The 288358-nt window shown below is 37.6% G+C and overlaps 5 protein-coding genes across 16 annotated transcripts in view; 2 read left to right on the forward strand and 3 right to left on the reverse strand.

Moving 5' to 3' along the window:
* The first annotated feature begins 888 nt into the window (after positions 1–888).
* On the forward strand, positions 889–70190 carry SULF2 (sulfatase 2). Its single transcript, XM_032198119.1, is given in 23 exon segments — positions 889–987; positions 5060–5249; positions 6934–7181; positions 13442–13681; positions 26594–26745; positions 30176–30345; positions 34711–34861; positions 36690–36865; positions 40716–40833; positions 40835–40845; positions 41778–41834; positions 42549–42678; positions 52423–52630; positions 58769–59012; positions 60756–60852; positions 61982–62076; positions 64659–64718; positions 65137–65306; positions 65805–65947; positions 66165–66288; positions 67752–67782; positions 68080–68136; positions 69260–70190. Coding segments are annotated over 21 exon segments (2640 nt in total). The 5' UTR covers positions 889–987; positions 5060–5249; positions 6934–7006; the 3' UTR covers positions 69291–70190.
* A 2575-nt stretch (positions 70191–72765) lies between these two features.
* On the reverse strand, positions 72766–156301 carry NCOA3 (nuclear receptor coactivator 3). 5 transcript variants are annotated; one of them, XM_032198425.1, is made up of 24 exons: positions 140915–141018; positions 136637–136678; positions 99929–100004; positions 95024–95131; positions 94183–94355; positions 92987–93087; positions 91889–92063; positions 91100–91288; positions 90744–90845; positions 89785–89925; positions 88417–88564; positions 87157–87545; positions 86021–86901; positions 84939–85074; positions 83645–83833; positions 80959–81198; positions 80066–80192; positions 79380–79551; positions 78491–78787; positions 77308–77409; positions 76602–76827; positions 76193–76367; positions 75498–75639; positions 72766–74561 (listed from the first exon to the last, which is right to left on the reverse strand). In XM_032198425.1, the coding sequence occupies exons 4-24, from the start codon at positions 95110–95112 to the stop codon at positions 74550–74552; spliced, it is 4206 nt and encodes a 1401-aa protein (XP_032054316.1). In that variant the 5' UTR covers positions 95113–95131; positions 99929–100004; positions 136637–136678; positions 140915–141018; the 3' UTR covers positions 72766–74549. The 5 variants fall into 5 exon arrangements, with proteins under 5 accessions (XP_032054316.1, XP_032054313.1, XP_032054314.1 ...); XM_032198422.1 differs by lacking the exons at positions 72766–74561; positions 140915–141018 and adding an exon at positions 156233–156301 and having other exon boundaries at positions 75248–75639; XM_032198423.1 differs by lacking the exons at positions 72766–74561; positions 140915–141018 and adding an exon at positions 155541–155633 and having other exon boundaries at positions 75248–75639.
* Positions 156302–161398: 5097 nt separating this feature from the next.
* LOC116495779 (translocating chain-associated membrane protein 1-like 1) lies at positions 161399–178193 on the reverse strand. Its single transcript, XM_032198487.1, is given in 13 exon segments — positions 161399–163364; positions 166378–166538; positions 167288–167431; positions 168950–168978; positions 168980–169055; positions 169144–169214; positions 169516–169543; positions 169545–169598; positions 170374–170427; positions 170513–170637; positions 171064–171182; positions 172699–172759; positions 178047–178193. Coding segments are annotated over 13 exon segments (1104 nt in total). The 5' UTR covers positions 178167–178193; the 3' UTR covers positions 161399–163302.
* A 20659-nt stretch (positions 178194–198852) lies between these two features.
* On the forward strand, positions 198853–262436 carry ZMYND8 (zinc finger MYND-type containing 8). 7 transcript variants are annotated; one of them, XM_032198628.1, is made up of 22 exons: positions 198853–198917; positions 199940–199989; positions 209689–209759; positions 224001–224149; positions 227635–227853; positions 228736–228849; positions 230129–230221; positions 231379–231466; positions 232034–232089; positions 233245–233322; positions 233719–233834; positions 234912–235393; positions 237763–237903; positions 246260–246412; positions 247230–247733; positions 249927–250301; positions 252353–252543; positions 253442–253522; positions 254102–254180; positions 254622–254861; positions 255030–255187; positions 259888–260252. In XM_032198628.1, exons 3-22 carry the CDS (start codon positions 209735–209737, stop codon positions 259987–259989), a joined length of 3444 nt encoding a protein of 1147 aa, XP_032054519.1. In that variant the 5' UTR covers positions 198853–198917; positions 199940–199989; positions 209689–209734; the 3' UTR covers positions 259990–260252. The 7 variants fall into 7 exon arrangements, 6 of the variants coding, with proteins under 6 accessions (XP_032054519.1, XP_032054517.1, XP_032054521.1 ...); XR_004253968.1 differs by lacking the exon at positions 199940–199989 and adding an exon at positions 260820–262436 and having other exon boundaries at positions 198854–198917; positions 259888–260171; XM_032198627.1 differs by having other exon boundaries at positions 198866–198917; positions 199778–199989.
* A 6504-nt stretch (positions 262437–268940) lies between these two features.
* EYA2 (EYA transcriptional coactivator and phosphatase 2) overlaps positions 268941–288358 on the reverse strand; it is a 97237-nt gene continuing 77819 nt past the window's right edge. For both annotated transcript variants that reach the window (XM_032198670.1, XM_032198669.1), the window contains exons 10-16: positions 284850–284939; positions 278801–278859; positions 276259–276419; positions 275164–275278; positions 274437–274558; positions 273532–273632; positions 268941–269514 (exon numbers count right to left, since the gene is read on the reverse strand). In XM_032198670.1, the coding sequence (XP_032054561.1) occupies positions 269434–269514; positions 273532–273632; positions 274437–274558; positions 275164–275278; positions 276259–276419; positions 278801–278859; positions 284850–284939 (729 nt within the window). In that variant the 3' untranslated portion in view covers positions 268941–269433. The remainder of the gene's footprint in view (positions 269515–273531; positions 273633–274436; positions 274559–275163; positions 275279–276258; positions 276420–278800; positions 278860–284849; positions 284940–288358) is intronic.

Genomic DNA, 288358 nt, shown 5'->3' on the forward strand with positions numbered 1-288358 from the left:
CTAATCAGCTACTCTTCTTCTCCCAGTTATTGTTCCTGCACAGAAAACATGTATAACCGTCCGTTTTGAATCACGTAAACTGACACTGCAGTGAAAATGGCTTATGATTAAAAAAAAAAAAAAAAAAAAAAAAGTGCTGTAAGATCTTCTTTTATTTTTAGATGTATATTTTCTAATGGATATTTTTAAAGATACAAATCCAAAATCAAGGAACCTGCAGCTACAGTGGGGTTTGGGATGTGGGATGACTTCTGTGCAACTTGGTACTAGATGTAGTGCTAAGTGTCAGTACAGTCAGAGGAAACTGTACTGTGTGTGACTGTCATTGAGGGAATGCTTGAAGAAAATATGCTTTTTAACATCTTAATATATCAGTATCTTTGAAAGATGACTATTCAGTGGTTCTTAAAGATACTATCTGTACCCTTACGTACGTTTAGGGGACAGAATGCATTATGTTCCAAGTAGTGTATGTAGTACCTGCAGAAGAGACCTCGAAGAGCTTGATTAAGCATGTCTTAATTAGCAGCGACGGTGGTGTTCCTCACTACAGCCCCCCGCGGGGACGGTGCCTCAGCGCCCGCCAGGGCTGGGGCTCTCCTCAGGTGGCCCACCCCCTGCGCGCCCTCCTCGGGCCCCGGGGGGGGGCGGGGGCGAGGGGCCATTAATTAACCCTCACACGCACTCCTACACGGTCACTCAACCTCACACACTCGCAACCCCGGCCCCTTCTTTCCGCTCTGAGGGCTTCGTGCTCCCGGGGGCAGAGCCGCCCTGGGGGGCTGGCCGCCCGCCTGCCCTCCGCGCGCCGCTGGGGCCTTGCGTCAGTGCGGGGAGGCGGCTCCGCGAGGTGCAGGAACTTTTGAAGGGAGAGGAGGGGAGGACGCGGGGCGGCGGCGGCGGGGGAAGGCGCAGCACCCGCCCCAGCTTCTCTTCCTCGGAGCCAGCCGTCGGCCGCGGGCGGGGGATGCGCGGCCGGGCCCGCGGGTGAGTGAGGGAACGAGCGGCCGGAGGCCTCCCGCCGGGCAGGGCAGGGCAGCGGCTGGGCCGGGGGCATCCCGCTGCTGGGGCTCCCCGAGACTGAGGCAGGCAGCCGGGAGCCGGAGGGGGCTGAGAGGGTGGCGGCCGGGGATAGGGGGGGCTCGGGGCGGTGCGAGGCGGCAGCGCCGGCTGAGAGAGAGCTCAGCCCCGCTGGCCCGGGGCAGCCCGCCCGCTGCGCCTCGGTGCCTGCCGGGGCTGCCGAGCACGGCTGCCCGGCTCCTGCCCCGGTTTCCCGGCTCCTGTCCCGGCTTCCCGGGTGCTGTCCCGGGTGCCCGGCCCCGGTGGGCGCCGCGCTGTCGCTGCCCGTGTCCCCCGGTCCCCAGGGGGCGAGGAGAAGCGGTCCCGAACCCACGGATGCTCCAGTGCTCCGCCGCTCCGTCGGGGGGCTGCGCAGCCGGGTTGAGCGCGTGGCTGGGCGTCTGGTCACGGAGGTCCGGACAGGTTTGGGCTGTGTGAAGCCACAAAAAAATCTGTTCGCTTGGTAGAGCGTGTTTGTGTAACGGTAACTGCACTTGCCTGCGTTTTCTATTTTAAAGCACGTGTGTTTGTTCCCTGCTGGTGTTGTCAGAAGTCAATCTGTGATTGTTACCGTACTTAGTACAAGATGGCTTAATTATCTTTGAAGTCATCGTGGCTTTGCAGTTCATAAATACCCAAAGATAGTAAGTACGATAGGGAAGTAATGCGTAATCTCCTAAAAGTTGTTGTTGGGTTAACAGTGCTCACAGTGCACAAGAGGATCTTTGTTATGTGGGTGTGGGGGATCCAAGTAACAATGTAATCTACCTGAAGAGTCACTGATGCTGTGCCTATTACTGGGAGCCTTCAGTAGAAACAGCCAAGTAGTGAATAGAAAAAATAGTATGGATGTCTGGAGAGCATATCGTGCTATTTGGAACACTTTTTTTTAACAAAGTTCCCTCCTAGGAAAAATTATAACTGAATTATAATTCAGTTTTACTTAAAAGGAAGTTTATATAATAGGGAAAAGATTCCCCTATGAAAATAAGCTTCCCTTTGATAAATATTTAGTTTTGGCACAGAGTTCACCAGTGTAAGGAAAGCAACAGGGGAGAACCCATCTGAATGGTAATTCAGTGCCCTAAGAAGTCTGGGAGCAGAAAAGTTGGTTACCTGCAAATAAAAATACTTTAGCCCTAGCTTGTGCAGGTAAACCAGCACAACCATAAGCTTCAAGAGCCAAATTTAGCGCTGGGGGTTTGATTATGTATTTTCTCTTAAACTTTTGACTTTCTGGGGAAAAAAAAGTGGGGAAGTATAGAACTACAAGGAAACACAGCATGTTGTTAGATTACAGCGTAAATGATGATTCCAGCCTTCCCCTGAGAGCTTTGTTTGATTGCCAACAGGAATTCTCTTAATCCATGTATAAAATAGTTTTATTCTCTTACAAACAAAATTTAACAGGTTCAAATGGTGGCTGGCAGCTTCAGTGAAAAAGGAATGCTACAACTGAACCCAGGATGTATGGGAGTGACTCAAGAGTTAAGAGAACAGCAGCAGGGCTGAATCCATTTAACTGGCAAAGTGGTTTTAATTGGGTTGGTTGCTAGGGAATGGATCCACCACCATGTATTTCAATGGCTTTAAACACTGGACAAATGGCACACCTAAGTCTGCTTCAATAATACACCTGGTATTGGCTCCAGCTGTATTTAGAGCAGGTGTGCGTTGCTTTTTGCTAACCTGTTTACCCTTACCAGTTCCACTTCGTGGCTTGCATGCTGTTACCCTATTCTGTTGTGGCTGCTGGATAAGTTGGATTTGCCATACCAATTTTGTATTTAGTGCTTTGCAGTATGTTTATTAAAAAAAAAAAAAAAAATCAGTTCATGTAATCATAACTAAAAACAGCTTTCTAGAAATAGTCTCACAGCAGGATTAACTTGTGTGTTTGATACAAGAATTAATTTGGTATATTTGGACTTCTGTCACAGCAAGAGTCGGGTGCTACTCTTTAGTGTATTGGCATAATTTAATTATTTGACTTCAATGAAGTTATGCTAGCTTTAGGCAGGGGACATTTGTGCTGGTGACCAGCATTAGCAAGGTTTGTAGCACCAGTGTATTCAGACTACAGTCAGTTATGAGTTTGACACACAGTGCCTGTTACATCTGGGCCAAACAATACTAATCAATAGCATGATTAAAAAAGACCATCTGGGGGTCGAAGTGACACGAGTCATCCCTGTGCTTCCTGCCTGTGCTGCAGTGGACCTGATGATAATTAGTGGGGGCAGCGTTAAAAAGAAGTTATCTTTCCTTGGTGGAAATGCTACTTGGGAACAGAACTTGTCTCCATACTTTTATAAATAGAATAAGTGCACTAATATCTGGCTTTCTCTCTTCAACATTTATAATGTGACTTAGTGCATTGTTACATGTCACCATGCAGGAGGACCGAGTGTGGCTCTCTTCGTATTCCCCATACTGGCAGGAGTTAAGAGCAAAAAGAGGTAGCTGTAGCTAAATCAGGCTACAAAGGGAGGCAGGGACTTGTTAAACTCAACTGTAAAGTATAGAAAATAAGAGGACCAGCCTTTCTATACAAAGGCCTGCTAGGAGGTTTAATAGGCTTAACAAAGTTGAGCTAGGTGCCCCAGCTGAAGAATGTTTCATGAATATCTGATAGCACTTGCCTAAATATAAAACAGGAGTGGCCAGACTTGTCAAGTTCATATGTGTAATCTGGGAGAAAACAAGAGGCATACCTAATTCTCACGAGAACCACTACAGATCAAGCGTCTTTAATATTGGAGAATGGCCTGCAGAGGCACATAAAGCAGCGGGCCATCTGTGCCACTCAGAACAAAATGCATCACTGGCGAGGGTGCTATATTAAAAGCAAAGGCAGATTGGGCCATTGCTGCCGAACTCTTCTAGCTACTGTTGAGTCACAGTTTAGCTTGTTGACAGAAACGGGGAAAGAGTTGTTAATGGGCTTTATGTCATATTTCCTTCCCTGAAGTTCACCAAAGACAAGGGGTTAAAACCCATCAATCTATATTTGACCACTGGCAGTCCATGCGAGAGGCTCTTCTGTTGCTATTCTGAGAACTATTTAAAGCTGGCTTTTAGGTTTTGCAGCAAATATGCTGTTATAGTGGCATGTCTGTCTTTTATGAATACACATTTTGAGAAATAGGTTATTTTCTAAAATTGCTTTAATTTTCTTACCTAGTTATTGGTGTGAGTTTTGCACATAATTACATGCTTTGAGTTGATTTCTGGCAGTAGTTACCCTGATAATAATAGGGACATAAAGCATTTTCAACATAACGTTGAAAATTTTTCATTGAGGTGGGGGTGAGGGAGAACAGCTTTGGGAGAAGATGCCTGCTGTACTTAATTCTCTCTTCCATTCACAGTATCCTCTCAGATACAACCGATTCCTTTAACCATAAATGTACGTGTATGGATAAAAGCTGTGGAATAGCAGTTTATGTACATCTCCGAATGTGTTAAGTATTTCCCAGATAGATAAGCAGCTCTCTGAGCTGGGGACAACTTCTGTTTTTCAATACAATGGAGTGAGTGAGGGTCAATAAACTATGAGGAAAAGACAGGCTGAGGGGAGAGAGGCCATAGGCTTACTGCCATGCATTTGTTTAAAAGAAGTGAGAAGAATGTGAGGAAGACTTATATGCACAACACTCTTCATGAATGCAGTTAAGAACAGATATAGCATGAATAGACAGCCTTCTAAATGCTGCAAGAAAAGGCAGCAAATGCTATTATTCAGAGATGCAATTGGCTAGTGTAGAACAGAAAAAAAAATTAAACTTTAGACCTTCAGAAAAATATTTGTAATAAAAGTGTCTATATTATCTGTTCCCTTTTTTTTTTTGTTTGTTTGTTTGTTTGTTTTTTGGAACAGAAGCACATATGGAATCATTTCTGAAGAGCAGAAACTATTTCTCTACCCCTTCCCCCAAAAAGCTGGTGTCCAGGAATATATGCCTGCTAAACTAACTTTTTTCCTTGCCTTTTGAAACAGATCCAGGTTTGCCTCTCAGACTGCTTTTGACTGCACCACTGCACCAGACAGTAGCAACACATTGAATCTGACATGATTCTTCCCGGTTGTACTGCTGCAGATGGAATTCTGAGTATGGAGAATGAAAACTGATAGGACTTGTTGGTGTTCCTTCTGATATTGCCTGGCAAATCTCTGATCAACAGCAAAGGTACTAAAACTGTATTTGTAAATTTAGGAAGCTGGCCTTTTCTCTTTCCCTGCTCACTGGATTAAGTGATAGGACATGTAAAATCAGTTTTTAGTTTTTATGAAGAAAATTAATTTCACCTGCCTATGCAACTCAAGGGAGAGACCAGTAAGGAAGAAGGATTTTTCTTTTTGGTTCAAAAACCTATTAGTGTACGTTTCTGGAAAGCAGCCTTAGTACATATTGCATCATGCTATAGCTAGATATCTGTTGACTTGTATGAAAATTAAATACATATTTCTTAAATAAGCATAGAAGCTGAGTATAATTTTTCACACCAGTGGTTTTGCTATTGCATGAGAACTTTCTTAATCAAAGTTTATCTCAAAGAACAGACACTGACAGAGATGAAGTAATAATGTGGTTATGAAATAATCTGCTGGAGGAAAAACTGTTTTCCCAAGTGGCTATAGGAACAGAATAGCCAATGTATTTCTTTGGGTAAAGCACACTTTGCTAAATTCTTTCTACTCAGGCATTTCTAGTCTTTACAAAGAGCAGATAGTCTCCCTTGTGTCATTTTTAATTGATTTTTTTTTCACTGCATTACAAGAGATCATTGGCACCAGTCCAGGAAGTGGCAAGCAGCAAGTAGGGAATCCATCAAAAACTGGCTCATTGATCACTGGGTCTGATGAAATAATTAGTACTTGATATTTTCTGTACGGCCTCAAACTGGTATTTTGACTTCAGAAAGTGAGAGAAAATCCCTTTATGCCAGAAGACAGACCACTGAGCAGAATTATAATTTCAAAAATGCTTCAGCGTACTTAGTCATTTTTAGGAATCTGCTTGTAGGAATGGCTAGCAGTTGCTTTGTTTCAGGCTCACCAAAAGGAGCAGTACCCTTTATTCACTCTCTGTTCAGCAAACAAGTCAATTTTGGGACATTGTATTTATGATGGGGGGAAGTCAGGCAGTGCAAAACATTTCAGTGCATCTGTTCCCAAGCATTTGTGGTAGTAGACCTTCAAATGTACTCAATACTTAAAATCCTCAAAAAAGAATCTTGGGAACCAACAAAAATGTTGAAAGGATATCATATTATCATCAAAGCTGTAGTAGACTTCAATCAGTGTCACACAGTAGTTTCAAGATCTAGGCAGTTCTGCACGCTAATGAAATCTGTAAGATGAAACAGTGTATAACAAGTCATATCTGAGGATCCTTTGTGAGTTTGCAAATATGTTGTTAACTCAGTAAATTTTTCCACAGTCCTGTTTAAAAATGTGGATAATGTGTTTACCTCTTCAGCAGGTGCATTTTTGATACAGTAAACAAAAATGTCATCGCAAAGCATCCCAGAACCTTAAAGAAGATTGCTTTTTATGTGTCAAAGCAAGAGTTAAGAGTTGATGCCCTGCTAAATCCTTAAATTGCTGCCAAATTTGAGTGTAGAGTGAAAACTTCCTTGTGTATGTAGGTAATAGCTTATCAACTGTGAATTTTTCAAGTTTCTGTTTCTGGTTGGCACTAGAAAAATATTTAGTTCCTTTGTTTTATTTATTTATTTATTTATTTTCTTAGGAGTTGGATTATTTTAGGCAAATAACCTTTTACTTCTTTGTGGAGAACCTTGCTGTTCCTTTGGGGAAGGGGTGTGGAAGGAAAAGTATAAGTGAATACGTTTCCCTCTCCCTTACAGGAGACCTGCAAACAAAAAAGAAGTAGAAGCCATTAACCTACCTTATTCAGAGAGAACACTAAATCAGAACAATATGGCACAGCATAGTCTTGTCCTTGGATTATTCATGATGACTGTTTTGTCACTGTTGGATGGAAGTTCAGCTTTCCTGTTAAATCAGCGTCTGAAGGGAAGATTTCAAAGAGACCGTAGAAACATCCGCCCAAACATCATCCTTATTCTCACTGATGATCAGGATGTAGAACTTGGTAAGAGCCCAACATAAAGAGAATTTTCGTTAATGAGTATGGCACTTCTTTTCCTTCAAGCTAGATACTTGTTTTAAAAATAATGATTTTTTTTCATTGCAAAAAATAGAATAGAACAAGTAGCAAGAACCTACCTTTATGCAGGTTTCCAGCTGCATGCAATTGAAAGCAAAAAGTAGTCTCCATTTAAAATGTCAAACTTCCTGTTTCTGTGGAAATATGAGATTCCTGCCTATCTGTCTTCATCTGTATGTCTAAACTGTGCTTCTGGCAATTGCAAGTATAACCTGGGAAGCTACATGCCTAAGCAGTAGGTTTAAATTCATAACTGATTATTGTACTATATAATTACCCAAATTTCTTGTGTAATTGCAGACATTCATTACATAGACAATTTTAATTTTAATTACTTAAATCTTACTTAACATTCATACTACTCTCAGTATTGTCCATTTAGATGTGTAGTTAATTACTGACCAAAATCACTTAGTATGAAAAGGTTCTATGGTGCTATTCAATGCTACGTTAATTGTTGAAGAAAGGAGATGAAGATTAAACACACTTTGCCTAATGATTTGGAATAATGAATTAACTGACAGAGATTGGGTTTTGTTCTATTTCCTGAACAAGCTTACATGTATATTTACAAATGTTGTCTGTAGTTAGAACTGATGAACACAAACCAGTTTATATTAGGAATTTTGCATTAAAAATGTGCTTTTTAAGTCAGTATAAAGCCTGGATCATTTGAAAGATCAGAGCTGCTATATGTGTGGTCTGGCAGGTTTGTTTGACGAGCTACTATGCCAAATTTCTAGTATGGATGGGAAAAATTGGAAAACAGACCTGAAAGAAGAAATAAAACACAATAGTAAAGTTAATTGACTTCTACACTTCTCTAGCTGAGAAATTAATTACAGCAACGTGGCGGTATTCTTACAGATGCTTCCTTTTTATTAGTATTTCCGCATGTCTGTGATAGTTTAGATGTCATATATTTCTCCAAGGTGGCTGAGAAGCCTGCTATAGCAGTAAACTCACCAAATAAAAATTTAATTGAAATGAGTAGGATCAGAAGATTTTTCTTTTTGGTCGTCACCTCTTTTTTCTTTTGGAGAATGTTTATTCTAATCACAAATAAAGGAGTTTTAATAATGTATATCCAAAAGAACCTAAGTACATTATCTTGCATGCTCAGAAGGTGGTCCTAAAAAATTTATCATATTCTATTTTATGGTAGTCTGCTTGTTTCTGATTCAATTGTCTAAGTTCTTGGGCAGTATATTTCTCTTCTCTGATAATCTGATGCTTTTCAATTTCAAGCATAATGGGCATGTGTCCACACAAATTAGGATCTAACTAAGGAAAATCCATCTGATGAAGCTGATATTTGATATTTGTCATTTGCCACTAATGGCTTGGCAAGACCCAATATTTGTTTGAATTAATTTTTATTCTTGTGTATTGTCTGGTGAGCTGTCCAAGTTAATCAAAATTGCCGTTTGTGGGGATTGTGGTTAATGCATTTAAGAAAGATGAAAACAAGATGTGAATCACCAATAAAAGCTAAGGAAAACTTGGAAGCTATGAAAGTGTAGCAAAGAAAGCTGTGCATAACAAAGATTGCAACTGCTTCTAAGAATGTTCTGTAACTGATGGGTGTTGGAACTTTTGTTTTTCTATTGTGGCAACTTTTGAGACAAAAGGGAAGGCAACTAAATCTCAACAGCCTTTCTTCATTTAATGTAAGATAGATTTAACAATGTAACAGGAGTAAGTGGAGTTTAGCAGAGGGAGATGTTGTTGTCCTCTCAGCAAACAAGTTCAACTTCTTTTACTATTTTTTATTTTCACTGCTTCTAGTCACAAGTTTTACTTCGGAAACCAAACCCTAGTTTTGTATTGAATAAAAGGAAAAGACTGGTAGGGGACTGATGAAAAGGATACAGAATCTCCAGGTCAAAGAAGAACAGGCATAAATTGTAATGGATACAGATGGAAGATGACAAATGAGAATACCAAGAACTACTGAAATATGCACACTCAGTTGACTGTCTTTTTAATCAAAAGAGTTGTACTGACAACCTGAATATAAAGAAGAGGAATACACTGATGAGGAGAAAGAATTAATTGGAACCAAAGACTTTTTCCCCCATTAGATCCATGTAATTCCATGTTAGTCTAATGCTGATGTCTGCTGTGTGATGGCCTCAGCATCTTCAGCTCCTTAGGTGTGCCTACTGTATTGCTGTGCTTTAAGAAATCAGCTTAGTTCATTATCTCGTAGTTGGAGAAAAATCTGATTATTTAGAAAACATTTCAGCCTCGTTAAATCTGAGTGAGAGGTGATTCATACGTTACTACACGTTCCGATGTGTGAAAACACTAAGGTGTCACAACAGTAATGTTTTTTAGTTATACACAGGGATTAGTGTCCTAGTTTTGTCAAAATTGAAGATGAGCAAAGAAAGGAAATGAAGATGTGAAAAGGTTGTCTAATGAGGTTCAAACAGAGGGCTTTAGGGGACAGTACATTCTGGGTTCCAGTGAACTTACCTGCATATAGATGATACTTCTCAAATTGGGCTTCAGAGTTGACTAAGTCATTTGGGACTTAATAACAGCTCTTAAACTTGGTGGACCTCCCTAAAACTCATGTAAATTATGACTTCTGACAACAAAGTACAAATGGGAAAGTCAATAATATTTCATGAACAACTGTTAAATTAATTAAGGACTTTTTAAGTTAGTTTTTATTGCAGTCTTATTGAGCAGATAATAAAGCATCCTCATAGTTGTACAAGTTGTTATATTCCAGTAAAGGTTTTTCGTAATTCTTTTTCCAATATTGCATACATTTGGAGAACTGAATATAGTTAAACATTTTGCTCTGTTAGATAATCTTATCTTGGTAGCATTAGTAAATGTACTCAGTTCTACACTACTATAGCATAGAATGTTTTCTAATGTATTAAAAAGTGAAGTTATGTTCAGTGTCATATCTACTGCAAAATGTGAGCAAGATAAGCTGCTTCACATTGCTAACACTGATGATCTAATTGAATGTGTCTCTAGCTAATAGAGAATATACGAAAAATAGTACGCAGTATTGTACATTTTTAAAATCACAATGAATGTGTGTATAAAATCCCATGCATTTTGTCTTTAAAACATTTTTGTATGTTCAAATAAGAGTGTTTCTGTGTGAATCAGAATCCATCCTGGAATCCAGAAATCATATTTTCAAAACAACAAAAATAAATTTTCAAAATAAAAAATAAAAATAAAAAAAATCAAAATAATAATAATAAAATTAAAAAATAACCTGTAGGTCTAGAAATATGGACCTTTGGATATGTTTTTAACTGCCTCATGTGTGTGAGCTTTTCCGCAGTATCAAGACCTCATTAAAAATACATGGAGTTTTACTTAGTTTTCTCTATTAACATTAGTCAAAATATAAGCCTTATCTTTAAAGTGAACTGTGAAAAGGCACTAAACAAAGTTTTGGACACCACACAAGTTTCAAGTGGAATTTCCACCTTGACTTTGCTTTGCTTTGTTAAGTGAGCAGCTTGAGTGCATCAAATTGATTAAATGCATATTTGCACAGTACTTCCATAGACTTCTTGCGTTTTGAAAGTAGCATAGACACTTCACATTTAGCTCTGAATCATTTTTATTTATCATCAGTGATTTTAGACAGCTAACAGACCATTTTCTGAATAAAATATTGACACTTCAAAGCATGACTTCTCATGGTACATCAGCTAATGAAACCCCAAAAGATTTTCCAACTCAAAATATGATTTGGTGAGGTTCCAGCTGCTGATTAATACACAACTACTATTCTGCTACAGAAAGATCAATTTGCACTTCTTTTTTTTTTTCCACAATTCTGTGTTTGTATTGGAAGCAGGCTGAAGAAAATAAGTTTTGGTTGGCTGGTTTAATGCTGTTTGAAATATTTAAAGCTGGCCTATTTAAGATTGCACGGAAGAGTATGATAGATTTTTACCTTCCGCTGATCTGTCACTCTGTATTAGTTCTCAAGCTGGGGAAGCAGATTAGATCATACATATGTTTTTGTACTAAAGACTGTTGATATATAGATCCTTGTCATTACAACAGTTTTATTAAAGAAGGTTACTGTCCCCAAGGGGAGTCTTAACATGTACTGTTATTTATGCCCAGATGCCTCTGTCGTTTAAAGGAGTTGTTAGATTGTATTTTAATATTGAAATGACAAAACATTATTTTGGTCTGACTAGTTATTTTGGGGCTAGCTCATAAGATGACACAGAGGAAATATCCACAGTTCTCAGCCTCACATAATAAATTGACTGTTACAATCATCAGTGGTGTTAGCACTTTTGAGGAAAGGGAGGTTACTCCCAAAACACGTTTTCTTATCCTACAGTTTTGGAAACAAACAAAAAAATCATTTTGTTTAGAAACTTACTTTTGATATGTGAAGTTTAACAAGTTCGAAAGGGAGAATGAAATAACCTGCCTTGGTTCTTGTACCAAAGTGATATGACAGGGACGTACTCTGATCTGAATGTGCAAACAGGTTTCATTTATTTCTTTATAATATTCATTTCAGCAAAATGATCTTAAGAAAACTAATGCCATGGCAATTTCAAGATGAAATGACCTGCCATAGCTATTAACCTTCCTTTGTGGTGCCAGAGAGTCAGGTTCCGTATGTGGCTTATGACCATTTTCCCTCTAGGTTTTGACTCCTGGTTATATCAATGTGCCCTGTATCAAATCGACTTACTGTTGCAATTTCACAATGAAAGCCCTGCCTAAAGAGCTTAGAAGAAACCTAAACCTATTATTGACAGAAACAACATACAGTTTGTGCCAGATGGTTGCAGGATGCATTGATTAAAGCTGAACTATTAATCCAACTCAACCTTGGGTAAGTTAGCCCCAATGCTCCTCCAGCACGAGCCCATACCTTCATCTCCATGTTGTCTGCTGGCTTTCTCTGCTCATAAAAAGAAGGGAGGGTTGGTGTTGGAAAGGTTTGCTCTCCTTTGCAGGGTCATACTGTGACAGGTATCTTTATAAGTTCTTTAGAAAATGGAAATTTTTCCTAGATCGAGTACGCTGATGCAGTTTTAACTGACAGACACTGATGGGTAAGGAACATGGAAAGCCTTTTTTCTTCTGATCCTTCATATTTCTGTGCATAAGGAGAATTCTGATATGGATCAAGATTTAACTAAGTGTATGTCTGTGGTAAAGATGCATTGTTTGCCCAAAGTCTTGCCTTAAAAAGGAAACAGAACAGCCATTTGGCAGCAGCGTGGCTTTTACTAACAGCTGACAAAAGGACTTTGACTCCCATTACCCCAATTCATCCAAGTCTCTGCCAGCTAGACTTGCTATTTGTTTTTAGATGATGGTTACTACTTGTCCCAAGTGGTCATCTAAAATCTGATTCTGCAGAATCAAACATAAGAAAACTTAGAATTTTAGGTGACAGCATTATCAGAATGGGTTAGGTGGATAGACAGAACACAATGGCCTGGTGATGGAAATTCTGATGAGGGTTTTGCTCTGTCATTGCTTCTTTCAGAAACCAATACCAGCTAATATGACATATCAAGGGAAATAACTTTATATCCAGAGAACAAGTCTAGTAGACCCTGCTTGAACAGCAGGTTTAAACTAAATAATCTGCAGCTGTCTTCCAGCCTCAACAGTTCTGTGATTACACCCTCAGCCAAAAGGGTTCTTCTGCAAAAGCAGAAGGTTGGCACAAAAAGCAGTGCATCAGGTGCCTTCAGAAACCAAGGATTAAATAATGCTTAAGGAATATGCAAACTTTGGTCAGGGTTGCTACACAAAGTTAATTTCACCCTCAGGCCGTGTTGTCTCAGCCTAATTCATGCTGCTTCTCGCCTTCAGCTACTGGAACAGTACTAGTGGCTCCAGAAAGGCTGCACAGATGCTCTTGGATACAGTGGGAAATCTTGAGCTTGGAAAGAAATTCAAAAAGCATTATGATTTATGTCAACAAGTTTGAGTTCAGTCTTAAGTTACGACTTCAGTATTTGGTCCTTCTTGAAACAATGGGAGAACTTTGCAAGTGGGGAGAAAGTAATCTCTTTGGATTTGGATTCCCTGTGAGTTTACAGTGCCATTACTGCAAGTGGTTCTTTCTGGTCTCTGATGTAACACACATCTTAGTTAGCTCTATTGACTTAAGACGAGAGGATATTTCTGAGATTCTTTTCTTTTTCCAGGGTCTATGCAAGTGATGAATAAAACAAGGCGGATCATGGAACATGGAGGTGCTCATTTCATCAATGCCTTCGTGACAACACCCATGTGCTGCCCGTCTCGCTCCTCTATTCTGACGGGGAAGTACGTCCACAACCACAACACTTACACTAACAATGAGAACTGCTCTTCTCCATCCTGGCAGGCTCAGCATGAAATACGTACGTTCGCTGTGTACCTCAACAACACAGGATACAGGACAGGTAGGATCAAGACCAGCTCTGTCTGAAAGCTCCCTTAGCCTTCTTAGTAGAGAGGTTAACGTATAATATTTTAGTTTGTACTTGTAATGGACTGGAGCAGTGCGGGATGCTATAGCTTCAGTTGTGTGTGTGGGTTGGAGTAAATATAAAAACAAAACCGAAAAGGTTTTTTTAGAGGCTGCAAAGAAGAAAACATGTGCTGTAGGAATAGAATTTCTTGTTACAGGACTAAACCCAAGGCATAGCACATGGGAAATATGCCCTGTAATGTGTAGAAAAGCCATGGAAAGTATTATGGAAAGGAATTAGTAATTTGAATTTTCATAAAAGAGGTATATGATCAAACTAAGAATACAAGACAAGGGACTGCCCCTTCTGTATTTTGGGGCAGAGCAGTCAGCTGGATTGGTTTCTCTGGACAGTCCATTCCCAGAAAGGTGTTTATTCCTCAGTTGTTTTTCATCTTAATCAGCAAAATCAAATGTACTCTTGAGAAACAGATTATCCTCTTTGCATGCAGTGCTTCTTATGAATAAAGACCGCGTAGAAAGGATTTCAGAAAATACGCAGCACTTGTTTCACACCTGTTTCTTTCTTACACTCTCTGGATGTGAGATTTAGGTTCTTGCTGACTGCAGTGTTTCTGTCACATTTCTTGCTAATGCGTTTTGTCATATTGAAAAACTGGCATAAACCTGGACCTATTCATGTTGTTTATAGTGTATATATATACTGTAGTAGTACAGTTGTTACTGATAGTATACGTTTGTGAATTGAATTTATAGTATGCGAGGCTTGATCATGATGATGCTTCCAGGAAAGAGTATAAATCTTGAACAGTAATAGTAACAAGATCTTCTTTTTCTTTCTAAACATTCACATGAGTTGTGCATGTCATCACTGTAAAGGCTTAGTCTTAAAACAAATAGGTAATTTCCTTGTTTTGTTTTTTCTAAAATAAAGATCTGAATTAATCTAGAAAGGAATAAATTAGGGGAAGTGCGCATACTTAATGAATTGGTTGCTGTTTCCTTCCATTTATCATTCCTGGCACTAATACCAGTAATCATATGAATACCACACCAAGGTTAATGTTTTATTCTTCACAGATCATTTGTTTTGTGTTTTCTGATATTTGTCTGTTGTAATAATTTTTATATTTAGTGACTATGTTTTGAGCACCTGTGAGTTCTACCAACTTCCACAGCTTTTGCAGGTGTCCTGGTATTCATGTGTTACATTTTTTACATTAAGTTAATATTTACATGTAGTCCCAAGGTCTTTCTGAATCTATTCTATTTTCAGTTAATCCTGTTAATTTGCAAGCCAAATGTGTTGGAACATGCAGAAATAGTACTTTTATAATTAAAAAGCAATCTTCAGGTATAAAGGAGATTTTCATTCATGTAGTTAAACATGATGTATTATAAAAATTTTAATGGATATTGCCATTACTAAATGTTTGTGTTGATTTCTGGTCTCTGATTAAAATTTTGTGTTAACCATTGTGAGGGATCTGTAAGAAGGTATTTCTTTTACCTGTTTTTTTTTTTTTTCAAATATCTGATCAGATCTGCCCGTTTCAGAAACAATTTCAAAACTAGCCTGCTAAGTAGAATATTTTGGATATTATGAATACATTCTTTGACATGGCAAGTCCTTGAACATGACTACAGTAAATAAAAGAAGGTGGGGAGAGCACTGGAGTTAATTCGTAGATTTTATCTATTTATTTTGAGTTCCATGGTGTTACTGGTTTACCCTGAAAACACAGTTTAGCTTCTTTTTTTGAAGAAGAAGAAAAGGAGGCCATGATTAATAAAGTCTTCTCAGGTTTGCTTTTATATGTAAGTTCACAACTCTGGAATGAGAAGGCTGTCATTTTGGGAGAAAGGTTGATTTTGTTTTCTTTCTTAATTCATAAGCCAGGCCTTCTTCCTATATTTCCCTTTTCTCATTTAAACTTAAAAGAAGAAACTGTGCTCTCCTACTCCATTTAAGCTTCCATCATTTCCCCCCCCTTTCTGCCACTTATTTCACATCTTCTTGCCCTTTTCTCTATTCATGGCTATCTCCTTGTTTTGTTCTATCTAAAAAGATGATTCTGCTGTGAGCGTTCATCCTGCAATGTAATATTTCTCCTGTGGCAGTAGCATTTGTGGTTTGGATCTATATAGACTTGTGCTGCTGCTGGCGCCTTTGGGAAATGTGCAGGTGGTGTGCAGGCAGGAGGGATCAGTGTGGTGTGGGATTCTCCTCCACAAGTTGCAAGTAAAACAATAAGATAATAAATAGAAAAGGTGTGGCTTTCCTGTAAATTGTTCTTAGTTTCAGCCTTGGTTGCCAGTTTTATATCATTCAACCTTGGCACTTTACAAAGTTTTATCAACCTTGTTAGGCACTGGACTTGGCAGAATAGAAGTGAAAGTAAGAGGCTGAGCTCAAGGGAATTTCTGTCTTTGGCTTTAACAGTCAGGATTTCAGCAATCACGTGCAAGACTCAGTCACTTCTTGTGAATCAATTAAAATAAATATTACAACAAGGCAAAAGGCTAGCTTTTCTTCCTACAAAGGAAGCCATTAAGGCAGTCAGCGTTACAGGTAAGTCTTCCTCTGCATTAACCTTTCTCACAATCTTAAAAAATGCCAGTGTTGTGAATAACATCTAAAGGACTGTATTCTCATTACGTAGCCAGTACATGTAGACACCAGATCCTTAATCTCAGTACATTAAACAGTCAATCCTGTTTTGAAGAGCTTCTCACATCATTGTCCTACTACATATCATGAAGAATCAGGCAAGAAGGACAATTTATTTAAGTAAACCAAGTCATTTGATGAATTCGTCTTCAGAAAAGTCCATGTAAGCAACATCTGAATCACCAGTAACTTAGAAGAGCGATTACTGGCACTTCAGCTTGGAGCAACAGATGATTAGGATGGAAAAGGAGATCCTACGACAAACATTTCTGAACGTGAGAGGATTTCTCTGCCAAAGGTTCCTGTGTAAACATATAGAACAAAAATGTTCTGTTTTCCAAGAATATACATAGCTCTTTCTATGAGTCATCTTTTAAAATGCACAAGGCATTGTTGCATGCTTGTTTCCTGCAACAACAAATATGTTATATTTTATTGGAATACAGATTTAAATTTTCCCTTGGACATTACTTAATGAGAAAAGCTTCTCTTTTCCATTTGCCTGGCTGGCCAAACGATTAGGTCTTAAAGTTAGCGACTGATTCCAGAATACTTTTTCAGCCTTATCTGCAGTCAGGAAATGAAAATACATACTTACTTTATTAAATTCAACAGAATTAGGGATGGTGGGCCAAATTCATACTGGCAAAAGGACACTCTTGCTTCAGTAACTCTTTTATAAAAAGAGAGCTTTTATTAATTTATGTTAGGGCTTAATGTGGCACAGTATGCAGCAAATGCAATACATGTTTTGGCTAACTTACCATCTTCGTTCCTGTTGAGCAGTACCCTACAGTACGGCTAACCCTATTCAATAAATTAACCTGCTAAAGAAGGAAAAAGCTACTTGTTGTGTGGTAATATGTGAACATCTCACTCTGATGGAAAGCTGCACTTGAATTATGCAAGGAATTAATATGCGCCATTTTGCACCATTTGTGTATTTTGAACCTAGAGAAAAGTCATGGCTGGAGGTCTCTGTGCCATAATACATTTCTTGGGAATAAGAGTAATAATCATTCTTACCACTTTCACAGGGCTTTACAGTAATTAACTAATGAATTAATTAAAATTCAGTGACAGTCTTTCATTTCTTCCCTTTAATATTTAGACTAAGACGATACAGTGGTCAACGGCATTCAAATAATTATTTTTTCACTTCACTGTCTGAGCCTGTGACATTTTAAAGTGATTTTAACATTAAATGGTAAGATAGAAGAGAAAGGCTATTGGTAAATATTTATTAAAGGACAAATGAACATGAAAAATATGTGACCAGATGTTAATATCTTTATACGTGCCAGGAGAAAAGTACTGATTATCAGTTGACTGCTGCAGAATTTTCTCTCCATGATAGTTGGATTACAGAAATACTTAAAAGCTTAACTGAAGTTGTTCTCTGTGTATAATTGCTTGGTAGGGAACAACTGGTAAACTGAAGAGTCAAATCGTAAATAGAGAATAGTGAAATACTTTCTGCAAGGTCAGGTGCAGGTAAAGAACAACATTAAGAAGAGATGCAAGTTCTCATTCGCACTCTGATGCCCTAGCCACTGTGCCATGCTGCACTTCTCTGTCATCTTACATGCATATAGACAGGTTGTCTAAGTCAGAGTGACATCTATATGCAGGACAGCTGATGAAGAGCTGAGGGCCATCTTTTAAAATAATGACTAAGTGAATTAGGAGTCAGGCTTGATTTTTAGATACGATTTGCATAATTAGGAACTGAAGTGTTACAATATTAACCTCTAATATATCTAGGTGACTTTAGAAAACTGGATATCAGGTTTCTGAATTATTTAACATGAAGATAAATTGGTTCCCTGAGATCTTCTCTCTGTATATAAACAAAAAGGGCTGTCAAATAATGTCTGTTATGCGGTTTAAGGCCATTAGACTTCAAATAGTGAGAAAGAAAGCTTCATCCTACTGGATATGTCATGATAGCTGTTACTACAAAGGGAGACAAAGAACCTCTGCTGCATAGCCCCAAACCAATGACTCTGGCCATGTTACTTCTTCTGTCTGACTTGGTCGTTTGTAGCGAATTATTGAGTTGGAATATCCTGCAAATGTTTTGGAGAGTGACATTTTCAAACAAAAGTTATTTCTAAGTTTCCTACCTCATGTATGTTAAAGACTTTTTTCTCCCAGCTCTAAATTCACATCTGTGCTATCAGTTGGCTTTGAATCAAGCACACATACATCTTCTCCCTCTGTTTCTATGAACTGAGCTCAATGCCTCAGTAATTTCACTTTAAACATATTTTAATGTATGATACTGTGAAGTGGGAACACACGAGGTAGAGTTGTGGTCTCCTGAGGATTATGCAGAGGTTGTACAAACGGCACTCATCTATACAGCTGCTATTTCACCATCTGTCTTTTGCATGTAGCTTTATATTATATTTTAACCATCCTGGAGCAAGGAATATTTGTGCTTCGGTGAATAAAATCACTGAGTAAAATCCACAAGATAGCCTGCAATCAAATACAACCTTCCAGGAATCCAAGATGAATGCATCCACAACTACAGAAATAAGCCAGTGTATGTGGCTCCCTTCTTTCCAGGCATATTTTATAGCCCATTGCCCTCTCTCTTATTTTATCCCCTTCTCCCTTTTCAACATAAAATGTTGTAGATTTTGAAAAACAGCTCTTTTTTTTTTTTTTCCTACTATAATGTACTCTTCTGATAGGATGCCAATTGGAATTGTAATACTGTAAGTGTATTACACCAAAGTGGAATACTTTGTTATACATCATTTCAAGCAAGAAGCAATTCATAGCTTGATATTACTTCAGAAGTAGGATTATCACTTCATAGCATTCAGAATAGCTGAAAGCTACACAGAATATTTGCACATTTGAAAATATTTTTAAAATCTTTGTTAGTTTACTTACTAAGCCAATAGGTTCCCGTACTTTTTAAGTTATTCATCTTCCTAGGCTGAATGACTTCTTTCAGTGCTGTGTTCAACATTAGGTAGCATAGTAGCAAAAATGAGAAGAGGTTCCCTCCTTTTCTCATTCCAGTTTAAGATCTTCTTGTTTGCCCAGCTAGCTATTTAGGCCTTGTGGCATCTTCTTGCATTCTTTTTCTCTGTTTTTCCAGAATGCTGTTTTTTTGATTTAATTCAATTTAATTTAATAACATTTATTGAATACAGTTGTCCTAAGCTGGTCTTTGCTTTAGTCCAGAGGTGTGAGTGTCCCATTGGCCCACATGGTTATACACTTGCCCTGTAGGGCAGCAATCCACAAGTCAGTGGGGCAGCAGAAAAGCTTAGTGATACAAGAGCTCATAGAACAGTAAGCTGCATGTCCATCTTTTAATAAGTGCATAGCAAAACATTGATAACTTCAAAGGCTAGTCAGTGCCTACAGTGTCATTTTTGCGGTTAGATTCTGCTTTCAGGTTCTGGAAGTAGCATTCCAGTTTCTTTGAATTTGAACATCTTTATGTCTTTTTGTATGTTTTCATAGCATGAGTATGGCCTTGAGATCTGGGCCATATCTTCCAAGTTAGAGATAATAGCACTTGCCATCCTCGTGTGTATGTTATGCACAGGAGGCCTGTATACATTTATGAGACAGATGCATTAAAGGATGGTAAGATGTGACTGGTTATTTAAAAATAAAAATAAAAAAAAAAGATTTATTTTTGTGAAAGATAAAAGGTGAAGGTAAAGAAAGTAAACTACTATACAAGCTAAATTTCTTCTATTTTGGGGAGAGTATCTTGATGAAAGGAATTTTGTGGTTATATTGAACCGGGGATGGACTTTTCCCCTAATTGAATTTGGTAAGACTATTATTTATGAACTAATGTTTTTAGTAATGTTCTTCCAAGTCTGTTGCTAGGTGGAAGAAAACAGGCTCTGTTGAAATACAGCAACTATTTCTTCTTGCACAGTATATCACAGTAGCTTCCTGGAACCAGGCAAGCAGGTGACAATATGATGAGAGGAGGATAAACTAAAGGTTAGGATTATCTGTGGGTATGGAACATGAAAGAAGGGTGTGATACCAATGGTAAATCTTCAACAAAATGTCTCATCATTGTAGTGATTTTGACATTGGAAGGATTTTGAAATCTGAGTGATTAGGCTTGGCCATCAACGAGGGAGCAAACTGTCCAACGATAGTTAGCTGTGTGGCAGAGCAGCGCTCTGAACACACGTAGCCAGCAAACTCCTTTCTCTTGCACTGGCCCATTATAGGAGATGATGCTGTTGTGATACACTAAGTCATATTGTGCTGAATTACGGTTAATGATTGATGATTTGAACATTGCCATTTCTAGATTGTTTTTCCTTTAACTTTCAGAGAGTGTGAGATAGCTGTTCAGAAAAATCTTTATGCTTTACAATTCTAGTTCTGTTTAAACTTTTGTAAGCTGTGCCATAGGAATTAATGAAAGGGAGCTTTGGCCAAGTGACTCCATGGGGAATTTGTTCACCTGAGAAAGACATGCAAGACTTGGCTTGTTATCAGCATTCTTCTATTTGGTTCCTGATTGACCGTTTCAAAATATTTGGTTTGAGACCTTTTGTTTTATTTGGCTTCATCTGCTCCCCTTCTGCCAATTCCTGATTCATTAAATAGATCTTGGCACTGATACTTGGGCACAACTGAAAATGTGCAATGCAAATTCAGGAAGAGGAACAAAGGTGTCACGAAGATTACTCAGAATTCACTTTGTCCTGCTAGATATCATGCTAGTCCCCTAGAAAAATAAGCAAGTCTGCAGGCTATTCTAATTGCACTAGTTACCGATCACTGTACAACATGGTTCCCATAACTATTATGATGATCATAATCAAGAGCTACTAATTTTTGGAAGATACGGTCAGCTATTTTAATATCTAATGAGAACTGATGTCTTCTGAAAATCTCTCCTATGGGATGAGATTTCATAGAAAATTACAGATTTTTATCTCAGTACTCCTATATTTCTTCTGCTGTAAATCCATTAATTTCACTGGGCTGATTGCATTAGACATTGTCAGTTTAAGAGCGTATTTGGCCATGATGTGAAGGCAGAGTTGAATTGACCTTTGGGCTTATTGCTCATTATATGTGTACTTAGCCACGCTGAGAGTGCTTTCTCATCCGCTTTCCTCTGATTGTCTTTTAGAGGACATAAAGTACTGAAAGTGAATTTTGCTAGATATACAGCAAAAATAAGATCAGAAATACCCCTTCTCATCCAAAACTAAAGAATTGTTCAACTGTAGCTAATTGTTCAACTTCGAGCTGGGAAAAACTAGTAGCAGATATAAAAGTAAAAGGTTTTTGAGGTGTAGATAAATCCTTATGTGTAACTGTAAGACTCGCAACTCAAAACCTTAGTTAATACCTGGAAGGCTGGCTGCTAAACTATATGCTGTCAGAAAAATGGTGCTTAAAGTATTTCTTTGAAGTACTTAATGCACTGTATTCATGTTTAAAAGTAAAGGGTCAGTGGCTTAAAACGTGAGTTTAACTTCCCAGTCACAGTGATAAGTGCAGCTTAATGGGGTACTAATAACTGGATCAAGCTAAGTAGCATGGATGATATGAAGACTCCAGAAGGACAGATGAGTAATACAAATTCAGAGTGTACAGTCTTGGAGTAAAAAAAGTGTAATTTTACTTTTACTCAGCTTCAGGATTTATTATGAGAGCACAAGCATTTACAGATAACCTCCTAAATGCTGAAGTCCTGGAATGAAGTAAATTTGACTGAAGATAGGCCTAGTAAATCACCTAGCTGATGATAGGATAACCCCAGTTGGGAGGGAGGACTGTTGTCCAACCATGTACCCAAAGCCTGTGCCGGACCATGTTGCTGAGCACTTTACCCAGCCTAGTCTTGAAAAACACAGAGTATGGGAACTGCACAGTCATTTTGAGCAACCTGTTTCAATGTTTGACTGTTCTCAAGGTGGTTTTTTTATTCAGGCTGAACCTCACTTGTTTCAGTTTATCACAATTACTTCTCCTACCACACACCACTGTGAAGAGCCTGGCTCTGTCTTCTCCATAACCTCTTCACAGGTGAAGAGCTTATTAGGACCTCCTGAGGCCAGGCTAGGATTGCTCCTTGGAGGGTATCTGTCCAGTGCGTAGTTTGTCTCATCCTTAAGGACTGCAGGAGTTTTGGTTTTCACTGCTTCCTAACAGAATGTATAAAGTATCACTGTCAGGAAGCTATTATCAGTATGCCTCCTGTACATTCCTTTTTTGATTTCATCTTCTTACCTTATTTTAAAAGTACATGAAGACCATGATCGTATTGTTAAACAGGTTGCTAGCAGAACAGGGAAGTGATTCAGGCCAGTGGGTAACAGAACGGTGCCTAACAGAAAGAAGGCTGACTAGAGTCACAATCAGATCTGAACTGCCAAACTGAGGAAACTGAATGAAAGGCTGAAATTCTGTGTCTAATTCTGATCTTCTGGTAATTCTGCATTGGAGAATCGCTGTTGACTTGTGCTGCATTCCGCTTTCTAGTGTGGGAGCCAAAAAAGTTCTGTTCTGACTGCCAACATTGGGCAGTCTGTATGGACTGAAAAGAGACAAATGATGCCCCGCACTGTTTTATTGATGCATCAGTAAGATCAAACATCTTAATTTTCAGTGTAATGTGAAGTTTTATGAATATCCTTTGTAGAGGTATTTAAGTCTTGTTAAGTGTTTTTAGGTAGGTATTAAAAGAAGTAGCAGGGTGTCTTTTTGTTGTTTGTTTGTTTGTTTCTAAATAAACTTGCAGAGTTTGGTAGGTAAGGGTGGATGGTAGAACTAGCCTCAGCATTTCCAATGGTGGTAACTGGTGCCTTTGGGAGCATTTTTGAGACCATGATGTCTGGTCTTTCAATTATGCTTTTGTGCTACATTTGGCAATATGTTAGATGTACTTTCTAAGCAATGAGCTGTGACTCTGGTATACCTGCAATGGCGCTTCATTCAGAGCAGACCTTTGCATTAATTGGTAGCAAGGGGCAAATTCTTGCATGTGTGATTCTCTTCCTTACAGGAAGAGTTTATAAAACAGAACAAAACCTCTTGTGAAGAAAAAAAAAATCTACTGTATACTAAAGAATTTTCCAGGTGTTTATCATTGAAGGGTGAGACTCTGAGAAATGAACTTTGAAAGGTTACGAACCCTTGAGGAAATGGTAATAGTGTACAAAGGACTCAATTCTTGTGTATCCTGTTCCATGGGGTCTGAGGAGAAACTGTGTTATATGGTACTGAAAGCAAAGGGAGATCACATTCTTGATGCATTTATTAAAAATGTTTGCTTGGGTGTTTTTTAATGATCCTTTCCTAGACTGGATATAGAAACATGGCTGAGCATATCAAACAGCAGTCTCTGAGGATGTTTGTTAATGAAATCTTGGAGCAGTTTGCAATTGGATGTACCGAAGGCATGGTGTACGCTATTGAGCAGATGTCTCTGGCAGTGAACTAATCTGATGAGGGGAAAAAATGTTAGAGAGAATCTTTACAATCCCAAATCAAAATCCTTCACCAGCATCGGGAGAGCTTTTTTTGTAACTCGATATTTTGTAGTATGGAGAAGTGATTAACAGTTTTTGAATAACAAGCAGTTGAAGGGCTCAGATGGAGGGAGGAGGGGAAAAAGATATGCAATCGAAGATTGGAAACAGCAGAGAAAATTATTTAAAGCATTTGACTTCCATGAAGACATCCGGAATGTACAATGGAGGTTATGCGAAAGGTGCTAGAGGAAACTTCCGCCAGACTTGCCTTTAATGCCGCTGCAGAATAACAATGAAGTAATTCTCTCCAGAATGCCTCTTTGCTGAATTCTTCAGCCATACATTTTAGGAAATGATGGTTTCTGTGAGCAAAAATGCTAAATGTATCTGTTTGGATGATAATATGTTGCTTGGCAAACAAGAAACTTTGGACTGCCTTGTGCATACCTGCTGATGCAGACAGTGGCCAGTGTTTCAATCCTTTACTCCTTGTTACCAAGACAAGAAAAAATGTTCATCTGCATTGTTTAATTCCCCACAATCCCTATGAGTTGCTTTTTATTCTTTAAAAATTAGAAATTATTCATAAAGCCAAAAGTATGTACTGTACAAATACAGTCCCTGAGTAATGCAGTAGTTTTTTTTATCTACAGTGGGGTAGCTACTGCTTTGTTTGTTGCTTCTGGTTTACTTAGCTTGGTTACAGAAGACATCAAGAGGTAGTTCAGGACAGTGAAACGGGAATTCTTCTCTGCAGCATGCTTCTCAGTTAACGCCTCTGTAAGTGGCTCATCTGTAAAATAACACAACACCTTATCTGCTTTTGCAAAAATACTTAGGATTAGAATACTTAGAAATTCAAGGATTTTATTAATTGTGTCTCAATACGTGTGCCCTTCACATCTCCTGTGATACAGGTCCTAATTTTGTCAACACCCCTATCTCTTTCAAATGCTTTGAACATTCTCAAACATTCCCTTTCTTCTGGCACACCTTAATTGAATACATTATTAAATGAATAATTTAATTTAATACACACATTAATTGAATACATTTAAATTTGTTCACGGAGATGATTCAAAACATGCTTTTTAATTCCACCTAGGCACTTCTTGCTGGGTCTTAATGGCCATTCAGTGCACAGCATACTTACTCCCTGTATTCCATTGTATTATATTGTATTATATTGTATTATTACATATCATAATATTATTAGGTCATGTTTCCCGTTTTTATAGAAAAGAAAATCATTATCTGGTATGATATGGAGCTCTCTCGTGTACAGTTATATATCATGGTTTCCACCGTTCTCATTGTCTGTATCTTTCAGACGGATTCAGCCTACTACAAATAGACACAGATCCTTGACTTCACGCAAGGCCCTTTTTACAGTGACTGAACACCAGTTCTGTGCTTTCCACAGCATTACTCCCTGCATGTATATAAGTACAAGAAGGCATAGAATCAGATGCTGTGGGCTGCAAGCTTAAAAAAAAAAAATCTTGACAAATCTGGGAGCTGAGAATTGTGTGCTCCTATCCCCTCAACTTCGAGAGGAGCTTTAATCTAAGGTTAACATCAGAGTCTCAGGTACTCTGTTGTCCTTACAGAAGCACAGATGTTTGCTGGTGGATTGTTAGCATGAGATGCTGCAGCACTACGTGCTTCTGGATTAAAAATATTTGTAATGTCAAGTGGAACAAATGTAAAGGTCTTTGTGCTGGTTGCTGTGATAGTGTTAACTTGGATTGCCAGACCCTTCAGAAATTGAGATGTGAGTTCTGACATGAAAAACTCAGGTCCTGAATCGCATTGCAATCCACAGGCCCAAGAGCAGAATTTCCCCTCTAAGCTTTAAAAAAAAATAGCTGGAGGAATGGGGTGTAATTTATCCTGCAGTTGCATAGTGGTGATATAACTTAAAGTAATACTGAAAGAAATGTTCTGCTAATTTTTATTTTTTTCCTGGAATAGCGTGGAAGTGTCAGTGGATACATCATATCCTTTGGAAAATGTGTTCTTATATAATTCTAATAATTTCCGTTTTTCTTAACCATTTTATGGAAAATAATTTAGCATCTGTACACTTGGAGTTTACAGATCAGCAAGGCTAGCGTATACGTAGCTCTTCTGGGAGGATTGTTCAAACATCTACACTGTGTTGGAATCCTTGCGCTTACTCTGCACTTACTCTGCACTTATTCTGCTGTTTCATTACCTCTATGCAGCAAGTTTAAAATCTCATCATCTTTTTGGTCCCCATTTGTCTTCATTTCTCCTAAGCCAGCCTTCTGTTGGTGACCTCACGGCTTCTGACTGTTCCAGAAGTGGAGATGGCATAAGTGGGTGTGACTAAAGTAAAAAATGCAGCTAAATTGGGTGATTCAGAGTAGGATGAGATAATGTGGCAAATGATACTATTTTAAACTTTTTCTGTTTTGTTCATCTAAGTCTGAATGTATCAGCCCCTAAATAAAATGTGGTAATTGTAGTGCAGTGTATCTCATGTACTCAGGTTGTAAATCAAAAGATACGTGTTATGGAGCTCTGAAATAAAGAAACAAAAGCAAAATCATAACTTATCTATTACCTTATGTGTGTCTGGATGAAGAAAATGTTCCAGTCAGACGAGACAGATCTGAAAGAATATGGTTAAAAACAGTATCTTTGAGGTGTTTGTTGTACCTTCTTACTGCACTTCTGCTTTCTCTACCCCTAGCTTTCTTTGGAAAGTACCTTAACGAATACAATGGTTCCTATGTGCCTCCTGGCTGGAAAGAATGGGTTGGATTACTTAAAAATTCTCGATTTTACAACTACACACTCTGTAGAAATGGAGTGAAGGAGAAACATGGATTTGACTACTCCAGGGTAGGTCTTACTGATTTATTTCTATTTCTTCAATATTTTAGTGTGACTGCAAGAAAGCTACGATTTATGGTTTCAGTCTAATTAAAGAATTCTCTTCATACTTGAAAGCTGCTCTGTGTTACATTAGCTACAATGCAGAAGGCTCCGTGTTGGACTTTCTCTTATCTTCCATTCCACGCAGGTCATGTTACTGAAAACATTGCTAGCAGAAATAGAAACAACAAAACATCCTGAGACTGTTAAAGTGTGTTATGAGCTGCAGATGTGAAAACGGATTTAAATGCTGCATGACAACTATTTTTTGTCTTTGTACTATAATTATCGTGTGCTAAATCCGATTGTCATCTATTCCCCTGGTATAGAACTGATTTCAGTGGAGTTGCACAAGCGTAAATGAGATAAGAATCCAGTTCCCTCCAGCTAGACCCATCTTTTTGTGTTAAAGGAACTTGTTTCACAGCCAGATGAGGAGAAATATATCTTGGTATATCTTATGATAATTCTGACTTCACTGTCTGAATGAAGGCAGAATTTAATTATAAATTTATATCTTGATGTATTTTAAAGGTGTGTATGTTCCTAATACACTTCCAAGGGTGTTGTACTGTGGCCCAAACTTAGTAAAATACTTGATAATTATTGTGAAATATAATGTCATCCCGTGTCACCCCCTCAATCTCATTACAGATCAAACAGTTACCTGTTTGCATACAGGAGAATGTTTATTTCAGATGAAAATGTTAGTTTTCCAAAGAAATCGGCTTTCTGGAGTATAATTATAAAAGAGTTAATCAGTAAATGGCTATAGTTTAAATAGTGTATAACTTCAAAAGTTGACTTGCTGAGGAATGATACGGATTTATAAGGTGTATTTGCTTAACAAAAATTGAATTCACTTCTCCTGTTGAGCACAAATACTGCCTTCCTCTTTTGTTTCATTAGTGATGTGTTTACAGTTTTTTTTCTTGCAAAGGTTGATGTCTATGTGATTCCTTCTTCCCCTTATTCATTTGCCATTTTTAATAAAATGTAGTTTGTGCTGAAAGATAAAACTTGACAGGTTTCTATGGTTTTCTTTTCTATTACCAGTTGCTAGGAGTAAGGGACAACTAATGTACAGAATTATTTGTCTTTTATTTCCCTCCTGATCTATGAAGAATCAGAGAGCTAATCTTTACAGCTGTGCTACCAGAAAACATTATAATGGAAATTTACCTTACATGGAGCAATGTCAGGCAAGTGATTTCAAAGGCAGCGTTCCCCATTGTTACAAAAAGTCAACAAGGAACTTTACGTTCCAAGAGTCTCAGCTCTATTTTGTATATGCAATACTTGAAAATGTTTAGTTTTCAGTTGGTTCCGTTTTTCTTACTGAGTTTGTTAATAAAAGAAAAGAAAGCAGTCTGATGAAATGTAAATGTTTTTATAATCTTCATATTCTTGCCTAATACACAGCTATGATAATAAACAGATAGTGTGCAGAGCAACAGTATGTGTTGATGTTAACGCTGGAGTTCAAATGAACAAACACAAGCTGAAATACAAGACTGCTCCTCTATTCTTCCTATCATTTTTGTTGCTGGAAACCTACTTTTCCAGTAACAAACAGTATAATCAGATTGTATTTTAGCCCTATCATCTTGACATAACTAATGCTAATTATGTGCCAGTGGAAACTGAAAAAAAACAAACACACAAATTACCGATTCTATCCTCCAAAGCACTGCTAAGCATTTATCCTCTGAAAATCAAATCTTTGCAAATTCTTTCAGATTCTTTAACAGGAAGTATTCTACTCTATTTTTTTCTTTTTCAATTTCTTTCAACTTTTAAGTTGAATTTTTAGTCTGGTTTGCATTCACGGAGTCTTCTACAGTCTCCACAATCTGGAGCTTTAAAAAAATAAACCACTTGAAGGAAATGTTTCTGTTTGGTCTTTGCCCTGGCAAGCACTTGTGTTTGCAAAATTAAGTTTGAATCTTGTTTTGACCAGGTAAAGATCTTCATCTTCAAAATAGAATTTGAAGACTATTCTCGCTTAATGTCTAAGTCAAAGATGAGTTACACACTTGAGAAAGTGACCAGCCAGTTTAAAGAACAGGCACATTTTAGATATGTGTCGGTGCTTTTTTGAGAGTGTGGTCAGTTACTGAGACTTATGTTCAGAAGTCAGATTTTCTTTGTGTTTTTTTTTTTTTTTTTTTCCGTATATCATCACTTCCACTGCAAATGCTTATGAATGGAGTTTCTTCAGTTAACTTTGGATTTACGCCTAATTACACCTGCTTTCAAGATGAAAATATCATATCGATAGTAGTCAAAATCATGGTAGTTTCATGACAGATACGCCTTGTATTGGGACCAGTTATAAATCTGTAAATGGAGACTTTGCCAGCCTGGTTCTGGGATACGCAGGAAAAAAGTGGGGGAAAGTAAATACAGTCAATGAAAAAGTTCTCTGATTACTCAGAAGCTGTCTTCTCAGGTCATGGACACTGGCAGTGGTAAAGAGCAGCTAGTGTCCAAACCACGGAAAAAAATCAGTGCGTAAAAGGAGGTGCAGTGCAGTACGTACCACACCTTGTTCACTTGACCAGAAGCAGTCGTTATGTCCAATTTTATGTTGAGCTGTGACAAGATATTTTTATTTTTTTTTTTAAAGAAGTGTCTTTCTTATCCTAATCATGTTTGACGGGTATTTATATTTGCAACATTTCCCATGATACAGCCAGCCCGAGGGGGAACATGGCCTGTTATTACAAATACTGTCTTCAATCTGTATAGCTTGAGCATATATCAGATGTATATGATACTTCTCTTGGAAAACAGAATGAAGTCCTATCTTCCAAAGGGACTCCTTTAAGTTACTAGTGATTAATTTGATAGAGGTATATCTTTATCAGATTGTCGTTGTGCCTGTAACATAGAATGGAATTTTGGGTCCATTCAGTCCAGCATCTTCTAGTTTTAGTGACTTCTGGTTCAGAGGGAGGAGAATAAAAATGCGTATCAATCCATTTGAATTTTCAAAGCACTTTTATGATAATAGGGTTGGACTACACACCTTGAAGATTTCACCAAAAGAAAATAAATTAACCTCTAATTTTCTTCTTTTTTTCCTCATTAATACTTGGTCATTGTAGTTGTTATAGTGATCTTCACAATTCAGTTATACACTATTTGATTTTTAATGTCATTCATTTCAGAGACAAAACTGTTTCCTTTCATATTTCTAAACAGTGAAGAGGCAATTATTTGATTTTAGGTTTTGCAGTTTTAACATCTATAATTTACTCCCTCCTTTTCCCTTTCTGAGCTAAGTAGCTTTCTTTTTCCTGTTTCCTATGATATCTAAGACCTCCTGTTCCCATCGCACCCCAAACTTGAAATTATTTTTAAAGTATCTCATTATATTTTCTTCTACTTGCAGGATTATCTAACTGATCTGATAACCAATGACAGTATTACATTCTTCAGAATCTCGAAGAAGATGTATCCTCACAGGCCTGTACTGATGGTTATAAGCCATGCTGCTCCTCATGGCCCTGAAGATTCAGCTCCTCAGTATTCACATCTCTTTCCTAATGCTTCACAACACATGTAAGGAAAACTAAAATTCTGTTATTTTCAGGTTCAGATGTATAAAAATCCTGGGTACCTCTGGGGGAACAGTATTTCATAGTACTCTGGGCATGACTTTGTCACAAATACATAGGAAGAGTTTGGAGATTTTTTTGTACCTCTTTGCACTAGTACAGGTGGCTACTGCATCTAGAACTCAGGAATGTAGCTCACAGATAAATAGAAAATTTCATGTTGAACCCATTGGACATTGTTATAGCCTATTTGGGAAGCGAAGCACTGTTTTATTTTTAGAAGAAGAATCAAAGTCTGGTTCTTGAGTTGTAGCCTCTTTGGTGGAAGAAACCCTGTCTCCCTGTGGATAGACACAGACATGCTATTTCATCACTATTAGCAAAAATCATGTAGTATATATTACGTATTATGCCTATTTTCCATATAGAAGGAGAGGAAATAGAGGCCTGCAGCATCAGATTAGACTGTCCATTTCTGAATGGGCTGGTATATCTGAAAATGATGCAGTATAGTGTTTAGCTAAGGTCCCCAAGTCATCTAGTTACCAAGTTAATATTTTAATAAGCTCCAGTGCAACACCATGATAAGATGGTTCTTGTTTATAACCACAGAGACAGTTTGCAGGTACAGCCCTGTAATTCTCTACTACAGGCATCTCATCTCATGCTGGTAAATGAAATGATTCACCCAAATCCCCCTTTGTCACAATAGAAATTATTAAGTATTTTTCTAATTACTATCCTTATGTCTTCATTGATGCTCAACACTTGCAACTTTCTTCCTTTTGCATCATTTTTTAAGTGGAATTCTGTATTATTTTGGATTTGTGAAGGAACTGGTAACTGATTGAAGTAATAATTGGTAGTCAAAGCTGTTCAGGACAAATCCAAAGTCCAATGAAATCCATTTGAGCTTTTTCACTTCATTTAAAATAGGGTCTGAGAGGAAAAAAGCTTCCCTTGTTCTGTTGTCTAGGTGTTGTGTAACTTAGAATTGTATTTCTTTGTTCTGTGCTGTGCTGACAATCTGTGTCCTAGATCTCAGCAATGTAGTATTTCATGTTTGTTTGCCTTCTTATGCTCATTTATTTTCTCTGAAATTAAAGTTACAGAGATGCCAAATGAGTAACTTCTGCTATTGCTTATACTCAGTATTGACATGGGTTTTAGCAGAAGTTCTGGTAAGCATTTGTATCTCAGAGATTAAGATCTCTTATCAAACAATATTCTGGCGCAGTTTTATGGTGGTTGATTGAAAAAGAGTAGAAGGATTTGAGGAAGGCTAACAATGAAAAATATAAACTACATCTATTTTTCTTTTGCTTATGATGTAACTTCTATTTTCACACAAACTAGGTTTATCTTCCTCATTATAAAATAGTTACACAAAACTATTTTTAATTGCAGGTACTTTTTCTTGTGATGATAATTATACAGGAAATAACACTTTGCAGAAATACATTTTGTTAGTAAAGAAGTAACTTAGTAGATTAAGGAACTGTGGGTTTTGGGTTTTTTAGATATAAACATAAAATAGGATTTTTTATACTTCCTGTGCAAAGAAACTGCCAATCTTATTCCAAATACTTTTCATGTCATTACACAAAAGTAATCTGTAAGGATGTTCACTGGCCTGGTTTTAAGAATAAACTTAAAAATGCAGAACATGCATCATTCCCTTACTGTATATACATGTTAGTCCTCTGGTTTCTATTCTTTCTCCTGTCCCCACATCCCAGGGAATCACTCAGTGGCAGATACGTCTGTCAGTGACAGTGTATGTAGTTCTCACTGTTCTGTTATCTTGTGGATATGATAGGGAAAGATCAGGACACAAGTAGAACACTTGTTATGAATTGCCATGAAGCAATACCCTGAACAAAGTCTTTGCCCAGCCCTGGAATCAGAAGGCAATACACCATGTAACAAGTCTTTGTACCTCGACTTGTGGCAGCATTGATAAAGTCTGCGTGTAGATTCTTAAGCTGTATCCACAAAGCAAAGTGCAGATGCAACTGTAATGCTTATGCTGGTTGTCATACATGCTGTGTTGTCTAGCATTGCTAATAGGAAAAGTTAGCGCTATGGATTTTAGCATAGACTGACAATCAGAGTGTGTTGTGCTTCTATTATTACATGTACTAGCTGGTATGAATATTCTACCCTATACTACAGTGTCTGTCCTCCTTGTTCTGCAGAATTCCTTTTTGTGTGTACCTACAGCCTTGGAAATTATCCTTATCCACCAGCATTCAGCAGAGCAAATCTGTGGGCTAAATGGCCAGTTTTCCTTTTTTTTTACCATATATACAAATAGCTGCAGAGAATGCAACAGCTGGGCAGTTTAACAGTCATCAGAAATATTATTTTTGTAGAGGGTACACTTTACCACCCATTTTTTCCAAGGTCAAATGCAATCAGACTAGGACTTACCTTCTGAGTACATTTGAAGGAATTATCTTAACCAACTTCTAGGAATGTTACGTTTGTGTATTTTTCCCATAAGACAGACAAATCTGTTAAGCATAAGAGGGTTACATTTGTAGTAATCAAAGAAAATCATAGGCTTTGGTTGGATTAAACAGCGGGAGGTTTCAAATCAGCCAGGAAATCACAAAGTAAGCTGAAAAGGAGTTTGCCAAGCGTTTTTGATTCATTCTGGGCATCACATAGCAACAGTTTCCATAACTGTCAGCATTTTCAAAGGAGCAATGTCATTATTTCAGCCACAACAATGTTCTGAAATTCAAGAGGCTATTAACAATACACAGAGAATAAACACCAGCCCTTTCCTCCCTATATGAAGAAGCCTCCATTTGCTGCCTACGCACATTTTGCAGATAGCATCTAACAAAGGCTTTCTGCATATAACATTTCACTGTCAGATTATTAATTTCTTATTTATATAAAGACTTAAGATTACCTGTCATATTCAAAGATACATTAGATACAGTTACTTCAAGGAGAAGTTTCAGTTTATATTACTATTGTTTATCTTAATAACCTACCCTGCTGCTCTGTTGCACGCACAAAAATAACAGTAGATATTTGCCAAGTAGGAGATTAATTTATCAGGAAATTGTGTTTGGGAAGAAGAAAATAGCTGAGTATCTGCTATTTTTTCCTGTTTTACTGTGTTACCGTCTTGGCTTGCAGTTTTTGCGTAGACCAAGTTTATTACTTTGAAAGAAAAGGGAAGCCTTAACAAATCACATAGGAAAAGTAATTTTTAATATTTTAGACTCTGCGTGTGGTGTGTTTGAACTAGGATAGGAAGAAACTCATAAAAGGGGTTCTCAGCCTTAAGGAATTAAAAAAAAAAAAGGAATATTTATGGTAGGTAAAAATAATATTTCTTGTAAATATAAGCTATAAATACAGCTTCCTAGTGAGCTGGTGATACAAGGAGTCAACATCATGATAAAAATATTCCAAAATAAATCTTTTGTTTAGAACCAGTTAGCTTAGAGTGAGGTAATTATGCACAGAAGAGCAATCTCTGAAACTGACAACCACGTGAAATAATGGTCAATGAGTAATATTTCTCCTCATAACTTCAATGGTTGCAACATTATGAGTACTTAGAGGGTCTGTGAGGTTCCAGGAAGACATTGAATCCAGCTTTTGGGATTTTTGCAGGAAGTTTAATTATTTGTTTTTAGTTTGAACTCATCAATTCAGAATATGGAAGTTTCTTACGATCACAATACAGTTGGTGGCTTGAAAGTATCTACAAAATACAGTCCTGTTTCCCCTCACCCCTGCTTTTCTTGGCAGGTCTTTAAAATCTGGCCATGCATCTATCTACTTCTGCTTGCCATGAGCTCACATTCAGTTTGATATCACCAGGTAGGGTGCCTGTGCATCCCCCTAAACTAAAGTATTAAAGTAGCCAGTCATGTTTAATTCGGAAAAAAAAAAAGCTGTTAAACAACATAGCAGAACCTTCTCAGCAAGTTTTATAGTTATTGTCAAATAGCCTTTACTGTGCTAATGTGGGCAGAATGAAAGCAAAGCAATAACGTGTAGAAGGAAACTCTACCTGTACTATGTGCTCTTTATCCAAATGATACATCCCATTTGTGAAGTTAGACACCGAGGCTAGTCTCTTGGCCTTGAAATGTATCTGTTAGTCTGAAGACATTGCAAAAATGCTTACACTCTTAATAGGTTTTAGTTCCCTCAGAGCTTTTTCCTGCCATCTTACACGTGGAATGTGAAAGAATAGACTTCTCCAAACTAAATCTAATATTTTCTTGTGTACTTCAGAGAGCATGTCCTATAGTGTTGATCAAACAGAAATTGTTATACATCGTCACGTTTTTTCTCTACACTGCTTAAGTATTCTGCTTTTCTCATTACTTCTTAGCACTCCTAGTTATAACTATGCTCCAAACCCAGACAAGCACTGGATAATGAGGTATACAGGTCCCATGAAACCTATACACATGGAGTTCACTAACATGTTGCAGAGAAAGCGCCTTCAAACACTCATGTCTGTGGATGACTCTATGGAGATGGTAAGATTATTAGTCACTTTTTAAATCAGTAAGTGCTTACTTCTTGAATTAAACTCTAAACAGTGCTGTATATGAAGATAAGGGGGCTGTATATGGAGATAAGAGGGGGAGGAGGACTGCTGCAGTTTTTAAATAGTGTGTTATCCTTTCACTGCTGAGGATGTTGTCTCTGTCAACATATAAGGATCCTCATCTCCTAACTACAGGCACTGTGAGTTGGGTGCTTTAAGTGAACTATTTTTTTGCTATATAGTCATTACTGATTGAGGGGAAGAGGAGAGGGATCACATGAAAAAAATTGTCCTAATTTTTAAATATTCTGGTAGTGAAAAGTCATCCAACAACCTGTGAAAATATGTACTTAACTTATGTGGGTCTTATTTTGGTTCTGTAACACTTGATTTCTGAGGGGGGGGAGGGGGGGAAAGGTGCTACAGCAGGATTAGCCAGAACAATTCCATTATAAATCAGGCCCAGCATGTTAAATATTAAAAGTAAATACATATATAGGTAGATTTCTATTTATTTTAAATTAAGTCTGTATTTTGTAACAATTAAATTTCTTAGTGCAAGTTGGGAGTCTTGTACAGAAATATCTGAATTAGCTAAAAGATACTGCAAAAAAGGTTGGATTTGTTTCCAGTCATAAGAAGGCAGATTTAAAAGTGTTGTAATTTTCTGCTTATTCTCTTGGTATTCTTAATCAAAATGGTGGAAGATTCAAATAAGAGTCCTGTAAGGCAAAGATGAAGTATCTGAATGGCATTGCATGAACTTGTTAGTAATGTTCTTATAATTACTGATTCAGGCAAGTAATTTTCTTAATGAACCTTCTTAGACAGATCAGATATCAGCATTTGGGGAGATTAGCTATTTTACTACAATATTTTGATTTTCTGTGTAGTGAAATGTTTTCACTTTGGATAATTTATTAAACATATGTTTCACTGCATACAAATCAGTTGTAATGCCCAAGTTGGTGTGAGCTTTTCAACTGAATTATATGTATCTAATAGGCTTTCAAAATTAAGCGAAAACAAGGGCAACAATAAAAAAAATGCCAAAAAAAAGAGTTTCCTTTTCTTCCATGCTGATTAGTCTGAATGTGTAAGGCATCACTATGGTGGTGCCCCCCCCACCTTTGGATCTTTGCAAGTGAAAATACCACATAAAATATTGATCTGTAGTGCTCAGGTTGGTACATTTCACTTAAAGATTCTAGTATAAATCCAAAGAAGCAAACTACAAATAGAGTTAAAGCTTTCACTTAATTCATTATGTTAGTTCTCCGGCTAGTGGGACTGAATGGTGTTCATCTGGAAGACATTTTACAGATATCTGCATAATGGAGACTCATTTGTCTGAAGGCAAGATCGTTTAAATGTTGCTTAAATAAGTGTGAGATGCAAAATGCTGTCATTTTATTAAAATTATTTGCTGGTGGGAAAAGATAAAGGTGAAGAGAGAACTTAAAATGCTCATCACCTTGAAGCTCTCATCTCTGTTACCAGATAGTATCAAATACATATTTTGACAGTTCTCATGCAAAATGCTGAACACAAACACTTTTGAAAATATGGGATGTGAATGCATTTACCTAAAAACAGAAAACAGGGATTTGCCCTGTAATACATAGCCTCAATATTTAGTTAGTAACATTTTTGTGATTATAGATTATTTGGAATAGATCATTACAATGAATCAGTGGCATCCTGAACTGTTGCTATTTATTTGTAGATTACACATAGTCAGAAAATTGTATCCAATATTCTGTATACAATACTATTCAATGAAACAAACATCATGTTTTATTTTGCTTTTTTTTCAGATTTACAATGCATTGGTTGAAACAGGTGAACTGGACAATACCTATATAATATACACAGCAGACCATGGCTATCATATTGGCCAGTTTGGGCTGGTGAAAGGAAAGTCCATGCCATATGAGTTTGATATCAGAGTTCCTTTCTATGTCCGAGGGCCAAATGTGGAAGCTGGGTCCTTGTAAGTTCTTTGCTTGTATGTCTCTATGTGCATGTCTTAACCAGAAAAATCCTTGATGTTCACATCTCTGGTCATATTGACCTGGCATCCAACTGGAGGCATCTGTCCTTTAAATGCCTCCAGGGATGGTGACTCAGCCACTTCCCTCGGTAGCCTGTTCCAGTGCTTCACAACCCCTTCAGTGAAGAAATATCTCCTAGTATCAAACCTAAACCTCCCCTGGTACAACTTGAGGCCATTTCCTCTTGTCCTATCACTTGTTGTTTGGGAGATGAGACCAACCCCCACCTGCTACAACATCCTTTGTGGATGTAGCTGAAAAAGCCACTGGGAAAATAAATAGGTCCATTCTAGGAACATTTACTGTTTCATATTGAGGGATGCAAATAATGCATGTATCTATGGTATTTTCAAGGTAAAAAATGTATGATACAATGTTCACTTGCTACAGTGGTAATTATTGTTGGGCATTAATTAAAACACTTAGGGAAGCCACTTGTTTCAACTTAGGAAGAAGAATGCACATAATAGCTTATCCACAATTATCATCCACAGATCTTCTGTGGTTTCATCCTTTGAGATTACATGGTTAGGGTTGTTTGTCAGATGCATGCGAGCATGCAGAATATTGCTGTTAATTAAAATGGTAGCTTTGATCAGCTAAGAAATTATGTAAATACACTTTCTAAGCAATTATTTCAATAGCAAATATTTGCACTTAAGTAATGATTTTGGACAGAGTGCCATAATTTACTGCCTTTTATTTATATCAATGTGCATGTTTTAGCATAATTAACAAGCACACAATCTTCTACATGCCATATTTTTCATTACTGCAGAGGAACAGATCTAGCATGTAATACAGTGGCAAAAAAAAATTAAAAATCAATTTGTTGGTTAAATTCACTGATTCATATTATCAGTAGGCACAAAATGTTACATCCTGTAGATACTGCAGTTCGTGCAATTTATTTACAGCAGTTATGCATGTGAAATAAACAATGGAGAATAACAGTTCTGATAGTAGTTAAACTGAATTTTAGGCATGATTTAATTTCCAGCACTGTGCATTCAACTAATGATTTCAGTTGAAGTTGTAAGGTACTGAAATCCACCTGCCCCACTTCTCCCTCCCATCCCCCCCGAAGTTAGCTCTAAACTTTGAAGCACACAACTTCCTATCAGAAGGATAGGAGTGAATAACACTCACTGGGATAAGAATAGGGAGTGTATTATGTAGGGAAATAGCAGGCTGATCTAATGGGAGGTGACATAAGGGAGAAAGTGAAGCCAAGAGTTTGAGAGGAGGAGTGCAAATAGAATTTAGAATGAAGTAGATCAGGAAAAGAAAAGACGTGGCAGGGGAGCAGGAGTATTCTGAAAGAGGAAACATCTGGGGAGCCAATGAGTACACCAGAGGACTGTGACTGACACCTGTGCTAAGCAGAAGATCCAATACTCTGCTCAAAAATGTTGCTAAAATTCTATAATATGGAGATGAAATGTAGGTGCAGTGAGTCTATTGAAATCCTAGGTATACTTGGATCACTTCCTGTAAAGTTAAAAGTGATAAAGGATAAGAAGTATTTCACTGTCAAAGCTTGCCTTTTGGTTTACATGGTGTCAGGACTGCCTACACAATGGACTGGAGTGCAGGGGAGGAATTCCTTAGGTGGAATTAAAATATTAATCCAGCACTGAAAGAAGTTTGTCTGCAGCAGCAGAGACTTTCCAGTGAGCTGGATAGCATCCTACGGACTCGCTTTACTTCCCATGAGCTGCTGTTTTGGTCTCCATAGAGAGGCAAAGCTAATATGGCCAAAGTGGGGTAAGCTAGCTTTTCTGCAATGTGCCATGCTAGAGGCCAGCCGGCTTCAATCTTCACTGGTTCAAGGATCTTCACACCTAGACATTCATAAAACCTTTGAAATCTTCCTATTGAACTCATTTTTGTTTTTTTTGAGGGGTCTCTAAAGATAAAATATAGATGCATAGTTCTGTTAGAATCTGAGGAGTCAGCCTAACAGGCTGGCAGAACAGAGCCCCATCGCAGTTCAGTGATTAGGAAAGAACAGGATTAAAATAGCTTGAAGGGAATATATCAGCTAATAAATTGATCCTTCCTTTCAGACTGATTTTCTTTAAATGTTAAAACCTCAATCATCCATGTTTTCTGTGGACCTTATGTTTTCCCTGCAGAGTAATTGCCATGACTCCCTTTTGATACCAACGAAGATTTAATAGCAGTCACTGTAGCAAGTCATTACTAAGCTCTCATTTCTATTACCAAATATGCTACACCACCAATTATTAGTAATTAAAATCAAATTAGGTACATCAATTTAATTCATCATCCGTGCTCTTGTCAGTGCCTGTTTGCTTGCTTGCTCAAAAATGTAGTAATTTTTAAATGGTGTCTCATTAACTAGTGTGAATTTAGCAGCTTTTTTCTGTCCTGGATTTTGAGTTAAAATTCTGCATTGACACACACGTTATAGCAGCCCATCTGGTCCCAATCCTTCTTTTGTGCCTGCACAATCGTGGCATGGTGTTCTTTATGTTCAGTGCTGTAGAAGATCGTCTCTGTAGCAGTATGCTCACTTTTTTCCCCAGTTTTTTTTAAATTGACTGACTGCCTTTATATTTGTTTTTTAAAAAATAACACACAGCTAATAAACTATATATGTGTGTGTATAAATATATATATATATATATATATATATATATATATATATATATATATATATGTAATGTTGTGAATAATAAGACATCACCTCAATAGATGTATTTGAAATAAGCTTTACGGAAGCAACATAAACTTAGAGCACTTCTCAGCTAGACCCAGAATAAAAGAAGTCACCTGGCAGAAAGTGGGGCATTCTTCCAGCCACTGAATGCTGGATTGTGCAACGAGATGCTCTGAGCCATGAGCCCACTCATATTCAGCCATGGCAGTTCAAGGCATTTGGGGGTGGGAACTGTCTGTACTTCTTCAGAGCTGATGCCAATGTTTGAATTGAATTTTAAGCCAGTTTATGTTCAAATGTTGCCCTGTTAACTGTGATAGCTGAGAAGCACATGCCACTGCTTAAAGAAACAGGGCATGGCAAACACTCTGAACTTTGACAATCAGAACTGTTTTGAAGTGGTTGCAGAACGGATAGTTGTGAATTTGGGAAGACTGATATTATTTAATTTAAAGATTTTTTTAAATTATTATTTTATTTTGCTCTATAAGTGTTTCCTCTTTGCTTTTTCTTTCCCATTTCTCTGTCTCCCATTCTACGTTAACAGCAGCTTCCAGTTCTTTCAGTTCTCTGCAGTAGTATCTTGAAATATGTTTCTCCTCATGTTCTGATCAGAACATGCTTTATGTGATATGAGATACAGTACTTATTTCTATGTTATTTTTTGATATAGATAATGCATATGCTGCCTGCCAAATTTACCTTTTTAATCAAGTCATCAACATATTTGGCAGACACTTTGCTGTGAGACACCAAAGGAGTTTTTCCAATGCTTTCTTACGTTTCAAAGAGTTTTTAACCTCTTTTGCAATGATTAACTATTTTTTTTGCTTTGTGAACTACTTTGCATTCTCAAAAATGCTTTGTAGTAAAGTTTTATATCTTTATATTAGTTCCTCTTGAGATTATGCAACTTACCTATATTTAACATTCTAATCCTTTCACAGAACTTCATGGTACTGGATTTGTGTCGTCTTTTCTTTGCTTGTGTCACAAAATAAGATTTTTCAGATCTGTGTTCTCTGTGGATGAGCTGTAGTTGCTTTAGTTGCTTGGTGTCATTGCAGATCCTTTAAACCAGGTTCTTACATATGTTTTTCCAGGAATCCTCACATTGTGTTGAACATCGATCTCGCACCTACAATTCTAGATATTGCTGGATTGGATATTCCGTCTGATATGGATGGTAAATCCATTCTAAAACTTCTGGATTCTGAGAGGACCAGTGAATAGGTAAGAAAAGGAAATAGTCATGAAAAAAGCATGCTTGCAAAGGAAATTGGATTAAGTATTCATCAGTGTGCAGCAAACTTAAAATTAATAAAACTATAATCTGAAAATCTAAAGACATATTGGACAATATGTGGATGACTCTTTTCATTTTGTAAGGTTCATATATTAGGTATTTGGCATGTATGGCATCTGGATATACTAAAAGTAGCATGTGTAGTGGTGGGTGGGCCACACATGATGAGGGTCTTTAGCTATCTGAGTTACAGATTTTAAATGTCTCTGGCATCATTTGTAGCAAAGCATTTCATATTGAATAAATTGTAGAATAATTGAGTTGAAAGGGTTGGTTGTGTATCAGGCTATAATATAAAGATACTAGCATTCAGAATTGCCAAAGTTATTATTTATCATCAATACTTTCATTGGAAAAAGATGGGGAAGAGAATTAGACTGGATGCTTGCTAGAGAAAATCAGCAGCTAGTATAAAAGAAAAAGGGAAAAAGGAGATTTGCTTTATAAGTAGTTGTATAGAGAGAGGGGGGAAGGAGCAGCAGCTTTAGAATAGGATAGTTTGGGGGTGGTGTGGAGGTTAAGAGTACAAACTGGATTCAGGAAATCCTGATTTAATTTGTGATCCTTCGTGATCAAGGACAATTCAGTTAATCCTCTGTGCTTTAAAAGTGCTTATGTTGAAATAGTTGTACTATGTGAATCTGTTGTTGATTTTGTCCCTGTGAGAACAAATCTGTCCTATGTTTGTTCATGATTTGCACTGGAGAGGCTTATGTGCCTGCTTCATAAAGCTGGATGTCCCCTTGAGAGGTTATTGTCATGGTTCTCATCTGAATTAGGAGTAGGAGAGGAAACCAGGGCATTATTTGATGACTGTTTTTTTTGGAAATTGTTTCTTTCTCTCCTCATCTCCTCCCAGGTTCCATTTAAAGAAAAAGATGAAAGTGTGGAGAGACTCATTCCTAGTGGAGAGAGGGTAAGGAAAGCGTTAATCACAAAGCTCAGTCTTTTTAAACAGAAGGATACTGAATAGCTAGAGCCAAAGCAGCACTCTACCACAGACCTAAAGCCATTTAGCTGTGCCAGCAGGGACACGGCTGCAGTATGCCTAATGGCAGTGATTGTGTGATAGGAGGGAACGTATGGCCTCTGCCTACAGCCTACCTAAATGTGCTGTTGGGGTGGGGGAAGGGGAGTTTTACTTGCATTGGGAGATGGAAGGCATCCCATTTCCTTTTAAGTGCTACCCCCACCCTCCTACTTATATCATGAGAGTAAGAATAACCTTTCCTCTCTGCGTGATCATCTGCTGGCCATTCCTTCTGTGCCTCTCTGCCTTCATACCTAATGCTGGGCATGAAGGTTTGGCAAAGTGCAGCCCTGTGTAGTGAGGATGTGGTCTCTTAATGAACGCTGTTGTTATTGCCTGCCAATCAGATGTGCAATACATTGCCCTGGTTTTGTATGCTCCCTGAGCATGATATGAATAACTTCTGTATTATCAGAGATGATGAGAAGGGCTAGTTTCTACTGGGCTATTAAGATCTCACCACCAGCAATGCTGGAATCCTAGCAGATAGCATACATCTCTATGCCTTATCAGCATACAGTATGTTTATCATAGAATCTATGCAAAAATAAATGCGTGGTTTTTCTTTTTGTTTGTTTTGTTTTGTTTTTTCCACTCCAGTAAACTACTGCATAAGAGAGAGAATGAGAAGGTAGATGCCCAGGAAGAAAACTTTCTGCCCAAATACCAGCGTGTGAAAGACCTCTGTCAGAGAGCTGAGTATCAAACAGCTTGTGAACAGCTTGGTCAGGTAGGGCAGACTGAAAGGAAGGAGTTGTAGATGAGCTAAGCTTAACACCTTAACTATGACATTGTCATTCTCCTTGTTGTCAGTGCCAGCTTATAAATCAAATGGTTCATTTTGTGGCCTCTGCTCAAAACCATATTACAGCATTTATGAGATTGACTGTCAGTCAGGAAATTGCTGATTCAAATGTCTCTGCATTGATTCCTGCCTACTGTTAAGAGAACTGCCCTAGGTTGTTTTAATATTATATTCCCTAAATTGAATGCGTTGTGGGATTCTTCAGTGATTAAAAGCAACAATGAACCTAACAAATTGGCCTCTTCCACATGCATATAGCTCACTTTTCTTTGAATTTTTAATTTAATTCATTTTATTATTTGGAATTATGTGTAATAACAGAAATTAGTGTCTTGTGAATTCAGTATATCCTCCTGTTAACAAAAATATACTGTGAAAGCAAACAAGCATTAAAGAAATTCAGGAAATAAAGAATTGTAGTATCAGTGCATGATCTTGGCCTAGGAGAAGGTTTTGCAACATTACCAGAGCAATGCAAAGGCATAGCAAAGCTGTGTCCAGTGACTCCACTTCTGTGCAGATATTTCCCCTCTTGGGGTAATTACCATCCTCTGGAAACACAGGAAAACTGTCATAGTAAGTCAGTCTGGGAAATATTTATGTTCCTGTAGAAATGAGCTGAATGTCTCACCAAGACTATTGTCAGTAATGAGCCATTCAGGCTCCAGTAGTTCAGTTTCTACTGTTGGAGGGCCAGCTTCCTTCTTCTGGTTCCACAGATCATGTAGTTCAGTGCATCTGTGAAGTGAGTCCACCGCTCTTTAGGTGCTTGGATTCAATGTATATGCACAAGCATTTTCCAGATGCTGTTTTCCTCCTGTGGCTTCTTTGTCAGATTCAGCACACAAAGAGATTGTAGTTTCCCTCTTCTTGCTAGAAGTCCTGAACTTAAAAAAGTACTTCTGTGCTGTAGTTTGTCACCAGGTATCTTGAGCTGATATTTTAGAAGGGTGAGAGCAAGCAATTTTTTTTTGAAAGTTCAATATTCTTCGAGAAACTGAGGGAAGAGTTTTCATTTCTGCTAGAAGATCATCTATTACGTTGTTTGGGGGAAATCCAGCTTTTCTTTTTCCATCAGTATTGTCTCTTTGAGGAATGTTTCAACTTCCTTTTGTCTTCATGTCCCCAATTATTTTGAACATTATTGTAAGAACAGAGGTGAAGAGAGACTTTCCAAGTCCATGTTGTCACTGAAGCTGTCTCTTTGCATAAGATAGCTTAGCTACATTCAGGCTTTCTTACACTAATTACCATGTCTTAGTTACGGAAGAAAGAGGGAAGGCCCTGTATTGTCTACGTATATTCACAGCCTTGTTTTCTTCCGTGGATAATAAAATATCTTTGGCGTCTGTAAGAAGTGGGGATAAAATGTCAACTCTGTAGTCAGAATTGCCAATAAATTCCAAAGTGAAGGTGTGCTAATAAGAGATGTGTGTGCTGCATCCTTATAGTCAGGAGACAGCAGAATTATTGTTTTGAGCGGTTCAGCCAGACGTAATTGGAAGTGATAGGATGAAATTGAGCAAAAAATAAATTCAAGTTGGACATCAGGAAAAATTGCCTAACAATCAAGTCAATTAGAGTCTGGGAAGGGCTCTCAAGGGAGTCTCAATCCATCTAACCCCTGCTCTAGAGAATATGTCCTAGTACTCTGTCTAGACAGCAGGAATAGTGGGAGATGAATGTACTTATTTGAGGGTAAACTGTCCCTAAACTTGGGTGCCCCCAAAAGTCTTTTCAGAGTGAAGCAAGACTAACTTCCCAAATGACAAATGGTTGTTGTCTGTTTGCTGTTGCTATTCACAGCTCTGCATAGTAAGTAGAAAGAGCGCAAATGAATAACATACTGCTGTCAGTTGAATTTATGATATCCAGATACAGTGGTTATATTACAGACATCTCCTCATCTTGCAGGATACTTATTAGTATGCGTTTAACAGTATCCAGAGTGTTAGTGCAAAAGTGAATTTTTACATCCAGATCTAAAGAGAAGTCTGGGTCAGAATTCAGGTGAAAGCTTGCAGAAGTCATTGGGATTTTTCATCTTGACTCAAAGAAGTTTTGGGGACCTGCTAGTCCATGCACAGAGGATTCTGAGCAGTGCCAGGGAACCTAAAGTGTGAATAGGAGATGAAACACAGAGGACAAAGACTCAGGAGAGGAATGAGTAGTAAGGAACAAGGGCAGAGTTATGAGTAAGGGAAAAGTAAGGAAAGCTTTGAATGTGATATGAAGAGTTTGAAATTCCCTGTGCAAATTTGTGAATACCAGTTCTATCACTACAAAACGCTCTTCCTTTGCAAATCTCAGTCATCCTTCTTGACCTATAATCGTTTTGATAAGAGAACACCAGGATCATGGAGATGAGGCTATTCATGCTGTTTAAAACCTCGTTTCAGAGCCCATTATATGGGATTTTTTTTGCAAGACTAATATATGTAAATTCTCCTGAGTGCAAGGGGAATCTGTGTGTTGCCATGTTCTCTTTCTCAATTTGCGGAGTTTGGGCTGTGTTAGTTATTTGCATCCAACAAAGGATGAGTGTAGACTCAGGTGAAAGAGCAGCTCAGGATTTATATTCAGGGATATAAGAGAGATGAGTTCTTTCTTCCCATGTGAAATAAAAAACATTTCTCCCAGTACCTAATAGCTCCCTCACAAAATCTTTCTCTTCGGCGGAGTTTGGCTTTTCATTCTAAACTGGCTGGTAAGTGGAAGCTGACCCACTTTTATCTGTAGGCCTGCATTAATGTGATTTTGTGGAAGCCAATTATGATACTAGCATTGCTCTATAGAGTATTCCCAGCAACTCCTAGAGTATTCTCCAACAACAGCTGCACAAAATCTCCCTCTAAATCATTTGCCAACTTTATGCACATTTGCTAAACACGAAATACCTGCAGCACTGCTGACTGCTACAGGGAATCTGTGCTGTACATATAAAAGAATATGAAGTTTTTCTTCAGCAGGACATGGTATAGTACAATAATAACTGATAATTTAGTAAGAAAAGTAGCTGTCTGAATTTACATTATTTCCTTTTCAAATCCTTTCTTTTCCCCAAAACTCTATTTGTATCTAATACAAACAGAATTTTCTTATGTGACAGTTTTATTCAGGAGAAAATTCAAATTATGCAGATTTGCACTTGGTTTCCTGCAGATATTCTGCAAATGAAAGGTCTCATATACAGCCTTCCTTCTGACTGCTTCATTCTCTACCAGGATCAAGAAGGGATATTCTCTTTTGTAAGCGACATGAAGATATCATAAAAAAAAAGGTTCCACTGACTCCATTGTTCCCCTCAGTTCTCCAACATAGCATGGCATAGCAGCAATGAAAACTGTTACGATCAATATGTGCTTTCCTACAGCAGTTCATAAAGTGGTATCACCATTATCATCATTAGCCGCTGTCTAGTGCCAAGGGTGGAGCAGTAGGAAAAAATGGCTTACATTTTCTCCATTTGCTGAAGACTCTGTAGCTTGAACTTACATTAATCAAATCTTGGAAACTAAGTCACGTTTTATAAAGAATTTATTCTAAAACTGGGAAGAAAATTTTTGGTCTCTCTTGTGGTTCTCTAGTTCTTTTCTAGCTAGCAGGGATATCCTGAGGTTACTAAAGAACCTAGGTTCTCTTGGTAACAGTGAAGCATATCAAGCCAGCTAGATTCCAGATAACTTTTGTAGCTCATTAGGGGATCTTTAGAGTTCCTGAATTCCACTGTGAGTTGCACGTGCTCAGCAACTTTCAGGATCTGGTTCTTAATCTGTGATTACAACAAGAAATGGCTTGTTGATAACTTCATACATTAAAAATTTTATCAGCCCACTGACTGATAACATTTAGGAGGCAACAAACCATGAAAATTAAAATCACGATGATTTATTAAGGGCTGTTATTCAAGGATTGTATTCCTTATCAAGAATTAGAATTAACAAAACTGTTTTCCTCCTTTAGGAAAGAAATAGCCAGAAATAGCCTGTAATGATTTCCAGAGGCTATTTTACTTAAAGGTTACTTTGCTTGTTGTTGTCGAAGAGATCCAAGTGATTTGCATCTCTTCTTAACAGAGACATTTAAACTCCCTGTCATTACAGTAGTGGATGATACAAGAAGCTTGCCAAAATAAATGCTAACATTTAATAAAATAAAAAATAAAAAATAATGTTCTAATATGCAATATGTGTGTAGCAAAGTAGTTTCGTTCAAAAGACAATAAGCTGGAGGCTGGGTATCTGGCTTCATTTAGTTAGGGACTCAGTGTGGGACCTCAGACAAATCCCGTTCCTACTTGGTGGTTCTATTGTGTTGTTTTTTTTTCCTCCACTACTAATCTAATTGCTGCTTAGGCTGCACACCCTCCTTAGCTTCCTCAATACCTAACACAGCAGCTGGGACCATTTGATACCACAGTCGAATTATTAGAGTAACAATAAGTGAATTCTGTAACTGTAACATTAAGTTTAGCTGAATACCTCATTTTTCATTTGCATGCTAGCTGATTGTCCCACCTGCCTCACTGCAGCTACAGCTTGTAGCATTAAAATATCCTTCTTTTCTGTTGATAATCTTGTGATTTTAAGGTTTGAGTGATAGATAGCATTTGACAACTGAAATTGAGCTGAGATCCCAGAGGTCCAAATCTCCAAAAATCATGAGCCAGGATAATGAAATAATGGCCAGTTGGAACAAAGACCAGACAGTACTGTTTATATACTGATACAATGGAGTAGAGAAAACTAAACTCATCCTTTGCCAATGGATACATTGGAAGAAGATAAAATGGGAAAAATAAATTGATAAAAGATTAAGAAAATAATACCTGTGGAGAAGAGCTAAGGAACTGGGTATATTCAGAAAAATAGCAGAGGAGGGAGGCATCTGTCGGCATGGATCTAAGAGATACTATACAAGAGGCACAAGCTAATTATCTCAGTCAACAAGAACAGAGGAATAGTAATGTGTATGAGAAAAACAATAGGAAATTCAGGTCAGATTGTTTCCTGAAACTTGTAATACCTGAGCTATAGGACAAGCTGCACAAAAGCAGCAGAATTGCCTCTGGTAGGAGAGGGGGCTTGCGTCTACGGAATTTGCTGTATTGTTTGGATTAGCTCAGTAAAAAATAACACAAGGAGCAAAACACAGCAAAGAAAAAGAGCCGACTAAACTAAACTGTACTGTTTCATACAAGAAAAATTGTATCCTAACGACTCATAGATCAATTTAGACTGGAAATTAGTCTATTTCCAGCCATTATAGCAATTTATTTCTAGCTCCCCATCCAATGTGGCAGCAAGGATGGGGTTCAGAAATATGTATGTAAACTGAAAATGGATGTTGCTGAAGTGTTTCTGTGGGATTGCTGGCAGTGAGAAAGGATTTTATTAGCCTGCAAAAATCTTGAATTCTGGAGTCTATATTCCTAAAACTGTTAGGGAGGGAGCCGTGCTGGCAGCTGACTGATCAGACAGTTTCACTTTTCACTTCTCTGTAAAAGGGAATGGAATCCCTTCCTCTTAACAAAAAGAGGAGCTGATGAGACACAGCGTGATGATTTAGGGCTCAGCTGTGAAAGCTGTATGTTTCTACTGGAAACTTTTCTTAGCAAGATTTGTGTGATCAGCCCTTTTCTCCCAAAGAAAACAATGTAAATTTAGAGAGATTCACTACGGGAAATGAGTGAATTGTATGAAAATTCTAACAAGGAAGGCCATGGCTATTTATTTCCGATTGGAACCTCAAGTAATGACTTTGAATTAACATCTGTGATTGCTCTAGTGGTAAGGAGACAGTGATGCACAGTAACGCAAAAAACACTTGATGGTGATGGGAGCTGTGAAGGAAATAATGGAAGGAAATATGTCTTTTTCCACTAATGGATCATTTGCATGTTCAAGGTGAATAGTGTTAGCAGAGGGAAACAGTATCTGGTCAGTCTGCAACTGCTGCTGTTAGATTCATGTTTCATAGTTGCTGAAGTCATCATTTGCTCTTGTTGATACATACAGCAGACAGTTTGGGTTGAAGGAGGGCAAATACGTGTTACAGACTGTCTTCTCTTTGCCTTTGCAGTGTACCTTTGTACAAGTTTTCTATTCAGTAATACTCATTTCTCCACTAACTATAGCTCAGGCTCTTCTGATTTGCACACAAGTAACAGTGAGTAGCACATGTTGTGCAGTGGGAAGTAGGGTAGGAGATGGGGTAGAAATGTTTGAACAAGCCCAACACAGTAGGTGGCAGAAAGCACAAGCACAGCAGCTCACTTGGCCTGCCTGAAGGTGGTGGGAAATCTCCAGCTGGAACAGGTTTAATGATTAAATGAGGTGTCTGGAAAGTTTCGCACAATGTGAGCCTGATGAACTTCAGGACATACTGCAAAAGTCATTTATCTAATGGCTGGAGTAACTGTTCTGCAAGGCACTACAGGAGGAAAGACAGGTTATCCCTTTGGGGTTTTGATATGAGCTGGAATAAAGACTGGGGGGGGGCGGAGCTTGGATTTTCCAGTGAGTTTTAGTTTACGTTAAACCACATGTTCCCTTTGAGGATATAGCTCTTATGAGATAATACACACTATAGAACCTGAAAAGTTGGAGGCAAATGGTGAACTAAGGGCACTTTGTTTTCTTGGCTGGTTGTGTTAATCCACTATTTATATGTAATTACATTTTGCTGCTGGATGGTTATCATTTGTACCTGTGAGCCAAAGTATCTCTGGGGCACCCTAGAGTTCTTCATACAGGAATTTAATTATATAAGTGATTACCTCTTATAAAATACTTTATTTGCTTCCAGGGGTTGACACAGGTTTCTGCAAGAGGTTGTGCTGCACAGTAGAAACCAGAGGTTTCTGCAAGAGGTTGTGCTGTGCAAAGAAATGCCAGAATTCCCAATGATTAAAGCTTCTTGACTGTTGAGCAGAGGTTTTTGCAGTTCTTGCAACTACAGCTCTTTTCCCTAAGATTGAAAGTATCCTGTGGAAATGAATGCGGTTGATATAGCTGTGATATTGCCTAGAGAATTTGTGTTTGTACTTAAAAGCAGAGCAGGCAAAATTGTAGGCTCCCAGACATGTTCACACACATGCCTGTATCTGTTCTGTGGAAAAAAAAAATAGAGCTTGAGACGTTGGGCTTTTTTGCCAGCTGGGTTCAGTGTTTGTTTCTAATATCATTTATATAGTTCTGCTCTGCAGTTGTTCAGCAGTGGGCCTGCCAATGCATACAACAGCCCTTGAGATATAACCACTGGATATATCCATCCAGCATACAGCTGCCTTGGAAAAATTTAAAGGGCACCAAGAATTAAAGGAATTCTTCCAGTTCACCTGGAGGGGGAAAATAAGCATCACTTTCTTGACAGGAGATGAAAGAAATAGAATTTAAATATTTTTGGGCCACACATCACAGCACTTACTTATAGTAGTTCTCATCCTGGCATTCAACTTTCCCTCTGTTGAATTTTCATTTTTCATGTATCAGACACCTACAGCATAGAGTTCTTCTGAGTAAAAAATACAGTTTGTGCATATACGTTCAAAACTAAGATTGAGATATCTGTAATGGGAAGCTGCAACAAACATTTTTACATCTCATTCTACATTTTTTTGTGAAACTGTTGCTCGTTCTAGTAAAATAACTTCCAACCCCAGTCTGTGTATCAATGAATGCTAGGCATTTATAAAAAATAGTAATAGAAAAAACAGCAATTTATTTTTCAAAGACTTTTTTGTTCTACGCTGCACCTAGGTAAATGCATCCTGCAGCCATGCAAAGATGCCTGATTCAAATGTCTGCTTGTCAGTGTCACTGATTTCCTATGATTCCCTGTGCTGAAACTTTAGACAGGTTTATCTGCATCAGTGCAAGGCTTGGATCATATAGGATTTTTGGACAGGATACATACAGATAAGAAGTAATTATAGCTCAGGAGACCCGGCATACAACTGTCAAAGGAAATAAGTGGCCACACCATGAACTTCTGAACGTTTTAAATAAGCAGACCTCCTGTGGATATAGATAAATCCACTGTAACTGAGTGTCTCGCTTCTGACTCTGTAATGAAAGCACTATGTATTCTCTATATTCTATAATGAAAGCACGGAAGATAGTGTTTTCTTTCTTAGCTGTCATGCAAATGATAGGGTGAATTTCAATGGAAAATGAGTGCTTTGTTGCCCAAGCCTGGGCACACCTCTGTATGGAAATTGAAGTGACTGAAGCTCGTTGTAGAGCTGCAGGGTGCTGTAAAATGTCATCTCGCTTGGGAACTTTTTTTCTTTCTGTTCTTTTATTCGGAAAATTACCAATATTCCAGTGAGTCCTGGAGGCACAGAGTTGGGGTTTTGCAACAGGGAAAAGGAGAAATCCTTCTCAAGGCTCAGCAAAAAGCTCTAGGTTTTTCCAGACTAACACGGTAACAACTGATGCATGTTTTTTGTTTTTTGTTGTTGTTTTTTGTTGTTGTTGTTTTTCTCTTTTGTTTTGTTTTGTATTTTGTTTGTTTGTTTGTTTGTTGATGTTGGTTTTTTTTTACTGTGTCCCAAAGCCTAGTTCTTTAGCTAGTAATGAGTTGGTGAATAAAGGAGTAGGTAAAATTAGTTTGTGCTGTATCTGAGAAGCAGGTAAAACTTCTCTGCCAGATTGAAGGTGGCTAAACTTCCTTACCCTTGGCACGGCTCTGACAGCAGTGCAAAGGGATCTATATCCAAGTTTTTGAGTACCAGAAGGAATCAGATTAAATTAAAGATGAGATTTCCTCCTGTTTGAATGGAAGATGGAGGCAATTATCACTGTGCAGGCATCCAGTGAAGCTCACCATTACCAACCAAGCCCAAGGGTGTTGAATGGGAAAAGCTATTATTAAGAGAAACACTCAAGATGGAAATAAACTTGTCTAACCACAGACATCCATAACTGATCTAGTTATACACACCCTGTTAGAATCAGTAAAGAGAAACAGGCTCTTCAGCAGGGCAGTCCTCTATTCTTCTCCTTTCTTTTATATATGGCCACCTTAGGATACCGTGAGTTATACCCTGAAGTACCTGTTCCTCTTCTTTGACTGCAGACAGAGTCCAGATAACCAGTTCGCACTGGATCTTTACAGTAAAGGAGTACACTACTTGGATAAATTTATCCCACCATCAGGCATTTGAACTAGGAAAGAGAAGAAGACTTCTCAGTAAAGTTACTTCATTTCTTGTAGAGTATGGGATGGGGCTGAATTGAACACAGGCCAGGAGCTTGGTGCTGTTTTAATGACTTGTTATTGGCATAGATTCCTGCCAGCCTGGCAAACTCACTTGCAGGTGGGTAAGGATTCTTCAAACCTGTGGTAGGACTTGAACTTCCTTGTTAGAGAAGTGTAATTGGGGAATAAACCTTTTTGCTTGACACCTCTGTATTTTTAGCTGTAGTATTGATTTTGTTAACAAATTCCTATTGTTCTGCCTCCAAGAAATGAAATCAGAAACAAATACAAGTGTTCCAAAATGTTCCTGGTTTGTCTAAAAATGGAAGATTACAAGAAATGTGTTTTGCTGGTAGACAGTAAACCCCAGCTTACTGTAATGAGGAGTCTCTGATAGATCACTGGAGCTGGCCATTAGACAATGCAGAGTTGAGACGAGTTTTAATGACCAAATCTTTCTTCCAGAAATGGCAGTGTGTAGAAGATGCCAGTGGGAAGCTCAAGCTACACAAGTGCAAGGGAATGGTGAACTTGGCAGGTGCCGGCAACAGCAAAGGCACTTCCAATCTTTTGCCCAAGTATTACAACAGGAATAGTGAAGGCTGCAATTGTGAAGAGAATGAATACAAGCTGAGCCATGTTGGACGGAGAAAGAAGCTCTTCTCCAAGAAGAGTAAGTGAACCCACTACATCTTGTGTCTCTGCCTTACAAAATGGTAACTGTTCAAACACCCATAACCATTCTGATTTTCTTGGACATTGAGTTCTACAGATGTCATTGAAGGCAAGCATATTTGCTTGTATCTGCACATGAAGCAGTTTATTTCATACTGGACAATCAGATATGAAAATGTCTCAGCGTGTAGGAAGAGGAGTGTTTTGATCCAAAATAGAGTCCTATGTTTATTTCTTTCAAAAACAGGAAATGCAGTACACACACTGAAGCGGCAAGTAGCTTAACCTTGCAAAGGCCTTGAAACATGAACAGTGTGTTATAGTGAGTACTCTAATTTTCAGATACTGCAGTGCTTGGGGCTGTTACTGCAGTAATTTATTTTTAATAAGGATGTGTGTGCTGCTACAGAAGCTGCTCGCTTCTAACATCCTTTTCTTGTGCTCAGTCAGCAGAGCCAGGGCTGACTTTTAACCAGAGATCACATCCAAAGGGGATGACTCTGATTCTGGTTTCCTTGGCACAGATCAGGTGCTTTTTCAGAAGGCCCATTCCGCTGGCTCTGTTTTAAACCTGAGTCAGACTAGCATCTATATTTGAAGTACATAGTCTAATTATAGATTAAAGAGGCAAATAGCAGCACAGAATTACTGTTCACTTGCAATGTTTCTTTCGTCTCACTCCACAAATACAGGGCCTTAATTATTTAGCAGATTAGTCTTTCTGTATAATGACCTGGCACAAGCTTCAAACAGAGAGTTTAAATTGATTTTCTTCCATTATATTTGCCTTGCAAGCTGATTAGTACCTACTAAGCTAATTTTTAGTTGAAAAAAATTATTGGTTCCAGGATGAAATTACTCAACTATACTTGCTATTTAAACATGTGGCACAGCAGATAATCTTTAAATAACACTAGAACATGCGGTTCAATTATCTTTTTTTTTTCTTTTTCTGAAGTCACAGAGAAGAAAGTTCAGATACAGGGAGTCAAATAACAGGAGTAGATCGAAGGCACTTAGATGGGAAGAGGAAAACAATTTACGTGAGGGCAACATAATGCTATCTGATAATACTTAACACTTACTTAAGTACTTTTCATCTGTGTTGTGCTTTCTAAACATTAACTGATTTTCACAACATCTAGAGGAGGTGGTTAAGTGTATAATTACCATTAGTTTATGTATTAAAGAGGTTGAGGCAAAGAAGCGAAGGTTGTGAAGATACTTTCAGCGGAAGGATTGGGACATTTTTTCCCTACATTTGTCTCAGAAGAGGTAGAGTTTATGCTGTACTGTTCAGCACAGTTCTCATTGAGCCATAAGGCATACACTTCAGCAGCATAAGATAGGATGTTGGCAGTCATGTTCCCATTGCTTTTATATGAAGTAAAACAATTGGCTCTGGATGCTTTATTTTTCTCTCTGCCCACATCCAGTGTGTGCCATACAATAGGAGAGTTTAGCTTGGATCTGTGGACACAGACTCTTGGGTTTGACGTTGGCTATTCTTCCACATGCGCTTATCTAATAAATCACACACCAAAAATAAATGAGCACAAAGCAATACAAATCAAGATAATATGCGAAGGGTTTTCTGAACAGTTCACTTAGAAAGCTGGTTCACTGGATTGTAAATGATGACCTGGGTACTGCTGATGTGCATGTGGATTTCTATGACCTGTTTCATGAGATGGGATAAAGTGCAGTCTGTGCTGGGTTGTACAGTTCTGAGGGCATCTTTGGGGTCTACTACTTAGAGTTTGATGAGTGCATGGGATCAGTGCTACTTGAATGCCAGCAAATGCTATCCATAAGACTGAATGACAGCTATACAGAAAAAGGAAGTTTCTAACTGGACTATGTCAGTGTGAGGTCCACACTAATGATTTAGTTCATAGCAATGCTGAAGCTTTTGAAAGGAACACCCTGATCACTCCCTCCTATCGCGAACAGTAGAGGTGGATTTGCAGAGCAATTTTGACATACTGCAGTTGTTTGCAGAAAACTAAATTGGATGCCCTGTTTCTGGGGCGCATCAAGGGTGTTGCAAACCCCAATGGTGATAGGAGGATTGGTCTTTCACAAAGATTCAACCCAGCAGTGCATGGTGAATGCATGGTCTAGAAGACCAGACTAAATTGCTGATAGAGGGGCCAAAGCACCAAATGTTTTGATAAAATAATTGCTTTCTAATGTAGGCATGGTCTAGATCTGTTGTCACGTACACCATTACATTTAAGAGGCAAGAATGTTTCCTAAATTGAGTAAATTAATTGCAAAACAGTGTCATGTCATCTGCATGCCTTTTGGGCCCTGGACAAGTAAGTACACAGCTCACCTGCAAAGCTGTTACCTGTTCTGCATTGCAATGTCCTCTGTTTTCCATTGGTGTGTTCTTATTTTTATAAGAATGATGAAATAAAGCTCTGCAATGGGAGGGAAGTTTAAAGTAATAATGAGCTCTTAAAATCTTCGGCTGTTTGTTGTCTGTTTTTCTTGCTGTGGATTTCATCTCTTCCTCCTGTGACAAACAAGTGCATATGATTAAAGGAGTTATTAAGCTGCATGTAGAGAAATGATGATAGGCCACACAGATTTGTGTACAGAGTGTGTACAAAGAAGCTAGTACATTTTTATTCCAATTTTCATGTAATTTGTTTTTCTTTTGAAGTAGTTTCAATACTGTAGCAAAATGGCCTTCTTTGTTATAAAAGAAAAAAAAAATACCCAAACATCAAGTACTTTAAAGATAATGCATTTGAAGTATGATTTTTAATGGCAGTTGTGAGAAACTGGGTGTATGGAAATTTTTGGAGGTTGTTTTGTGTTTTTTTTTTTTTCTCCTATTTGAAATATCCAAGAAAACAGAATCAAAATAAGATTTCTAGAAATTTCTAGTTACCTAAAGATCAATAAAAACCTCCTCTAATCCTTTATCTGTATTACTAGACGCTTGAGATATTTTCAAAAATTTGACTTCAAAGTGCCTAATTTTACTTTGGTCTTATAGAAAAAGTGCTGCTTCTCTACAGAACTCTGAGAAAATACAGAGACATTACTGGGGAATATAACAAAATTGAGGTGGCTGGTGCTGGTTCCTCATGGCCCACTGTTCATATGCAGAGTTCTTGCATGCTGGTTTATTCCATCATCGTCATGCTGCTGGACAATGCATCAGATGCAAAACACCTACCTGGAATAAATGATGACAGGAAAGCCCAGGAGTTCTCTGTCTTCCGCTAATGGCCCTGCTGAGCAGTCACGTTCCTGCTTAGAAGAAACGGCTACGCAGTAGATACAGTTGGTCACGATCTTCTCAGCTATCCCTGAGATTGTTTTCAAATGATCTCAGTGTTAAATCATGGTTTTGGCAGCAGCAAAATAAGTAATAAAGCTTGAGTGATGAGGACGTGAGGAGAGTTACATACAAACCTGAAGGCTGGGCATGTTTATGTCAGATACGAAGCTTATGGTTTTATAATTCAGCATTACCTCACTTTATTCAGTTGAATAATAATCTCAGATACTGCAGTTCGTACTTGCTCTAGGCAGTGTTGAAACCTGAGATGTCACCAAGTAGTTGTAAAAATGCAAGTATTTGAGTCCCTAGACCATCTGGGGGAACTCTGGACTGTAACAGTGCCTGTTCCTGTCAGGCTAGAGCAAAGCCATGCGTGCCTGTCAAGTGATCCAGGGAGCTGAGGCAGGATGAGTGTGGCATTGAAAACTCGTTAGCTTTCTTATGCTGAAATTTCTCTGGACTCTATATCCAGATTTAATTTAGAGGATGTAATTTCTTAGCAGTGGCAGAGGAGAAGAGGCACAGGGACTCAACTTAACAGGGCCAATCTTTAATAATTCAAATAAGGAGAATAGGTATTTTGGGCAAAATATTTAACAGCCCTAAATCCTTTGTGGGTTGTATATACAGGTATAAGAATTGGAAAGTAAAACTGAGGCCCGAGGGAGGATCAAGTAATTAGACACTGGTATTTGTGACTACAGATGAATATTGAGCTTACTAAATATTTTAACCACTTCCTCTGAAAATGATGGAGTTTGGTACTAATCACAGCATTGAGTCAGCACTGTGAATAGCATGCTGTAATAATGCAAGGCCTTCATGAGCTGTCTCTCTCCAGACCAATTTGTTCTTTATAAGGCTGGATTAGGACAGGCTGCAAGGGAGGAGCAGCTCCTAGCTTCAAATTCTTCAGGGGCGTGTGGAGACGGCAGTTCCCTGCAGTTGTCTGTTGAGGACCAACATGCTAGCTTGGTATATTAGACTTGGAAGGAAGGTAAATTGTTAGTTGGCTGAGCTTAACAAGATGAAATGAGGGAACAATTAAAGAAATGGGAGTTTACACTTTGAATATAATTGTTAGGGTGTAGCTTTTTGGAACTTCCTCCTACTTTTAAAAAGATGGGAGTTTCCTTCTCATTTATTCAAACATTTCCTGAATGGGTGCCTGAAATACAGTTGGTCTTTTTGTTGCTTTTTTAAAATTTATTTTTTTCTCAGCTGTGACTCACCTGGCTTAATATCAGCTATAAACTTTGAGCCACAGGTGAAAAATGGGCTAAACCAGACAATCCAGCTGGTATTCTGCTTTCTGTGTGTGGCACTGATGTGAATTTAGGGCTTGGACCAGTTTCAGGTGGGAGGGGATGTTTGTTTCTCTTCCCACAGTCTACAAAATGGCCTTTGAGACTTTGTGATCCAGTTAGAATTCATGTAAGCTTCTTGAAAGAAGTCAGTCTGTGTTAATGCCAATGCATGCCAATTGCTGTGAATATTTCTTTTGTCAAATTTGGTTATTCTACCTCCCATTTCTTTTCTTCACTGCTTGTTTTTGCAGTGGAGTTTATCCCTGAGATAAAGTTGGCTCTTCTGTGGATCTTGAGATAACAAGAAGTGTTGGTCTTCTCATGTGGCACACTGGATGAGTTTTCCCTTACCAGGTTGCAGCAAGAGGTCCCGTTCTAGTGAAAAGTGCTGTGCTTCAGCTCAGTGTGAAGGAGAGGTGACCAGAGGAACTAAGAGGCTTGCTTGGTTCCAGCAACATCTTGGGTGACTCCAAAGCACATATGCACAGCCAGGAGTCTGGAGCTATGGTACTTTGGTCATGCTTTTTTCTCCAGGAGTGAAATAATTCTGCTTAACATGAGTGACTGAGCGGTCACTGCAGTGAGCAGGAAATAGTCAGAGGTGTGAGCCCTACTGTACAGTAGGGAAGTTTAGATACGGATTCAGACTCCATAGCTAGGAGATATTCATGCCACTCTAGACAAAACTGAAGAAGAATTTGGATTTGGGTCAGGAGAGAGAACTTTGGAAAGCAGCAATGGCAAATCACTGGGATCTCATACTGTGCAGTGCAGATTCATAGCAAATGTTTCATTCTGTCTTTGGACTGCAAACACAGAGGCAAACTCTGAGGGCGTGCATAGCACTGGAGGGTAGTGCTTTTTGTAGAAACTTGCTGTCTGGCCTGCACATGAGGAAAATAATTGCAAAGAAAATAATTAAATGTGGATAAAAGTGAAGATTCAAATATTAATCCCTCCCATTAAAATCTTGTCTTGAAAAAAAAAAAAAGAGTATGGAGTTGAGAAGTTCAGGCTGAATACTTGAGTACTCCCTGTTGAAATTCGGGGTGACTTCTGGGAAGTGTTGCAGGAATACCGGCACTGGAATGTTTTACAGTAGATGACAGAATGTAGTTGAGAACTAATCCGCAAGGATGACCTGAGACCCTACTGACTTTAACTTTCAGAATTATTTTTTAAGGTGTTGCTGCCATCTAGTGGCTCTTGGGGGAAGAGCTTCTTTTAGAGTTTCTTTGAAAGTTGGTCACTCGGAGTGATGACTGAGTGATGACTGTACAAGTACTTTCTATTTCCCCTCTGCCATCCTTGCGCATTTGCACTCTATCTATCCCTCTCTCTCAGACTTTAAGGTTCCTGGCAGGTAATGACATGGCAGTGCTGAGGAAAGCTGCAACAAACAGCAGTTGTCATTGAGTGAATTCCAAATGTCACGTTAGGGGCTGTTGTTTGCCAAGAACCACAGAGAACCAAAGTGTAACCTGCTGTTTCTCTCTGTCTTAATCCTTTTACTCCCTTTTCTGTGCAGAATACAAACCGAGCTATGTCCGGAATCGTTCTATCCGCTCTGTATCTGTTGAGCTGAATGGAGCCATTTATAACTTGGGTTTAGAGGACGGATACCAACCTGTCTTACCAAGAAACATCACCAAGCGACACAAGATGCAGAGGGCTATTCCTCCTGAGGAGGAAGATAAAGACATGGCAGAATACAGTGGCACTGGTGGCATTGCAGAATATACAGCCCCTAATCTAATAAAAGTTACTCACAGGTGAGTAAATACTGTATGTTTCTATAAACTTTTGCTGCTTGAGTGGCTGCTTTACATAAATGGGTGCATTACCTTTTGATAAGCATATTGTGTCCCTTTTGGCTACCATCTAACTTCACCGAACTTCTTATTCTCATTTGTACACACCTTTCAGTTTTGTTTTAATTTTGTCATCATGCTCAAAGGGGCATGAAAGCTACTGAAGAACCACAGAGGTGCTTGTATGTCTTCTACGCTTTGGAGACAGTAATCACTGATTAGTACACATTTCCAGTAAGGACAAGTGAAACTGTTTGCAGTGTTGGTGTGTACACCCATCTGAAACCAGGGAAGACTCTACCCATGTAAATCTCAGCGTGCAGCAGGTAACCTGGCCTGTCTGAAGATCAAAATACTCCATACTCCAACTGGAATATGACCCAGTTTCAACATGCCATTGGTTGCTTTGTATTTCAAATACAAAATCAGTCCCAAAGGAAGCAGCAGCATCACAGAGCTGCTTGTACCCAGTGCTAGGAAAGGAAAATCTATGTTACGGAGGAGGTTAGATAGACCAGGAGTATTGGGGAATGGAACATTGGAGAAAGAGGTGAGGGAATTGTCTTCGTTCTAAGGAGACTCTAATAGTTTAAGGTTTCTCAGTGTGCAGATCCAGGGTCTGGTGATGTATCTTCAACTGTACTTACTTCAGTGTTTAGTCACCCTTTCTACTTGTGAATTATGAGAAAATCCATTAATCACTATGGATTACGTGAATTAAATTGTTTAATGACTAGCTCATGCAAATATGCACGAACCAGATAGCTGCTGTTGAAATCTGTGGTTTCCATTTGACTTCAGTTTACAGGGTTAGAAATTTGCTAATATGAGGAAACAGGAAGGTTGACATCAGCAGAGTTCTGCCCTCCTTCCTCAGCTTTTTTGAATGTTCAGGACCCATAAATCACTATTTGTTCCTTTTTTCTGGGACATGTTAAATTGATCTGTGTTGCTTTACTGGGTGAATCCCAGCCCTGTATCAGGAACTGTCAGGAAGGTTGTGCATAATTCATGAGGAGTCCCCAGGAACACCTACAGAAAAGAAGGCAGTGGGATAACATGCGTGAGGCACTTTAAAGAAAACAGAGGAATAATGAAAAAAAAAAAAACAGGTTTAATTTAATAAATAATCATTCAAAAATAACTCCATGGTATTTATTGACCCCTAATAAACTTGTTGAGCATTTGTCTTTTTTTTTTTTTTTTTTTTTTAATTTTAAATACTGGACTTCATGAGAAGTTACTGGAACATGAGCACTTAAAGTTGTCAGAGGGTATTTTGCCTTTGAAGTCAGGGAGCTGTATTTGAAAAAGTTTATCCCTTTTGTAGAAAATCATTTTTTTCTTTGTAGTATTCTAATACATCTTATAAAGAAGCTTTCTCCCTGCCCCTACCCCTGTATGTTACTTAATTATGCATAGGGAAATTGCTTCTGAGTAGTGCTTTCGGTACTTGCTAGTTAGTAGAGATTATTTATGTAGACAGCCTAATGCATAAATAAGAACTCTGTGCAGCACAATTTGCATATAGAAATGAAACAGTCAACAGGTTCTCTTGATAGGAGCATTGTCCTTGAATTATTTTTTTTATTTCCAATCTGGCTTCTCATGTGTCCTGGAGTTGTGCTATTAAAACAGCACAGCAAAAGCTGTTTGCATTGTGTGTTTATCTACTATAATAAACGTTGTTTTTTCTATGGCCAGGTGCTATATCCTGGAGAATGACACCGTTCAGTGTGACACAGATCTGTACAGGTCACTGCAAGCTTGGAAAGACCATAAACTTCATATTGACCATGAAGTGAGTGATGTTACCAGTCATGTATTTTCAGCTTGTCTTTGGCCTGGTTTCCTGTGGGCTGATAGGATCATGCTGACTATGTTTGTGTCTGTCTGCCTCTGGGTGTCTCTGTTCTTCCCTGGAACCTTTTGAACTTAGTGGTTGATTTCAGAGTAGAGATTTCATAGATAATTAAGTTGCTACAAGTTTGTGAAGACAAGATCGTAAGTGGAGGAGAGAAATACAGCTTAAAGAACTGAGAAATGACATAAGCCTTATGAGATAAATAAGAGAGACTTGTAAGTCTCACTTCTGTCCTGTTGTATTGCTGCTTTAGGATCACTGGGCTGGATTCTTTGTGTATTTTTCGTGAAATCTTTGTCCACTTGCTATGCAGCCATGGACTTCTATTAGATTTGTGGTCAGTGTTGTCTGATGGTAGTTGCACAGCCAATTCTTTGTTCACACTACATGACTTCACTTTTTCTGCTGTGTAAAGAATTGAAGTGGAAGCCTGGAATACCCATCTGAGTGGGCTATGCTGTGCATGAGCTACACTGAGCTCATGAAAAAAATGAAACTGCAGGAGTTTCATTTACTGAAGGTGGTTAAAAATAAACCATGCAGGTGGCACAATTAAATTAACTGCTAACACACATCCCATGTGGCCAGACGTTACTAGACTGCCATGTAAAAGGATGGAGACTTACTGCTTTTCTCTTCCAGAATCTCTGAAGAGGGGTCTTCAGAACACTCCATCTCCATCCCCTTCTCAGGCTCCTAACAGGCCAAACCTTTAAGGGCTTCATTTTCCTTTGGTACCCTTTCTCCTTTACAAATATGCCGAAGGGAAAAAATCACAGTGGAAGTAGAGTGTTTGTCTGCCTAAGGCTGTATGGCGCCCTCCCACCCTGCTCCCCCCAGTGCCACATTCTGCTTTCACCTTCAGTAATCAGAGCAGGCAAATTGTGCCTCAAAATTGCCCTCCTACGTGCAGTTTCCTTTTGGGAAGGTAGGTAATCTGAAAATGCTTGTTAGTGGAGGAAGTTGTGGAAGGTAGCAAGAAAGAAGTATTTGATGGAGATATGTTCAAGAGGGTTAAAATAAACCATGCTGTATTTTTTTTTACCTGTGTGTTTACTTTTTTCAGATCGAAACATTGCAAAATAAAATAAAAAATCTGAGGGAGGTGAGAGGTCATCTGAAGAAGAAGAGACCTGAGGAGTGTGATTGTAACAAGATAAGGTATTTTTGGTGTACTTGTGAGTAGTTAACTGTAGCTGATTTATGTCTTCACAGGAGAGATCAGAATCTGTTTTAAGTGGTTTCCTACCTGCTATACTCTTGTCTTAATGCTTCCTGCAGCTGTCCAACCCTCCTAAAGTACTAGGCCCACCTTCTGCCAGGCAGGAGTTTAATTGCCTCTGTGTCAACTGACACATGTAAAATGCTTTTAAACCAGTAAGTTATGCTCTTGTACTGAAGATGTTGCTATTACATACTAGAAATTAATATTTTTAGCTGCAGGCTTTCTTCTGAAAACTTGCTTGACAGTATGGTACAGTGTTAAACAAATCTCTCAATAAGAATAGTGCATAATATATATGGAATAACAGGGTGGTCAGATGAGAGACTTTCTTTCCATTTGTTTTTTTCAAGGCCAGATGAGTTATGGCATAGCATATAGTTCCTGCAATATTAAGCAGCTATGCCAGGTAGAAGAAGCAGGAATTTAACTGTTGGTGCAGAGTAACTGTAATCCTGTAGCCACCACCGACTTAGTGCAACAGATTTTTTTTTCTCTGATGCATATGATTTCTGGATTTTAAATGCAACAGGAAATACTAAAATAGCAATTGTGCATCAAGATCTCTGCATAGTTGGTTTCTCATAGACATGTATTTGCAAAATGGCTGTGAGATCAGCTCACTGATTACATGGAAAGAAGGTTCAAGCATATCTGAAACCTTCTAGGGAGCGAGTGTGTTCTTGCTCTGCAAATAAGCACAGCAGAAAAATCTTACAAAATCAAATGTTACCACAAACAGAATTTGCCCCTGAGAAAGCTGATGGAATGGAATAGAATAGTTCAGTTGGAAGGGATCTACAAAGATCATCAAGTCTAACTGCCTGACCACTTCAGGGCTAACCAAAAGATAAGCTTATTATTAAGGGCATTATGCTTAAAGAAACCAGGAGCAGCTGCTCTTGATCAGAGTGATCAGAGAACAATCACTGAGGCTGCAGTGAGGCAGATGTTACCAGGAGTACAGCAGCCACAGTGGCAGTACGACAACAAAAAAAGCTGTACTCAGAAACATAAGGCAGCTTCGCTATCATCTTTGGCTAAATTAGTTTTCATTAAGGAGCCTCTATAAGAGGATGTGGATGATACTTCTCTGTCTCATTGCTATAATGGAGGTACAACATAATCTAGATTAGTTTACAGACACGAGGTACGTAGTCCTGCCCTGTGTTGATTCTGCAACACAGCTTCAGTAACGGATCATTAAAATAAGCAGAACATCTCTTTCTTAGGTTATGCCAACCCATACGTACATACAACATACAGCATAAAGTACTTAAAATTAAACCCATATAATTCTAAATGGCAAATTCCCCAAACCTTGTTTTACCAGTTTTGAAAGCAGTGTATTAACAACCAAGTTTATTTGATACGTACTGTAAAGATTAAGTTATTTTTACAGTTAACATGAAGAACATTAAGTTTGTCACATCCAATATAAGAAGCACTTCTGTTTGTGCATAGCATCGTTCAGATGAATAATCCCACAGAAATCAATGATGGTAATAATCTGAGTTATATGTTTGCAGAATTGCATTGAGCGTAGCATTTCAGACTAGTTAATGATATGCACAGTATCTATGCTAGAGAAAAAAGTTGACTGAATTGAAGATAGTTCTTTAATAATTTTATTTTGTTAATTTGCTATAAGTATTAAACTTACATTAGCATTTGTAATTTAAAAGATGTGTTTTGTTTCAAAGGGAATTTTAGTCTGACTATTAGATAAATAGCACTTACTGAACTTAGTTTTGTCTTTGTTTATTTGTGTGGTTAGTAAGTACAGTGAACTGTATTAATCAGGAAAAAATTGCCCTTGCCTAAGACTATTTTGCCTTTATTATCAACTTTTCAAACTACAAAAAAAGGAAACCTCTGCAAAATCTAGGAAGAGCTCTGGAGACAGAGTCAAAATAGTAGAGCTACCCAACTAGAATGTATATGTCAACTTCCACCCTACATATATCAGAATACATTAGACACTACTACTGCTTGAGCAGTCCCACCCCATTTTGGTTTTCCTGGAACTACTAGCTAGTAATAGTGGAGGGGGGAAAAGAAACTATGAGGTACAAGTGATGCTTAAATTATTTTGTTTGGAAAACAGCAGGAATGTGGTATGAGCCTGTCATCATATCCTCTGAAAAATTAATGAATACTCTGTTGAAGAAATCTCGTAATTCAATTATAAATCTACTGATTTTATCTGCCCCATGTAGGGAAACAGGAAGTAATGATGACTAAAATTGAAAATTGCAACTGCAATCATCTGTAGATACGTAGTGCAATACAGCAGCAGAGCACCAGGTGTCACTATGTACAAATGATCGAAGGAAAACGAGAGGCACAAGTGCCTGACGCAGTCTAGCAAGGCTGTTTTGTATTCACCACCTACCTTGAGTGAACAAATTGAAGGGAGAAGTGATACTGGATTAAATACACTTCGAATTCAGGGTGAAAATACGGTATGAACAGGTATAATTGTCTCTGCTGTTCATCAACAATTATTTTTATTTTCCAGTTACCATTCAAAACACAAAAGCAAACTGAGGCACAAGGGATCTAATCTTCATCCTTTCAAGTAAGTGAAGAAGGCCTGTTCCTTTGGAAGAGAAAATGCAAAGATCCTAATATTTGGTCCAAGTACACGTGTTAAAAACTAAGCAAAAGAAGTAATTTCACTTATCCTGTGCTAAAAAGAATAAACATACAGACACCTGGGAAAGGAACCAAACCAATGGTAAAAAAAATGCTTGTAAATGCACATCAAAGACTTCAAGCAAGCCCATTAAACCCCTTTGGCTCCATTTTTTTTCCCTAGTACCATGGAATTGCAAAGAGCTTTGGAGATCCAGAACTATTTGGAAGAAAAGCCATTTATTTTTAAAATACCGATTATTTCTTTCCCTCAAAGCAGCTTATTTTATTAGCTGCTTCATTTTTTTAGGTGTGTTCAAGTATAACAGAGTCTGCATGACCCTAATGTTTCATGTGTGCAGGAAAGCCCTACAGGAGAAAGACAGGCTGTGGCTGCTTAGAGAGCAAAGGAGAAAGAAGAAACTGCGCAAACTGCTTAAGAGAATAAAAAATAACGACACTTGCAGCATGCCTGGTTTGACCTGCTTCACCCATGACAACCAGCACTGGCAAACTGCTCCCCTGTGGACACGTAAGAATACTCTAAAGTAACTAACGAGTAGCTGGGTATAGTGTAGCAACTAGGATAATTCTAGGTTAGCAGAAACTACCAGTATGATTAGGCAGGTAGCCAAAGCCACACAGTTTTCCTCATACTGTGTTTCAGTGTTGGTGTGATCCTTACAAAAGGCAAAGGAGTTAAATTAAACAAACAAACAAACAACAAAAGCTGCAGATGAAAACCTAGAGATACTGCAGACAGTAGTACATACACAGTACATCCTATTATTATCTCGGCAGCTGGAATGTTTCCCAACCAGCAAGGGAAAAACAACTAGCTGAGACACTGCTCAAGTTAGATGTTTTGCGGGGGCTAGGTAAGCATAGAACGTTATGCTGGAAATGCATTCTCTGCTTTAGAGCTCAGGAATGACAGAATGACTGCTTATGAATAAAGTAGTACCATGAACAAAAAAGTAGTAAAATAAGCAACGTGTATCTTCAGTCTTTATGATGCTTTTCTTTGCAGTGGGTCCTTTCTGTGCTTGTACCAGTGCCAATAACAACACATACTGGTGTTTGAGGACAATCAACGAGACTCACAACTTTCTGTTTTGCGAATTTGCTACTGGCTTTTTGGAGTATTTTGATCTCAACACTGATCCATATCAGGTACCTCATCATAGTACAGCTCTGGAAATGTATCAGTGTTCTTTACCAATGATGCATTGAAATACCACAGTATTGGTGCAAAAAATAGATGCAACTATTAACATAAAATGATTTGGCTTCTCGCCTGTTGGAAGTAAACCACAGATACTCCATATGTGGAAGTTACCAACCTACAGAGAATTACCTATTCTCTAAAATGAACCTATCCGTATTGCAGCTAATTAACGCGGTGAACACGCTAGATAGAGAAGTTCTCAATCAACTGCACATCCAGCTGATGGAACTAAGAAGCTGCAAAGGGTATAAACAATGCAATCCAAGAACTAGGAATATGGATCTGGGTAAGTGCTTCTGCTATTACACTCAGAAACTACCCAAAAGAAATGGATCTCTTGTTCACTAATATGAAATTCATCAGCCAAAAAATGATTTTAGAATTGATCTACACTAGTAATGCCCTGCTGTGGCTGATGATTGCATGCTCAAATTCTTGTATCGTTTGTTCAGTTTGTTTTATGTAATGTTTCCAGAAACTCACAGCTACACAGTAAGACTTGGATACTTAATATGCAGCTGCTGAAATGCAGGAAGAGCATCCCTGTGTATGGCAGGGGGGTTGGAACTAGGTCATTTTTAAGGTCCCTCCAGCCCAAGCCATTCTATGATTCTGTGACTGGAAGAGATGAGGAAGGAAGAAAACTAATGAAAGAACAAACAAATACCTAATGGCTGGTTCTGAGTTTGTAGGCTCTTGGGATAAGTCAAGCTGGAAGGGACTTGTGGAGTTCATCTGGTCTAACCTCGTGCTCACTATAGGGTCAGATTTGAGGTCAGACCATGTTACTCAGGGCTTTATGCATTTGGATCTTGAAAACCTCCAAGAATAGAGACTGCACAACCCCTCTGGACAACTGGTCTAGCAGCTGTGGTACAGCATTCCATGAAGGCATAATTTTTAGGACTATTTCTTTTAGAGACAATGCAGTCCATGCAGACTTATTAAACTAGCTTAAAAATAACTTTAACCTCAGAAAAAGGAGGCTAATGCTTAAGCTGATTGATTTTCCCCTGTTGGTGCAAGGTACTTGTAAAATAACAGCAGATCAAGGAAGGAGATGCATTGAGGAATGCATTACACTACAAAAAGATGTGCTCTTCTAACTATGCCTTCAAATTTCAAAAAGAATGAAACCCATTGGTCTGTATTCTTTTTCTAGGTTAGACTCATTGTTTTGAGTCCTTTAAATTTTCCTGGTCTAGTCAATACTATTGTGTGTTGGTTTTTTAATGTTTAGTCATGATAGCAAACTGAAATGTACAGTTACTTGTATTTCTCCTTTTAAATTGCATTTCTTATTTAAATTGCATCCCTTAGTACAATGACATAAGAAATGCAACATAAATATGTGTATAGCTATATATATATGTTTATAGCCTTCAGAGCTTGAAGACCCCCACCCCCAAAATACTGTTATCTGCCTAAATCCACCTGAGTACAAAATATTACTTCAGGTCTTGTTTAGCATATGTACCATCTAGAGCTGTATGCTTTGAAATCAAGTTTTTGGCATTTAAGTATACTGCTGCAGGATGTTTACAGAGAAGTTTCACAATTACCTATCTCAATTTACACCCCATTTTACCTAGAATAAGGGATTATATCTGTAAATAAGTTCTAGTGAATGTCTTAATTTTAATATTCTGTTAATATTCTTAGATCTTTCTCTGAATTGTGTGTTACCCAATACCTTATTCTGTTGGTTAATACAGTGGTTAATAACATGTTAATTTTTTCCTCACTTAGGACTTAAAGATGGAAGCTATGAGCAGTACAGGTACATTTTCAGAAATACATAAATTATTATTCTTAAATACTACCTTTATGCTCAAGAGTTAGGAGTGTGGGATTGGGAATGACATAGACATACTGCCTACAGTGACATTTGCAAGGTCTTTCCATCCCAGTTACTGTAAACACTGGAGATATTTCTGTTTCAATGTTATAGCATGTTCTAATCTTTGTAGCTAAAAATCAGGCTAAACTCTTCTCCTTCCTCATCTTTCAGACTGTAGTGCTGGTGGTTTTCTTGGTGATGGTTAACTTTTTTCTCCTTTTGCTGCTTGAAAATTAGGCAGTTTCAGCGTCGAAAGTGGCCAGATGTGAAGAGACCATCATCTTCTAAGTCACTGTGAGTTGGGAGCAGTTCATGAAAAGCATTAGCTTTTGCTTACCTTTCTTTTCTTTACTTTTCTGTTTGCATGCAGCACCTTTTTAACATCATCATCTATTCTCATGCAAGTGGCAAGTGCTCTAAATTAAGCAAGCACTATTACACTGCCATCATTACAGACCAGTCCTGTACAAAACCTCTTGGTATATGTTTTCTGGGAATTTAGGAACGTTAAGGTTAAAGCAATTTAAAACTTGAGCAAAGGTGGACTCTCAATTAAGAAACCAATTATCATTAATTATCTGTAAGAATTTGAGATCATTATGTTGGTTTTGTCTATACTTAAATGTGTGGCAGCCTCGTAGCAGCCTCTCACAACATCCAGAAATAACAAGACTGATTTCATTACTTGAATTATGATTCAATGACTGAAGTCATTACTCATAGAGGATCATGTGCTTTCTTGCTATTTATCTAACCACCACCTCCTTCATGTTGTGAGCAAAGAAAGCAAGTTAGAACAGAAAGTAGTGTACTTTGTACGAAGAAAAATCTGTACATTTTGGGTTATTTTGGCATTATACTAAAATTCAATATTGTTGCTTATTTTACTGCCCTTTCAAACTTGCAGATAATATCATTCAGTATAGTATTGTTAGTTCTCAACTTGCCAGACCTCAAAGGTGAGATAGAAATTTACACCCAAGAAAAATAGTTACCTTTGACATGCCAGTTACTCTCTGTCTCTGAACCTCTCTAAAAAAGAAGGTTGAGACTTCAACTCATAAGATATTCACCAGCTATGCAGTAAGAACTATGTACCAGCACCTTCATCAATAGGCACAGTCCTATTCTCCTCAACTCCTCCAGGAGAGAGCATTTTTGTCACATAATGGTAACACTTTATATATCTAGTTGAAGAGAGCCAAGATGGGATTCAGAACCAAACGAAGCTAGAATTTATGAGATACAGAGGTTGAAGTTTCAAACATAGTTGTTTGCTTGTGATATACCTGTTGTATTTTTATAGGTGGTCTAGTGTTTCAATTGTTTTACTCCTGCATGGAACTATTGAAAATATATTCCAACTACTTCCTAACTAGGATGTTATACACTAAATCATGTTTGTTTTATTTTAAAGAGGCCAACTGTGGGAAGGATGGGAGGGCTAACCTCCCCACCTGCTGGATCTCAGTGAGGATATAAACTGGCCAGAACTTGAATTCATGTACAGACTGTGAAAATGTGTATGATTTCAGAAAGAATTATAATGTTAGCCTGGAGGACTGGATGAACTTTGAGGCCAAAATAGATAAGAGTTTGCACTGGTGAGTGAATTAAGTAGATGAAGTGAAATTATGGAACTCCTGCCAGGAATACAGGTCTCTTTGAAATCCACTATTGTACCTGCTTTTTGCTTTGGATTATACCTCACCTGCTTCACAAAGCATTTTATGTCAAGAAGACACCACTAACATTGTTCCAGGAATTGACAGAAGAGGAAACACAGCTGCATCCCAAAGAGGATTGCCATCCCTGTGGCCAAAGTGTACACAAAGACCGTGGATGTAAACTTACAACATTTCTCAGTTCAGCTATACCTTTGGATGGCACGAGGGAAAATTTCAAAACCAAGTATTTCTAAAGCAAGATACAGAGAACATGGATGCTTTTGCTTCCAACTGGGGTAAAGGTAATGCTGGAAAAGAACTTGTAAGAGATTCAGGAATTCAAATGAGCAGCACTGAATATTCTCAACACCTATGGTATTTCTCAAATTTCCTCTGAGGGTATGTTTTAGTTCCATGTCTACTTGTCTGTCCTATTGGCAACTCTAGGAAAATTAGAGAAATCTTAACTAACAGATGTCAGACTTTTGGAGGGGTTGTGTAAATATTGATCAATATACTGTTTAAAAATATTTTTTTTCGGGTTGTGAAGAATTTTGTTAATAAAAGTGTGGAATGCCCACATACCATTTCTCAAAAGGTTACTTAATGTTGCATAGCACATTTCAGAATTCATCCATTTTTAAAAGTACTGAAAAAAAATCAGTAAATGTACATCTTACATTTTAATGAAATCAAATTTGTATTAATTTTTTTTCTGTGGATAATATTATATTGTTATGTTCAAAACCAAAACAATTCATTTGAGAAAGCAATATTGGCTTAGTAGTGCAACTTCTACACTTATTTTTAAAAGGCTGCTCTGAGAAGTTCAATAATCATGACCAATAAAAAAATAATGTAGTTATAGCTCAGTCTACAGAAAAGTAGATGACCTGAATGAGGGTTACTGTTTAAAAGCTTTTAAAGGAAAGAAAACATGACTTTACTAAGGAAGCACAGTGTACAGAGTCTACTTGAGTATCTTCATAAAGCTGTTATTAAATACATTGTAGTACAGGCACTAGCAGTGATAATTTATCATTTTTTTCCATGTTAATCTGCTACCTGTTTTAAAGCTGCATGTGAGAGGAAGCTCATAATAGACTCAACCAACTGTGGCCTTGACTATTAAAAAGAGGTAAACTTTTTGCAAAATACAAACTTAACTTGCACTTCACAATAGAAAAGCATTTTTGCTGCTTTCCTGGGGGAAGTATTAGCAGTCTACCTTTACCCAAGTCAGTATGCAGAAAGAATGCTAGCTAAGTTAGATCAAAAAAGTTTCCACTTACCTTTTTTTGCATTCAGCCTATAACTTCTGAACAGAGGATGAGACTATCAGACTCCTGCATGGCCAGTATTACTGCTCCAGTTGCATATCAGGTAGAAGCTTGAAAAGTTACCATATCCCTTTATGCTCATGCAAAATACTGAGCTGTAAGATTTGCACATTACCTAAGAAGTAACTGTTACTTTCTAAAGGTAGGTTGTTGCTGAGTTAGGGGGAAAGCTACCACCTCTCCTCCTTTCAGCTCTGCTAAAGAGTGCTATTTAAGTTGAAAAAGACATGAATTCCAGTCAGTATTGCTGCAGCTTTGCTAAACTGGTCTCACAGGCAGAAGGTCTAAGGCATTACTCCCTTAGCTTTTACAGCCAGCTGGAAAAAAAAAAATAAATCATTTGCTATACATAGCTTTCCACAGTAACAGCTGTATCGATTTTGTAATAGTAGTGGATTTCCTCTGACCTTACCAGGATGTAGCTAGCAGCCTCGAAGTATTAGAGAGCTAATACACGATGTCACCAAGTTCTGATTTTAAATAGAAACCTTTATTTACATTATTATTAACATCCAAACACAAAATTCAGAAGAGCAGTAATACCTTACAACCAACTCTTTTATAAACCAGTCCCCAAGGTTTTTCTGTTTTTCAACATAAAGATACAGATATTTCAAGCAATACTTAATGTAAACTAAACTTAAATGCAATTCTCAATACTGTATGCCTTCTCCTGAGAATTTTTTAAAATATTGCTCTCAGAGTTACATGGTTTTCATACTTGCTGTATCATTCAATCACCTGGTAGTCTGCACATAAATTCAAAAATAAAATGTGTGCTAATTGGTACAACATTCAAATAGTTTTTGTCTTCTAACTTAAAAATGGTCCTGATTTCCTAAATTTAAAAGCAGAATTTTAGATCAAGATTGGATAAAGGTACTACATGTGAATTTTATAAAAACATGGTTTCTGTGATCAAAGAATAACAAAGTAGCAAAACTATGCTCATTATGCAGCAGTGACCAGAGGTGGTTGGACTAGCTAACTGTTCTCTTACAGTTGAAAAATTGTACACAGTTTTTGTTGTTGTTGTTAAATCTGCTGCTACAGAACCAAATCAGAATTGGTGGAGATACTAAATGCTAACAGCTTTCAAGGTAAGTTTTATTTACTGCAGTCCATAAGCCTTTCACACTAGACATAATACTTGGAATCAGTGTTGCCAAGAAAGATGTCATCAATGCAATTTAAAAATGTGCCCTCCCCCCTTTATTAAGTTTAAACTAAAAATCTAAAAATCTTTGGATTCAGCAAAAAAGTAGGTACTAGAAAGCTCCAACATTCTAAATACAGATGAGAAAACAATGATCCTTTACAACACCAGTCAGGTAGGTACCAGCTATACATACATGTATAAACAAAATCACTCATTTTAAAAAAAGTTAAGAGGGCACAATGTATAAAGTTGTATATAGTCTAAGAGCTCACCTAATGAAAGCAATCAGGGTTTGTAGTTTCCATCAATATAATGAATAACTACAAAATATAAAGATTGTTCTACTCTCATTTATATAAAAAGCAAGGGATTGTTGCCTTTCAACTTCAGTAGGCAGCACTCAAACAGATATGTTCTAAGAAATAAGAAAGAAGATAAAAGTTCCTTAGCCTTTTAAAAGTTTTTCATTAAAAATAACAACACACATGTATTGGATTGAAAGTTTCAAATAAATACTAACACCTAACCTATATACTCCGTACTAATCGCAAAGATAGGGTTGCATAAGGTAGACTGAATCTACATTCCCATTGGAACACAACTGGCTGTATGCTAAGGATTAATTTGTTGAGAAATTTTCTAGTGAAAGTTATTCCTATTCAAATGGAAGATCACTGCATATTCTGAAAAATAAAACCACCTCATACTTACAGTACCAAGAAGAAGCAATCAAGAACACTTTTTTCCTTTTTTTCCTTTTTTTTTTTTTTTTTTTTTTTTACTCACTTGGGAGGAGTCAGTTTTCCATTACACAGTGAACAACAGAACAAAAGGACCACACATCTTAAACATTTCTGGGTCATCCCTTATGGAAGATTAGGGGTTTGACTCATTGTAACTGCCTGAAACTGGAAAAACTGCAAAAGGATCTTCATGTCAAGGAACCAAAATAGAGAAAAAAATAAACCTTATCAGCAAATAATATGAATAAATTTGTAACCAAACAAACTTAAATACTGATATGAGAGAAACCTGCTTAGAAAATACATTCATTACTATTAGAACAATCCAATGAAGTGCAGACATTTGGTTAAGTGTGGCTTAATATCCTTATAGATTTCTGGATGTTATGTAACAACAAATATTTTGCAACAGACAAACTTCTTTCAAAGAACATTTAGAGTTTGTTAAAATCGACCAAAAAAGACACGATCCAGATTCATCAACTGAAAAGGAGAAAGATTGTAGAAAGATGATCATCATGACAAGTCATAACATCTTACAATGCAGAGCCTTTTTGTCAAATTGCCTTATGCAAAAATAAATTTAACAAAGTGCTCAGAGGTGGAGAAAGCATTTAACAACTCGTCTTTTATAAAAAGCTATATGTTAAAGATGTAAAAATAAATGAAGTGTCAAAGACCAAAGAAGAGAAAGGTGTGGGCTGAGGTCACCCAGCTTCAAAGTCATTAAGTTTAGTTAAAAAAAAAAAGTATTCTATTTGGACCTCAACTACACTTGAGTTTACAGAAATCAATTTTGTTAAATATTTAGCTTCACAAACTCTGCAAAAATGAGTTAGTGACCTACAAAAGTCATATATATAATACATTATCTTAAAGAACATATTTACAAAATTTATTCACAAAAAGACAGCAAAATTCTGATTCAGACTGCAGTGCCTTGCCTTGAGTTTTCTGAAGTATTCTCAAAATGATGAAAGATTATTGCTCTAATTTCCATACACAGAAAACATTACATTATGCAGTCTTTTCAAATAATTCTTAAGAGATTGTGTTTGAGAAGGAACATGAGCACACCCTACCTTCATATTAAGTCCTTATCAAAGATATTGCATTAATCCATTATATAGTCTTATATAAAGTGCACTCAGCTGCACATCAATATGTAAATATTAGTCACAATTGTGTTTAAATAATTTAAATTTATTATCCTCTCTTTTTACCCCTTGGCATCAATCGACAGGATTTTGGAATAGTATGTGCCAATTCATTTTGCACTGCTCCTCTGCTTGGGAAATCCTGACTCCTGGGGGTAAGAGATTAAAAGCAGCATTTATATTCAGGAATTAATATAAAAGAGTCAAGGCTAGGAACTACATTCTCTGTCAGATATTCTTACTAGAGAAATCAGGAAATTCTTATCACTGTGACTTCTCCAGGCACTTTCATCTGCCTGTAGTTAAAGGGCTCTGGATAGCTACAGTAAACAGACAAGGTATTCCAGGGGTCTATTTACTAAAATGCCTTTGCCGAATTCACATTTCTAGAGGCAGAGTGCCAAAAATATTTATGACCTTTTTTGTACACCACAATATACAGTAATATGGATGCCTCTACTAAAAAAATTTTTTTTTTTTTCTCTGAATGAAGTAACTTAGGACATCATGTTGATTAGCAGGAAAAATCCCTTATTTCCAGAAGGCCAGTACTAGTTGCCATGAAGAATGCGTAACTTTCCTTTACAATACTAGTGCATCGTTAATACAGCGCATTCTTGTTTGGAGATCGGGTTTAGGTGTCAGCAGTATTTCTGTTGAAGAAAAGAAGAAAGCATCATCAGAAAAAATAAAAAATACCTTTGCTGGAAAAACTGGTCAACATTTTGCACTGACAGTCAATTTCTAAACTGAACAGATTTTAGAGCTCCATTTTGAAGATATATTTGTAGAAAAGTAATGTTGTCCCAGAATTCCCTAAACACATTATTTAGTTATCTTTTCTGTATGATGTGGTTTTGGAAAATGTAGCATTTCACTTCCTTTTTCCCTCTTTATAAATGGTACTGGTTTTTATCAAAGTCCTCTAATACCTTCCTTGTCTTGCAGAAGTCCTCAGATTATTCTGGCTACTACTTACGTACCTTAGACAAAATTTCATGAAGTACTGGCAACTTTAATAAATGTAGCGCATCTCAATATTATATTGCCTATCCCTTGGCATTTTCTGGAAAGCTTACAGCACAAGTATATTTAGTATTTTGGCCTCCTTTGTCATACCTGTTATTAGCTTACTTTTCTCTTTAAGGCCTAAATTTTCCTTAGTGTCTTGCTATGCGTATACAAATATTCTAAGGTGTTACAAGGGTAAGTATCACCATTAGCTACTTACAGAAAATACTGCAATACCAGGATTCTTGGTCTGACTCATCTGATGAAGATATTTTTCACAGTCCCTGTGTTTCCCTTTCTGGCTTTTATCCAAGCTCTCTTTGTGCAGTCTAAACCTCGATCCTATACATGATACTTCTAAGTCAACAGCTAATCACAGCTGCTTGGATTCATCATGGATTTGATTTAAATATCACCAAATATAGTATATATCTTGTGTCATACAAGTTGTATGTCCACAGATGTAAAGACAAAGAGGATAACAGAGAACAAGATTGTGACATTGAGGAATGTCTTGAAGCAAATCTTACTCAGTTGGAAAAGAGCCAATACATCACCACTTGTTATGGACAACTTACCTGGTCTGGACCCATAGGCATCCCTGACATAGGCATAGTATTAATGTTCATCTGTCCAAGATGGCCACTGCTGCCATTCATGTGCATCATACTGTACGTTGCAGGATTACCTTGATGGCTGAACTGTTGCTGTGGAAAAGAACTGAAGCACAAAGGCAAGAATAAAATGACATCCCAAGAAGTTTACTCACTGTTATGTTGCCTTCCCTGTACCAGCTGTCAACATGTGAAAGAATTACGTTATCAACAGAAGCCTAAAATTATTTCTACGTTTGTTTCTGCATATTGTCTGTTTAACATAGAAATAAAAATTTCTCTCCCCAAAGGAATTTTGAATTTTTAAATACATGCAGAACTATGTATACACATTTCCTATTGTAACCTTTTCAGACACACTGTGGTACTATTCTGAACCTTTGTATTTCCCCCAAGTTGCGTTTTCAATATTTAAAGAGTGAATGTTGTCTCCAGTTGCAAAGACTCCAGGGGTCCAATATGAATAAGTGGAACTAGGCATAATATAGGTTCAATCAGTGTATTTCCTAAACCAGAGCAGGATATGAAGGACAATACAGACCTTAGAAATATAGTTATTATTTCCTTTTCTATAACCTTTTCTTACTACAAGCAATAGTTTCTATTTTGGGGCAAACTGAAAACAATTTTTGAGCTATAGGTTATAGCTGTAAATTTACCTGCTCCTGGTCATGCTTCCTGAGGGCCAGCCCTTCATCTCAGGAGACTGGTACATTGCTGCTGCCTGAGGATGCTGCATCATAGGATTCTGAGAGGGTCCCATTCTTGATGACATCATTGGATTGGGAGGGCTTGATACTCTACTAAAGGCAGGATCAGGTTGTTGGGTTATTCCTGACAAGACAAAGAACACTATACTCAGTTATCATCACCTAGGCCTTGGTTTATCTTCTTGCAAGGATGGGGGGGGGGGGGGGGGGGGGGGGGGGGGGGAAATAATCTTTGTTATAGGAACATTTCCATTTTTCAGAATGATCAGTATTTAGTAAATTTGGATTAATAAATAAAAAAGGAAAAGAACACCAGACAGACATTCAAAACAAAAAAACACCATGTTAGTACTAGTACCATAATTAGGTGGATAGGAGAATTGCTGTGGAGGAACTTGAGCCATTGGAGGGCCTGTCAGACCACTGTCCATGCTTCCTGAGGCAGTCACATTTGGTGGCGGACTGAAGGCCTGAGGTTGCTGTTGCTGCTGCATCATCATTGCCATCCTCTGTTGTCTAAAATGATGACTTATTAGCTCCCTGTTACGCTGAGCCACCATTTGAGCATTAAGAAAACCTTGTTGCTATCCCCCAAAGAAAAAAAAAATCATATTAGAAAAATTTTACAAATAAAGTTGTCAGACTCAATCAAACGGTCTACAATCTAAGACCCAGTATATCACTCACTAGAATAGAAAGAAATTTTATTTTTAAGAAAACCCACAGCTATTACAAAAAATATCCAAATATCAAACAAAGGTTTTCATTGAGTTGTTACTAGTACAAAACAGGTGACAGAGTAGACTGTCTATTACTTCCTACATGGAAAAGACAGTTTGCACACTGTATTGATAGCATGGACCCAATGAACAAACCTCTCTGAAGTCTCAACAATAAAAGAGGTTAAAAAAAAAACAAAACACCTTTTTTTTAATTATATGATGGAAGAAAAAAAAAATGCTGTGGCACCATGAAAAAAAGGTTTAAATTCTAAACAAACCTGTAAAAGAGGTGTCTGTGTAAAAATGACTGTTTCAGAAATAGTTAGTGTAATAATTACTTACCTGTGATGCCACCTGTGGCTGCATAACTGGTCTCATCACTGAGGTATTACTGCCTGGGTTTTCCATTTTCATTTCAAGGGCTTGACGGGTTTGATTCATGAACTTAGAAAAAGATATTTCAGCACTGTTAGCTTGAAAATACCAGTATCTGAACAAAATTATGGCAACTCCTTAAAAAAAATTCTTTACACACCACTTGAATCTCTAAAGAACAATGGTTAATTTTTCCTCATTTGACATCCCTGAAGTACCAAACTATTTGTTATCAAGCTCAGACAGACACATAAAAAAAACTTCAAATAGTGCAGTACTACTTGGCTTTATTTTTCCTTTTGAAATAGCACTTTTTAAGAATAAATATATAACAGACTATCTCTCTGTTCCAAATCATGTTTGGGGACAAAGAGTATAATCTCCAGCCTTGTTTAAAATAGTGAACTATTTTCTCCTTCCTTTCTATCACAACATCCCAAAACCATACAGCTTGAACTAGTGTCGTAGAACAGCCAAGACAGAAGACAGCATTTCCTAAGGATTTAACGTTGCCATTCCAGGTCACACAGCACTGTCTCAGTTTTCTGAGTTTTATTTGTACATTTTCTATTACCCAAAACTTCACCACGTCCAAATGTACTTCTGAAAGGCCACAGCACAGGAAGCATTCTCCATACTAAATTCATATTCAATGATGTTCTCTTATATTTGGTATCAGGACTTCATGGGAATTCAATACTGAAATCATGCAGCAATTTTTTAAAGCAGTACTTTCAAGCCAGTATTAAGATCTTTAGATAAAGTGGTTTTACCTACTCTCTCAACTTCTGTCCTAAGAAAAAACCTACGGCAACAGCAAATTATAAGGGAAGGCAAAATAGTATCTCAATAAGCTCAAATGCAGGGAAAAAGAAAAAAAAGAAAAAAAAAAAAGAACATTTGGTTTTCAGGAAAAATGTAACTGCTTATTTAGTGGTTAAAAATGATAATCTTAACATGGATAATGAGATCATCCAGAGATGTTGTACAGGATTACCATTTTAATTAAAAAGCACCGTTAAAATTAAAGTTCCATCCTTTCAATCATGTGCTATAATGTCAATTTCCATATTCCTGAAGTAATACACAGTTCAGAGCACACCTCATTCTGAAACAAGACAAAAGAGTAAAAGCAGGAGCAAAAGATTACCTGCTGCCCCTGAAGCCTCTGCTGGAGCTGCATGCGGAGCTGCTTTGGTGTATTGGTCCGAGGTCTCATCACATTTGCTCTAGGATGCATACTTTGAAGTGGAAAATTGCTTTGTTGGCTCATCTGATTCATCACTGAATTAAAGGATGGCTGTTGTCCCTGAATGTTGCTAAAACCTCCTGGCAGGGCTGCCCCTTGCCCTTGATAGGGCTGACCATATAATGAAGGCTTCTGGTCAATCATCACTGCAGATTCCTGACCTTGAAATGAATCTTGCTTGGCTTCCAAAGCTTGCCCCTTCAAGAGACGTAAAACACATACTGCTAGTGAGACCAATAGTTTCTTGAGTAGAAGATAGCATAGGCAAGATTACTACTAGTTTTGTCTCTAGACAAGTGAAATAGCAAAAGTGATTGTTAATAATTTATTTTAAAATCAGTTCTGCTGCACACTACTCACATAAGCAGATCAATATCATTATTCAAACCCTTTTGCACTTTTAAACTGCAGTTTGTACAAATGATGGTATGATTTGTACAAATGATGGTATGATTTGTACAAATGATGGTATGATTTCTTTTTTCGAGTAAATTCCGAAGATTTTAACAGAATTTCTTTTTCCTGTTTGCTAGCCGTGCAAATTCAGGCAGGCTGAAATTAGAAGAGATGAAAGTGTCCTACTCACTCATCAGTTTAATCAATTCTAAGTTCTCCAATGATAACCATTACTCTAAACAAATACTTCCAAAGAGATTTAGAAAAACAGCATCAAGGAAGTGAGAAGAGACATGTGAGTGAGGAGGCTCTCCTCACTTTCTTTTCACATACCAAAATAATAAAGGCTATTTGGGAAAAAAAAAAAAAAAGCCCAGAATTTCTTCCTTCTTACTTGGTTTACAAGATCAGGAATTCCTAGCGCTCTGTCAATTTCTTCCAGGCTCGTGACATCTGTATTACTCAGCAAAGTGTGCAGCTGATCCAAAAGCGCTCTTTCCTCATTCTGTCCTTCCACATTTGGTGCTGCACATAAGAGGTCATCCAAAGAGTTTCTCACTAATTGTCTATAAATATATATATAAAAAAAATGCAACCATTATGGACTATAGAGACATGTACTTAGTTTTTATATTATATATTGCCCTGGTGATGATAAAGTACTATAATCACCCAGAAGACTGAAGTAAGACTTAAAAACTTAATGTCCAAATTTAGGTCTAGAAACACCCAGTCAACTGTCATCTATTCTTCAACATTTGCAAATTCTGTTTTCTCCTGGTACCTAAATATTAACTTCTGAATGTGCCAGAGAGACATAATGTAAGATTTTCCCATTTCTTTTCTCTGTGCCTCCCAACTCAGGGACTGATTGGTTCTATTAGCAAAACCTTTTCTGGGGCTGGGTTAAAGAGGTCCAGTGTCATATGATGACAAAATACCAGCAGAATAGGAAATAAATTCTGATCTGTTGTCCCCACCACATAAGCTACTTTGATTTTTTTTTTTCCACGTCTTAAATTCATCTGACAGAGTGAACAGTTGTATTCAAACACTTTTAAAAACTTTCCTTAATTCTACCTGTTTTGTGAACTCCGCGATGCTTGCTCCATGGACAGCATGTTGTCAGGCCATGATCCTGGCTGGTTAGATGGTGCCGGCTGTCCATAGGGATTCCCCCCCAAACCCACGTTAATCTCATTTGACCCTGTGAGGTAAAACACTTGTTTTTAAAACAAAAGGTGTCATCTTGTTTTTCAGTGTTCACACAAAGTGTTGTGGAAGATCACATAAATTATGAAGTAGCTTCAAGAGCTACTAATTAGCATGTTTCAAGGTGCATACATAAATTCATCCTCAGGCTTATTTCAGAAATATGATATGACCACAGATTTAAATATATGAGTACTTAAATGAGTACCTGAATTTGCAATGTGGTTCCATATGAAATTTGGATAAGCCATGTGAGAAGAGTTTTGAAAAATGTTGCAAAAAGCTTTTAAAAGCCCTGATCACTGAGAAGTTCACAGTAATGATAATAATAACTACGTCAAAGATTATTAAACAAATTAGGTACCAAATAATGTGAATTAAATTGATCAGAATACTAGCATCTTCACATATAATCATAAATGGCATCCAGTTCCTGGAATTTAGCAGAGAAGTACTGCACTAAAGAAATAGAAATAATCATTAAATTATCCAAAAGAGATCTGGAGACTCAGCATGAACAACATATACATAAAATGCAGATCACCAGAAAAAAAAAAATAATAATAATAATAAAAAATAAATAAACAGAACATCAACAAGTCATCAAATGCCCCAGTCAGGGGAGATAAGTCTTAACCTCAAAAAGTCAAGTCTTCAGATGAAAAGCTAGCATTGTATGAAAACTGAAAACATTTTGATGATGCTTGCAAAAAAACTAATGAGATAGTGCTAAGTATGACAATAAAAAATAAAGAACTTACTCATGTGAATAATTTGCTGTTGTAGCATTGGCCTTGTACCAGGTATGCTATTAGAACGAACAGGCAGTCCAGGCATAGAGCTGCCTGCTGTGGGTCTGGGCAGCGATGCACTAAACTCAGGTCCTGGTCTCATCACTGAAGTAGAACTTGTAGGTTCCAACCTGTTAACCTTTGAGTTTGGCAAACCCCAGTCTCCGGACTGGTGTTGATTCATAGCTACACTTCTGTTGGGAGCGCTCACTATAAAGAAAAGCACAAAATACAGTCTTTTTTTTTCTAGAATGCAATACGTATTTTTGTTTTAAAACTAACTGTAAGTAGATTTATTTGTTGTTGGTTTTCATTTATTTTTACACCAACAAAGACACTCACCAGTGACAGAGCAATTCACTGAACACTTAACAAAAGCAATTAAAGCTTACCATTCTAAGTTTTGAATCATCAGTTATACTCATTAAATATATTTTAAGTTGCCAATGTTTGACTGCCACTATGACTTGTTCTTGCTTCTATATAGCAAAAAAACATTAAATTCAAAACTTTTAATAGTCAAAAATAATTTCACTTATAAATAAACAGCTATATTCTTAAAACCTCAACTAGAGATAATAATTAAGAAGTATTTCTATACTGATTATAAAACTAATATTCAAATAATAAAAATAATAGAAACTAGTAATAATAACAAATAATAAAAACTAATATACAAAATTAGAAAGGCCAAAGCTCATCTGGAGCTCAATCTGGCTACTGCCGTTAAAGACAACAAAAAATCTTTTTACAAATACATCAACGCAAAACGGAGGACTACGGAGAATCTCCATCCTTTACTGGATGCAGGGGGAAACCTTGTTACAAAAGATGAGGAAAAGGCGGAGGTGCTTAATGCCTTCTTAGTCTCAGGCTTTAGCGGCAATACCGGTTGTTCTCTGGATACCCAGTACCCTGAGCTGGTGGAAGGGGATAGGGAGCAGGATGTGGCCCTCACTATCCACGAAGAACTGGTTGGTGACCTGCTACGGCACTTGGATGTGCACAAGTCGATGGGGCCGGATGGGATCCACCCGAGGGTACTGAGAGAACTGGCAGAGGAGCTGGCCAAGCCACTGTCCATCATTTATCAGCAGTCCTGGCTATCGGGGAAGGTCCCAGTTGACTGGCGGCTAGCAAATGTGACGCCCATCTACAAGAAGGGCCGGAGGGCAGACCCGGGAAACTACAGGCCTGTCAGTTTGACCTCAGTGCCAGGGAAGCTCATGGAGCAGATTCTCTTGAGAGTCATCACGCAGCACTTGCAGGGGAAGCAGGCGATCAGGCCCAGTCAGCATGGGTTTATGAAAGGCAGGTCCTGCTTGACGAACCTGATCTCCTTCTATGACAATGTGATGCGCTGGGTGGATGAGGGAAAGGCTGTGGATGTGGTCTACCTTGACTTCAGCAAGGCTTTTGACACCGTCTCCCACAGCATTCTCCTCAAGAAACTGACTGCTCTTGGCTTGGACAGGCACACGCTTCGTTGGGTTAGAAACTGGCTGGATAGCCGGGCCCAAAGAGTCGTGGTGAATGGAGTCAAGTCCAGTTGGAGGCCAGTCACTAGTGGTGTTCCCCAGGGCTCGGTGCTGGGGCCGGTCCTCTTTAATATCTTCATCAATGATCTGGATGAGGGCATCGAGTGCACCCTCAGTAAGTTTGCAGATGACACCAAGTTAGGTGCGTGTGTCGATCTGCTTGAGGGTAGGAAAGCTCTGCAGGAGGATCTGGATAGGCTGCACCAATGGGCTGAGGTCAACTGCATGAAGTTCAACAAGGCCAAGTGCCGGGTCCTGCACCTGGGGCGCAATAACCCCAAGCAGAGCTACAGGCTGGGAGAGGAATGGTTGGAAAGCTGCCAGGCAGAGAAGGACCTGGGAGTGATGGTGGACAGTCGGCTGAATATGAGCCAGCAGTGTGCTCAGGTGGCCAAGAAGGCCAACGGCATCCTGGCTTGTATCAGGAACAGTGTGACCAGCAGGGCTAGGGAGGTGATCGTCCCCCTGTACTCAGCTCTGGTGAGGCCGCACCTTGAGTACTGTGTTCAGTTTTGGGCCCCTCGCTACAAGAAGGACATGGAGGTGCTCGAGCGGGTGCAGAGAAGGGCGACGAAGCTGGTGAGGGGCCTGGAGAACAAGTCCTACGAGGAGTGGCTGAGGGAGCTGGGCTTGTTCAGCCTGGAGAAAAGGAGGCTCAGGGGTGACCTTATTGCTCTCTACAGGTACCTTAAAGGAGGCTGTAGTGAGGTGGGGGTTGGTCTGTTCTCCCATGTGCCTGGTGACAGGACGAGGGGGAATGGGCTAAAGTTGCGCCAGGGGAGTTTTAGGTTGGATCTTAGGAAGAACTTCTTTACTGAAAGGGTTGTTAGACATTGGAACAGGCTGCCCAGGGAAGTGGTGGAGTCACCATCCCTGGACATCTTTAAAAGACGTTTAGATGTAGAGCTTAGGGATATGGTTTAGTGGGGACTGTTAGTGTTAGGTCAGAGGTTGGACTCAATGATCTTGAGGTCTCTTCCAACCTAGAAATTCTGTGATTATAAAACTAATATTCTTTAATGCTTCTTCTACCAAAGCTCATACTATAATCTTGCAACATTTTTTGCATTAAAGCTTTTTCTTTTACAACGAGAACTATTTGTACTCAATCAACAAACCTAGATTTGCTCCAAAATTTTCCTGGTTTTCAATCATTCTTGGACTTCCACCCATCAAATTTTGCTTTTGTAACATGGAGAATGCATTGACATTCCTCACTGGAGCACTCGAACCCACAGGACTGTCTAAAGACATGGCTCTGTTGAAAGGTGGACGGGTAGGCTGCACAGACTGGGGACTCCTCATACCTGTTGAAGAATTAAAAGAAGCTTGCAATTGTATATTTTAAATAGAAAGTACAATTAATGACTTGTAAAAATTTAATCTATTTAGAGGCATGTATATTTGACCTTAAACAAGCCAATAGCTAGCTACTCTGCTTATGTTCTCACTGCCCAAGCCACATTTTGAATGTATAGTTCAGACCTTTCACAGGCAAAGCCAAACGCAACTACATCTGACAATAGACATAAAGAGGTATGTTTATGTTCAGTTTTATAATGAACCCTGCTTTTAATATTTTGAAATAGTCTAGTATTTCAGACACTTTAACATATAGGAGTGGACTACCCATCCTTTGGATAACTCTGACATGGAGACAGAACAAGTCAAATGGATCTCTGTTTGAATGAAGTGGAGCCCAGAAGCAGTATGTTTTTGAGCACTTTGCATTACGTGGATTTATTAGTGAGATCACTGTGTTCTACAGCCAATGCTGCCAGTGACCTCACATGTTCTTGTACTTGATTTCACATTTTTCATTATACATGATTCACCTCCTTAGGTTACATGAGCAAACTATGACCCCATATAATCAAGAGATGACCAACATTATAAAAGGACATGACAATTGTAATGATAATGATGCTGGTTTATTAGTAAGGTCATCTTTTTTTCCTACTCAGCTTCCTGTTAAGAAAGGTCATTCCTTTCAATGTCAAAGAGGAATATTGGTTAGGATTTGCAGGCCACAAGATGTTTTACATAGAGTAAATGGAAAATCAAAGGCTTGCCACCAGTCCCATGTTATTTCCTTAGTCATCTGCAAGGAACAAAAATCCTCAATTTCAATTTACAACTGACAAAACATTCTTCCTGATGTTTTGCCTCTGAGAAATCTGGTAGACAATCCAGATTGTCTACCATTAAGATACCATTAAATGAGGAACTGACATTAAGTGTACTCGCTGTGTACATAGTAGATAAGTGCTGCCATTTTGCATTGCATTTATCTGTAAAGGTACAGCAGATCAAAATGTATTCTCTAAAGATTTTAGGATGCATTATGTTTACATCAAGTAAGAAGAAAAGCCTAATTTTAAAACAAAAGTGATATTAAATGAAATTTCTTACTCAATGGGGCATTTCCTTGAAATAATGCTTGCTTTGTTCCAAAGCTATTTCCATTTGTAGACATAGCATTATTATAAAACTCCGAACTAGTCAGATCACCTAAAATTGCATCCAAATTATCCAAGTCTCCACTCATCTGAAAAAGCAGCAGTAAAATAACCAAGGTTACTTAATATCATACAACTATCATTCAGCTTTTATTTAGCTCCTCACTAATCTTAAACAATATTATTGAGATAAATGTTTTAGTTCACAGACAGTACCTTAGGCTTTCTCCCAATTTCCAAAGAACTTCCAATATCAATTAACTATGTTTTTTAGAGTATTTTGCTCTGTTAATTTTGAGAATAAGGTGATATTGGAGGTACACATAAATAACAAGAGAAATTTGAGACAACTTTTCCCTCATTTAAGGGAAAAAAGAGTACAAGAACCAATTAACTAAACCCAGTCAATATCTATTTTAAGCATTACACATTTTTGTGTATTGTTTATATTTTCAAAATGACATTACATAATGTCTGCTAGTTTTACCTTTTGCTATTGCATTGCCAGCTAATTATAAAGGCATTTAACAGCTCTGTTTCCTAATAAGCCACAAAAATAAACATGTGCAATGTGAAATTGCAGATGCTAAAGATTTAATTTTAGGTAACAATTTGTAAATATATGCTACCTTAATCAAACAATAATTTAAAGTCTGCACTACACCAGGACTTCAGTACAGCTACAGCATTTGGTTAAATACATATCCTGTACCTCTATTTGTTAGAACGTTGGCAGTTAGAATAAAATCTGACCACATAGTTGCCTACCATTTGCACATAACTTTGTTAGAAATGTTTATACGTGCATAGAAAGAGAAAAAAAAAAGGGGGGGGGGGAAATGTCCTTTTAGCAACTCACTGTAATAAAATAAATAAAATAAAATAAAATAAAATAAAATAAAATAAAATAAAATAAAATAAAATAAAATAAAATAAAATAAAATAAAATAAAATAAAATAAAATAAAATAAAATAAAAATAAAACAAAACAAAACACTGGCTAGTTCATTACCACCACTTTACATTATACTCTACCTCCTCTGTTGGTTCCGTTTTTATTTTCATGTCCTTTTCTTGACTGGAAGTAGGAATAGAAGAACTACTGCATTGACCCATTTTATTATCCACATTTTCTACTTTAGGCTTCAACTCTTTGGAAAGTGGATCCTTAACATCATCTTTATCTAACAGGTATCTTAGTAAAGCATTGTTTTCCTTCTTCTTTGGGCTCAGTTGTTCCTGTTTGACCGTGCCTTCTCCACATGGGGCTGTATTAGCAGTGTCATGATATGTGTCTTTACCAGTAGCTTCAGCTGTGATCTTGGCTACTTCTGCAGGAGAATTACCATTCTGCAACAATTTATGTAAAATCCTATGCTTCTCTTGCAGGAGTGACCCATGCATGTTTGAGGAGGAAGACACCCCTCCAGATGTTGATGAGGAAACTCCCGAAGGACTGGTAACATTGGTAGAAGATTCTTTACAATTAGATTCTAACGGTGAGTTTGATGCTGTGGAATGTCCTCTTTCATCTGAGGAACACGTGAGTAGCTGAAGCAGCTTTTTATGCCCTTTGCTTTCAGATTGTCCTCTCTGACTTTCGGGTGTCTCCAGGCTTCCCTCTTTACTATCTTTTTCACTAAGGAGATCCCTGCTGTTTGATTGGCAGAGGGAACTTTCCACTTGATTTTGTTCACAATACAAGCCGGAAGGGCTTTTGGAATCTTGGGTGCTTGCTTTATTTTGCTGAGCTACACTCATGTTTGGGGAATTATCCAATTTTGGACCCGGAGAAGAAAGTGTTGATAACAGGGAAGTTCCAACACCCTCACTAATGGCTTGAAGAGCACTAAGAGAACTGCTAGAGAAAGTGCTGTTGCTGGTGTTGCTGGCAGATCCCATTGGAGAGTGCATACCTGTATCACAGAAGAGAGAGCAAACTTATTAGATTACAGTACTGACTATAATTACTTTTCCTTCAGGATTATGTCTGACTGCTACATTGAGTTAATTACTTTAAAATAAATTTAAATAGGAAATTAGGTATAATACATTTAAGTCACGTGTACACGGTCATATAGAGCTGTTAAAAAGGATGGAAAATTGAATTCAGATAAAAGTGGGAGAAGAGAGCTTTAAAAAAAATATAGCTTGCAACAAAAATGAAGTACCTGTAACTGGAGAAAACTGGTGCGAACTCATTTTTGGACTCCCTCGATTCCTAGGAGATATCATTATATTCTGTTGGTTGGACGTTAAACCAGGACTACCATGTGGTGGGCTACTTATATTTAAGCCATAACTGTTGTTCTGATAGGCAGAGGACTGCATTCCTGGTCCAGAGTTCACTGGCCCCATACTACCAGGGCCTCCATATCGAGAGTTGCTCAGCTGACTCACTGTATTGGGATCTCCCATGCCATAGTTCCTGTTCTGCAATGGCATGCTTTGACTGGGTGACATGTTCATAAGACCACCAACAGAATTTGTATTTCCAGCCACAGGTGTTCTCATGTTTTGCCCAACTGTGTTAGGATTTGGTCGATATCCATTTTGCTCTCTGTAAATTCAACAACCCCATACACCCCAAGAGAACAAATTTAAACTGTATTCAGAATCAAGTGCTATAAAGACAGAACAACATTATTAAATAATTTTTCAATAAGAGAAGTGAGAACTCAAGCATCTCCACAAAAGCAGAACTGAAATATGCCACTCATTTATTCATTCTAGAAGTGTTCAGTCCTTTAGGTGAGTTGAGTTACAAGTGCATACAGTATCACCCCTTCTTTCTTCTACTTTGTTTCTGAGTCAATGGATGACACTATCCTAACATGCACACTAATCACACCCTGAACAATCTCAACTACTCATTTTTCAGCATCTGGAGGTACTTTAATGCCAGAAGCTGAGAGACTCCCTCCAGAGTGGCACATCAATTATTCCTGCAATCAACAAGAACAGGTCACAGGAAATGCTATTTAAGGTACATTTGAGTCATCAGTGATGCATCTGAGGGGGTTTTGTTGTTGTCTTTTTAACTGATCTGCAATTAAAAAGAACAAGATGCAAGATAAAGCATGTAACTAAGCATTTCTATTTCCAGTGTTTCATCATTGTAAATGTTAACCCAAAAGAATACTAAACACATAATAACAGGCCCCCTGCAGGAACAGAAGGAAAAACTTCCCTTTTGACTAGGACTGTCATTCTGCCACACAGCTGCGAGGCTGCATGTCGACTAAAATCTTAGATTGAATAAATGTGTCATTTAGTTTCATGCTATGCAACACCGCTTCCCAAATTATTATTCTTCTGTTTGACCTTTAACGAAATAAAATATTTTGGCATACTAGTTTTTCAGTTATCTTCAACGTTAGATGTATTTTTAAAAGCTATGACACTTAGATGACAGACACCATTGATTTCACCTTTGAAGAAAGTGGGTAGAGACAAATCCATGACGGTCATTAGTTACAGGATTTCGAAATAGTTTACTCTTTGTTTGTGCTGTCACGATAGTACCATCCGCTAAAGAAAACCGATACAGTGGTGTTTCAGCATGACCTTGTGTATAAGCTGTAAAGGAAATACACAAATATCAGTCGTATGTAAAAGACCAAAAATTGCTAATATGCACCCTACAAATTTTTCAGCAAAATACCCCTCTTCTGATGAAGATAAAAATAATCCAAGACACACCCAAGACTGATATTCAACTAAAGGAAGCATTACGCATTTTCTCCTCTAACAGCAGAGGGAGCAGAAAAGCAAACAAAAGATTATTTTGATGCTGCAGTATTTTGTGCTAACCGTGCACAGCTGGCAAAGTTCTACATTTAACAGATTTCCAAGACTAGATTAGCAGGTTTCCATGACTCATCCTTGGGGAGAAAGACTAATCAACACTTAAATAGCAACTTCAGTTAAATAAATAGGTAACAAATACAAAATAGAAGTGAAATTTGGAAGGCTTCTGATTAAGTACTTTCAATTTCAATTTTATTTTTTTTTTTTTTTTAATCAAAAAATTGTGGAAACCACTGCTTTTAATCTGAGACCCAAATTTCTTCTTAATGTGGGATTTATTTAATCAATTAAGTTGAAGAACTTTCAGTGGAATCTCCATTTTCTGCCACTACATGTTTTTCCTTATTTAATATCCCCCCTACTTGAATTTGTTAATCCTTGAGAAACACTAGAGTTTAGAAAATGTAGGAAATTTCATTTTCTTACTGTAGATGGTGGCTGTACTTCACTTTATCAAGATTATCAAAGTAGCATTACAAAATAACACTGGAACACTGAAAATATTTTGAAACCCTGTGTCTTGAATAAGATGAAAAAAGGCATCAACACAAACATTACCACTTTTCAGACTAGCTAACAAGTAAACTATCCTTTCTTTAGCAAAATAAAATTAAAAGAAAGTCATGTTAAAAGAGAATAACAAGCTAATGACAAACAAGTATTACATGTTATTACAGAAATTTGGCTGTCACTGTCCTTGCTATATCCATCCATGGAAAAAAATATTACTTCAAGCTTCCAGATTATTTATCTGGCATTTTCCATGAAAAGTATCTACACAGACACATTAGAAAAACAAAATAAAACTTGTATCAGAATTTCCATTTCTTAACAGTTCATCCTTCTTCAGACTGTACATATGAGTCACAGCAATCAACTAAAAATATAGAAAAAATGTACATAGGCAGAATTTTAGCCACTTTTGTTTTTCAGAAAAATATGCAGTCACTGGGAAAAGCAGTACAAGCAAACTGCAAACAGATTTTTACCTTCATGATAATGGCGTTTGTTTGACCATGTCTGTCCATCATTATGGCATAAGAACCTCTGAATACATCGACGAATTGTATCTTCAAAGCCAGGTCTCATGGAAGATCGCAATGAGTTTGTATCAATGTTAACAAGTTTGCCTGTTACATGGAAGAAAACATGCAAAATAAACTCTTTATGACTATGCCAATCCTTTCATATAAATATGGTACATTTCTGAAGGCTCCAATATCACTGTTTGAATTGTTCATCACCGTAACACCCAATTTTGAGTATGCAGAAGCTACATTTATGAATAATCTGCCATATGGGAGTATGATGCTACTTGTTAAAACATCAATACCCAAATGGATTTAGATAATCATAAAAGAGAAGTTCAAACATCCACAGGTTAATGCTAGGTCTTTTAGAAAACATACAGCAACTTTATCTCCGGTTACAGGCATCTAAAGGATTCACAGACAGTAAAACTTTATACTAACCAGCTACATCCACAAATTAACATCTTAAACATCCACAAATTAACATCTCAAACATAAACACCTAAACGCCCCATATAGATAAGTATTTCAATTTAAGCAATGTAAAGCACTTTAAATATTAGCTCACGTACTGCAGAAAAATATAAACATTCTAAAGAACTTTCATTATGATTTATATTTCTTACATGTGAAGGAAAGCATAATGCAAACAATTTGAAATGCTGCCAAGTAAAGACACAAGCAATGTTTTAAATCAACCTGCCAGACAATGCCATACCAGCATACAGACAGAAAATGTGTCCCACACTTGCTATTGCACCCTAGTGCCAACGATGGTATATTACAAAAAAAAAAGTTAGAAATTCTTGTTATGAATTCTGCTAGTCACTATGGATCCACAACTTACTTATTTATCTAAAACAAGCACGTGGGCAAAAAAGATACCTTCATACCTTCATCTTGGGTACATTTCTCACCTGAAAGATCATGTCTGGTAATAAAACTCTCTGGGTTTGTTGGAAATACTCTTTCAGCAGTTGTGATACGACGTGCCACACAAATCATACAAGACTGCAAATCTGTATTTAAAAAAGAATAGTTTTTCTTCAATTTTTTCCTTATTTCATTCTGTTAAAGACTAATAAAATAGCTGAAGCATCTTGCATTGTTAAAATAGAAGTATAAACAATAAGAATTTAAGTTTTTTGCATTCTGTTCCTATTTCATTCAGAAATGGATTGCATAAGCTACAGATTTCATAACATATACCAAATAACAAAAACCTTTACTCAGAGATTTCTTTTCTGCACAGTAATTGAATAAAATTTCCTACCTTCCCCCTCTTCCATCATAGCTCTTGGCTGAGATAAAGCAAAACACTGCATTGTTTCATATCTCTGACGTGTATCCTGATGGCTGCCTACATCTTCCAAAAGATCATGAGAGGTTTTCACCATCATCCGGCAATTAAATGTATGGCTCTTCTGTCTAGGTGTTTCATTGGTCCAAGCAACACCGTTAACTTAAAAGAACACAGTATGGGTTTATAATGATTTTCTATATTTTTCTTAACTTAGATACCTTGTTACTAGATTACAGAAATAAAAGAATTTTAAAATGCACTCAATATACCATCAGTTCTATACCTTGGGAATAGTAATACTGTGAGCCAAGTTAAATTTAAAAAAAAAAAACAAACAAAAAAAAACTCTTTCCTTAATATGATACTTTCACTCTTACTTGAAAGACAGGTGAAAAGTCATTCCCAGATTTAAAAAACAAGCAGTTCCTTCAGCTAGCCCTGTAGCTACACAAAATGTGTTCCTTTAGTACGCTTGCTTTAAGTTACAGGTAAACAAATTGAAAAGGCTAGAGTACAGTGTGAATTTCCAGCACATTTATTTCTAGTGGTGTGCTTATTAAGAACATTTTAATTTTGTGCATTATTAAGAACGTACTAACATTTTTTCAAAATTAATATACTTTTGGAGTCAAACTTCCTTTGCAAAAGTAAATTGTTTTGTGAGGTTATCCGTTACAAGTTACTTAGGTGTTTGTTTTTTTCCTTCTCTGATTATTTTCAAATAGTCCAATGACAGTATAGTAAGTCAACTTTCATTACCTGAAGATTTTGGTAAGTTTTTAAGGAAGTCCTTCCGGTCCTCTTCATGCAGGATACCATAGACGCTTGTATTTACCAGATCTTCTTGTTTATATTGCAAATACTGTGTGACGTTTTCTGACACAAATACTATGTTCCCATCTCGATTTACAACAAACAGGAAACCATCCAATGCCTAAATATCAACGTGACAACAGACCATATAAGACTGCAAAATTCTGAACATAATTTAGTTTAAAAATTATGCAGGTGCTAAATGTCAAATTACAATATATGCATTTCTTTTCACTGGTAGTACTAAATTTTCAATCTTTTCTGCTCAGAAAATTGTGCCTGTTAAGAAATTGTTTCAATATCCAAAATCGATCTATTCATTTATTATTCAATTGAGATTTTTCATAGTGATATCCAGCTTTCATATTTTATTCTTTCTTTATCTGAACCCAAGATAATGAATTCATAACATTATTTCAATAGCTGGCAAACTCAAATACGAAGAAATTCAGTAGAAACAAGTAGTAAGACCTGACCATGAAGACATTTCCACCAACAAGTGACAAAGTAACAGAGAGTCTATCCGTTTGTTAAAATACTGTATGTTCTTAATTGAAAGAAAAATTATTTTTTTATTTAAAACAATAGTTTCAAACATGCTTTTTCTTAGATTATTATGCTTGATAGCAGCATTTTTTGAAGATGCTCCACATTTTAGAAACACAAACATCAAAATATATCACAGACCCCTAGTCTCTGTAAAACCTCATACATTTATTTTAATGGACACTCCTTAAACCTAAGGGAAAATATTCCTTGTATGGCTAAGCCCTGCTTTAGCAGTAATTTGTTAATGACTGCCAGAAAAAGTAAAGTACAAGAATACAAGAAAAGGCCAAAGGTTATTCTTTTCTTTCATTCTACAGATTATTTCAGCAAAAATAAGAAAACACAATGGATTTTATTTCTGATCCTTTCATAGTTCCATATAGTTCTTGCATACTATTTCACTATAGCATTGCAGACTCTATTGTAATAGTTTCAGCTGCTCTAAATATTTTTTTTTTTCCATAGGGATTTACCAGGTACCTAGTTTGTACTTGCCTGTAATAAAAGAGGTCCCAAGGAATCCTTATCAATAACTCCTTGACCCGTAGAAGACACATCAGCTTTCTGAACATCATCATCATTAGAAACAGCTTTTCCTGAAAATCAGATGTTTCCATAAAGCAACATTTCATATGAAACTATATTTTTAATATTACTAGCCAGATTCTGAGAAGTAAATAAATAAATAATAATTAAAAAAAAAAAAAAAAAACAACACTAAAAAAACCGCTAATGAGAGAGGAGGTCTCAAATAGTGCTCATTGCTTATGACCAGAATAAATGTCATGGCTACATAATATCAAACCCTTTGCTCACAAAAATTGACTTCACAGTTAAAAGGTGGATCAAAGCAACCACCACTCTATTTTGTGAACAGTATTTCTTCTGCTGCTTCCAGGATCATATGTCTGATGACTGCTTGATGAATCTTTCAATGTCCATTAAACAGACTTTTTGGCACATCTTTATGATTTTATTTTGATTATCTCATCATCACTGGTCACAGTCCTCAAATGCTATCACAACTGTTCTATGAACAGTCTTTGGTAGTGTTAATATATGTGTTTGCGAGCACACAAATCTGTCCGTATGTATATGTATATATATGAATAAAATTATATTTTAAGGATCAAAATATCCTAAATGAGAAATTTGGTTGCAGGCAAAGGTGCAATGGGCATCCACATCAGGCAGGAGAATTACAGAAAACAAACAGTAAACTTTGTTCTGTGGTATCGCATACTAAGCTGTATAATGAAACAGTTATTATATAAGAGTAAATGCAATTGCATTAGAAATATCTTAAAACAGATGTCAAGACATCTTTTTAGAATTGTTTTAACGTATTCAAAATTGTGGTAAATTAGCAAGACAGGCAAAATACACAACATAGCTCACTTGATTTGAAACAAGAATCTACTGTTCAAAGGAAATATGTATTGTCGACACTTGGTAGGCTAGTCATTTAAAATATATATATTAATATGTATATATATAGTCATGTGAAATATATATATATAAATATATATATATATGGAATACATATATATTCCATCACTATGAATTTCTTTTTTTTTTTTTTTTGCATATACCTATTTAAAAATATATGTATTATACTACTTAGTCTTTCCCTTTGAAAAAGGAATCACAAGAAAATGAAATCGTTTGTTTGGCTTAGCAGGGAACTGTACCTTGCTCTTTTATCTGTCGAATCTGTCTCACGGTTTCTTTTAAAATAGCACATTTGTCTGGTTTGACATTGAAATTATCAATGTCACTCAGATTAGCAGATATCAGTTCAGCCAGTTCTTCAATGTATTTGCTTTCCTGCTCACGCCGACGCTTCTCACCACTGCAGGTCAGACTAGGAATCAAAAACATTATTAAATATACTTACATTCCATCATGCAAAAAGGCTGTGTGCTCACACTGAACTTCTTGTAACACCTATCTATTAAACCTAAGTAGTAGTCATTCTTCTAGCAAACACAAATCTAACGGGGTATGCGTGTGTTTTGGTATGTTGCTGTTTGTTTTTTTTTTGCCTTTTTTTTTTTTTTGTTTGTTTTGTTTTTAATAATCTTAAGTACCGATTTATCTTAAGAGGGCATGAAGTTATTCATCAAAAAAAATCCTTCTGTGATATTCTGTTGTCATAAATTTAAAATAGTCACCATCTGAAATGAGGCCTGCAAATCAATTACCAAATATAAGATGCTGCCTCTGTAATTACTGTGAAGCAACAAGTTTTTCTTCTTTTGTCTTGCTATCACAGCTTCAAACAGTGACTCCTTAAACATCCACTCCAATAAGATTTAGCAAGAGACTAACTACTGAGTGTAGTTCATAAGCTTTGGCAGATCTACACATAATAGTAAAGCTGTGCATCTTCACAACAAAAAATGGCCTAACAATTTTTCAACTGAACACAATGCTTAGTAAAAACATACTCAAAAGTGCAATGAAAACTTTTCAGATAGTAAAACAAACAAACACATAGCAAAAGAAACAAAGTAGTCTCTATACACCTACCTTGCACCTGGGGTATCACAAGGCAATGGCTTGCGCTTCCTTGACTCATTGGCCAAGCTATCTAAGGAGTTTTCTCCTAATCCACTCATCCTGACGACACATCAGCAACTAAAAGCAATAAAATAAAAATTGTGAATGAACCTCTCAAAATAAAAGTATAAAATGTAGAAAACTTATCCAGAAAACTTATTTTTATCTATAGAACTGAGTCTTCATCTATTTATTTATAACTGAAAATCCATCTACCATTTTACTGTTAAAAATAAATCTGGTTACAATTTTTTTATTCTATTTCACCAAAATATAGGTTTACAAAACTTTGCATCAATGTCAGCAAGACTAAATGTAAAAAAATGCATTTAATTTCACAGTATAAATTAGTATGAGTCATCTGTATTTTATATATGCTGAAATAATTTTTCCCATTTTCAGAGATGTTTAAAGCTTTGCACCATAGAACAGGAATGACTGTATAGCTCCAATTTGTCTGAAAACAGTAAGATTCTCAGTATTTTAATATACGCTAGAAAACTTGATAAGAAATTGGTTTCTTTACAAATAAAACAGTAAAGGAACTAAAATGGAATATAGCCTTGAAAAGACATCTAGTAAACAAAGTGCTTCCAGGACAAGCCATCTAAAGAAAAAAGAGAGGTGTTTGCATTGCTTCTGATGTACTAATTTGGTTCTTGCTTTTTGTGGCAAAAAATACTACAACTTAAGAGGAGCAAACTGAAAGGGAAAGACCCACAAGACTGTACTTTTGTGAAGCAGCAGAGGGGTTGCTTGAAGCAGTTGATACTGTTACCATTTTATGTCAGCTACAGACAGAGAATTGGGGACATTCTTCCTACAGCAATACCAACCTTTGAAGACTTGAAAGGACAGAGGTTTGCTGACTGCACTGAGGAGGATACACTGAATTGCTCTTGCAGATTTGCACAGTTCAGTAGACTGGCATACATTTAAAGCATGAGTCCTCCTTGCAGCTAAGCAAATGTTTAACATAAAGTCATATTGATAACCAAGTCTTATTCCAAGTGATATGCACTAGGACAGGAAGGGTAACATACTTTGTAAATCACAGGAAAATTAAAAATAACTGTAAAGTATAATCTTGCATTTGAAACAAACTATTACAGAAGATGCCTAACTCCACAACTATAGCAAGGACTGCACAGATATGAAGTTGGTGTAACAGCTAACTCCTTGATACAAAACCAGGATGGATAAGACAGGGTAGATCAAAAGGCAAGCCTGAGGACTGTTATTCAATCAGGTATTTCTCCAGGGTAAAAATTCCTAAACACAGGGAAAATAGCAGCCCACCTTGCTTCAAGTACACAATTACACCGCTAGATGACAGTATATTGCTAAACGGCAGCATGAATGGTGTTTTCTTCAATTAAGCAGCTGAATGAAAAGCTGCTCAGCTGAACAAGTAGTTTCAAAACCAAATTATATAAACAAGCTACGATCATGCAAAAAGCGGCTGATTCTCCAAAGCGGAGGCTCAGGACAGAACAGACTCACAGGGTCTTATGCCCGTGGAGCTCATGCTCAGGCCATGGGTGACACACGCACCCGAGGATCAGGATCGATGCTTCTCCCCTCCCACAGCTGCATTCCCAGGCAAAGTGCGATGCTGCAGCACGAAGAGCTATTGCGGCGAGAGAGAGGATGAGCTAAGCTATAATAAGATTCAAGGATGGCTCAGGAAGGGTGTGGGCACAGCAAATATGTCTGAAGCTAAGAGCAAATGATTCTATTTAAGAGGAAGAAAGATTGAAACTGTATTAAATAGTGGAAAAAACGAGCTTGGATAGCTTGATTTTTGGCATTTCAATGGAATATAATTTGGGTTGCATTAAGTGATTTAGAATGGAAATGCCATTTCTGGTTTGGCATCTACCTGTATTGACAGGTATTGAATTCAGCATAGGATTAAATAGAAAACAAAGTTATTATGTTTTGTCTCAGAAATATGATACACATCACAGCACTTGTATTCAAGAAAAACATTAAGTGCCTACAAATAGAAGCTTGAAGAAGGAAGGAAAAACTTGGTAAGTGGTGTAGCTCGTTTCCCTACTGTTATACCCAAGTAGCTTGCAGTACTTCTTCCAGCCTGGAGCTGCACAGTGCTCTGCCCATGCCTTTTCTTTTCCCTAAGAATACCTTTCCAGAGGTATTCCTGAGAAGGTACATAACATCTACAACAACTGCTTAGCTAAGGAAACTCTAGCAGCTGCTTTCCAATACACGTGGATTTACAGTACAAATGGTTAATAGTCAAACTAATCTTCCTGCTACAGGACATCTTAGCAAAAGAAGCCATTATTGAGTGAGTTAATAACGAAACAAATCACCAGTTAAAAGATACCACATATTACCTCTATCTATTGAATAGGAACCTGTAATTTCTAATGGGCTAAAGAGTTTTTTGAAAAATAAATCTATTTGAGGGACAGAGGGATTCATTATTTTTTTATGCTACCCATTATGTTTAGAAGACCACTCTGAAACAGTTTTCAAAAGTTAATGCATTTTTACCATTGAAATAAAATAAGTTTAATATAACCACCTTCGAAAACCTATTTTCTGAGCTAAGTTAAAAGCACAATTTCTGGCTCTTGCATCTGTAATACTAGCTATAAAAATGGTGCTAGAAAGACTCTACTGCTTATATTGCACAATCTGACTCAAGGAAAGCTTTATTTATTTATTTATTTTTAGAAAAGTGTTGCACAATGAAATTCTTATTTGCTTAATGAAAAGATATTTATAAGTTAGCTTAATCTGACACAATAAATAGCTCAGTTACTACATAAACCAAGGAAAGTGTAAGAAACTTTAGATAAGTATAAGTTACCCAAAGCACAGGAATTATAATCTTTCATTATATATTATTATTCTTACTCAGAACAACTGAAAGATAGGTGTGACAATAATGACTTTCATAAAAAATCTGACAACTGTTTTGCTAACTTTAAGTTTATACTTAAATTTGAGAAAAGATGTTCTAAGAGATGGTTTAATGTCTTCAAAGAAAAAGACATTAATTCCTTCAGCTGCAGCAGTAATGAACCACTGTATACTAATGTTCCTATATCCACCTGTGGATTGGAACCAGAGGCAGCAACATTTGGAGAAAATGTTTCAAACTTCCATGACTATTTAAAAATATTAAATCCTAGAATTGTTTTTGCAATACCCCTAGATTTACCTTTTCCAATACAATCTTATATTTTCCATGTTTTTTCTCACTCATCAAAATGGGGAATCAAGAAAACAAAAAATAACAAATAACTTTTTGCTCATCAATAAGTGTCTTGAAAAAAGACACTTATTCCCTTTTAATGAGGTGCATATGTCTCTACTTTTCACATGCCTTATACTTTTCACATGCTAGGTCTATTAATTTTTCAATGAAAATCACAAATGGACTGTTAAAAAAGAAGCACTATTGTTTTGCACGACATAAAACCAGTTCGAGTAATTAACAGTCCATCTATTTCAACAATATATGTACAAATTTCAAAAGACAAACCAACAGAATTTAAAGAAATCATCAGCATTCAGAAGATTGTCTCTTTTCAACCTGCCAGTTTCAATATTTAGACAGGCTAAAAAATTCTAAAATTGTGTCCTGGTCCATCAAAAAACAGTAAGCATGTCAACAATAAGATGTTTGAAATTCAGAAAGTTCCTAAAGCCATTTATTAGAGAGCATTCAAGTCAAAAGCACATTAAGAAGTACTGAGTACATTAAGCAGAAAGTTTCCAGCTTGATGTGATCTTTTCTTCCCTGGTCTTACTCCCCTCACTCTCACATAAACTGGAATGCTCCTAACTTAGAACATTAATTTCTGCTATGTTGTCTTTCAGTGAGCTCATTTGCTTCTTCAAGTGCTACTTCCCTTATGTTCTTTCTTATCCCGGTGTTCTCAGTTGGTTAAAGAGCTATTTACCAAAAAGGTTATGGCAACTGGGAAACTTTTGTCCTATCAGAAGCCAGAAAACATAGACAACTATATACTTCAGATTTAGGTTTTGTATTTGTTTAGTTGAAATAGTTGACCATACACACACACACAAGATAAAATTGTATTAAGTGCATACACTCTTTTAGCACTTTTTTAGTCCCATGAAACCATCAACATTTTGCTATAGTAAATATATGTATTTGTGGCATATAGCACATTTGGAAGCTCTTATGTCTGAGCTGACTTCTCGTTTGAAGAGTTCACTAGGGAAAAAGCATAAACTGGCTCTTAGCATTCCCCAGAATAAGCCAATTATGAAAAATTAAATCAAACCAGTCCTTTTCAGTGAATCATGAAGATGGCCTGGAATTTCTTTAATTGTACATAATTTTAAAGTATTAAATACAATCTTCCTTTCTAAAAACCAAGACATAATTCAGAAAACTTCTTAAGATGCAAACTGTAATAAACTGGTTTATGCTAAGGAAAGTCCTAAATCATTAAATTTAACTTTATGTAAATAAAACTAAAGACATTCTTTTCAGCTGCTCCCCATTCTTAAGATATTTTTTTTTTCCTTAAAAGCATATATATATATAAAAACATGATAACTTTCCAGTGATAAATTCTGATTCAAAATGTTATTCAAACCAGCCAAAGTTTCTTTTGTTGCAAGACTGACCACAGAAACAACTGACGTTCCCATTTACAAGGATAGGAGTCCACACAAAAGCAAACTCGAGAAACTCCCGTTATGTTAGTATTGCAGTAAGCCTTTGGTTCTCTCGCTCTCTTTCCCTCTTCTCTTCCCCTCTCCCCATGCTTCTTATATACTTACATGCATAATATGCAGCTTTAAAAATGATACAGAAATAACTGTTCAGGTACATATAGTCCAAGTATAAAATGGGTAACTTACATGTCCTTAGCAAACATTCAAGCACAGCATATTTTTCATAGGACCTTCAGAATCAGAAGTCATTTTAAGTCACATCCTGAAAAACAAAAAAGGCTGTACATGGAAAAAAGTGTTTGCTTTTCAATATTTCATCTAACATTAATAATCTTTTTAAAAAGTAAGCACTCATTATTCAGATATTTTAATGTGAAAGATTATAACTCAATTGTACTAACTGTAACTGTCATTTTTGCTGTATTCTAAAAAAAAAAAAATCTGAATCTCAACATCACAAATGCCACTAGTATGATAGATTTTCTTTCTTAAAAGAACTGAAAATGTTTATTTTAAATGCATTTTTTTTTCCTTTAGGAGGAAAAAAAAGTAGATGTTTGATCTTAGTAACTTTAAAATCTATTAAAAAATTATTTTGTAAAGTTGTGATTGGCAAGTACAAAACTAAGCACTTAGCCACTCTGCTTCAGCTTGTACATAGTGCTTTGCACTGTTACATGAGAATAGCAAACAGTTTTCCGAGCTACAAACATTTGATTTTCTGTTACCCTGTTTTTCTATGAAATTCTAGGAATGAGTAATCCATATTATCATGCATTTCATACAAGGTACGATTAAGTGTACTAATTAGTGAGATTCTGGGTCTCTACAGAGAATTACGGTAACTTAGGAAAAGTTTCAAACAACAGCTGCGTGATTGAATTGATTTACTGAAAACTGCTTAAAGCACTATGTAAAGCAGAGGCTGTTCAAGCTAATTAGAAAAATAAATTGCTCTTGGGAAATATTTATGAGACATTCACATGTAAGCACACACTACAGTCCTATCCAAAAGCAAGAGTTTCAAAATCGATACTTCTACCCAGACTACTTAATAGGTAATAACCAGCAGGCAGGTAAAGGAGTTCTATTCAAGTAGCTCATTTCTTAAGAGATTAAACTGAAGCTTTTCCTATCAACTGATTGCATTCACATTCATCTGCTGTTTTAACCATCCCTTTGACAATACTGATTGTAGCTTTATTTGTATGTACTGGAATTGCCAATTAGAAGGTTGATTGACAATGTGGTCACATAAGAGTAAGCATCAAGAGTAAATTGTCTACTAATTAAAGACGTCTATAACACTACTTTATGCTAAATCAACCTCTGCTAATCATGGAAACCAGAACAAAAGAGCACACAGAAAGAAGAAAAATCAAAAGAAATCCTAAGATGCAGTATCAGAAACATTTGTTTGGACATGATGGAAAATTAAATCCTTCAGCTGCTCGTTTCCATAAAAATGCTAACCAGTCCTATACTGCACTCAGTTACAGCTTGCCACCTGGCTTCCTAGGATGGTCTTATACTCAGCAAAGGCTATTTGCTAATATCTCTACTGCACGGGGTTTACAAAGGAAAAAGGTAGCATAAATTATATTCACTGCTCAATGCGATGTGAAGCTTTTTCTTCCTCACATTTTTAGAGCAGCTTGATAAACTGATGCCTACGCCTGCACAAGAATGGTGGTAGTTCAACATTACAAACAGGAGTCTCACTGGAAAGCTGAACTACGCAGGAGAATCTGATAGTGCTAAATCACTTGAAGAAGTGTGCAGGAGAATCAAGACCCACCAGTACCTAACGGATTCTGTATGACTGGAACTGCAAGGGGAAAGAGAAGAACCTTGAGAAAGCATAAAGTTGAAAATCCCACAAAAATATTAATACTATTTAAATAAGTTTTAGAATATTCCTTCTCTATTCCTCTCATGTAAATATTCCTTCTATAGATGTAAGTAATCTGAGCTGTTTAAAGAGATGATGGAATCAGAATTCTAAAAGTAGTACTGCAAGAAATTAACTGCAAAGAAACCTCCTGAATAATCCCACAGGAAGGCCCTTAAAGGATTTAAAAGAGCATCTAGAGTAGTATTCCCTATCCCTACTCTAAAACCATACTTCCTCATCTGAGTAATGCGATCACAGCCAACTTTATAACAATTTAAATATAAAGAATATTTTATGTCAACACTGTTTTCTGTTCTGCTTCACCTGAATTAGTCCGAGTTCCCAGAGTGCCTATACCAAAGCAGAGTCGTGCACCAAGCGATTGCCAGTTTCAAAGCCAGTGCTACTCTACAGTGCCTGGCATTTGGGGCTGTGCAGTTGCTTCTCCATCAGCTCTCCCCACACTGGTACCACTTTCCACACGTGAGCATACTGTTTCCTGACTAAAAATGGTTCAACCAAAATAAGACTGTTCAAACAAAGCCATTGTTTGGCATATTTTGATGTCAATGAGTTCGACATACTGACCTTCAGCTGCCTTCCCCACTTTCAGGATGAGCTACAGAGATTCTCAGTTCACACCATGTAGAAATTAGGCATTCAACATAGCACAGATAAAAAATCTAAGTCTAAAATTGGTTGTTTTCAATCTGATTTTTAAGAAACGTTACAGAAATATTACACTAGACTTTGGATGGAATGGCCAAGTGATAAACCATATCATTGTATGTGGCACAGCTAGCAACAGTAGGACACATTCATAGCCAAATGTGCCAGATGAGGTAAACACAATGGCTACATTTAGAAAGATCTAAAGAGGATTACATCTTCAGTCCTCCTTAAATGTTTCAGAGACAATTCATATGCCTGCTTAAAAAGGAAATCAAATATAACACACTATCCTGTGGACTATAGCACGTTAAAGCAACATCTTTTTTAACCTCCTGGGGGGAAAAAGAAGCAGACGGAAAAAATACCACTGAACCTTAACCACAGCTTTGTGAACCGACAGCACAGTGTAACTAACTACAGAAACAGATAATGAGACTGAAGTACAGAGTTAATGTGGAGCTTTTGGTGTACTGTAACTATTTTGTGCTTCACCTATCTTTTAAGTTTTCGCCTATACTTTAAGACTAAAGCAGCTACACCCACATTATGGAGGAAAAAGCAAATTACTTTGTTAATTGTATTGATACATCATTATCCAAATCTAGCACTTTCCTCAGTACAACAACTGATAATAAAACACTATTCCAAAACATATGGATTTCATCATTCTCTACTCCCCTTTTCTCCCACCCTCTCAGCCTCTGTTTTCTAGATAACAAATAACTGACTCAGACACAGACTTCACTGAATAAGGGCTGTCAGTTAAAAAAATAAAAAGTGCTATCTATAATCTGGTAGTCAATGAAGCACACCTTGTTGCAACATGTTAAACAATCTTAACTCAGCACACATCCTTTTTATATTATACGTTCCATCTTAGGGAGACTATAATTTTTCAGGCCTTGTCAGGTTTCATTTACCAATTTCCCTGCTGCGTTTAGTATGCACTATGCACTTTGCCTTTTTTTTCAAGACATGACAATTAACTTGAGCCTTGTTCTCTTTGCATATATTAAAATGACAGGGCACTTTCAGTTAAAGGATGGGCAGAGGTGGAACACACTCCTGGTACTTCTCATATTCCTCTGATAAATAATGTGTGTGCTCTATTTTTGGAATGTCATTACTTGTTAATTTGTTTCCTATATGTCCGTGTTTGCTAGCCACTACAATAGATTTCAGATCTTGTCATAACAAAACGGAAAAAAAACAGGGGTCCCAGTGAACTCACTGTCACAAAAAAAGGCTAGTCTTTATCCCTCTGCCTTGACCATTTGCCAGGTATTCTGTAGCATAACGTCTCACCTGTCAGCTTCAGCACTGTGCTAAAGTGGTTAAAGCAGCTCACCTGTGACATGTGAGCCACACTCTGCAGTCGGAACAAATGTTGTCCTCATAACCCAGCTGCAAACAGGTATTGAACTTACACTTAGCAAGCTGTTCTCATTGGGATATAGCTCTTTTAAGTAACAGGCAGTTGGACATGATGCAGCCACACCATCTACTTGCATGACACTGGCAACAGGAGACCGAAAGATGCTGAAAGGAGCCTTTCATCTCAACTAATGTCCAAGCCCGTGTACTGTATGTTGTTGTTTGGGCTGTCGATAGAGCTGCTGGTATCTCAGGTTTAGAATATTTTTAACATAGGTAAGTCCTTACTAACTTGTATCTGGAAGACTTAGTTAACATTAAAAATAAAAAATGCTATAGATATATCTAAAGAAAGAATCCTGAGCAAAAATACCACCAAAGAGACAGGATGTGATATATGGGCTACTATAATGAGACGTGGTAACTACATAACTAGCAAGAAACCACACCACCACCATTCTTTTCTGTACATCCAGACACAACAGAAGAAACTCAGGCAAGTCATTGGCTGACTGAAATATATATGGTCTGCTTGAGTTTTATACTGACATTCTAGAAGTGGAAAACACTTAAACACTTCTTCCCCATCATTCTTGCCAAAACAGTGGGTGCTATGGAAAGAGCTTGTGCTGTGACCAGTGTGCTATTCTCTGATAACAGCAGTAAAATCCTAAAAAAAAAAAAAAAAAAAAAAAAAAAAGAGAGAGAGAGAGAGAAGAATTTTAATGAAGTTCTCCATTTACAGGACAAATTGCCATTGCCAGAGCTCACAAGAGAATACCAAGGGAGAGTCACTTTCCAGATTTACACAGACTTAATTCAAAAGTGACTCCATGCCATGAGACATGATATAATCCACAGGTTACTAAGACGAATTTAAGGCATATAACACGTCTACATATTATGATGTCATCTAAATTATGAATTAAATTTGGATTAATTCACATAATTTGTTAAAAGGGAAGTATAAGATCCTAAATTATTTAAATTAGGATTACTAATCCAAGCTACAAAATCTCTGTAAATTGGGAATAGACATTAAGAGCTTTAGAACATGAAGATATGAGTTGGACCATATAAATCTGAAAACATAATTTATTTTTAACCACCTCTAACTTTTTATGTTTTCACGTGAATACATTAACTCACCTGACGAAAGCTTCTTTCATGCCTCACCAATATGTGACTTCAGTGGGAGTAGTAGTAGTAAAGACTGACAAAGTCTACAAGGGTGAGATATTTGCTTTGATACAGCTATCTAAAACTGGATCTAAACAGGATAGAAAGTTCATTATTTTTCTTCCTCTCAAGAGCTTAATATATCAAATTTTAAAAAAGGTAAAGCACTCCACATTAGAGAAAGAATTTTAATTAATACTCTATCTTTCTCTGCCTAACTGAAATTAAATTCTGAAGAGTTCAGAAGTATCTTTCTATACTCCAGAAAAATTTGGCCACCCATATAGTATTTAAGCCTTATATACACGCTTACTTTGCATTGCTGTATCATAAAATAGGACCTAGAACATAAGCTGAAAAAAACCCTCGAAATTCTCAGGAGACAAAGCTGTTCAGAGCATAGGCCTCATGGGTACTTGGGAGGGAGGGGAAAATTGATGTCGATTCCAGGTTTTTGTTCTCTTTGTGTGTGTGTGCATGTATTTTTTCTTAATATATGAACCATCTCTCTTCTATTGAAACATCTAACCAACCTTGTTATTTAAAAAATGCAAAACATGCTTTTTTACTAATATTTTTTCATTATTTTAATATGGACCAATACATCTTTCTGATTTCTAGACAGAACTGCAAAATGATGAGGCACTTAAATATTGAATAGTATTGAATAAAACCATTAAAATACAATTTGAGTTTACTAGGAAAAAAAATAGTGCATTTGATCTCAATTTCTTTTTATAAACTGAAGCAAAAACTTTGCAAATCTTTCAGAACTCAAGGCTAGAGACAATCTACTGACAAAACCTAGTTTTCACAGCTTAGCCAATGCTTTTGTTCTTATTCTTGAAACACTGAAAGTCATATACAGCAGTCCAATTTTATTTAACCATGCATTCTTGGCAAAACATTTTTATTAATATACTTAGAGAGAAAAACCAAATCCTTACTATCACTATTACACCAATTAAAGCTCAGGTAAATTAGCCGATTACTACATTTTTTTTCTTCTTACAAACTACAGTAGCTCCTGTAAGATAATAGGGTGACAAAGATATTTTCCTGCATGAGCTGAAAAAGATGCACAACCACTTACCTTAATGTAATAATGACTAAGAAATTAGTTTTCCCTTAAAAGAAAGCAAGCAATTTCCCAAACATAGTTTCACTAGAACTAGAACTCAACCTGCAAGTTTTCAGTAGCAATGGTTAGCATTTTCTGGGAGGTATACACTGTGACACTTCAAAAACAGAGTGTACTTCTCAAGTTCTTGGTGAAAACAGGAAGTGTAATCAACTCAACCAAGCTTGTTTCACTAAATACACATGGTCTTTCCTCAAGACATCAGCAAGTCCAATTCCCTTTCCTGAAGCTCTGAACATGTAGTCAGCAAGTTGATTCTCCTTCCTGAGACTCTGACTGCTCAAATGCATTTTTATGTATTATATGCAAGCAATTTTTCTGTTCTGCATTTTACTTTACCAGAATCTCAAGAAGCAGACTGCTTTCTGGATTCTGGAGACAATTTAAACACAAGTACAGTATTATAAATGGCATTAACTCACTTAGTGCTATGGCATTGCTATAATTGAATCGGACTCTTTTCATGGCAGAATCTTACTCATTTTCCAGAAACCACAGTTTATGTAAAAGATGTTTAGAATGAGAACAATCCAAAGTCAGAATTTTCCAAAGGAGCAATTAAAAACTAGGCAAAATAGCAGCAATTTCCTTGTAAAATCTTGTCCACTGGAAACTGAAATTTAGAGACAGAAGTCACTTTGCAGCTGCAAAATAAAATTTGGATGAAAATCTCTACTAACACCAAAAAACCTTCAGACAAACAGACAAACTGACTGGTTTTGACAGGATCAAAAACTAACTGTCCACACTATCAGCTTCTGACTTGTGATCTCTGTCAAGTAGATGCCAAGCTTAATGCCAGCTTTTGAACTTCCCTGCAAGTAATGTTCATAAAAGCATTCAGAACAGATGAATATGTTGCATTTTCTACAGCTATTATTAGTAATGTTTGTTCATCCCTGGCATTTACAATTTAGTCTTTGACTCTTGCATGTGAATTGAGAGTATTCATCAAATCAGTTGGCACGGAGATTGGCTGTTAAGATACCTTCTTATCTGAAGAAGTAAACATGTTCAAGTGTGAAGTTGCAGAGGTAAAAATATTTTTAATTACAATTGCAAAGGTGGAAAATAAAACCTAATTATTCCTTTTATATCTCCTTATTTAAAAAGCAAGCCTCTCAGAAGCTATGAGCAAGCTAGAATTTTTGCAATTATCTAAAAGCTTTAATCATACCTTTGTTTCCGCAGTTCTATTCTAGGATACTTTATTTGGGGAGATCCAATGTGATCTTGTTGGTGCTCGATTGCCTTAAACAGCACAGTCATTAATCACCTCGCCATTCATTTGGCATATCAGCCTGCTAACTTCATCTGCCATTTTCCCAGTGCTTGAATAATCTCCCACTATTAAGAGGCACAGAACATCAGCAGCTGGAAACTGCAAATCCCTGAAAAGGACAGTCCTGGTGCCTGTGAGGATTTCTATACAGCTCTGTCATACTCTGCTTTTGTGGAAGTACTGGGGAACAGTAAACTATAATTGTTTCTATATTTGTATACAGTCTCCTGGGAGATACTGTAAACTTCTGATAGACCTCCCCTTTTGTTGGGTGGATTCTATGAAAGAAACCGTTTTCAGCCAGACTGACCAAGTGAGGCAAGTTCTTATCCTCAGCATAAAGACCTCTGACGTGAAAATTCCTGAGCATTAAACGCATCAGGTCAACTTCAAAATGTAATGGAACATCCTAGCCATCAACTGAAAGACCCTCTTTGATTTTGACTACTGAAAAGAAAACCCTAAGATGTCTGCCTTGCATGTTTACGAATGACACAACATTAGGTCTACAAAGTATGCAGCCGGTGGTGCAGCTTCAAGAATCTTTTATTTTAGTGTCAAGACAACATCCTAGGATTTTGTTTTTAATATATAAGAATGCAATTTGTTACACAATTAATGAATTAGTCTCTGATATTAACCTTGGAAAAACTCCTGTCTCTTAAGACGTTCATTGCACTGACACCTAGAAAACAATAAAATGCTTAATGAACTCTTTCGGTTCTATTCTTTACAGTGCTTCAGAGACAGACCTTGATGTTAGCAGCAGAGTAATGCACAATTTAATGGAGAGAAACAAGCCTTGCCAGTGGTGCTCTGGGTCTGCAGCAGATGAGCTGACATAACATGCCACCCAAAACATGCTCACAGGAATTTCTTTCCCTCTTGCTAAACGTTCAAAGGCTGTTGTACAAAGCACGGCACCCCACACTACCAAGCCTCTAGCACTGGACAGAAGCACTGATTATCCCCTTAAGAAAAGCATGTCATAAATTGCACAGGCTGCTATCACGAATTTGCAGACAGCTGAAATACACAGCACTTTCAAGGGCACAAACATTTGAAGGCATAGCATTCTGCTGTTACAACACAACAACAGAAAAAAAAAAAAAAAAAGAAAAGAAAAAAAAAAAAACACAATAACAAGAAACGGCTTAAAGAACTTCGCTAACATGCTTAGACTAATCACGGCATCCTGTAAAACAACTAGAGATCGTGATGTATCCGTGAAATTTTTCCCTTTTGGGTGCTCTTAACTGAAAGGCCAAGTGCCAGGTCCTGCACCTGGGGCACAATAACCCCAAGCAGAGCTACAGGCTGGGAGAGGAATGGTTGGAGAGCTGCCAGGCAGAGAAGGACCTGGGAGTGATGGTGGATAGTCGGCTGAATATGAGCCAGCAGTGTGCTCAGGTGGCCAAGAAGGCCAACAGCATCCTGGCTTGTATCAGGAACAGTGTGACCAGCAGGGCTAGGGAGGTGATCGTCCCCCTGTACTCAGCTCTGGTGAGGCCGCACCTCGAGTACTGTGTTCAGTTTTGGGCCCCTCGCTACAAGAAGGACATGGAGGTGCTTGAGCGGGTGCAGAGAAGGGCGACGAAGCTGGTGAGGGGCCTGGAGAACAAGTCCTACGAGGAGCGGCTGAGGGAGCTGGGCTTGTTCAGCCTGGAGAAGAGGAGGCTCAGGGGCGACCTTATCGCTCTCTATGGGTACCTCAAGGGAGGCTGTAGCGAGGTGGGGGTTGGTCTGTTCTCCCACGTGCCTGGTGACAGGACGAGGGGGAATGGGCTTAAGTTGCGCCAGGGGAGTTTTAGGTTAGATGTTAGGAAGAACTTCTTTACTGAAAGGGTTGTTAGACATTGGAACAGGCTGCCCAGGGAAGTGGTGGAGTCACCATCCCTGGAAGTCTTCAAAAGACGTTTAGATGTAGAGCTTAGGGATATGGTTTAGTGGGGATTGTTAGCGTTAGGTAGAGGTTGGACTTGATGATCTTGAGGTCTCTTCCAACCTAGAAATTCTGTGATTCTGTGAAAAAGGAGGACTAGACCGCACACACAACTTAGCCTACAGAAGCAATGAAGTGCGTGACTGAAGTATGCTTTAAATGCACTGTTAATTTTAACTGGAAAATCAAGTAGCCAGCCATAAAAGGATGTTGCTACAAGACAGTACGGAGATGTAATGCAAAACACAAAATAGTTTCCTGTTTTTGTAAGTGCTTGCATTTTCTACACATGAGCGGCATATATAAGGAGCATGCAAAAAGGGAATTTGTTTGCTTAGAGAAAAGTAATTCTGAATGAATAAAAGAGCATTGCTACTGCCTGCTCAACTCAGCCATCTGAACACACGTGTGACTAATATGGTCCACAAGCAAGTATAAATTACCTACCACTACACCTCAGTGTAATGAGCCAAGAGGCACTCTTAGTGTTCCAGGTACTTGGAGGAAAGCTACTCCCATGCTTAGAGCTATAACCCTAAATTCACTGTTCTGACAGACAGGGAATCAGATATTGAGGGTGGTCAATGGGCTTCTGTCAAAATAGAACAAACCATTTTGAAATGAAACTACATAAAATAAATTCATTTATTTAAAATTAGTCATTCCTAATAATCCTAGTTGCATTAACAGTACAGAAGAACACAACACCTGATTTCAATCTCCAGAAGAGAATCATAAATATAGCTTTAAAACTCTTTCAGCTGCACATACATTTCATACTAAAACTGCACATTCCTTTGGTGATAGTGTTGAGCCGATGATCTAAGATGATGAGATATTTGTGGGATGACACAGATTTTGCCAGATTTTGCCAGAAATTTACAGTATATATAGGCACACATTCAGCTGAATCTTCCCCTCACTCAAGCAGAATGAAGCTATTTGTGACCTGAATTTCTTTTTGTACAGCCTATGTCAATTTGCCTGAGAAAAGGAATCAAAAGAGTAGCGGTCATTAGAGCTGCAAGGGAGAAAAGAATTGAGAAGAGCATCCACATGTGTGCCACCGCAGTGGGACAGAGACAATGGCCTGCTTATAAGGCCTACATGGAGGATGCGGGGGAGGCAGGCGAGCAGGCTGGGTTTGTTTGGAATGTGAAGATGTGAATAATTCTCGAAAATGCTGTTAGGAAGCATTGCGTGCCAAAAATAAATTAGTCTAACTTCTTGTTCTTTTTTTTTTTTGAACTGAATTTATTATTATTATTATTATAAATCTTAAGTTATGAAGCAGACTCAAACAGAGAGAAACGGGAAAAGAAAACACATCTTTACTAAAGAAAAGTAACCAGCTAGGTACAATGGACACATTTTATAAAAGCTACTAAACAAAGGGCTGAATCTACAGAACAAATAAAGCCTAGCACTTCTAAGGACCTCAGACAAAAAATATCGCCTGGCCAAAAACACTGGATTGGAGCCACAGAGAAATACCAAGGTAAAGACAAAAGAAAACCAAAAAGATCAAATTCTTACTAGAACTCACCAGCTGTTCACAGATTAAAAAGTAGACTTTGTAAATTAGACTTTGTAGATTAAAAAGTAGACTTTGTAAATTTAATTCCAAATTTGAAATAGTTTTCTGTGGGATCTTTGTAAGACCAACAGGAGTACTACTTAGAATTGAATTATCAGCTCTGAATACAGCTGCTAGAAGTACAAAAAGGCCTTTCAATCGTAAGCTTCATTTTTAAGATGACTTTTTCACTGGGAACACTAATTGGCACAGTAAAAATACTCAATATTATGATCACTGCAAGTCCCCAGTTATTTAAAACTTACAGGTTTAAATCATGAGTTACACTACATGAACTGAATCAAGATTTAATTTTCAACACTACAAATAATTTTGGCAAAACATTTTTCCACACTATACAAAGGCATATAGGCTATGGGAAACACATACTCTAAATTTTCTAGCACATTACTGTATTCTATTTATTTCTTCATTACATAACACCAGTTGTAGCTCCAGTTCAAACTATTAAACCCAAATATTTTAAATAGCTGTAAGTGGTGAAAATAAAAGGAAAAGGAAGTCAGCACATTAATCAGTTAATGCTTGCACACACATCTCAAAGATGGTATTATTTTCCTCTAAGATCAGTTGTGTTTAAAAACCACCCTGCAGCTCAGCAGCAGTGTGGAATATTAATTTACACATCTCCAGCGATATGTGAGGACATCTCCACACACCCCCAGCCCTCGAGATGGAAAGTGATTACACTGTCACTGTATGACTGTAGTGTGATGACAACAGCCAGACAGGGAGAGACAAAAATGATGCTGCCTCTCAAACGATTTCTGAATAATAGCTGCTGCACCTACAGCTTTTGCAGCAGAGAACAAAAACATCAAACCCCCCTCCCTGAATGGCTCCACAAGAAAGCTAAGGGGCCTTCCACGGGGAAAAGGTCAGCATTTCAAAGCTTGTCCACCTAGGAAGAACTGGAACGCCTAGAAAACCCGGTAAATCAAATGTAAACAGGAAATACAGGGCTAAAAAAAGAACACGAAGTGTGCCTTGCACCGAACTCTGATAGTAAAAAGATGTTTAAACACATGAGAAGCAGGAAGCCAGCCAGGCAGCCAGCAAACCTCCTCACGGCACAGGCAGAAAGTGGACACTCGGGGGAAATAAAGCCACAGCCCCACAAATCAATTTGTGCTGCTGGTCTGTCCCACTGAAGATGCTCGGGTGATTCCCACAGCCAGCATGTTCTTTGCAGCAAATTGGCTGGAGGAGCAAGATGTAGAAAATGTTAAGAACTCATGGAGGAAGTATTAAAGCAAACAGACACACCGGGTGTTGCTCAGTCACCAGGATACCCGTCATCTGCAAGGGGCTCAAACATGAATGCCCAGAACTGCCAGCTAAGCTGCACAGTCTGTCAGTACAAACTGCTGCTGAATCGGAGGACTGGCAGGTGACCAGTTTAACTGCTGCTGACAAAAAGGAGGCTGCACGGACACCGAGGAGCTCTGGACCAGTGACATTCATCCCTTGACTGACTTCCATCCCTAGGAAGATGGTAGAGGCCAACCTAAAGAATAAAATCACTGAGTGTAAACAAGGTCTGCCACCCTGGCATGACCTCTGAAAAGGAAACCTGGTCTTAAGAGGGAAAAAATTGCCCTGAAAAAAAAAAAAAATGAAAATCACACAGAATCACTGTGTGAGTCACATGATCCTCAAACTGATCTAACATTTCTTGTCATCGTGCATTTGGTACAACTTGAAAAAGATTTCTTTTTATATTTGAATTGCTTTAGTGCAGTGGCAGAGATGTATTTACCCATATAGCCTATTTTACTAAGGGAACTTGCAGAGAGACTCCTTTGCCAGTGAGAAATATAATTTTACGAAGAGGTTTGTTGATAGAGGTTTACCAGGAAGCCTCCCTTGTAAAAGATTAAGCCAAAGAAAAACTGCTAGGATAAACATAGTGCTATCATACCAAACATCTAACATTTTCTACAAGTCAAAGCTTCAAGCATTTATCGGCCAGAGGTCAATGAGGGAGGAGGAAAACAGGTCAGTGAAACCTTGAATTCTCCAAGTCCTGTTTTTGATGTGTTTGTTGGTTCTGGGGTTTTGTTGTTTGCTTTGTTCTTTTTTTTGGCCCACCTTTACAATTACAGGTAATAAAAACTCACATTTCTCTCCCCAATTCTCAAAATAAAAATAAAAATAAAAATAAAAATAGAAATAAAAATAAAAATAAAAATAAAAATAAAAATAAAAATAAAAATAAAAATAAAAATAAAAATAAAAATAAAAATAAAAATAAAAATAGGTGGTTTCTAGATTTAAGCTCTTTGCTTTTCCATTTCCTTCTATCAAATTTCTGTGTAAACTGTTGATATTTTCAAATTTGCTTTTACAATGTTATGGGAATGGAAACTATTTTACTTTTAAAACAAAAAGTGAAGAGGTGCTTTGCCTGTTGAGTCACTGGCACAGACAGGGTTTGAAGAGAAATGCCAAATAGAGTGAGATTGGAAAAAAAATGTCATTGTGGCAGCCTGCAGCAGACATAAAAATGTGAAGAAAAAATAATTGTTTTCTTTGCTATGTTAACTAAGTATTTTAATATGAACAATATTAATAACTACATTAGCTGTTACTTCTCTTTGTCTAAATTGCTCTTAGTAAAAAAAAAAAAAAAAGCTATTATTTAGATCATAGACAAACAAAAACAAGCAAGTGAACATAGAATAAATGTATTTTGGAGAAATGAATTAAGAGAAGGGTTTGAACATCAGTGCACCCTGAGAAACTACGCATAGAAGGGATCTGTAAAACAAAAACTACAGGCTGGTTTACATGGGAAACTAACTAGCATTATTATACGGATAAAACATCATACCCACGTTAGACCTACCTCCAAAGTAATTGGACTTAAACATCCTAACATTACATAAATTGCTTGGAGCACATGTTGAACTAGAAAGCCATAGCCACTATAATGACAAAAGCATAAAACTAGAGGTATGGTAACACTGAAACCTTTTACCAGGTAGGTAAACGCAAACATTGGTACAATAGTTATACAAATTCCTTAACCAGGGAAGGACGTTCAATCTTGTCAAGGTATTCACAAATCAGCTGTGTGCTAGTAACCTCTTTCCAGTCCTGTGCGGACTGCAAGTGAATGAATGTGCATCTGTGCAATATTTGAAACTGGAAAAATTATAGAAGATTAATCAAGTAAGCCACAAGAGAATATACTGCAAATACAGTACCTATACTGCAGGATACTTTTAAGACTTTAACTCTGTTGCAAAATGAGTTTTGCACACAATCCCTATAGCAATATTCCAGCACAAAACTGCATTACAGCATGCCAATTTCACAATGCTCCCTATTATAATTCACTGTTCGTTACCAGTGACCAGCACTGATAAAAATGAAGCTTGTTATAAAGCTTGTCCATTCTTGTTATTACAAAATGCTTTTTCAAACAAAGGATTTATATATGTGCTATGTCATTCCTAGCATCCATAATTTTGCATAATGATGCCTACAGCTATTTCATAAGGAAAATTAAAAACAAAGCAACATAAATTTATAGGCAGAAATATGCTCCCCTCCAACATGTACCTTACCATCCATTTCAGTTTGTATAAAATTAAGAAAGTAATCCAAAATCTAACTCAGAAAGATTCTCACTTTTAAGATCTTTATGAAAGCACTTAACTCTGTTGTTGACCACAGCGCACACACACACACACACACACGTGTGTAAACAAACTCTGCTATTGTAGCAGCAACATTTCACAAAAATACCAGTCCTGGATATAGAGCAAATCAAACTATCCAGCTCCTCTGGACAGAAGCACCACCAATTATTCTACCCACTAATGCTTTCTTCTCGTAGCTTTTTTAAAAGGCCAATACCACACAAGTCTCTGTATCAAGGCAGTTACAGTATCTTCCTCATTCTTTCCCCATCCCACCCCAGTCCCACTTGGTCAACTGTTGTGTTACAACGGGGAAATAAGACTGTAACTACCACAGCCGAGGGCAGGCAGGAAAGGACAGCCAAGCTTCAAGTCTCTGCACAAAATATCTTGTTACCCTCAAAAACAAATTAAAATCATCACCACCAAGATCACAGTACATCATTGATCACACGGGTTTCTAGCACGGTAACACAAAATATCTCAAGAAAAATCATGTAGAGAAGAGCCTGCTGCAGTATCTTCCTCTACAAAAGAGGTATCTCTGTACAAAATACTGGCTTCTTGGACATGTGCACATGGGGGAATGAACAGAAGAAAGTCTTTACAGGATATAAGTATATAAATGTTGTCTGATACAGGAAAATTAACATTCCTAAGGGATCCATTTGCCCATCATCCTACCAGTACTCCACAAACAGCAGACAAATTATGAGGAATTATTGCTACAGAAAAAAAATGGATTTTCTGACTTTCTTGTAATACACAGACATTCGCAGGTAGTTAAAAACAATCACACTGGGAAAACTACTCTAACTTTTTATTTATGTTTTTAAGAAGATATTTTCTGCTATTCATACAGCTTATTTTGTCTGCAAGACCAAATTTTACTAGACATCAGCTTAAGGTCCCCATGGGTCTGTAAGCCCCTAAAACAAAGTCTGCTTTTCTGCACTATGTTTGTTTCAAAATTTTAAAATGTCATAAATCAATGCACTCATTTCTTTAAATGAATTTGCAAAGCTTTTAAGAACAGTAGTCAAAATCTATGGATTATTTAAAGACCAGCAAGCTCAATAAAGAGATGTATTTTTTAATGTCATCTTACTTTGTCTTGTTTGTTGTCTGTATGATTTTTATCATGCCTGGTTATGAATTAGTAGTATCTTGAAATGATTAGAACAAAGTACTCCCTATTTGAAGCTCAGCAATTCTATGGGGAGGAGTTATTCTACAATTATGACCGCAGATTTGACTGAGGTTGATCCAAAACAACAGAGAAAACACAGTAAATCTGCTCAGCCTCTTAGGACTGTTCAAGATCAACTACTGCTTAGAATCCTGCTGCTGCCAAACTGGAGCAAAGAAATCCCATCTTAGATCTCCAATTTTTATCAAAGTGGTCCAGCAAAGTCTGAAGTTCCAAACTGGCTTCAGACCTGCAACTATGACAAAACATATGAAATATTTCTTCATATGTCAACTTGCGCAGCTCTCTCCTGTTCTGTTAAGACACAGGATAGCAGAGAACTGCGGGCAGAAATATCCCGCTCAGATTAGGATTTCCCTTCTGACTCAAAAAAGTGCATGTTTTGGGGCAAACAAAATCCTAGACTCCCAAAGGCTGAAAGAAGCCTGAAGTCTGTGTTAAAACTTGCACTGATTATGAACATATGTAAGGGTGACAGATCTGAGTAATACTGGATTTATAATATGAAATCCTCAGCCTTCCTAATAAACAGATTTGAAGATGTATCAGAGAAATACTTCATTGACAACTACCTTGATATTGCAAGCCAAAGAGATTCTGGCAGATGAGATTCTGTCAGACATTTTGCTGCCCACTGGCAGCAGGTAGATTGGTGCATCAGCCAAGAGGTTTCCTGCGATCTCATATGGAAGAACTAAGAAGCCAAAGAAACCAAGGTGATCTCTATGGATGGAAAGACACAGCAAAATGCACACCTCATCTATTTTGAAGAGATTTCATATGGTTGAAAGCTAGGACAGATTTTAATAAGTCATTAACAATACCGGAAAAAAAAATCAAGATTAGTGGTATGACTGTCCTCAGATTTCACCTCTTTATTACGAATTTTTAGTAGTTTATGAACACAAACAAATGAAAAGGCTATAGTGTTCAATTCTACTTTTACAGTAACAGAAGAGTAACATTAAAATGTTACCAGAGACCATCATATGACCATAAAGAAAATTTATAAAGAGAGAAGTAGCAATATAAAATTAGGAGTAGTTTTCTTCTTTACCATACTCAGCCACTTCATCTTGAGGAGTCACCCACAGTTTGGAGTTCCCTGGCACCAGACCAATGCAATCTTTTTACCACTACGCTGAGTTACTGAAGTAACAGGAGTATAAAAATAGCCCAGCAAACTGTTTAGACTAGCAGAAAACTTATTAAATAAGAAAATAATTATTTTTTTCCAGACAATTCTCTCTTTAAGAGGATTATTAAGCAAGAATAATTACATACACAGTTTTGAACATTTCAAGACAATCACGTCATTCTTTACAACATCTGAAGCAAGTAGAACAAGTTTTTCATTTGGCTAAGGTACACAAACTGTTTAAAAAGATATCCAAATGGCTACCAAGAACTTTGTTCATCACTGAAAAGATAATGCTTTTTTCTTTCTAAAGTTCTCCAAGAGAAGCTTTTTATTTTAATAAGAAATGGCTTTTTTTATTGTATTTGACTGCATGATTTCTACAAAATGCGTTCATTCAAAATAATCCAGTGTATTAAAAACACAAATTCTTTACTGAAGTTTACTAATACAGCCAATAAGGAAAGAGCATTTTTACACTTTACACATTTAATGTTACTCTTACTGTTTACATTACAGTGCCAGTTTACAAGATGTTAACACTGTGCCTAAATTTGATATACAAAAAAGTCATTATGGGTTTATTATAGTCTGGATTCTCATTTTAATGAGATTTAACATCTTTAGAACAAAACGTTCAAAGCTGCAAGACATATGCTGAACATGTGTATACATGTAAAGCTTTGAAACCTGCTTAAAAACGTGAGAATGAGTAAAGCTCATGTTACCCTTGATAAATGTCAGCTGTCAGGAAATACAGCCCAATATACACTACACTTTCCACAAACTAGAGCCCAGAAAAATGCAATTTTTACTTCACTAGCTGGATATAATGCATTATACATGGCAACATTTAGCCAAGGTCAAAAGTTCAGTGTTTTCAAATTTTAACCTCCAAAGCAGGGTATTGTTACACAGATAACATCATTATGCTGAAATTAATGGTAGTATTTCCAAAATCTCTGCTACACTCTACTATACACATTCTACCAAAGTGGACACATTCAACAAACCTAGTCCAAAAGAACTTGAAAAGGAAAAAAACAGTCGTTCATATTTCCACTTCCAATTCTGTATTTTTTACTGTCCAATTTTACAATTTACATAAAAATGCAAACACCTTCTCTTCCATATTGATGAGACTGATGTACAGGGACAGAGAAAATCATTACTAGCTGAAGGGATGATGTTAAGTATTGTGTTCAGAAAAGTCAAAAGCAAAATAAGCTGAAAAAGAAACAAAACCCCCTTTTATTGTTGTTGTTGACATGAATAAAATGTCTTGCAATCAGAGACTCATTCAACAGCATGAACCTGAACATTTCCTGCTGTAGTAAATCACTCATTATAAAATGCTAAAAGTATCCTATAGAAATAACCCAGGTACAACAAACTGAGCAGAGCTGAACACGAGCTGCACTGTAAAGGGTGAGTTGGGGATCAGATTGTCTCAACTGTCCATTAAGAAATATTACTTTTTGATGTGATAAAACTAGGCCAAGCATCCCATCCCTATCTACAGTGCAGTCCTCTTAAAAGCTGTTCCTTCTCCAGTTCCCCTATTTGAAACCAGATATAATTGATAATTTTGTGCATACGAAAAATGACTTCTACACTACCATTGTCAAGCCAAATGGGGAAATGGACTTTAAAGATTTCACTGTGATTACCACATTAACAAGCATGTTTCTTCTGTTGCAGCCAAGTCTGAAGCACTCTGACAGTCTTCTGTGATTTTTTGTGAAAAGTGTTAGCTAGTTTTCCTGAGCAGGTTAAAAGCTCAGCATGTTGAAAGATGAAATACTCATGTGATATCAATGCCCTTCCCTCTCTGTTGTAATAAGTATTTTGATCTATTCTAATTTAGTATATTTCCACTGAGATTTTCAGAAGCTTTTAGCACTGGTCTAGGGCTGTTTCTGATAATTCAGTGAGAATTCTATCCCCAGCTTCAGTAGGATTACTAAGGCCAAACGTAGTATTTTTTCAGAATTTTATCTTCAACAGGAAGAAAAAAAAAAACTTTTAAAGGTATATTTTTATTAAGCTCAACTAGAAAGATACCGTAAATATGTCAAAATGAGTAGAAAGGCTCAGAAGACCTAAATTTTATTGACAATTGATTATTTGCCAGGCTATTTAGAAACATAGGTGTGTTTCTACACACAGCCAAGAAAAACAGATATCTGTTTGCTCCAAATGCAACCTTTAAGCGTTTTCTGGTACCAGGATCTATGTTAAGCCTAGTGCCTGGAATGGATTGATTTCTGCTTAAAATGATCATTCTACTTGATGTTTTAAAAGAATGTCAATAATAACTTAATATAATTATGTCCTTCAATGTTCACATTTTTTCTTTTAAAAAGACACAGAAAACTGTCCAGCACTTACTATAGTTATAGTAAATAATCTAGATGACCTTTCATCAACCACATTGAACACCAGTGCTGAAAAACAGAACAATAACTGCTGAAAACAGTGGTAACCTAACCGCTGCACTTACTACAAATATTGCAGTATCTGTAGCAGTGTAAACATCAAAACATCCCTTAGCTGAGAAGGTGATTACACTTATCAGAGCAAACTATCACATTTCAGCAAAATTAAAAATAACTCTTCAGATCTTACAGCATAAGAAACAGTGAAAGTATGAAAAAGTCCCCTTGCACATTTAGTTTACAGTATTCATTGTACCTGCTCTGAAACCAACATTGGTAACGTGAAATTTGAACTGAACAAACAAGGTAGAAAATCTTATGAAAAGGCTGTAACCTGGAATAAGTGAGCCATTAATACCAAGGTGTACAGCTCTGACAAGCAACTTTTGTACATGTATGTTCTGTTTCAAAATAAGAATCTAACATTACATACTGGTTAACTATAATTCTCATAACAATGGCTCCAATAGCTTCCTTCACAGACACATTAGTAAATATATCCTATATTAGTGCAATAAGCATACACAACAGGACAGAAGAGGCAGTAAGGATGACCAAAGTATCAAATTAAATAAGTACTACAGTGTATGTACTACTGACCAGGAAAAATATCCCATGAAGCAGAAAACAGCTCATTCAGGTTACTCATAACTGAGTAATTCCAAAGTTTGAAAGCATTACAGAAGAGACACAATAGTTCACTGAGAAATTCTAAAAGCCCATTATAAAACTATACTCAGTCTTTAAATTATATTTTCTAATTTTCCTTTTGTCTTCACAACTTTTAGGAAAATCGCTAGATTATTTCATTCTAAAGTGAAATCTGCAGGCCCAGTTTAAGTGCTCTTAAAACTGACTTGAAGTTTTGTTTGGATGAGAGGTAAATTTCACCCATACACCATGAAAGAATTAAATTCACTCTCTGTGAATGGTAACAGCCTTGGATTATGAAAAAGCCAGAAGCCCTGCAATTTTGGAATAAACAAGTAGTTATTTTTACTTCTTTAGAAATTCCACGTCTTTCCTATCTCTACATGTTCTTTACAATTCTAGGATCTTTGCAGACCTCTGAATGATGAGCAGGGATTTATTCTTGTCTTTGGCCAAGTGAGGACATTACCACTTACTGTCCTGCCATTACTGCATGGCCAGCTACTTGCTGACAAATTGCTCATTATTAGCCACTAAAATGTCACACATCATGGCAAAGCATTTTAAGCAAAATGCAGTTGGTATCTTCAAACACCATTCTGCAAACTGCAGTGGTTCAGGACTGACAAGTAACTGCCAGAAAGTACAAGCAGGGCAGAACTTCTTCCGCTTCTCATCAGAGAGCCCAGGACACTACCAACAAAAATTGTCTTAGTTCTGCTAGTTGATAAGACAGAAAAAGTCTTTAAAAACACCTGGAAAAAGGGTGATTTTTTTTGTTGTTATGACTGCACTTCAAAGACACAGAATTAAGTGTCTAAAAGCAAAGACTAATTTTGATTTCACGGCCAAGCAAGGTAAATTTTTCCTAAATTCTGAGCCAATAGATGACTAGCAGCCTTCCAAGTTTCTCAGAGGTTAACCTGAAACTTTATGAAAACTTAAACTGAAGAACACTATGAGGCTAGCATTAATGGCAAGTTACTTAAATCAGTGCCATTAAACAGTATTAATGTTGGTCTGACAGACCATAAAAGCAAGGAATGAAGAGAATCACAACTTAGAATGCTCCACTTTCAGAAATATCAGAAATGTATTCTGAACATCTAAAGGGACATAATAACGTCACTTCAGAATACATTTCTATTAACATTTATATTATATAATCATATAATAACAGGAAAAGAAAAGAGTAGTGTGATTTCCTTCATAACAAGATAGCATTTTTGGCTCTGGAGTGTTCATTACCAATACCCATTTTAACAAAGGAACGTAGGATTCATCACGCCACACCATATCCCAGGCTTGCCCTATGCAGGAGTAGAAAAGGGTAGGCAGACAAATCTACCAAAGGGTGGGTTTGTTTTCAGAAACTAGTAGGAAACTAATAAATATCACAGAATATTCTTTAAGTATGAATTCTACTAACTATAGATACTCTCCTACTTAAAAAAAAAAATAAATGCTTTTTAGTATACAAATAACTTGTCTGATATCACATGCCTGCTAACTGTGTAAGTAAAATTCTTTTTTCTTTATCAATTTTAAATGCATTGGCTTTTCATTTTAGGCTGTCCCCACGTCCCCATTGTCCTCCCCATAAAACACACAAGGCTCCAATTTGTTCTTATGCCACACTGTTATTCAGCTTCTGCAAAACTCAAACATTTATTCTCTCTCCAAATGTTTTCTTCTGTCTCTTACAAAAGCCTTAAGAAAGCTTCACATTGATCTTAATTTTCTTCATTTTCAAATTTAGAATATTTCAAAACAGATTCCTTACTGACTGAAGTCCCCAGTTCTAATACTGTCACAACGGAAGAAAAGTGATGTTGACATGGGACCCAGGAGGATGACATTACATGGGTGGCGGGGAAGTAATGTGAAAAATAAAAAGAAATTCAAAGCAAATGGAAAGAACTGTCTACCCTGCTTTAACAGTGCTGTGGGGAGGAGAACAGGAATGACAGCTTTTGAAATAAAAAATCACCTAATGAGAATTTTATATAAGAATCTAGAAAAGAAAAAAAAAGAGAAGAGTTATTAATAATTTGCTACATATGATTTTAAAATATTAATTAAAAATTCCCAAAATTAATATTATGAGAAATGCCTTTATCTAAAGGGGTATTTTTTCTATGAACTACAGATAGAGATCAATTCAAGCGGATACAGTGACCATCACCGAATTCACAATTGCCCTTCCTCCTTCATTTGCATAGCCAGGATAATTCAATTCTGCCCTGTCCATTTATAATTACATTAAAAAGGCATTGAATAAAAAGCACAATTATTTCTCCTACTGTAAGACATAACAAATTCTTCCTGTAAATAAAACAAACTTGATTTTGTAATTTTCCATGTTCAGAACACATGGCCCTTTTTCCTCCCTAGGACAGATAAAGTTAAACCTGGGGAAAAAAAATAGGTAGGAATTGCTCATTTTCCTATTCTCTATCACATCACAGCCTTGAACTTAACTATGAAGGAACATTGACAGTTGTCTGTTCCACCAGTGGTCACAGAAATATGTTTAAGTAGTAACACCCAAAAAGAAAAATACTTGTCCTCTGTTTTCACAGCATCGATACCAAACAACTACAATAGCATGTGGAGCCAGCAAGACAAAAGACATACCACTTTTGCTGGCAAACCCTTTTTGCTCTGAATCTATTTACAATTGTCCAATCCTTAACTTAGCAGGACACTCCCTATTTATACCTTGAGATTGAAAACTGATGGCTATAAGGACTCCGGCCTTACTATTATTTAAAATATTACTGTGTTGTGTTTTTAGTTTACTGATCTTAAAAATAAAAATGTGCATTTCTACTTCTGATTGGAAAGAGTGAACAACAGACATTGTGAAGTGATCCATCATGAAGAAATTTTAATACCACAAACTGTAAAGTTGATCTCTTTTGTTGTCTTAGCCTTCCAGATAGAGACTTCAGCAGACTACGTACCACAAATGATTGAATTCAACAGTTACGGAGCACTTCAGCCAGCCTTCTATCTTCCTTCCTGCATCTGTTCATGGATGTTGTCTATTACTGAAATTCCATGTAAGCTGAGAAATAACCAGTTAGATTATACTGATTATCTTCCTGAAGGACATGCATTGTTTGCTTAATAAACATCAGAATGAAAGTTTAGAGAAATCAGAGCTAGCAATGACTCGAGATAGATAAGAAAAGCTTTCCAGAACACACAAAGAAAAGCAGAATGTGAATGGCAGAAAGGGTTCTTCATTAGCATGTGGAATTTCTTTGAACAATCCTGTCTTGTCCAACCCCCACCCCCAAGACCCTATCCAAACAACCAACCTAAAAACAGCTTCAAACTGTGCTGGAAATAAAGCACACTCTTCTAAAAAAACTACAGAAAAAGTATTCTGGTCTGCTCCTTCAGTAGAAATCAGTAAGCGAAGCTATTTACTGTCCTTGTAGTCTGAGAAACTGAGACTACTTCAAACTATAACAGAAGCTAGGAACAAACTGACTGTAAGGGCGTATCAACCCACAGACATGCAAGGGGGAGAGCTGTATAGATAAGGCAACCTAAGAAAATTATAAAAGCAAAAAGTCCTTTCAGCTACAGCAACCAATTCCTATACTTACTGCATTTTTCAAGAAAGTGTGAAAGGCCACACACAACTCACAGAGGGATGTCTGCTTCACCATGATCACACCACTTTATTCTATCTGAAAAACACTGATGTCTACACTGTTTTGTATATTAAAAGAAAGAATGTATATATATCATAGACACTGAGGTAGACCCTGACTCCTAAACTCTGTGCCAAAGAAATGAGACAGTGGATATGTACACTTCAGCTTAAAGGAATCAGTATGTCCACATCTTATTTTTTTTTTTCAGAGATGAAAATGAATACACTGAATTTATTTATTGTGTTTCAAAAAATTGCTACTAGAAACCTGCTCCAAGGCTAGAGCAAAACAGGACTTGAAAGTCCATTCAAAATGTTCTGAAGACCTCTAGACCTGATCACTGTACATCTCAGAACAGGTTACATCACCACACCCAACACAGCTCTTCCAAGAGGGGGTTTCATTCCAGAAACTCAACCCATTTTTGTTGTAGAAGACCAAGAGTTCACTCATCACTGGAGATCTGCAGCAAGTATGCCAACAAGACTGCCTTCAGAGATGGACCTACTGAGGCTGCTTACTGCATCCCACCATGCAAGGCTTGGACTGCAGATATTAAGTTTCACCACTAACTGAAATGTAAATAAAAGCAGAGAAGACAGAGATACAATGATAATGATTTAAAAACAAACAAAAATTTACATTCCAAATACTACTGTTCTGCTGTTTTTCAGTGTCATTTGTGCCTGCACTTACAGTTAGGAGCAGATTTGGGTGGAAATGACAACCTTTCATACGAGATCTCCAAGTGCAGTTCACCATGCAACTCCATGACGAAAGCCAGGAAACTCAGGAGGATGAGCCAGCAGAAACTTGAAATAGACTACAGAAGTATCGACAATGAGTTTTGGAATATAAAATCATTTTCCTATTTCAGAGGCTGTGCTCTAAAGTCTTCTCTCTAAATCATCCACCCTTCCTTCACTAAAACAGGACAATAGGAACTGTTTATGCTAGATAACAAATAATGGAGGAAAACACCTTGGCATGAACTTCTCCTTTTCAAATTTCCAATTCACAGTCTGGAAATAGTGAAGAAAAAAAATCTAAAAGTGCAACTCCCAAACAATTGGCAATTCACCCTGAGGAAACTTGAAAGATATAACCAACCTCCAAATCTACCCTGAAGAAACATATATAGAACTCAGCAGTTTATTTTCAGTCCAAGAGTACTCATTTAATGATTTTATGTTACAAAAATGCACAGGCAGTATTTCTGATACCCCTCTTTCTGGCCATTTTTATTAGAAATAAAGGTTACACTCTCCTCATTTTCAGCACTTCACTTTCAGCCTATTGCCACTTCACCCAAAATAGGATACTTTGAAGTTACAGGATGTGCAAATGTAGTGAAGTTAAAGTTTCTGTAGCTTGAAAGACGTTTTTTGGTTGTTTGGTTGTTTTTTGCTGGTTTCTTACCCTGCTTCTGGCATAGGTATTAATGTTTGTAGAGATTACTCGTTTCTAACACTAAAAGGCATGTGCATCCAACACTACCCCGATGCAATAGGGACACTTAAATGGCACTTGAGAAACAGAGTTCACAAGCATTTCTGAGTTCCTGACAATTGTTACTCCTTTTTCTTTTAGAAGAGTATTTATTCTATTTCACTGTGATATGCAATATGATTTGCGACTTCAGTGCAGCTCCATTGTGAAGGCAGATGAACTGCCATGAAACTGACAACGAGAAGCAGACAAGATGCACACAGGCGCAGTGAGGAGAGAACAAAGAATCATAGGGAGTGGGAGAAAATAAACTATATAATAGCTGCTGCTCGGGAACACTAACTGGAACAAACAGGGAGGCCACCAACTATCATTACAAGCGCATGTTTCTTTTGCTGTTGCAAGGAGAATTGCACACAAGAGGGGGCAGGGGATCTGCTATTAATCATATTATATTCATTGTTCCCTTGATGCTGCTGGCAATGCTTCAGGAGACTCCCTCAATTCCCAGATAAAGCTGTAGCAAGTACAGCGCTCATGAAGAATCCCGGACCAAACCTTCTCTCCCTGGTCCTACTGTGCTAACGCTGCCATAAACTAAACACTTCACACCCGAAAAGCTTAGTGTACTGAATTTAAAAAGAAGAAAAGAAAAATCCAGATCACAGCAGTTGAGGGCTTGTCCCCACCCTAATCTCTCATTAGGAAAATGAGCACACTACATAAATCTGACGAAACTATTTGCAAGAACAAGCCACCAGAGAGGTGAAAACATCAGCCTGAAGTAGTCGGGAATCGAGTTTCTTTGTTGAGGAAGAGTTTTGAATGTTATCTCTGAGTAAGGTGCTGAGTGACTCCTTGATTAAGTGGCACTTAAAACTCAGTGAGTTGAATGCTCCAGCCAGAAGAGCAGGCCGCTACCTGTGCCTGGGAGCGGGGGAGGGAGAAAATGGCAGCTGATGCAGCAAAGTAACCCAGTCAGCTATTCTTTTGTCAGGGAAAAGACAGACATGTTTGAGGGGAAAGAAACGTGGATTAACTAAATCTCGTATTCATATTTCATCGCAAACGTAATGCTGCTTTAATTTGTCTGGTTTGGCAAAGCTACAGAGGGAAGGTGAATTTACTTGACCACAGATATTTTTGATTTTTTTGTGTGTGACAAAATCTGCATAGTATGAAAGTGACACGCACGCTAATTGGGTCCAGAATTTGTTAGTCACCCTACCCAAATAAAAATCTGCAAGATGGCTACCATGGGACTCCGGCACTCCGCAAGTTGGCAGTGACATTGCGCAGGCACTTCTTCTTTCCCAGGAAAATACAAATTATTTTGTTTAAAGAGGACATAAAAGAACAGAAAAACAGCTACAGCTAGGTGAATGTGCGTTTAACACACCAACCTGGGAACTAACGAGGCATTTCTACCTCAGATTTCAGTAAACAGCAACCACTTCATTTTTAATAATAATAAAAAATAAAAAAAAAAAAAAAAAAAAGAAAAAGCCCAAGCCCCGTTTATTAAGCAGCAGAGTTCCCTGCAGCCAGCACGCCGCTGTGTCCGATGACTCATCCTCCCTTCCCTAGTTTCTAATTAGCTGTGATAGCATCAATTTGGAGTTTGGGTTTTTTTTTTAAAAAAAAAAAAAAAAAAAAAAAAAAAAAAAAAAAAAAAAAAAAAACCACGGTGGAAACTGCCAAACGGACGACCCGCCGTTCACCGACCAGTTTGCGAGGAGCCGGAGCGGCAGCACCCCAAGGGCCCCTCAGCGCCCCCCGGGCCCTCCCCTCTCCCGCTCCGTGGGCCCGCAGGCGCCGGGCCCGCTCCCGCTGCCCCCTCCCCGGGCGGCTGCCCGCGGCCCGGCCCGGCGGCGGAGGGGAAGGACGGGCAGAGGAGGGGGGGGGAAGCCCTCGCTGGGCTCCGGGCCCGAGGAAGGCGTTCCGCCACCGCCGCTGCGGGGTCAAAAGTTTAGCCTGGTTTCCATTTCACCTCTCCGCGCCCAATGGCAGAGCGGCGGCGGCGGCCAGGACCGCGGCCCTGGCTTAACTCCTTGCCGCCCGGCCCTGAGGAGTGAGGAATGAGCCCAAAAACTAGTGAACAGGGCGAGTCAAGGGCTTCTCGGCCCCGCAGGATTGCTGCTAGGCGAAGTCCCAAGGGCTCTGAACCGGCCCTAGTGCGACTGACAGCAAAGAGGAAGGGGTGACCTTGGTAGAGGAGGGCAGAATGGGCAGAAAGGACTGAGGCATGCAGCGAAGCCCCGCAGGGTTTGCTTTGCCTCTGGGGCAGCCGGGGATGGGCACTGACATAGAGCAGCACGGGGCTGCCCACTGCTAGTTCTCTGCCTCAGGACTTCTCCCCCAAAAGTCACCCTCCATTTACCCTGAGAAGGAGGGACAGTGTAGGGGTGGCTCATCCTTTGCAGTCTTGGACATGAAAGCACTTACAAACCCCCATCAGGCAGGATTCAAAGGTGGTCATCTACCCTGGATTGCCATATATGTGACAATATAAACCTCATTCCAAGATTTATTAATGACTGGCCAACAGGACTAATGACAGACTAACAGGAATGAGAAGCCTCAGGTGTGTTTGATTGAGGGATGGATCCTATGGCTCCCTGGCACTGCCGCTTACAGTATCTGCCTCGGGTGCCTGTCCCAAATTTCACTATGTTGTGTAAATACCACGTATGTTGCAGTGTGCAATCCACAGGAGAGGGCTGCTGTTGAGATGGTTTGGTGATGGATGCAGAGCAACTGATTAGCAGCACTGTGAAAAAATAACTATTCAGACATCCTCTGAAGGAGGTAGCTTGACCTGCAAAACACAAAATTATTGGAATACAGCAATATTAATCACAGCCAGGACCACGAGGGGCCTTTAAACGGGTATATGAATGTCTTCCACACCTGAGAAACTACAATGTGAAATTTTATCTGGTTTAGATAGAAATGTAGAGAAATTAGAGGTAGTGGTCCCCCAAAATACAGTAGAGCTTCAAAAATCCAGAATGAAAAAGTTTAGGTAACCTAATTTCTGGATTAAGATCAATTCTTTAGATTTATGAAGTCCACCACAGTATGCAGAAACATCCTGAGAAGTCAGACCTTCCAATCAGGGCCCGAAGTAGCACCAAGTCCTTTAACCATCTGCTCAGTGCAGGAATTGAGGTATTTCCTTCTATGAAACTCTTGGCAATGAAGAAAGGAACTTTCTGCAGTTAATAGAGCACCCCCTGAATATGAACCCATACAGTAATGCTCACATATCGATACTGTATTCTGCTCCCCAGAATAAGTTTTAGTAACTAATAAAATCAGAAGCTCAGATATGACTGAGCATGAAGAGAAGCTCCCGTCCTGCAGTAAGTATATCAATGAGCACTTTTGAGCAAGCATCTAGTGTTCTGGCTTTGGCTGGGATGGAGTTAATTGTTGGAGTAGTTGTGGGTTAACCCGCATCCAGCCACAAAAGTAGAAAAGAATCTGAATGGTCTGGACACCACACATTTTAAACAGATTTTCTTGTTTTGGCACATAAAAAGACAATAAACATCCTAGTCTCTTCTCATTGCAGGATTAGGGAGCTAGAGGAAGAATGTGGAACAGGTTTCTCGTTCCACTGTATGCTTCCATTCTGCATTAACAATCTTAGGTTCTGTCATCCCCTAATCAGCAGTTCTGGTGTAAAATTGTAATGGATGAAATTAAGACAAAAGCTTTCCAGAGTCAGAATTATCATCACAAGCAATGCAGTTTCATCACAGGCACTACTGACTCAATGCACCAGTCTGTGGGAGTATCCCAAAATCTGTGCCCAATTTTAATCTCTAGGAGATTGATGAAAATGTTGAATGAAGATTGGAAATACTGAATAACACGGGAATAGCAACCTGTAACTGCATTCTGCTTGATCTTAGAAAGCTGGTGTCAGTGACACTTAAGCAGATAGCAAGGGATGTGTCACCCCTTCATTGGCCTCACATGCTCTGGGCAAGAGGACTAAAAGCTTTCTAAGGGATGATATGGATGAAAAGTTCTTGGTCTGGTGCATTAATACACAGAATATAATAAAAGGTAGCAGGAAATGGAGAAAAACATGTAGTTCAGACATCTGTTAGGCTAAGTATCCTAAGACCGCAGAAAAGGGCAGGGTTAAGTAGAGACCTGAAGTAAATGATCGGCAACTGACTGGATACCAAGTGGAATGGAAAGTCACAGCATACACTTACAGGGTAGACAACATGGAATTAAGCTTTCCATTACAGGCAGCTTCTAACAGTAAAGCCAGAAAACACTTGAGAACATGTATCTTAGCATACTCTTGTTAATCTTTCTGCAGAGATCTCAATCAGAATACAATTGTGAAGAGGTAAAATGGGCAAACATGCCATCAACATGCACAAGACGTTTATGCTGAAGATGCCAATTAAAGTAGTACTCAGTTTTTCAAACCCTGAAAACAACCAGATATCAGATTGTTTGAGATTACGCACATGACAACCTAAGGGAAAAAAACATTAGTCAGGTGGCAGCTATTACTAATTCTCCACAAACATGCAGTTTGAAAATTATCTTACCGAAGAAACTCAGGGCTTTGACAGCACTTCAGAATGGTGAAAGATATTCATGTCTCAGCCCTCTGCATAGGTCCCAAGGAAGAATAAAGACATAAACAGACATTCTTCCAAACAGCTATGCCAGCTGAAAATACTGCTAGCAATCTTCCATTTTTATAAACCCAACGCACAAAATAGTTTGGGGCACAATGAAGGAAATAATGCAAATGCTCTTCAAAGCTGCTCCAGGAATCAAACAACAGTGATTCTGCAATTTCTTAAACAGGCACAGATAGATTCTTCTCTCAATTTATGCAAACAGGCATATTAGCTCAATATAGCAACTCTGTGGTTAAGCTTAATGCCTTGAGAGCTGTTAAAAGATGTAGTAAGTGATTAGAATACATCAAAAAGTTAAAGGCATCACGAAAATCTTGAGATCAGACCTTACTACCAGGCTTTTTTTTTTTTTTTTTTACTCCAGCTCAAAAAGGATAAGACACCAGTGGAAAAAAAGTACTTAACACTATTTTCACAATTTAGATAGTTTAAAAAAACCGTTTTGCCAAGAGCAATTGAAGGCTTAATTACATATATAAAAAGCTATTTTCCTCTCAGTAAAAAGTTTTTTTTTTTTTTTTACCTTCTCTAAATACTATGTCTTTTCAGCGAAATTCTTTTAAACTGAAGTATCACAAATAAATTCCCTTTTTATAAGATGGCCTCATTTTAAAAGAAAATGGATGCTATAAAATTTTACATCAAGTCAGCATGTTACCAAGCAGCTTTTCTGTGTGTTCTGAATTTGATTAATACAAGCCAAGGTCACTTCCTGAAAGATGCCTACCACTGCAGCTGCAAGCAAACTAGACTCCTCTGAGCTCAAAAGCTGGGGGATGGGAAGACACTAGAAATTTCTAACATTGTCTCCTAAAATACGCTAATTACAACACTTGAGTAACATTTAGAAGTGTTTACTAGATCACCACATAAGTAACCTATTAACCAAAGTCAGTCTGTATAACCGTGTTTTCAAGCAAAAAGACTGAAAATGATGCAGCAGCATGTCTGTAATAATGAACAATTCTGAGGATCCTTTACTAAACTTTATGCAATTCCCTGGAAAATGTACACAGTTTTTACATTATGTATTTTATTATGCAGCTCATGAAGCTAATGAGAGGCTGCCCTTGAATTAACAGCACATCTCAGTCCTTCTGAGACTCCGAGGCTCCACCCAATCCACAGTGTCCTATTCTGACTCCATTTAGGAAAAACACTTTTGAGTTAACTATGCAAGCTTTTTCCAGAAGTCCACAGAATGTATTATTCCAGTTTCTGAAGACTATACCTGCTGTTTACAAGATGAGCTAGAAATTAGCTGTTTTCACCTATAATATTCAAGATATTATTTCTTTTGTTGTTGTTCAAACATGCCACATTCACATTACACATGAAGCTAAACAGCTGCAGTTTCTTCCACTTCCAGACACGAAGCTTACAGGTCATGAAAATAAGACCTGTACCAAACAAAGCAGAGCATTATTTTTGCTTTTTGTGTGCACAAATAAGAACTGTACAATCTGAAGTACCAAACAGGAGGTGGGGGGAAGGAAAGGATTGCTGGAAAATGTTTAAAACCACACACCAACAGACATTCCCCACAAGGGCATCTGTTTGTCTAGGAAGTGGGCCCCACCGGTTTTATTTATGAACACACTGACAACTTAATATACTTCATCTTTAAAATAGCCTTGATATAGCCAACATTGCATCCAAAGTTTCATACTAAAATTAGGAGTATCTGCTCACTGAAAGTTCATTTTGACAAATTGATGTAGTAGAAGGAACAAAACATTGTTGGTTTTGGGTGGGCATCTTTGCCTGAAATAGAAAAATATACTAAAGCATATCATTACCTATGCAGACACTGTGGTTAAGGATGCCTAACATTTTCCATCACAAAAGCTTGTTCTAATTCTTTAATGACTGTCTCACACACCCCTCAGAATTACGTTTGGTGGAAGACTTGCATAAAATTGGTTCAGACATTTAAAAACAGAGTAGATAATTATGTTGAACAAAATGCAACTTTTTATTCCATCTGAGAAGTTTTAGGAAAGAAACTGCTCAAATCTCTAAACAAGCTAAACTTCATCTTGCTGCTCTGCACAGATGGTAAGTGCCTTTAAAGTCATTGCACATGCTCAGTTGTGTTTTAAACCACTTGCCAAAATCCTCAAGTATTTTATCTAACCAAGCAAGCTTTGTTACTGCACCACTCCTCCATGCTGACAGGACAGAACATGCTTTTTATCATTGTATTATAAAGACCAGGAGCAGCTTGCCTACGAACCCTGCCAGCTATGAAGCAGTTAAAGCGCCTGGCAGCCCAGTAGCTGGTGAACAGGGACATTTTTCTAGGTTATACTGCCCCACCCATTCTGAAAACAGGAGGCAGCAGCAGGATCAAGGGCTTCGCGAAGGCTGCCCCCCCATTCAGGATGCCAGTTGAAACAGCAGATGGGGGGCTCGCCCAGTACCGCTAAAAGAGGCTAGCCGATACAGAAAGCATGAAGACCAGTGGCCAAAGTGATGTCCCCATCTGCTCCGTCCAACTCCACATGCCAACCTTGCTGGCAAACAGAGCCAACATTTTTTAACGCTTTTTTCTATTTTTTCCCTTTTTTCTATTTTTTTTTCCATTCTCTTCTTAAAGGCTTACCAAAAAGTTACATTGAAAATATTAACCTTCTGAAATCATCGAAAAAATTTAAAAATCACTGTCCAACTCAACACCTCTCCCTTTAACCCCAGTTGCACATAGATAATTAAGCACATTGCTGTGTCTACCTGAGACTGGCACCCATCGATTCAACAAAAAAACTACTATAGATTTACTTACGCCACTTGTATCACCTCCAAAGTACATTATTTCAGCAAACACAGATATAAAATGGTCTTATAATGGAGAACTCAATTCTCACAAAGACTTATATCCTAGCTTTGCCTTGCCCAGTAAAGGTACATAGTGTATTTCAATTACATACAAATTAGGATGCTTTTTTTTTTTTCTATGAGGAGTAAACAAGACAAACGCAATCTTGATTATCACAGACCACAACTTCTGATTAAGACTATTCATTCACAGCAGATTTTCAACTGGCATTTAAATCACTGATTTAACTGTTGGAAATATTTACACCAGCCAATAGGGGGGTGGCGACACATGAGCTGGAAAGAAATGTAGTCCATAAATCACATCGACTTGCCGTAAGCACATTTTGCTACTCAGCAGATGCAGTACTTATGGACATTTATTCACGTGTTTCCACAGGAACTAAGCTATAGAATTAATGTCAGTAAATGTATTATTTAACACTGTAAACCCACTGATTTTAATCAAAGCTTTGGATATATTAGCATTTTAAATGTGAAGTACTAAATTTGCTTAAAAAACAACACAAGACAAAACCTGTGGTTAGTAAATCCACAGCTAAAGAGGAACAAGCACATAGAATCGTTTTCTGAAAAAGTATTTGAGTGCAGGTGGGGGAGGAGAGGAGGGAAGACAGCTATCCATTAAGGGTTTTCAGATTACATACACACAGACTCGCACAAACCGGCTTCAATGGGAGTTAAATGCCTGATGTGTTAGAGTGCTTTTGAAAAGTCTACTCAGTATCTCTTTTCATCAGGCTATTAAATTAGTTTGTGTTTGTTTATTAATTTTAAGAAAAACAAAGCCACACACACATTCCCCTTGCTTTTAAAATTTGATCTTGTTACCCTCTAACCTAAAAATAATAGAAGTATGTTAATCATGTTTCTTGACTTTTTGGCATAACTGGACCCTCAAATATGAAGAGGCACTACAAGATCAGAGAATGAAAACAAAGGAAGTTACTGAAGAAATGATGTCAAAATAGTTTAGTTTTCCATGCACGATATCAGTGCTTATGTACTATTTTTGCTTCATTGTAAGGAGGGAGAAGAGCTACTTAATGCAAAAGGGACCTTTCTAAAACACAATTTGACCTTGAAATATAGAGGAATTCCTAGCTCAATGCTGTAATTAACATCTCTGAATAAATTTGAGTGTACACAGACAGTATATTTGGTACAACAGCAAAAGGCCTTCATTTAGTTCAATGCTAATGCTTAGCATGCAGAGTTTGAAGTGACAGTTATGTGTCTATGGTATACCTTATCTGAGCATTTCATTAGCTAAAAATCCACTTTCCTCCACTTGTTTTCAAGTATCTTCCTGTATTTCACTTTCATACTGACCAAAGCTTAACAGACTACCTTCAACTAAACTGCCAATTAAGGACAGAACAGAATAATTCTCATATTAGAATAATTTGTTTTGCCACTGTACAGTCAGATTATCTTACTGTATTTCAAATATTACCCATCCTCTGTGTTCCAATGGTTGTAACACAAAAGCACCTGCTAAAACTTACTGAAAAAAATGAAAGCTGTAATGTGGTTTTGCATGTCACTGTTAGGCTCAAATGTTAAATTTCAGGGATCAATTGTTTACAAGTTAAGCTGAAATCGGAGTCTTTCTTCAGTGCTACACAAAATGGAAAAGAGCACCTATGTCTATGTTACAGACTAGAGCGCCACAGACTCACTACTGAGTCCTACAACAAAAGGGCAAGAGGCAGGGTTTACTACCTCCAATAAGATAAATATCAATTTTTAAAGAGTTTGAATACCAGAATGGGTTCCAGACAACTTGTGGAATCTCTTTGCTAAGAAACCTTCCAAACCTTCACTGAACAGAAGTCTCAAACAGCTCTTTGTCAGCAAGGTTTAGATTGATGCTAGCATAACATCTCTATGATTTTCAGTGAAACATTATCATGAGAGAATTATATACTGCAGCCTTGTGATAAACTGGTACCATTATAATGAGTTACTAAGACAAGGGACTTTACGATTAATTGCACTCTATCTTAATTTCAAGATATGTCACTACATTATTTTCATTACTGTTTTAATCATAGTATATTTTATTAGTCTCACAAATCCTTTACATTTTGCATACATCCATTAGTATTCCCATCTTTATGGGAAAGAAACTATATATTCCCGATGACAACATTAATTCCTAACATCAAGGATTTTTTTTTTTTTCCATTTAATAGCAAAACCAGCATGTTTTCGAATAAAGTTCTCAATGCCCTCTGGATTTTTTGTACTGAATTTTATATTCTTCATCAACCATTTCCATTGCATGAAAACCTTACGCTTTTATTTTTTCTAATGTTCTCCTAAACAAGTAAAACCTTCACTTTCATTAAAAAGAAATTGTACAATAAATCTCACTAACCTCTCCAGGATTCATACAAAAGGTATATTTATAATAGCTGCTTGCCGATTAGAAAACCAGTTATGCTCCTTAAAGTGTTTATACAAATAGCATGTCTCATACACTGATGTTTATCTGCAGAATTCTCCAAAATAACACTGTCATCATTAGCACAGAAATTCCAAGTAATTTTAGGAAGATTTGCAACCATTGTGGAAGTTAATACAAGAGGTCAGTGACTGCCAAAAACAGAAGAATGGATTACATCCATCGTCTTCAAGTCCCCAAAACATTTGTAATGTTTTGTTTCAGATCCAGTTGCTTCCTTGTTTATAGATAAATGACTAAATGGTTGCGTAGTTTCACAACATTAGGAAGCAGTTTAATGTATTTTTATACAGAGCACTGGAGGGACTATCAGGATAGAGTGTTTTCTGTTTTGTTTAGTGTTTTTTGTGTGTGTGGTGTTGGTTTTTTTTAGATTATTAATACGACTACTTTTTCTTAAATTCACTGTATCTTCAGTTCCCACCCAAGAAGACCAACTGAACCGTAGCTTATGTGCAGTAAAACCATGAGCTGGGGATCCATAGCTTAAGCATGTGTCTGCCAACAGGACATCCAAGACGTATCCACCATAATTTAAACAAGTCATGCTCCCTTTAGCAGACTTGCAGGTAATTTTGCACATAACCTGATGCTAAGCTTTAAAGCTAATATCCAGTCACACTCACATACTGGGAGGTTTCTATTAGCATCTGGTGAGTGTCAAACATGGTTCGTAACCAATTAGCACCAGTCATGAATTTATGCCACAGAACTCAAACGTATCACCTATTGGGTGTAGTTTATACTATGTGTTTTTTTTGTCAGTAAACAAAATGCCACATTGCATTTCTATGACAATACATCATGCTGACATTGCACTTAAAAGAAAGGGATGTTATGTTTATGTACATCAGTCAGAACTTTATATTCCTGTACATCATCAAATTTACTTCTTAGCAGAAAAATCGCACGGCATAGCTTTAGTGTTTTCTTTTTAAAACCCACTGAGCCTTTTTAGTGTACCTAACAATCCAGTGAGATTTAGAAATCTACAAAACCTTACCAACATTTGGGCTTCCATCAGATTCTCTCATATGGAAATGACATCATACATGCAATAACAGGATAAACATGGCATAGCATGGAGGGAACACAAGAGCATATGAAACAAAAGTAACGTAATTCCTTCTGTCTTTCAAGATATAAATGCTGTGATATAGTTGTTGTTTTTTTCCCCTCCCATTGCAGGTAGATTTATGACAGACAATATGCTTAAACATATGCCTCCATCCTGTCAAGAACAAAAGTTATTTATCCCTTCTCTCCAGTGTATACTATTTACCTCATTGTGGCACCTGTCTGTAAATCATTGCTTAGGAACATTTTAATGAGCGCAGCTGAAACAAAACAATCTTTTTTCTGTGCTTACTAGCCTTAGATACTACATGCACTGGGGACAGGTAATACCATACACTTCCCCAAGTTTAAAGAAAGTGGAAAAGAACATATATAATCCATAAAGTATTGTAGATTATTAATACAGAACATAAGAAAATACATTTCCATAAGGGAATTGCAATTATTTTGTCCCTTCTCCAAACCCCTTACTATCAGTGTTTTCTGTCGATCAGTTCTTGTAACTCAAAGTAGCCCTGGACAACCAAGTCAAACAGAAGACTTACCTAGCTCAGCGTTCTCTCTCCAACAGAAGCCAGTAGGAAAGCCTAGAAAGAACAAGGTAAGCATATCACTGTTTCAGCATTCTCTCAAACTTCATAGTCTCCAGCTCAGGAATTTCCTGGTTCACAAGGACCGAGTTTCCCAGCAGCTGGATTTCTCCTCTGCAAGTATATGAATTGCTTTTTGAACCCATTAAAATCAACACAGCTGTAATATTCTGTGGCAGCAAGTTCTGCAATTAAGCTCCACACTATTTAAAAGTACCTTAATTTTTTTAATTGCCATGTGATAATAAATAGGAGAGAAATACATGAAATGGCTGAAAACCAAAACACTGTCTTCATCTTGATTTTCCATGACACTCATGGTTATTTCATATGGATCAGTCTTGTACTCTTAAGCCAAAAGATAGTAGAAGTTCTGGTAAATTTTATTTCTCATACAAAAACTGTTCCATAGATTTGATCTTTGGATTTCTCTGTACTTTAAGACCACTGTACTCTTTTTGGCATGGCAACTCTTCATGCAATAAGCTTTGCAAAATTGTATTATACAATATCAAAGTCTCACATCTATAAAGGAATTCATAAATTGGCAGTTAAGTCAATAAATGAATTCATATTAAGCAGAATTTAAAAAAAATCTATGTAGAACTAAGCTCAAACTCTGGAAATGTCTTTAATCTTGTATAACAAACTCCACATAGTGAAATCTGATCTACCACTGTTTTTATCCAGCATCTAAGTAAACAAAACAAGTTTGTTTTAGGCTTTGACAATACAGACGTTTCAGTTGTTTTACATCTTCAACAATATATTTAGCCTTTAGAAAATATAAGTCTTAGAAATCCCATGTTCAAGCTTGAACTTTGCATCGAATTTGCAAAGTAACATTTAGATAAGATACTCAAAATGTAAACAAACCAATGACAGAGGCTTTATTTCATAATGTACTGTTTATTTCAATATTTTTAATCAGTGATAAACCAGCAAAACAATACACAATTCAGAGTACAATCCTTGTAAAAGCTGGAAAAGATATTAAGGTTCATGTCAAGTTCAATGTGCTCTATTTTTAACTTTAGTCAAGTCCCTTCTCATTAGCAGTAAATTAATAAATAAGCTCTTATATCAAATCAACTTCCTAGCTGCAGCTAGGAATTCATGTCCTTACAAAATAAAATGTTTAGCCCAACAAATAATTTGGTTACTTGGATCTAGCAAACAAACAATCTCCTATTGCCACAGTATGCCACATAAAGGATTATTAATTGCTTAACAAAGCAGTACTTAATTGTTTGCTATTATTTTTTGTAGTCATCGTTTGCCTCACAAGCTTCATTCCAAAACTTTAAGAAACAACAGAAAACTGGCCTCCCCCTTTGATGCAGCTCACAGAAAAAAAAAGCAATCTTCACATTCATATAGTTTGACAGCAATGGCACAATTCATTTAGCATAACTTTTTAACAGTGAAATTTAGGACAGTGCTGTAGGACCTGATGAAGATGCTTTTTAAAAGCATTTCACAAGGTCAAACCAACCCAGACTATTCTCATGATTGACTTATTAGGAAAGAGCCAAGTTTACATAATAGTGATCTGAAAGACAGACGATGCCTTTGAAAACAAGCCCATCCTTGAAGACACTTCTGCATTTCAAGGATGCTAACAAATAGCATCTAGCTTGTCTTTAAGAGACAACAAACTTTGAGCAATCCTGCATGCAGCAGTACCCTTTATCACACAACAGTAACCCTGTTTGGAGGCCAGACTCATTCAAGAATTGATACACACTGTAAGCAAACATCAGATCTCAAAAGCACACTGACAAAACCCAACACCTGCTCAGAGGATGGTGTTGAAGTCAAATAGGACTTGTAACAATCACAATAAAAATAACCCAAACCTGGGATGTGATTAGAGCACCAAGAAGCCATTTCTCAGCTACCGATTTCTGAGTCAGATCTAGAACCACATTTAGAGTAACTTTCCAGCACCACCTCTAAAAACTAAGATGATTTCAAAAACCACCTCAAGACATTTCTAGCTTCACATCTGGAACCATCACCCAGAAGCAGCACGCCCCTAGGACTTGGTGAGAAGACATCCAGGAGCCTTTCTAAACACACACCAACCTGTATCTAGAAGCTTTTGTAGAACAGCCTCTGAACTCCCTCCCAGGACTGATTCTGCAGTCACACCCTCAAAACACCACTCACATGGTCTCTAGGACCAGTGCCAGGCATGTCCCCAGGAACCCCTTCTGCAGCCACAGTTGTACAATTCCCCCTTCCCACCCCCCTCCCAAAAAAAAAAAAAAAAAAACACTAGCTGATTTGGCTACATACAATCATACAATTAGGGAAGATGCTTGTAAGAGTTAAAAAAGTGTCATTGATATTGAAGCTGCTTCACCTGTTCTGCAGAATGTGTTTACAATACAATTTTATGTAACAAGCCTTAATGCAAATTCTGCCAGCTATGAAACAGCAGCTAAAAACTAACTGCTGGTGGCTAGCTTTGTGTTTGGTTCTTAGGCAATTACTGAATTCTACTCCATGTCCCCTCAGGTTCTTGAATATAATATTGAAATGCATGAAGACCGTCTATGCAAAGATTGAGAGAAAAGTCAGAGAAGTTTATGAAATGTCTGGTTTGGAGGCAGGGCCTGTAAGCTAGAATGAATATGCTAAAAATGCACTAATACACAAGCAGGTTAGAACAAGCCGCTTCTCAGTTGTGTTCTTTTATTTTGTTTTTGTTGTTGGGTTGGCATTTGTGACTAACCAATAGCCCTACCTACAACCTTTTTTTCAACTGACTTAGCTAAGATCTCTATGGGGCAATTACTTCTTATTTTGTTCCACTATTGATGCTGAGGAGCCAGCATAACTATAGAAGAGAAATATTCCATTTCACGCTCACTAACTGGCAGTGACGTTTTTGTTGGTAGTGCTTTTGGTGTTGTGGGTTTTTTTGTTTTGTATTGTAGGGTGGGTTTTATTTCTAACAGTACATTGATTCATTTATAAAAAAGATTATAGTGTTTGCAATGCTAGTGAAATGTCTTACTAATTTTATTTGGTGAGGAAGAAAAGCCTGGAAGTTTTGCAAGTTTTTATTAATTCTGAAAAAAACAAGTCTAGACTGGATTGGAATTACTAAATACCAAAGCTCCGTAATAGAATAAACTTTCAGGGGAGCAAATACAACTGTAAAAAAGTATCCAACCTTTTGTTTAAAGTGTTATATTAGAAAATTGAAACAGCCTTGCTACTGAAAAAAAAAGATTTTTTAGTGGCTGAGGCAATTAGCATCACTAAACATGAAGTCTATTTTGCTTAATGCCAGCATGTATACTTAGAACAAAACATTGCCACTATCTGCCACATTAGCACACCTGATTTTGTTAAAAGATACGAACTACTTGCACCCTCAAGAAATCTGTAACAGCTGTGGAGTATCAGACTGTTTCTCTCGTGTACATTTCTTGTAATTAAATTTGCCTGAATGTGCCTAAGGGAGCTTTGAAGTTACCTTCTATCAGCAACGTAGCCAAGATGTTGCATGAAGCAAGAACTTTGGCTAGAATCTGGATATACTTCCCATGGAACTCAGCACCTGCTACCAGACCAGATCAACAAGATAGCCATCCTGTGACACAGCTCCACAGTCACACTGAAGCTTTGGGGTGCTAAGCCTGTACCTCAGACTGGAAGCATGTCCCTGGTAATTAGCAATGGAGATACCAGCCCCACAGCTCAAACAAATAGGGAACTGAGTGCAATTTCTTAGCTGCCAGTTTTGCTTATTTTGTAGTCAAAGAGTCAAGTGCTTAGATATGAAGTGCTACTTCATATCATGAGGAAATGACTTGTGTATCATGCCCTGGAAACCTCGATTATGTGGCACAGGTGAAAATTGTTTTTTTTTTTTTTTTTTTTTCTTGCTAGAACCTCACACTATAACAATAGACACACCTGTATTTTCATGCTATAATGTGTTAAAATTTGAGCAGACTGCTCACTTTGGGGAAAAAGATGCAGACAAGTAGATGTCTTACAGATTGACTTTAATAAGAGATTTTTCTTAAGACCCTTTTACAAGTAGTTTGAATCTACAACTATCCCCCATCCCCTACTGGGGTCTTGGCTTGTTTTATTGAAGGTAAACAGAGACCACCAGGACTGTTCATCTGATACCCTTCACTCTTATGTTCTCATTCCCTCCTTAAGAGATATGCACAACTTGCTAACCTGGAAACAGAAGTACCAGCTCACCTGACATTGCTGTGTAGCATTGGTAGTACTTCAAGCCTGGAGGTTCCCCTGAACCACTGCGACTGAACCTGCTTATATAAAAATTCCAAATTAATCCAAACTCTTAAAGGTCATAAATACAAGACTTATATCTTGGTTACGTTTATTAACAACAGACATCTCCAAACCCAGTTCAATCCAGTTCAAGGGAATGGCACCAAATCTAGGTCCAGATCAGGCTCTAGGAAATGACTCCTTGCATACAATTCAGATGTTAACAAAAACTCCACAGCTCTATAAAGTACCTTACTATAAATATATAAAAATCACTTGGGAAATAAAATCCCCCAAAGCTACAAACTAATCAGAAGGTTACAAAAAAAGTGGGGGGGATTAATAATACAGGTTCTTGAGAGGAAGCTAGAAGAACTCTAAGTCTGTTCAGCCTAAAAAGGAGGAGGAAGATTAATTTACTGTCTGAATACATTAGTAGAATGGATGTTGGGAAGAGAGAAGAGTTAAAAAAAAAAAAAAAAAAGCTTACCACTTTATGAAAGAGGTTTGAGATGAGATGTTAGCCATAATATCATCTGCTGAATGATAGCTTTGTTGCTGTCATGCTACACTACTTTAGACCAAGAAATGATGTAAGAGGAAAGAAGAAAACCAAGTTTAAATCCAAAAAGTAGGAAAAAGCACAAACAAAAAGCCACATAAAACATGGTGGCTTTTTACTCATCAGATAAATATCCAAACCAAGGAAACAGCACTTTCATTCAAATGAAATTTTAGTTTAATGGATTCAACTTTATGCATGCAGTATGAAGTCGTGTAACCTCAGACACAGAATCAGCTTCATGAAAAAATTTCTTCTCTAGCCTTATCTCTGAATTTGTCTGCATTTGACTGAAAATGCTGTTAGAGTGACATTCTCAAACTATACCCAGAAGGATTTAGATGCAAGAATGAATCTGGACATCTTATAACAGAGACCCTTACATGTAAGAAGTTCTGAATTCTCAGTTCAGCACAACAATATTCACCATCTTAATTAAATTTCCACCAGTATAGGCATTTGCTTTGGCACTACAAGCTTCAGGGCTGGTCACCAATTTCTAGTCAAGTTGCTCAGGCTTCTACAGATTCCATGTAGAATTCCATTTTATATTTTATAAGTGTTTTGCTTTTAAATAAAACAATGTTCATGTCATTGATACTAGACCACTTCTGGCTTTCAGTTCAACCAAACCCCACCCTACTGCAATGATTCGAAGAATCCTGAAATATCTGATGGATTGGAACACAGAACAAAGAGAACCTCCTTTCCCTCAACCCCAAAATAAACCCCTGCTTTGCCTCCCTGTTGTTGCTTTCTCAAGGCAGCAATCACATCCGGACTGATGTTTGGCGAGGATATTTTGCTTAAGCAGCAAGCACTCCAGGCTGCAACTGCTGGGTGACCTTGAGCAGCTCCTGGAAGGCAGTCGCCATGGTAACCCCACCACAACCGTACATCCTCAGCTGACAATGCCAGCCTGGTGCAACCCATCTATAATAAGGACATCTACCCTGCATTAGGGCTCACTGTTTAAGGAGGAAGTCAGATTTGTTTTTTTTTTTTTTTTTTTTTTTTTTTTTTTTTACAATTTAAAAAACGTGTGCTGTAGAAGATGCTGTATGCTCTCTGTATGAATACAAGTGACACAGGCTGTACGAGTTCACACAGTGCAGGAGTTAAATAAAGTACCCTAAAATAATGCACTAAGGAAAGTTGAAGCTACTCACTGTCTTAATCCAGAGGGTGGTCCTTGAACAAATGAGTCTGCTGAAGAGACCTTGCAATACCACATACTTTGGAGAAAGAAGTTTGTCTTTTGTCAAATTCCCTAATACACGTAAACTTTATAGAGCTTAATGGGGTCAAATTTGATGCAAAGTGAGAGCAAAATAGGTTATTTTTGCATGCCAGAATATTCTCAGTTCCACCTGTGCAACCCTCATCACCTTGAATAAACTTTCAAACCAACCTGGAATTAATTGTGTGGCTCCAAAAGCTTTTTCTCTACATAATATGCTACTAGTTCCTGTGAGGTCTGGCAGAGCAGGAAGAAGCGGATGATTCCTTAAATATGAATAAAAATGAAATAGCCAGAATTGAAAAGTGCCAGTTAACAGAATGGTTCAGTAGAACCATTTCTGTTTAAAGACAAAGGATTAATGAACATATTTAAGTGGTTAGTTATAAAACTCTAGCAGTCAGATATTAAACTTTCCTTTAAAACTCAACTGCATTTGCAAGATCCATCTTTTCCTTACACTGCAACTAGAAGAAAGGGCCAAATCAGATAAGTGTCATAATTTGTTGATGTCCAAGAGATTCTAGTATAGGTAAAACATTTGTTTTACCTATGATTAGAAACAAGAGTTAGGACTGTTCTGCCTCAGAGAAATCAGCCAGTCACGGATTTGCACTTATCGCAAAGGAAAACATTTGTTGAATCTCCACACCAGTGGAATCACTCTGTCAGCTAAAAGTTAATTTCAGCCAGAAGTAAATATGTATATTTTAAAATAGGCTTTTCAATACTCCTCTAAAGAATATCGTTTTTAGTTAATTCAGTCAAGTACCTGCCCTGAAACCTGGATGAGGAGCTCCTCCATCCACAAACCGTAGCCTAAAGGAGTTAACCTACGTTTAACTTTCATGACACTCTCACGACACTCTTACGACACTCTTGATCTTTGCTTAGAAGGAGAAACACAAGGGCATAGAGGCATCTCAAGGATTGCAATACTATCTGTACCCTAGTAGAGACAAAACCCTAGCAGACAATGTGACCTGCAAAGTATTTTTAAGAAGTATTAGCAGGGTAAAGGGAATTCATGTTTGTCTTTTTTTTTTTTTTTTTTTTTTTTTTTTAAGATTTCAGAAGATACATAAGAAGTAGCAAGATTTTTTTTTAAAGAAAAAAAAAAAAAGCTCGTGTCTATTCTAACATCAAGGGAGGAAGAGCCTGTGAAACTTGATCCACATGCCAGACCTCCACTCCAATTGCACACTTCACTAATTGAGAAGTTAATGATACAACTTGTATTTAGGCAAGCTTGCAGGGGAAATTCAGAAGGAATACTTGTCTTCTACACAGCATGCACTACTGTAGTGTCCTTGAGTTTAAGAAAGCCTGAATACAGAATTCTGTGGAAGCAGAGAAAGTGACAACAGTACAAGTTGTCTCTAACCTTGCTCTTTTTGAAAAGACATTAAGAAGCTCCTTTAAGCATACCTAAATTTAATTTACAGCCACACAGAAAGATTTCTCATACTTCATTGTCTATTTAATACTCCATTGAAACTCTTTCAGAGATCTCATTTTATCAACTAAAAAATGATAATAGGTTATCACACATTTAATAACACACATCTTTTCTTGAAGTGTCCCTTTCAAAACATAACACCTATTTTTAAAAAATGCTGAGGAAAGAGTAAACCACATCCTTCCTCCCCACCCCCCAAAGTTTCACACCACTTAATTTTAACTACTTAGACACACCTTCGCTTCTATATTTTTTTTATTCTCCTGCTTTAGGTGACATCAGCACCTGTAAAATTTGTATCTTTGGATATTGTGGGTTTGTGTTTTTTTTTGTTTTGTTTTGTTTTGTTTTGTTTTAAAACATAGGCATTGAAATAGAGAAGTTACGCACCTGTCTGAAGCTTTTCCCCCCAGTTTGGGATTCACAGAGTCTTTCAATGATACAACCTACAAGGCAGAAGCTCACACTACAGAAACTCTCATTGAGGGCACTAACAGGATATCCCTTCTGTCTGGCCATACATTTCTCCAAAATTGTGTCATTGTATTTTGCTTTGCTGACCTTACTACCTGGAGTTTCCAATCACTGAAATTTGAGCAATGTTTCCCTCTGCAGTAAGAAGGGCAGACAATATAATCACTCATTACAGAACAGTAGAATTAAGAAACAAGAGATTTGGTTTTACCCTAAAGCTACATGAGGAGTAGAGTTACTTAGTTCCCTGAAAGGAAGCTCTGCCTGCTACATATATGTAAATATAACTCAAAAAAAAAAAAAAAAAGCATTAAGTAGAGGTTATCATTATTACTGTCCCTATACAAGTTAATACAACGTGCAGTTTTCTTGATGAAGTAATTACCACTTTACTTCATATGATACTGAAGCATTAAAGAAAATATAGCAAAAACTAGAGAACTATATATTTCACTTCAAAAGAGCTGACAAAAGTTAATATGCAACTGGGAAAAAAAGATGACAGAATGGGAAGGAAGTTCCCAAACAATATTAAGCAGACATTCCACAAGGCCCTAACTACCTTCCCCCCACCACCATATTTTGGTGACAGTTTGTTATAGTACAATTACCAATCAAAAGGGTTCAGCTACATTGCTTTCAGAGGTCTAGAAACACTGCCACCTTGGCTCAAAAAAGTATTATTTGAGATTGATGATCTTATCAATTGCTGTCACATTCCACTTCTTTCTTTCATCTGTGCCATTACAGGCAAGATGGTTATATTCTAAATTGACCTGTCCAATCGATCTGTGTACAGGCATTGACATATTCCTTTAGAACAAGTGTTCATATAAACACTGAATATGTTTCTATTTAGCAATAGCTTCCTAGGGTAAACATACTTTATCAGAGCACAATACTTTGTCTTCAACTTTGCATGTAGCTGTTTATTTTGGCGTAACTGCACAGGTTTACTTTGAAAATAATCTAGAACTAAGCATGAAAAGCACTTGTGGCATATAGTAGGACAAAACTTGAGTCTGTACTATCTCGTTGTCCTCCCTTCCCATTTTGTTTTATTTCCTACATAACAAATCCTCAGACAAAAACAACTTCATTAGGTGCAAGTAAAAGCTACAGCTTAAATGACAGTTCCACAACAGGTTATGTATGGATCCTACAAATGCTACCGTATATATCAATCTACTCTGCAAATTGACTTAGAAACAAATATCACCAACTATGCAAAATCTTCCCAGTTCTCAGTCTTTAACCTTGACCTAGAAACCAGGACATCCCTTATCAGCTATGAAGGACTACTGACTACAAAAGCATAGGAGAAACAAACAAGAGAAAGCTTTTCACAACAAGCAGCAATATATTCTAATCTTACAGTCCTGTTAAGTCTGTCAACACTAGGCCCAATAGCACAGGGCTGCTCATTTTCTGGGTCTCTGCAGAAGTGACCCGATAGATTAATTCTACCTCAAAAGAGCATTATTGCAGTACTCACCCTTTCAGCAGGTCACTCTTGTTTAGCAATACCTATTTACATTACACTAGTAACAAATCCATATCAAATATTCGCAGGTTTCTCAAGATCAGCTTTCAGAACAGCACTCAATACATCTACTTAATCCCTATTGATTTAACTGAAGTTAATTTTCCAATGCTGATGCAACAGATTGGGAGCTATCAGTAATAATACATAACTCCAACTCTTACTAGTTACAGCCTCAGGGTAGACAAAGGGTGTTGAACTTCTACACCTAGGTACCACCTGAGTATCCTCTAAAACCAATTTGTTTCAGGAACAGTCTTACGGGAACTCCATCCAATTTTATCTTTGCTAGGCTGCAGCTGCTACAACCCCACCCCTGCTATTCCCTTGCACCAGAACTGGTGTTTCTGCAACTAGGGGGTAAACTGAAAGCCCAAAGTTGTCTGGGTAGTTTTGTTCACTTTGGAGGGCTGTGGTTTTTTTTGTTGGGAATGGAATCAAGATTTTCTATTGAATCAGTTTGCTGAGTGCAAGAGCCCCAGTCCTAGTGTAAGGGGAGGATAAGAAAAAGGAAGCATAACAGTCCTGACTTGGCTGGAGTTGTGGTGGAAGTGCAGTGCATGGCATCAGGAAGATGGCATTCCATAAGAATACATTTAAAGGGTTATGTTTTTTTTATTTCCAATTAATAAAGGAAGGTCAGTTTGTTGTGACATTGCTTGCTTTTTACACAATATACCACCTTAGCTCCCACCCCAGCATTTAAGCAAAGCAAAAACAACAACAAAAAAACATAACATTCAGGATTCTTTGTGCCCTAACCCAAAAGAGCACAAGTCAACAATGAATATCTGTAACGACAGAAAGACAAGGCACATTCAAAAGTACAGAGTCATCTAGTTCTTGGAGAAAGGTCAGGGAGCCTTTTTGTAAACAAGAATTCAACAGAAAAGAGCTTTGAGGTAGATACGTGAGGTTGAACTTGTAGAGCCCTTCAGTTTTATTTTGAGCAATGTATCTAAATCTACAATAATTTTATAAGTAACCAGTAAGTAGTCTTAAAAGTTAGCTTTTTTATAGAAGAATATGATTAGAGCAGGATATGTTTCCTAATGTCTTTCTTCTTTCAGATTACCAAAGACATGGCAATTACAATCTGTATTAACATGAAATCCTTATTGAAAATATAAGTCTAGAATCACTGTTGCCAGCAAGAAACAAGATGAATCGTCACCTGGCAGTGATCATCAAGTAACAGCAACAGTTAAGACAAACTGTAAAACAAGAAATTGAAAGCAAGATCAATATATTAATATCCATGGTTGGTATCCAGCATGTATTTGGTTTATGTACATTCTTACACGTGAGGGTTTTTTTTTTCCATAATTAGTTTACAGGGATCATTTGCTCAACAAGAGGCTAGAAGTTTCAGTCAGAATGAAACTCCTAACTGAAATTCCAGCAACATAAGCATGCCTGCATGTTATTAAAGGAAATAGTGGAAAGTTTCACAGGCTGACATCCAGAATGTCTGCGGTTCCTTTTCATATTTTTCTCTTCTTGCAAAGCAGTTATTTGACTAGAACTTTAAATCTTGCGTGCACGCGAGTGTGTGAAGACTGGAAATTTCCACTGCTTTAAGACTTTTAAAAAGCTCTCTCAAGTGTACGGCTCAAACAACTAAGACTTGTGACTAGACAGAATCCTCAGTTTAAGCAAAAGTTTCATGGACAAAAAGCAGTGCTAAGACAGGAAAAAAAAACTTTACTCGTATACTAATAGCATTGCTTGGATAATCTGAAATGTTATCGTACTACACATTAATCTCTTGATAGAGGTCATCTGAGGTCCAACTACAGACAGATGGGCAAGGGAAGATGAAGCAGTTCAGGATAAAGCTGGAGTGGATGACAATGCAAGCTACTCTGACCCTCTCAAATGATGGCTCTTCTCGAATTTCCTTAAATCTCTACTCATTTCACATCTCACAGCATCTTACTCTTCACCCTTACCACCTTCTTATGATCTCTAACACGGGCGTTACCAGCCTGACAAGTTTCCTAGTCCTTTCTCTATACCAGACCTCTACAAGTCTTATTTATGAGCTACAAATATGCATCACTAGAAGACAGCTTCAACAGAAAACCCACAGGTGTAACACAGAAGTATTCAAAAGCTACTCTACACAGCGCAGATACCTTCTTTTGTCAGTCTCCTGTACACAGATCAAAAGAAATCCCTTCCTCTTAAGGGGGAGGGGGTCAAATGGACATTTGAGGGTAACAGAGGTGCTGCTTTTGTTCTATGCAATTAAGAGGACAATTTGCAGATCAAGTACTCTTGTTTTTGTAGCCTTTAGAGGTACTATGAAATATTTACTTTAAATACTGTTTAATAAGGAATTTTTATCAATTTACTGCATAAAAATTATTTCCTATTTTAATAATTTTGCTTTCAAATATGCAAAAATAAGTTATCTACAAAATGAGAACAAAGCTTACACCAGTACATGCCATCAAACTACTAAGCAAACAAATAAGATAACTTTAGTGTCTTGAATCCATTTCCTTTTATATATTTCAAAAGGCTACCACACAACTATACTTACATGACAACTACAGCAATATGACTGAGTAAGTATTTTCAAACTTCCTTAAGTAGTTTTAACATAAGGACTCTCTCTTGTAACACTTAACAGTTACAACTAAGCCAAACAAATGGTATAATTACTGGCTCAAAGAATCAGAAATCCACCAATACCTAACATTACCTAGAATGTGGTCATCTCAGCCACATGCTGAGATCTGTCCATTGAGCCAGACATCCCCATTGGTGACATTAGAAAAGCTTCCACGGAAGATTGAGAAAGCAGAGGAGGAATCACTAGAGCAAAAGATGCTGCTACGTCTACTTTAGTACACAGCAGCAACGATGCAGAGAGCTGAAAAGGAACTAGCTAGGAGCCATAATTCCCTGGTTTTGTCCAGCATCTTTAGCCCAGACATTATGTGGAAAGAAGTCAAAGGAAGTCTCTGGCACAGGCAAAATAAACTGCTGATTTTTGTTGTAAAGGCTACCTTTAGAAAGTAAGCTTCTCAGAGCAGGTAACCATTTTTAACCCACCATCATGAAGTTGAAGAATTAGTTTCACTTCCTCATACATAAATTTCCAAGAGACAAGAAACAGCATTTCCACACATTAATTGTGTGCAGACATACACTCTGAATGGTTGTCTAAAAACAAGTTTCAGAGAAGTTCATCCAAGTAGACCGTATCAGCTGCTACACACGGTTGAAAGCAGCATGCAGCACAGACATGGCCCTGTTCTGAGGCTCACTAGCCTGCAGCAAATCTGGTGAAAATAACTCAGACATTTGACAAAACCAGCAAGGTTACTTTGTTAATACATCCCATAGGATGATCATTGATGTGTTAGAATTACACGTTAGCATTCCCCTGTTTTTTCCATATGCACTATCTTTGCTTTAGATTTTTTTTTTTCTTCACAGGAAGAACTAAAATCTTATATTGACTAACTACTCTGAACTATTAAGTTCACTTAAAATACTTGAGTAGAGATTATGTGCATCACTTTTTCTAGGGTTTTTGGCAAATACAAAAAATCTTTTATATACAATTTGTACAGAAGTTGATTGATGTACTTTGACCAAGTTGGTTTACAAGTGAGTTGGTCACCAGAACTTTTCATGCTGAATCACCACTGGAAGTTGCATTCAATTTCACACCACTATCTAGATGTGAATGCTAGTCACGATCTGGCAAATGGCATTTAATAACAAAGCATTAAATCCATGCAGCATTAGGTTCTCTCTAGAACTACAGCAATATTTGAAAGACTTATTTTTTAAGAACAGTAAGAGGTCTAAAAGACAAAAAGTCAACTGTTGCTTATGCAACTCATGAAAGAAGCCCATCTATATACCAGATCTTGTCCTCATGATTTCTGAAGTCATATTTCACTAATTAAATAGTAAATTAGCACCCTTAGAGCTTGCTACTCATTTGCCAACATAAAGTAGAAATACCTGTATTGTTGCAATATGCTCCAACACTTTGTATCTTGTGCACTAGCTACAGCTCAGAGCAGTGACAGCCGTGCCTAGTACTTAGAAAAGCAGAAATTTGAAGGTTTTCAGATTAACAAAGCAGAAAAAAATCATTACAGTATGGTTCCATCACTTCAGCTTAATAAAGCATCAGAAACAAGCTGTATTTCACATTTCTTCCCAAGATTATTTTCTTTTAAGTCTTCATTAAAGATAAGACTCCAAAAGAGACTACAACAGTAGTCTTGCAGTGGCTGGTGCTAACAAGCCACCATTTGTGTTGTCTCTGCCCAGCAAGCATATGTTTTTACTTACCCACCTAGTGCTGCTCAGAAAAGCATGGGGTAAGGAAGACTGCTTAATTTTACTACCCAGCCCATTGCTAACAGATTTCAGGATTGCATCATTTGATAGTTGTCTTTGAAGACAACATTCGGGAGCATTATCAGCAAGTGACAGCTTTAAATGTATATGTGTATATACACATACACACACACTAATTCTCAAATTTGTCACAACACTTAAGAAAGTTCAGGTTTCCAGTAAAACGAGACAGTTTCTTACAGTCTCCACATTGGTACAAGTTTCAGAACAATGGACTTAACAAGCTAAGTGTTAAGAGTACTACCTATCAGCAGAGAATACTCCAGACTTTGCACTCACTGCCTTTGTCCTTTATACATATGTACCACTCCAAGTGATCCTGAGAGGTACTCAAAACCATAAGCCCTGCTAGGGAAAAAAATCCTTAGAGCTTTGCACAAGCAGCTGACATTCAAAAAGAACAAAAAGGAAAGTTGAGTTGAAAAATGTATCCTCACTGAGATGAACTCTTTCACCTTTAGGTTTCAGGAGGGCTAGAAGTCAACTTTAATGTTCCCATTTTCAGATCCGCATGAGTTTCTTCCAAGCTACAGAGAGGGGTAGAACTTGCACAGTGTTTTTCTGCCTAATCAAGAGAATAAGCTGAAACAGAAGAGCTAGTATAACAAACAAGTAGTAGTCAATAATTTAGGATTTACACTATAATAAAAAAATACCCATTTTACATAGCTTTCAATAAACCAACCAAATAATATTTCCACACTTCTCCATTTTGTAAAGGAAGCCTGCAGGACTAAATCCTTAGCTTATTCCCAGAAAAAGACAAGCTTCAGCAAAGTAACTCATAATTACATCTTACAAAAACTTGAAAACCATACACTTTCAAAACACAATACTTGCAAAGAGATTATCCCATTGTCTGTTCTATGTGGTTTTTTAGATGGAATGTACAAAGAAGCCTTCAAAGCAGTATCAAAGTCAACAGTTCCATGATGCATTGTAGAAGAGGAACCCCTTCTTATTCCACAGAAGGTGTAGTTTGAGGTTACTGCACCTTCTGAGTATTTGCTGTAGTAGGAAGTCTGATGAGACGTTCCCAAAACAGGCAGTTCCCAGAATACCAAACCCATTTAAAGATGTAATTTATGCAAAGCTTGCACAATGCAACATCTCTAAATCCATATCAGGTTTAATATGATGACCTACAGGGACCTAGAGGCATCCATTAGCATTCCAGAGCTTCACCTCCAAACTCCTACATGTAATCCCAAACACTAGCACAGCAGAACACAGTAGCACTTAGTTGCACTAAACTAACCATTCCCCCACTAACCTCTCAGTTCAAGCAACACAGCATCCAACAGGTTTTTACCATACCTCACACATAGAAGTTTCAACACCATGAATTACTGATGCCACCACTCCAAACAAATTCTTTGGTCATGCTACTCATTACCTGAGTTTTATCTCAATAAAGATACTATGCAAACAAAGCAAATCCTAAAGAGTCAGTCTCATCCATACATTAAACAGCCCCACAGTCTGAAACCAGGGAAACAACAGGTTTTTGTCTTTTTACCCTATCCCACCCAGTCCCCCATTCTATCACTACCAAAGAAATAGCATTAGTCTACAACTACCCAAGAGGTAGGTGAAGTGCACTATACTGATAATGGTTTTAGACATGCAACCTGTTTCAGTGCTGCTTTTGAAAAAGCAGACAACACATTTTCTCACTTCCATGAAGCAGAGAACAGGAGGAAGAAAATCTTCGTAACTCATAAGTCTCACACACATGATATTCCGTGCATCTATATACATAAACCTACCTTGAAAATGTGTCTCTAAAAGGCCTGCTGGATACACCTGTAGTACTAAACTATTTCAATGCACAGCTCTGACACATCCTAATATGCATGGAAGCAGTAAAGAATATAGGCTTTGTGACAAAAATCTCATGCTCAGCTATGATCAGCAGGTGCTAATCATTACAGCTAACAGCATAAGAGTTATGTTGTTCTGCAGGTCTTCAGGTGCACCTGATAAATCAGGGCACAACTGCTAGGTAGTTTAACCATATGTGTATGAATTTTTTGACAAAAAATTGCTTGCCCTGACCTAACAATTATTACATTTTCTGGAGGACTTTCATAGTGTTTCAGGTTTCTAGTATATATTTCATAAAATGTAATTATAATGGTGTTGGGCTTGAAGTCATGACACTACCCATGCTTGTAGTCTTCAAAAATGAAGATAACTTGATGGTCAGAAAGTCTTTAAAATAAAGTTTCTAAGAAGGCAATGATCCACAACCTGCCAAAGAACGTTCACAGCAGTTTAGGTGTACCGAAGTCACATTTAACAGAAAAGGTGACAAAATATAGCAAAAATAAAAATAAGAAAAAACAGCATGTGCTGTTCACGATCAGTGAACAAAAAGACAAAGGTAGATAGATACCTGCAGAACTGAACTTACCACCTCCATTCTTCTAGTACATCACAAAAGCAGTGATTACTGCAGCTGGAAAACCTTTTTCCCAGCCTCAGAGGTAGGTGCCTTACACTGTATCCTAAGTTATCAGCAGTAACAAGCCTGAGTTCCCAGCGTATAAGCAAAACAGGCAGCAAGATCTCCTAGTGCCCCTCTCCTCCTTCTCATTTAAATAGCACACTGTCTTAAGCAACTGCCCTTTTCTTACCTCTACAGAATGTCAGAAATAGAGCTGGCTCTAGACAACATAAAAGAAAGACCAGAACCTACATCTAAAAGCATTAAACCTCACCAACAGTAATTCCATATACTTCACACAGAAGACAAATTCCCTTCTGTGACTGAGTTTGGATGCAAGTTAATTTTGTTCTGCTTCAAGGACAATCAGCTTGCTGGTAACTGTTAACAGAAAACAAAAGTCACCAATTAAATTTAAAATATTATTAAAGTAATATGGTCTGTCTGAAGTATACCCCCTATTTACACAGGATGAAAAAGGATTTGATGTACCTTCCCTCAAATAAATGCAACACAGCAGATCTACTACGGAATATTTGTCCTCTGATTTTAATCAGTAGCAGCTAAATTCTTTCACAGTTGCCTCCTCCCTAATACATTACATTTAGAAACGTCAATAGATCTAGACACAGAAAAAAAAGCACACAGGCATGTTGCCCTAGCATCCAGGTTTAAGTATTCTTCACCATCCTCTAATATCCTTGGCATAAAGGATACTATTCCTCACCTTTTCCCCTCTGTCTTTTAGTACTTAAAAAAAATACTAAAAATATTTAAGATATTTCTAACTTCTTATCATCAAAAAGCTTCCATGAACACAATGCAGAATATCCTGTGTCATACAGTCATTCAAGATCACATCTTCAAGGGAGGCTCATTTAAATGCAGGAGTTGAAGCAACCTCCAGTGTCAGACTGTAGTGTCCAATATCATTTTGCATGCTATCAGTGGCTTGATTTTGCAGACAAATCTAACTAAGATGCCCTTTCTTTATCTTTTAAAGCAGAAAAAAAAAAACACTCTATGCAACTGTAACACAGAAGTTAATAAAAAAAAAGGTCTTGACTGTGATTTCTTGTCTAGTATTAACAAAAAAAAGCACATGATAACACTATTGTAGAACAGATTTCCTTCTCCTTCCCACCCTGCATTTTATCTCAGCTATACATTAATCTGAGCAATATTATAAAAAAAAAAAAAAAAAAAAAAATGTAAATATGGCAAGCTTCTAAGTTAATAAATCCAAAGACAGAATGAACTAGGGTTTCAAAAGAAGAATTTAAGAAATCCCACAACTCACATGCCAACATAAAAGCAGACTGGAAACAGTACATTGTTGTCAGGAACAATAATTAAAGCAAGGCTGAATATTGGGTTTATTCTGCCTGCTACCACACTTCCCTCACTTATCCCCCAACTTCTAGTTTCATATCAGAACAGCAAATCCACTAGTAAGAAGACATATTAGTAATAGTAAAAGAGCTGAATGAAATTCAGAACCACAGCCAGAGAAACAGCCCTTTACAACAACTCCTAACAGCAAATAAAATTATAGTTGATTATCACAGTCTAGTTTATTAAAAAATGAAAAAACATGCAATTTAGTCAGTTTCCTCTAAATTGAAGCTCTTATACTGTGGCTTTCACACATAGTACTTGTTACTATGAAGTTACCTTATATTTGTATTTGGAACACACATTTTTGCATCCTTCTACTATCAGGGGGAGGTATTTTAGTATAAAATATTTATTTTACAACAGTGATGACTGATATTTAAGCATATGTTAAGTTTCCTCTTTAAGGAATATACATTAAAATATTTTAAGGAATATATATATGATAGATATTGTACAGCTAGACGTTACTGACTCTTATGTTTCCAAATTTGCTTCAGTTCTGTCTTACTATTCCTAATAAAATATAAATCTTTTACCTAAAAGTTAACAGACAATACTAAAGGCTTAATCAATTATTTCTTTATTCTTTTAACAGGTTAAGCAGGAAGGAAACACATCACAAATAAAGGAGACTAATTTAAAACTGATCACTAGATGAGCTGACAAAAGTGAGAAGCTTCTCTTTTAAAAGAAAACCTCAGCCTATGCCAAAGACCAGGAGCAGAAACCACAAACAGAACCAACTTTAGAACCAAAGAGGACTCTGGGAACTATGTCAACCTCAGACAAGATCCCCACCCATGTTTACCCCCATTTACACCCCAGTATCACTAACACCTTTTCCAGGGAGCAGTCTGTGACCTCCTCCTCCTAGCCCCCCCCCCCCCCCCCCAAAAAAAAAAAATTGTATACACACACACACACAGATGTTTTCTTATCTCCATCCCTCAACAACAGCTTCATTGCGGCTGTGAGGCAGAAACAAATAAAGAGGCAATGGAAATCACCTTTCATTTCCACTATTCTCATCCCTTTCCTCATTAGCAGAGATACGAGAAGTCACCTCTGAAACTTACCAACACTACAGGATGATCAGAAGGAGAATGCAGATAACAAGGTCTTTGGAACCGCCTGTGTATGAGATAAACCCAGCAGAATGGCAGATGGGGCCATCCTAGCCCAGGTACCTCACCCACACACACACCTTTTACCCAGGCTGAGAAACAGAATTAGACGCTTCTAAACGCAAGACTGGGAAATTCCGAACGACCCCAAGGCTCCCAGCGCTACACGAGGAACCTCCACCCAAACTCCCCTTACTTGGAAACGCATCACACAGCGACACGAGAAGCCTCCAGCCCCGCACGGCAGCCTCCCGCCTCAGCCGTGCCCGCAGCTAACTGCGCGCAGCCCCCAGGTTACAGCGCTTGTGGAGAGGTAAAGGCGTGGAGGCGCTGCCTGGGGCACCCCCTCGCCCCCAGCCCAGGGGTTACTCCTCACACCCGACCCGACCGCGCTCCCCTCTCTCGGGAAGCCGCCTCCGCGCGAGGAGAGGGCGGCAGGTCAGGGAGAGGGACGCCCCTCAGGGCCAACCCCGGGCTGCTCCGTGCCCAGCCGGGGGCAGCCGCCCGCCCGCCCTCCCCCTGCCCGCTCTCAGCTCGGCGCTGGAAGCCGGGAGCCGGGCAGAGAGAAGAACCAGCCGCAGCCGCAGCCGCTCTCCTCCCTCCCTCCCTCCGCTCCCCGCTCCCTCCCTCCCAGCCCCGCTCACCTGGGAAAGGCGCCAAGGCGCAGCTCCTGCTCCCCGTCTCCCCCGCGCTCAGCCGCTCGCCGCCATTTTCCTCGCTGCCCACATTTAAATAGGAACCGGCCTCCGCCAGCCGCCCGGCGCGGGGCGCGCTGGGAGCTGTAGTAGGGCGGCGCGCGGGGCAGCGCGGTACTTGTAGTGTCACGGGGAGCCACCGCCCCACCCGCCCTCTGCCCGCCCTGACAGGGCCGGAGCCGCCCGCCCGCCCCTGGGGGCTCCCCTGGGCCGGGCGGGGCCCAGCTCGCTGAGGGGTCGCCCTCCCCTTGCAGCTGAGGGGGGGTTAAGGGGGAAGCCGTGTGGAGACAGGGTTTAATGAAGAGCTTTTGCTACGTGTGAAGGATCACAACGCCGCGAGGCGCCAGCCCCGCACTGCGAGATAGTGGCTGGGGGGCTTTGCTATACCGAGTCCGAGCTGTGCCATTGCAACAGGGGAAAGCCAGGCTGCTTAAGTCAATGCTTAAAATAACACAAACAGGTTGGAGTGAAAGTTAAGAAGTACACAAATAATACCCATTATTCCCTACTGCAGCTATACGTTAGAGACGGTTTTCAAGCGAAGTCAGAATAGACGTTCAGTATCCATCTGTTTAAAAAAAATAAAAGGCAAGGACATACAACACTGGGACCTCAAGTAGTATAACCTAGCCGTGCCCCAGGTTTCCTAGCAGAAATCCTCTTTTTTAGTAATTTTTAAAAACAGAATTTAAACCATTTCACATTAAAATAGGATGTGTGCAGAATATGGTATAGCGAGGTTTCAGGTACTCATAAAGGTGGTGTATATATATTTCCAAAATTGAAAGACTGGTTTCATAGAGCACAAAATAATGAAAATTCACAAACTGAAGACCTGCCAAGCTACTTGTACAGAATCCCTTACAGGGCCGTAGCCACAATTTGTATTAAGAAGGGACAAACTAATGGAGCAATTAAGTATACCTTCCAGTAATTCCCAAATTAAAGAAAGAAATAAATAAAATAAAATAATACTGGGCACCTATGAGTAACTTACTAGTACAATACAAGCCTTTGGCTATCTCTGAAACAAACATTGCAAACCAAGTGAATACAGAGCTGAAAGAAATCCGAATATGTCGAGTTCTGGAAAAACAAGTTTCACCTTAGATTTTACCTTGTAGTTATACTATAAAAGAACTTGCCAATTACAAATGTGTGTTTGGACTTGTGAACTCAGTTTTAACCAACTGGTAGAGACAGAATCTTTATCATGTTATCACAGCAGGAAAGAGTTGATGTTGTTAGGGTATCTTAAAAGAAATGAGGTCCTGGTGCATCTCCCCAAAGTGTGAGTTCTGCTATTTAATGATTCCATTTCTTCCATTATGAGTTATCTTTTTCTGCAGGATGTTCTCTTCTTCCACTATGGATTACAATGGAGCATTCACCACGACAAGAACAAAAGAGGTGTGCAGGGAGGAATAGGTTGATGACAGACAACAGTAACACTGAAATTTAGTTGTGTTTTTTGTTTGTTTGTTTTCAACAACTACACGTTGTTCATGTTTTTTCCCATGTAGGCCATAAGGTCTTCCAATTATACTTAGATTGAATCTAAGACATTTTAGACTCAGCACTAATTCAGAACTTCATGTCTCCAAATTGTGTATATTTGTTTTCATTTTTAACCTTTTTCTGTTTTAGCAATTAGAAAGATAATTTCAAAGTTAGCTCACTTTATATAATGAAGGGTACAATGATAAAACACTTTCACTTTTCATTGATGCGATGCTCTACAGAAACTAGTAATAAACTCCCTCAAATTTTCTGTACTTAGAAGCTGATAGTAATAATTGTTAAATATTGCAGTTCTACAGCTACATTTTTATCTATTTGCTCCACCTGCTGGTGCATTTTTCTTTAAAGAAACCTTTAGAAGTCTAAACGTATTAAAAAATTGGCCAAAAGTATACCGTAAGGGGCATACTTGACTTTAAGGTTAATTTATGTAATATACTTATTAAATTCAACCTGATCCCAATAATTTTTCAGTCAAAAAAAGCCAATGGATACATAGACTTAGGGAAACATGACTCATAACTTACTCTTTGGACAATGCCATTCATTTTTAATGTGACAGTAACACAGAGGGTCATCATTTTCCATCATCTATTATTCTTCTCAAAAAAAAAAAAAAATGTTCTGTCTATGGGAATCTCTCTACATAACTGATTTGTCTCCTGAATTTTCCAAGAAAACTTTATTTTTAGACAATTAGTGTGAGGGAAAGTCCTGTTTCTTCAGCACATTTAATTGTTCTCTGCTCAGAGACAGAAAAAAAAATTAAAAACAGCAATCAAAAAGCACTCTCTACTGGAAGTTTCACATAATAGATTACTTTCCATTCCATATACTCTTTTTTTTTTTTTTTTTTTTTTTAAATTTTACATTTAAGTGCAAGGAAAAGGTAAGAATAGCCCATTAAAAGCAACCTTCCAAGGCTATGATATTTTCCAATAATAGTCCAGGACAGAAGGAGCTTTCCGTCCCTTCCTCCTTTACCAAATAATTAGAAACAGTAAATGTGAAAAGAAAAGCAATCCTCACAAACAAATTTTTGGTATTGGATTTTTTTTTTTTCATCATCATCATTCACACAGCATTAGTTTAGGGTTCTTTGATCTAACCAGTTTAATCAGAACTAAGGTGGATACCATTAACCCCAGGTTTTCTGGAACTGAACTGGCACTTTTTGACAAATGGAAAATTTTAACTAATTTCTGTATTATTTTAATAAGTTTTCTGTACACTGCGGCAAATTGATTGCAGAATGCTTGTCTAAAGTTGGAGAGAATATACACTGTCCAAGAAATTTTAATTAGCATAGCTGGAAGAGAAAAGCTCTTCTGGCACTGAATAACAATCAAAGAAAAACAACACTGTTAAGAAATGGTTAAAGATGTTGAAAAACTGCAGTATACTTGGGGGTACTGTTTTTAATTTATTTTTAATAAATCCAGACTACATATATACCCCTCTTTCTAGACTACCAATTCATTTTGCATGGCTGATCTGCTTAACTGACCAGACTACCAAAATTAACTGATTAATGTAATTTTAAAGGATGATTTAACAAAAAAAAAAAACAAAACCAAAAAAAAAAAAAAAAAAAAAAAACTCCAGTGTAAAACGAGATGCACCAGTAACACAGCTTTAGAGAATTTTTCTTTTTAAATGGAGAAAATTCTCCTCATCAGTATCTTATCAAGTGATGAATCAGAAGCAAACGTATGTTGAAAACAGTTTTTGTTCTACGCATTATGGATTTCACATTAAATAAAAACCAAAACCCTATGTGTAACACACACTGCAGTATTAATGTAATTGTGTTTTTTGTTTGTTTGTTTGTTTTTTAAGCAAGCTCTCACTAAAGTATAATTTTAGCTTAGACAATAACTGATGAAATTATAAAAGGAAGGTGTGGGGAGCTGGGGGTCAACCTCTTCTCACAGGTAACTAGTGATAGGACTAGAGGGAATGGCCTCAAGTTGCACCAGAGGAGGTTTAGGTTGGAAATTAGGAGAAATTTCTTCTCAGAAAGAGCAGTCAGGCATTGGAATGGGTTGCCCAGGGAGGTGGTGGAGTCACTGTCCCTGGGGGTGTTCAAGGGAAGGCTGAACGTGGTGCTTGGGGACCTGATTTAGTGGGTGACATTGGTGGTAGGGGGTGGTTGGACCAGATGATCTTGGAGGTCTTTTCCAATCTTAATGATTTTATTTTTACCTGAATTCAGGTATTCACATTGCATTAAAAACCACACATTTCAACACTCTATTTGGTTACCCAGAAAAAAAAAAAAAAACACAGACAAATTAACTGAAATGAAAATACAGCTTAAGTAGAATTAAAAACAAGCCCGTGTATTTGTTGCAATCAGACAGACACACATTCAATATAACCCACAGTACACTGTTGGTTTCAAGGTAGAGTAACTCTACATTTTAGGAGATAATTGTAACAGCATCAAATAGAAGTGTTAGAATGATATTGTTTGTAAACATTACTCTGTTGTTTCTGGTCAGTAAGTTCATAAAGTGACTGCCAGCTACTGACACTTAAAGCTAAACACCTAAAATTTAATACTTTACAATATATCAGTGCTCTTCCACCCATTTCTCTAACTGCTAGAACTTTCTGTGGTGAAAGTCAACATTCAGATAGTTTAAGAAAGGCAGTACAAGTATGCTTTCAATTTAAGTAGATGTAGCAACCCATTTTAATACTAAGAAACAAATACAGATGAAACATTGCTTTCGTCATCCCAGTTCACTTATCTACAACATAATGAAACAATTTGCATAGTTACTGAGCATTTAGAAATTCTCATTGTTTGCAGAATTTGCTAACTCTAGCTCCAAGACAACATCCTCTATGTTTAGAACTTAGAATAATTAGTTTTTAGTAGGCTTTTAAACAGGAGCAGGCAACAGTAACACCTCATCCAAATCCCTATGCCACTATACAGCCTTCAAACTATTCTGCTTCAGGTGGTCAACTCAGAACCTTTGAAAGAAGAGGATGCAAAATATATCAGCTTAAGAATTTGTCTTGATTTTGGGGAAAAAAATTGAAAAGAAAATCTGTTCATTCCTATCATACTGTTCAAAACCAGAAATGCAAATTCGTAATGTAAGATTTTCTGCACTAAAAGATGCTGTTTTATCTTTAAAACAAAATAAAAATAAAATAATCTTAGATACTCACTGAGAGGAAAGGAAAGTTAGAAGTAAAAGAATATAATTTTGGTTTTCCAAAGCAGGTGAATGGTAGTATTTTACGTTTTGATGTGCACACACGTGACTATGCAGAGCACTTCTACCCTATAAAGTTTACAATTAGATTGTTAGAAAATACTACATACAATTGCTCTGGAAGTCTTAAGATTCACATAAATTAATGCCTTAAATGTTAAAAATACTTAACAGGATCATTTATTATAACATCACACCACTAGGGAACATGCCTCAACATCTGTGCTAACGGATTTCATGCAACTTCAGCAAAGGCTACACAGCTGAAACAGGAACAAGTCAACATCTAATTTGATTGTTACTCTGTGACATTCATAGTTCTCTGGAGGAAAAAAAAAAAAGCATGCTGATAAAGCTGTTAAAAAAAACAACAACAACAAACAACCCCCCAACACATACCCCAACATATTGCATAGTCTTTAGCCTAGACCTTAAGCATAGGCTGACTTGTCTGTTTCATGGCACTTAGGACCTGTGTTTCTAAGACTTCTGAAAATCCCGTCTGAGACTTCGCACTAGTATTTCTACAACAATACTTCAAATAAAAAAATTACAGTCTTTAATATATATATATATATGGCCATCATGAGTGTTGTGAGTGGATTAAGAACATTCAAAAGTGTTATCAGTTTATTCAAGTGGTAGTATTAGTAACATACTTTCTGGTAACACTTGCCAAAAAGGTCTTCAATGTTCCAAGTTATCTAGTTTCATGTGCCTAGAAATGGATACTGGAACCTACACCTCCTCTGGATTCAGTCTGAAAGTTTGCTAACTTAGGTATAAACACACTGAAATCGACAAGAACTTCAGGCTTGCAGTTGCAGTATACTTTAAACACTGCCTTTTGAGCAGCGTGCTGAGAAATACTTGAAGGCTAGGCAAATCTCATTCAAACTGCTCAAGAGGTGGTACTTTCACTGAACAAGGCATTCAGTAGTACTTAAGTCCATTAAAAGTATCAACAAATGTAGTCTAGTTCCATAGTACACACTTTTAGTAGAAATGTATAGGTTTATGTGAATTATGTAATATTCCTACAATTTAGTCACACAGAAGGTTATGGCAAATAAGAAAGTGTGTTCCTGAAACTTATCCAACATCAAGATATCAACATCAGACCTAAGAGAGTTATTTACAAAAATACCATTAATCTCTCTATAGTTAAATAATTCATTTTAATATAAGCATATTAATATTAAAATAACATCTAAATAAAGTGTTCACATAAGGAGCAAATTAATACCTTCACAAACAAAAAAACTTGAGTCAGAGACTAAAATAAATTATTATCCAGAGACAAAGAAAAAAAAAAGGCCTTTAGGTTATGCTTAGTATAGCATTCATTGCAATACTGTTTGAATGCCTCCCTGAAGAATATTAGACTCAAGTTTAAGAAGCAGCTGTTACAAATTAAAGGAAAATAAAACAGTTGAGGAAAAAAATTGGCATGTGATTGCAAGTGTAAAATACTAACTTTTTAGAAATATTTTAAAATGAAAGACAAAACTTCCAAAGGGCTAAAATACAACAGATATTAACTGGCTACTTTTTATTTCCACCTCCTTTTGCCCTCCTATTACAAGAGGGTATAATCCACAACAGAAATCCAACAGGCAATCTACCATTTATGCCAAGGGACACAATTTGCATCTTTACTAAAGATAGTCCACATCTTTATACTGCAAGATTAGCAATGTCCTGTCAGAATTTGCACTCTAAATCTGTAATCTTCGAATGGAAATTAGTTATAAAGCATTTTTGCATTTTTCTGTATATTTTTGCAATATAGCTTCTAGATACTCCTCTTACTCCATATAAGAGGAGTGCAACAAAGAAAATAACTCTCAGGGAGACACGGGGTAAACAAATATGGTAAGAACCTTCTGGTACAGACTTTAGATTGTATAAAAACATAAAACCAAACAACTAAGATTTAGACAGCCTCCTGAAATATATGTAATAAAAATATTACAGAAATGTACTAATTTCTGATCACAGAACCGGAAGTTACAATTGATCTGTCCATTTTTATTGTTAGAGATAAGCGAGTTTAAATATGACTACTGGGATAAACTAGATCAAAGAGGATCCTATCATAAAGTTAGGGTTATTAATAAAAATATTGTAAAAATATAACCTGATAGTGTCCATTTAAATAATGAGACATCCAAATTATAGCTTTGCAGGATCAATTCTTTAACTCAGCATTCTGTCAAACATTGTCTTCTGATACTAGCTTGTATCTCATACATGTACTGTTTTTCATTTTCTTATTCTTGGTGATGCTCCATCTTCTAGCTTAGCTGCTCCATTGATGATGTTAGCTGTAATTTTAAATAAAGAAAAATTAAAATACAGTAAGTAGAAATACAACTTGTTCTCACATGAAAAACACAGCAATTAGACCAGGGGAAGAAAATCAAGTATTTGTTCCAGTTGAAATTAACTTCAAGTTAGGTACCTAACATGTTTAAGAACTTTCATAGAATCATAGAATCATAGAATCATAGAATATCCTGAGTTGGAAGGGACCCTTAAGGATCATCAAGTCCAACTCTCGACACCGCACGGGTCTACCCAAAAGTTCAGACCATGTGCCTAAGTTCACAGTCCAATCTCTTCTTAAATTCAGACAGGCTCGGTGCAGTGACCACTTCCCTGGGGAGCCTGTTCCAGTGTGCAACCACCCTCTCTGTGAAGAACCCCCTCCTGACGTCCAGCCTAAATTTCCCCTGCCTCAGCTTAACCCCGTTCCCGCGGGTCCTGTCACTAGTGTTAATGGAGAAAAGGTCTCCTGCTTCTTGACAACCCCTTACGAGGAAGTTGTAGACTGCGATGAGGTCTCCCCTCAGCCTCCTCTTCTCCAGGCTGAACAGGCCCAGTGACCTCAGCCGTTCCTCGTACGTCTTCCCCTCAAGGCCTTTCACCATCTTCGTAGCCCTCCTCTGGACACTTTCCAACAGTTTCATGTCCTTTTTATACTGTGGTGCCCAGAACTGCACACAGTACTCGAGGTGAGGCCGCACCAGCGCAGAGTAGAGCGGGACAATCACCTCCCTTGACCTACTAGCGATGCCGTTCTTGATGCACCCCAGGATACGATTGGCCCTCCTGGCTGCCAGGGCACACTGCTGGCTCATATTCAACTTGCTGTCTACCACGACCCCCAGATCCCTCTCTTCTAGGCTGCTCTCCAGCGTCTCATCGCCCAGTCTGTACATGCAGCCAGGGTTTCCCCGTCCCAGGTGCAGGACCCGGCACTTGCTCTTATTGAACTTCATGCGGTTGGTGATCGCCCAGCTCTCCAACCTGTCCAGATCCCTCTGCAAGGCCTTTACGCCCTCATTTGAGTCCACAACTCCTCCAAGTTTGGTGTCATCAGCAAACTTGCTCAAAATACCCTCTATTCCTACATCCAGATCATTTATAAAAATATTGAAAAGTACCGGTCCTAAAATGGAGCCTTGAGGGACCCCACTGGTGACCGCCCGCCAGCCTGACGCAGCCCCATTTACCATAACCCTTTGGGCCCTGCCCGTTAGCCAATTGCTCACCCATCGTATGATGTTTTTATTTAGCTGTATGGTGGACATTTTGTCCAGTAGGATCCTATGGGAAACCGTGTCAAAAGCCTTGCTGAAGTCCAAAAAAATCACATCAGCTGGTTTCCCTTGGTCCACCATACGGGTGATCTTATCATAAAAGGAAATCAGGTTAGTTAGGCAGGACCTACCCTTCACAAACCCATGCTGGCTGGGACCAATGACTGCTTTGTCCCCCAGGTGCGCCTCAATGAGTCATTGGCTGTATGAAGTTACTAAGAATAGGAAATCAGACAGAATTTGCTTTTAAGTCTAGTCTCCTATCTGCAGCAGTGAGCAGTAGCAGATGTTTCAAGACGAATATTAAAAATACGGCAAATAAAGGGCAGCCCTACCAACATAACATCTCAGATTCCAGGGGATCTTTGGCAACTTCCTGAAGTCTAAGCTGCATTTAGATCATTGTAAGGTGTTGACTGCAACAAATCATTGACAAAAGGATTATGAAGATCTTTCATGAGACATTAATGCCACTCTGAAGTCTATTGTTGTGTATACATAGATTATATTTCATTTTCCCTCCCTCCATAATATGCATTACTTTGAGTAGCTTAGTTTAGGAAATGCATTGTAGATTATGAATTTAGGTTTTCGTTCTTGTTAAAAAGAAAAAAAAAAAAAAAAAAAAAAAAAAAAAAGGCAAACCATTCTCCATGTTTGCAAGATCACTCCACAACGCTCTCCTGTCAGGCATCTGAAGTTTTGTCTCATTGGTAGGTTTTGTTACTTCACCAATTTGTTTATGAATACATCAGTATAGAAACTTGTTGGGGCCTACTGATAAGCTCTGTCTAGAGTGACAATTGATTATTGTCATTATTTAGACAATTGACTATTCTTATATTTTGAGTAATTACTAATAAGTATTAATCAACATCTCTTCTATGATGCCTTAGTTTAACAGGTATCTTTTTTTTTTCCATTATTTCTTGTACCAATCTTAGTGATTCCTTCAGATTTTTTCTTTATACAGCATTCTTCCACCAGTAAGGAAGGTGCTATCCTAGACAGCTTGCCACTTCACACTTAACAGCTTTCTCTGTCACTAGCTTAAGAAGTTCAGGCCATGGAACGAAGAAAAGGTGTAACAGTACAGATGGAACTAAGTAACGTATAAACGGTATGAAATTTCACAATCTTCGTAACACTTTATTGATATAATACAGGGATTTGAAAGTCATATAATGTCATTTATTAAAAGACTTTTTCCATTTGTCCTTTGCCAGTTAGGATGTCAGGGATGTTCCTTTGGAGTTCCTTTTTGGTGGGTTTGATGTTCTTTACATAATACATCTCTACATAGAAGAACACGTGAACAAATTAAATTTTAATGATCTGAAATTAATAGAATATATAAGATATAGTAGGGATTTCAGACGATACTCTTCTCATTAAGTTAAACAATTTTTGAAGCATTGGAAAGACTTTAAAGATAAAAAAAATAAACATTAAGCCCCATTTCATGAACTGTTCCTTGCATTTAGATTAAAATAGTCTTCAATGAATAACACTAACCATGAAGATCACCCAAGGTTAGCACTAAACATAGGCAGCACTCTGAGTGCTGTCCTGTTGACAATTACAGAATATGTCCTAACTCCTGAAGAAGTTATCATGTTGTGTATATTCTCTACACATCAAGAGATAGATGCTTTTACTCTTTATGAAAAGATGATGATGCATCTTGTATCAAACCATTTGGTCTAGAAAGAACTTAAAATGTTATGCCACTGACCTCTGCTTAGTTCCTTTTTTGTCAGTTTGTTCTTTGTGTTTGTTATTTTCTTCTTTGGAATTTGCTTCTTAATATGCTCTCTCCATTTCTTCAGCTGAAAATTTATAAATTTCCACATCATCCAGGCCTGCGTTAAACAAACAGCACCCAGGCAGCTAATCCTAATGAAATTTAGGATTTTAGGGACAGTTAGATAAAAGGTTTGGTTATTCATTAACAGACTATAAATCTGTCCTTATTTTTTTTCCCCAGAAGTCTACTATTAAAACAATTTAAATCTCCATGCCACAGAAAACAGATCTATCAGAAGGCTTTACTCAAGATAAAGTGCATCACACACGAAATGAATGAGCACTGTATGAAAGCATACTGATATCAGCAATCATGTTTATCAAGGAGCTATGACCATAGCTTTCAACAGCCAATAGGAGAATGTGTGACTGCTTGCCAGAAAGGGCTTCAATCTATGAATGAAAAATCGTAGAGATTAAAAATCCCTCCCACATACTAGATTGCAAGCATTGATTTATAAGGTGAGCATTAAAGTGATGAGTTCATGATGGAAAAGTAATAAAATTTCAAAACGAACACATACAAAAATATTTTTTAAATATGGGTATTATTATTTCCAAATGATACTATGTCCACAATATTCATAGGAGAAATAAATAAACAATTCAGTTAAAAAAGAAGACACCCCTTTCTTCTTTCACACATATCCTGTTCTACTACTACTATGAAAAAAAAAAGATAGAGCACAAAATTCCCTTTTCCTTAAATAATATAAAGGAAAGGTGTCAAACAGGGAATTTCTTCAAAACACACTGTCCTCTTGGACTGTTTTAATAAAAGATATTTTGAAATGTCACATTATACAAGCATTAATTGATGTCTACTAGCCTTGTTATACCTCACACTGAGTACATTGAAGTTTCCATCTGCTATGGAAAAACCTGGATTCTCTACTTTGGCCAGACCAAATCCAAACGTGAGGACGAATAAAGTTAGGGTCAGAAGACGCACCATTACGAAAAGTAAAGCCCAGATGGTAAATCTGAAAACAAAATAATGAAATTAATGTGCTTTCTCTGTTTAACCCATTTCTTTTCAATAAACTCAAACATACAAAGAGCTTTTCATTAAGCTCCTCTCAGTAACTACAGAAAAAGCCTACAGAAAGGCCCAATAATTACAGAAAAACTGACGTGCAAAACATTCAGTACTGCTTCAAGGTGTTAAATACAGAAAATGAGCTTTCACTGTGGAATAGGGGGGCAACTTTTTGCTCTAGGATGTGAGAGAAGAATCCCGAGTAACAGAGTGCCATTAAAAAGATAAAAATAAATGTATAAAAATCAGTATTATTACTGCCATAAGATAAAGATTTATTTGGAAAAATACTTAATATCAAATGACTGATGAATTAAATGGATTAAAAAGGCACTATCGGGGGGGAGGAGGGGGCATAGTTGCTTATTTAATCATTAGGATTATAAGACAGGAAAAGATTTTTCTCTTAATCAGTATGTTTAGCCTTTATGCTTTTGGATGTTATATAATGAAAAGCAGGTAACCTCCTACCTCCAAAAAACTCACAATTAAATAGGATATACAAATGAAAAATCACCTCTCCCACGTCCCCTATATGCATTCATAAACACAGATTTTCTGAAAAGAACATTCAGCACACCTATTTAAAATGCTGGTTTTAAGGAATGACTTGAATGCATCTGGTGAGAAGACCAGAAAGGGAAGCAGCACTACACTACCTCAAAGGAGTCTGCTTATACATAATTGATTGCATGAAAGAAAGCAAGGTGTTTATGATAATAAACTGGTCAGAAAATGGACGAATATGAAGCAAGAACACATAAATGGAACAATGTTATTTGTTTTTGTGTTTTGTTTTTTTTTTTTCAAGTTGGAACCTCCAAAATTCTTTGCATTCAAATGGCAAAACATACCCTATCCTTCTTAGCATGCTTCTGTTACATATCTCTGTTCTACATCTCATTTCTTTCTCAAATTCATTACTTTCATACCCATTATTCTCAGAATAGTTAAGAACCTTACTCAAGATATATATATATATATATATATATATATATATACACACACACCTTATCAGCTACACATTTTTAGACATCACCTCCCATGTTGTACAGTTACTTCCCTTCTGCACCTTAACTATAAAGGAGAGAGACCTGCAAGAATTTACAGGGAATGTTGCTTTTATTAAAAGAATTGATAAAGTCATCCCTACATACAAGTATTTATGGACACATAAGTAAGTAAACTGGCATCATATAGAAGCAGAAGCCAATATATATCTCATATGGGACTTTAACGAAAAGCTCAAGCAAACTCCTACGACGATGATTATGAGGTGGTATACATGTAATTTGCTTCTAATGTCTATGCAATTATGATGACTTCTTTTGGAATTCAAAGCAGGTAACATTACACATAGAACAAAAGACTTCTTACCTACGTACTTTTACATACATTGAAATCCACTTATATACAATTAGTATAAAATTTCTGAATTTTAATTAATACATGAAAGATTTACCCTTTTTGCTTGTTTTCATCACTGAAGTAAGAAAAGACGTGAAGCATGAAAAATGAGTTCCACTAAATAGTGAGGTACCATCAGAATTAGCCCAAACGCCTGCAAACTGTAAAACCAGAAAAGTTATATATTTTTTTAAATTAAGTATGAAGAAAATAGATACACTGATTGAAAATGAACATGTAAATACTTACTTTAATATATAGGCACCAGAGATATGAGCAATGTAAAGGCAAATATAACATAGCTGCCTTGGAATATCTTCCTAAAATTGGAGAAATTATATTAAGTGCTGTTATGGTTTCACTATATTATCCAAAGAAAAAAGCACATCATTCATTAAGTTTGACTATTTTTCATACTACTGTGCAAGTGTCTGGAAAGAACACCTGAATGTGAAACTACAGAATGCCTGTACAAGTTACCTAGGAATGCAAGAAAATAAAATACATAAATGGTATCTAAATAACTGCATATACAAATACAAGCAATATAAACAAATATCATATGAATAATTTGAAATGAATATGTATTTAATTAACTGTACTGATGAGTTCTCTCCATACCTTTCGGATCTTCTGGAGTATAGTTCGACAGTGCATGAAGCCAATAGGCTATCTGGCAAATATAGAAGAATTTTACCTGAAAACTAAACAATAATTCAGATGAAGAAAACGAAAGCTTGAAAACTCACCATCTTTTAAAATGAGATAAATTTATTTCATTATCTTAAAATACGTCATTCTGACTCATTATACTTTATGATTCCCAAATCATGGAACTGCAAATACAAAACAAACCTGTGATGACAGTTTTTTTTGAATTAGCGTTCATAAGCTTCTTGATAGCAAGTTCTCAATCACCTTTTAAGACAGTAAGAAAGAAAAAAAGACCCTAAAAACCAGAAACAATGTATCATGTGAGCAATAAAAACTCACTTCTTAAAAATTAGTATGATCTCCCTTCATTTCTACCACCACCTGCCAGGAAACAGATGAGATGAAAAAGAAAAAAAGGCCACACAATGAGTTCTGTAAGTCATCTTAATAGTAATCAAAATCAATTAAGCTCTAAGTCCTGTCTATTAACCCACCCACAAATATACATATCTTGAGTGTAGAAACAGTTCATCAGTCCTATTATAGGTCCCATTTTGCAAAGAGTTTCACCTTGTCAGCAACCACAGTTAATTTAAAGGTAAAGGTAAAAGACATGCAAGTATCTTTTAGATTTTTAAATTATCACAAATTACCTTTGGATAAAACAGCCATCAATTTTCAAACAAAAGAAAGGATTTTCACTTAATTGTCATTCTTATCAAGTACCAATGTCACTAACCTTAACAGCAGTCCCTAAAAATTTTGGGCAGGGAAATATCCAGTAAGTAGAAGCACCAGGTTTTCCAACTGAAATAGAATACTTACAGCATACGAGAATGGGGATAATCTTTCCACAGTAAGTTGGGTTCACCGTGAGTTCTTCCTAAAGATAAAGGCCATTGATTTAAGGACTTCTTATCCTTCAAGTCTATTTTTTTTTTAATAAAATAGCAAATAGAGTGACTTACTTACTGCATTCAAAATACTGGCTCCCCATACAAATGAAAATAAGTAGAAAAATGCTAGCTGTCCTGACTCATTGAATTTGCTGTGTTTTGTGTTTGACAAATGCAGACGTCTATTAATTTTCTAGAAACAAAAAGATGAACAATACAATTTAATTTCTAAGACAAACAACTATTTTGGAGTTAGTGTCCCTCTTAATTTCTTAATTCCCAAATCTCCATTCTTAATCAAAATGCATAGCTCCCACTATTCAAAACCTTAATCTGTGCTTTATACACCAATTTGCTTTACTAAGATTTGCCACTAAAGTGAAGTTCACACAGAAGATGTTGAGATATGTTCAAATTTTTTTTCCCTATAATCATATTGATAAATGTTTCTAATCTATTTGCACACAGAAATCATTTGAGCTTCTGTGGTTCAAATGATCTACACATGAAGATATTCCACAACCATTTAACAATAGACAGAAAAATAGGAAAATTGTTAGCAAGTGATGGCTAAAAATAACATTTAAAACAGGGAACTACGCACCAGTAATGAACTTACATCTAATATGTAGTCCTGGATTACAGCATGCAGAATAATAGCTATGAGCATGTAGAAGAAGATTGTAGCAATGTCTTTAGGACCATATTCATAAAAATTAACATGCTCACTCTTGTCATCTGGAAAAGAAAAAGTGTATTTTTTACATTCTTTGAAGAAATACTCTGCAACCAAGATAAGGCAGCAGCGACCACTGTTCTTGGAAGTTACAGTAAACGATACAAGAGACAGTTATTTTCTGGTTTTTGAAAATTACTTTTAAGCCTGATTCAAATAACCTACATCCTCTTTTCCTTCAATATAGTGATATAATTATAAACCAGGAATGAACTATTGAGAGCAGCAGACACTGAGCCATAGCCTCAATCCTTTCTCTTCATCAGACCATCAAACAAACAAACAAAACATCTTACAAGGTCTAACATTTTGGTAGAGAACCAAACAGATTCGATTTTAAGACTCATGACTACACGTAGAAAAAAAACTAATATAGTGAGGATAGTATCCATAGTCATTTGACACATTGGTAAATAACAAGCAACTTCTTTCTCTTTTAAAGAGATGCTGCATATTTGCAAAATAATTTTAACTTTTACAGAACTAATATATGTTCCTATAAATCAAAAACAAAATCACTATAAAAAAGAATATTACTATTGTCACAAGTACTTCAAGTGCTCACATTTACAATGTTTAAGTGTAGGAGAAAATATATATGAAATTCAATTTAAAAAGCATGTAGAAGTAGCAGTAGGCTTGAAGAAGGCATATTTTGTAGGGATGTCTCTCCTTTGGCCTACAGACACCCCTTACAACAGCTCCACCTTTCTTCACACATCTATGAGACAACAGAAAAGAAATAACTTGCACTTCAACTGGTGAAGAACCACACTCATCCTGATTTTCAGGCTAGGCTATCTACTATTTAGAATCCTCTGCTTTTGTCTAAGAGAGGGCACTGAGTTGGATGTTTCAGCTGCCACTTTTCATAAACGTCGAGGAATTAAAAAAAAAAATTTTTTTTGGTCTAACTAGCCTTAAGACTATCCTTTGACAAATAAAAAACAGCAGAAATATGGCCAAACATTTTTTCTAAAGGATACTAGGCCAGAAGGTGTCAAGAAAACAATTAACTGCTTCCCATAACAGGAATGGCACAGGTCCTAACACACAGTACATTTGCAGAATTCTAAGTGTGAAATGTACCATATCCATATTTGAAAACAGCCTGTGATATAATCAATGAACAAGTAATTGCCTATCAAATGCTGCTTCTGTCTGCACTATTTTTCAAAAGAGACATTCACTAGTGATATATTCCTGAGTCAAAACCTCCAGAATTCCTGGTGCAAAACTCATCTAGATCTTCTGTTAAAACCTGACCACACAATTGTACACATATATACACACATACACACCAAACGCTATGAAGAGGTCACATCACAAACATCTTTATATCTACAAATGGATTTTACTTTAGTCTCTGCTTTAGGAGATTTCTACCTGATGCTGTTCAAATATCAGTAAAATATTTGTATTATAAAAGTGAAGTTTTGAGAGCAGGGAAAAAAGATAACTTTTAACAGTTGAGCTCTTCCATTACATAGAAACAAAATAGATTTGATTTAATCTTACCAATGGTATAGGTGACATTGTACTGCACAGTAATAAAGATGATGACGTACTTGGCTGTGACCTGGAATTTTAAAAGAAACAAGAAAAAGCTAACAGATTTTTCAAATAAACCAGACCATACAACAGCTAAAAGTAGAAGATTATGCCATCAACAAATGTTCTTCCACTTTTAATTTAAATCAGCAAGGTCCCCGAAGTGTTATTCATCTCTTACAAATGGAGAGGTTCACCTTGTTGCAAATCCTTCAACATTTGCTGCGTAGGGTCAGGACTTGAATTATGTCTTTTTAGCTAAGGATCAAATTACTCACTGTTCTACTAAATAACATTTTAAAGTGTTTAAAAGTGTAAATGGCTTTTATTTATTTCAAAAGTTAAGACTCTAAATTAATCCAGATAGAAAGTTTCACACAACCCTGCAACCTTGCTAGATATTCAAAAAAGTGATATACTGGCTAAGCCTCTGTATAAACAAACTGAGTATTCAAAACATCACAGTAGAACTGTAAGACTCACCTATGAATTTTTGTCAATCAAGCAAGAAAAAAAAAAAAAAAGATTGATCTTAGGAATAAGATCAACAGTAACCAATGGTATACTTTTACATTACTTTTTCCTCTGGTGGCAAGACTATTAAAAACAAAAAACAAAAAAAAAAAAAAAAAAAAAAAAAAAAAACAAAAAACAAAAACAAAACAAAAAAAAAAACCTACACCCAGTGCTTTCAGCCATCCCCAGTTCCTGATAATGTCTTCCCATTTCCATCCTCCAGTATACATAGCCCTTAGCTATGGCAATGGAACTGTTTATAATCTGGATTACTGTATGATCCTACAACTGAGTGGTAAGAGGTAAATGTTTGCTTAGTTAACTGAAAACATTTCATTATCTGGCTTGCACAACTTCAAAAACAGCTGTGTTGATCTAACTGATAAAGTGATGAACTATAACAGAGATATAAGTGGAAGGGGAAACAAACAACTGCTTCTTTTGGTGCAAAAAATGCAATACGGAATTATATCCTGCACCACCATAATGAAAACATTTTTTTTTTTACACCTGCAAGCAGTCAGTTATCTAGGTAATAAATCAGAGAAGGGCAACAGGCTTCATCTGAAAAATGATGTGAAGTAAGAGAATACATTCTTGTACCTGTTATATTTTCTCTTAAAATGATCTTCACAAACATGAATTAAATGAAAAAAAAAAGAAAGCTATTTTCACCAGGTGTTACACAGTCTATTTTCTCAAAGTATAACTGAAAACATCCAGGATTACATAAAACAAGCATCCATTTAACCAGCTACAAATCAAACAAGTGGCACAAAAATGCTAAAGAGCCTCTGTAACAAAGGGGGAAATGGCGTATCACTGCAGTACACTGCATCCATGAAATTAAACAGTAGAGGAGTCATAATCCTCAAGAGTGCTTTTGAAATGAATTCTCATTAAGGAAGGAAACAAAACAAAACAAAACAAAACATTTATTCTGGCATACAAAATTGACCATCAGACACTGAAGTCCCAAAAATGATTTAACCTTGTGTAAGCCAGCGCTACCATCAAAAGGAGTGATCTTGCTTTTCTCTTGTCTGCCAGTTGCTTCTTGTCTCTGTCTGTTTGTGCTATCAAAAGTAGTGATGTGCTGAACTGGACAGTAAAATTATACAAAGTAAAACAGACCCAGCCAAACAAAAGGGAGGGGAAAACCCTACTAATTATAACACAGATATATTTCCTAACATGCTGCGCTACTCAGCTGTGAAAGTTCTTTCATGTGCTCAGTGGTGAGAACAAACAGCGAGAGCATCACCAGCGTAAAGTGTGCATGGAATGAGAGCATGACAAGTCCATTGACAATTCTCCTGGAAAAGACAGGGAAAACACAGGTAATTATATAGGGACTGATGTCACCAGCAACAAGCTAAAACTGAACCGTTTGCTTTCAGTAAGTCATCACCCAGGACCCACAGCAACACTCTTCCTTGCAGAGAGGCATTATCACTGCACCGTGCAACTTCTGCCAGATCCCTTAATTCGGGACCATGTCTCTTCCCTCTCATTCTACATGCCAAAATGAGAACAGCGACATGGTCAATGGTTGTGGCTCTCTCTGCTGCACTGCCTTCTGAGACTGTGGATGACTGCAGGCTGTGAGAAAAGCCTTATTACAGAATCCAGAGCAGCTCAAATGACAAAGAGAAGAAAAGGAGCAATCTATAAAGTAAATGGGTGCATAGCTTACAAATCTAACCGTTAAGCTTGTGCTTCACATTTTACAAAATACCTTCTTCATATTTACTTCATTAACATAATTCCTGTTACCCTACACATTCACTTATTCATCTTATCTTATTCACTAATTCATCTTATTTCATTCTAAAAAGAACTGAAATCATATGCTTCCTTTAGTGGAATCCACTCAAGTATTATGATCATATCCCAATGGCATACCAGGAAGTTAGTTCTCCTATGGATAAGCTCTCTCTTTTTCTAAATGCTCTTTGGGAGAAGAGGGTAGTAAGCATCTTCACAAGAGCCCAGCAGGTTAGCTTGTCTGTTTGTCTATGAAGCATACAACATGACACTACAAATGCTCTACTCTACTGGAAGTACTGGAGCCTAATTAAGTGGTATTCTGTGGTAAGACAGCCATGGATATAAGGATGATGTAAATTGTTCTAAGAGGAGGAAAGAAATCACATGAAGCTTCCTCTTAAAAGATAATAGAGGCTTAAGAAGAACTAAAATAAAGGTTTCTTTAGAAGACAAGTGTCACCCTGTTTTCAGGAAAAGGAACAGTATTGGGCACGTAAGAGACTATGAAGTTTCTCAGAGAAAATAAAAACTTTACTATTTTACCTGTTGTTTTTTAACTGCCACTTTTCAACATGTTATAAACACAGCACATCTCCTTACACACATCTTTAGACCTCATTATAATCAGCAAAGTTAAGGTATGGGGAAACACAATTAAGGTGGATAAACAGTCTTAAGTATAAGAGTTTCCTTTAAAGAAATTCTTGTAATTCAATTTATAGCATTCCAATGCTCATTTCTAACTTTACCACACTTATTGTTTTTTCATATGGTCTTAAAACTATGAGCAACAGCCATCTTGAAAAGAAAACCCTGTATTTACCACGGAACTATGCAACCCTGAGCAGATCATTCAATAGTTAGTCAACTGTGAGAAGTCTCATTTACACTTTCTTTGACTTATTAGTGTGTAACCCTGAGGTACCACAGGTTAGGTTTGGACATCTATTATTGACAGCTGCAGCTGAAATCACAGAAAGCATAAAATGCAGTGAAAAGCATTGATTAAAAAGACAACAAAAAAATGTAGTCCTTCAGTGCTTCAAACTTAAAAGTTAAAAATAATTTCTCTTTAATACAGACAGGAAATCAAGACCAAAAGAAAATAGAAATAACAGCTGTGTAAGCAAGTCCAGTAATACTTACGAAGCACTCAATATAGAAACATAATGAATGTCACCAAAAAATACTGGAAGAACATCAGTAGTTTTGTTTGTTTGGCATAGGCTGAATTACAGATTAAAAAATGGTCTAAAACCTCCACAGTGAACAAATGAAATATAGATTTAATTCACATAACTCTCGTATTTATTTATAGTTTTGCTCTGTATGAGACAGATCTAATACAGAAAAATCTGGTTGTAGAACGAAAGGATGTATAGGGTTTTTTAATATAGATTATAGTAATATGAGTATTTATCACCTGTTACATAGCACCACTGTTCCTTGCGTAGCACCTGAAAGCTATCTCAATACACAGAGTATTTCTGCATCAAAAAGTAGATGCACGTTTAAATTATACAGTAAGTATATTCAAACACTCAGTATAAAAACACATCACATGCCACCCTTGAATATAGTCTGCAGAATGTTGAACTTTGAGAGTTATACTGAGTAGGAATTAATTTACTAATCATACTTGGATGTAACTAATATTAACTCTCCTTTCTTCCTTTAAAGAAGTCACCTTCATCAGAATAACGATGCTGACCCTGGGGGAGTTGCAGAGTCCCTCCAAATACCTGTAGAGTTACAGGAACACGACCTCTGCATCATATACAAAGCCTGCACAAAGACAAATGGAATTTGGAGACTGAACTCAAAAAAAAAAATTTTTTTGTTTTAACGGTAGAAAGACACAGGACAATACCAGTTTAGAAGTAACATATATCAAGATACATAAAAAGTTCCTTTTGGGATCCCGAACAGGGTTTACATTATCCCATGTGCCAGCATTTACTTCTGTTCTTAAAGTCTTTATCACCCAAGTTGTTAAGCTCCTAGCATTTTTATTTATTTTTTTATATCCCAAGACTGAGTTCTGCATTTCATATATAAACTTCTATACCATATTCCTCCACAGATAACAAAACGTTATACCTCAACATCAGTTTGTCCCCATTTAGAAGGGAATTATCTATACATCACAATTGCTTTCTCAAAAAAGTGAGCAACCGCATGTAACTCTTTTCTGTCCGAATTTAACCGTAATTATAAATCAGATTGTTCTGAACTAAAATCTCATCCAACTGGCAGAACATGTTGAAATATCTCTGCGTAGTATTTGTCTATTCAGCTTAACCTCTATTTACCAAGCCTTATCCCTTACTCCACACTAGTGTAACGTGTTTACTCAGTAGCACACACTGAAGAGTTCTGTCACAGAAGTGGGAAAAAGATGACAAATACAGCAATAAAGGGAGCAGCTGTGCAGAAGTGTGACTAGTAGTTTTTAATTACCATCTGATTAAGCATACTTAAAATAAAAACTGGTGGTCTGAAACCCTCTTTACAATAGTGTTCCTACTTGTTTTACCACGTGGGCATTTGAAGAGGGGAAAAAAGTTCAAAACAGTCACAACAAAGAGACATGCAGTGACTTTGCTCTGTGTGAGGGGCATTTTTCTCATAACGGAATTAAGTGGAAGGGAGCTTGTGGGAAGCTGTTAGGAATCAAGGTGCAAACGTGAAAGAAAACTGGACGAGAAAGAAAACAAGAGAGCAGCCAGCACAAGTGTTGAAAAGTGCGAATAGGAGCTGGCAGAGAAGGCAGCGGAGAACTGAGGGGGAGCTGAGGGCGCCCGGTCCAGGTGCACGGAGCTGGGCGTCGGGGTGAAGAACCACGATCCCTGCAGGGGTAAGGGGAAAGGCAAACGGGGGCAGAGGAGCGGGGCAGAGCCCCCCAGCCACAGGGCTGAGGCGCAGAGGGGACTCTGAGGCGGGCACCCCAAAGCTGCTGCCCCACAGCAGGACCGGGACCAGTCACCGCTTCCCTCAGCGGCCGACGGCCGCCTCGCCCCGCCCTGTACCTCGAACATCAGCCCCAGCAGGATGCCCACGGCCAGGTAGGACGCGGCGTCCGCGTGGTTCTGAAGGACGAACTCGGGGCTGAGCACCGGCGGGCTCCTGCCCTTCCTGCGGAGCCCCATCGCGCCCGCGGCCCCGCTGAGGGGTGCGGCAACTCCCGCCCAACCGCCTTCAACCCACACACGGTAAACACAGCCAGCCCCAAGGGCCCGCCCCCTCCTTGGTTTTAACCAATCAAGACGAAGGAAGCCATGAGTGGCGGCGGTGGAAGCTAACGGTTAGGCGACTTGAAAGAGCGGTTTTTAAGGGGGTGAAGCTTCGTGAGGCGGTTGGGCGCTCGCGGCTGGAGACGGGTGCAGAATGAGTGACAAGGGCTCCTGCCAATCCCACACGTGGGTGGGTGGAGTTTGGGTGGGGGACGGGAGCGGCTGGGAGCTGAGGAGGTTCCCGCCGTTGTGGGGAGCCTCGCGCGCTCGGCTCTCCTCGCGAGGCTGAGGAACAGAAACCTTCCCTGCAGTGGCTCCGCTGCCTCCCGTCTGGACAACAGTCGTGATTCTTCACCCCTCGTTAGGCAAAAGATGTTGAGAAGTCCCCTTCGTTTCCTTTTCTTATTCCACTCTCACTATGAAGTGGAGAGAGAACAGATTCGTAGTGTTCTGAGGTGTTAAAAATTTGTGTATCTGCTGGTTCTATGTGGAATTTAGTGGGAAAAATAGAGCAATTTATCAGAAATAAAAATCAGTTGGGGAGAAGGCCAAGGGACAAGTAAGGACTCAGACAGAAGAGGAAAAAGGGAAAATCAAGTTGTGCCTGGCCTCAACTGGCTTTAGGGAGGGCAAGACTCAGCTGGATCCAGTTGCCAACATTGCACCTAAAATTTGGTTCCCCTGTAAAGCTATTTTGGCTACCTGTTGGTTATTAAATGTTTAATGCTTCCCTAAACAGTTTTGAAGTATATATGCTAGAGTCTGCTTTCTGTTAAATGTTCTGCTGCTGAGCTTGGCTATGCTCCTATTCCTTTTCCCACCTCTATTTTGAGTTTCAGACTAATGTTTTCAGAAACTGGATTTTATATATTATTTTAAGAATTGCTAAAGAGCAATTGTACAGTGAAAATATGCTGCCATGCATGTTCTTCTCCTCAGCTGAAGAGACATATTCAAAATAAAATACTTCTAGTTATTTTTTTTACAGTGGTTAATTTTTGATGAAAAATGTAAAATAAAATTGAAAGAATGTCATAATTACTTAGCATAATTGCAGTTTGTTTGTTTTTTAGCTACAAAAATTAGTCATGTTTCAAAATAATTTCTTCTCCCTGGAACGTCCAAAAGAAAGAGGCAAATAATGATAAATAGAAATTGAAACCAAAAAAACACAAACTTGGTTTATGATTTTATAACCCAGAATATACTAATCTCATTAAAAACATTAGCATTCTTTTTGTACTGAAGTAGAGTGCACAAGCTAATTTTATTTTTTTTTCCCCTAGGAATACGATTTTCTAAAAGATCAGTATCTTTAAGGCCTTAAGAATTGTTCTATACCTGTATAGCTTCTAGATTTGCAGCTTTGTAGATAATTTACTTTTAACATAAAGTTCAGCTCTCATGCTGAAGTTGTAAACAAGCACTAGAGTTTGAATTTATCACTTATTAGTCTCTTACGTACATGTATGCTTTCTGTAGGAGAAAGTAAGTTTTAATATTTTAATCAAGTTTAAAATTTATAGTTAGTAATTATACTATTTTAGATCAATGAATGGCAAGGAAGGTTTAGATCATGAGCTATAATGAGATAATAAGGTATGATGATTAAAGTAATATTAAGCTAGCGTTCAAGTTCATACCACAAGAGCTATCTAGTAAGATATATATATATATTGTTTTTTAAAATAGACATATGCTGTGTGCTTAAGAGGATATCACTGTTGTCTACCATGTTCATTTTGATTAACAAAAGCCTTAAAACTATTCTTTTGCAGTAAAACATTGTGTATGGGATGCAAGAAAAATCAAGACGTAATGTTGCAGGCTGCCATTTTACTCCTTAGAACCTGTGGTCAAGTTTTCTTCTTTTCTGAAATTTGATGACAGGGTCATGTTCAAGCAGTGAAGTGACCCCTTCTACCTATTACAAGTATGCTGTTTTCAGTAGATCTCTAAAGTGCTGAAGTCTTGTCTTTGGCATGTAAGTAAATCTTATTTCTTAAAGTACTGTACATACGTGTTTTTTTTTGTTTTGTTTTGTTTTGTTTTAAAAAAAAAAAGAGATAGGGAGAGACAAAATAAACCCTATATTTCTGTTGCTTGCAAGTAGTTTTCTGAGGTACATTTCCAGAATTTGTTATTTAGTATTTGGAAACTGAGATAACTGTTTGGGCCTGCATACCGACAACCCACTTATTTTTCTGGCTACTAACTTTCCTGCCTGGTTTATAATTCTGTGTTTTTGTTGTTTGAACGATTGAGTCCCAGGTTTAAGGACCCAAGATTTCTTTACATCTTTGATTCCACAATTCTATGTTATACGTGGGCACGTATCAAATACAGCTCACCTTGTCATTTTGAATGTCCTACCCTTTAAACAAATGAGCTTTGCAAACATAGTTATTCTTAGATGATTTTTTCCATTAAATGAGTAAACAAAACAAAAACAGCCTCTCGTTAAGAAAAGATTATGGTCTAGCCTTTCCGCTTTTCTGTTGATTTATCATTTTATTTATCTAGTAAAGGAATTAAACAGAAAATTATTAGCCAGCTAGCTTGAGAACAGCTGCACAGGATTTGATACTTAGTCTCCTCTGAAGTTTTGTTGATTTGTTTTTCTAGTATCTAGAAAGCAGAATGAAATTAATGTATTTTGCAGAGCTGTAGAAATCAACCTGAGATCTGCTTGCTCACGCAGAAGGAACTGAGAATGACTTCTTTATTTTATGCTTCAGTTAACTAAGATGATTTAATTCGGAATTTGAGAAAATTCAGAGAAAAAAAGGTATCATCATGTGGTAAGTAAGACAGTTAAAAAATCACAAATTAAATACATTAAAATTGGCTAAATGATTTCCTTTTGTGTTTGTGCGTTAAAAGACAATACAAGACTGGGGTTTTTGGTAGGGTGTGGAGGTGTTAGGAATTGTATAAACACAGAATAGCTAGAGACCTTTGCTAGCAGCATTTAGGATCTAAATAGACAAGATAGTTTCCCTGTGGGGAAGAACCATACCCCATAAGCATTGAGCAGTTCAGTGGCATAAAAATGTATTGATTCTATCCTTTGGGGTGTAGGGGAGGAGAGAGTACCTAGGAAAGGACTAGCTGGGAAAAATGAGAGAAGAGAGATGTGCATTCTGTAAATCATGGAAGGAGTATAGTCAAATTTTGGACTGCCAGAGGTTCTTTGCCTTTTGCAAAAAAAAAATAAATAAATAATAATAATAATCAAAAATTATTACCTTTATAAGTTAGAATCTACAGGTGATTTCTCTGCACAGTCTTCAGCTATAGTCACATGGCAAAAGGAAAGGAAGAATCATCTGGGTATGACTGAAGTGAGGATGATCTTCCTTGATCTGTCTGGGGCCCAGAAATACCTGAGGGCAAGGGACTAGTCTACTTGAACCAGTTTGCTGTCTGCCTGTTCTTAAGATACTGGTTTTACAAGACAAAGTAGAAAAAGATTAGGATTTCCAGTCTTTGCATTTGAAAAATATTCTCTTTATGCCAAGCATTTGCCTGCACAGAATCTAGTTGTTGGAAGTGAACAGAGTTCTACTGTAGTTTGAGAAGGAGAATGAGAGGTATAAAGTAAAATAAAGTGCAAGATACATACGTCAGGTGTTTTGATTTATTCTGTACCTAAAAGCAAAACTTAAACAGGATGTTCTTGTTTTACACAATTGGCATTTAATGCCAAACAAAATAAGACCTAGTAGCAACAAAATAATGATAATAATAATACATGTAAAAAGGTTAAATACTAGTAGCTGAGATTAAAATTACCAGAGCCTATTAATTGTCGTCCATTTGGGAATTAAGGAATTATCAGCTGAGCTAAGAAAGGAGTTTTTTCTGTCAGAGTATAATTTTTTTCATAAAAAAAAATAGTTCAGTGCTTTCCTCTGACATATAAGATCCAATCACTTCTGCAGACAGGGCTTTTAACTGGATGATTGATATGCTTCTGTATGGTATTTCTTGCTTCTCTTTCTACTTCTTAAGTGACTGTAAAGCAGGCTTCTACTTTGTAAGAACTAAAACTCAGCATTTAGTCTGCCTAAAAGTTTTACAAAAATGTAGCTTTGCAAAAAGGGGATACTATTGTGTACCATTAAGTGTACTCTAGTAAATTTTGAGAGCTCAGCGCTACAGTTAGAGAGCAGTCCGCCTGTTTTTTGATGCTCTACAGTCTCTGAAATAAAGGAAGCTGTGTTAAGAATGTGCAGACTAGGTCATGTAATCGGGACAGGAAAGTGAAGAAAGAATGGATTTGTGTCTCAGCCCTATAATTAAAATACTCAATGGGAGTCATACATCAAAAAACCCCTTTACAATTAAACAACAGTTGAAGTCATTTTACTATAATATATAATTGAATAGTTATTGTAGAGCCTTAAGAAAGGCAGGAAACAAGCACTAGATTTTAGGTAGCAAGTAAGAGTGAAAAGTTATCTTGCTGTTTTGTAAAAAACAAAATTAGAAATTCAGTTCAATGTCTGCATCTGGTAATCAATTACTGGCTGTTATGCAATGATGTGCAATTTCTGAGGTGACTGATTGCAGTTTTTATTTAGAGTCTATTACGCAAATAAATACTCTACTTGCAGAGCAGGTGGAACAATTCCTGCATACATTAAAGCAGTAGTGCCTTCTTAAAAGACCATACTTCTAATACAAGCTCCTACATCTCTCTGGCTTTACACCACCTTTTATTTCATTCCAAGGATGGTTCTTTCTTTCAACCTGCAAATCCCATTACAGTCCAACATTACATCTTCGAAGGCTATCTACTAGGTGCTGAACTGACTGCAAACTAGTTTATAACACTATATTTAGAAAGTCAAGTGTAGGGTTGTTTTTTTTTTTTTTTTGTCATAAGATTTTCTAGAAAGACAGGAGCAATTGAATTAAAAATAGAATGATTGGTTTAAGGGGAGGTTATTTAGGAGACCCACATTATAGTTTTGATTTAAATTTATTTTCTGTTACTATATTGACTGTACACCAAAAAGATAGTGATGGAATGATCTTTCAAATCACAAAGAAAATGCAATTATCAATGGGGTTTCAGTAACACCCTTAAGTTAAAAACACTTATTTATAAAACGTTATCATACTGTTGTAGCTTGGTATGAAGATGATTTTGACATTTAGATGCTTAAGTATTATGTATTTATGCTGAAAGTATCTGTTTGTTGGTATTTGTTGGATCGTTTTTCTTTACAAGGTATTTTAGAGTTTTTTATAGTTGAACAGAAATAGAGCAATTGAAAGGATTTCACTATGTAATGTAGTTAAGTAGATTCTCCAGATACTGCCAAATTCTTGTTTAAATAGACTGCTTTAATATACATCTAAAAAGTCAGCCCTGTGCATTAGTTGATGTGGGTTTTACAACCCCATCAGGGTTTTTAGCGCATATCATATATATATACAGGGCACTAAACCTGCATTGTTTTACATTTATTTATTTACCTTGTAAAACAGCAATCATTGAATCATCCAGTATATACAATATAATTACTTATTTCCACAAACACCTTTTTGCACTTATGTGCTATTTCCCATGTAATGTGCTTCCCCCTACACATGGAGTTTGTAGATCTCAATATGCTCTTCTTCAAAGAACAGCTTTCAAGGTCACCAACTGATTAAAATTCTTATATTAAAAGTGTTTTGTCAGAAATGACATTCCAGAAAACAGAAAATGTAAACATTTAATTAATGTTATGTTGTCAAAGTAATATGTGCTTCTTCTGCAGCTTGGATAATGATAATAAACTAATAACTTAGGTTTTCGGGCTTTTATGTTTTTGGCCATGTCTGGGGCAGATTTAACTCCATACAAAATTATTTCAGGGAAAGTTTAAGATAAAAGCTTTTAAATGATTTCCAGCAAACACTTCTCATTTGCATCTGACTTTGTGAAATATTTATTATTATTATTATGACTGTCTTTGTAATAATTATTTCCTTTTCCTCCCTGATAGACTAATAATATGGCAGTAACACCCCCCCCAAAAAAAAAAATTGCACTTCATACTTATTTACCTGATTTTAAAAAATATTTTTAAAAAATTGTTTAAATTTTAAATTATTTATTTAAAATATTTTAAGAAAATATAAAAAAGAATAAAAATAATATATTCAAATGCAGTATACACACTTGTACTAGAGGCAGGTTGTCATCTGAAATAATTACCACTATAATATATAGAGACTGCACAATAATCCTATAATTGGTATTACTTCAAGAGTAAGTTTTTTCTCTCTGTGTTTTCACCTCAGATAAACTGAATTATTTGTTGTATCACATTTTTTTCATGAACAAAAATAAAAATTGCCACTAAAACATAAATAGGAATGGAAGTACAGGTCAGACCTATTCTTTGACTTTATTGCTAGAAAAGAACACTTATGTTACAGGCTCGCTTTACCTGAATGTTAACTTTAAGGAGGATTTAGACTGTGTCAGTACAGAACCAAAAACATACTTGTTTTGCAAAACACAAAAAAAATCTGTCTGAAAGTGATCCCAGGAAGTCTGTAGACGAACCTCTTATTCAAAGTGTGATGAAGTTGTGAGGTCAGACTCCGCATGCACACACCCCAAAACAAAACAAAACAAAACAAAACCACAAAGGTAGGCCAGCAGTGATGTTCAGCCAGGCCTTCATAAATCAACTAACAAGAAAAATGTGAATGAGCCATGACCATTTCTTAGCAGTCATCTCTGTTTACCTTTGGGAGGCTGAAGGCCATGAAAACCTGCAGGGCTTTTAACAGAACCAAAAAACACGTTACTTTGTATTTAGACATTGTATTAATTGAAATTTTGGCACCAAAATCTCTGTGTATTTCAAATAAGCACCATTCAGCCTGGCTTATAAGGCTGTGTTATAAATTACAGCCAAGCTGATGGACATGCTTCTAGAATGCTTCAGTTAGCTAAACTCCCTATTATTAGCCTTATTTCCAAAGAAGCCTTTGTTTAATCTTGATGCAAGTTTATTTTCATGCCTACAGAATGCTTGCCTGTATGCTCTTGTGCTAACATCACTGTACAAAAACAACATATTTTACTTGTTACAGAACAGTCCTTGAGACTGAAACCTTAATTCTGTTCCAGATATCTTTCAAGCCCATTAACTTTTGATACCTGATGTTGTCTAATTTTGTTATTTTGGCTTGAAGATAGCATACAGCTTAACCAAGGAATGAAAAGGCTCGTGTTTTGTCAGGCTTTTTCCTGCAACTTGTGATTCATCAAGAAGTCATAAAAACAGAAATCAGATGAAGAAATATTGCACAATTTCAAGATTCTTTGGGGTGTTGATGCTCAAAAGGAAGAGAGAATGCACGTGCTTTTTTTCAACCAAAATATAAAACTGTTTTATATTCCAAGGAGATCACTTGGGTCTGAGTAACACGGAATTTACCTTGTCATTTACAAGGGGAAAGTATTTTATTCTCCTTTCCATGTTTTTACCATTTGTTAAATGGGCAGAATAATGCTTTATAAAGTGTTTTGTATTAAAAATGTATTGAGAGTTGCAAAGTGGTAACAGTAATACAAGAAAACAGACTAATGAAAAATAAAAAAGAGACTCCTGGTTGGAAAAGCTCTTCCAGATCCATTTAATATTTCTGTCAATTTAACATTTTTATTAACTGCTATTTTCACTACTTACTCAATAGATGCAAGAAGGACTTAGATACATTAATAATTTTTAATTTGCCTAGAACAGATTTTATTGTCTTTGAAAGAGTATAATTTCCATGCATTGTAAAAACAGATGAATGTCCTGGGTGAAACTCTAGCCTCACTGGAGTTAATAGGACCTGGATTTCACCCTAGGGTTTTATGTAATAAGCTATTAAACTGACATTTCAATAGATGACCCTACAATGCAAAGACTAATATTTCATTCATGAATTAATACGTTAAGTAGTCTGTCAAGGAAAAACTAATGACTAGAAATAATTGAAACTGAAAATATGCCCCTCCCCCCCCCCCCCCCCCCCATCTGGTTTCTTTATCTTTTATGTGTGTGGATAAACTACCTTAATTTTTCTAGCATTTTAAAGATTGTCCTACCCAAGTCAATATTTATAAATATATATTATGCTTTCTTTGAAATCTCCTGAGCTAGTGTCTATGTAGCAGTGTGCCAACATATTACACTGGAGTTGCTTAGATGGGGAATCACCTAGCAGCAAATCTCCTAAAATGGGTTAAAAAATAAAGATTTCATTGTTGACCCTTACAACCACTGAAAGTGCAATAAAACACAAAGTTTTGAAGGGACTTTAGAGGAGATTTTTTTTTCTCCTGGATTTATTGTCATGATTTACTACTATTTGTATTACAAATCTATTTATTTGACATTATTGCAAACTATGAGGCTGAGATCACACAAATGAAATTTCACAATTGAGCCTGGGCAGGGCAGATAATAACAGCGAAGTGCTAGATGCAGAGAAACCTTTCTCTTTCACAAACTGCTTTTTTTTTTTTTTTTCTTATTAGATTTTATCCTATAATAAGGAATATTTTGTCACAGCTGTTGACCAATCATATATTCTGTATAAGCATCTGTTCTTACTCTCCATTAATAATAGCATCATCTCTCTTCTGTGCAGTAGTCACACCAATTAAGCGTTAAAGAAAAAATGAGAATTAGTAAGTAGACACCGTATAGATGTAGTGTTCTTATAAATATAACTAGTATAATTTGTATAACCTAAACCACAAAAGAAAATATGGACAAAAATAATACAGACGTTTCTGTCCAAGACCAGCTTTCTTGTCACTGTAACAGTATCAAAAAGCAAGAACTTAACTAAAATAAAGCTCTGTTCCTTTTTTCACCACAAAACCTACTATCAAATTAGCTTTTCCCAGCTTAATTGCTTACTCTAACAGACAGAGAGGTATTAATGTTAGGAAGAAATATTTCCTGATCACAAACCAGTGAAAGGTGCACTATTTCAGTGACTGGAAAAGTGTTAGGGGTGTGCTAGGTGCATGTAGAAGTGATTGTGACTATGCTTCTGTGGTTTAATGATGTGTAATTTCAAATGTATTAGTGGAGCATGGTACAAGAGGTGCTTGTTATGGCTTCCTTTGTATGCATTTTAGAATTTCATAAGGAATTTTATAATATTATTAATTATCAAGAAATCTTCTTCATCTGCTTTATGTTTCTTTCTTCCTCTACTCATGTTGAGAAGATTAGTCTGTTATGATTTTTTTTTTTGTTGTTGTTTATATGGTAACCATATAAAACTATTTAATTGAAGAGATTAATGAAGCATCAATAAAGACATCTCTTTGTAAGAAGTAGCATTGTATAAAATTTCACAAATTGGCTATAGTAGTTTGAACCAGGTGAGGTAATGGGAACTTCTATAAATTTTTATCCATCTGTCTGAATACATTAATTCTGACTGTTCTGTACAGCCTGTACAGGCATCTCTTCAGAGAGTGAAAACCTCAATTCCTTGATGTTCCAGTTGGCTGTTAACGAGCACCTCAACTAGACTTTCAAGTCAAGGACTTTTTCAAAGGGTGGGATTTGGATTCTTAAGTATAAATAACTTATGTAATTCTAAGTGCTTTCTGGGAGCTGAGATATCCTCCTGGGGCTCACATGTATGACATGGGGCTTAGCAGTGACTTTTGGCCTTGGGGAGTGGAAGCTAGAGGCCACGTGGAATATCCTAGGACATCAGCATTGCTAGATGTCTCTGTAGTTATCTGAATTATTCTGTTGATGCAGGAAGATTTGGGCAGAGAGGAGTGACGGACTAAGTAAAGTACTTCAGATTTTTAATTACAGAACTGAGAAGCTCTCTTATGCTGCTTGAGCTGACAAATGGAGAGGTTCATTTCTGAAGCACTGTATCATTCTACTTGGAAAAGTTAACTAAAATGGTTTGCAATATAGCTCTTCTCTATTGTTTTAGCTGGCAAAACAGTGCCATCATGCCATCCAGAGGAGGAGGAGGATTTTTACTAATGTATATGTGTTGCATGGGTATTTTCTCAATAAGAATTTCTGAGAGTTAGTTTGATTTACATTTTGTTTAAATGGTGTGTTATCAAAGTAAGGAGGTTTCTTTCCATTATCAGGAAAAAAAAATCTTTAAAAAATGTCAGGGAAACCAGAGGTCGAGAAAATGTGATTGGAAGTTCTCCTCTCGCAAAGCACATTGTGTGTGGCATTTTTAGGTGAATTACTTCTGTAAGTCTGTTTGGTTACTGCAGAGAACGCAGATATTCTGAGCTGGGCCATTATGTCCTTTCTGGGTTAACTTGTAAAACAGAATACAGCGATACATAGAATAAAACAATGTGTGATTGACATGTGACTTGAAACAAATACACTTTTTCCCCTATTTTGAAAGATATATGGGTATATATGGCATTGAGAATGAATGACGTTCTGGTTGCAACTGATCACTTTTAATGTAGATATGAAAGCTCAGATAATCTGCTTCTTTTTACTTAGTGTTATAAAAAATGAATTTAAATCAAACATATCAAAACAAAAAACCAAATGTACTTATTGCAAGACTACTAAATTCAAAACATCCTCCAGTGCTGACTGATTTCTGAAGAAATCTGGTCAAAATTTGTGATGAAATCATACATTTTTATTGAGGGCCTGTATGCCTATGTTCTTCAGACAGTGTTGTCATGAGCAGATTGAGATCTTATGAATATATGTTTACGGGAATTATGTGAGTGTCCCCTGATGGTGGTAGTTTCTTCCTTTTCCTGATGTGCTTTGGTAGAGAAGTCCCAGTTGCTTCAGTATTTTCTGTCTACTGCTGCACCATACAAGAACCAGTTTGTTTCCAGGTTTGTTTCTAGCCTTTGTCTATTTCACAAACAGAATTTTATCCATGGTTTACTAAGATTTGTTTACATATGTCTGGATGTCTAACTACAATTTATATACCAAAAACATATATGGACTGAGACTTAATAATGATTTCCAATGCTTTGCGTCAAGCTTGTTTGTCTTCCTGGAATTAAACTTACACATGAGGTATTTGATGTGGCTAGAGGAAGATTATGCCCTAGTATAAGGAAAGGTATGCAGACTCTTCAGTCTTCTCTTCCATTGAAGTGCAGGGCAACTTCAAAATGGTTCCACGCTTACCTCACTAAGAAATGACTGAACACTGCTGGCTGGGGCTGGTCTGGGGGCTCAGCATGGCAGCTGTGGGTGTAAGAGTCATGCAGGTCAGGATAGGATGGCTCAGCCTTAGTCTTGGCAGTGACACCAGCTTGGAGAAGGGTTTAAAGGTGCTCTTTAATTGCTTTTCTTCCTGCTGCTACAGCAGAGCAGCATGTACAACTAGATACGTGTCCCATGAGGAAAACCTAACCATCATATGGTCTGTGGTTATCAGGCAGACCAGAGGAGTCTGACAAAGTCTTGAAATGAAAACGAATACTGAATCCTATCACAAATAAACAAGTTCTGAATAGCATTATTTTCTAGATAGGTGATTATTTGGCCATATTTATTTTTTCAGTGAAATAAATGAACACTAGGGGATGCTACATTTCTACCAAAGTTGGGAACAATGTAGGAAAAAATCTCTGAAATTATTACCATTTTCTTTGACACACATGGTGAGGGAAAGCAGCTTTTGGCCATTTGATATAGAAGGGTATTGTGCTGTAACACATCTGAGTAAGTAGAAGTGTAGATTGTGGTTTTTTATTCTTTACTAAAAGTCCAGGGAAGATGTCCTTTTTATTTATATATAAAGTTGTTTATTTTTGAATATTTTTCCTCATAGAAATATCCAGATCAGGATCCCATTTCAATAGGTTATGTGCAAAAGTAGGCAAAGAACATTTCAGATACACTACCTACAAAGCTGTTTAGTCCAGGGCTCCAGTTTAAGAAGCTGTCATTTGACAACAAACGTGCAACAGCATGCAGGTTTCAGGTCTTAATTGTTACAGGACAAGCCTGGCTGTTTCGCATGAAAACTTGTTTTTCCTTTAAATAATTCACATTGCTTTTAAGTGTTTATGAAAATTTCTTAAAATAGAAATATTTAAATGCTGTTGAACAATTTTGTAAACTTATTGTATTTGACATAAGGAACAAATACATATAAAAATGTAAGTAGGTGATTATTTTTAATTAAAAAAAAAAATCCTAACACTAAGCAGGAACAACCTTAACTTCCAAAGAAATTGCTATTTAAAATTGCCTATTTTAGCATTTGTTTTACAAATCTTTGCAAATAGAAGCAATACTGAAGAGGATTTTTTAATTATTACATGAGTTAAGTAAGACCAGTTTTGTATATATTAGATTCTATATATATTTTAGATTACATTTATATTTGGATTTATATTAGATTATATATATTTTATATATATATATATTAGATATTAGCTGCCTTTTTTTTTTTTTTTTTCTGATAGCCCTGCCTTATGTGGCTATGTTATTCAATTTTTTTTTTTTTTTTTTTAAAAAAAGGCATGATGCTTGCTCTTAGTTCATATAGTCTCTTTCTTCATTTCTGGGCTGTCAGAAGAAAATGTTAGTGTCAATTTTTGGGTGCACTCCAAAAAGCTGGTAGTATTCTATGCTATCCTTCCATCAAGATCTAAGTTTTTATAAAAAAAAAAAAAAAAAAGCATGCACATGTAAATAAACTCAAATGTTCACTGCAAATATACTGTGATTTTTTATTTGTTTTATATTATTTTTATTTTTAATATAGATTCTTGTGGAGAAAAAATGGGGAAAAAAAAAGACCAAACACTGTAAGGTTCCTTTTACTCACACGAATGCAAAGAACTAAGCTCACACAAAACTGTGGATAGTGGCAAGGGCTATGGGAGAGATTTTTATCATTGAGAAGTCAAAGCACAGAAAGTTCAGAGAACTGTCAAGTATCTGTGTAATTTTCTTTTCGTAGCAGTGTCTTTTGGGGAACAGAGGGGGCAGTACAGACAACGTGATCTAACCACCTCCAGTTGTTGAAAGGGACAACCTTCAGTCACTATTGGTGGATGCAGAATCTAACCTTGCTGTTGGATTCAGTTTCCTGCAAACTGAGCAAACAGAACTGTCTCACTCCTCGCTTATACAAACAGAAAATCCAGTGTGATGGAAGGAGTTGGAATAAGTGGTTGGGAATGAGGTTGGGAGTAATAGAACCTGTTCAGTGTCGGTAAGCTCCTACATAATAATGATCTTGTTTCATTAAATTCTAAAGCATTATTTGGGAGCCAAGCCCTAAACATATGTGCAAATAATGTCTCTGGTTTGATAAATTTGCAGTTTAAAAAGTGTATTCATCCTTGTGAATTAGCTCTTGTAGGTGAGGTTTACAATCATGTAACTACTGGAGTAGAACTACAGATAATCTGTATCCATGTTAGACCATTTTGGTGGTCTAAGTCACAAACGTTTCGTTTGTCAGTCTTTATGTAGCTCATATAATTTATCTTAAATTGTAGGTATTTCTATCTTAATAGAATTGTTGGCACAGTTTTACCTTTTATATTTTTATTGTTGCTTTTTTTCTGTTATCATATGAAGATGAACAAAAATGCACTGTAAATTAGAACTTAATTATAACAGCTAGCAAATAATGTTTAATTTTCCTGATCTTTTTTTTTTCTTTCTTAAAATGTTTGCTATTGTCCAGAACTGGCTGTTGTTTCAAAATACTCTTACATCCCTTGAAAGAAGGAGTAGTTATATCTGAATGCAGATATTTAGGAGATTAACAATGCAGGACTGGAATCCAAGGTGCTTTTAAGAGAAATACAGCTGAGGGATGGAGAGAAGGACAATAAAACAAGGGTCACAGTACTAATTTTATCCTCCAACAGTCTATGAATGGATGTTGTATAGAGTTGCTTAAGAAACAATTTCAGAAATTTCTTTTTCCACTTCTGCAATATCTTGGTATTTCCTGGATATCTAATGACACTCTGAAATGCAGAGTAATATCACAACTTGTTTTCGAGCATGCATTGTGCTGTTACATTCCAGCAAATGTTTAAAAGTGAGGATTAGGCAAGACCATTGTACAATAAGTCAGAATAATGCTTTATAAAGAGGTAAACTGACATTTTGCTTGAGTTCTTCTTGGGCCTATTGTAACTTAAACACAGAAATAAATACATTTCCCCTATACTTTCATTCTGTGGTTCCTCATGTGGTTGAAATGTTGCATACAGTCTCATTTTTGAATCCCTTACATCTGACATCTGTTCACTCTAATGTTATGTGAGGGTTTGTTGGTTTAGGAAAAAAAAAAAGTGTAGTGAAGCTCATTTAGTGAAAAAGCTTGCAGACTAGTCTTATAATAGTTAAGACTTACTTGTATACCTAATTAACACACACACTTGGGTTTTATTATGTTATTGGCAAGCAGAATAAATACAGCTTGATTTCTTCTGCTCTTTCAGAATTATGTTCTTTGATGTGGGTATACATTTCCTTACAGTAATACCCTTTTTGAAACAACTTTACAGTGGCGTTAATTCAGTCAAGTCCTCATACCTGTCACCTGATAAGGAGGGCTTAGTTGACATTGTCTGCAAGTCCAACAGTGCATGAAAAATAACAATCTGTAAAAGTTCTAAAATTAATTCAACTCTTTATGGAGATGTTAATTACTGTGAGTGAAATATGTGCTGATTATGGGCAAGTCTTTCACCTGGCTTCACAAGACAATGCCACAACTGGAAAAAAGTCTTGCTTCTTTTCAGAAATGTGGTTATATTTTAAAGGCTTTCTTTCCTCCTGCCCTTTCAGACGGTTGAGGAGATGAGGACAGATCTGAAGTGTCATTTAGGCGTGAACAGAACATAGTTAATAATGTAAAAATGTAGATCCAGTGCTTCAGCATGTAGTTTCACAAAAATTTCTTTTGGTCATAATGATTCTTTAAATTATCTCAAGCTGCTCACTCCTGTCCTCTTAGTCATGCCCCTACATGTAGTATTGCAGCAACATAGTGAACTATTGTGAATTGGTGTTTTTCCTGGGTTAAAGTTAGCATAGTAAATATTGGATTCACTGATCCTGTTCTCCATGCAACCATACTGACAGTTCTGCAAGCAGCATGATTGAGCTGCCTGCTGTGGTTGTAAGGAATAAGGAGATGCTCAAGTTAGTACTTTTAATTTAAAAAAAAAAAAAAAAAGTTGGTGAAACTATGCGTTAAGCTTTTGTGATAGGATTGAGCATCTGTGGTGGAAAAAGAAACTGCACTTGAAAGGCAAACTAGAAAAGTGAGATAAATATAGAAATTTGAATAAAGAGTCTTAAAACTTAAAAAGACTTAAAAAACTAAAAAACTTAAAAAAGACTAAAAAACTTAAAAGAGACTTAAAACTTGGCTTAAAACTGATGCAGTTTAGACCTGCATTGGGCTGTGATGAAGTATATGTATAGGTGAGAGGAAAATGGCTGTGGTGACAGTATGCTTGCAATTCCATCCCTTTTAAATATTTGGTATGAGCTTTAGCTGATGGACTCCTATGTGAGATAATCATCTTGTATATAAAAAACAGGCCATCAAAACCAACAATAAAAACAAAACAACAACAACAACAAAAACCTCTTGTATCTAATGACAGAAGGGGAAAAAAAAAAAGCCAATTTTATGATTTAAAATGTAAACCAAGCAATTGCTGTGTGAAAAAATAAAATAAGAAGAAAAACTTAAACCATAGTAATGGGACTATGGTTTAGCGTTACCTAAAGTCTGTCCTAAATAATTCTTCCCTTGCAGTAGTGACTCCTCTGTTTTCCTGGGAAGGCCATAATATCAGAGTAAATGCTATATGCAGGATGTCTCGCACTTGGGCATTAGAACCCCTTGGTGAAACACAGACTTCTTTCAGGATTCTGTATGCAGTTCTCATGCAGGGTTTCTACATCCTGATACCCACAAGCCGTGCATGTGCAGTGAGTTGGGCTCATCACTGTGTTAGCACAGTCTGGCCATGATAAATTCACATGCACTCTGGTGTGGTTCAACTGCAAGGTGGATATGCTTTAGGTCTGACATGCAGTATATCTGCATATGTCACGCAGCAGCTTTCCAGGTAACTAAAAAAAAAAAGTATTTGGTTGCAGATCAAATGCAAAATAAATTATATCTGGTAGGCTTTCCTATAGAACATCCAATTAAACGTATACTAACAAAAATCCTGTTTTATATAAGATATCCAACAGCCCTACTCACAGCTGTTAAGTCTAATCTAGGGGTGAAAGAGATTAAATACATGGCCTTATGCCTTAAGATAACATAGGCCATAGCACCTCTTTTGAAATAGGTACAGCTGCTAAAACAAGGCTCAAGGGTGTGGTTTTGTGTTTTGTTGTTGGTGTTTTTTTTTTTGATAAAGAAGATGATTTTGGCAGATGATTGAACATTAATGGAGATTTTCTTTGGAAGCAAACGTACATGAGGCAGTAGTTAAAAAGGCTGTCAAAAGAAAATTTCATAATGCTCCAGACATTCAGTGCGTATTACAAACAAAATCAGAATTTCAATCCCTAGACAGTGATTTATCAGTGTCATCCACAAGTAACCTAAATCAAAAGTATGCAAAGATGTTATTCACCAGGACAAATGGAGTTCTCCAGCAGTACACCTTCTGGTGTAGTTGACAGAATTACCAGCCTTCTTAGGCAGGTTAATAAATTTAGCATCCAGCGTGATTCTAAAATTTCAGGAGCTGTCTTTCCAGATCTTGCTGGATTCTTTGTCAGCTGGCAGTCTTGTCCTCTGGTCTTTAAGCAGTTACTGATACTTGGGTAGATTCAGATTAAAGTGTAGAAGGGGGTGGGGAGAGGGGACTCTTAAAGGAAGGATGCTGAAGTACAATATTTCATGTTTCTAATCTAGAAATTAGCATTCTCAGTCAATGACTTGGAAATGCAGGATGAAGCTAAAAGCCCTTAAATGCAACGTCTTTCCCTTGTGTTTTGCTAATCCTTTGACAATATGACATTCTTCCTTTTGTGTATCTGTTCAAAATGTTATTTCTAAAGCTTCATCTTTTGTCCATCACCTATGTATTCCTTTCTGCCACTGATACTTTCACCCTACAGTACTTATTTTTTGGGGGACTGTGAATAACTGTCTGCTTCCTGTAGGGGCATATATCAAAACCCCTGCTTCTGTCACATAAAAAAATTCTCTTCCTTGGTGGTGTGACTTATATACTGGAAAGCCTCATAAAAAATTATTTAGCAGTATAGTGTCTTAAAATGCATGTTTTTTTTTCTTTCTTTTTAACAATGGTGTTTGATGTGTGCACTTTCTGGAGATTCAGCACAGTGGGCACAGTTCTTTGCAAAGAACTCTAAATATAGTAGGTTGCATTTCTAACATTGTTATCTTTAATTTCCTTTTGATTGTATCTGTGCTTTCCATCTTTCCCTTGGTTTCTCTCTTTAGCCTTTTTTTTTTTTTTCCTGCATCACAGCCATGTTTTCCCTTAGCATCTCCAAAGCACTGAAAAGGACACATACTAGCTAATCTCTCCGCCCTCTCTTCTGCTTTAACAAAGCTTTTAGCTTCCCCTGTCTCTCTCTTTTGTTTTCTTTTCCTTTCTCTTCCTTCCCTTCCCCCTCCAAAAAAAAATCACCACTCCTATGTAAAATAATCAGTCGCGCAGGACATGAGTTCATTGTAACTTAACAGACAGAATCTTCTGAGTTTTCCAGATGTACCTGTGTGTTGTTATACTGGGCTTGTATCTCCAGTTGTAAAGTGTATGTAGGGACAAGAAAACAAAGAGAAGGATATTTAATGCTTTTCCCTCCTGATTCCTGACGGAATTATTTTTTCTACTTTAATAGCATGTCTAATGGCTGAATGCAGTTGTCAGATTTACTTTCTACGTTTTCATCCTTGTTCTTGTTAATCACTGAGGGATTGTAAATGTTTCTTTTGCATTTGGGCCACCATTTTCTTGAATCAAGAGGATAGGACTCTAGGCCTTTTCTAAGACTGCTTCTGCTTCTGTCTGCTGCATGCTGTTTCTCTCCTATCAGTCCAAGTGTGTCAGTTTGTCAGTGTTCCCAGCCACCATCAGCGCTGCTGCATTCTCAGAGTCAGGTCTGGGTTAGCATAAGGCATGCACAAATTCAGTGTGTTAAGTTTTACTCCCTTGCTGTACTTCATTGGCATTAGGATATATATTTAATAAATAGAATAATATTGAAGTAGAGCAGTCAATTAATGAGCATCAATGTTAATGGTCAATAATCCTCTCTTACTTAGATATACTTCATAGATCAAAATTTGGATATTTGTGCGTTGGGGGCTGGTATCTCTGAGAGGCATAGAGCTTTAGGTATGCAATAAAAAAAATAAACTGATCTTGAATGATTTAAACTGTTAAAACTGATGCAAGTGTTCATTTGAATGTCATGCATTTCCAGTGCTTTCTTGCTGCTGCAGTGGGCTGTACGATTCCCTTTATAGCAGCACTCTCGTTTCTGCTACATTCCTAAAACAGAACAAACTGCCAGTGTAATCCATGAGCCTTCCTGCTCCCTGCCCTGAAAAACGTTGCCAAAGCTAAAAAAGGAAAATGCTTCCAGCAGGGACTCCAGAATTACTTACGAGATGAGAATTTATACTCTGGGCTTTTAATCCACTGTTGCGGCCTAAAGCACAGGAACACAAAAAAAAATGTAAGCATGGTGATAGGATGGTTTGGTAGTTTTGCTCTGACAATGATATCTCAAGAAATAATCAGAATTCAGTGTGGGACAATGCAGCGTAGCAGTATTAGTTTTACTGGGTAGCATAGGTATGAGTCATGTCAGCTCACAAGCAAAGAGGTTTGTATGGTAAAGTAGTTATATCGTGAAAGATGCTGGTTGGAGTTAAGGGGGGCATAAGCCTTATTTGTGGTGACTGTTTCTGGCATAATTTGCACTTGGGTAAAGATAGTGAACTGCATATATTTTGTTTGCAACTGGCCTTGATTTATGGGAGAGGGGTTTCTATAATCATTTTCACACAATTTTAAATCTATTGGCATGATGTTTATTTTGCTTTTGTTATTTCAGCTCATTTGATAATTTTTGCTTTAATATTGAAGTTCTCTCTCTACAACTCCACTAGTTTTTCTTGTTGTAGAAATAATCCTTTAATATTATGCAGCATGTGTCAGAATCACCTTTTCATCTACAATTTCCATTATAATTTGTTGATGGCTATAGAATGCTAATACCTAACTACCTAATACAGACGCAAAATTCTGAACAGAATGTAATGCCTTGGCAGGGCATTTCTATAGATTTGACCTTTGAAATACTCATATGGAGTCGACACTTTCTTCCTTCCTGGCACAGTGATAAATCCTCCCACTTTCACTGCATTAGGAAAGAGAACTGAATCACAGAATTTTAGGAAAAGGAATTAATACATTTTTGAATTAAATGTTTGGGAATTGGCTCGAGATCAAATGGATCACTTACATGCTGTTTTCTCATTTTGTTTCATTTGCAGAATTTCAGTAGAAGATAAAAGGTAAAGCAAAAAAAAAAAAAAAAAAAAGCTGGACAGCTCTATTAACATTTTTGTGAACGCACACTGATAGTGTGCCACATAAAGAATTCTACTTCTTTTTAGGGCCTGCCTTGTATCTTAAAAAGTACCAAGTCCTACAGGGTTAATAGACAGGAAACTGCAGCTGCAGCCGACTCATACGGAAGTCAGATTTTTGTTGAACAGCCAGCCCTAGCTGGCTGAAAGGTGGGGGCCACAGGGGGGGGCGGGAATTTGAGAATACAGTATCTGGTGCGATACTGATATTTTGGGCTGTTCACTGCAGCATTTTTTATAAACCGGGAAGGCACGCAACGAATGCCAACAGCCCTCTTTGAGAATGCAATTCCTATTGTATCTTAGTTTCTGTAGAAATCAGCCGTCAGGTTTTTCCCATGCAGGGCTTGGCGTGCAGTATGTAAAACACTCGCGCTGTCAGCGTGTGCTTGCTCCAGTGGGTGTTGGTGTGCAGGATTCTCCCCGAATTTCCACATTTTTTTTTCCGTTCCTCCTGTGCACGTTCACTTCCAGTACGTTTTGTCCTCTTGTGGCCTCGCTTTCCCCGTGCAACACGTTGTGGGGCACCAGATAAGTGAATTTAGCGTTTTGTTTGGAACGCGTAGCGTTTGTGACCTGGGTGAACTCTTCCTTCCTCAGGTTTAAAATATCCAACTGCCTTCAGCAGCGGCGTGCTGGGGCACGCTTGCTCAGGCAGGCAGTTGGCGATCACTTCCCTCGGCCTGAAAATCTGTGTATTTTATAGGGGAGGTGGATGTTTGGGGGCCCTTCCCAAGTTTCTTTTGATGCCACGGGCCTAGCTTAGCCTGTCTCCTCTCTGCACAGGATGGCTCCTGCTTGCCAGAGCTGCACAAAGATAATCGCTCAGGAAGTGTTTCAGCCAATCCCCTGAAGCTTTACATTCAGATTTAGCAAAGTAGCCAATCCAGGATTAGCTTTTATTGGGAAGACAGATCATCAAGCTGAAGTGCCAAGCCCTTTCTGTCTGAGTACTGAGAGCCTGTCCTCCATGTTTTATAAGTATTGACATAACACTGTGTTAACAATGCATCCACAGAGGTAAGCCTTACTTTTTACATTTTTTTTTCTCTAAGACCTATGAGTTGTGGGTTGAGAGTGTGATTCTCTGTGATTTGTTGTGCAAAACTCACACCACAGCACTTTATTAAGTTGAAACTGTTTAAATTTGCTTTCTTGGGTCACATGGTTAGTAGCCATTAGCCACAGCTTTATTTTACAGACTGGCAAAACCTTGGCATACCTACTTCTGCACAGGAGGATGGTGTTTTTAGAATTTAACAAGATCCTGGTATTCCAAAGAAGCTTTCTCTCTCTGAGCAGTTTGCCAGCACTATTGTCTGTTGTGTCACATGCCTGCTGAAGAGAAAATGGAAGCTAGGGAGCAGATGCATTTAACTGCCCTACAGGGAGTCAAGCAGGGATAATGGCAGACAGAAGAACAGGCAAGTTTACCTTTCTAAACAGTGAATGGAATAGCTAAGATAAGTTATCTATGAAAAAATACGGGATTTTTAAAAACCTAGACATCAGCAAAAAGTGCTAATGGCAGATTGTAGATATTGGGCCTAGGTGGTGGTGTGCTGTTGCATCATGTTTTTTATGCAGCTTATCTTAACTTAAAACGATTATTAAACTCTTTTTCTTGCAGGAATAATTAATACAATGTGTTTCTCTTTCTGAGAGACACTGTATGGTTAATATTTTGTTCCTTTAAAAGGGAGTTTTTATGCTGCAGATTTTGGAAATGGGTAGCTGCTCAATAAAATGCAGCAGTGCATCAGTTTACAAATCTGATTCTTTATGGAAAATGCTTTTGAATTGTTAGCTTTCTTCTTTTACATAGTTTGAATAAACTAATGTACCTTTTATCTGTGCCTTTTTGTTTTACACTGTATCAGCCACAGTTCTGTTGTGGAGTCCAGAGGATATAAAATCATCTGTGGTTCATGACAGTAGTACATGTTGTTCGTTCTTATTTTTTTTGTCTTTTTTAACTTTTGGTTTAATGCTACGTAATTATTTCAAGAAATTCCTTTTTGATCAATTCCCAAATCTGCCAGCCTGTTGTATCTTCTTAACTGGAAAAATGAGATGGGTGCTTGAACAGTTGGTAAGTAAGCAGCATGCTACTCTGAACATTTTTTATAGTTTTCCAAACATTTTGCTTTTACTGGTTCAGTTAGTCCAGTAGATGAAGTGATTTTAGTGGTTAGCCATATAAAAAAAAAATCCGATTTGTTTAGCGTCCATTTTAAGGGACTTGTACATGTAAACTGTTCCAATTTGAATGCACGTCTTTTTTTGATAATTTGCTTCTGAAGTTTGAAGCTTATACTTACTGTTTACCTCAGGCCAGTGAAAAATATTCTGCTTGCTATTTGTTTGTAGATCCTTAATTACCATTTTTGTAGGGTAAAGCGCAGTTTGGTTGTTCATTAGGTTTGTGAAGTGTGATGAAAGCGCTAGTACTCAGCAATGAAATGACCGTACAAAGTAAAGTAAATAGTACTTAATGAATGTATGTTTTTGATAGTATACAAAGCATAATCTCAGATAAGCTTGCTTGATTCATAACTGATTTAGAACATTTTGTGCCCTTTATTAAGCTTTTAATTGTAACCTTTGCATGCTTGTTTTAACAAGTAGCTTCTCAGTGATCACGAAAAACATTACCAAAGCAGAAGAAATATGCTGTTTTGTGCTTTAATGTAATTTTTGCACTGTTTTTTGACAGTTCACACACTTTCATGATTTTAGGAAAGAATGTAGAGCTCAGGTAGTTTTGAAAATGACTGCACCTAGGTGCACTTGCAAGTTAACTTCTATGGAAGGTTACCAAGATAACATTTTGTAACATAGGCATTCACCTCTGCTTAGTTGTTTGCCTGTATGAGGAGTATGTTACTCTGAGTACCTCACTTAGCTTACTTCCCCACCCCATTCCCACCCCCCCCCCCCCGAAAAAAAAAATAAAATTACATTGTAAGAATCTCTAGTTCAATTTGCAACCTAAAACACTGCTGGGTTGTACCTCTGAGTTTCATGTGATAGCAGTTTTGTATGCAATTTTAATGCATTTTTCAGCATACATAAAGGTGCTAACACAGCTAAGAAGTTATTCTGTTCTTCGTTCTTCAATTGCTAAAAACAGAAATTACATTTGGATATAATTTTTGTAGCACTAGTTTATACACATTAGCAGTTTACTTTCAGTCTTAAAAATTGCACAACATAATATTTGTTTAATGTGAGGAAGCAGGAGTAAGTGATCTGCAATCAAAAAGCTTGTATTAAAATGGCTCCCACAGGTTTTGTTAAACTAGGATCTGTTTCAAATCTGCACCTCCAGACACATTGCTGACAGTGAAGCATATTTGTGTAAGCTGCCCTTGTACATGAAATGAAACATAGCATCGTGAGTCTGTTAAGGTTCACTATTTTTAATCACTCAAATATAATTCTTTTATAGTTCACAAAAAATAAATGTCTGCATTGCAGCAAGATGTCTGAGGCAAGGTAGAGACAGCAGTGTTGTTTTACAGATCAGCCCAATCGCGCTGCTCCATGGAGCACTCGAGCCAATAGAAGCAGAGGGTAGGTTAAAGATTGACAATTGCAGTGGCAAGACTGAGAAAGGCCTTCTGGAAATTTCTACCATCTTTGTTCCACCTAAGTAAAGCAAATTCAGCCAAGCTGAAGAATTTCATGTATTTTTGGTGCTTTGTCAAGGTACCACTCACTGTTATCACTCACTTTCATAGATTGCATAATAAGAAGCACTCTGCAGATTTTCTGCTGTTCAGGACAGATGGAATATAGGGTTTTGTTAAAGTGATAGTCATGGGGGAAAAGCACATACTCTTTCTGCCCAAGATTTTCTAGGACTGGATCTTGGGAATTTCACAATTAGATAGAACACATATGAAGCAGTGTAGCTGAGGTTTATTCAGCTTCTAGTAAATGGCCATTATTCTAATGTAACTAGCAGTTAATCGTATAATTGCACTTTACATTTTCTGGCTACTAACGAGTAATTTGTATCGTCCAGGATGAGTATGATTAGCCATTATTATTTAGTACCAGCATCCAGTTACTTTTATAATCACTTGGACAAAGAATGTAGTGGGGGAAAAACAAAGGAGTGATCCGGATTATAAGCTACGATGCAAACAGTAGCTTTTTAAAAGCTACATGCCTCCCTCATTCTTCCCAGGCAAGCTGTTTTAGTTGGAAGCTAAATAGTACTAGGGAAAAATGAATGATTTCTTTAAACAAATGACACTACTTAACATACTGAGAATGAAAAAAGTGCAGAGTATAAACCACGCCAAATGTGATGTTTTTCCCTCTCTCTTCAGGCAGGAATATTGAAATGTAGGGGAAAACCTACAGTGATACTAAAGAGGCACGTACTAAAAGGGACTTCATGCTCAAAAATCAAAAATAGATTGAGTTATAAATTTACCTCTTCATATCAGTGTTCACAAATTTCAGTTGGCTCTTCTTCGTGAGCTGTCTCCCATTTTGTGATATCACTTCTGCTATTTTTCTTGTTTGTTGGTTTTGGCTTTCCTTGATTTTCTTTTTGCTTTGTTTTCAAGTGTATTGGTCATGTGGATCCAGTAGCTGGAAAGTGATCGGTGATGGTCAGTTTTGCATAGTAATGGTGCCACTTCAGCACAGTTGGATAAGGGGTGGTAAATCTCTGTGAAAGCGCTCCTCTTCTTTGTCTGGAATTCAGGATACTGATCTGAATCCTATAAATATCATGAAAGTTGAACGTAACCTTTGCCCATGTAGAATATTGTATTATTCACTAAGACATCAATTTTGAAATTTTGTTATTTGTGTATCCCTCACATTTTCCCATGAGCATATGAATCCTATTACAATGAATTTAAGCCTAATAGAATAGGTTTGATTTACCTATTTTCTGCAATACCCAGGGAAAGTACTACACAGGCTTTGAGGGGTCTGCAGACCACAGGCTGAAAACCATTGTAGTAGGCCACATAGCTTGGCCCTTTAAATTGTCTTTAGAAAGTATTTTTTAGTACTTTTTTCTTAACAAATGTGTCCCATATTCATGGGTTAAATTCTTATTTAGAAATTGCTACATAGAAACGGAAACTTACTTATTTAATAGCTGTTTGTCATCCTTATGTTAACCCCTTACTGGTAGTTGTTGTGCCATCTGTTTAATACTGTGAGATTAAAATTATGTTGTAGCAGAATGTCAGCATCCTTAATGTAGCCAGTATAAACCTTTGTTTTCAAACATGATTGTTCTCAAATTATGGTTTTGGCTTCTGAAATCTATAGCTATTCTTGTTGCCTTGCTTGGGCCTCAGTTCTAGTTTATAGTCTTACAGAGGACCGTATAACACCAAGGGTCTCCCTCCTGCCCCAGATTTTCTCTTTTGTGGCACTATTTTGAATGTACTGGATAAAGAGTAAGGTTTTAAAAAGAAATTGCATGTCCTTTAAATTAAAAATATCTATTTTGGCTCTGCATGTCAGCAGAGGTAAATAGCTTAAACATTACTCTATACAGACAGCTGAATAAACATTTTGTGTATCTTAATTGCTTAGTATAAATGGAGCATTTTGCAGGGGATTCTACAAAAGGAAACTTAAAATATGAGAGGCTCAAACTGGAGAGTGAATCTAAAATTGAGTGATTTCCCTAGTAACCTGTGACTTCACAAAACTCTGTCTTGTGCCTTTTTAGATAAACATTCAGATGTCAGGTATGCTTTTGTCGTACTTCATATCATTTCTGATATTTAGATGGTTGCTTCGAATACAGCACTGCTGTTTAAACAAGAGATACTGTTATTGAATAAACTGCTACCATTTTAACTACAGTACAGGAATGAGGCAGTGCAGTGCTGTCAGACGCCATTTTAAGAATCCTGCATAAATAGCATAGCTACCGATGAGTAAGAGACTGTTATAGGTGAGTGCTTATACAAAGCTGCTATTTATTCAGCAATGGCATGCAAATATTTTTTTTCAAATTTTTATTGAATGCAGTTTTTTGAAATCATTGTTTATATTTGCTACTCACAAATGTGATATGGGAGAGGCAGGAATTATCTTAAGGATGAAATTCAGTTTTAGTGCTTATAGTTTTAAATCAGTGTTTTTTTTTTTGTTTGTTTGTTTGATTGTTTTCTGTTAAATAAAAGGGAAAATGAATTCCATAAATACATAATTCTAGAATTAGTGTGCTTATTCCCTAATGTAGATCTAGGCTGTGTATATGGTCATTGGCTGTTTTCAAGTGGTTTTCCATATCTGTCAGTTTTTTCTTGGTTAAATGTCAAGGTGCACTAGTTCATCTGCAACTTTTAATTGCTCTTGGTAGTTTATATAGATCAGGGCAGCTTTGAAGATTTTTGTGTATGTACATTTTTTTTTTTTAGATAAATACTAATAGTACAGGAATTATTTTCCTAAACAGAAGAGACAGTATTTCTTGTCTGAAATTTGGAAAACTGAATTTCATTCAAATAAAACAAGACTCTTCATGTTAATAGATTAATAGAGAATGTATTTTAAAATTGTGCAGCTAAGGTTGCTTAGTTGTTTTTTTTTTGTTGTTGTTGTTTTTGTTTTGTTTTGTTTTGTTTTTTTAACTGAAGTATCAGTAAATCCTGTATGTTTGCAATCCTCATTTTTTTTTTCTTTCTTTCCACAACTATCCCCAAAGGAATAACCTCCACCTCTTCCCCTCTCATTCAGACATGTTAAGATAATTTGTATGAAACACATCAGTTCAACATTTTAGGAAACAATTTCTTTTTTAAAGTAAGTTTTGTCCACACTAGTAGGGAAGCTTTAAATGATTAATTGGTGCTCTAGTCAATTGACAGTGAAACTGGCAAAGCGTAAATTTCAATTGTGTTCTTAAAGTATGTTCCTCTTTATTCATTCATCTTCATAAGGAAATAAGAGAATAAGAGTATCATTCAGAATGATACAAGGTATTTTCTGTATTCAGTTGGTTACCTAGTTGCCTACATAGCAGCATCATTTCTGAGCCGCAACCTGAGGGCATCACATTAATAATACACATGCATGATAGTAATGCATGCTATCTGAAATAGCATCTCTAAGCCCTGCAAAAATGAAATCCCCTCAAAATACAACTCTCTAGACTGGCCTACTTGATCACACAGTTATTTTTTACATAAAAATAGATGTTTGTTTGTATTTACTTTGCTGCTGTTCTTGATTTTCATTTTATTTTCATTATGTGTAATAAGAAGATACCTCTTACTAAGGACCTGTTTTTCTTGAATTATTTCATTTGAAATCTTTGGCTAATGAAATTTATGCGTTTGAAAGTTTGTGCTGTATAAAGCATTTTCAGAATATTGCTCGTAATGATGGAAGGTATGAAGGTGAAAAGATCTGTCAGCTTTAGAAGAGTTACTGTAAACTTGCTGTGAATTCCTAGCATGTATTTGCAAGCTTGAGTTTTAAAGCTTACTACTACAATCATCACTACTACCATTCAAACAATGTCATGTTGTGCAAGTCATAATACACTACAGCAAATAAAACAATGGGAGATGCTTCTGAGGAGTTGTGAACTTTAAGTATCTTTTATAGCTAAGTCTAACTCACTTATTTAACTCTCCCCCCAACATTTTGATTTTTTTTTTTTTTTAGAATAATCACAGTAGTTTTCTTACCTACTTAAATATTTGTGCCGTTGTTGTCAGTTGAGAGAGATTAAATGTAGTAGAGAAATGGAGATACAATCTGCTCCTATAAAGGTCAACTTTCATAGTATACTGTATGATTGCTGAATTTTGTGTTAGTTAGGGGTGAAGAGCAGTGTGCAGATGTGTGTATAGGACATATGCACCTCCATTGCTAAGAGAGATGTATAACCTTTGTGTCTAGTGGTGAATCCATTTTAACTGTTCTTTTACATTTCAAGTCTTTGGGAGAAGCAGTCTTCAGACATCATCTTTTATATGATAAACCAGATGTGTCAAGTCAAGATACTTTGTTCGTCTTGGAACTGCTTTTGAAGGATGTTTTTCCTGTTTCTTTAGATCTCTTGAAAGAACATTTTTAAAAGGGGAGCTGGCTGAATTTCCAAAATTGATCTCAGTAGATGGGAAGAGTCAGATTTTGAGTGAAGAAATGTTAGAAGTCCTAACCTGTAACACCCCCGCGGTGCTAGGTTTGGGCCCACAGGAGTAAAGCACCTTCAGTCAGCTCTGACTTCCCATGCTTCTTTGGTCAGGGATGTAGGAACAGTTCCCACTCCTGAGCAGCTGTATTGATCTGCCACACCTATTTCTCCCTGTATTCATGCACAACGCTCTGCTGTTTAATGCTGACTTGGGGCAGCTGTTGTGTTATTCTTGTTGTATCATGTTCCCCTGAGGTTGTACCCCCAGCACTCAGTGCTAGCACAAGTTCTCTGCAGTATCTTTACCAATGATCTGGACGGGGGGATCGAGTGCACCCTCAGTAAGTTTGCAGATGACGGCAGGTTAGGCATGAAGGTAGGAGGGAGCTCTGCAGAGGGAGCTGGATGGGCTGGATCAATGGGCTGAGGCAAACTGTATGAAGTTCAGCAGGGCTGAGTGCCGGGTCCTGCACTTGGGGCACAACAACCCCATGCACAGCTACAGGCTGGGGAAAGAGTGGCTGGAAAGCTGCCCAGCAGAAGGGGACCTGGGGGTTTTGGTCGCTACCCAGCTGTACATGAACCAGCAGTGTGCTCAGGTGGCCAAGAAGGCCAACAGCATCCTTCCTTGTATCAGAAATAGAGTGACCAGCAGGACCAGGGGAGTGACTGTCCCTCTGTACTCAGCTCTGGTGAGGCTGCACCTTGAGTGCTGTGTTCAGTTTTGGGCCCCTCGCTACAAGAAGGACATGGAGGTGCTGGAACGTGCCCAGAAAAGGGCTATGAAGCTGATGAAGGGCCTGGAACATGAGTCCTGTGAGGACTGACTGAGGGAACTGGGGTTGTTTAGCATGGAGAAGAGGAGGCTCAGGGGAGATCTTCCTGTGCTTTACAGTTACCTTAAAAGAAGTTGTAGTGAGGTGGAGATCAGGCTCTTCTCCTAAGCACCAAGTGATAAGATGAGGTGAAAAGGCCTCAAGTTGCACCAGGGGAGGTTTAGGTTGGATATTAGGAGAAATTTCTTTACTGAAAGGGTTGTGAAGCGTTGGAACAGGCTGCCCAGGAAAGTGTTTGAGCCCTGGTTGAACACCCTGGACGTTTTCAAGAACCATGTAGGAGTAGAATTTAGTAGCATGGTTTAGTGGTGGACTTTAGGACTAGGTTAAGGGTTGGACTGGATGACCTTAGAGGTCTTTTCCAACCTGAATGATTCTATGAACAAAATGCATCTAACGCATTTGGATGAGTCTGGAACATCATCGTTTTAATGTAAATTAAACCTGAGCTCCTGCTAAAGGGGTATTTCAGTCCCAACAGCCTCCTTCTCCCCCCTGCCCGCATTATATCCTCATTTCCTCTTTTCAGCACATCTAGCTGCACAGTGAGCTAGATAACAGAATTGATTCATTTAAAATTAACATGATTTTTGGAACATGAAGTCAGCTATTGGAGAGACCTTTTCTTTTAGTAGCAGACAGTGTAAAATGATCTTAAGACTTCAAACGGAGTCTTTACAAGACGTGTATGTTCTAATCTGTGGCTGAAACTGGATATGTATTTTAAAACAGGTAATGTGTGCTGCCAATTTATTTCACTCTTGACAGAATTAGTGTGTATTATATTTACAAGTCGATTTTTAAAAAAGTGTTCTTTCATTACAGTTTGGTGATAGGAAAATAGGATTTTATATGGGGAAAGAGAAGAAAAGTTGTGCAACATGGGAAGAGAGTAACAAACCCATCCTGTAAGCCCATACATCCCTATTTCTTAGGGAAGATAAGGGGCAAGGGCAAGTTCTGGTGTCTGCCACACACTGTCAGCTCCTCTTTGCTAGAGGCCTTCTGGGAAAGGATGTAACAAATGCACAGTATAATTGATCTTCCCATGCATAGTAAATCGGTGAGCATCATATTATGATCAAGTCTACTATGCATTTAATTTGTCTGTGCAAAATAAATCTGAGAAACATTGTGCTATGGTCAACAGTGCTACACATTTACCATAGTTGTGGTCACATGGCTCCCTTTCTGTGCTCCTGGAATTAGCAGCATCGTTAACAGAACTTGTATTCAGTGTTTTATGACTTTAAAGTGATTAATTTGTGAATTATTACTATATATGAATGACAAATATAAAATAACGTTTTCTGGAGTTGATGGATCTTCTCAGCTTTGAGTCTTCCATACATTGAGCTCTGTTAATTTGTATTTAAAATTTTGGCTGATGTAACTGTCCTGTTTAAAATATGAAAGGAATTCCAACCCAACCCCCTGACAGTTGATAGGTGCTCAAAAGTAGTTTTGATGAATACCAGACTAAAAAGTCCTTCTGCTGGTAAGTTTTACTTTGTTTAGAAAACTGTTTTAACTTATACCAGTAACAAAACTTCTGCTAATACAAACTGTTTGTCAGTCTCAAGAGTTTTTCTGTTATAAATGTAACTAAGCCCTCCCTGTTACGTCAACTCTCCGATTAGCTGCCTTAGGCAGATTTAATGGTATCGGCTAAAGCAAAGGTCTCTAGCTGTCATCTTGGCCTTCATGGTAGAAATAGCTGTCCCTATTGCTGGGTGGCTGAAGGGAAAATCTCAGTCCACTCTTAGCAGCAGTAGCTCACAGTCTGCCATATCAACATAAACTGGTATTAGCAACAACTTATGTTAACAAACCAGACAGTAAATCCTCACTGCAGAGGAAAAGATCTACATCCTGCTTGCCTGTCATGCTTTGGTGGTATTATGATACCTGCTTCAAGCGCTGTAATTGCATTTGTCCATTATTTTGAATTTGGGCTTGCTTCAATGTCATGTTTTCTTTTATCATTCATCTACAACAGTCATAGTTGCAAAACTGGTGTGTAACTCAATACTTGTATTTTTTTTTCATCTCCCATTGTCCTTCTCCAAACTGACTTAAGTAGTAAAATGTATTGAGTTATTTTCCTGAATGGCATAACTATAAGAAAGTAGAATACTAGCAAGTCAGCTCTATTTTTTCATCTAATTAATCATTTAATCCTGCCTGGAATAAATTAAAAGCATCTGTATAAGATCCCATGGTTGAATGGTAGTAACAACTCAGTTCTGTTTATTCTTTATTAAAGATAATAATTAATGGAATTGTATTGCCAGTGGATTATAAATATGTAGTTTTCTGTTATAGAGTCTCATTTAAAAATCCTTGAAATTATATATTTTAATAGTTTTTGAAACTGCATGTTACATTCTAATTTTGCAAGATGTTCTGTTGCTAAATCTGTTACTTCAGCTAATCTGCTCAGTGGTGCAGGCGAGTGTTTAAACATTAGCAGGAGTCTGTTCACACAGCTTATACAGGCCTTAGATGAGGAGGCACAAGGAAGAGAATTGTCTGTCCTATACCATTTATACAGACAATGGCATTCATGTTACCAGGCTGTTGTTAATATGGAAATGTTGCCTTTGTGATGGGTAACATGTAGCACGCGTGTGTACCTGGACTGCCTCTCTCTATGTTCTGGTCAGTGTATACTCTGGCGAACAGCAGACCTTTAATTTCATCATAAATCTTAATATAGTTGTATTTGACAGTGTCATGTTGAATTTCTATGTATGAAGTTAGACATGGGAATAATATAATCTAAAACTCTTCTAATTCACTTTTTTGACTCCTGCAGTTTGGCTGAAGAGGAAATAAAGGCAGAGCAGGAGGTGGTGGAGGGGATGGATATCTCCACTCGATCCAAAGGTGAGTGAGAAGGACTATTTCAGGTGTGTTCTACAACAAAGAAGAATATTTGTAAACAGGATAGCAGGAGCTGTGCAATCATGTAATCTACAACGAAACTTCACTTCAGTGAAGATGCAAGACTCACTGTATATTTTATGGTGTCTGTTGTATCTTGGAAAGTGTTTAAGTTTTTGCTAAGTTTTTGTAATATGTCAACCCCACCCCCCACCTGCACGCTCCATTGTTATTTCTGGTTTACAAATAACTAAGGTTAGGTCCTTGGAGAAAACATCACCGTTTTGTATCATCTTACTTACAATGGCTTCCTTTGAAGTACTTCTAGATTTGCAATGTAGGGGAAGGAAATACTACCTTAATATTTTTACTTATGGTAACCGATCCTAATTGTTCTAAGTATAAAGAAGAACATTAACATTTAAATTTCCATAAAAACTGGTCCACTGAACAGTGTGGTTTCAAGGATATTAATATATGTATCCCATTATCCTCACTTGAAGAAAACTCGATGGAATTGTAGGTGACTGAGCATTTCTATCCCTCAGGTTTCTGGAGTTTTTCCCATGAATAAGTTACTAGAGGCAAATGCTGTTCCCTCTCAGTATACAGAAAGCCGAAGATGTAACCATATATTATCAGTGTAAATAATGCTACTGTCATTTGGAGTGGGGGAGAAAAGCGTTTCAATCAAATACTTGTGCATAATCACTTGCTCCAGTTCATTGTAATTGACTGCCAGCTGCCTGTCCACACTTCTTTTGCACTTGCAGCTGACTTTGTAGCTCAGTTTACCTGAAAGCTATTTCTGTAAAACAGCACCAATGGATACTACCATCCTGTTTAAATTCTGATGCACACACGCATTTTTACTACAGGGGTCTTAAGTCCTGTCAGTTCTTGACTGCACAGATGTAATTGTCTTAAAAGCTTGGCACAGGTCATCTTCATTCTCTTGTTGTTAATTACAGATCTTGTGGAGATAACATGGTTATTAAATTGAATTTAGGTCATATGTGTACTAATGGACAGTAATTTTATTGTTTCAGTTCTCTTGGTATGGTTAGATAGTGTAATACCTACCATCTGACAGCTCAGAAGAGATTCAGTTCCTCATTTTGGCCCCCCTTCTCCCTGTACTTTTCCCCCTTCTCTGCTTCTTGTCTTGCACACCAGTCTCCATCCCTGAACTATTTGTAATGTTTACTTTTCTCTATACTTCTGTTTGCTTAGCTAGCAGAAAATTAACTTTTTTTTTTTTTTTTAAAACGATTGTAACTGAAAGGGGAAATTCTCAGTCCTCCCTGCTCCCAGCTTTGTGGTCCCACCACATAACTCCTTTGTGGTCCTTGTCAGATCCCAGCCAATATTGGAGACAAAGGAGGTGATATGACATATTTCTGCTTCAGTTCACCTTAGAAAGACTTTGACACAGATATTGATACTAATAAGAGTTTCACATGCATCAAGTGAGGTAAACTATTACTTACGTCAGTCTGACATCCAATATCTAAAAGCCGTTTATGAGTCTAATACCTGTTTATGTAGTTCTCTACAATTTTAGTACTGCTGTTTACTCAGCACAGAAGCAAATGTATGATCCATACAACAGGTTGCAGTTCCCTTGCATTTAATTGTAGTGCTGGTCTGACCTCAAGGTGTAGTGATTCAATGAATTAAGCCCACAGGAAAACTTCTGCTTTTCTTGTAGGGTTAAGATGAAATTTCCCAGGACAGTAAGCTGATTTAATCCCTCATGGTTATTGAGAGGGGCAGTCTTTCAACTCGCAATCTCGGCTCTCACACATCATCTTGCAGCATCCCTTGCTTGGGCTCTGTTCAATTCTAAGCAAGTTAACCTGTAAGAAAAAGACTCATGCTTTTATACTTCACTGACTATTCATTTTCTTCAATTGGTTTGTTAAATTTGAAATGTCTCTTGGGCAAAACCTGTGCCTGCACTATTCAAAGGGGAAAAATAACCATCACCCATTCTTAGCCCTTTCAGCTACATTTTTGTCAGTGAAGAAGCATTGTGGGACATAAAATAAATAAATAAATAAAGACTTGCCTATAAGCCTTGTTATAAGGTGGTAGAATTTATACTAGTTGAATGCAAAGGAAGTTTGCATAGAAAATAAAAAGGAAATGACTGTGGAACATAAATGTCATCTGCTTAGTACTAGAGTTGGTCATGTTCTAGGCATGCTAAAATGAACCTTTCTTGGTTTGTTATATGTATTGAGACGAGTTTCTCTGTTAGTTCCATGCAGTGTTTCTGCTATAGAAAATTCACAAACCAGAATTTTAAAACTGTTATTACACTGTGGATAAGATAGAAAAAATGTGGCAAGGTTCTATACTGGTGTGATAGTGGTAGCAATGCTTCCTCTTGTAACATTAATCTTGTTCAGAATTTTGCTTTGTGTGTTTTAGAAAGGGTGTAGATGAGGAAATTGACCCTATATAGACAAACCGTTAAGCATAGAGCTCTGTGTGTTTTGTGGTTTTGTTCTTGATGGTCTGAGAAGCTTGTGCAGAAGTTAGATTGACAGTATTGTTTAACTTCACGCTTGTCCTGGGGAAGCTGATGTGCTCCAAGTTTGTAGCCTAAGTTGCTCTGCTACAGTGTGCTTTGTACAGCGGGTAGTGATAGTTGTAATGAAATAGAATGTTTTAAAGCCAACTAGATCTATGCAGACCTCTTCATAGACATTCGTGTTTTGGAATAAACAGTTTAATTCTAATTGTTATAAATCAATTCCAGTTCAGTTTAGGCTAAGCTGAAACATGCATTGTTTAATCTGTAACAAAGGTGTCAACATAGCCTTTTGAATTGGTTTAAGTAAGATGGTGGTTTCAAAGCAGACTAAGCTGGTCAAACTGCTCAGTGCTGCAGTTTTATCCACTTCCGTCAATAGCTAAGCTGACAGGAAACTAACTGAACCATAAAACATGCATAGTTTTCTACTAGCTTAGTGTGCTGAAATAGCTTGGTAGATTGCCAGAACTGGTGTAAGATAGAGGGCAGGAATATACCAGTTGAGTGCAGGAAGTGTAGAGGTTTGGCAGCCAATATTTAGATGGGTTTAGGCTCTAATGAAATTAAAACATAAAGCCATAGCTGAGACTTCTTATGCTTCACAATGTGGTGTCTAAGAGTGAGTCTATAGCAATAGTCAGGAGGAGGAGAAGACTTACTGTAGCAGTTCTAATTTAGGTCTTCCTATAAGCTGTGAAAGTGCAGCTTCAGTAAAGATGGGGTTTTAAAATATACTGCTGCCTTGATCAGAACAAGCAGGTGTAAGGCATCTGGAAACTGGAAATGGGAGATGATGTATTAAAGAGAATAAAGAGAGTCTGAGAAAACAGGATGGATTCGGTATCTGTTTAGCAAAAGAGAAAGGCCAGAGATTAGATTATTGTAATATTTTGTCTTCTGTATATAATACATTAACGTATCGGACAGAAACGTCTTGTTGTATTTCTTTTCCAGCCCTATGGACTACTTTTTAAACTTGTTTATTAAATATTTCAAGATGGAGCTTTCAAGGCTTTCTGGAGAATTTCCTGAATGTTTCCAGGTTGTGCTCCCAGAGCAGTAGAACCAGCTAAATTATTGTCTGATGCAGTTCTGTCTTCACTTGTACTTGTTTTCTTTGGACAGCAGTAGACTCATCAATGAGCTTTTTCATGCTGTTGAATTGGAAGATTTTGTTTGTTTGTTTTATAATTCTCAGGTCAGTTTTTCGTCTACTTACCTGTTGATAGAAGTTAGCCTTGGTGGCAGATGGACTTCCATAAAGGCTTCAGCTGTATTTCAGCTAGTACTGTTTGCCTGCCTGGTAACTAGTCAAACGGAGTTCTTTAACTCACTCCATCCCTTCATCAGTCATACATTCCTTATGTTTCCTTTGCATCTAGATGTATACTGGCACTTAGCCAGTCCTATTCTAAGTGAGTTAAGAACTTGGGTACAGAAGCAGTTTTATATGTGCTTATCTCCCTGAACCAGATTACTAGGGAGTTGGATAGATGTCATTGATAGGATCAGACTTGTCCTGTCAGTGACAACTAGTAATTAGATGGTCTTAGCTGTGTCATCAAATGATATCCTGAAACACTACTGCACTTAATGGTGAGAATTCTGAGTAGTACAGATTTTGTCCTGCTGAAGGTTTGTATTGAAGGCATCTTAAGGGCACCTCTCAGCAGTAAAGACTTTGTTCAGCTATTTTGAATACATGTATAAATACAAAATGATCAGTAAAATCAAATTTCCCAAATAAATTATATATATTTTAACAATTTCATAATAAAACATTGTTTATCAACTTTGTGATACTGTTGTGGTTTAACCCTGCTGGCAGCTAAACACCACACAGCTGTTCACTCACCCTCCCCCCTCCCTCTCTGGGATGGGGGAGAGAAACGGGAATATGAAGCCCGTGAGTTGAGATAAAGACAGTTTATTAAGACAGAAAAATAATAACAATAATAATAATAACAATAATGATGATAACAGTACTACTACTACTAATATGTACAAACAGTGCAATTGCTCACCACCTGCTGACCGATGCCCAGCCTAACCCCAAGCAGCCCGCCCCCCCCACCCCAGCTAGTCACCCCTATATATTGTTTAGCATGACCCCAGATGGGATGGAATACCCCTTTGGCCAGTTTGGGTCTGCCCCCTCCCAGCTCTTGCTGCACCCCCAGCCTGCCTGCTGGCAGGACAGAGTGAGAAGCTGAAACGTCCTTGGCTTGGTGTAAGCACTGCTCTGCAACAATGAAAACATCAGCATGTTATCAGCACTCTTCTCATCCTAATCCAAAACATAGCACCCTACCAGCTACTAGGAGGAAAAATCAGCTCTGTCCTAACTGAAACCAGGATAGATACCAAGTATGAAATTCTTGCTTCAATGTGAAAAATAATTTGAGAATGCTTCAGTTCAAAGCAGTACAGCCTGAGACTTTTTTCAGTAGTGCAGAGGGTCTTCAGGAGTACCTTGGGGCAGCAAGTCCCCCTACAGCCAGGCTGTAGTTTATAAGCTGTTTACCTCTGCTATATTGCCAGAAGTTTGCATATGTTTCTTGTTTTTATCTTTCGATGTCCTGCACTGAAGACATGTAACAATGTCTGTATGTACTTGCCCAAAACTGTAATGTAAGAATTAATCAGGATTTACACAACCATGGCTAACCTCAGTTATTTTGTACATCAAGCAACTGGATTGGGTTAATTGCATCAGTTGAAGTTTCTGGAATGTAAACAGGCTTTAGTGGTTGATCACAACTGGTTCATATTTCAAAATCCTGGCATAAGATTAAAATGCCTCAGAGTTTGCATATGTGTTCTAAAAGAGTTATCCATCATATTGTTAAGCATTTTGTAGGTAATTCAGCATGCTATTGTATGATAGGTAATGGGTTTGAAAATTCATAAATCTGTTAGCAACCATTCAGGATAATAATAATAAAGTATAAATGGGAGCCTTCATACTTCCAGAAACTGTAAGTAATTGAAGCTTGATCTACCAAATCAGACAATTGTGATGCTCACATTGGAGTTAGTATTGCTCCTTTTTGTCTCAGAATTCTTCCTCAAACCATTTAACGCATATGCACTCAGAGCTTTTGAGGAGGAGGAAGGAAGGGAGAAGTGATAGTCTAGGCGAAGTTAGGCCAGTCTTCTGTGAACAGTAGTTACTGATCCTGTAGTTACATGATGGCATGTTTAAACAATGATTTCTAAACTTCAGATGAACCTCAGGCTAGCATGTCATTTCCCAATGGATGCTTTGGGAGAGCACTCATCAGTGCTTATGTCAACGTTGGTAACATTGTAGAACAATTAATAATAAACTAATGATGAAAAACAAGTAACTATTACTGAGAACTTAGAAGATTATTTCAAGTGTATTTTTTCACTTGCACTAGAAACAATTTTTAAATAATGTGGAGGTAAAATTAAAAATCTCAAAAATTGAGAAGTAATTGGAGTAAAATTGTTTGGCAAGATTATTCAGTAGAACAATTGGTTTATCATATAATCTTTAACGAAATGTTCATTTATTATTTTTCTGTAATGCCCTTCATTTAGAGTACTGAACATTTCATATTAACTTCTTTCTGAGTGCTGGGTAACTATAACTCTGACCCCTGCCTTTTCAGGTAGAAAAGGTGAGTGTACAGTCAATGCCCATCTGACCCAACTTGGTTCAAGTTGTCTTGCTCAACCTACAACAGGAGTTTTGTAGAAGAAGCAGGGAGATGGCAGAGATGTATACTGATTGACAATTAACTGGCATTGTGAAATAGACTCTTAAGTGAGACTGTTCTTCCTCATTAAACACCTTTTTAAGAAATATTTGCTTGCTATGTAAGAGATCATAAATTCTTGGTGTTATTTTTTTGAGCGGAAACTTAAAATGACCTCCTATAGAATTGTCCTAGTCACCAAGCTATTGTATAGTTTAAATTCGGTGGTCTTTGTTTTTTCCTTTTGGATTTGTTTCACTTTGTTCAAGTAATAAATATTAAATTGAACTACATTGGGAAACTAATCCAGGTTAAAAAATGCCCTTCCTCCTGACAGTTTATTTTAACAAGGGTGAATTTCTTGACCTGATTCTCAGAACAGCTACATGCATTCTGCTAACAGAGCTGGAAGAGTCGAGGAGTGAGAGGCAGTGTGTGCTAAACAGAGCACTATTGTCAAGAAAAATTCTCATAAAATACAACTTAGGCATTCTCTATCTTAATTAGGGTTTGAAACTAGGTAGTCATTCTTACTCTACCTGGACTGAATTAAAGATTGTTTATATTATTAGTACCCTGACAGTAAATTGGTGATTGGTAAATATAGTGATAAAGAAAGGCATTAGACTATTCTACCAGCACAACTAAATCTGAAAGAAAATGCCTTTGCATTGTTGTTTTCCTGTCTGTTCCTTATTTTTCTTAAAGTTATATCTTACATTGCCTCCAGAAAATCTTTTGGCATTTCAGTAACTTGTCAGTTGGAAACAAAAAACACAAAAATCATAATTCAGGTAAGTTTTTGTGTGTTTTATGAGTCACCACTTGTTTATTTGAAAATCCCTAATATTTTCAGGCTTGAGCCACAGAAGAAAATTACACTAGTTTAATGTAAATGTAAAGTAGTTTTCAAAATCGGTTAACCAAACATATATTTCTCTGGGATCATTATTGCATTGGTTCAATCAGTATTGAATCAGTACCTTTTTCCAGTTAAAGTGTAGTTTGGATTTGGCAGTAACTGAATTGCAGTTCAGTTCTTGTTTAGCTAATAGCAGCTTAACCCTTTTCTGACCTGAATCAGACAGCTTTGGAAAAAACATAATATGAAAGTGAGAAGGTATGACATTATGGAGGTAAGCCAATAAAGAAGAACTTAAATTTTACACCTTATTTTCTTCTTTGCATACTAGAGCTAAGGCGCCACATGCAGTGTCACAGTGTACTCCGCTGGTGGCAGTTATGTGAGTAACTGGAGTAAGAAATGGGAGTAAGAAATGGAAGCCAAAGGGCAGAATGCTAAATGCTTCTGTTACCCTCCTGGTTCAAGCTGTGCCTACGTATGTATGCTCTGGAAATAAACGCCCAAGTCTGTTCAGTGAGTTATGCTGAGGGAGTTACTTGCTGGAGAGAAACTCAAGCTCACAGGTCATTGAAAGTACTTTAAGGATGTTGTTTCCAGGAGGGAGAGAGAATTCTTCAGGTCACTGCATTGGGAAAACAAGGATTAAGGCATGATCAGCACTTCACAGTAAGAGCAATTTAGTTATGGCTTCCTTCAGGTGCGTGTGGAAAAGCCTCGTTGAGAACTGCAGCTTATAGAAAAGAAACAAAGCCTGACATTGTTGTACATACTGTTTGTGCCACGTGGTGATGGCAGGATGAGAAAAAAACTGGTGCGATGCAGTTTTTGCTGATCGCTCCGAATGCAAACAGTTCCCGTGCTGAGTAAGCTCCATTCTACTTTAATGAAAAATTTGAATTCAGAACTTGTTTGGGTTTTAGGTTTGATCGCTTTGGTTAAGTTGTGGGTTTTGGTTTAGCTGACACTGCTGCAGTGTTTCTTTCATGATAGCTGTATTAGCTCAGCTCTCTTGGGATATATGAAGCGTGTGCCAGCCAAAGGAGTTCTTCTGCCAGCTTCTGTATGTGATTAGCTGAATTGGAAAACAAAACAAAGAAGGAAAACTAAAAATCTCAACAAAACAAATAACAACCCTAATCTGTCACTTGTAGTTGTACCTGTGTTAGGATTTTTATTGTCATAGTTGCTTAAGGAGGTGGAGAGAAGCAGATGTATTTTTCTCATATTTAGAGGACATATCTTATTTGACTATTTGTTGTATTGTCAAACTAATCTGAATTTTAGCCTAAAAGGAGTAGGAGGCAGATTCACTTGAATTGAAACAAGTCAAGTAACAGTAATGGTCTCAGACATACTGTATTGGTTTAATTCAGCGTAGGCATGTGAGAAAATAACTGGTCCTACATGCAGGCTACTGTTGTAGAAAGGGGAGGGGTAGGAGGGAAAAAAATCATATTTCTTAGTGCCAAAGACAACTTAGAACATAAAATGTGTTTTTTTTTTTTTTTTTTTTAATTATTACTTTACACAAGCTTAACTACATTCTGCTGAAATTTTGTATCTTATGCGTACAGAAAAATTTCTCTGACGGCCAACGCAACATTTCTGCTAGGCAGCACTGCTGAAATAGCTGTGCCCCTATGTAACTCCAGGAGTAGACGCTTTTCCTGGTATTGTCAAAATTATGTGTGGGGTTAAGTTAGTGCAGCTATTCTGTATGAAAAAAACTCAGGATGGACAAATGCTTCTAAATTTCTCATCCTTCCCTCAGTTGTATCTTCCATTTAGCTTCTTTGTGTTTTTCAGATGTTTTTCATATTTATTTACAATTTCCCTGATTCTTAATCATTATCTTGACATGTTACCAAGCTTTTGGTCAATCATAAATCACTGTATAGCACCAAATTCTCCATACAATCATGTGGAAAGAAGTCAAAACAGCTGCTATTTTCTATGCAGTTACATATTTTTGGGAAAAAAAAAGTTAAAAAAGTCCAGGAAATGGAGAAAAAAATACTTGTCATTACACCTGATAGGTCTGGGCTCACCTGTAGAGTATAAAGCTAATTATAATTATAAAGCTAATTATAAAAGACTGATTGACACAAGTTAATGTAGAGCACTACAACTTCTCATTTACAGAAGTTCTTCTACTACATCTTTTCCGTGTTTCTTTATATTTTCTTCCATACGTGTGGACAGTGTATGTCTTAAAAATGCTTAGATGCAGCTTCAGTTCACTTCTTGAACTTGAATCATGAGTAAGATATAGTGGCATCATGGAGCTTTTTGAGCATGTTTTCTCAAGGTTTTTCTACGTTAGTAACTATGTAGTTTCTTGATAATGTTTTACTCTGTCCACTCAAAAATATGCTATTTTCAATAAATGTAAGCTTTATAAGCAAGCATTCCAAGGTTATTAAGACTACATTGTATGTATCGCTCCTATTTTTACATCAATGTCATTTGGCCGTTTTCATAGCTGAGGCAAGTCATTAATTCATTATTAGTATATGCTCAACTGCTGTTCAAAATCTTTCAATTTCTGCCTAGCTTGTTAACCTTAGCTCCATTTGTGCAAATCATTATTGCAGCCAGTCTTTTATTTCTTCTTATTGACAGTTTGACCTTCACATTTGTTGAAAATACAGAGGTCATCTGGAAATCTATTCTAGTTTTTCATTGTGTCATTGACCCTCTAAGATTTGTGCTATGTGACAAATTATCTCATCTTTGAATGAGATTCAGTCCAACTTCAATTTCACAGGGCATTATTTTGTGTACAGTTTTAAAATAAACTTCATTTCCTTGGCTCTTTTAGGAATGTCTAAAGAGAACACATCAGTGGCCATGTTATTTGTGGTATCTGTGGTTTTGTTGTAGAAAGGAATTATATTTAATTTGTTCTGACAAGCTCTCTTTCTTACAAGCAGGCGATCAGGCCCAGTCAGCATGGGTTTATGAAAGGCGCTGGGTGGATGAGGGAAAGGCTGTGGATGTGGTCTACCTTGACTTCAGCAAGGCTTTTGACACCGTCTCGCACAGCATTCTCCTCAAGAAACTGGCTGCTCTTGGCTTGGACTGGCGCACGCTTCGTTGGGTTAGAAACTGGCTGGATAACTGGGCCCAAAGAGTCGTGGTGAATGGAGTCAAGTCCAGTTGGAGGCCAGTCACTAGTGGCGTCCCCCAGGGCTCGGTGCTGGGGCCGGTCCTCTTTAATATCTTCATCGATGATCTGGACGAGGGCATCGAGTGCACCCTCAGTAAGTTCGCAGATGACACCAAGCTATGCACGTGTGTCGATCTGCTTGAGGGTAGGAAGGCTCTGCAGGAGGATCTGGATAGGCTGCACCAATGGGCTGAGGTCAACTGCATGAAGTTCAACAAGGCCAAGTGCCGGGTCCTGCACCTGGGGCGCAATAACCCCAAGCAGAGCTACAGGCTGGGAGATGAGTGGTTGGAGAGCTGCCAGGCAGAGAAGGACCTGGGAGTGATGGTGGATAGTCGGCTGAATATGAGCCAGCAGTGTGCTCAGGTGGCCAAGAAGGCCAACAGCATCCTGGCTTGTATCAGGAACAGTGTGACCAGCAGGGCTAGGGAGGTGATTGTCCCCCTGTACTCAGCTCTGGTGAGGCCGCACCTTGAGTACTGTGTTCAGTTTTGGGCCCCTCGCTACAAGAAGGACATGGAGGTGCTCGAGTGGGTCCAGAGAAGGGCGACGAAGCTGGTGAGGGGCCTGGAGAACAAGTCCTACGAGGAGTGGCTGAGGGAGCTGGGCTTGTTCAGCCTGGAGAAGAGGAGGCTCAGGGGTGACCTTATCGCTCTCTACAGGTACCTTAAAGGAGGCTGTAGAGAGGTGGGGGTTGGTCTGTTCTCCCACGTGCCTGGTGACAGGACGAGGGGGAATGGGCTTAAGTTGCGCCAGGGGAGTTTTAGGTTGGATCTTAGGAAGAACTTCTTTACTGAAAGGGTTGTTAGACATTGGAACAGGCTGCCCAGGGAAGTGGTGGAGTCACCATCCCTGGAAGTCTTCAAAAGACGTTTAGATGTAGAGCTTAGGGATATGGTTTAGTGGGGATTGTTAGCGTTAGGTAGAGGTTGGACTCGATGATCTTGAGGTCTCTTCCAACCTAGAAATTCTGTGAGTCTGTGTGATTCTGTGTGATTATGCTGATGTTGGTTCATGTATATAAAATCCCAGAGCTCTGTCCAGTCCACCTAACCTCAGCTGCCTGATGAAAGCACCTTAGTTAGCAGCATGCCCAATCTTCCCTGGCTGTATGGTAGGCAGAGGCAAGTAAACTGTGTTGTTCTCTGGAGATCTAAATCAGGCTCCATACGCATCTCTTGCTACTGGCTCTGCAGGCAGAGTAGAGTGACAGCTGTTCAAATTCAGGTAGCTCTGTAACTATGCCTGAAGGCACTGGGGATTAATACAGGCTATGGGAAGGTGACGTGCTACCCAAGAGGACTGGGAACTGGAAGGAGCTGGGACACTCGACTAGCCTGCCCTGCTAATTGAGAGCCCTGACAAAAACAGTGGCAGTGGCTTCAAATCAGATACCTGAAATATTACCTCCTCAGGCCATCTGCCAGCTCCTCTGGTGAACCTTGTTGTGTCTTAGGCATGATTCACTTCTGAATGGCACCTAAATTGCCCATTTTAGCCTAACTTTGATTTAAGATGATCGGCTGTAAACTGGAGCAGGCCCAGGACATCTGCCCCAGGCAGATTAGATGGGAGTGCTACCTACCTGCTATGGTTATGCTGGCAAAAGTGTTCTCCAGTCTTTAGTCTTGTGAATGTTTTTGTGTATCTTCCTCACACAAGGTTAAATTGATTTTGATAGTAATGCTGATGAGGTTAATACTGCCTTTCATTTTGGGATCTGGGAGATGTGAAGAATTATGGAAGTAAAGTGTTATCCGAATACGTTCAGCTCTTTATTACAGCATTCTGGTACCTGTTTTGGGGAGGACTGAGGAGACCATGGGCCTACCTTGTAGCTCAGTGACGCTTTCTCATTCAATAAATACTTAAAATTCAGACTAGGAGGCATTTGTGGGGAAAACAGTGCTCATCCACTGCCCACATGACATGGTCTAATGTTGTGTTTTTCAGTATTTTTCTGTTTGGGGACACCTTCAGTATTCTTTTTGTGTTAAATTTCAAACTATTGACAACATACACGCTCTGATAAGCTGATAAATTACTGGCTGTTGTTCTGGTACCTTTCTGTTGTTCTGACGTTCATTAGAGACTTCAGGTGAAGCGTTTCAGTGAGTTCTGCTGGCTTAGCAACCTGATGCAACTGAGCCCATCATTCAGTGAGGCCTGGAAGGAAAGATCACATATCCAGGAGGGAAGGGATAATAGCATCATCCCAGCCAGCAGTTTGATTGACTTGGGCTTCTGTCAAATAGCTGCCAAAAACTACTCTGCCATAAAAGCTGTCAAGGTGGCTTCAGTCCCCAAAGCAGCATTTCCTGTTTTCTTCCTTTGTTCTCACCTGTGTAGCTGCTTTGCTGAATGTGTTACATGCACATGTGGCTGTGCAGTGAGTGGGACCACAGAATAAAGAGCTGCAGCGAAAAGTTAGTTTTTAGACAGATTTTATTTCTCAATGGCTTTGCGTGCAGCCACAGAAACACTTCTACTAGCACAAGTGAGTAGGGAATTGAAAATACTGGAGTGACTTTGGGGAGGTTTCAGTTGTTTCTCTTTATGAGAGTGGTGACTTCTGACCCCTTGGGTTTTATATATCATTTAATTTTGTTACACACATCAAAAACTTAAGAAAAAATGAAACATTTTTTTTAAAAAATCTGTTAATCTTTCACTTGTTTTGTCAAACTTGTTTCACTGAACTATGATTGTCGATTGCAGCTGATTGCATGCTTGTGTTTTTCTGTTTTTGAAAAACATTAGTACTTTGTAATTAAGCTGAGCTTTCCGTATTCATTAGGAGTCATTTAAATTTTGTTCTGAGAAAATGAAGTTGCAAATGCTCACATTTTCACCTGGGATATTTCTGATGAGCTTGTCAGTGATTTTTTTTAATATAATTTATTTTTCTTAAGTGTATTAATAACTTTTTAGCATAATTGGAGGAGTGAAACAGACCAGAAGATACACAATATATGGGTAGACCTGTTTCAATTTCCTCTATCTGTCTCTCAAGAATTTTTTCAGTTCATAGCCACCTGGGCATACACCAGGGCTACTTAAGTTGCTGCTATTTAGTTTAAGCTGCTCGATGAGCTTACACTAAGATAGCAAACCACGACTAAGAGCAGCTGAGACACAGGCACATGTTCCCTTCTGGCCAGCTTTGTTACCTGGAGTAATAACTTTCGGCATAGATTGTAACTGTGACTTATTAAACTGCTCTAGTAACTTGCTTGGTGAATGCAAGAGCTGCCTGCGAAGGACACTAAAAAATTGTGTCACTTTCTTTTTGTTACTCTATCTAGCTGTCAAAAGTTACTACTTGAGTGGTAGCCTTGTCTTAATTTTATCTTTTTTACAATTCAATTTAGCATGTACTACAAACAACGAAGTATTTGAAGCAATATTATTTTCAGACTATTGGACAATTTGATTTTTTCTATTAACACATTTCAGTAGGTATATTTAAATATTGGAAATAGGAAGAGTGTATGACCTTGTCATTTATCATGTTATAAATTCTTTTGTTTATCTTCCTAAATTGCATTGTGAAGTTGTCAAAAATTGTTATTTTTATTCTTCTTTTAAGGGGTATTGCAGAGATTTGCACGGAACAGTGCTCTGGGCAAATGCTGCAAATTCTGTTACACTACAGAATGTAATTGTTACACTTCAAAAGATACTAAAATTTAAAATTATATGAATGGCCAGAATTCCATGGGGGGAAAAATGTAATGTTAATCTAAATTAATATATTGAGAATTCACTTAACAGTGGCACAGCTTAGCAAGTCTATGATTCCAGTTTTTTAAGTGACTGGATGAAAGGCAATTGAGAATTTTTATTCTATTCAGTGGTGGAGTATGAATGACAAACTGTATCCTTGTCTGAATGTTGTTCATTGATATGTACTCTTTAAGAGTGTTGCTTGTATCTGTTATAGATCCTGGCTCTGTCGAACGCACAGCACAAAAAAGGAAGTTTCCCAGCCCTCCACATTCCTCTAATGGTCACTCACCACAAGATGCATCAACAAGTCCTATAAAAAAGAAAAAGAAACCTGGTCTATTGAACAGTAATAATAAAGAGCAGGTAAGAGAAGTCATGGTCTTGTTATGCTAGGATGTGAAACAATGAAGGATTTAGAGACAGATGAATAGGTGCCATTTCCTCATTAGGAAACACAATTTTCGTACTATAAGAAGTATACACTTATTGGTGAATACAGTGGGTGTAGGAGTTTTTTAAGTTGGATTTGGGTGGGCTTTATTTTTTATTCTGCAGACTTTTTTTTTTTAAGAGAGAGTACCTGTGTCCTGCTTTTTATTTCATAAAACTAACAAGACATAACCAGTAAGTGTTATTTTGAATAAAAGGATTATAAAGGAATATAGAAATAATAACAACAACACTAAAAACTCTCGTTAATTTAAACCATTAGAAGGAAGTGTTTGGGGACACTATCTACTAGATTAAGAAAGATACCACAGTGTCAGTGAGAATCTATTCTCATTTCTACTACCAATTATTAACAATAATCCAGCTGTTCCCTTGCTTGGTACTATGCAGATTCCCTCTCCTTCCTTTTAATTGGCAGACAGTATACACTGCTATCAAACTGGATGAATCAAATGCTGGCAGCATTTTTCAGTTCTCATGTTTGAAACGTTATTTTCAATGTCTTCTGAATACTGAGTTCATAGCATTTGCTGTAGCTCTTAGAAGAACTCCAGAGGACTTTGAGAAATTCTGGTTCAATGTATGATGCAAGTGAAAGAATTATGTGAATTATGTTGGATACCAAATGCTAGAAAACAGCTGTATCATCCCGGAACAGATTACATGAAAGCAATCTTTAGCCCTACTGAAATTATTTCTCATCTAATTTACAGATAACATACCTCTGTGTTGTTCAAAGTCCTTTTGCATGTTAGTACATTTTTGCCAATATCATGAAAACACAGGATTAAGTTCTGTGGCTTAAAGCATTTTTTCCTCATTAATAGCATCCATATTAAACATTAGTATGATACAATTGCACTGGTTAAGAAAGAAAATTAAATTCCTAATCACTGCAGTTATTCTGGAACGAAAACTGTGAATAACTCAGGCCAAAGAAGTCTTTCAGTGTTAAGTATATTTTATTGAAGGATAATTGGCAGGTCCAGTAATAGCATGTGTAGGCATTGTTGAACTAGTTTACTGTGGCCAGTTTGGCTTTTACTGTTCTACACTGCAGGCTCTTTAAACTGCTCCACATCCTGGACACTTGCTAGTGAAACTGATGAGAAAACAAAGTTTTTCTTTCAAGACTGTTAAAATTTAAACTCCTAAAACATTTTGCTCTGATTAGTACAACTGAAAAGGTCTTTTGATGTAGTTGAGATTTTCTGTTGTTTTGTTGTTCAGATCATTTTTGAATCTTATTCTTTTTTTTTTTTTTTTTTGTCCTTAAACTTAGCTCAGGCAAAATAAGCTGATAGATGTCTAAATGATAGGAACATCCTTGATCAGACAACTAATTCCTCCCATTTTCTAGCAGAAATGGACTCTTTTATTTAGATATTAGGAGATCATTTTTCTGTAGTGTCTTACAGATTTTAAAACAGGATCTTTAATTCTTAGGATTTTAGTGTGGATATCCACTTGAAAATCAAAGTATGCAATAAATTTTACTGGTAATTTGCTTTGTCTGCAGTTGAAGACAACGCCCCATAGTTGCATCTATATATAAGTATAGGCTATTGAGATTTTGGTCTTATAGCTGTGGTGCATGCAACTACAAACAAAATCTGCTTCTGAATTGTAAACTGCAGCTTTCTCTTTTTCACTCTGTGTTTACATGCATCTTTCTGTCTCGGTTTGAATGGCATAATAATACATTAGAAATGTAGGAAAAGCCTTTTCTTATCCCTTTTATTCCAGAGGATCTCCTTGAACCTTTCATATAAAAAAACTTGTATTATATAATTAAACATACACAGAGAAAGTACAGAAAATAATACCTGGTCCATTTCTGTGGTGGGAGCAAGTACCTTTTCACTGGCTGTATTGTCTGTAGAATAGGAAATGCAGACTGTCAAAACATAGAAATTCGTGTGAACCTGTAGGTAGCAGAACACTTCTGGAATTACAGTGACATTCCTTCTTTGCTTAAAATACTATACAGTATTTGATAATTACAGGTAATATCTCTTCTGATGTATCTTTTGAGATATAATCTTTAGCTGAATTGTCATAGAATATCACTTCTGCACCTTGAACATCCTCTATTCATGAAAATAATTAGACCTTGTCCTTTGTAACGTAATAAATCTAGAAAGATCACAGTCCAAACTGGCATGATAATGGTTTGTGGTTTTTAGTATTTGTCCTGTGTGAGTAGTTTTGTACAGGATGCTGCAAGGGTTTGGAACATGTGTATTGTTCCACTGTTTTATGAATCACGTAGGCATGTGACAGTTTAAGGGCTCAAGAACTTGTGGAGCTGTTAATTGGTGTAGGAAGCACACAAAATTTCCTGAGAATCAAACAAAACGCTTCTGCAAACTACAAACAGCCAGTTGGATAGTTAAAATAATGTCATGAACAAATGGTTTTATGTCAAACAAAAAAAAAAATTTACAGTAAATAGCTTAAAGATAAGATTATTTCCCTCCATCCCCTCTGCAGCAAACTGTGCCTATAGTTAATACCAACCAGTGAACTTTAGTTCCTTTGTCATTGATAAACAGTACTTATTTTCCAATAAATGTTATAATCTCTTCAAATTCAATCTAATAAACTTTGGGTCTCTGTTGACCCGTTTTGGCTATCCCAGGATCTTCAACTGTTGTGTTTTGATATCAACTGTCATCTTTGAGCTATTTGAGGCTCAAGTGAAAGTCAAGTTCATGCAGTTTATGAAGTTAACACTGTTTTCTAGTGCAGGCAAACCAGTGGAGATTGTGAGTCTTAAATTTTGATACACATTTAAATGGTAGATTAAATCTTTTCCAGGGTTCATGCTGCTTTGGCACACCCTGTTAAGGATGTGAATCTGCTCCTGTATCACCCTGCTCTGTGGTTTGGCTTATCAATTAAAACCAGCACTGTCTTTCTTGATTTTAAAAAGTTGTGAATTGCTGCAACTTAGGACAGATTTGCATCATGTTCAGCTTCTTGTTTCATGACTAACTTCTTCAGTTGTCCTAGGTTTAGCCACTACTAAATCTCTCTCAGTATTTAGCTTCCAGAGTCCCATGGAATTCTGAGTTCAGAGGACATATAACCTTTATAGCTACACTCTTTTCTTGAAGATAAAAGTATTTACTGATATTCGTTGGATTGTGTGACCTGCACATTATGTCCTCGCCACAAAAATTTATTTTGAGTGTTGAGTGTAATTCAGCATTTGTTATCTGAACGAGAAAGTAAACCTCTTTATGAATGATTTTGTGCAATGAAAAGGATATTGTGCTTACATAAATGTTAATCAAACTCTGTAGATTTCTGCTTGTTTTATATAATGAATATTATTATTTGAAAAATGCAAATTTGTTTTGAAACCAAACCTGTTTTTCTTGCCTACATTTCAGTCAGAACTAAGACATGGTCCGTTTTACTATATGAAGCAGCCACTCACCACAGACCCTGTTGATGTTGTACCACAGGATGGACGGAATGATTTCTATTGCTGGGTTTGTCATCGGGAAGGCCAAGTCCTCTGCTGTGAACTCTGTCCTCGGGTTTATCATGCTAAGTGTCTGAAACTGACAGCGGAACCAGAGGGGGATTGGTTTTGCCCAGAATGTGAGGTTAGTTTGTTATAAGGAGTGGATTTCTTTCATGTGTGTGAGATAGAAGCAGCTTTTTTACATTCCTGAACATTTGTTGTATTCCTGTATGACCTCTTGGTAACAGTATCAGAAGAATTTGTACAAAAAAGGAGGCATCTCTTGTTGCTTCCCCACTTCTCTGTATGTGTTCCGGGATTGTGTTTGCCTTCTTACCATGACTCTTCAACTTCCTTTGTGTTCCTATCTCTAGAGAAGGCCTCATTTCAAAGAGTGATCCCTTCATCACAGCTCTAGTTCTGAAAACATTCTTCATTTTCAGCTAGTTTAACTTATGCTTCTTCCTTTGGGCTGATAGCTCTGCAGCAGTGCTTGAATTATTTGTCGCTGTAGGGTTTTCGTAAACAAGTGAATATTATTATTATTACTACTATTTTTTTTTTCTGCAGGGCTAAGGAAGAATTTAACCATTCCTCTCCAATGATTCCTGGGGAGAGAATAATTAGCATCATAGTATCTTCAATGAAAGTAAATTGGTTTATCACATGCTATTCTTTGGCCACTTAGCATATTAGAGCCCAGGTTAATTTCTCACTTATTCACATTTCTGTGAACTTGCATTTTATTGAAATTATGTATTCCCATATTCACTTTGTGTGATATAGAAGATGGATGCAGTTTCCAGTCCTTTCCCTTTTTTATTTTTTTTTAAACTTTTGTTAACGTATTCAGAATTAAAATTGAGTAAAACAATTATCTGAAGTACTTATGATGCATCATCTGAAATGTTTTGTTTCATAGGACGTAATTATTTTCTTCCATTCAAATGTTGGGATGTTTTAATGGAGAAGAATTCACCTTGAAATGTTTGCTGACAAAATATTTTGTAATCTTAATTTTTAGAAAATCACAGTTGCAGAATGCATAGAAACACAGAGTAAAGCTATGACAATGCTCACCATTGAACAGCTATCATATTTACTGAAGTTTGCACTACAGAAAATGAAACAGCCAGGGGTAAGGAAGACTTTTCTGTATTCTTGGATCATATGCTTGTCATAACACTGGATTTTGCTTCCTTTTGTTGATCTTGAGCCTAGCATATTTTATTGGACTATATATGACAACTTCTGTACTGTCTACCACCTGGTGCAAACATTAGTTAAGACTATATATATGTTTTTGGAGTGCATTTAAAATTTAATTTTTAATGCAACTTCTGGAGATATTTGCAGTACACCTAATGAAACTACAGCATGGCTTCCCAAGGGGACTTTGTGTTTTCTCACTCACTGAAAGTGGACAGTGCTATTTCTGAGATACAAGGGGAGTGACAGGATATGATCTCTTACCAGTCCAGGTACATGGGCAAGATTGTAAGCACAGACACTGTTTGGTAATTCATTATAACGATTGAAATACTAGCATCTGTCTATTAGGAGAAATACAGTTTTTTACCACAAAAGTTAGTAGTATCATATGCTTGTAAAACACTGAATGTTTTCCTCTCAGTGTGTTGAAAACCTGTGCCATCAACTTGCATACCAGTTGAGATTGCTGCTCTATGAATTTTTGTCTTGGAGGCAAAATTGTTTCCTCTTGACTTTTACCTCTCTCCACAAGTCTGTCTCAATCCTCAAGATCAACGTGCTTCTAAGTTTCAGATATTCCAGTCACTGATTCTATGATTCGGTTTCTGGTCACTCTTCCTTCACTGCGCAAGCTTTGTCTAGTTTTCACACATGTGAAGAAAAAAAGTAAATCAAAGTAAGATGCTGAGATGAATTGCCGTGGCTTGCTTTAACTCCTGTTCCTTTCTTGTACCTATAAATAAGTTAGAGGAGTCTGTCTGCAATGTTACAGTAAAATACGTCGGGAAAACCAGATGCGTGGAATCATGGGCTCTTTGCAACTCTGGTGTCTCTATGATAAGTATTGTAGCACAACAATAGTGGCACTTTCTGGAAAGGTTACTCTTTAGTTTTGATACACTTTAGCTCTTCAAGTATTTTTACTCTGGAGTGGTCAATGCTCTTCTTTTAGGAGGAGGCATTAGAAGCTTTAAGAGCTGCTTTTCAGAAGCAAAGTGTCAGTTTTTGTTGATATTGAGTCAACAATCAAAACATTTTGAAAATGCTAGAAAAATAGAAAAATAATGTTTAATGAATGCTATAGAAATATTTTGCCCTTTAGGCATTTTACTAATAACCTGTTGTTTTTGTGCCTGATTAGAAATATACGTATTAATGAAACTGTTCAAAATTAAGATGCAGTGTGATTTTTTTTTTCCTAACAGACAGAGCCATTTCAAAAGCCAGTTTCACTGGATCAACACCCAGATTATGCAGAATATATCTTTCATCCAATGGACCTTTGTACATTAGAAAAGGTTTGTATGAAGCACGGAGAGGAAGATCCTTTCAGTTTGATTGCTGTGGTTAAGATACCTGGAGTGTTTGTTGGGAGGCAGGAAAGAGGTTGTTTGAAATTTTTTTTTTATTGTATTTTTTTTTTTTTTTGCTTATAAATGCCAGTTCAGTTATAGCTTGAAAATAATCATATGCCCACTGAATGAATCTGCTATTTTGTCTGAACCAGTAGCAAATGCTAAGGAAAAACAGTATGAAAAAGACAAACTTACACTGATGACCTCCTACTGTATAAATGCATCTAATTCCAGGGATCATCCTGTGGGGAGACTTCGTTAATCAGAGTTTGCATTTGATCATCATGTTTGTTAGCTATTAATGGATCACTGGTACATTGATTTGTCTTGGGACCATGTGAGTGTATGACCAGGGGTCATTCCAGACTTATGTACTGATCATTCAACAAATACTGTAAGCTCCACTGCACCTGAGATGTGGAAGAAAAATGAAACAGTAAAGAGTTGGATTATGGTAGTTTGATTGTCAATTCAGTAATAAGCTAGGTGCTTCACATCATGACGTTCTTCATTCTCCACCATGTTAATAAATAGTGGAGCACTGCAGAGCTTTGCTCTGCTACTACTTGGTGAAGAGTCAGCAAGCATTTTCATTCTCTGTCCCTTTACAGTGGACGTTGATATCTGTGTTATAAAGGTATGACAAATCCATGTGACTGATTTTATCTAAATGAATTACTTCACCCAGATGGTAGGTTGGAATATCACACATCCTGTCTTATGTGGTCTGGTGAATAATTTTTTTCTGAGCCTTGTAAAAATTAAAAAAGCAAGAGTTCTGTGGAGCAGTAACATGCCAGTAGAATAATACTGTTTGAGGAAATTAACGGATGGTGTATTTTTTCCCTTGGTATTTTTTTTTTTTTAACATTGAAGAATTGAATTTAGTTTTATTAAATTGATTTAGATCAGGTTTTCAGAACAATGAAAAACCAACATGAATTTGATAGATTCTTAAGTATTTAAAATTACAGGCTTTACTATAAATAAGTATTTTGTTTTATTAGTTGTATGACTTATGGTAGGAAACTGTTCAGGAAGAAGCTTTCACTTCTTACTCATTTCTGTTTCCTGATACATTTCATTTTTTTTATTTCCAGAATGTTAAAAAGAAAATGTACGGTTGCACTGAAGCATTTTTGGCTGATGCCAAATGGATTTTGCACAACTGCATTATTTACAATGGGGGTAAGAACTTATGCACATGTGTACTTATGTCCTTGAATATGAAATTCAGGATTAGATAAAGTAATAGATCAAATGGTAGATTTGCTTGCAAATGCTGAAAGTATCTTTTGGCTAATTATTATAGTTCCTAAACACAATAATTTTTTAAAGAGCTGACATACATATAATTTAGGACCAAATACTGCCTGTGCTATCACTTGCTCATTCCATTTTAAACTTTTTTCAAATTGACGATACATTGCTTTACGATTTTGCATGATGCTGTGCTTTATAGGAGACCTAGTTGAGGAAATGATGCAACATGTTAATCACTTTACAGTGTATCAGTGGTGGGCAGGCTGCAGTTGGATTAAGGGAACACTTTAACAGCTTCACTGTATTTATTGGGAACAGAATTGTTTGCCTATTTCTTTTACAAGTATGTATTTTGTGTATACTGGTTTTGCATTATCTTCTTAGATGTTCCCTTTTGTCTTTTAATACAGACTTTTAAAACTAAAACCTGTTGATTTTATCACAATTTTAGCATAAGTTTTCTTGGTTAAAGCATTTTTCTTGTTTCCCCAGGAAATCACAAATTGACACAAACAGCAAAAGTCATCATCAAAATCTGTGAGCATGAGGTATGTGTTCCCCAGCTAATTTGATTGTTCTATCTGTATTTTTAAAGTGGAAACACATTCCATTGCTTGTACTTGTGATTGAAATAATGTTTTTTGTTGTGTATATTACATAACTCTAATTTGCGTAGGCTTTCTTATGTTTAGAGATGCATATCCATGGCCTATGGAATGATTTTGAAAAGGGCATTGCTAAAGTGTCTTCCGTTAGGATATTCTCTCTATATAATGAAGACTTTCAATGGTGGGTGGTGGGAGAAAGAAGACATATGGAATCTGCACAGACACTTATCTTTCCAAATGAATGCTTGAGTTGGAAAAAGAAACACAGATTTTCTGATCTATAAATACATTTTTTTGTGTTTCATCTGCCGTTACTATATGGAAGTCCTATGAATAAGTACAGAAATGACTGCCTGTGTTTTTAGCTGATCATTTGCACTGATTTTATTTCAGTGGCAATTTGTAATGTTTTGCATTACAAATACTTGCTATTCTAAATGTAGTATATTTGAACAGTGTTTCATTTATAAATTATCTGATGATCTGACACTTTGTGCCAAGTGTTTTCCTCACCCCTGAGTTGACAGAGCAATATGCATGATATGCATTAAATTCTGAGATTGTATCTTCACAGAAAAAAAATGCATGTGTAACCTGAGCCTGGTTTCTTACATGTTTTTTGTAATCTGAATATAAGGAACAAAATATTTATTTTTTTGTTCTGCCTAAATTGCTATGAAATGAAATGCCCAATTGAGGTTATATTTTTGTGTCTGGAACAAATGATGATAAATCACAGAATCACAGAATTTCTAGGTTGGAAGAGACCTCAAAAATAATTCTTTATCATTGGAACAAATACATCAACAAAGCAAGAATATTTTTTTAACTGGAGTAAATGACAGCGTAGCACATAATCTGAAGAGACATGTAAAAATGTGATTAGATCATTAGCTGGAAATGATACATTACAGCGGTAGAAAAAGATGGGTTTCTGTCAAAACAGTGTTGAGTTCATGACAAGTAATGGTTGATTTATGACCATAGAATTGTGGGAAAATTATGTTAGTAAATTTGATTAACTTTATAATATTTGTTAATCACACTTTAGGCAGTGTTTAAGCTACTAAATAACCATTTGTTCTTTCTTTTCAGATGAATGAAATTGAAGTGTGTCCGGAATGTTACTTAGCTGCTTGCCAAAAACGAGAGAATTGGTTTTGTGAGCCTTGTGTAAGTTAAGGGCTACGGTAGCCTAGATAATAGATTAAACAAAGTTCTCATTTGACTCTGACTTGTTATCCTCCCATTGTTTTCAACCTGTGGTGGTTACTGAGGAGTTAGTGAGTCAAGGAAAACTGCTGAAGTTTACTGAACCACTGGCTTGTGGTTGTGCATCATGCAAATCATGGTCCTCGTGGAAACTGAAGCCCATTTAAAGATGTTTAGCTGTCAGATTGCATACTTTTAGTGAGAAATACCTGTTAAAGTTGTCAGCAAGCAGTTTGCAGCCTCTCAGTCCACAAATTCAGGATATTTGCTCATGGGTCATCTGTGGTACTTGCACTTAGAGTTTTAAAGGTAATACTGCTTGTATCTTCTTCATGTGTGTTTTACCTCTTCCTCTAGAGCAATCCTCATCCTTTGGTCTGGGCTAAACTCAAAGGCTTTCCATTCTGGCCTGCTAAGGCACTGAGGGATAAAGATGGGCAAGTTGATGCCCGTTTCTTTGGCCAACACGACAGGTGAGAATTTAACCAAAGGATGTTTTTGGCTGTAGTTAAAAAATTCATATTGTAATTTTGTGCTCTTGGAGTTTTTGGATTCTGTTTTTTTGAAATGTGACCCTGACAAGCTATATAATACTGTAGCCTATGCATTTTTGTAGAATGCAAGTCGTTTTTGTAAGACCTATATAATCTCACTGAATATGCACATTAATTCCTGTGACTGTGATTTTGTGCTGCAAAGAACTACAGTTCTTAAGGGTGGAACCAAATATTGTGTAAACACTACAGGAATGAACACACAACTGTGGATTTAAAAAATGGACAAAAATGATCTGTGTTGAAAATGCCAGCTTTGCTCTGAAAGGTATTAATTTTTCTGTTCCTGTGAACCCTCAGCTTAGATGGAGAAAGCCATGGTGAAGACTAGTTGATTTATAATGAATTAAAAATACAAATCCATATAGTTATAAAAACATGTGCTTTAAAGCTGTACGGGGCCATGAAACTATTAAGTCAAAGTTTCCCGAGCTTCCTTGGAAAGCAAAGTTTTAGAGTCTGGCTCATTTCATGATGAATAAAATCTTTCCAGTACTTGTTGGAGAGAAGCAATTTTTCCTCGCTTGGGGAGTTTGATTGCTCTTACATTAGGTGTAAAAATAGATTGTTATGTATTTAAGAATGTTATTTTGAAGTCTTTTTTTTTTTTTCCTGAACTGTGTTTTTCTGTTTCTCTGCTAATTATGAGCAATGGAAAGATTGTTTAGTAACGGTCATCTTACAGTTCCACAGACTATTTTGGTTAAGTATGTTTCGTCATACTTGACCAATGTTTATTCCTGTTTTATGTGTTACTGGGGAAGTGTAAGATAAGCTAGGAATAATCTAAGACAAGCAATTACTTACATACCACAGCTGAAGCACTGAGCTGTTAAAAGAAGGTGGAGGTAGGCCTTTGAAATTACCTGAGATGTGCATATCTTTATGACTAGGATAAAATAAATCAAAATTTGAAGAAAAATAATAAAAGTTGCCAAAGTCAATTCGCAGTGTGAAATGTAGTCATATCATCTTTTTTTTTTTTTTTTTTAATAGGGCCTGGGTTCCAATAAATAATTGCTACCTCATGTCAAAAGAAATTCCTTTTTCTGTGAAAAAGACTAAAAGCATCTTCAATAGTGCAATGCAAGAAATGGAGGTTTATGTTGATAACATTCGTAGAAAGTTTGGAGTATTTAATTATGCACCTTTCCGGACACCATATACTCCCAACAATCAATACCAAATGTTGTTAGATCCTGCAAACCCAACTGCTGGAACTGCAAAGACAGACAAACAAGAGAAAATCAAACTGAACTTTGATATGACAGCATCGCCCAAGATTCTAATGAGCAAGCCTATGTTGAGCAGTAGTACTGGTCGTAGGATTTCGTTGACAGATATGCCACGGTCACCAATGAGTACAAACTCATCAGTGCACACTGGATCTGATGTTGAACAGGATGCAGAGAAAAAAGCAACTTCCAGTCATTTTAGTGCAAGCGAAGAATCCATGGACTTTACAGAGAAAAATACAGGTAAAAAAAAGAAGGGGGTACAAGACTTCTGCATGTGTTTAATTTACTAGTTAGAATTGTTATGATTAGGAGATATTCTATTTAAAAATTGATAGCTCTTTTTCAAGGTGTTAATTAGCGTTCCCCAACTGAATAGCTAAAATATGATAAAATTACAGTTGTACAGGCAGTGTAGATAAACAGAAATAGGAGCAGCAAATACAGAATTTGGACTTTTCAGACTTACAATGTAGTGAAAGACCAAACAGTAGCTAATTTTGTGTTGCTCATGCAAACCTTCCATCAAATTAAAATCATCACTATCTAACCCCTCCAATATGATATGTTATTTGAGTGTCCATAAAACTGCTTTTGTTGAAAGAATTTCTTTGCGAAGGAAATTGAATCTTTTTTTTCTTTAACTTTTGATAATGCTTTAAAAATTGATTGGAGATAAACTTTTACCAGTGCTGTATAATGGGTAGCTTAACTGCAAATAATTGTTCAGACTTAACATACAATTCTGCATTTTTTTGTCACATATTTTGGAGCAATAGAAAATTTCCAAATTGCTAATGGATTTTGGTACAGTTTTTGGCAGGGTCTAATTTTTCAGATTCCTTTTTAAAGAGTTTTTGGGTTTTTTTTGATAGTGGCATATAATCAAGTAAAAACTTGTAAAAACTTTGAAGTTTTCCAAGTTTCTTGATCATGGAAGCTGAAAAATAAGGGAAGTTCTAAAAGCTACATGTAAAGGATGGTTGAAGATACATAAGAAATCGGAGACTGGAAAAAATGGTTGAAGTGATAACAGTGAAGTTTCCTAAATTTTATTTTGCTTTGATATGATCAATATCATAGATTTTTTAATTTTTTTTTATGTTAGACTTGAAATTGTAACCCAAAAGAAGCATTAAGCTTAGGAAAAGCTTTCATATAAATTTTTCTTCTTCCTTTCTCTCAAGATTCACATACATTTTTTACACAGATTTTACATAAATCTTGAGAGAAAGCTTTTTTTTTCCTTCTAAATTTTTATTTTAGACGATCTGATGTTAAAAATAGCATTAGAGGAAGCTGTAGAGAGCTTCTTCAAACAAGTGTATGTAACTTATTATGGAGGTTATGTTGTGCAATAGAAATGCTTATTTCATTGTTCTGCAGTGTGTGTGCTGTCAAATAATTTCTTAAACTGACAACCATGAACACCAAATGGACAGTAGACCTGGCAGGTCATGGTTTGGGAATCTTATTTCTCTTAGCCCAAAAAAGCTAGGCTGTGAAATGACATTTGGGTACACGTTATCTTGTGATGGGATCCTGTACATCTTATGAAAGTGATGATAAAGTAACTCTGATGAGTTAAAGTGTATGAAAAGATATGGACATTTCAGTAGATGATAACATGTCAAAAGAAATAATTCATTTTATAGATCAGTTATCATGTATGTGTGTGTGTGCATCTTTCACACGAGGTGTAGCTTATAGGTGCTGTTTTCTGTCTTAAGATGTAGAGTTTTAATTAATAACGCAAACCATTTTAATTAATAACCCAAACCATTCTATGATTCTATGAAATATAGAATACCTGCTGTTCCTGAAAACAGCAGATATCACTACCTGTTAGGAATCTGAAAAAATATATAGACAGTCTTTTAGGCACTGGGGAACACAAATTGTTCAGCAGTGAGTTTAGAATGACAGTTTCAGAGCATTAAGCAGAGATTTAATGGACAACTCTTGCTGACAGGAGTTAAGACTTTCTTTTTAGGTAATGGCCTACAGATGTTTCCCTTTCTAGACAGATTGGGTATTTCCAGAAGTTTGTTTTTGAAACATGACTTTGCATACATTTTGAAGGATCAGAGCGCAGAATTTTGCCTAAACTGTGTGTAAATTAGAATATCCTACTGCCTAATCTGTGAGATTTCATCAGTAATCTCCAACTGCACTGACTAAATTTAGTATGATTTGTGTTTTCAATTCTCTATTTATGTATCTATAAAATGGGCTAGTTTTATTTTTTTAAAATGTTTACCTACATACATGCAATAAAATAGATAGCAGTCAGAGTTTGTTTACATTTAAAATAGCCAAATCTCAAAAGTTGGAAACTTCACTGAAAACAGAGTTGTTTTGAGGTTAAACATTCATTTGGCCTGAATGGAATTAATAGCTGTAGTAACATGATTTTCCTTACAGTTTCTTTTTTTATTAAACTAAAGTATGAGACAGTTGTAAGTTACAGTGGAGATATAACATGATGTTGAAATTATTAAACAAAAATCTTTTCCCTGCTTTTAAAGGTTTAAAAGCTGTTTTGTCCCAGTGAGTATGGCTTTATTGTGATTATTTTTAAACCTTTCTTTATTAATTTTGTACTTTTTCAGCTTCTCCAGCACCCACAAGAACAGGTCAAGCAGGGAGCTTGTCAGGCAGTCCCAAACCCTTCTCTCCTCAAGCGTCAACACCAATTTCTGCTAAGCAAGAAAGAACTTCCACTCCAGGAAGCATTCTGAATCTTAATCTTGGTTAGTCTTGACCTTTGAAAGTCTAATTCTGTTACAGCTGAGTAAATTACAGTGGTGTTAATGTGAGAAAATATGAACAAACTTGATTCTACTTAGCTTTAAATGAACAAAGGGCTTTACATGTGGCACTTATATAATTATTGTTTCGTCAAATAAGCTGTTCTTTTTTTGTTTTATAAATGGAATTAAAGTTCCTGTTATCATTTCTTTTTGATGGAAGGAAGTAGCTGAGATGATTTTTGGCTAACCTGTACAAATGAATGTTACTAAACAGTAGGTAAGTTTAAAGCTTTTAATAACATGAATATTGCCATTCTTCACCCATCAGTCTCTTCTGTGAGCACCTGGTAAAGTTTTCCTGTGTTTTTTAGGGTTTAGGATTTATTAGGGTTTCTCTTTTGCTACCTTCATGTCACCTCTTTGCTAACCATCCACATCTAGGAAGATAGATGGAGAAAAGGAATTAGCAGACATCTTGAAATTCCCTAAATTTTAGATTCTGAAATTTTGAAAGATGAAGTAGGAAAGTACTACTTTGGTAAAATAGTTCCAAAAGCCAAAGAGACATAAATCACTTTCTTCAGTCATGCTTTGCTCCCAAGAGTATTCTGATTCAGTTCTGGCCACTTTTTTCATCCCTATGATATTACATGGAGAGACAGGATTCTTTCTCTTGGTCTTTGCCAAATACTTAAGGAAGGCTTGATCACAGCAAGCAGAATTTGAAATGCTTCCAGTGAGCTAGATGTAACTGTAGATACAAGCTTATAGTGTACTTTTTAGTGTGAATCCATCTGTGTGGACGTAACCATTACTTACTTTTGCTGCACTGCAGCTGTTTGTTGCCTTACCTGAAAAAAAAAAAAATTGCATTTGGGAAAAAAAAATGTTAAGAAACATTTTTGTATTGAAATTGTTTGAGCCACAGGTGGGAGACATTAGTTGGAGCTTAGAGTATTTTGAATACATAGGGTGGAACTGAAAATCTGTTGTTGTTGTCCACAAGCAATACCATAAAAGAACAGCTAGTATACTTTTAGGTAGAATATCAAATATTTCTTCAGCTTTAGGGGAATTTCCTTTGCTATATATGCTGTTTGGTACTAGGTATGGAAAGGGCACTTCTTCATTTGTTCATGTCAGCTATACCTGACATGGCTTCATCTGGGAATCCCATGGCTTTTAGATAAGATTAATTGTGTGAACAGGGATTCTTTGAAAAAACAAAAGTGAAAGTATAGAAAACAGAAACTTGTACCTTAAGCAGCCAGCTTAAGGGCTGTGTGATCATCCTACAGCAATATTTCAGCAATAAGGAAAGACAAATATTGGAAATGAGCCATCAGTTCTTCCTGGTAGACTGGCTAAAGCGAAAAGTGCAGGTGTGAATGATCAAACTATACACAGATTGCTTGGAAAAATGTGTTAATTCCAGGTTTTTATATATATACGCCTGTCTTTGTGTATTAGAGTCAGAAAAGATGAAATAAAACTTTGACCCAATAAGGAATTATATTTTTCAGATGGGCGATGAGAAAAACTTACTTGTTTTCTTTGTACTAATACCTCAGAATTAATGAGACAAATTGGAAAAACAGATCTTCTCAGTGAGACCTCCTTCTGGGCTAGATAAGTTTGAAATGTGACACTTCTTCCATATTAAGATAGAGGCTCTGCTGGGTAGATATTATAGTGTCTCTTGTCTATCTTTCCCCTTTTGGCCATCTTTTCCTCTATTTATATCCTGCCATATAGTGATGGTAACTCTTTATTTATCAAATCCTAGAGCAAAGCTTTCTATAATTTTTTCTTTTATTTATATACATATTATATACATATATATGGCAAAATTAAAAAAAAAAAATCAACACTCAAATTCTTTCAGTGTGAATGAAAAAGCTTTGTGAGTGCTGATTTCTTTTGAAATTCTATCCTTATCATGCCTGAAAGGAAACTGCACGTTTTGAAAGCTAACTGTAAACAAAACACCTTACTGTAAAACCCTAAGATGTAAGCTGGCAATGCTCCAGTAAAATCATGATTCCAAACTACACTAAGGAAAAGAGGTAAGTCCCATACTTCATTTCTGACACAAAGTTATTTAAGCTGTCCTTGGAAATTGATGAGGGAAATTCCACATTATTCCTGGTTAAACTTTTTGATAGTTTCATTACTCTTTCAACCTCACGTGAATATCCAATCTAAATAATGTTTGCTGGAAATACAGCACATTATTCTAGTTTGTTCCTGACCATGGAGAACCATGGTCGCTATCACCTTTTAGGCAGCTTTCTCTACTTTAAGGAGGAAGGCTGTTAATATTTTTTTCATGTTTCATCTCTCCAAAGGGAATTTTCCCCCTTACATAATATTTTCTAAATTGATTTTGTCTCTTTCCTATGAACCACCTCTTGTTTGCACACTTTTTTTTCCCTGTGTGTTTATATTTTTAAGTGCTCCAAATGGAATGATGTGTTATAATTCATGTTTTGCATAACTCAGAGAACCAGTCTTTAAGTCAGGAAGTGTTAGGAAGAGATTCTAATGACACTTATGATGTATTGCTTCTCCAGTAGCATCACATTGAGTCATACTTACTATACAGCAGTCAGGTCGTTTTTTTCCTCTATTCTTCTTTAGCCAGATACTCCTCATTTTATGAATGGGTCTTTGACACCTCCCCCTCTTCTTAAGTGCAGAGTGCAGAAGAGCTGTAGCTTAACAGCAATTAGAACTATTAATTCAGCTTCTTTGTTTCAGAAACACTCTGCAGTTTAAAAACATTTTGAACTGTGGCCCCTTTCCTAAAAAAGGCAGCCTTCATTTCTGTCATCTAAGAATGAACTACTGTCATCATAGTAATTAAGGAAAACGTTGACTAGAACTGAGTTTTAGAATAGTGTTTTGATGTTTGAGGTGAAGTATCCTCCTATAACAACGCACCTACCTGGTGATAATGAGATCTCCTTTCCTTCATTTGCTTCTGGGAATGTCAAAATAAGAGTGAAGCTCCAAAGTTGGTATTTTTCACAGGTGCTGTCTACCATATGTCCAGTTAATTTCTTTTTTTAGGAGGATGTGTGAATTAGTTCAAAATCTACTAGGGACTTAAACTCTGATCAACAATGCATTTTTGTAGCTTGATAGGGGAAATAGTTTTCTGCGTTCCTTTGCTATAGTACATGTATCATATCGTTCCATTCCATGAAAGCAACTCAGCGACAGGACATCCTTTTAGTATTGGGATAATGTCTCCCCTGCATATTCATTGTTGTGATAGATGGTTACAGGCTCTTCAGGAGGGACAGGCAGGGTAGGCGAGGTGGTGGGGTGGCGATGTATGTGAAGCAGGGGCTGGACTGTGTGGAACTTCAGGTTGGCAATGGCAAAGTTGAGAGCCTCTGGGTAAGGATCAAGGGACGAACGAATAAAGGGGATGTCGTTGTGGGAGTCTATTACAGACCGCCTGGCCAGGACGATAGCGCCGATAAATTACTCTTTACAGAACTAAGAGAGGCCTCGAGATTAACTCCCCTTGTCCTTATGGGGGACTTCAACTTGCCGGACGTTAACTGGGAGTGCCACACGGCTGACACGAGCAGGTCCAGGAGGTTCATGAAGCACCTAGATGATAACTTCTTGGTGCAGGTGCTAACGGAGCCAACTAGGAAAGGTGCCCTCCTAGACCTGTTGCTAGAAAACAGAGAGGGTCTGGTGGGAGATGTGGTGATTGGTGGCCGCCTCGGTCATAGCGACCATGAAGTGGTTGAGTTCAAAATTTATGGTGACAGAAGGAAAAGTGCCACCAAAACCTCATCCCTAGATATGGGGAAAGCAGACTTCAGGCTGCTCAGGGAACTAGTCAGCAAGGTCCCCTGGGAAACTGCTCTTGAAGGCCTCGATGTCCACCAGTGCTGGTCATTCTTTAAGCGATGCCTCCTAGAAGCACAAGATCAGGCAATTCCTAAATATCGCAAGTCAGGCAGGCGGGGCAGGAGGCCGGCGTGGCTGACCAGGAACATTCTAATGGAGATTAGGCGGAAACAGAGAGTGTTTTGCTACTGGAAGGAGGGCCAGGCGTCATGGAAAGAATACAGGGATGCTGTTCGTGTTTGTAGGGAGAAAGTTCGAGTGGCCAAAGCACAGCTAGAGTTGAAGCTGGCTGTGTCTGTGAGAGAAAATAAAAAGGGTTTTTTTAGATATGTAAATGGAAAAAGGAGAACTAAAGAATACATAGGGCCGCTCCTTGATAGGGAAGGTCTCCTCACAGACAATGACATAGGCAAAGCAGAGACGCTTAACGCCTTCTTTGCCTCTGTCTTCAATGCCGATGATGGGCTTCGGGACCCAGGGTGCCCTGAGCTGGAGGGCCGGGACGGTGGGGATGACAAACTCCCAACTGACCCTGAACGTGTGCAGGATTTGCTACTCCACCTGGATCCCTACAAGTCCATGGGTCCGGATGGGATTCATCCCCGGATGCTGAAAGAGCTGGCGGATGTCATCGCGGAACCTCTTTCAATTATTTTTCAACGATCCTGGGAATTTGGAGAGGTCCCGGTAGACTGGAAGCTGGCAAATGTTGTGCCAATTTTCAGGAAGGGTCAGAAAGAAGACCCTAGCAATTACAGGCCTGTCAGTCTCACGTCAGTGCCTGGTAAAATCATGGAGAAGTTGGTTCTTGGACTTATTGAGGCGCACCTGGGGGACAAAGCAGTCATTGGTCCCAGCCAGCATGGGTTTGTGAAGGGTAGGTCCGGCCTAACTAACCTGATTTCCTTTTATGATAAGATCACCCGTATGGTGGACCAAGGGAAACCAGCTGATGTGATTTTTTTGGACTTCAGCAAGGCTTTTGACACGGTTTCCCATAGGATCCTACTGGACAAAATGTCCACCATACAGCTAAATAAAAACATCATACGATGGGTGAGCAATTGGCTAACGGGCAGGGCCCAAAGGGTTATGGTAAATGGGGCTGCGTCAGGCTGGCGGGCGGTCACCAGTGGGGTCCCTCAAGGCTCCATTTTAGGGCCGGTACTTTTCAATATTTTTATAAACGATCTGGATGTAGGAATAGAGGGTATTTTGAGCAGGTTTGCTGATGACACCAAACTTGGAGGAGTTGTGGACTCAAATGAGGGCGGAAAGGGATCTGGACAGGTTGGAGAGCTGGGCGATCACCAACCGCATGAAGTTCAATAAGAGCAAGTGCCAGGTCCTGCACCTGGGACGGGGAAACCCTGGCTGCAGACAGACTGGGCACGTACAGACTGGGCGATGAGACGCTGGAGAGCAGCCTAGAAGAGAGGGATCTGGGGGTCGTGGTAGACAGCAAGTTGAATATGAGCCAGCAGTGTGCCCTGGCAGCCAGGAGGGCCAACCGTGTCCTGGGGTGCATCAAGCACGGCATCGCTGGGAGGTGATTGTCCCGCTCTACTCTGCGCTGGTGCGGCCTCACCTCGAGTACTGTGTGCAGTTCTGGGCACCACAGTATAAAAAGGACATGAAACTGTTGGAAAGTGTCCAGAGGAGGGCTACGAAGATGGTGAAAGGCCTTGAGGGGAAGACGTACGAGGAACGGCTGAGGTCACTGGGCCTGTTCAGCCTGGAGAAGAAGAGGCTGAGGGGAGACCTCATCGCAGTCTACAACTTCCTCGTAAGGGGTTGTCAAGAGGCAGGAGACCTTTTCTCCATTAACACTAGTGACAGGACCCGCGGGAACGGGGTTAAGCTGAGGCAGGGGAAATTTAGGCTGGACGTCAGGAGGGGGTTCTTCACAGAGAGGGTGGTTGCACACTGGAACAGGCTCCCCAGGGAAGTGGTCACTGCACCGAGCCTGTCTGAATTTAAGAAGAGATTGGACTGTGAACTTAGGCACATGGTCTGAACTTTTGGGTAGACCCGTGCGGTGTCGAGAGTTGGACTTGATGATCCTTAAGGGTCCCTTCCAACTCAGGATATTCTATGATTCTATGATTCTATGATTCATACATCAATTAAGAACAAAATACGAGACTGAAGGGTGTTATTCTGCTCTTATCTACAATAGCAATAGGGAAAAAAAACAACAACTGTTTCTTTAATAAGCACTAGAGCTAGATGCCTTATTTGTTTTGTCATTGTAGATGAAATCCATTCAAAGCTCTTCAGTGTGATGAAGTATCTTGAACTGCAGGTTTGGAAAATTAACAGTATCTCTTTCATCACAGAAAAATTAACTTTTACAAATAGCTTGTCTTTCCAACCTTAAAATCAATGCAGCTGTAATTTGTATGTTTGCAAAGAGCTACCTGTCATCAGTTAAGATGGAAGTTAGGCTGAAATCTCATTTTTATTTCAGCCCCTCTGGGGTAGATTATGGAAAGCCAGAGTTTAATTAAGCTGTGACTTGTGATTGTGATTTTACTTAACTTCTTTAGTAGTCTGCTTTTTGTCATTCACTTTCTGTCCCAGTTTTTTGGCATAAGGGGATTTTTGTCTGCCTTTATTTCTGCAGTGAAGCCCCAAACAAAAGTCTGTGTTCTCTTGCTGGCAGAAAAAAATATTCTTAAGACAGTACTAGATTACCTTTGGTTCACACTGCAATAATTTACTGTAATTCCTATGTGAAATATTTTCCAAAGTTACAAACTGGTATACTGTATATCATGCAGAAAGCTATCTTCCTGAATTAAAATGAATTTCAAGACCATCTCTTACAGAAAGTTAAAGGTCAGTTTTTATCAGTCTATAAACACACAGGAAGGAGAAACCTAGTTCTAACACAAGGAGCAAATTTTTCAAAAATACTTAAACGATTTAGGGCCTTTGTTATTTTCAAAATTTACACCAAAAGTGATGGAGTTTTTGGTATGTTTGGTCTTTTGCAGTATGAAAATGCCACATGAGGACTGTGAAATTCAATATTACTTTTAGGATCATTTCACTGGGGCTAGAAAATATGACTGTGCGTTAGATTATTTAGTCTGAATTTGTGTATGCTATAATGCATATATATATATATATATATATATATATATAAATAAATAATCCAAGGTGATCCAATATATAGCCTGTATATTTAGCTTGTGGGATTGCAGCACATAAGTTGCTGCCTCTCTCTGGGAGGAGATGGGAAACTGCTATTTAAGCAGAAAAGAAAAAGTGCATCAATACTTGAATGGTTCCTTCTGCACCTGCTCTACATGTAATACAGATTCTGTTTGCAGCCCTAGTGGGAGGTAGAGTGGCCAGCCCAACTATGACACCTGCATTGCAGAGCTTGAGGCACTCTATGATGGCTCTTAAGTGTACCTTAAAGTTGAGCTAAAACTCATGAGGAACGTTAGAGCAGAGGAATCATTGGCTTAGCTCTTTATTTCACTTTCCTCTATGAATTGTTCATCCAAAAAATGTCTTGGAGATGAGTGGGTTTTTTGTGGTTTTGTTTTAAAGTAAAATAAGAATACTGTGATATCTTTAACTTCTGTGGATTGAAATTGTAAATGAAGTAAAAATGCTCGTTGTGCTAGTGTTGTCTTGTGTCTTCTCAATGGCCTCTGTGGATCTTACTTAATCCTACGATGAGCCAATTCAAGGAGCTAAAGTGGCAGAACCTAATTCTTCTCTCCATTCCATCCACCTTGTTTGTTTCCTCTTCCTCCTGCCCAGACAAGCAACTAATTCCAGAGTGGTTTGGTGTTCTGAGCACCAAAAGGAAGCGTCCCCATTGCTAGCAAAGAGTAAATAATAGGACTGTGGAACAGAAGTAACCTTTTTTAAAAACTGGAGCAAAAATGTGAAACTTAGTTGCTAAGACAGTTCTAGCCCTACTCTGCTGACAGATCTGTATATTTCAGTCAAAATTCTCTTTAATTGTATTGGAGAGCTCAAGAGAAGATTTTGCTGGCATATATTGAAAAAAATAGCTTATTAAATTTATTACTGTATCTGGTGTAACAACTTTATCGTTTATCTTTAACGTTTATCTTTTAAATTCTAACTCATGTCTACAAGGATAATTATTATGTAATTTTCTCTGTGAAAATATACTAATAGCAGTAAATAACAATAGCTTAGTAGAGCTGCTGTTGGGCAACTTACTCAATGATAATTTCTTGATAATTTAATGTTGATGGAAAAGAGCATCCGTATAACTTATGCATGCAGTTTGCATGTGAAATATGTAGCATCAGAGAGGAAGAGTCCGTTATTTTTAGTGGAGTCATTTTAGAATCACTGTTTAGCCTGTAGTTATAAAAGAAATGAAACATGTTTCAGGTTGTGTTGTTAATCAGTAAAATTTGTCGTACGTGGATAACGATCTTTTTTCTTTTTGCAAAATATTTTTCTTTGATCCTTTTTCTTTTTCTAGATCGTAGCAAAGCTGAGATGGATCTGAAGGAGTTGAGTGAGTCAGTCCAACAGCAGTCCACCCCTGTGCCACTCATTTCACCAAAACGACAGATACGTAGTAGGTTCCAGCTTAATCTTGACAAGACAATAGAGAGCTGTAAAGCACAACTTGGTGAGTATACCACTTGAGGAAATTCTGGAGTTTAAAAAGCATTTTCAAATAGTAAAACTTTAAATATTTTATGCATTAACACAAGAGTAAGAGGGTGTTAGAGCTCTTAAACACCAATAGAATACATTGAACTAGTTTAACTTAAAATAGCGAGACCTTACATTTCATATTTTAGCCAAAAATCTTTCATTCTTTCATCTTTTAATCTGTTTGTGAACCATTTTGTTGAAGATAGTATAGCAGAATTAAAGTCTTTCTATTTGCTTTGTAAATAGAAAAATTGAAAAACTATACCTAACTTAGGTTAGCTGCACAAATTATTATATCCAGTCGTACAGGAGCTGTTAAAAATATAAGCATAGTCTAGCAGTTAATTGAAGATTTTCTAGGCACTAGAGAATTACAGATTCTTCTCACAAAAATTATGCTGTCTAAAACTGATTGTGCTGACATGTGCGGAAGTAACTAATCAGGTGAACAGTGCTACTAATTTTAGGGTGGTTTGTTGTGGATACTAATTATTCCTCTTCATATTTGTCAGCATTGGCCCAATATCGAGCAAAGCTACAGCTTGTAGGTAGTGGGGGAAAAACAGTGGAAGGAGGGCTGTTGAATCAAATAAAAATAATTGGAATACGTGGAAGGTAATTCTTACACATTTTGATATTGAGATAGGGAACTAAGGGAGGTGCTTATAGCTTAAGGACTGACAGGGTAATGGTATTTATATTCCTCGTTCTACGGAGGGAACTTTTTTTTTTGGTAATGCCAGTCAGTCTGATATCAGCATGGAATGTACTTTCCTTCCCACAATTAGGAATAAATGAAATATCTGAAGCTGTTTATACTGCAGTAGAACACAGTGACTCTGAAGATTCTGAAAAATCTGACACCAGTGACAGTGAATATAGTGATGAGGATCAGAAATCAAAGAATGATCAAGAAGATGGAGAGGATAAGGAAGGTACAAGGAGTGACAAAGAATCAATGAGCTTGAAAAAAAAACCTAAGCCCCCAGCACAGAATGAAGACAAGGAGGAACTTAAAAGCACAAGTCCAGAAGTGGAGAAAACAGATGACCCAGTCAAAGAAAAGGCAATTACCGACACTGAAAAAGAATTTTCTGAAAAGGGAAAAAGTTTGCAACATCCTGCAAAAGAAAAACTGAAAGGTAAAGATGAGACAGACTCTCCAACTGTGCATCTAGGACTGGACTCTGATTCTGAGAGTGAACTTGTCATCGATCTCGGAGATGATCATTGTGGGCGTGAAGGACGGAAAAACAAGAAAGAATCTAAAGAACCTCCTCCTAAACAAGATGGTAGGATGAAATTCTCTTTTTTCTTTACTGTAGGGCTGTTGCTGAAGTTAGAACCGTTAGCTCTATTTTTGCATTAAGATGCTAAAAATATCCATACTAAAACAATTTTTATGAATGATTTTTCATTCTTTATGTCTATGAAGGAAGGTTTTCAGTCACCATTATAATTTCTGGTTTAAATAAATTTAAACCACAAATTTAGAATTTTTTTTTTTGCTGTGTTAATGAGTTCCATCTGAAACTACATTTCTGTAGACATCCCAAAATCACAGCTGTAGAAGTAGGTGGAATTTTTCAAACATACAAATTTCATAAGGTCCCATTAAAATCAATGCTTAAAGGCAATAGAAACTTCTGTTTGCTTTTGCAGGGGGTAAAAGGGATCTCTAGACCTTTAAGAAAGTGAGTTTGTCAGTTTTCTTAGTGTTTTGGTCATGTGAGGGAGAATGGTACTTACTCCTCTAGCCACTGGATTTTGAAAATAAAGTAATATGTTTCAGGTGAGCTGAGGGACAGTAAATGAGTTATTCGACAAATGGTAAATTGTCAGTAAGAGAGGACAGTGGTAAATCATGAGAACTAATACACCATTGCTGATTCAAGCCAAACTCTATACCTGGTAACTCATGTCTAGCAAGTGATGCCATTTTTCTTATATAGATACAAGTTAAATTTAAAAGAAGTTAACTGTAATATTTTTGCTGATTTCAGAACTGTGTTGGGCACAACACAAAGTGATATTCATATTTATTTACTTGATTTGGAAGGATTTTCTCAGCTTCAGTGGTTCAGTGATGAGGAAGAGCTGAATAGACAGAGCAAAGCCTGACCATATATTGCCCTGTTTCATTGACTGTGTATAAGTCCTGACTGAATATCGTATTTCAAATGTGGATAATTTCTTCTCATATTCTTTCTCATTGAATGAGGATTTCATATGTTTAGTGTTATCTTACATATTATTTGTTGGAGCTAAGGAATTCCTGTTTGTTTGTTTTTTTTTCTTTGACGTGACAAGCACAGATAACAGTGGGGTATTATATTTCAGCTTTTGACCATTTTTTACAGTATCTATTTAAGAACTTCTGTTTAAGGTCTATCTGTAAACAGTTGTACTTTGCCAATGAAACTCATGAAAAGATACCAGATGCTTTTAGATACCAATTGTTTGCTGAGTTGGTTGTCTGAAAGTTATTTGTCTTCTACTGTTTGTCAGAAGAGGACATATTAAAGTAACATCAGTTATACCAAGAAAATGTGTGTAAGAACATCCATGCATTTAGCTCACCAGCAACCCCAGTGAAGAGATTTTTTTGATAAATCCTAACATTTCCCTGTCAAGGTGCATAGCAAGAGAATAGGATCTGCTATGTGGAACAATCAGCTGTGAACTCTGGGATGACAGGTTTAAATGGTAATCCAGAAACTGTCTAACAAATGCGAACCTTTCTTCCAGAGAGGTCAGGCTGCTTTTCTGGGTTCTGTACTTCTTGTTTTGTTTTTGTCAATAGCTGGTGCTTCTCAATTGCCACCAATTTCAACTAGACTGAAATGAGTTTACTTGTAGAATATCAATATGTTGACAATTGAGTGATCAGAAGCAGACAGAATGGGTTATGAAAGGCCTGACTAACCTGATCTCCTCCTATGAGAAGATGATTTTCAGTAGATGAGGGAAAGGCTGTGGATGTTGTTTACCTGGATTTTAGTAAAGCTTTTGACACTGCTTCCCCCAGTATTCTCCAGGAAAAACTGACTGCTCAGGGCTTGGAGAGGCGAACAGTTTGCTGGATGAAGAACTGCCTGGGTGGATGGGCTCAAAGAGGCCTAGGGAACGGAGTTCAGTCCAGTTGGTGGCTGGTCACCAGTGGTGTCCCCCAGGGCTCGGTCTTGGGGCCAGGTGGTCAGACTTTGGCATGGGCTGCCCAGGGACATGGTGGAGTCCCCATCCCTGGAGGTATTTAAGAGACTTGGATGTGGCGCTAAGGGACATGGAATTTGGTAGGTCAGGTTGACAGTTGGACTTGGTGGTCTTGAAGTTCTTTTCCAACCTAGGTGATTCTATAATTACCTTTGGAGGAAAATAATTCAAAGTAGTCTGGAAGGTGCATATGACTCTTCTAAAAATTAGCTGTAAAATTATGGGTCAGATTTGCTGGTGAAAAGCTGACATTAAGTTTTATGTTTGTTTAGTCGTAGGTAAAACTCCACCTTCTTCCAGTGCAAGCACCCAGCCTCTACCAGAAACTCCAGTTCTTACCCGCTCTGCAGCCCAGACTCCACCAGCTGGTGTGACAGCAACTACCAGCACTACTTCTACTGTTAGTGCTCCATCTGCAGCCACTGGAAGCCCTGTGAAAAAGCAGAGGCCTCTGCTGCCTAAGGAAACAGCCCCTGCTGTGCAGCGAGTAGTGTGGAATTCTTCAAATAAATTTCAGACATCTTCTCAAAAATGGCACATGCAGAAGATGCAGAGACAGCAGCAACAGCAGCAGAACCAGCAGTCTCAGTCACAGCAACCTCAGTCCTCTCAAGGCACAAGATACCAGACAAGACAAGCAGTTAAAGGTATACACTTTCTAACTCAATGTGCCCATGATGCCATAATTCCCCAGTAGTGATCTCAGTGGTCCAACGCTGCCTAACCAGGAATTCTTCCATATAAACAAAATCTCAAAGTCTGGTTCTACTCTAAGTGACTTTAAAATACAACAACTTACTCACCATACCTGCTCTTTCTGGTGTGTATTTAGAGACATGTCTCCTTATTTGAATGACAAAACATTTGCGCATGTATCTGTAAAATATTTTTGCCATTCTTAGCTGTCACAGATTTGAGAGAGTAAACAGAACTATTTTCTGGATTACGTGATTAAATCATCAACTCTATTCCAGTTGCACAATTACCACCACCACTATCTCAGTATCTGCAAACTGGATCCAATTTTATCTGTCAAGAAGCTGGTTTGTAGAGGTTTTTTTTTCATACAGTAATTTGTTAACAATGAAATTACCCAGGTTGCATTTGTCTTTGAAATCCCTGTTGATGGGAAGAATCAACTCTTAATAGGACTCTGATGCCAGTTCACTGAGCAAACAGTCTGTCATGTTACAGTGTTTTCACAACTGTTTTCTTACCATCCTTTTGCCAGAGGTTTCTGTAATAGTAGGCTCATGGTTATGTAAGCTAGCACCTCAACTACTTCAGTTCAAAGAACAGCAGCTTTATGCAAATCTAGCTTTATTTGTAGTTTCAGATTAATCAGCTGAACTATTTTCAGGTGTGCTAGATACATTCAGATATATTCTCCATTCTGCTAATGCTACCAGCAAGCCAGTAATTTCTTACATAAGAGAGGCTTACATATCATACACATACAAACATTTACCAGAGTGACATTTCCCTGCTCCCAAACTGTTTTGTGACTCATTCAAGAAGTGATGAAGTGTTATTTTTCTGCTTATAGACTGCACAAATTGGTACAGAAATATTCAGTGAGAGAAATAAAGGGGAAACTTGGTGTTTTATTTTTATAGTCATGCCTTAGTATGAGCTCAATAACATGGACTAAACTTTGAGTGTTCAGCCCGTGAGTGTGTTTTATCAACATACTATTGAGTGCATCACAGCTATATTCTGTCTTATGTATTATATGCTAGAAATATCACATTAAAACATTCTCAAATATATAGCTTTTTGTACGTACTGAAATGACATAAAAATAGTGCCTAGGGATAATTTGAAGAACTATTGTATTTCATTAATTTGTGTTTTGAAGATATCAGCAACTGAGACATCTTTATAATGTGAATCGCTTAAAGAGTTGTCTAAAAAAATTAAGGCAGTTGAGTCATTAGGGATGTAAAGGTGAAAGGTATTTGCTCTTATTTTTGAATTACCAACTGTTTTAAAATTATTTGAAATATTGAGCAAGGATGAGAAAGTTTTTCCTGTTTGAGTTAACTCAAGACTTTCTTCCTGTTTAATTCTCTGAAGAAATTCTTTACTTTAATGAGTTAATCTCATGTTGCATTCCTTGCTCTGCACCCAGCCAATGGTTGAGCTTGAGTTGGATGTATGTATATTAAAGACATCACAACTCAAAACTAACGATAATTAGTAGCATTAGTTAAAAAAAAAAAAAAAAAAGAATGCAAATAACACCAGAAAGTGAGACTGAAACAGACCGTCTTCAACAGTATCTCACTAAACCTTGTTTAGAAAACAAAAAATAAAAAAAACTTCGTTAGTATGTTTCCAAACGGTGACAAATGAAAACGTCAAAGACTAAGTTATGCTTATACATATGCTATTAGTTGGGAGTTCTGCAAATTGAGAGGTTAGGAAATGCTAAGGGAGACTTTTGCATTGGCCAGTCTAAACTTGTAAGATTTGAAGTTGTTTGCTATGTTACCTTTAAGCCTTGTTAATAATGTATCAGTTCAGTGACTGGGCACTGTATAATCTGTTGATTAAATAGCACCATTGTATAAGTAAGACAAATCTTGGAAATGGTTAGGTGCGTATATTTAATGAACATTAAAATTAGAAAAAGTTTGCCTATGCATTTTCATAATCGTTTGTGATTGATGATCTGATGTACGTTTTCTTACCATAGCTGTGCAGCAGAAAGAGATCACCCAGAGCACTTCCACATCAACCATAACCTTGGTTACAAGTACTCAACCGATTTCTATGGTTACAAGTTCTGGATCTGCAAATACACTTTCTTCCTCAGTTAATACAGACTTGCCAATTGCAACAGCTTCAGCTGATGTGGCTGCAGATATTGCTAAATATACTAGCAAAGTAAGTTCTTGGATAGGATTTTCTTGTAAGTTTTGTCATGAAATGAACTTTCAAATATCTAAAATTTTTATACTGTGAAATAAAAACTTTATTGTGAAATTAATAATTGTTATTATATGTTGTATACTCATTCTGCTGGGTAGAAACAGCTAGACTTTGATGACAGTGCTGAACCATCATTGTGCAACTGGCTGAATGCTGCCATTCTAAGCCAGAGTTCTTTGTACAATATCCTCTAGCTGTCCAGGTACTTCAGACTCTTTGGCTCTCATATTCCCCATTGCTTCTTTTGGTTACACTGCGTTCAGTTTTGGCCTGTTCTTGGTAAAGGTGTAGATAGTCCCATAGCATCATATTTACAGTAAACGTTAACATTTCATTATCTGTATTTAGTAACACACAAAAATGTAGCTTTGTTTTAAAACACAAATATTAAAAGCATAAGAATTAATCTTGACTATCAACTTTCAATGTGGTCAACTTTCATATGGTCTTGGTAGGATTGTCAGTGGTAAGCAATGTCAGTAAATGCCTTTTTTTCCTCTTTTTTTTTCTTTTTTTTTTTTTCTTAATTTTTTAATTTGTCTTTTCTCCCAAACTCAGTTATATTTTTTGTTTGTAACTGACTTCAATAGCAATGTCTTGGTAATTAGAAGGTCAAGCTGTTCACCAATTCAGGACAATTAAAAAAATCAGACTCCTGATGAATAATGTTGTCTTCTACCTTCTAAAATAGTCCTTTAAAAGTAGATCCAGGAAAACATATATATATACAGCTATGTGACCTTGATAGTAATAGAACTTCATATTAGAGTGGTTACAATGAATTACAATGAAAAGTAAGCTGGTATCTATTAAAAATGTATATCAACTTTTTTTTTTGATTTTTGTCTTTCAGATGATGGATGCCATCAAAGGAACAATGACTGAAATTTATAATGATCTTTCAAAAAATACCACTGGAAGTACAATAGCTGAGGTTAGTGTAAGATTAAAAAACAAAAACAAACAAACAAAACAAAACAAAACTGCTTCTATTTAACTTTGAAAGTTGTGAAAATAAATAACTTTATTTCACATGGTATAAAAATATCATATAATCATATAGTACTGTATAGCTATTCCTATAATACATTATATGTGAATGCTATCTAGAGATCATATTTTTTTTGCTGTTACAGAAGTAATGATTAGTGTGGTAGAGAAAAACACAGAAAAAATATCAGTTGGGCTCTATAAGATAAGCAGAAAGATCACCAGTAAATACAAGCAAAACTGAGGAACAGATTTTTGATTCTGGTAGGGAAATTAGAGACTCAACTAATTTTAGATGGGAGTCCAAATTTAATAAAAGTGCTTTTTGTTTTCAAACAGTCCTGCACTTTTTATGGTAAGAAAATCTAGCAAGCAAATAGAACACTTTCCTCATGTTAATAAAAAGGAGCCTTAATGTAAGTGATGATCTAGCTCTTTGTTATGGGCATGTTTTTCTGTATAATAGTTATGTATTCACTGCACCCTGTTTATTACTACTAAGTATTAACTTTTTAATATTTAGATTCGGCGTTTGAGGATTGAGATAGAAAAACTTCAATGGTTACATCAACAGGAACTCTCAGAAATGAAGCATAATCTAGGTATGAAAGTGACAGTTCAAAATCTTGTGTCTATCTTTTGTCCCAAATAGAAAATTTAAATGCCAGAAGTATACATTGTCTTCATCATATGATACTACAAATTAGCCCTGTAAAGGATAGAATACCTTATGGAATGTGCTGTGTTGATGTCAGTTGATGCCATTTCAATCCATACACAAAGTACTTTTGTCTGTGCATACCTGTAAATAACAGGTGTTCAGTCCTCTGAGACAAATTTAGGCTACAGAGAGCTTTTGATAGGACAGAAAAATTGCTTTTTTTTAATGCATCATTGGATAATCCCTCTTCAAGAGATATTTTATGCTGATTACTTCATAGTAACTAAGTAGGAAGCTAGCAAATGTTGCTCCAAGTTTTCAAGAAGGGTCTTGCTGTTGGAGGTGGGAACAGAAAATTCATCTTTCTTTGTATTTTGATCAGAACTGACAATGGCTGAAATGCGTCAGAGTCTAGAACAAGAAAGAGATCGTTTGATTGCTGAGGTGAAGAAGCAGCTGGAAATGGAAAAGCAGCAAGCGGTGGATGAAACTAAGAAGAAGCAGTGGTGTGCCAACTGCAAGAAAGAGGCCATCTTTTACTGCTGTTGGAATACTAGCTACTGCGACTATCCCTGCCAACAAGCTCACTGGCCTGAGCATATGAAATCTTGCACACAGTCAGGTAATCTTACTCTGGGTTGCATCTTTGTAGCTGAGGGAGTTAGGGTGGGTGTAATACACAGTGACTCAGTATTCCTCATTTACATGCGTGCAGATGTGCCTATGAAGAGTGAGTGATTATGGACCGGCACACATGAGTAGTGGCTATTCTTTTCTTCTTTTCCTTTAGCTACTGCAACACAGCAAGAAACTGATAATGAAATTAGCACAGAAACATTAAATAAAACATCACAGCCCAGTTCAAGTGTGCAGCCTACACCCACAGAAACAGCCAGCACCCCCAAGGAGAAGGAAGTTTCATCTGATAAAAGCAAAGAGAGTGTTACAGTGAGTATCATTATGGTCACTTCAAACTAAAATAGTATGTAAGATTCCTCTGAAACCTACCCCTAAAGGCTTCCCTGGATCAGCCAGGAATTTGTAACCATTTGCGTATTTCAAACAGCATGATTTGGGGAGTAAGATAGGGAGTTGTGGTTTGTTTGGTTGTTGGTTTTTTTTTTTTTGTTTGTTTTGTTTTGTTTTGTTTTGTTTTTTGTTTGTTTTTTGTTTTTCCTTCATCTTGGCAAAATACCTCCTTCTGTCCTCTGGGAACACCCTTTCCCCTTCACTCATTCCCAATAAAACCTTGTGTTGGCTTGACTCATCCTTCCAGCCAAGGGGGACTGGACCTCTTTCTCTCTCTCTCTCCAGGACCCATCAGTGTAGCTTCTGGTCTGGATCTTTCGATACAAGTTGCCTTCTGATAAGCAATACTGACTGCAGCACTTCCAAGCCCTTCTTGCCTGGGGGTTCAGAGGCCAAGCTCAAGACCTGCATTCAAATCAACTTGCTTTATCACAACAGACTGCCACTAGGGTACCACAATGTTCCATAACACTGATACAACAGTTCACCTGGATCTACAGTTAACGGAGCAGTGTGCAGTTATGAAATCCTCCATAGCATCTACTCTGATAGTATTCAGTAGGCAAGGATGAGCAAATGCTCTAATAAAAGGGACTTAACATTGCATATATAGAAAATGTTTATAGAGAAGATTTTGCTTTATAGGTAGGACTTGACTATTAGCAATTTCAGTACCGTTTTTCTTCTGCCCTTGCAAGATTTATTAAATGAAAAATTTTATGGGGGGGCTGATCCTTCAAACCCTTACACATGATCCCCTACATCCGTAGGAGCCTTGTTGTATTTTAAAATATTAAAAGCAAACTAATTTTGTAGTATTGTGATTCCAGCATGATGTCTCACTGAGATAGTCCTCTAGAATTGGGAAGCATAGTAAACTAGAGAGCTGTGTTCATTTCTTGACACTTTTGCTACTACCGTCTGATGTTAGATCTTTGGGCTTGACATGTCATCTAAGGGATTAACTTGGGAAACATTTAAAGAGGGGAAAAAGGATGTGCTGTTCCACCTGAATTCTTTGGGGAAGTTAGTTGAACTTTGGCTCAGTTGAAGTTCGTACGTATTGTCTGTGGCAGCACAACCATTGTATTACTGGAGAAATATGGGATGGGAGAAAATCAATTACCTAAAACTTTCGCCAGGGAATATTCCAGTTATACTAATCTGGAATTGCTTTCACATAGGTGTTCTACCTGAAACATCATGCTGTATACATTGATCATGTTCATAATTTGAATTTTGTTTTATTAACAAAGAAGTAACCTGTGAATTCATTAAGATACAAATTTTTAACACGAACAAAACATCCAACATAAATTTCATATTATAATAATTATGACTAGGTGGAATTTATGTAAAAGCTGAGACTTTTACTGAGGTTACCTGTGCTGTCTCTGCAGATAGCAACAGGTGTGACAAGCAACCAGCCTATAAAACTGGTCCAGGTACCGCAGACCACCACCTATATTCCAACTACTCAACCCACAATTGTAAGTACAATATCATCATTTAAAGTCTGCAGTAGTACTGTTCCTGGCATTAAAATTGCTCAGTATTTTTGGGGGGTTGTCTCCGTACACTGTTCTATCAAGATATGAATTCACTGGTGTAGTCTCAACTTGCAGTGCAAAATGTCCTATTTTGCTGTGCAACATTCCACCCTATCATTTCATCCATTGATTATTACAAAGGTTGAGAAGCTCTCAATAAGAACAGCTAAGGCACTGAGGACAGTCAGACTTCAATTTTTCCTTATTGTGTTAGTTATTTGTCCGTTTCATGTATATACTTGAAAACAACATCAATGTAAATATAGAGAATTCATTTAAAATATCTTTTTGTCTATGGCATCCTAAAGAGATTTAATGAATTCTGAGCTATGCTTGATATTCCTGTGACATCTCAGTAACTCTGGAAAAAAAATATGCATTCAGCAGTAGTGTATCTCCCATGCAGTATTGCACATTAGCGTTATGAAATTATGAGAAATAGCATTGTGTTCAGACCTGTTTTTTTCCACTGAAAACTTTACCAAGGACACTTGAATTCCCTAGTATCATTCACCGGAGATGGGACAGAAGTGAGTTTGCTTTTTTGGGATTTTGCACACCATACTATCACATTCTTTCAACTTGTGGTGTTCTGCGGTGTTCACTTCAGAGTCAGCACGGCAGCTGAGCTGACATTCTTACCAAAAGAGAAATGCTGATACTGCACTGGTAACTGAACTGCATGCCTTGTCTCAGTGGGGGTTCAGCAGAGAAGCCCATGTTTGGGTAACTTCAGTTCATTTTCTGCCTGAAGTTAGATAATTTAAATTCATTTTCATCCTGTGACTGTGACGCCTGGTTTGCTAAGTTATTCTGTCTTTCTCTCTCTCTGTGTACACACAGACATGCATGCACCTTCCCCCTCCAGCTGCAGCATACCACACGTGTGCGTTGGAATATATGCACCTCCACACATACACGTGTTTCATAGCCATCATGCTCCACACAAAAAATGTATCGCTTATAGTGGCTGTCATGACTTGTCACATTCCTAAGCATTTTTACTCAACTCATTTCATCTCAACTGAGAGCACTGTGCACCTTTGCAGGATTGGCATGAAGTTACTTGGACTGAATTCCCATAACAAGGTTTTGTGTGCGTTAAAGTCAAACGCGAAACATCAGTGAAGTTAGGTTCTTTTGTGAATAGCTGAGAGGTTCTAAGATCATAAAGTGGTTTCGTGTAATATTCAGAAAATGGCAGTTACCTTCATCAGTTTTCTGTAAAACAAAGTGTATTGACTTATGTAAAGCATAAGTGGAACATCTGAAGGTTTCAACCTTTATTTCTGCATGTTTAAAACTTTGTACACGTATATGCATTAGTCTTGCACAGCTACAGACACCTCTGTATTCTAACAATTGCACGTGCAATTTAAATAATTTTAAACCTTAGTGCATGTTTAATATGTATACAAAATGTACATATGTGAAAAGGTGGCAGAGGTGGAGAATTTACCTCTCAGGGAATGATCCTAACACATTTAAGGAGTCTTGCACATTCCATTCACTCTAAAAACTGAAACTTTTTTTTTTTCATTTGTGTAAGTGTGTATATTTATAAGACAACTGTGGCAACCTTAATTTCCCCGCCTATACAACTAACGGTGACTTACACAATGGCTTCTTTAGGGTTCAATTTGCACTTTGTTTCCAACTAGGAACTTATCCCCTCTGAACAACTTCCAGTATATCTTCTGGGTACCATTTCCATTGAACTTTCTTTACACATCTGAAATCACTGTAAAATGACAAAAATCTTGAATTTATTTAGAAAGTTGGTTTCATTTTGGTTTTTATTCTTTCTGCTGTTAAATATTGTAAAAATTTGAACTCATCATCTTTGCATTCCAGGGAATGGAATGAGTAGGCTTCTGGAAGGCATAGACTTTGTCGCAAAGGAGCTGATAAACACTCTAGGCTGTAATCCATCTCAGTAGGGATATTAACAATCTTTGGTGAATACCATTAAGACACTAATGTGATTTCTTAAAACAATGTGGGGAGACATTGGGTTTCAGTGAACTTGTATTTCTTCTTCTGTGTTCTCTCTGGAACTTTACACTAACAGTAAGGGGAAGACCTGGGCATCCCTTTCAGATTTCTCAGATTCTCACTTGTTTCTTCCACTAAATATTGTGAACTGAAATGGATGCATTTGTTTGATCACCAGTTGTCCATCACTGGAATTGTATCAAAACATACTTGCAATTTGTATGTTACAGACATTTCTAAACTTTCTCACGTTTTTGTAGGAAAGGTAAGATAAAGGCTTAAGATTCAATAAATCCTTTTCCAGATCTTCCAGAGTGATGTGACCGTTACGAGATTGTTTAACATTCTTGTGCCTTTGTCTCTGCATCTGTAGAATCAATTACCACCCATAGAGATGTCCTGAAACTACATTTGTTAAGATTTATAGATCATGATCTGTATGATGGAAGTGAAAAATTTATTCTATATTAGTATTTTTACAGGGAGTATAAGACAGTTCCCAGTAATCCTGATGTTTTTGTTATCTATTTGTGTAAAAGTTAAGTACTTTTTTTGTTCAAATGGATGCTCTTTATTCTCTTTTGTGTAGACTGAATGCATGGGGGAGTTCCTCTTGGGGAAAAAAAAAAAAAAAAAAAAGTAATGTGTAACAGGAATATACTTATAAACAAGGGTATTTTTGTACTCCGGTTTGATTCATCAAAACGTTTTTCAAATGACAAAGGATTTTCTTAGCCCTTTTTCGTCTCCCCATGTATTAATTTGGGGAAAATATGTAACTGGACGTAGTAACTTTGAAAACCTAATTCTCCTAGCATAGTACATTACCTATCAGAACAACTGTCCCTGTAATTATGAAGTAGTAATAATACAGTAAAAAACTCTTGGCTCTAGGAAAGTAATATACTACTTTCTGCCTTGGAATAAGGTGACATTGTGGTAATAAAGGTTTTAATTCTTGCACAAAATTGGAACTTGTTCTGGATTTTCCCTGGAAAATAAATCTCTATTTCTGTGGTCATGTTTATATGACCTTTAACATAACAATATGTTTCTCTTGGTTTTAATTCACAGACCATTCCTGTAGTGGTAAGTCCTTCTGCTGGGACAGTGGCAATGAGAACTGGAGTTCAGTATGTTCAGACCACAATGCCAGTCCAAGTACGAAGAGTCTAACTGCTAACAAGAAGTCCATACAATTGTTGGAAAAAATAAATCTAATAGAAATGTGAAAAATAAACACAGTTCTTTGGATTAACCTCAAAGGTTCAGACTTTAGCTTTGTATATGTGTACAAAGCATTAACTACACTACATTAATGTAAAGCATTAGCGCTGGCTTAGAAAAGCTGAGGACAGGTAAGATCTGTGTTAAATCTATGCTTCTTTTGTAAATAATGTACAATTTGTGGATGTCATTAAAGTTAGAGTACCATCTCATTTTTATATTTGTATTGACTTTAACTTATAAAGAGTGTTTGAAGTTGGAAAAAGAAAGGTTTAAAATAGCCTTATCACAAGCTAACACTGAAAACTGGTCTCAGAAATTCACAGTTATGCATCAAATAACGTAATCAGGAGAATCTGAGCAACTTGATTTGCATTTGGATTGAAAACAATTTCTGCACTTTGAAACTCTTGTAGAATTTTTTGTTGAGCAACCAAATGATGAAGGGTATCTTTTTTTCTGTTAATTGTATTAGGCAAATTATGACATTTCCAATCTGTGGACCTGAAATACATATTTACATTGCTTTTTACAGTGACCAGACTGTTAAAATTGTTTACAAGAGACAAGTTGAAAATTCAGCCTAATATCAGGAAAGTTTGAAAGTGTAATATCAGCTGGTTGGTAGCATTATTTCTTATAACTAATATCAAAGATGAGAAAGGGTTTTGGTTTTGGCTTTCCTGTGCTTCACAGTTCAGTTTTATTTTCTTCTTCCTCTTCTTCTTCTTCTTCTTCCTCTTCTTCTTCTTCTTCTTCCTTTTTAATCCTCTAAAAAGGACTTCGAAAAGTTTTCAAATGGAACAAGAGCTAGATGTGGAGAAAAACATGGATCAGGAAACATGGGCAAAGGACTTTTGATGCTGGGCCAGAGCATGTATTATTTATATGATGGAATTTATGTTTTTATGTAAGCATGAAACAGTACAGTATGAGAGAAAGTAACCCATGAAAATGCTGTCTGTTACACTTATACTGTAGTACCATTTTGTATGTTGTGTAAAACGAAAGCATTGAACAAAGCAAAGGTGATGTATGTATATGAGAAAATTAATTGTATGATATCATTCCAGTACATTCTGTTGTACATTTTAGTCATGTTGATTTCTCCCATTGTTTATAAAAGAATGCGGTTTGTACAGTCTCCAGCTAGTACCCATATTAGAGGGAAAAAAGTATTAGAAGAAAAAAGCGAGAACAGAATTATTCGTGAATTGCAGTTGTGTCAAAAATAGCCTAGCTGGCCTTATTTGTGAAGCATAATTGCTTTTAGCATATGGAAGTATTTTTTCACATTTTCTTTGTATAAAATTTGTATTAAACTTAAATATCTTTTTTGAAAATTGTGTTTCTTTGTGACTAAGACAGGTGACACGCGATATGCTTTGGGTTTCTCCAATTTTTCAAGAAACTTCACACTTTTTTATTAAACAGTTTTAGAAAAATGTTTTGTGTTCCTGAATTTCCAGTTCATTCAGTCTGGATGAATGCTCATTTCTGCACAGTCTCCAGATCATAGCTAATTTTGCTTATGTTGTGATTTTCTGCCTCAGCAATGTGGGACCTTTGAATCCAAGACTGTCAGATTTGAGAAAAAACAAAGCAGTGTTGACAGTCTGTAAGTAACAGTCCACGTATGTAAAGACTCATTTTAATAGCAGCTATGGTCCAGTGCTTGATTTGTAACATTTATTCATCTGTTGCATTGGGGCAGGACACAAAGGATTGATCACATAGCTTGTCAGGTATGCTTGTGAGTTGAGGTGGGGACTTCCATGACAAGTCCTGCTGTAGTCCTCTGGGGCATGAAGTAGGGCAAGACTGCTATGTGCCTCTGTTAAAAGAACCAGAGGGAGCTGAAATAGCTAATTGTAAAATCTTACTATGACTATTCTTTTAAAGTTCCTACTCCTGTAGGTATTTTGTTACATGCATTTATAAAATCAAACAATGTTCCCAGTGCTCCTGTTTAAAGAAAAGCACAAATCTTGCAAGCTTGAAATGATGTTTTGGCCTAACCCATGTAGTTTGAATGTTGGATTAATAATGTTGGGATCTCTGAAGCCTCTATTTCAGTGATCATCGTTATTATTTATTTTTATTTTAATGGGCATTTCTTTTTTCTTTCCTCATATGGGATAATAGGTGACCAAATCCCAGTGAGGACTTGTTATCGGGCCAGTGTATCAAGGTATCATCTTAGATGTTCTGGTGACTGGTGTCCTCCCCTCATTTTAGCTGGTTATGTTATGAAGTTCATCAGTTTTCTGATGATTTTATCTAAAGTGAGGGAAGAACACATCTCTGGCTTGGACATACCAGAGGAGATGACACTGATGTGATATGAATTTAAAAGATTGGCTGTAACTTTATTTAATACAAATTCAAATGTCATGACCGGGCTTAAGCTGCATTTATCACTTGTGTATGGAGTACCTCCTACCGCTAATGAGTGTGTCTCTTACGTAGGAGCCAAGCTTGGGAAAGATCAGTGGGCTGGGCCTGCAACTTTAACTTTTCTGACTGTTTATCTGTTGCAGAACCTAATTCAGTCCTGGCTTGAAGACAGCAGACTCCTTAGTTTGGAGTCTGGAGGGGCTGCCCTTGGGTTGTCTGGCTGCAGAGGGCAATGCCAGTGATTAGGTGTTGAGTTGCTGGGGGCAAGGGATAGTGTAAATAATGGGAAGCCTTTCTGGCTATATATCATTTTGGGACAACTTGTCTTCACTATTCAGCTACAGGCAATGGATATGCCTCAGGTTTTCCATCTTGTGTTATAGCCTACTAGGAGATATGGGCATATTACTACTGATTCCTTAAGTTTTGGGGAGAAAATTAACTTTTCTTAGTTTGAACTTAGAAATCTCTATACTCTTCTTGCATTATCTCTTGGGCCTTCAGGAGGAAGAGATGGACACGGGAGTTCCTTAACTGGGCCAGTCATCTCTGAAGCTTTACCAAGAGATGGCAATGTGTTCCTAGCTTTACCACACCTTCAGGAGCCCTGCACTGGTCAGAACGTGCTAATACAGCATTCAGGCTGCTCTGAGGTTTTGCTTTAGTCCCCCAGGTGGTATGATGTGGATGGAGTTTACTATAGCAAAGTTTCCTAATAGAAACCTGATGTTAGTATATGGGTGTGACGAGCAGACAGATGAAGTTGAATCAATGCCATACAGCTGTAACTGCTGTGGTGGCAACAGCCTGGCTCTGGCAGCTCTGGCTGGAGAAGAGGGAGCTTTGTGGGCTAGCTATGAATGCAGGGTTTAAGAATTTGCCATCAGTTGTGCTGTCACCTTCCTGTGCTGGTGCTTGGTGAATTAGGTTTTCAGTGCTTAAATCATGGAAAAGTGGTTATAGAGCAGAGGAACATGGAGCAAACAACAGCAACACAGCTCTTCTAGAGCCAAAGGCTCCAAGTTTCTCATCCTCTACAGTAGTGATGTGTCAGTTCAGAAGGGGTGCTGTAGGCTCCGCTAGTCATGCTCAGTCTAAGCTTATCTATAACCAACTGAAATTCTTTACAGAGAGGTGGATCCATGCCACCAAAGTCCCTCTGAATAACCCTTTCTTTGTGTGAATTACAGAGGATAGTTTTTAAAAACAATTGTACAGTTGCAGCTTAATTGAAGGCATTTAAAAACCTCGCTAAGCCAAGATTCTGTTAAGCAGCTTTTTAAGATTTTGTCTAGAGGAAGCTTATAGCAGAGCCTAGCTGCCATCATGTGGAAAAACGCGAGAACTGCAAGGAAAAAAAAAGTACAGGAAATTAACCAAGTAATGACATGTTCTTCCATCTCCAATAACAAGGTACATTTTTGCAACAACTTCCATTACAGTTTTTTGGTTGTTTGACAAAATGCTATTTTGTTATTGCATCTGAATTATTCAAAGCTTGGCAAGGTCCAAGTGTGATTTTTGGCAGAGCTGTTTTTAGAAATCGTTCAAATCCAAGTTCTGTTTTAACTAAATAATTGAAAGTTTTAAGACAAAGAGACCTAAGAAGATAGCATCCTTTCCTGCCTGCCATCTCAGTGTTATTTTTGGTTGGTAAGAGCTATTTGCTTTGTGTTACACTCCACAAAACGAATGACTTGCTAGAAGTAGCAGTTGAGAGCAGATAGGTGGGAAGACCCTAAGGATAAAGTTGGGGAGGGGGGAAGGGAAGGAAATATTTTGTTTCAGTCCTGCACCTGAAGAGGATGGAGGGGAAAGATATGTGGTATGGATCATTCCCTACAAAACACATTAGGCTTTTGCAAAAGGAGTACATTATGTGAGCGCAGTTTGGCAAATCATTCTCTATAGGCTCCAAGAATGAATGAGCACTGCTCATCAGAGAGCTAGGAAATGTACCTGAGCTTTAAGCCAGGCAAAAGCACAGGCAGAACTGAAATTTGACATGATGAGCAAAAGGTACTCTTAGAAAATGGAGCAAATCTATTAAATTCCTCTCTGGGGCAGCACTTGCAGGGACTACAGGTGAAGGGAAAAGCAACTGTGCCCAGAAAGCCTGTTTCCCTTCACTGTCTGCTGGGATACTCGATTCCCAATGACAGCATAGGTCATGAATCTGTCTTCATCTGATCTTTGTCGTGATTGCAAGTTTTCCATTGTGTGTGTTGCTTTTTGTGTTACTTCTCATTTTAAGTATTCTGTATATTTGCTGTTTTCAGGACAAAAGGACTTCACAACTCAATTTGCTGCGGCCTTTTGCTCATTTTTCAACAAGATAAGTAACTGAAACTTGGGAAAATAATCTCCAGGTTTCATTCTACTTATAGTTTTATATATTGAAATATGCCTGTTAAAATTAAACTGTTACCTTCTTATTTAGAGTCCTGGCATGCAAGAAAACCTTATGGTGAAAAGTGGAAGAGAAAGGATACTATGAATTATTGTGGTCTGTTTCTGCACAGTACCTCATAAGTCTGCTGAATAAATAGCATTAGATACGAAGTTCTTGTCATGCAGAAGCTAACTGAAGTTTCAGGGATAAAACTTTGACCCTGATGAAGCCCATATACAGTATGTTACTTAAGAATAATTACCGTAAGTGAGGAAGGTCCTTACCTGACAGAGAAGAGATGATCAAGAAATGCCAGAAGAGAGGGAGAAGGTAACACAGCTACATTAAACACTTCTAGGAAAAGCAAGAATTGCTCTGGCTTTTAGAAGCTGCTTTTAAGAGCCAAGTGATAACGTATCTGTTTGAATTTATCTCCCAGTCACTGCAGTCTCAAGTACCTGCAGCAGACCATCAGCACTTGTGTTGCTCTTACAGCAATAGATTAAATACATATTTACTGTAAGTCAGCATTTCAAACTCCATCCTGTCTAAGAAGTATGTAACAGGTGAATTACTGCCCTTAATTTCAGAACAGAATAATTGAATGATAAACTTTTTCAGTTTTTTCTCCCATATCTGAGAAGTTTCTGGCTGAAATAGGCAACCCACATTATGCAAGTTTTCCGTTCATTGCTTTGGGAAATAATTGAAAGTGCAAACAGTAAACATGCTGTGAGGCTGTAATAGTCTAGAAAATACTTTTAAAATGCTGTAAAATATTTTAAAAAATGGCTTCCAGTGCATGTCTTTGCAATTGAGTATTTTGTCTTTTATAATAGAGATTGGTCTGCCCACATTGTTGGGGTTTGGGGAGGAGGTGTTGGAATCACAAAACCTGCAGCTGCTCCTGAGAAAAAATGAGTTTCTTTACTTTCCTTGATCACAACTCCACCAAATCAACAGGAATGTAGGAGGTGCTTTACCATTACTGGTATGGGTTATTTGTTTTGTTTTTTGCTGTTCATTGTTCTGATAGGAACAGACTGAAATGGAGGCAGTGTAGATGGCTGTGGTAACTCATCACAAGGCTTCTGCTCTGATCAGCAGGAGTTACCAGCTATTTTGGTGATACTGCCCCATGTGGGTGCTTAGAGGGGAAGGGTTATATACTCCCACGTAACCCTTAGCTTTGCTGTATTTTGCAATACCTGCTGTCTCTATGAAAATGGCTTGATTTTTCTTTCATCCTTCTGGCAAAGGGTCTGATGTAGCTCTTCTTCTCTGCTACAGCAGAACAGGAATTTGGGGGTTTTGGGGGTTCACATGACATGATTTGAGGTGTAGGTTGTTAGTTCTTCTAGTATTGTCATTTTAAGTCCCAGCTTTTTCAGACATCAAATACACGTGTCTGGGATCCACGTGGTACCAGAGGATCACAGCAGCAAGGAAATCTTCGCTCTGGCTCCCAAGCGAGACTGTTTCCTTTACAAAAGGTTAGGAAACCAGTTGAGATTATGGCATACAAAGGATCTGATTATGAAATTATGGGAATATTAGCAATCAGTAATTGGTAGCTTTAAAAAGCTGTTTTCTTTTATTCTGCAGCATTGTATTCATATGTCATCTATTTAACTATGAGGGAATGATAGTGTAGAGGATGTGATGTATGACATGCCAGTTTAGAGGCTTTTTTTTTTTTCCTTGTTTGGAAACGTATTTTGGTCAAAGTATGGGAGAGGAGCTGTGACAGCAGCTACTGCACCCTCATACTACAGTCTCATTCAAGAGTCCAACCAGTGTTATCTCACCAGGTATGTGTTTCACATCCCCTTTTCTACTTAGGTTCCAACAAGTTTGAATTAGAGGTTCAGAAGTGTACTAACATACTGCCACTTTGTGTATTGTTCTGCCATTTTGGGGCAGAATTTGGTATCAGCCATCTTTTTAATAATGGTACTAACATGATTTGTTTAGTTTGTTCACCTCAGATTCAGCTCTACTGCTACTTATTTGAGAATGTGGTCACATTATAGCTGTACTCTGACCTGGTTAATGATGTGACTGAAAGGATTTTATGCTGTAACTATGCAAATGCATTGAAACAGTTGAAAATATTAAGCCGTTTGTGTTCAGGAGTAACAAAATGTTACAGATACATTGAAACACAGGTGAAAAGGCCCCTGCATGTGTGGGGCATGCATGTGTTTGCAGGCCTAATGTATGTTCACAAATAAAAAGCTGTTACAGATACCTTCTTCCAGCCATCTGATTCCCTGGAACGGTAAATCTTCATGGTCTGGCTCTAGTGAGAGATGAATACCTGCTACTGTGACGGGAAGGAAACACTACGCCAAGTCTGACAAACAAGTGTTCCTAACGCTGGTGTACACCACCCTCATCAGCTCTGTTACCTGTGGGTAAGTAAAAATCATTAGCTGGGAGGATATATGGAGAAACAGTAATATAGTAAGCGGAGCACCAGCAGGCACTAACAGAGAACAAAATGCCGCCAAGAACTTTGGAGACAGAAACAACAGAGCTTGAGAATCTTTAAATACAATCAGAAAGCAAAATCTTCTAAGAAGCCTTGCGGGCTGGGTGGGAATCACTCTTGACTCAAATAAGGCAGGTGTTAGATTTGGAGTATCAAGCAAGAGCAATTAGCTGATTGACAGGGTGTTAAAAGCTGAAGTATTGCTTTCTTAGGAGTCTGCTATCCCTGGCATTTGTTCCTTTTTCAGAAGTTTTATTCATAGATGTGCTTATCTTGCAAGTATCTGTCAGTTCTCCAGTTTGATTTCTTTGACTTGTGATAAAACTGCCTACCTGTGACACTCATACACTGCTGGAAAACCTTGAAGGAAAAATTCTACCAGTCGCCTCTCAGCAGACCTTGGGACAAGCAGTGCCTCTGCTAGAAAAATCACATTTTAATTTGTTGTGTGTTGTACTCAGCCCAGAGACCAGCTCTTTGCAAATGCCTCCAAAGCATGTACTCACAGGATGGTTCTGTTCATGCCTGCTGTTGATGAGTATGGCTAACATTTTAAAACTGCTGCAGTGCTGCAACATTTTGAGCCCAAGACTGAGATCGCGTTCTCTGTTTGAGTCCTGCAGAAAATCCCCTCACAAATCTCGCAATGAGTCCGTTTCCTGTGGTAAAAGTATTTTAACATTGGGAGCATCACTCAGGCTTCTGTAGCACTTATGTAGCACTTGTGTAACACTTGTAATTTGTGCAATGTATGTGTGTTTGATCGTGTTTCACACATGATAGATAAGGGGATTATGTTACTTGCAGCATTGCTCTAACACCTTGTTCCAGTAAGGCTGTGATCCTTGTGAGGTTATTTGGTGCAAGCAAGAAAGAGCAGTTTTGAAAATGAATCAGATTCAGCCAAACCCAGAGAACTGCAACATTTTGACAGCAAGAATTAACTGCCAGTTCAGCAGAAATCCTAAAGCTGAAACATACTTGTAGATGCATTTATTTACATAAAAATAAATATGCACAGCTGCAATATTTGCTTGCCCTGCATCTTCCTCTGCAAGAGAAGTTGGATTTGCTGACCATCCGTGTTCTCTTCCAGTGGACAGACCCACTGTCTTCACTCTGTGCACCAACAGACAGAATAGTTGGCTACAGACTCCGTTTTGCCTCTGAGGGGCTGTGTTCAGAGTCCTCCTAATCCAACCCCACCTTGAAAGGAGGAGTATGTATTCCAGGTCAGCATGGGCCTACTCCTAGGCCCAAGAGCAGCTGGAGAGAAGAGAAGGCAGGTAACCTAGTTCCCCAAAATGTAAACATTTTTTTATTTAATGCCTTTCACTCATCACAAGGTACTTTTCCCCCACCCCCAACCCCCCAAACCAAGATGGCAGCATAAGGCACCGTGTAGACACATGCACAGTCCACATACCATCCATGTAAGATTTAAAAACACAGCTATAGTTCTTACCGGCAGTCCCATGTGTCCTTATTGTTACTGTACACAACATGATTTTCCCCAGAGATTGTCCTGGAGAAATGAACTCTTAATTTAGAATGGCAGGACTCTCCCCACCCACCCACCCACCCCAAAAAGCCAGATTAAAAACACAGGTACAGAGCTTAATACCAGAGTAATGAGATTAGTTCATAAATTAAAAAATACAAACAAAAAAATCAACAGTTTCACTCTTATTTTCAGAAGGTCCCATGTGATATGATGTACTATGCACAGAGCATGCTCACAGACTCTTTATTATGTCCTCTTCCCCTTTTAAAAGAAAACTGACAAGTAGACCCAAGACTTCTAGTGTTTGTTGTCGATGGCAAAAAGGCAGTTACAGCTCTGTGAATCCGGCTTAAGCATGTAACTGCAGGCTCCCCAGAGTTATCTGAAGGCTTTTCCTCTGTTCAAAAGAAGAAGGACTTGGTACAATGTTCTTTGGCTGCAAGTTCTTAGAGGCTTCCACTGAAAGGGTTCTCCTTCAAAAAAAGAAAAACTGCAGTTGCTGTGGGATTTTTTTTTTTTTTTTTTAATAAGAAAATGCTGAGGAATAGGCGGAACCGATGTAATAGTTTGAGTGAAGCCCTCACAGTGCTAAGATGTTGGGGTCTGCTACAAATATTCAAGTTCCAAGGCGTGCCGAAGAGCTTCCAGGTCAGCATGACAAGAGATTCTCCAGAATGGCATGTTGTGCTAGAGTGAAACCAAAAGAGGGTTTTTTGTTTTGTTTTGTTTTGGTGGATGTTGTTGTTTAATACTGAGATGAAAACAAATTTCTTAATTTGGACCCTCAGTAACAGAGCTTTGTACTTGGGCCACCAGGTTGTCATGGTGTCACAGGCAAGGAGGCTCATCTTAGAGAGAAAGGAAGGAAGAAGGAAGTTTCTATTTGCTGAGGCATTTCTCCTATGCAGAGAGGAAGGAAAGATCTGCCACAATTTGTGAGTGTCCTGCTTCAGGGATGATGTAGGATGCAGGAAGACTTTCTGAATGTACTAGCCACTAAACTTTACCCTTGTATTTTTTTTAGGGATTAATTAAGAAAGTTTCTAGAATTTCAGTACTCTTAGAAACAATTTTCTTGCCACTTTGTGATGTTTGTCTATAGTAACAAACTATACAGAATCTTAAGCATTGTAATCCTATCCTCTAACACAAGGTTCAAAGTTATTCTGTTTGCTGTAAGTGAAAGCCAGTGCATCACAGCCAAGTAAACAATATGTTTATCACAAAATGAAGTTATTTAAACTTACAAAGATGCAATACCATACAGAGACAACATGCTTTCTAACAATTACTTCCCTTTCCTAATTAACTGGAGCAATAGGTCATGCTACATTTCCTGGAAAGGTAGGAACTGGTATCATTGCTCAGATCGATTTTTCATTTAGTGTAACACCACTGCCTCAGAGAAAGGTGCAATAGGTTTATATGACAATCCGTCCTCAACGAAGTCTCCCAATTCTAATTTTTGAGAGACTATCATATGTACTTCTGCCTTCCTGTTGTTCAATTCATATTAATTGTGATAAATCTGAAGTCATGTATACAAATGTCCAAGTTCTAACCAGTCATGCCACTTGATATCCTAGCATCTAGACAAATCAGCTATGACCTACTATTAGCTTCTTTATGATAACAAGATCATCTAATGAGAATTGTGAATATACCATAGGAAAACAAAACATCTCTGAAAGATTCCAGCTTTTTATAAGTGCTGTGAAACAAGAGAGATTCAATTAAACAAAGGACCTGAGATGGAAACTATAATCTGGTAAGGTATAAATAGTTCTATCAAAGTCCAGTTCTAACAACATAGTTCCATAAAGATTAGCAATGGCTGCAATTGCCATGGCCACTTTTTATGTGAAAATATCAAAATAATTAGAATTTGTTTTTAAATGTTAAATTCAACTCTTCTAGGTATGTTCTGGTCAGCCTGTGGTTTGAGCTGCATTTGTTTCTTATCCAAAACAATTCAAACAATTTTACTTTAGATCAAAGATACGCAGCTCATACTTGCACTTAGATTTTATGATAAGATCATTGTTTTCTTAGCTTCCTCCCAAAATACAGGTATCTGTACAGTCAACGTGAAGTATGCAGTAACTAAGCCTTAATTGACAAAGTGTACTGTCTTTCTAGTGTGAGAATAATTTCTGAATTTATCACTGTAAACATACTGTTTCTGAATAAATAGCATAAACAAAGCTTTAAAGAAGAGATGATGCTGATGAAGGGAGAAGATCCTTTTCCAAGTCTACCTACCTGTATAAAAAAACCTCCAGTGTAGTGTCTATTGACATGCATCTGATGTTTAAATACAACTCAAGTTTCCCTCTGGTATGTTGCCTATCAGTAAACAAATGCTTCCTTCAAGCTATTCATCAGTGTGTGTAGAAACAGCAAGCAAACACAGACCTCTGAAGTGCCTGGACTCCATTGCTCTGCAATTTCACTTTAAGAAGAAGAGTTACTTCCTTCTCCCTTCCCTTCCCCTGGTTATTATTAAACCCCTCCCATTAAATTATCTATTTTTCCTTCTTTAAAGGGAAGAAAGCTTGGTCTCTTGGCCTCTCCTGCTGCTCAGCATTTACAGATTTACCACTCATCAGACAGGTGAAGAAAAATGACCCACTAAAAAAAGGAGATATTATCAGTGCTGTCGGCAAAACAGTGAAAGGCTCTTTGCCTGCCCTCTCTCTCCACTTTTTTTTTGTATAGAGCTCAGGTGTGTAGAAGTCTTGACTAATGATAGTCATCAATCAAAGGAGGTGACAGCCCAGCAAAGAATGTGCTCCACTAATGGGAGAGCTGCTTAGGCCAAGAAACACAAGCAAGAGGACTCTTGAAATCCTGCCTCTATGAGCCCGCTGAACCTTCCCACATCTTCATACTGCCAGGGAGCCTGGTGGCCTTTGATGCAGTCATGTTCACTGACCCACTACCTTTGAAGTATGGTACTGGGCTGTCAAAAGCAGCAGACTATTATCACTTCATTCCCAGTCATGCATTCTGGACTCATCTCTGAGGACTCCTTAACCCTTCATGAACTAGAGAACCCTCTGCAAATCTGAGCAGTTTTCAAAGGGGTGGGATTTGTTGTTTTATTAGTAAGGCTAAATGTATTATAAGAAGGAGGGGTTTGATGATGACTTGAGATACAATTCTGGGGCTAGAACATGTGCTGACCACCTTATTTATTTGCTGGGATTCTTTTGTTCCTGGGTTTATGCAACCACAGGAATTAGATTTGTTTGAAAAGTCTTTGCAGAAGCTTCGTTCAGAATGAGATGTCAGGTCCTCCAGCATAAAGTCAAGCCTCACAGCTGAGTTACCGTGATGTAATATTCTGTCTATTACCTAAGCTACAACCATCTGTGTGTCTCCTAAAAACTAATCAGTTTGCTGAAGATGGGCCTCATGCAGTCAATCCCTGTATCTAGATTCAAGTGCAGTGCTCCTGAAGCAAATGCAATTCAATCACATTGCTGCAGGTACAACAGGAACACAAAATTCAAGATGCACAAAGATATCTTGAAATTAATGCTTGCCATTAGCAAACTGTATTCCTGTCTCTGTAAAGCTAAATAAACAGAGATTCCAGGCAGGCTGCTGTCCTAAAGATTAGGAAATGAAAACTGTGGCACTTCAAATCTCATGTTGCACAATTTAGTTGATAAATGTGACTACTTTCTGTCTTCAGTTGTTACCTTACTACCACTCTTGTGTTTCTCTAATACACTGACATCATTTGTGCATGGCAGAAGGTACTCCGTTGCTGTAACTCTAAATCTCGTTTTTTTCCTCGTAAATCATTGTAACCAGAACACGGGCTTTGGTCTTCTTAAACTTTGCTTGTACTTTCTCCGAGCTCTGGAATCCCAGCTTCTCTCCTCTTACAGCCTACTGAAAAGAAAGATGCTTCAACTGGTCCCTGAAACTTCAATTCCTGTTTCACAATGAGTGAACTGTGGACACTAATGGCTGTAGAACTCAATTGGATGCAAGGGTTAGTCCATTTAATTATTTCTATGTCTACCTATGCCAGTGGGCTATTCATCAAGCATGAAATGCTACAAACTGTGGGCTTATCATTCCTGACCATACTGCTGTCAGAGTTTTTGTTCTACTTCAAATTCTGTATACCTTCCCGATTTCATTTTGCTTGTGAAATCAATCACACTGATCAATAAATCATTAATATAGGCAACAGCTCAGTACTGGTCCTTTTGGTATTTACTGTAATGATGTTATGCCCTATGACCTCACTGAGTCATAAATAGAAGTGTGCATACATACATGTTCTAATAGACCATTCAAAACTAATTCCAAGAATTTGGACTTCACAAAACAAAAATAACAACAACAACAAAACAGCTACAGATCAGAAATTCACCCTGCTTGCTCATCTGAGATCACACACTGGAGTTTTCCTTTTCTTGTGTTTAAAGCCATCTTTATTAAGCAAGAATGATTCCTGGAACACGTGACAGAACAGCTACCTGAAAAATTTCACTAACTGCCAAGGTGGAGGGAGGATTTACAGTATGAAATAGCTCACATGGTTGTTAAGCCATTTGCTTATTAAGAAATTAGACCAATTCTAAGCTGTTTCAAATGGAGGGAGCTTCATTAAATGCTTAAGTAAAGAATGAGCCATTGAAATGAAAATGTGGAAGAATCCAGGATGGCATCCACAAACTGTACCTTTTTTGCTCCCTGTTCCTCTTCAACACCGTCTCCTATTACAATGTACACGGCTTTCCTTCCAAATCTTTGCATTATTCTTTCAAAACAGCTTTCTTTCCCTGAGAAACAGAAGGGAAGATGCATATTTTATCTGTACACATACAACAAGTGGGGCTGACATTCAGGTACTGGAACTGAAGTTGGAACCTAATTGAACTTGCTGCATTGCTCATTTTCTTTAGAAATTAGAACCCAACTTAATCTTCATGTGAGATGGATTCTTTCCATCCCATGAAAGCTACTAGCACTTTCTTTATCAGCTGAAGACTTCTAAGTGCTGCAAGTTTTCTGTAACCATTGTGACTGATGAACTACTTAGACTGGCCATTGGTAGAGTGATACAATGGTCATCATTTTTAGTTTTGAGAGCCCTCTTCTGCTTGTTCATGAAAAACAAACCTCAAAAGTTCAAACACTTAAACCAAAAGGGACAGAAAACAAAGCAAAAAAAACCTCCAAGCCAACCCTGTCAATATTTATTACTCTCACAGCTTCATAAAACTCATTCAGCACACTTGACTCCAGCAAGAGCAACAGGATCCAAACAGTGTTTCTGTAACACGTACAACCAGACTGCCTTCCTTCTAGCTAGGTGCAGTTAAGACCCAACATACTTTAGCTGCTCCACAGGGTGGATATTTTTCAGACTTGTTCCCTCCCAGAGATGCTTGGGAAGACTTGATTTTTTGTACTCTGTACTAGCTTAAGTATGGTCAGTCAGGATGCAAATCACAGATGTGTAAACATGGAGCTAAAATGAAAGTTCACACATTGCTTGTTGTGATCAGGTTGAGTGGATGTGCCTGACTTAGGGACAAAAATTCAATCTATCTTTGGTGAAGCATAAGTTAGTTTGTTCTTACCTGTTTTTGTTGCACTGTAAATATTTTCAATGGGGAAGACAGTGCCCAGTCCATAGAGAAGAACTTTTGCAAGAGCTGGTATAAGCTGAGTTGTGGTGACCAACACATTCACACAGTTAGGCCTAGAAAACAAAAGTTAGTAGAAATGGCAATATGTGTTTCTTTCTTTTACTCTAAATCGAAAGATGGCAGGAAGCAAACCTTTCTTGCAAATGCAAGTTCTCCAGCCAAGGGGAATTATGGAGCTAGAAGGATTATGCAGCTAGAGGCAGGTAATCTTAGTACTGTTATTGTCTCTTTATCAATTTAATAGAATGAAAAAAAAAATACAAATCATCAGCAGTGATGCAGCCTTACTGCACGCATGCCAGGATCTATTCTGCAGGAATTTAAATGCTATTTAGGTAATGGCCATGCTTTTGTTCTTTGAGTGAACATGTTCAGGGATAGAAGGGCCCTTTCCTTCTCTAAATCTGTGCACAGGAAAAGTGTACTACAGAGGAGGCAGTCATGGAAAAGCAAGAAATAAGGGCTGGTTTTTCTTTTGCTCAGTTCATCATCTCAAGCTAACCCCAACACGTCTGACCAACATGTGCAGACAGGCCTCCCACAAGTTTGGCCAGCAAAGTCCTATAAATGTGTCTCAATTTGTTTAGAGGGAGAAAAAAAAGGGAAGCAAAGGAGATCCTGGATCAAGCCCGTAGGCAATTCTTTAAGCTGTTCTTACCGGGAATGTATCAAATTCAGCGCCTTCAGAGCATGTGTGAGCCAGAGATCAGTCAGCGCTTCAAGTTCTGCTCTTAACTGCAGCCAGGTTTCCCTCTTAGGAGCTCCTATTAAACCTGTAGGCAGGGAAAGCATCTTTGCAGAAGCACAGAAAGAGAGCTGCGTGGCTTTGTATGTAGTATGCCAAAGGCCTCCCGGCTGTGTTCTGAATCCTGCCTCTCCTAAAGGCCTTTCTCTTGGCCTCAGTGCAGGCTGCTCCCCTTTACCCACAGCCACATCACTGCAAGGTTCTGCTCTGAGGTCCATAAACCCAGACTGCAATGCATGCCTGTGCTACTAGAGCTCAGCTTCCTTCCTCTCTGAGGGAGTAGTATCAGTCACCTGCAGTCTGCAGGACCACGTTAAAACATCTTGGAGTTATCACAGAGCTCATACGGGAAATGAGCAAGAGGACAAAAGAGCCGTGTACAGGGGCTGATGTCCTGAGCTGGAGCCAGGAAGGTTTTTGTTTTCCTCCTGAAAAAGCCGTGCACCATTTCTAGTAAACGTGGGAGGGTATTCCTCCAACAAAACAACAACAAAAAGTCTGCGTTTTAACAATTCTTAGTTTTACTTCTTTCTTGTCACAGACTTGTTGTTGAAGTTATAAAAGAGAATCAGAAAAACCTATTGGAAGAACTGGTGGTATTGTTTTAGGGGAGTTAAAAGCAAGTAGTTATGTTTTCAGACAGAAATCAGTCCTGTGTTCTTCTGTGGGGAATAAATAAATAAATATTTAGTTTTAAACTTTTTGCTTGCTTACTAGACATTTTGGAAAATTTGAGAAGGCTGCCCTCTGGCCAAAGTAATAATAAAATACAGCCCATGCTCAGACTTCAGTCCTTCTCCAACCATTAAACCAAGTATTGTAGCATATCTTCTAAAAACCTCATACTGAATCCTCATTTAAGAATGACTGCTGAAACACTTGCTCAGCTCAGTGTAAAATATTCTTATCACAGTGTTCTCTACACCTCCTCTACAGCATGCTTCTAGCAGGGTCAGAAGTATTTGAGATGATGAACGGCATGCTTGCTGCCTGGCAGTAAATACTCACCCCCTACATTGTTTTTGTAGGTGTTGTACATCTCTTTCACCCGGCGGTAGCGGAATGCTAATTTCCTCATCCAGTCAACTCCCCCGTGAACGCCTGAGCCCAGACATAGATTTGCACTGGCAGTTGAACTGTGAAAGCCATCTGCAGAGAAGTTATATGTGCTGGGAGAAGGAGGAGGGAAGGGGAGAGGTCATTATAATCACAGTCTATACAGTGCCAGCAGGGAGCGGAAACAACTGAAAAGTGATGTGGAGTCAAGTGGCAGCAGAGATGTACACAGCACACGCTGTACAGCCGTGGAGTTCATCCTTGCTGCCTGCTCTCACCCACGTATCCCAGAAGGGTGTGTGCCACCCTGCCTAATGCTCGTTTCCACTGTGTAACTTTTCTGTGCGCAACTAGAACCAAAAGATTTGAAAGGGCATTTGTGGCCTGTTATTTTTCATTTACTTGAATGATTTATTTCCAGGCTAGGGAATCAGCCTGGTTGCCAGACCCATGATCCCACACAGTCATTAGCCTCATCTCTGAAAAAAAAACAGCGACAACTACCACAACTGTAAGCAGTACAGGTTGTTTAGCACTTCCTGTCAATTCTGAGGTTCTCTGGACTACAAAACATCTGACTGTCCTCAGGTCACTGAAAATCCTTACCTGCCTGTCATCCAGGCTGCTAAGCTGCAGAAATAGTCAAATCTTAAAGAATTTTTCTGGCTGCTTGGCTATATTGTTAAACATGAACTGAACACATTAATCAAGAAAAAAAAAATAACTAAACAAGCCTTAAATGCCTGCACTGTGTAAAGCTTTTTAAACAAAAACTGAATGAAAACTTCAAAGCAACCCCAGGGTAATTACCACCATGGGTGGGGGCTAGTGGCAGTTCCACTGGCATTCTAAACTGACAATGTCTTGGAAGGCAGCAAGCCTGTCTTCTTCCAGGTGTTTGTTCCCGTCTTGAGCCCTCCTTGATGCACCTCGCTTTGTATCAGTGCAAGCATTTCTTTAGCACTGAGGTGCATCAGATCAGGGAACTGTTCCAGTTTAAAGACAACATAGTTTAAAAACAAGCAAAGAAGTTGCTTTTCAGCTGGATCAATTCCCTGAAAATATGGCTGGGGGTGGGGTATGGAGCAGCTCATGTTATCCTAACATGTTTGCTGGATGGCAGCATCAGGGTGGGTTTCAGAGCTTCAGCAGAAGGCAGACTGGGCTGCAGTTGAAGAGGGCAGCTGCACTCATGGGACACAGTCTGCTGGGTCAGGTCACACACCCAGCGGAGTCAGACAAACTGAACCAGAGAAAGGGAAGAGACAGAAATGCTCAGTGACACAGACCTAGTGTTTCTGGGCTAATCTTGAAGCCAGCTCAGCTTAATGTGCTTCCGGTACCTCACTGGGGCAGTAGCCAGTGCATCTACATTCACATCCTGATTTACTATGCAGTAATTTCCCCTTCTTGAAAGCTCTGAGGCCAATTTATTTCAGTATTAGAACATCCAGATAAATTTAACATGCTTAACGTATTTCATTTAGCTCAACTTCATATACCACACAGACAAACCATAAGCATGAGAAGTATCTACAACTGAAACCACTTAGGGGCTTTTCACAGGATTCATGATACACTATTAGCTTACAGCTTTTGTTGTTGTTGTTCACTCAAAGTAATTGCACTGACTGAGATAAAACCCAAATTATTATTTTAATCAATGTCTGAATATTTATCCAGACTCACCTGCTAACAAGCCACAGGAGCCAAAGGACCAAAACATGCATGTGCCATTTCAGTGCGTTACAAAGCACAAACCATCAATTCAGTTTCAGCAAAAAATCTTTTGAGTGTTCTCTACAGAAGGAGAAAGCTCTTCCAGAAGACTGCTCCTTTGCTTTCTATGCTGCTTCTGCACCAATTTCTCAAAACAACCATCCACAAAAACACAAACTAAAGTTTTTTAAGAGCTCTGCGTATCTTTTTCTTGCACTGATTACAGTGACTACAAGCAAAACTTTGGGAAAGGTAAATGTAATCGTACAAAAATAGTTTTTATGTACATGATTAATGAACTTAAACAGGCAATATTAATAGTTAGTGCAGTTTTGGTGTATGTTTACACCAGTGACAAGGCTGTGGCTTTGGCAAGGACGACAGTCCTTACGAGTAAGCCCATTTATTACAGATTGGGCAGTGGGAAACCTTTCAGTCTGGTTTTGAAAGGGTTTGGCTACACTTGAGCCAACTGGCTGGCCAAATCATGTTGGAAACCAGTGTAGTCAGAGCAAAGTTCACCCTAATTTTAAACATAATTCCTAGAATGGTTCAAAGCTGAGCAAGGTCAGGGCTTGACAGTAGGCACAGGCAAATTAATGTGTGAACAGCAGCTCTGTACTTCTGTGCGTTTAATAACTGCAGACAGCATGGAGCCAGGAAGGGGAGAAGGCACATGGCCAAGGAAGTTTTTTTACAACACTGACCAACCCCCTGCTATTTTCAAACAGCTGGGGACTACCTGGCCTGCAGCTTCCACCCGGAGATCCCATACCTTAGATCTTGACCATTATCATCTGACGATACATCATCTATGTGGATCTGGTCACAGTCCTGAGAAGCGTATGAAAAAAATACATCAGTAAATAAATACTTTGAAAAAACATTTTAAAGAACACTTCATGTAATGAAAAATGACTTCAAGGCTAATGCTACGAGAAAATCTTACACGTTGCCAACATTGTCTAGTACAGTATAGCCAGCTAATTGTTACAAACAATATTACACAGCACTTGCATAAATAACTAAATGTGTGTGAGACAAGCTGCTATCTAAAGGCACAACAGCTCCTTAATAACGCACTAAATGGAATTCCTTCCTATGCAGATATGAGGGAGAGAGAGGGGCTTGTCTTTTAGCCAGGAAAACTGTTTTGTAAATGTTGTTATACATGATAAGGCACAGATTTGGCAGCCTCTCCCACTGTGACAGTACTGCTTTGGACAGACGGTGTATCCCCACATAATTATAAGGGGAGATCTGTCTCAGAAATTTCCAGAGACACCTGTCCTGTTGGTGTTTTCCCAGGGCATACTGAGGGGGTTCAGCTTCCTTTGATGTGCAGAGAAGCACTGAAGAAGGCACCCTTTCATAGCCCTGTACTGCAGAGTTAAGAAATAATATGTCAGTAATGAGGAAATCTACGGACAGGAAATTTAACCAGAAGGTACACTTAGAGCTCAGCCTGCATGAAGTACGTACTCAAGATCTTATCTTGCAAAATTCTTCATTGTTTGAATCATGGAGGCCCTGCCTCAAAAACTTGAGAAATGTTGTTTCTATTGTTTCCTTCCTAGTCTTAACACCATCATTAGAGAGAGGAAAATCTGTAAGCTTCTCCCTACTGCCTTAATCTCTTTTCTCTATGATCCTTGTAGGTAAGGAGAAAACAGAAAGCCTTCAAGCTGGCAAACACTACCCTTTGTTCTGGCTGATTTTCAATAGAAGTAAAAGCACAGTTGATATAAGGAGACTGAAGTCAGAACAACTACAGCTAACTAAGGAACAGTTATCCTTTACCACCACAGTATTTTATAAACCACACGATCTCCTACCTTACATAATTATAGGCTTTACGAATTCCTTTAAATTAGCCCATCCAAAAAAGAAAAAATCCCCAAACAAGTAACTAAGCTTGATATCAACGGCAATATGTCACGCATTGTTCTTGCTCATAATCATGACATTTTCTGCAGAACTTGTTTTAGATAATTCTCAACAAGTCATCCAATTTTATCTTGTTCTTGTCTCCTCAGTCCTCTTCATCAACATATGACTGAGGTGTATACTCTGTATAACCGGAACCAAGTAACTGTATTGCAGATTTCTGCTGGCACCTCTCTCTCTTCCACCCACTGTCATTTTTTAAGCCCCCCTCTCCATAGCTGTTGTGAGCCATGCTGGGATAATATTGATGCAGCCCACTCCATTTCAGTTGTGTGATGCAGGGCATTAAGTCAAGGGAAAGGTATTTGTGGAGGGATCTGTTTTTCTCATTTATGAATGAATTGTTCTGTACACTGAAGTGTGACAACAGTAGCTATCACATTTCTGACTTAATAAAATACCATGACACTTGGTGAGACACTACCTCATAGTCCGCCGGCTGAGCCTATCATGTTACTGGGTAAAACACAGGGAAGCTGGTTAAAGCAAGAATGTGGACCGTGTTTTACTACTTGGTTACGAGACTAATTTTTCATTCTCGCAGAATTTCCTTGAGATCTTAGTGAGTGGGGAATCAGGGCAGGATATCTGGGCTGCTGAAAAGAAGGTCCAGATTGTCTGAATGGAAGTCTGCAATGGAAAACCCAGTTTCCACATCTGCTGACTTTTTAAAACGATACTCTAGGATCTCAGAGGTACGTGATCTGTTGAATGTGCAACCTGTAACTGAGTCAAACGTGTAAGACCTAGTCAATCCTCCAAGCTCCTGGAACGGAACTGTTCTTACTGTTGTGACATCTCCAGGCCAGTCAGTGATACACAATCTGCCTCCAGATGGGAGCAAGCCCTTGAACCCACACAGAAAGGTGCTTGAGCTAGCACAGCTTTGAAATGGTACCACAGGCTTGGAAAAAGCTTCTGCTGCTTCCTTGTGAAATACAAGCTGGTTCTGAGGATGCATGGAGAAGCTCCTTCAGTTACTACTTCTGCTCTCTCTGCATATTCTCTAGATTAGTCTCTTGCACATGTAGAAACAGCTTGCAGACATACAGGTTGTCCATTTTTGTATCAGTACTGTGTTAGATAATTTTAAAAAACATCTAATGAATTCATTGATCACTTGAGCTCACATCTCTTCTTAAGGTGGGGATAGGGGGTTAACAGTTCCCAGAACAGGAAACCTCCAGGGAGGGCTCTGAAAGGCAATAACCTGTAAACACACTAATCCCCTTGTTTGCTAATTCCTCATCCCCTTCTCGGTCCTGCTGTCCTTCACACCTGCTTTCTAGAGTGCTAGGCAACGATATCTCCAGAGGGAGGATGAAATGTACTATTTTCTAGCTTGTGTTGCACTGTAAACAAAAGGAGCCTGGGAGAAAAAGCACAACCCTGAAAAGCCCAGAGTCCATACTTGAGCTTCACCATGATCTGTAACCGTGGTCAATTCCTATTCTGCCTGATTTCCCAAAAAGGGAACAAAGAGTGAGAAGATTTCCTTTCAAGTGTATTTACTCATATAGTCTATAGTGTGATCAGAGACCTTTATAGGCCACACCTTGTATGGCCTGCATTTGCAGACAGTAGGGATCTAACCTGCCTGTACTGCAACTGCAGTCAGAGGTGATGTGTCCAACAAGCACCAAAGTGCTACATGAGTAGGTGAATTAGTGTGGTACACCCACATATTTATAATTTAAAATGCGGCTCAGCAAACACACGCCTCTCGCTTGCCTGGGTTGTGCTTCTAACAGCCTCCAGAACAGGGCAATACTTGTGTGGCTGCATACCCTCAAAGCTGCCCTTGTCAAGGTTTGGTGCCTTCATTCTTTGTTACAGGGCAGCCACACCATTAAGCTGTGTTTTAATAAGTATCGACCCTCCTCCTGCCCAAATCTGCTGGAAATAAATCCATCTTCTAAGTTCTACTACTCAAGAGTTAACTTGCTGGCAGAGAATCCCTTTCTGTAAGAAGACCAGAAGTATTTGGTAAGAGTCTAGGCCTAGGGCTTCTCCATTCGCCCACCTGCCCTGGAAACTGGTGATCAGCCTCCTGCTATCCTGAGGGCTGGGGGTGAATCTTGTGGGAAACGGGCCTCTGCTAGGCTGCAGCACCAAGAGAGGCTGGGCTGTAGCAGCTTATTTGAATGGATCTGCTGGTTCTACTTTTCACACACGCCCAAGATTCCCCTTCTCTGGCATAGCAGGAAAAACGCTTCCAGGCAATGTATCTAGGAAGAAGTTGCCTGAATCCCACCCAGGAAGACCCTGAAAACATACAAAACCCTGGCCAACAACAGGGTGCCAGGGAGCAGGATGGCACTGCGTGTGGTTCAAGGCTATGGCACAGGTGAGGCGAAGGCAGAGTAACAGTGGCCTGACTCCTGTATTCATTTGGCAGTTTTTTTATAGAAGCAAGCTCTGAAAATTCCTGCTATTTATTCATCTGTCATCCGCTGAGCTGACAGCTTGCATCAACTGCAGTAATTCATTCTCTTGATTTTATCTTGATTGATAAGAGCAGCAAAACAAAGGGCTGCCTAGTTTTCTTGGACAAGTTGACAGTGTGTTGCCATAGAGGAAAACCCTATTTTTCTCTCCTGTCTTGCTGAAACATTAAAAGAAGTATGATGTGCCTGATATAATGCACATATATGCAGATAATATATATATTATATATAATTATATATATAATTATATATATATATATATAAAATTATATATATATATATATATATATATATAAATAAAATAAATAATGCCTGATAGCATTATTTCTGCATAAGGCAAGAATCACGTGGCTTTGATAGAAAAAAACAAACAAACAACTATTTCCAGTTCAGGCCCCTCACTCAGAATTTGAAGCCAATTTTTTGCTAGGCTGTCCAGTCACAGCCTTACCAGGCTAATGAGGATTACATAAATGCTAGCAAGGACTGTGTGAACCTTGCTGTATCTATGGGCAAATGATTTATCCTCATCAGGCACCTTCTAGGAATGTTTCAACAAAGCTTTATACCCTGGCAGCACCTTCTGCTCTGCACAGCACTGAAAACTGCAGACAGCATAATAAACCAGTCCCCTGTTGCCAAAACAAGGTAATAATTGATTTCCTTGTCCAACCTGCCTCTCTGGTGAGGAGAGATGACATTTCTTCTCCCTCACAATTGTCCCCCACGCTGAGGCAGCCATACTTTAGCTGTTTCAGTATGCTGGGCACCCCCAAAATGCCTGAACTTGGCTAAGGAAGGATTCATGCCAGAGAAATGTCTTGCTATGTTTAGTATTTCCTAACAAGAGTATTGCTTTAGTACTGAACAGGGTGACAATCATACCGCTTTCTCTGTTACAGCTTCTTTCACCTGGCCCCACCATAGAATATGATCAGAAATGGTTTCAGCCCTGTACAATTTTAGCTTATTTTGTGTTGCACAGGTCAGTGTTATGCCACATGATGGTGCTAATGCATACGGTAATCTTTTCGGGTCTAGAACTTGAAGCAGCTTCTGTGCTTTTTTTTTTTTTTTTTTAAATCTATTTTTTTCTCAAGTATATCATTCACTGTGTCTTTTTCAAGCCCAGCACTTGGTGATGTACAACCCTTAAATACCACTTTGTGAACGCTCAAGCCTGACTTTCATTTACAATCCAAAACCAAGGAGTAGGATGGCTAATGAACAGAGATGGATGACTTCTGTTCTCGGAACACAGAATTTTGTAAGGGACATTCACTTCTTTTGAATCTTTCCTTATCCATCACTTTAATTACTGAAATGCTCAGCTAAAATCGAAACACCTTTGTTTGTCTTTGATTTGAAAAAAAAAGTTTAGTTTGTTTCACTTGTCAAGCATGAGTCAAAAGGGAAGACTGAAAAAAAACCAAACAGATAATTCTCAGTAAGCAAACCCCCAGATTGTAAGGAGACAGGTGGCAGGAAAGCAGGCACCTCCTGTAATGTGTGGAGGAACACAGTGCAATTAAGCAGTGAAGGAATCAGAAGTTCTCACTGAACTCATCAGGCACAGAAAAAGTTTTATCCCATTTTATCCAGCACAGAAACAAACCCTTCATTTTTCAAGTGAAGAGAAAGTCCGCAGAAGCCTACCGAGGGATCCCAGAACTTTTTCCTCCAAACTCCTCCAAGCAGTACTCTTGACTCCAAGATGCCCACAGCACAAACCCATCCTACTCACTGTAGGTGACTCATTCACATAATTTCTACTGATTGCAAATTAAAACAACTTTTCTTCAGCACTATACAGCTGTTTCTCAGCTGGTGACAGAATTTTGCTTGCTTGACTTTGTTTGGATTTCACTATATATTCAAAAGGATTTTCACTTTGTATAAGGAAGGCATAGCCAGATCGTAACAATCTGCCATAATGCAGACAAGGAGGAATTTTTCCTCTTGGTCTTTCATGTAGAAACTCACATAGTTTCATCCTGCAATGTGTCTGCACTTGAGCAGACCTCCTGCTCTGCCTCTGTGTGCAGAACAGAGCTTCCTCAAGAACAGACACTGTTTTTAAAACCTCTGCATTGCATCATAGCTAATTGTTACCTGCCCCATAGGATCTATGCTAATTTAGCTTAATAAAATTATTAAATAGCAAATTTCTGGAGAAGCAGCAGTAATGTCCTCATTATTAGATTTACTGAAACTGCCAAAAGCCATCATTGTTACTGTGTATTTAGAAAAAAATTCCTTAACAGAATGAAGATGTCAAAGGGACATACTAAAAGTATGCTTCCAATAAACCATCTAAGGCCCATTTCTTTGGGGTCAATAATGAAAGTTTCTTGGCCAGAAAAACAAGTTTGTAGAGCAGATGCAAATGATTAGAAAGAAAGATGCTAAATAAAATAAGCAGCTACATACCTCCAGGTCATTAAAGAACAGATGTGTATCTGCAAGGTTGAAGATCATTTCTTCCATCATAAGACCTATCCGCACAGACGTTGTAGTGTCCTGTTGAGGGAGAATCATTTTTTTTTCCCATTCATTTCAATTTCTTTTTTGGGGGTGGGAGATCTTAGACACAGGATCTACACATTCCTTTTTCTGAAGATACGGTCATTAAAGTCATTTAATTTCCCAAGTGTATCTTAGCATGATTTTCCCATCCCTTTTTTTTTTTTCTTTTTTTTCTATTTTCTCTACTAATCAGTTTCTGTTCTCTGAAGGATGGATATAGCTCACCTTATGCATTTCAGCCTGTACATCCAGATGAGTTTAACAAGAACATTTAAACACCTGAGACTGTATAAGAATTGCTTCAGTAGGTTGGACGAAGAAGTAATTTCCAATAGCATCAGTACACAGCAGCTAGGGGACAGTTATGAACAACAGAGCCCACAGAGGGTGATTCTTTCCAGACCCTGTCCTTTGAATCAGCCGTAAGAGGCCAGCATTATTCTTTACACATGAAAGTAGACTTTTAACGTCAAGCAGCAACACGATGAGCAGAATCTGAAAACAGAGCCCACAAGTTCAAACATAAATTATCTCTCTTTCTCTAAAGCATGCAATCTGCATCTTGCTATGCTTGGGTCTTTACTGCCATGCTAACTTGGGTGATGAGCACAGAGAAGGACAGAAAGACAGACGTGTTGTTCCCACATCAGAGCCCACTGTGTGGCACAGTGTGTACTGGCCTTGGTAGCATAAGTGCACATGGAGATGCAAGAGCAGCCACACTGGTGCAAAGCTCTTCCATCTCTGCTGAAGCTCTCTGTTTATTTAACAGTACCAGCAGAGTTAAAACAATCCCATCCTCCCATGCAAACTCAATTACAGCAGGATAAAATGCTTGTCAAAGTCTGACTATTCTTGCTCAGGACAGGACATGCTCTGCAGTGGCATAAAGCTTACTTGCAGAGCCAGAGATGTCATACTGGCAGTTACACCCAAGTAACTACACCTATTTATAAAGTGAAGACAAAACAAGATTGCTTATTAAAATGTTGGATCAGTCCATATGCCATTTGAACTGGTGTTAGAAATGGTGACATGCACTTAATGCCCCTGCCTGCATAGACTGACTGTTTCACAATTTGCTTGTTCTGCAGTTTTCTTGTATCAGCAGTTCCTCCAGGTCTGGGTCCAACTTGGCCCTAACTTGACCCCAGACAGGGTCCCAACTGCTTCCTTAAAGGGAACAGCAAGAAAACAATGCAGAAGCTCTGGCTGCCTACAGAATTTTGAAAACATACTTTTTCATGAATAAAAGAACATGAAAACACACATGCCAGCAGTTCTAAAACAGCTCCTGTACATATTAAGCACCTGTGAAGTTTTTAACATCCTGCTCCTGCTCCTACCAAAATCAGTGACAGAACAAGTACATTCCTGTGCAGCTCTAATGCAGGATGTCCCAAGCAATATGGACCTCCTGTGTGTTTAGTTGATTTACTTTAGAAAATGATTTTTCTCCCTGTTCTTTGCTACCCAGCTAAGACACCACAATTGCCCGTGAGAGGGCCACCACTTCACTTCCCCGCTAAGTCACAAACACAAGCTTCAATCAGACCAAAGCAGCCAGGCTGACTGTTTGGCCAGGGAAGCTGCTCGCAGACAAACCCGTGTAGAATTGACTGTTACTGTCTGACTGCATGTGTGCAGCAAAGCCACTTGGTCCCTCATGCTGCCCCTGTGGGTAGGGGGACAGTGGCCACTGGACTCTTACGCCTTGGCGTACTCCTTCAAAGCTGCTTCCTGGGCACAGTGTACAGACCCGGGGATCTGATGCTCTGAAATACAACCAAGGGACATGCTGCACCCAGCCTGGTGCACTACAGTATTAAATAAACCGCAGCCACTTTTCCACGTCTCCCCTCCTCAAACAACCGACCTTGTTCCTAAACTCACAACAAAAGCACAGACATGTTCTGAGGCAAACTAGGTCTCTAGCAGAAAGTTTTATTATTCATTCAGAATATATTCTTCTTCAAAAATGCAAGTAAAAATAATTTACAGTTAATTTGAAAAACAAGCTCAAAAACATTCTGCCCATTCAAACTAAACAACAACAGAACTTGAAAAAAGAGCACTCCCACAACAGGCTTTTATTTGTAATTCATCTTCATTAGGACAGGGATCTCTCATCTTTACATTCATGTGGGTGGTTTTCCTCCGCGAACATTACAAGCCATGCTAAAATGTCAGATTTATATGTAGTCTTTGCTCTAATTTTCTGCAGATTTCTGTGGAGTCATGTTATTGTATGACAGGACAGTAATGAATTAGCTGAGGAACTCTAACAGGGAGCACAATGTTTGGAGGATGAGTACATTTCAATCAACCTTTGCGGCAGATGCTGTTGACATGGATGGTGTATTACACGCTAACCTAATTATTACGCATTCTTGGTGTAGTTCTCTTTAATTAGAGCAGAATGGCTGTGGTTTCAGCCATGTGTGTGACTCACGAGCACTGTGCCCATCTGAAGAAAAGCTCAGTCACTGATGTTTAAACATGCGTATTGCTGTTCCTGAAAGAAGGGCACTTTCTCCTCTGGGCCAAAAGTAAACTCCACCAGGCTTGCCTTGAACATGTCTACCCTTAAGCCCCAAACCTGCTCCCCTGATGAGGGGCAGGGACACAGGTGCAATTAGGGCATCTGACTGTGGCCCCATGTGAACAGCACTGAATCAAATTTTACTTCCCAGGTGTAGTTACACGAGGGAACTGTTTTGAAGAAAATATGCTGCTAGGAAGAAATGATTTTGTAAAATAGTTTTTAATGAAGCAATTTATTTTTATACATTTCAAGGATCATTAGCCTTTAAACCTCTTTTACGAAGTCTCATTCGTTGGTATCTGTCATTTATTCTCTAAGTTTTGTCTTTAGTTTTATTGGTATTAATCACTAACAGGGAGTAAGAAACATTTCCACAGTGTATGGAGTTACCTTCTCTTAAACTAAACAATATGGAAATTAAACTGTAGATGAGAGGAAAAAAAAACAAAAACTCTTTCTCTTGAGATATAGAATATGATGGAATGAAAATAAAACAGAAAAATGCACTTTACCACCCAGAGGGGAAGTCGTTTGGGGAAATGATTTGGCATCAGTGCTTTCACAGTATGGATATTTCCTCTGCAACAAGGCACGCTTCCAAGTCTTAAGCTGATAAAGTTAAAAGGCAAATCAGTGCTCCCAGTATGATGTAGGTGTCTAGAGGCATGAGGCCAGGGTTCCACTAGCAATTATTTATTTGCATTACTGTTGCACTGATCTAGAAGCACTAGTCCCAGACTTGAACCCCACTGTGCTAGTTCTACCCACACAGGAAAAACACAGTCCCTACCCACAGCTTGCAATTCAAGTATGAATAAACAGGAGAATCAGACTGATGGGCAAGCACAAAAATGACACAGGTATATCA

The sequence above is a fragment of the Aythya fuligula genome, chromosome 16, assembly GCF_009819795.1.
Source record: "Aythya fuligula isolate bAytFul2 chromosome 16, bAytFul2.pri, whole genome shotgun sequence".
Taxonomy (NCBI): Eukaryota; Metazoa; Chordata; class Aves; order Anseriformes; family Anatidae; genus Aythya; species Aythya fuligula.

Coding starts and splice junctions, on each gene's coding strand:
- ZMYND8 (XM_032198626.1), top strand. Junction 233,323..233,718: donor ATTGGTTTTGTGAGCCTTGT/GTAAGTTAAGGG, acceptor CTCTTCCTCTAG/AGCAATCCTCATCCTTTGGT. Junction 235,394..237,762: donor CTTTACAGAGAAAAATACAG/GTAAAAAAAAGA, acceptor GTACTTTTTCAG/CTTCTCCAGCACCCACAAGA.
- NCOA3 (XM_032198422.1), bottom strand. CDS start 95,112: ATGAGTGGATTAGGAGAAAACTCCTTAGATAGCTTGGCCAATGAGTCA. Junction 85,075..86,020: donor AAACGGAACCAACAGAGGAG/GTAGAGTATAAT, acceptor CTGCTTTTTCAG/ATGAGTGGAGACTTGGATAA. Junction 76,368..76,601: donor CTCCTATCCACCTAATTATG/GTACTAGTACTA, acceptor TTGTCTTGTCAG/GAATAACCCAACAACCTGAT.